We start from the raw sequence: 243793 nt of genomic DNA on the forward strand, positions 1-243793 counted from the left end.
AGGCTAGACCTCAGGCCCATTGTCCACGTGCTTCCCCCACCTCCACTGCCATCACCCAGTGTGAGCCTCCGTCACCTCTCTCCCAGATGACTACAAGATCCTCCACTGGTCAGTGTTTCCACCTCGCCCCTGCCCGCCCACTCCCAGCACAGTAGGTAGGGGGACCCTTTTAACTTGTCATGCCACGTCACCCCTCCTCTTCGGATCTTCCATCAGTGCCCATTTCCGAGGAAGATCCGAAGCCCTTACAGCGCCCACAGACCCTCTGTGCTCAGATCTCTTATGGTCTGTCTGAACCGCCCTCCGGCTCTAGCCACGAGCCTCTGTTTCCACTGTTCCCCACTCATGAGGTACTCTCCCAGGGCCCTGGCCGCTCCTCCTACAGGAGGTGCTGTTCGGGTCCACGCCAGCCTGAGGTCTCGACGCCTGTACCCTCCTCCACTTGGTCTTTCTGCAACATAGTTTAAAAGCACGCATTTTCATTTTGTATCTACTATTCATTATGTGACTCCCCCCGCCCAACCCCTCTACTTTCCCTTATAGGAATATAGGCCCCAAGAGCGGGGATCTTCATCTTTTTCATTCTGCGGCCCAAGTACCTAGAACACTCTTTCGGCACATCGTGGGCAATAGGCATTTGTGGAAGGAATGAACTCCTTCTCCCCATGTGGGCTCTAACCACTCTCTTGGTTTTATTTACACCAAACTCTCTCCCTGCTGTCCCCAGTCATCTGGACGTCTCACCGTCCAGACCTCATACATGTATTCTCCACAGTGCAGCTTGGAGATTTTCTTGGAAAATGCCTGGAAATTTTCAATGTGATCAATGTCACACTCCTGCTAAAAATTCTCTGTTTCTCATTACTTCCAGGTTAAAAACCAAAGTTCTCACTTGGCCTTTACAACCCGGTGCTAACCCACCTTCACTGGTCTACATTCCTCTCTTTATGCACTCAGCTGGACTGACCTTTCAATTCTTCAAAAGTACCACATTCCCCACGGCCTGGAGCTTGGCTAATTTCCACTCTCTCCAGGAAGACTTAACAGATTCCCTGAGGTTGGGTCTTCCTGTTTTAGACCCCATGCTGCCTAACAGTGCATGGAGCATCTCTTCCTAACATTCAGTAGAGCAGACAGTGACTTATTTAATACTTGTCTTCCCTGGGAGGCCCCAGGCTGCACGAGGGCGGGATCCACACCCACCTATTCCCCACTGTACCCCCGTGCCTAGATCAGCGCTTGGCGTAGACATTTAGTAAGTGCTTATTAAATTAATGGGATAACCGGTGTGTTTGCAAGGGGGATACACTCTGCTCTCCATCTCCACACCTGCAACCCTCAGTCTTCCCCCTTGCTCTCTGAAAATCCTTATAGGAAGAGGGAAACGGAAGCCAGAGAGCTGCCCCCTCCAGCTATGCAGGGGAGAGCGCATTTGGCCGGAGGGAGAGCAGCAGGGGAAGGGCACACCAGACCCAAGCCTGGTTGCCAGGAGGTCAAAATTCCAGCTGAATATCTGTGTGGTTTAGTGTGTCTCACCCTCCAGGTCCCACTCCGCTCGTCTGTAACACGTGGATAATAACCCCTGAACAGGCATTAAATGAGATGCTGAATGTGAAAATGACTCATAAGCTCTGACGCCTATAGCACGTGCTCGTTAACACTGGTCGAGTGACTGCGTGAATCCTTACATCCAACTGCTCGGGAACAGAGGTGCAGGTAGAAACCTCAGCAACAAAGTAAAACAATATGTAAATAATCATTTATATAACCAGATTGTGCTCAGCATGCCCGCCCGCCCTCCCACTTTCCTCCCTGAACGACCTCGCTCCAGGCTCTGGAGGACTGCCGAGGCTGCGCTTGGCAGAAGCTGTGGCCGAGCTCCAGACCGAGCCGAGAGACTGCTTTCTGGGGCCACAGAGGTGCCCTGCAATGCCAGGCTGGCTCCCCTCCGTGGGTCTGCAGGCAGCTCTGGCTGAAACAGTCTCGGTCCCCATGCCCGCATCGGCATGCAGACATTCAGGACTCCACCTCTAACCCCTCATAAAGCCCAGAGGGGGCAGAGGTAGAGTCTTTATCAGAAAAAAAGTCTTACTTTGCGCAGATTAGGCATAACTACAGAGTTAAAGGGATCCTTTCTTTTCACCACGGAGTCTCCCCTTGGTGCACACAGAGCACTCCTTGGAAGGGCATTGGGAAGTCATCTTGCCTCTCTGCTCCCTACCTCTTGGGCCCTGGAGTCCCCTCTGCCCTCTTTCAGCAAGTGTCCTTCGTTGTGTCCAAACTTCACCTCGCAGGGCAGCATAAGTTCACGGAGGACCTGTGTGAATCTGGAGGAGGCCCGAGGCCCTTCTAATCACTCAGGGTGGCCCCTCTCTGAAACAACCGTTTCTTCTTGCAAATATTGGCCATGTTGACAGCACTCTGGCCTCACTTCAAGTCCCTGGCCTGATACAACAGAATAATGATTCCACACCCCTCTTCTGCTCATACTAAATCAGTTTCCTCTGCCATACTTTCTTCTGCATTCTTACTTTCTTGAAAATATGCTGATATATACACGAGCAAGTTGACACAGAATGATACGTCAAAGTGGAAACACTGGCTTTCTCTGTGCCAGCAAGCGATGATAATCGGTGATCATTGGATCCCAGCATTAACACAAGCAAAGTAAGAACAAAACTTTGAAATAAACCATGCTGGTGACCAATGTTCATGAGGATGGGATGCACCAGACTCACCCCCCTCTCCCGTGTGGGTGGGAGCAGGATGGCTGCTTGGGAGATGTTTCCCTGGACCACTGCCCTGCGGTTTCCACCTCCCACCTGCACTGGGCCTGCAGGTCACGGAACGAGTGACAGCAGCAGTCTGTCTCCCTGGGACCCGAGGACAAGGGCTCTCAGGAGGCAGCAAAGAACCTCAAAATTCTCCAAACCTCATCTTCAAGCCACCCCCTGGCTTCTTGGATGGCCATGAACTATTTGGGTAGTCTCTAAGATGCAGGGTATTTGGAACATGACCTACATGTGACAATATCAAATACATTACTACCATTTATAGGTTTCAGTCCGTTCTTTTTTAAAAACAATTTTTGTCTTGGGGCGCCTGGGTGGCACAGCGGTTAAGCGTCTGCCTTCGGCTCAGGGCGTGATCCCGGCATTATGGGATCGAGCCCCACATCAGGCTCCTCTGCTATGAGCCTGCTTCTTCCTCTCCCATTCCCCCTGCTTGTGTTCCCTCTCTCGCTGGCTGTCTCTATCTCTGTCAAATAAATAAATGAAATCTTTAAAAAAAAAACAATTTTTGTCTTTATATTCTGATCATAAAATATATAATCAAGTAGAAATATAATATGTAATCATTATGGAACATTTGGAAATACAAAAGAACAAAATCCAAATCACCTATAATTTCATGACCTAAAGGAAACCACTATTTACGCTGGGCATTTTCCTGTTAGTCATGTGTGTATGTGTGTGTGCATGTGTGTGCATGTGTGATATGTGCGCATGCATGTGCGCACATGTGGTATGTGCATGTGTTGTGTGCATGTGCACGCATGCATGTGCAAATGTGGTGTGTGCATGTGTAAGTGCATGTGTACGTGCATGTGTGCATGGTTCGTGCACATGCATGTGTGAATGAACGTGTGGTGCATGCATGCATGCGTATGTGTGCTGTGCGCACATGTGTGTGTGCATATGCGTGTGTGCATGTGCGGGCATGTGTGGTGTGTGTACGTGTGTGTGTGCGTGCATGTTACACATGTAGCTATAGATAAATGTATACACATGTGCATACATACATCCATACATATAGTTTTTTATAAACTCTACATGTTATAACCTGTTTTTATTACTTAACATTATATCAAGGTCAATTGTCTATGACTTTAAAAGTCTTCTTAGAAATCACTTGGCATGAAGTTCCCGCTAACATTTCATCACAGGCCTGTGGGAAAAGCATGCTGTGCTCCAGCATAAGTCACTACTAGAAAGGTGCCCATCAGGCTCTCCCACCATCCGCTCCTGTCTCAGCAGAACCCGCCCCTCTCCCGGGCCTTGCTGCCTCAGTGACAACCATCAGAGTCCACAGGTGTACCCGACAGCCATTCGGCTGGTGCTCTTGTGAAGTGAGGACAGCCAAGTCTCCTCCTGGAAGAAACCGTACTTTCTTTCTGTCAGGAGTAAGGAGTCGTCTTAGGGGCTCACATGATGCCTTGAACAGACAGCAGTGAATAAATGCCACTGCGGTCACAGGACAGACAGCAGGGTCGAGCCCCTCCCGGCCACTGCCACCATGGGCGCAGACCCCAGAGCAGGTCTGCACTGACTCGGGTCACCTCCCTCCAGGCACCTGCCCTGCAGGCAGTGTGGGCGTGCACTCAGTGAGCTTGCGAGCTCATCGGGCCTTTTGAGTATCCACTTTTGGTCTACACTGTGCCCAGCGCTGATTTGGTGGGAAGATAAAACATAAGCCTTCATGATAGAACAGAACAGGAGAGGTAACCATGGCAATGGGAAGTGCTGTGCCCCCAGCCCGTCTCTGATGACCTGGGGCACCGTGTCCTCAGGCACCTGACTGTACCTCAGTGGCAGTGTGGAGCTCAGGCACAAACCCACTCCCGGGATAAGGCAGGGCTGCCCGGCGTCCCGTCTCCGGTGCCGTGCCAGCTCCTGGTGCTTTCTGCTCCTATTCCGGTACCTCTTTGACTCACCTCCTAGCATCTTCCACCTATACTCCTAAGAACCATCCTTCCTTAATCCCACATTTTACCCCCCTGTTCCTCGGCCTGGATCTGAGGCTCCAAGAGCCCTGGCCCCTGAGCACCACTGGTCTTCTGGTCTTACAGTATACCATGTCAGTCTAGGTCTAATGCTGATGGCGAGCAAAGCCTCTGCCTTCACCCCTCTTGCACAGCTGGAACATGCTGCTGTCACGTGCATGTGCAGATCAGAACATGCCACCATTGCTGTGACGTGCATGCATCACGCACTAACTCAGCTGCAGGTTCATGAGCACACACTGACCGTCGAGGGCGGGGGGTGTCCCTCCTCGGGGGGCGCACAGTACCAGGCAACATGCTGTGATGTGCGGTAGGACAAGTCCTCTTGAGCTTTGGAGGCCAAACCAAAAAAAAAAAGCACATATTCAATGAGGCTTCCCTTTACTATGGTAATTCCTGACAGGTGTTTCAGGAAAAGCTGCTGTCCTCTCCTTTACGGAAGGAGAGCTGCCGGGCGTCAAACATGCCCAAAGCACATGGACATGATTATGCATTTCTCGTAGCCGATTGTGAGGACAGGATTCTCAGCTGCAAGTTTCAGAAACCCGACTCACATAGCCTCAAGCAAAATGGGAAGGATTTTTATTTGTTCTTTAGAGAGAAAGCAAGAGCCAGGGGAGGGGGGTGGAGGGCTGCAGGTGGAGAGAGAGAGAATCCTAAGCATACTCCACACCCAGCACAGAGCCTGATGTGGAGCTTGATCTCACGACCTTGAGATCATGACCTGAGCTGAAACCAAGAGTCAGATGCTTAACTGAGCCACCCAGGTGCCCCAAAATATGAGGACTTTTTGGCTCATGCCACTAAGAGGTACAGGAGTGTAATTGTCCTCAGAGCTTGGATGAGGACATCAAACCTGGTCTCTCTGTCTCCTGCCCTGTTTTCAACTTTACTGGATACATTTGGACAGACGCCACCCACGCAGCCACTCCAGGTTTATGTCCCGCCACCCCAACCACTCTCTCCCCGCTGGGGTATTCTCGAAAGCTCAGAAATGGAATCTCATGGCTGGGGACCTGGTCTGCATCTCGTGCCTACTCTTGAATCCACCACTCTGCACAGGGAAGGGGATAAAGCACGTAGTCTGAGATTCAATAGAAGCCTGTTCTCCAAAAGAAAATCAGAGTGTGATCACCATGAGAACAGGAAATTGGCATCTGAAGGCAACGATCAAAGGCACGCCACAATCCGCCCCGTGGCCTTTCGGGATCTCCTTACACCTTTCTTTCCATTCATACAATTTCAGCAATATCCCTGTAACTATGCCACATACATCCCCAAACTAAATCACTCCCTCCCCAGACAACCTAAAATTACATCCTCTTTTTGTGTCCAGCTCCAAGACCAGGGTCTCTGGGTCATACAGATTCCTCTCAATGAAGTTTGGCTACACCCCAGAGTTTGATTCCTTTAGATGGAATGACAGAGGTAAACATTCCTGACACGTACAAGCGTCCTCATGCACCCGAGTGGAGAGAAAACAGGATAATGCAGTAGCATTTCCCACTTGGCAGCAAGAAGGGGGAACAGCATAGATGATCAGCAGTCCTTTGCCAAATCCTGCTCCGCTGGACAAGAACAGAACAGCAAGGACGCGAGCTCCTGCAGGCAGTGAGGGCCCTCACCAGCCCATAGCCCTGCTTCCCTCTCTAAGCGTGTCCCCTTTACCCACATCCGGGGAGTATCTGTTAGTGACTCCTTCCAGATGGGGCAGGTTTGGGCATCAAGGGGCTGCCTAGCACAGGCTCTGGTAGCCAAGCTCAGATTTCTTTGGAAAAAGAACCCGCTCAGAAGTCTCGTACTTAGTACTCTGTCGGAACATTTGCATTTAGTCATTTCATGGGATATTAACCAAAGCAAGAGAAGTTGTCCTTACTGAGGGCTCTGGCCTGGGAGTTCCATCTCTCAGCAACAGCCTGAGGGCTCTACACTTGCCCCCCTCAGCTTGCCAGCCTCCACCCCATCCCCCACCACATCTCCCCACCCCCACCCCTGTAGTGAAATTGGGACTAGACCTGCCTCCCTCCCTGCAGCCCAAGGGCCAGTGTTCTGCTCATGAGCCAGTGCCTTGCACCCTTACCCCAGCTCTCTTCTTCCACAGTCTGTGAGCCATCAGAAGGCTTCTCAAAATGTTTAACATGCAGCAAAGTATAGAAATCATACACCATGCAGCCCCGTGAAAATCACAGAGTTGGCACACCAGCGTCCCCTTGCCTGGTCAAGAAACAAGGACACCAGGACCCTCCCAGTCACCACCCTCCCTTCTGTCCAGGGGCTCCACTCACCATACATTAGTTCGGCCTGTTTTTGAAGCTCATATAAGCGGAACTCTACGGTATGTATCCTTTTCTGTCAAGGTTCTTGTACTCCTATTGGACCTGTGAGCTTCGTTCATGCTGAACGTAGCCATAGTTGGCTTCTGTTCATTGGTGTACTGTGTTCAGCACAATGCATGTCCCCATTCCGCTGTTGATGGGCATTTAGTCTTCCATGTGGGACTACCACAAACAATACTGCGTCGTCTGTCAGTACACACAAGCGCACGGGTACCCAGGAGCGGAATTGCTTGGATTACACACACATTCAACTCTCCCGGGAAACACCGCTCTGTTCTGCGAAGTCCCTGCTCACGTCCCATCAGCAGGGGGCAAGTGCTCCAGCAGATGCTCCAGGAGCGTGGCCCGGGTATCCCCCGTAGCGATTTTGGTAGAAGGTGTGCTGAGACCTCCTACTCCCACTGTGGCGTTTCGCTGATGACAAGTGAGACGAGTGTCTTTCCATGTTTATTTGGTTATCCCCTCTTGCGAGATGCCCACTTTGCTGTGGGACTGGTTATCTTCTCTTATTTAGTTATAGGAGTTTCAGACATGAGCCCTTGGTGCGTTACGGGGGCTGTGGCAGCTTCTCCCATCCTACGGCTCTTCACTCTGCACTGACGTCTTTGATGACCACAAGGACGAGTGGCCCTCGGGTTCCAGCTCCTTCCTTGGCTTGGTCTTATCTTCTGCTCTGTTTCTAGTCTCCCTGCTTCTTCCAGAATGACCTTCATCACAGGGCAGAGAACCCACTGCTTCCTGTCCTACAAAGCACGGCATTACCTGGATCTCAGCTACCAAAGGCAGAAAGGACCTTTTTTATCAAAGACAAATGTTTCTTCTTTTTTGCTCCCAATTGGACCAACTTTGAGAGAAGTTTCTCTTTTTCATAGAAACTCACTGGGAACTTCCAGAAGGAGCCCACACATTCCCCAGCCTGAAAGGTTCTACCAAGTGCTTTAACGAGGACAAGGACAGAGTCTCAAACAGCACCTGATCTGAGTCCCAAGAGGAAGTGGGCAACAATTTAACTAGCAGCTCTGTGAGAGTATCACAAAGACCGCTAACTCTGCAGGGGGTGAGAGAAAGACCCTCACCACCATCTGTCCTACCAGGTACAGTACCTTGTGGGCTCCATGACTGGTAGCACCCCACACTAGGAAGGACTCCACAGCTCAGACTAGCTATGGATGTAACAGAACAGACAGAAGCTGGGAGGGCGGACTAAGCAGGTCATGTAACCAAATGGTCCAGGCAGAAGTCTGTCCAGCAATTTCATCTGGACCACATTTCTCACCACCTTCAATTCCCTTCTTCTCCATTTAGTTTCATCGAATCACTTGGCAGACAGCCAGCAGCTACTCCAGCTGGCAGGCTACCTTCTCAGACAGCCCAGGGAGAGGCAAACACATCTCTTCCCAATACTCAGACAGAAGTCCTGACACTGGAATGCCGGATTTCGAGCTGTACTACAAAGCTGTGATCACAAAGACAGCATGGTACTGGCACAAAAACAGACACATAGACCAATGGAACAGAATAGAGAACCCAAAAATGGACCCTCGGCTCTTTGGGCAACTAATATTTGATAAAGCAGGAAAAAACATCCGGTGGGAAAAAGACAGTCTCTTCAATAAATGGTGCTGGGAAAATTGGACAGCTACATGCAAAAGAATGAAACTTGACCACTCTCTCACACCATACACAAAAATAAACTCCAAATGGATGAAAGACCTCGATGTGAGGCAGGAATCCATCAAAATTCTAGAGGAGAACATAGGCAGCAACCTCTACAACATCGGCCAAAGCAACCTTTTTCATGACACATCCCCAAAGGCAAGAGAAACAAAAGATAAAATGAACTTATGGGACTTCATCAAGATAAAAAGCTTCTGCACAGCCAAGGAAACAGTCAGAAAAACTAAGAGGCAGCCCATGGAATGGGAGAATATATTTGCAAATGACACTACAGATAAAGGACTGGTATCCAAGATCTACAAAGAACTTCTCAAACTCAATACACGAGAAACAAATAAACAAATCAAAAAATGGGCAGAAGATATGAACAGACACTTTTCCAATGAAGACATACAAATGGCTAACAGACACATGAAAAAATGTTCAAAATCATTAGCCATCAGGGAAATTCAAATCAAAACCACACTGAGATACCACCTTACGCCAGTTAGAATGGCAAAAATAGACAAGGCAAGAAACAACAATTGTTGGAGAGGATGTGGAGAAAGGGGATCCCTCCTACATTGTTGGTGGGAATGCAAGTTGGTACAGCCACTCTGGAAAACAGTGTGGAGGTCCCTTAAAAAGTTAAAAATTGAGCTACCCTATGATCCAGCCATTGCACTACTGGGTGTTTACCCCAAAGATACAGACGTAGTAAAGAGAAGGGCCATATGCACCCCAATGTTCATAGCAGCAATGTCCACAATAGCTAAATCGTGGAAGGAGCCGAGATGCCCTTCAACAGATGACTGGATTAAGAAGTTGTGGTCCATATATACAATGGAATATTACTCAGCTATCAGAAAGAACGAATTCTCAACATTTGCTGCAACATGGACGGCACTGGAGGAGATAATGCTAAGTGAAATAAGTCAAGCAGAGAAAGACAACTATCATATGATTTCTCTCATCTATGGAACATAAGAACTAGGATGATCAGTAGGGGAAGAAAGGGATAAAGAAGGGGGGGTAATCAGAAGGGGGAATGAAACATGAGAGACTATGGACTATGAGAAACAAACTGAGGGCCTCAGAGGGGAGGGGGGTGGGGCAATGGGATAGACCGGTGATGGGTAGTAAGGAGGGCACGTATTGCATGGTGCACTGGGTGTTATACGCAACTAATGAATCATCGAGCCTTACATCGGAAACCGGGGATGTACTGTATGGTGACTAACATAATATAATAAAAAATCATTAAAAAAAAAAAAAAAAGAAGTCCTGACACTGGGCCCCACTGCCTGGCTCAGATCACGTTCCCACCCTTGGAAGGGTGGAGGCCGACTCCTCTCCCACCACCCTCCACACCCACAGGAAAACCAGTGTGTGTCACTGAAGGAGCCACAGTGGACGTGGGGGACGTGGGGGCAGATGCAAACAAAGTCATTCACAAACTGGAGGCATGTTAATAACTGTGGCAAACATCACCACTTGCCCACCCCGTGTCCATTCCTGCTACCTCTTCTTCCTGGCTGATGGAATCTCAAATTTGTTTGCTTGGCAATATGCCTGGTTTCAGGGCATCAATCACCAAATCAAAATTAATAAACACATTCCCTTTTTCCAGATTATTTAGTGGATGGGTTCATAACATTCTCTGGTCAATAAGATAGAGGGAAAATCTGCTGGGGACATATGGCTCAGGGAAAGATCTTCCTCCCTGAAAGGAGGAGTGGTTCATGTAGAGAGCCCACGTGCTGTCCCGGGCCCACTCCCAGCACCTGCCTCTGGGCATAGTTGTATGGGGACATGATGGCTGGAGCTGCTGCAGCCACCTTGTGGGCCTTGAGGGGAAGGCCAGGAGAATAGCAGAAATGCCAGCCCAGAGCCCTGATGTCCTGGACCTACTGACTCAGCTCCAGAATGACCATCCCCGGCTGCTGGTCAGGAAAACCGCCTGCACAAAGCCAGGCTGTCTTCCAGCTGTACGCATCCCAGCTATTCCACTACACTCCGCGGACACATGCAGAGTGGCAGGCAAGGAACAAACAGGCCTTCAGTCAAGCACCCTTTGCTGAGTTAAAACTACCTGGGTCATCATCAACCATGGTATACGAAGACAGGACTAAAGAGGAACAAGCCACAGATGTTCCTCCTGCCCCTGAATCTCTGTCACTCTTTTCCCTTTCTCTTGTATGAAGTCGAGCCTTATGAAATTGATGACATTCAGGGGCGCCTGGGTGGCGCAGTCGTTAAAGCGTCTGCTTTCAGCTCAGGGCGTGATCCTGGTGTACCGGGATCGAGTCCCACATCAGGCTCCTCCGCTGTGAGCCTGCTTCTTCCTCTCCCACTCCCCCTGCTGTGTTCCCTCTCTCACTGGCTGTCTCTCTGTCACATAAATAAATAAAATCTTAAAAAAAAAAAAAAAGAAATTGATGACATTCAACCTGTTCGAGCCTACAAACAAGGCAATTTCACATGGTTCGACCTAATGCAACCTTGTAACCAGCCCTGCGTCTCTGCATTAACAAGTGTAGGAGCAGAGATACCGTTCCCCTCTTTCCCCAGCCATGGTGGATTCTCAAGCCACATTTGGAAACAGTACTCCTAGTAAGTAGAGCCAGAGGGGCCGTGACAGGTGCAGCTGCTGCTGCGCAGCCCTGGGAAGAGAGCTTGCCGCCCATCAGCTGGGCGCACAGCCTCGGTCTCTGGGCACTCTAGACTAGCGCTACCCGAAAGAACTTCCTACTGCGACACCCATCGTCCCTTCTGCGCCGGCTGCAAGGGGAGGCGCTAGCCACGTGTGACTACTTGAGTCACAGGAGCACTTGAGCTACAGCCTAGTAGGACTGAGAAACTGAATTTTAACTGCATTAATTTTCATTCCTTTCCATTTCCATCGCTGCACGCTGGCTTGTGGCCACCATAACGGAAGGCGCAGCTCTCGACTTGAATGACCGCTCGTTTAAATCGCAGCAACCGACCTTGAGCCTGCCCCGTCGTTCTGGTAGAAGCTACATCTTACGGCAAATACGACCCGAGTTGCAGCAGGCAGAGGGCGTGATAACCAGCCTGAGGTCTGGATGGGGAGGCCCAAGTCAAGTGTACGACCTCGCTGTGCAGTCACTCGGTAGGGCCTGCTGCTGCTGAACCGGGAATACTATATGGAGGCTGGAAAGCTGGCAAGCATCTTGGCTCACTTCTCCCCGGAAGCTGACCTTGGGGCAACCTCAGGTCCTAATATCATCTCTTCAGTTTGGGCATTTACTGAAGGGTGATAAGGAAGGGTGGTGGCCGTTGGCTCACAGTTTGTCCACAAGCCTCCCAACCTCCATTGGGTAGAACCATCCCAATCGCCAGAAAGGATGGTGTCTGGAGCGTCTAGGGCGCGCTTCCTGGCACAGGGCTTTGCCTGTTGCAGCACAGCTAAGACGGCACTAAGAGAAGCTCATCCATCAATTAAAGGCTCTAAGCGTCTCCCCGCCCCCAGCCAGGTGCTGCTTTAAGTCCTGTGGGCCCAGAGATGAGCAAGATGAGCAAGACAAAGTGCCTGCCTGCACGCACTTCACTCTCACACTGTCCATTCTAAGAGGGCTCTTTGCAAATAATTGCTGGAACGATCCCGCAAGCTCAATACCCATTTTGAACGAGGCACCCTGGCAGCTTCCCACTGAAAACTAAGTGCTTTTGGAGAAGAGCTCAGTGTTCCAAGTAGTTTGGCATACACCCCACTCCCGTGCAGCCCTTTCCACGTGGGAATCTGTCCTGGGCTCCCACAGCAGGCTTCGGGGAATCCTGAGAGGGGCCGCACGCATCGTGGCCTAAACAGATGACAACTTGCCAGGCTGGACCCAGGAGCCGCTTGACCCTGAGAACATCCAGGGAGGCCGAGGAACACCTGGAAGCCTCTGCATGGTGAGCAGCTCAGGACTCCAGCGCTCACTTCTGCTCCCTCCAGATTCTTAAACAAGTCATGCTTCTCAACTCCGATCACAAGACTCCGGGGACAGACATCTCCACGACATACTTAAGACTGCCGGTTTATCCTGGGAAGAGCCCTGAAAGATACCATCGGTATGGATCGAGAGTATGACTGCCCAACTTGCAAATGGACCACTCTGACTTCTTGGTCAGTTCGTGGACTTTGATTCATTCACCCACTCAACCCACATTGGTGCTTAGTGCCCAGAAATACGCTCAGTATTTAGGGAGTACAGAGATTAAAAATATATATGGTGCCTGACCCTGGGAAGCTTTTCCGGCAGATAGACTAACAAACCAATCATAACACAGGGGATTAGCACTAGGAACAAGGCACACAGAGCCGGGGCACGGCTGCGTGCAGTGAAGAGGCTTGTCGGCAGAGGGTGTCAGAGAGGTTCCCCAGGGAGAAGCAGCCCGAGCTGGGTCTTCCAGATGCTCCAAAAATGGTGTGGGGTTTTTAAAGGATTTATTAGAGAGAGAGAGAGCGCACGCATACATGCACAAGCAGGAGGAGGGGCAGAGGGAGAAGCAGATTCCCCATTGATCAGGGAGCCCGACATGGGACTCAATCCCACGACCCAGGGATCACGACCTGAGTTGAAGGCAAATGCTCAACCAACTGAGCCACCCAGGCATCCCTGAACACCATGTGGTTTTAACTTAACTTTCACCACACATCAGAACCACCTGAGCCCACTCCCGACCAATTAAATAAGAACCTTTGAAGGTCAGGCCCAGGTGTTTTCTGAAAGCTCCCAGGGCTGCGATCTACTGTGCAGCGAGCTGGACTGAGAGGCAAGTGGGGTTCCCCTGACTAGTCGCACACTCGAGTTAGAGTGGCACCAACACACAATTCAAGCTAAACCAGCCCACAAGATGTAGTTCACATTCGTCGCAATGAACTAGAAAGAGACACAGCAATGAAAGTAAGACCCAGGACAATTCAGCGACGGAGGATTCATGTGGGGAGATATGGCAGAAATCAAACGGGTCCGGAAACACTGAGCCCCTTCGTGTGGAGCAGATGCACCGCCGATTAGAGGTACTTTGGAGTTAACCCTGACCTGAGCCTTACGTTAGGAACCAAGACAGCACTGGAAGCCCTGACCCATCTCCATCACACCCCAGGTCCCCCACTTTCCATCCCAAGGAGAGAAGTGACAGTCTCATATACAACCCAACAAAATGCCTGGTGTTTCATGGGAGGAGCAGCGAGGAAGGAATGAAGAGAGGGGCATGACGAAGTATAGTAGATGTTAGGAGAAGAATTTGCATATAATCCATCATAGTCCTCTATTTTTATGGTGTACCTTTACAAAAATGGAATTTGCCAGCCCGGGTCAGCCATGGAGCACGCTGTTTGAAGCCCCTGCTCCTGCGGCGAGGGCCCCAGCCCAAGTGCCTGAGGAAGAGCAGGACGCCTGTGCCGGGGAGGATCCGGAAGAGCCGGGTCCTTGGGGCCTCGACCGGGAGCTCCCTCCCAGGCAGGCGTCAGTCACGCGCAGGCCTAGACGCTAACAGGCCTCTGAGCGGTATTTCCCCCCCTGCCCTCCGCTCCGCCTGCCTCGAACCCAGTGGGCACGGAGAGTATGTGTGGCTGCGGTGCTACTAGCCCGCTGCTCTTCTCGGCGAGAATGCCCGGTTATGAAGCACCTGTTCGCGCGTCTTAATCCCTGCACCAGGCCTCCTCGATCTCTAGTCAGTATGAACCTTACCTTTCTGGGGTCTGTCGTCTGCCTCACAGTGTTCTTGTCTTGGGACATGTCCTATCAGAGGGTCAAAATGCCCTCTCAGTGACATAAACTCAAAATCGGAGACCCGGAATAAAAACATCAGATAAGCCTCATTTGGTCCTTATTATTTGCAGCAAAGACAGGAGCAGCATTCTCGGATCAGGAAGAACAGTACCACTGACACGAACAAGGCTGCTCGGCATGTAAGCCACAAGCAAGAGAGCGAGCGAGTGACGTCAGCAAAAGCGCATATCCTCCAAGTCTGCAGGCTTCCACCCGAGCAGGTGTGGGGCATTGAACGTTGTTTCGTGGCGAACGACACGCAGTATAGACCCAAAGTCTCCTGGGCTCATCCCTGGGATCTCCAAACCCAGAGTCAGCTGGGTCACCTGACAATAATCGTAGTAAAAACTGCCCCTTGTGAAGTGTTTACTGCCTTTGGAGGCTGAGCTAACAAGGGACAAATGTTACCTCATTCCATCCTCAAACAACCCACGGGCTAGGTACCATTATTACCTCCTTTTGCAGGTGGTGAAGCTGAGGCCAGAGGAGGTAAAGGGACTTCCTGAGGTCCCACATGGAGAGTCGACCCACAGCCGCCTTGCCCGATCTCGAGGAACCCTGTCCCTAAACACGATTCCTCTGTCGGAAGCATAAAGAGGCCTGAACTTGGAGTTGCAGGCTGGCTTCTAGCCCTCCCTCTTCCGCTTGTTTGGGCCTTACAGGGTGTTCCCTTGGGGTAGAATGAGGCTCATCCTCTGCCTTGGTCACAAACTGACCCCAGCAACTGCATGAAACAGAAGACCAGCTCTGAGGGCAGCCAGCAGATCCATCTTGCAGCCCCAGCATTGTGCACTCGAGAAATGTTTATTGAAGTAATAATGCATCCACAGTGCTCGGAGAGCTGACGAGCATCACACAGTGAAGACGTCCAAGTGGCATAGGGCACGGCAGCCAGCAGCCACCTCTGGGAGGGCCCCCACTGCGGCCTCCCCAGTGGTGCGTGCATTCATTTTCCACGTACCCCAACCTCGGCTGCCAAGCGTCATAAATGAACAGCTCCCTCCAGCCTACAAGCTGCAACAGAGGGCCGTCCAGCCGCTCATCAAGGTTTATGATGGAAGCTCTCATCTGTGTTCCTCAACCCTTTCAGAGCCACCAGCATCTCCACGGCCAGCAGAGTCGTGACCCCTTCGCTGGGTTGCCACGTGCCAGGATTTCTGCTTTGCAAACATTTGCTCCAAAACAGAAAACCAGGAACACATCTCCCATCAGACAGAAGTACCCTGGCAGCTGAGCTACCAAATGCCAATCCAGGGAGATGAGCAAACCCTAGTAGGGCTGAGATGAGCCCCGCCCCAGCCTAGCATAAGCTCGGGGTCTGAATTCATGCAGCCTGGTTTACAGGACAGCTCAGCAAAACAAGACCCCAGCCTGTCGACCATGCACACTGCACGGGCTAACACCCTGAGAGCCAGGCATTCCTCCGAGGTCTGCTCAGCCCCTTCCCTCCACAGCAGCTCGGGACCGTGGGGTCCATGGGGTTCGTGGGGATGGCTCTCCATCAGCTCAGGAGAGCTGAGAGGACTGAGGGGAGTAGCTGAGATGCACACATGCGACACCTGTCCCAGATCTGCCCATCACAATATGCAGGGGCTGCCTTTACAAGCCTTGCATGGAATTCTGCTCTGGAAAGAAGCCAGGCTGGGGGAGTAGAGAGCCATCAGGTGGCACACCCATGTCTCCTAAGAAACCCGGAGAGGGCCCAGGACGGTCCCGTGAGGAGAGGACATGTCATCGTAGCACTGTGGAGGACAGAACCAGCAGGGATGATGTAGCAGCGGCAGAGGGTAGGAAAGTGTGCCGCGCGGTCCCCCATCTGCGCAGCTGGGCTCTGCCTGTGGCAGGTGCCACACGGCGCATGAGCTTCTGCTGTGCCGGACCACGCTGCTGTCCACACTGCCCAGGGATGGCTGTGGAGACAGGGCGGGGTGGGCCCCACTGTCGGGGGTGGGGAGAGGGTTTGCAACCACCCAACCCAAGAGGCAGAAAGCCCAGGACTCTTCACGGCAGCACTGTGGCTTTGAGGTGTGAGAATTTGCCATCCATGGCACTGAGCTGAGCTCTGAAATAGGATACCCTGGCTGCCCTCAAAGGTCACCATCTCATGGAAAAAAACATGGACGTGGTCTCACGGCAGTAGGGTTTGTAGTTGAATATGAAGCTGGAAAGCTAAACCAAGGTTGGACCGTGAAGGGCTTGATGTGCCAACCCAAAGCGCCTAAATCGTATCTCTACATTTGTGATCTCTAGATTTGGGCGCAGTAAAAGATGATCCAGAGGGTGAAGGAGGAAAATACTAGAATTTCCATATCTAGGTATCCCCTGCTTTTTGGAAGTTCACCTTAAGCCACTTCGCTGTTGCAAAGACCTCATTAGTACCCTGTTCTTGCTAACCGAAGGACATCCGAAGAGGATTCCTCACTTTTACGAGAAAAGGTAACAAGAGAAAATCATGTTCAGCGTCTGTTTTGCAGCAAGCTCTTACAGGGGCAGCCCCCCAGCTCCTTCCCCGGGACCCACACTCAGCAGCTCAGCATCAGACCAGAGCTGTGGACTGCATCTCTGAGCATCAATTTGTCTTGCGCGTCCATTAGCAAGATGTGCCCTGAGGTATAAGGCAGGTTATTTTTCGGGTCTGGGAATGTTAAAAAAAGTTTCCCTATAAATCAATGCTAACTGCTTCTTCTCACCGCCATTTCGGCTTCTAGAAGTTTTCACGCTCCACTTCCTGATATTGGGGGAAATCTGAAGTTATTTTTATATAATTAAATACAAAATAAATCAAGCTCTTTTAATACTCACTCTAAGTGATGCCTTTCACGCCTTCACCTGATACATGCATCAGCGATCCACCATCGAGGTGTTGAGAGATTGGACCCCGGGTGACAGCGGTGACTGCGTCCCTGGGCTCTCCCTCCGCACAGTGTGACCTACAACAGACGAGCCTTGGTAAGTGGAATTACAGAGCAGATCTCATTGTTCACTAAACTATCTGCAAAAAATGGACAAGAGGCTTAAAATTTTTTCTTTTTTAAAGATTTTAATTAATTTATTTATTTGTCAGAGCGAGAGCATAAGCAGGGGGAGTGGCAGGCAGAGGGAGAGGGAGAAGCATGCTCCCTGCTGAGCAAGGAGTCTGACGCGGGAACTCAATCCCAGGACCCCAGGATCATGATCTGAGCCGAAGGCAGATGCTTCACCGAGGAGCCACCCAGGTGTCCCTTAAATTGTTTTCTAAAAAACAACCATGGATTACATAATAAGGTAAGACAAAGTGAACAGGAAAAGTGGTCATGTTGAGCACTCAGTCAGCCACATCATCAGGGAAACAGCGATAATAATCAGATTTCACTAGTCAGCCAGAAAGTTTCCAAATCATAAAGACTATCTGAAACGCATCTTTACAATCAGTGTTGGGAATGAGAAACCAAATCCGAGGCATCAACAGTACCTCAGATATTAGCTGGTGACAGTAATGAAACTGCTGCAATTAACAAGACATCTGAAAGTACTGTTCACATTATCTTTACCTTGTCTTTTCTGAATTTTCTTGCATTCTTTATAATGAGCATAACATACTGGTCCTGTAACATGCATATAAAATCACAGATGATTGGGTACACATCTGCTGGGGCCCACACTCGACACTCCCATCGCCAACAGCGGACAATCAAAAGGTCTTGGGAGCCACTGGTCTAAGTGACACGGCCCAGAGCTGGCCCGGGTCCCCATCTGGACCACATACTTTCCGAGACTCCATGGTTTTCGTGCTCCGCCACAGGAGGAAAAACCTTCCAGAGAGAGGCTGAGCACAGCCACCTTCACAGCTGTGTCAGAAACCACCCCAACCCCAAAGACCTACAGGCTCTTTCTTCCCAGCCATGGCCATGGGCCAGGGAGGAAACACCCAGCAGAATTCCACGCCGCACCTTGGAGTCGTGGGCCGGTTCACATCAACTCTACACGTACGAAGTAAAGAAGGCGAGCTAGATGCTTTGATGGCAACGTCAATTCTGTCTCGCAGTATGTATTTGAATAATACTAATTTTCCATACATGCTAGTGGTTTTTTTTCCAAATCAATTTGTGTACCTTTTCTATGAGTGGTCGTTAAAATACTGAGCCGATCATGTAGCAGGAATGCAGATTTGTGTGTCAAAAGTAGGAGAGAAAGGAGGTAAAAGGCTATAGGTTGGGAGACCCTGGCCCGGACACCTTCACCCAGTGCCCAGCCCAAGACTGCAAGGGCCCCTCATCTCCGCAGGTACAAACTGGCCCAGCGGGAGGCGCTCACAGAAGCACGGGATCTGCACAAGCACCGTGTTCTGTCCGTGCAGCCTGAACAACAGTCACGGGTTTCTCTGCGTCCTCGCGTGGCGGGAGCAGCAAGGGAGCACTCCAGGGCCCCTTTTACCGGGGCACTGACCCCACTCTCGGTGGCTCCACCCTCACAACTGATCGCCTCCCAGAAGCCCACCTCCAAACACCAGCACCCGATTACGGCTGAGCACGTTTAATTTGGGCCCCGCATCTGGTCTGTGGCTCCCGATTGAAGACGAACAAACTCATGCCAAGGGATGATGACTGACCGCGGGTCTCTGTGGGGACCACTGCACCGCCTGGTAGCCGGGCCCTGACCTCCGTCCTGCCTGGGAATCCCCACAACCTTAGGGCAGATTTTGGTGTCAGCTTCCAGAAGGAAAGGGTGGGGTTGGTCTGTTTGACCACGAGCTGGGAATCCAACTATGACCAAGGAAATGACCAAATCCCTGGAAAGTGAGTGAGGAGCAGATGAAGAAAAACAAGAAAAACGTGAGCCTGAGGCCCTGTTGCTCTGTCGTGCGCCGGCTCCCGGCACAAATGTGCGGGTTTGGCGCCCCCTGCTGTCCCCTTCCTGCCCATGTCTGTGTCCTGCGTCCTCTGTGTCCCCTGTGACCTGTTCCCTGTGTTCCCCATGTCCCGTGCCCTGTATTTCCCATGTTCTGCCAGAGACAGATGTCCCGACCATGGTGCAGCCGGGGCGGGGGGACTGCAAAATGAGCATTTAGCAGTGGAGTGAGGGCACAATATTGCAAAAATGCACCTGAATCATCAGCCATGTCAAATCCATGATTTAAGAACATCAAGTGCAATAATGGGGCTCCGCACGCCCTCCTTCACCACGACACTGGGTGATGTGTGGTTCGAGGCGAGGCTACAGAACCTGGTAAGCGTCCTCAGCTCAACCGTCCCCATGCCCCCTGGGCACACAGGTGCTTGCATCTGTCTGCATTGAGGCGGGAGTGGGGCTGGGGCATTTCAATCATTTCTTCAAGAAACAACTAATTAGCTTCTACACTGAGCCAGGAGGCATTGCCAAGAATACAGGGGGTATTTAATACAGGCTGGGGCAGCTGCCCTGCTCTCAAAGGGCTTCCCACCTAGGAAAAAAGGGAGAAAAGTTGTTGAATCATATCAATTCCTTTATTGACCCAACCGCGTAAGCATTATCTCCAATGTCAACAACAATGCTACAAGCTAATCAACACCAGGTTACGGACGGGGAAGCTGAGGTTCAGAGGCCAGAGGACCCAGGCCAGAGGTGGTGAGGCAGTCCTCAAACCCTGGTCCGCCTGACCCCAAACTCCATGCTCTGTGCACTCACGTCCTTCTGTGGCTGATTCTGTCATATGCAGGGGGAGCGGCAGCCCCCTGTGGTGACACGCGGGTGCATATCCGTGACAGTGTCACCTCGACAGCTACAGGAAGGTAAGCGGCGGGATGCAGCACATACAGATGTTTTATTTTAAAAACAAAGTTTTGGGGCACCGGGTGAAGGGTCTGCCTTCAGCCCAGGTCGGATCTCAGGGTCCTGGCATCAAGTCCCGCATCAGGCTCCCTGCTCCATGAGGAGTCTGCTTCTCCCTCTACCTCTGCTGCTCCCCCGCTTGTGCTCTGTCTCTCTCGCTCTTTCTCTCAATTAAATAAATAAATAAATAAAATCTTTTAAAAATATAAAAATAAATTTTAAAAAACCAAAGTTTTAAAACCACATATAACTCATGGTGCATTGTTAAATAAAAATATTATTAAATGCTAATAAAGTTTGCTAATTGTAGAAAAAAGTGAATATTCATTCTGGTTGGTGGGTACACGGTTGTTCAACTCCACATTCTCTGTACAGCTCCATATTTTTAAAAAATTTTTTTCCTAAATAATATTTTTAAAGAAGAAGAAAAAGAAACTGAAAGGAAGTAAGTATCCTCCAAGGATCCTAATATGAAATCATGGAACCCGTCTACCCGCTGAGCGATCACGCACGAGTGTGACTGTGAAAACACAGGTTCGGTCCTCACAGAGAAAATCCAGCTATTTATACAGCGTTTCACCTGGGGACCTCTAAGCATGTCACAAACAGGAATTAATTGCCCCTCCTGTCACCTCCTGAAAGACAGAGGAGTGCTTCACTGATTGTTAAATCACGTCTGGGGAAAAGGAAGTATCTGGTCTGACAGCACAGCATGGACTGGGACTGGAGGCCGCGGGCAGGACCACAGCTGTGACCATGACTGTGGCCCTGCCCCGCCCGCCGAGATGTGCCGCGCCTTTAAAGAACAGTTCCTGCAGAGGACAGCCTCCTGTCTTCACACGAAGCCCCATCTGAAAATATCCTTCCACATATAAATAGAGATCTTTTTCAGGGACAACCCAAACCACATCCTCTGGCTTTCATTTTACGTATTCAGCCAGGCTTTTACAAGCACTGGGCCTCTTTCCCTGGGACCCCTCCGCCCAGCAGACAGGGCCTGGGAGGAGCAGGGACACCTGTCAGCAGCGGCTCCAGAACTCCCCGGGCTGTGAGTCCTGGCACCCATCTCCTCTGTGGCAACACTCCCTGCCTACCTGACTCCCACGGCACCCAGGGCCAGTGATCGGGCTAGACCCTAACAGGGTCCTCCTCGTTCCTCCCCTCAATGCCTGACCTCCCTCCACAGCCCCAGACTGCCACCTGCATTAATCCTAGAGCACAGCCCTGACCCCCCCGCTGAAAACTATGCCTCTCCACCTGCTGGAGGTGGGTCTGCACGCCTTGCACGCAGCCTACACGTGGGAGCCTGGCCCCCGCGAGCCTCCAGCCTGTCCCCCCGTCCCCCTTCCCAGAAACAGGGCACCCCATGGGGCAATTCCTCAGGGGAGCACCTGCAGACTCCCCAGGCCACTCCAGGGAAGTAGTCCTCAGCTCGGCTGTCAAGTTTCAACAGGCAGGGTGAGAGGCGCTGGCAGCGGAGCCAGGGGGCTCCAGACTGCGGGGGCAGGAAGAGGACTTGGAGCTGTAAGGCTGCAGCCCAGCCAAGGCAGGAAAGCATTCGGGTGGGCGGCTCCTCTTTCTCAGGTGACCCCTCCCAGGGCCATCGCCTGGAAACCCTGGCAGAGTCTACGGAAGCTCTGGGGACACGGGTCCTGGGGGTGAGGCGTGGGTACCACAGCGACCCCAGCCCTGAGACTGCTGGGCCCCAAGCCCAAGCCCGCCACACTCAGGGCTTAGGGTTCGTCCTGTGGCCAAGGGGGAGCCCCAGGGGACCTCCGCCTAGGAGGGACACAAGCGACACCCCAGCCGCTGTCCAGGACAGGCTGCTGGGTCACAGCAGTGTCCCACTCAAAAGGAGCAGACGTGTGGGCTCCACCTCTGGGGTCTGACACGCTTTGCCTCCCATTTCTGCTCAAGTGCCTAGTTCCCCTGCTAAACTAAATTACTTTACAATAGATACAATATACTCTATACATACATATCCCGCTTTTCAAAAGTTTGTGTTACACACTTTGCTTCTACGAAAGACCTACATTAGTACCCGTTCTTGCTAAGCAGAAGACATCCGAAGAGGATTTTTGCTTTTCCAGTGAAAGGCAGAAGTGAAAATCGTGTTCAGCGTCCGTTTGGCAGCAAGCTGCTACTGCGGCAGCGCCCAGAGCAGGGAGAGGGGCCCCCCAGCTCCTTCCCCGGGACCCACACTCAGCATCTCAGCATCAGGCCAGAGCTGTGGACTGCACCTCTGAGCATCAATTTGTTTTGTGCGTCCATTAGCAAGATGTGTCCTCAGGTGTGTCAGAAAAGCCTGAGGCAGGTTTTCTTGGGTCTGGGAATGCCCAGATGTTTCCCATATAAGTGAAATGTAACTGCTTCTTCAATTTACGCCCTATTAGCTTCCAGAAGCTTCCAGAGGGACGCTCTGCTTTCAGATAGCAGGGGAAGCCTGCCTCCAGAGCAGAAATGGCAGGTGGACTGAAGCCACACTTTAGAGGATGCTGAAGTAAGAGTATATTTGGATATTTGACCATTAGCAATGGGGAGTCATCGACGTTTGATGAGGAGAGCGATTTGATCCGAGCTGTGCTTGGGAAACTGAACTGTCCCTGCGTGTCCAGCGGATCTGAGCAGGGAGACATGGGACGTGAGAGCGCTCAGAGCCGCAGAGTCCCTGCCCCACGCAGAGCCCCTGCGGGGAGTGTCCCAAATGGCCCGCAGCCCACTCCACAGAGCACCAGCCACATCCTGACCCTCGCACTGAAAACCACACCTCAGGAATTAAGACAGACGCAGACACAGCATGAGACCCAACTGCACAAGCACCAGCACCTCCGTCTTTGCCGGGAAAGCCCGTTGCTTCCAGTGCCAGAAGCTTCCACAGCCCTCCCCCCCACCACGGCCGAGCCCGTGCCATCTCACAAGTGTGCACCAACCCACGTCTGGCTTTAATGACCATTGTCTAAAAGAAACATATCCGGAGAACTGGACAGGAAGGAAAAGCTTGTGTTTGGGGGGAAAGGGAGGAGGATGTGCTTTATCTCAAACCATCTAGCTTCTATTTAATAAAACCCTCCATTGCCAAACGCATGTCAGGCCAGGACTCTCACAATGCTCACACAGAACAGAAAATAAGGGCCTAAAATGGAAATGCCTCTCATGTGTTGCTCTGGCGTGGCAGATGGCCCTCTCCTGACATTCGGGGGAACAGACTTTGCTTCCAGAGAGAAAAGCTTGTAAAACAATGTGGGTTGGGCAGCATGTGAGGAAATGCCTAACCCTGGCCACGGGCACTGAGCGTGTCTGTGGCACATGAAGAGCATTCCCGAGCAGGGACCCGGTGTAGTTCACCGAGCCCTCATCACAGGGCGCTGCACAGAGCAAATGCCTTCCAAAGATGCGTGCACATAAACCAGTCTGATGAGATGTCTCAATCCCTGGTATAAATATTAATGGGTCCCTCACACTGGGAAGCCTACGAGTTTCCGCAGTTCCACAGGAATCCAACTGGGAAACAAGACGCCAGGTACTCATTTCTTGCAGACAGCCTTGAAAAAAGAGCAGGGATGGAGGTGAGTTTTGGTACACCACAGTATGCTGTGGTATGCTATAGTATGCTCTGGTACGCTGTGGTATGCTATAGTATGCTGTGGTACGCCATGGTATGCTATAGTATGCTGTGATATGCCGTGGTATGCTGTGGTATGCTGTGGTACACCGTGGTACCCTGTGATACGCCGTGGTATACTGTGGTACGCTGTGGTATGCTATAGTATGCTGTGGTACGCTGTGGTATGCTATAGTATACTGTGGTATGCTGTGGTATGCTATAGTATGCTGTGGTATGCTGTGGTATACTGTGGTACGCTGTGGTATGCCGTGGTATACTGTGGTACTCTGTGGTATGCTACAGTATACTGTGGTACGCTGTGGCATGCTATAGTATGCTGTGGTACGCTATGGTATGCTATAGTATGCTGTGGTACACTGTGGTATGCTATAGTATGCTGTGGTACGCTGTGGTATGCTATAGTATGCTGTGGTATGCTGTGGTATGCTGTGGTATACTGTGGTACTCTGTGGTATGCCGTGGTATACTGTGGTACTCTGTGGTATGCTACAGTATACTGTGGTACGCTGTGGCATGCTATAGTATGCTGTGGTATGCTATGGTATGCTATAGTATGCTGTGGTACACTGTGGTATGCTATAGTATACTGTGGTACGCTGTGGTATGCTATAGTATGCTGTGGTATACTGTGGTATATACTGTGCTATACTGTAGTACACTGTGGTATGCTGTGGTACACTATAGTATACTGAGGTATATTGTACTATGCTGTGCTATACTGTTGTATGTTGTGATATATTGTGCTATGCTGTGGTATGCTGTGTATACTGTGGTATGCTGAGGTATGCTATGGTATACTGTGGTATACTATGCTATGCTGTGGTATATTGTGCTGTGTTATGGTATACTATGGTACATTGTGCTATGCTGTGGCATATTGTGCTATGCTGTGGTATACTACAGTACACTGACGTATACTGTGCTATGCTGTGGTATGTTGTGGCATACTGTGCTATGCTGTGGTATACTATAGTATACTGTGGTATGCTGTGCTATACTGTAGTATACTGTGGTATACTGCAATATGCTGTGGTATACTGTGCTATGTTGTGGTATACTGTGCTGTGCTGTGGTATGCTATAGTATGCTGTGGTATGCTATAGTATACTGTGGTATGTTGTGCATGCTGTGCTGTTATACTGTGCTGTGTTGTGCTGTGGTATACTGTGGTATATTGTGCTATGTTGTGGTATGCTGTAGTATGCTGTGGTATACTATGCTATGCTGTGCTGTGGTATATTGTAGTATTCTGTGGTATACTATAGTATGTTGTATACTGTGCTATACTGTGGTATACTATAGTACACTGTGGTATACTGTGGTATGTTGTGGTATACTGTGCTGTGCTGTGGTATGCTGTGGTATATTGTGGTATGCTGTGGTATGTTGTGCTATACTCAAAGTCTTTTGGTTTAATGATGGGCCCTAGTTCACAAGTCAGGTTGTAGTATATTATGGGGATATATATATCAGAGAAAGATTTTAAATATATATGTATATTCAGCAAACATTTATATGGGATTTATGTTAGGGATTATCTTTTTTTTTTTTTAAGATTTTATTTATTTATTTATTTGACAGAGATAGAGACAGCCAGCGAGAGAGGGACCACAAGCAGGGGGAATGGGAGAGGAAGAAGCAGGCTCCCAGCAGAGGAGCCTGATGTGGGGCTCGATCCCATAATGCCGGGATCACGCCCTGAGCCGAAGGCAGACACTTAACCGCTGTGCCACCCAGGCGCCCCATGTTAGGGATTATCTTAATCAAATTTAAAATATGAATTCATTTAACTTAATGCTCATAAAAAAAACCCAAAAGGCAATTAGTATTATGATCTTCATTTACAGCGGAGAAAACTGAGGCACAGAAAGAGTACTCAACCTGCCCAGGGTCACAATGCCATGAAGTGACAGAGTCGGTACTGGAATGCAACCTGTCTGGACCCACGTTCTGTGACAACCCCTGGCCTCGCACATGACTCTTTTCTGGGTTGCTGCAATTCTCCTCCTGATTAATTCTATCTGGAGTGAGAAACACTTGATATTCTGAGAATTGGAGCATGCATGGTTTTATGAACAACAGTACTTCTCACAAAGATGTTGAGCATTAAAACGCGATCATCTTCTCTTTAGTCATGCTGTCATAGCCTGATGGCCGAATATGCATGAAATTCCAGCATAGGAAGGATCTAAAACAACTCATTCCATGTCCCAAGGGTGGCTGCTAGACACAGGGGCTTGTTGGCTCCCCTTGGGACTCCACATTTCCCCCCAAAGGGCGAAGTCGGGGTTGATTCAGGGAAGTCCTTGGAGGTAGAAGTGAGGCTGAGTATTGCTCATCCGCCCCCTAGCCAGTGCCCACTAGGAACACAGACTCTGACACCGGGCCCACGAGCAAGTGGCAGGGCGCTGGCTGCCGCAAGCCCTTTGCTGTGGGGGCAGGAGGAGGTGTTGCCGGGAGAGCCAAGCCGGAAGCAGAAGAAGCGGAGACAGTACAGACGGAATGTGCTAGCAGTGGAGCTCTGCCCATGGCCCTTCACATTCCACTGTTGTTGCACAAGGAGCGGCAGCCATGTGTGCCGTGAGCACACGTGTGGGTGACAGGCGCGCAGCCCCTGTCCTGGTGACCCACAGCAGCACCACCTCACTGCTGAGTTTTGTCGAACACCCTCTGTCACGGGGGAATTTCATTCCTGAGCCACATGCTAGGCCCAGAAGATTCCTTCCCAACAGGTCACCAGAGGACAAAATTCCATGAACCAAGATTCCTTAAACTAAGAACTGCCCGAGGACCTCAGTCACTGAAGTCTCTCTGACTGGGGGGGCAGGACAAAGTGTGTATGTTCACAGTGGCAAACGAGCGTGAGCCTGCAAGCCAGCCATTTCAGAGAAATCGCCAAAACTCCAGGGCAACGGGAGCCAAGTTCTACCTCCAGTTCAAACTCCGGGCCCGCTCCCAGTATTCTGCTCCTCCAGATTTTTTATAATCAGGGGGCGGTTTGCCAATTTCGTGAACACCAAGAGTTCCCACGGTATCAATATAACCAGTAAAGAAGATTCAGGTTTAGCATCTGTTGCACCAAGACGTGACCAACAGGCACAGATGATGGAAATAAAACAAAGCGAGGCCCCGGCGTCAGTCTGGCAGCCGTGTAACCTGGGTCATGTCACTCGTCCCCTCTGAGCTCTCATTTCCTTGTTAGTAAAGGGGAGAGTTACACCTGCTCCAGGAACTTGATGTCCCTGCGCAAGTTAACGAGATATCACGGGAGAGTGCCGAACACCATGCCAGCTACGGAGGCGGCGCCTCTGTTTCCCAGAAACATACACACAAGCAACAGGCCTGATGGTGCAGGAGCTTCACTCAGCAAAACTCAGTTACGACCTAACCACAGTGGGTGGGGGGGGAGGGCGATCAAGGTATTTATTGATTATGCGACACATGTATACCATATATATGATATGGCGAGAAAGCAGAAGACACAGCCTGCTTTTACAGAGCTTCCACTCAGGACCAGGAAGCAAAGACAGATAGAAGTCCAGACAAACCTCTACTGAGCAGGTACGAGGCGCCAAGCACGCTGACCACTTCAGGCGCAGGGTCTCATCGGATGCTCTTAACAACCCCCCGAAGTACTTACTGCTGTTCTCAGGTTTGGGCCTTGAACTCAAGCAGTCTGGAGCTGCAAACACTGGTGTGCAAGGGCTAGTTACAGTCGTGTCTCGGGACAAAGACAGAGGGGTTGTTGGACCGGTGACACAGGCTTTTCGGAGGAGCTGAGCTGAGTCCCGGAGGAAAAATGGAATTTGGACTGGCAGGGGCCGCGGTTGGGTGACATGCGACCCTGGTGGGGTTTGACCCCAGATCTAACTCTGGAAGGCATCATCAACCCTCCAACCACAGAGGCCTCCAAGCGGGGCGAGGATGACTTCCATTTCATAGATGAAGACACAGGGTCTGAACTCAAGTAACTTAAGTAAGTCTGCTCCACTGGCAAGCAAGCCAGGCCTGGGGACATCTATGCGCCCCGCCCCCAGACAGCGGGCCAGGACCCTTCCTTCTCCTGTGACCGGCCTTGCCAGCCCGAGGGGCGTGTGGGGCCCTGAGCCCCACCCTGGGAGCTGGCAGCCACAGCCCAGGCCGCATGTTTGTGCCTGCTGGGCTGCGCCTGTCCTTCACGGCAGAGGGCACTCCCAGCGCAGCCGCTGCCAGGGGGCTGGGCCGGCTTTCCTATCGCCTCTGCCACAGCTGTGTTCTCACCAGGCAGAGTCACCCCGGCACCCCTTCTGAATCCCGGCTCCCCATGTAGCCGTCAGGGTTGTGTGAGGATGAGATTAGGGGGGCGGGCCGGCCCCGGGGCCGGGGCAGCGTGCCCACGGCGGGAACCAGGGGACGAGGGCGGGGACACACAGACCAGGGGCAGGAAGAAAGAACACGGGAGAAAAAGACAGAGGCCCCAAGGGCCGGCACAGGCAAAGAAGCAAGCCATGCAGCAGGCCCTGGCTTTCCGGCCGGCGTGGGGTCCTGCTCTCAGACCCTGCTTAATGGAGGTTACTTTTAACTACTCAAAATTACATTGCAGACAGAAGTTGGCCTCTGTGGACCACGTGGTGTACTGGGGTTTCACCCCAAATCAAGGTGGTCCTCTTGCATAGCCTCCTTCCCAGGGTGCTGGCTCACCCCTGCAGCCTCCCAGGGGCCTGAGCCCGGTTCCCCTGGGGAACACCCCACCCCACCTCACCCTGCACCTCCTTTCCTCTCACCCTCCACGGCTCCTACCCTTCTCCACCCGCTCCTTCACACCCTTCCCTCCGCCGGTCCTCTCTGGCTCTGTTCCTTCCTCGCCCTTCACATGGTTCTTAAATCCACCGCTTCCTTTCGGTGGTTAGAGAAGGGATAAAAGCTTCCCTTTTCTGTCTGCCAGTGTTTAAATTCCTTCTGAAAACATCCAGAAAAGACTATAAAAGGGGAACAGTATTTTCCTACCGATGGCTCAAGTAGAACTTAGCAGGGGGTGCAGGGGGTGCCCAGCCTTGGGGGCTCCCCTGCCCCCCAGCTCTTGGCTGCATCCCCCTCCCCAGGGCTGCAGCCTAGACCAGAAGTGAGGCTCCGCCCTCTGCCCTCCCAAAGCCCAGAGTCTCCAGAAGCAGGCAAAGTGGGGTTGGGCTGCCTCCAGATGGGCTGCTGCTGTTTTCAGGGACCAAAGCTTTCTGCTCCAACGGAGGCCCCTCTCCCCTTGCTCCACGGTGTCCACGTGGACCTTCTACAAGGAGCGACCCTCCACTGACCCACTGCCTTCTCAGAGGTCGCTTCTGGCCAGCCGTGTACCACTCAGTTCATCTCAGCAGGTGTTCTCTTTCGGGAGGGCTGGCAGAATGGCTTGGTTCCCCCCAGCTGCTGAGGACCCCAGGCGACAAGGGCCTCAGTCTCTGGGTGTCATACTCAGCAGCAGTCCTGGACCCTGCCCACAAGCGTCATCCTGGAGGAGACCCTTCCCCTGCAAACCACCATGTAGTCTCTCAAGGGGCGCCACATTCCTCTGCACCCCGCTCGCCCCTCTCCCCACCAGTCACCTCAGCGGGACTCGGCTTCCAGGGAAGTATCTCTTGGCACACAAATCTGGGAACATGATCGTGCTTAAGAACATGAACTGTGGAGTAGGAAAAATCTAGGTTCAAGTCCATGCTACTGCCTGCTGACTGTATTGCCAGACTAAGCGAAATTAAGTAAAACTTCGTGCGAAGACATCTTAACAAAGAGCCGTACGTGCAGAAAGCTCAGTAATGACATTATCACCACTCGCAACCATTTATTCAACACTCATGCCCCTACAATGAGCTACGAATCCCCCTACCTCAAGGTTCTCTCTGCTGAATTCAGGACTCAGATAAATAAACAACTGGATATAAAGCTGTAAAATACTAAGAAATTTATGTGTGTATACTAGTCTCTGCCCAGGTCCTACTTATATTTTGTCTTTGACCCCAGTTCCTGACACGGAACTCCTCAGTCCTTCAGAATTTCCTGGGTGATAGGAACCTCTTTTGTTCTAATGAGGTGACTCTTGGCGGGGGTGTGGGGGTGGGCAGCAGAAAGTCTAAGCCATGCTTAAAAGCTTGGGACTTCTAGCCCCACCCCCATTCTCTGGGGAGGGGGGAGGGGCCGGGGAACAAATTAACAATCAATCTCACGAACGTGATGAAGTTTCCATTAATATCCCTCAAGTGCAGAGTTCTGGGAGCTCACAGGCTGGCGAACACATCTCGTGCCAGGAGGGGGCACACCCCAGCTCCGTGGGGACAGACGCTGCTGCGCTCCAGACCTTTCTGGACCTTGCCCTTTGCGCCTCTTCATCGGTATCCTTTAACATAATGAACTATAATCCTATAATAAACTGGCAGATGTAAGCCAGTGTTCCTCTGACTTCTGTGAACCATTTTAGCGAATTATCAAGCCCAGGGAGGGGGTCATGGGAACCCCAATTTATAGACAGTTGGTCAGAAATACAGACGACAGCCTGGGACTTGTGACTGGCCTCTGATGTGGGACAGTCTCACAGGACAGAGCCTTTAACCTGTGGGATCTGACACCACCTCCAGGTGGGTGGTGTTGGAACTGAACCGAACTGTGGGACATCCCGCTGGTCTCAGAGAACGGACATGAATGCTGTGGAGAAGAAAGCACACATCCGGTGTTAGAGTGCTGCGTGTGAGGATACAGGGAAACGGTACATTCTTCCTCGACAAATGCAGAATGAACAAACGCAGTCACACATGAGACAGAGCTCTGGGGAGCAGGGGAAGGAGCAGCATGGATTACAGCAGGAGAACAGCAGGGACGTGGCAGCAGAGATAGCACCTGGGCAAGGCCGTGATGCATGAGCAGGACTATGGTCAGTGGGAATGAGCAAGGAGCTCCAGGAAGCAGCAGAAGGCGGGCGTGGAATTGTGAAGGGTGCAGGCAGGGTGTGCAGGGTGAACACACGCTGGATGTTTCCTCAGGTTCAAGTTCTCCTTCCTCCTCCCCCCAGCCCCAGGGTCCACTTAGGTGCCCACTCAGTTCTGGGGAAACCCCTCATGTGAAGAGGAGGCTTGCAGCAGAGTGAAGGTGGGCTAGGGATGCTGGGGCAAAGGCATTCTGTCTTTCTTTAGAGACATGAACAAAGAAGCACAAAGCCCAAGAACAGCTGGCAACCACCATGGGACCACAAAAATCAGAAAGAAGGAAATTGAGTCCTTGAAGAAATTGCTGAGCTGCTGGATCAAGCCTTGCCTGAAGCTCACACTGATAATGGATTTTTTTTTAACCTCATGAGCAAATAAATCCCTCTCTTATATAAGCCAGTTTGAGCTAAGCTCAGGAAATGACCTGCAATCACTTACAGCATGAATTGTGGGGGCATGGAGGGATGTATATGACACTGAAACTAGAAGGGAATCGGAGGATTAGGCCATGAGAGGCTTTCCTTGCTCCCCGCTAGGGTGTTGGACTTCATGTAGGCAGCAGGGAGACCACTGAAAATTGTTGAGGAGGGAGATGGCAGGATGGAATCTGTTTTAAGAAATTAGCTCTCATGGCAGAATGAGTGACAGACTGGAGGGAAGAAAGATTAGGAGCAAAAAAGAAAAAAAAATGTGATTAATCGGTCTGGGAAAAGGACATTTTATCAAATATCCCCAGATGTCGGCACTGCAGGGAGGGGGGTGTTGGTGAGCTGGCAAAGTCACTCCTGCAGCAGCCTCTCCTGGTATCAGCACTGAAGGGCTTCCCTTCACCCCTAAGAGCAAACAGCACACAGCTAAGAGGGTCCAAATGCTAATATCACAATACCTCCGAAGGCTAGTTGTCTTAGAAGTTTCAAAAAAACAGGAAATTCTTTATTTTAAAACCTAAAGCAAAGTTCCTTTTAATTTAGACTAACCACATTTACACAGTAGGGGAAAGAATACACCCCAAAACAAGAAGCCATAACAAAGCGTCCCCACTCCTAAAAGTTTGTGAATCACCGATCTAAATCATGGGGCTCCCAGCTCCCCTCCCCACCGGGGGGTGGGAGAACCTCTCCCGGCAGCTGCCAGAGTGCTAGAGCCTTCCGGAAGTCGGCAAGAGGCTCCAGAGCTCACGTGGCTCCGTCCCCACATCCACGAGGAAGGTAAGCATCTTCATCTCCTACTGTGCCCAGAGAGCACCCCGGCTGCCCCACGGGTCCACACGGCCTGGGGCTCCACACCCCACACCTTGCCCCTGCCTTGCAGCCTCCTCCCCAGGGTGCACGGCACTCCCTGACCTGGCCGTTCCCATTCTCAGCCCCCAGAGTTTACCATAGGCAGACTGCCACCTGTGTCCCAAACCCACTGTTTAATTTACATAATTCCGATAGTTTTCCTTGCCAGCTTCCTGTTTTTGTAAACTCCTGTACGGTTCTTTTCGTCTCCCAAGAGCCCAGCTCACAATCGCCCTCTGCCAGTCTGGTTCTTCTGCATCGAAGGAGACAGAAGAGCTTCTATCTGACGGGTTCCCTTTTTGTTGTAGAAACAGAAGCTTAAAAACAGCCAGTGGTTTCCAACCCAGAGAGTTTCCTACAAGCTTTTGACTCCACTGGTTACTGGCTTCCTGTTAGCAGAACAAAGTTTCAGGCTGAGTCACAGCAGAGAGCCAAGCCCAGCAGTGATTCACGAGTGTGGCTCAGGACACCCCTGCCACCACCATGGCCACCGTCAGCACGGCCTCTGCTGGGGCTGCCGCAGCCCCCAGTTCTCCTAATCCTCGGAGCGCAAGAGACTGAGGCCTGATTTTCTCTTCCTGGTGGTGGAGGGGCGCCAGCAGTCAGCACAGTCCAGGCAAGGCTGGCCTGGAGATCGGGAACCAAATGGGGCCTGAATCGGGGCGGTTCCAGGGATGCCCAGGAAGTCACCTCCACTTCAAAATAACGTCCCACCCAGGGCTGAGGGTTCCTCCCGCTGAGCTTTTTTGGTCCTCCTTTAGGGCACAAACGGGCCACTCACACCCTAATATGATTAACGTGATGAGCTCACTTTGGAAAACACTCATCACTGCAGAGAAGCAGATGGAAGAGACGCAGAAAAAACCTGAAACACGAGCAGGCCGGAGACACAGATGTCAGCCACTTCTCAGTCTCGCCCAGGACCAGGCTTGGCTGCAGGGTCAGCAGCAGGGAAACCCCGCACCCTCTGCCGTGACTCAGTCTGGGGGTTTCTCGCGATTCCAAGATTCGTTTGCAGGGCCTCAACAGCTAGCAAGCCACATGGAAGCTGCACGGTACATGCACAGGGGAAACACAGGGGCTCCAGACCGTGCCCAAACAACCCCACAAAGAGCAGTCCACAGGGGGGTCTGTCACACGCATCGCAGTCCTTGATCTTCACAGACACCTGGGAAATGCGGCTCCTCCTGATTCCAGAGAAGAGTCTGAAGAGGTTTTCTGACCTAAAGTACCATGATACATCACGGAGTAGGTGATGAACTCCAAGATTTATGAAAAATCAAGGTATCATCCCCTCACATGAAATGCCCCATTTAAACATGTAGTCAGTGGGTTGTGGCCAGATCAGGGTGCTGTGTGACCCCCAGCACTGACGTGAGAGTTCCCCCAGCAGGCCCCCAGGACGGCCCGGGACACCAGAGCACGTGAAAAGCAGAAGCTCCAAGGTCCCGAGAAGGGACCGTCTGTGGTCTCAGGAGCTCGCGGGCTAGCAACCCCTGTGCGGGGCAGACTGCTGCTGAGCCTCTGGAATCCCAGAGACTCGGGCAATTTCTCACTTCCCACATGATGTCCGCACTCCAAAAGCAAGAAGCATCTCCCACTGCTTAGCTGGTATGTCTCCCGCCACGCGCATCTCATAAACGTCTTAAACTTGATGAAGTGAGTTAAAATTCTCCATTTTTCTCCTCAAAGTCTGCTCCCCTAACCCCCAGCCCCATTTCTGTCCTCCAAACCCCCTGGCCTCCTGTCACCTGCTTCAACTCGCTCTGCTCCTCTGGCCCCGAAGACTCGGCACAGGCCACACCCTGCCTTCCATGTGCTCAGCCTGTGCCTCCACGCACCCTCTCCTCCCCCCAGCACCCACAGTATGCACCCTGCTCCCGGGACCTCCAAATCCCTGCCCAGGAGGACCGCTCCAGCCACCAGCCACGCCTCCTCTCCTCCGTGCCCTCCTGGCTGCATCAGGCCCAGCCTCTGGTGACACTTGCCGCCGCTGTGGCCACACACATGCGGGGTGACAGCTTCATTGGTGCCCACCCCACAGGTACCCTGCCTCTGCCGGTACCCCCACCGGCTGGCACAACCCGGCACTAGCAGGCGCTACAGATCGGACAAACAAACGAAGTCACGTTTTGTTTCCTTGTTTTTACTTACCTACTTACTGATTGAGGCATAACTTCCACACACAATGATTCAATATTTGTATGTATGTTGTGAAATGATCAGCGCAATAAAGTCTGGTGAACATCCGTCACCATACATAGTTGCTAAACACATTGTGTTCTTGTGATGGTTAGGAAGAAGCCCTAAGAGCTCGCTAGGATAAAGTGGCTGCAAAGAGAATCACAAAAGAACCCCAGCAGTGGAGGAAACCAGTATTTATTACCATCGAGCTGCTTCCCGCGTTGCTCTGACCACAGGCAAAGGTTTGGCAGGAATGCGGCTTCAAGCACAGGGACCGGCAGGCGGACAGCTTGATAAACCGGTTCCTACCTTTGGTCTATTCTATCCTGCTCGCCTTCCTGCTTCCAGAACGCAGACTGGAGGAGGGCCCGAGTGGGGAGCCTGGCCGCTGTCAGGTGCACACAGCCCCCATTGCCAGAGTGCGGGGAGGACACAGGGACAAGTGGAGGGGACCGGGTGCCAGGGAGATGTGGGTGGACTCTGTTCCTTTTCATCCCTGGGACTACACGGCATTTCAATGGCTCGGTGATTTCTGAAATTTCTTATGAAAATGATAGGAGATCTAATTTTTCCAAGTCCTTTTAGTGAATTTTATCGATAAAGGATGTGAAAGACCGACATTGCTGATACAATATTCAGAAATCACATTATCACAGCTTTTGACACAACACCTGGGATGAGACCTATTTAGGAATCGGCCCTGGGGGCTCCTAAGAGTCTGGAAGACATTATTACTGATTTTGCAGTCACTCTGAAGCACCGCATCTGATTTAACACCACCCCTTCTCATCAGATCAGTATGTTCAAGCGTATCGTCTGTTGAGATGCTATGGTTGGTCGTGCGTCTGACTTACACAGCACTTGGCTCTGGGGCAGCCACAGCAGAGTGGTGTGGACAGGGCAACTCTGGACTGTGTGCAGACTCGGGGGTCGGCATGGGGTCTCCGGCAGAGGGGAGAGAGGAACGGCAGTCGGCCCTTTTCCGCCCCTCACCTCCAGCCTCCACACCTTCACTACCCCCCCCCCAAGCACCTATAGCTGCCAGGGAATGAGAATGACCCAAATTATCTCTGATACACGATACAAGAGAATCATCCCCAAATGACAGCATTTTTACTATAACAACAACAACAACAAAAATCCCATGTGATACACTTTCTAGCTCATCTGGACACCTGGCTGAGAAACTCCATAAGGACTTCCTTCTTGGAAAACAAGGTACACTGGTTTTCCAGCCCATGTCCACACATTACCACCCCTGCTAGCAGAGGGGAAAATCCAGATTGAGCTCAACTTCTCTGTGGTTCTGTCTCACTTCACACAGAGCTGTGCTCCTGAAAACCTGTGTGCATTTAGTTTTTTGTAAACAGTCCCACATTTGAAAGGCACTAAGGAAGCTTCCTACTTAAAGGAATTCCAGGGGTGCCTCAGTCACGCAGTTAAGCGTTCCTCTTGATTTTGGCTCAGCATGATCTCAGGGTCGTGAGATCGAGCCCCACATCGGGCTCCACACTCAGCAAGGAGTCTGCTTGGGATTCTCTGTCCCTCTGCCCCTCCACGCCCCACGCTCGTGCTCCCTCTCTCCCTCTAAAATAAATCAATAAATCTTTAAAAAACAATAAAATAAAGGAATGCCATGTTAAGCAAATATCAAAATTACGGCTACAAAGACTTTGTGGTGAAATGAAAACTGCTTATGAGTCAGAGGTAAGAGGAAAAAGTCCTCATCAAAATTGTGTGCCTCGTGTGGTGTGTCTCCCTCACCTTCGTGCCTTGCTCTGTGTTGGAAACCCTCCGCTCCTTCTCATTTTTCACTTCTCATTATGCTTGCTAACACAATCACACCCCTGCCTTGAGCCCCTGGGGCAGACTGAAACTACTTCAGAGACCACCCCAGTTCTACACACTCACACGCACACGCACACTCACACATGCACACTCGCTCACACTCGCACATGCACACACTTACGTGCACACACTCATGCTCACACTTACATGCACACCACTCACACACATATGCACACACATGCATACCACTCATGCTCACACTCACACATGCATACACTTACATGCACAAGACTCACACTCACATAAGCACACACATGTACACCACTCATGCTCACACATGCTCACTCAAATGTACACACACTTACATGCACACCACTCATGCTCACACATGCACACATCAGACATGCACAATCTCACATGTGCGCGCGCACACACACACACACACACACTCACTCAGCGTTAAACACTCCAGAGCCTCTGGTAGGTTTCCCTGGCCTTTTGGCTTGCTAAGCACAACTTTAAAAGCCCCCCCAGGAAAGGCTGGTAAATGTCCTTTATGCTCAGCAACAAAATTGCCACCTGTCTGTTACACAAACCAGCCACCTACCCAGCAACCTACTTATTACCCACGATACCAAGTTTATATACAAAGACTAACCAAATAACTCTCAACAAATTCCTTTTAAAAATAAATAAAAAGAAGAAAGATCTTATTTCTCAGCTTAAAATGCCCTTGTCAACTGGTGACAAATAAAACACACATTATGGGATAAATTGAAGGCCTTGGGGTCAGTACCCTCACTATCCAGGGAAATCACTGACTAAATCCTTCTAAATTGATTAGATGGCTCCCTCTCCTTCGTTCTGACATTCTTGGATGTTCTAATAAAATAGCCAAAATCATTCAGTCTTGCCATCGACAGACGGCGTCTGCTTTTCCCTTCTACTTGCCTAAAGGCCTCCGCTATAAACTCAGAAATAAAATAGAAACTTTTGGAAATAACCTCAAAAAGAGGTATAATAAAACCTGTAGCAGGCACTCCTAACTGCGGACACCACAGCGGACAGACCCAGGCGTGCGGGCTTCTCTGTGGCCGTGGACAGCACGTCCACGGACACCTGTCCAGTCTGTACCAAGGGACTGAGTCGGGACTGCCAGGACTCCAAGCATAGAAACAGGTGACCTCATGAAAGCAGGCTGCTCCGCCCAAGGTTGGCAAAATAAAAGTCAATTTCCTGGGATTGAGTGAACAGATTTAATTGTGGTTAGTGTTCTATTCTGAGTAGGTCTATGAGGAAAAATACTTTTCTTCCTCCTTTATCTCTAACCTTCTGTTTAACGTGCTTCCATAAACTGGAATGGAACATTCTACAAGTGATTTAATATTTCAACATCCCTCCTTAGAACTCAGGAGGAAAAAAAATAAAACCTCTTATGAAAATTCATAGCATAGTGTTGAAAGGTGGATATTAAAAGAGGAACTTGAAAATACTGATTCTGTAGAATATATTAGTAGACTTTACAAACTACCTGGAACAATGGTAACAATGGTTAAATATTACTCAGAATGCTTTTACTGAGTTCCTTTATTTTTCATGATTATGTAATTATTTACTGAGGACCAGTAAAAATCCACCCTCCTGTAAGATTGAATTGGATAAATCAAACTTGCAACCATAAGCAAGACACAAACTTCATTTAATACGATATGGCAAAGCTGCTCTGGGACCAATGGCTATGTTTTATAGGTTGAAGGGAAATGCCTACAAGCACTGAAATGTCGATAAGTGTTTAACAACCAGCTCTCCAAAGGAAAGGCACTGCCTGGTCGTACTTGCCAATTTCTGTTTCATAAACACTCCCACCACGGCCAATGTCAACATGACATCTCCGAGCACGGAGCTGGGAATGGACACGCAGTAGCACATCACTACAGTGTCTCCACCGCAAAGATCCAAGAGACGTGAAAGTCCTCAAGAGCGTACAATGAAAAACAAAATCTCATACAATAATTAGGAAGTATGGGTTTTGAGTACTTATTACCACTGCCTTAAATATAATGTATTTAATTGTAAGTGATAAAGTAAATAATTTCTAGTAATGGCCTTGTTTAACATGCAGCTTACAAAATTCCTGCAGATTTAACAATCAACTCTTGTCAGCCAGGACGAGCCAGCTCTAGCATACTGCTCCCGGAAAATGGTCCTGGAACCCACTGCACGGCTTACAGAATATCAGCTTTGCAGGTAATAAAGGTCCCCTGCAGGCCAGGAATTTGACAAACCTGAGCGTCTCAGACAGAGGGCACCCTTCCAGGCGACTGCAGGCAACTGGATGGTCCTTGTTCCTTAGCTCAGGAGATGAGCTGATAAAGGCAACAAAATCATTCTGGTACATAAATGGAAATTACAGCTGTAGAGCACCTACAAGTTAACTCCAGAAGCAGAAGTGCCCTGGTTGTAACAAGGATGTAACGGGGATAATAATTATTTGTAATTAATTAATTAATTGTATGTAATTGCATGTAATTAATTATGCATTAACTAATTAATATGCAACAAGGATGCCTCCGTACAGACCATCCCTGACTTAGAATGGTTCCCCTTACTGGTTTTCAGCTCTGTGATGGTGATACGCTTTCAGGAGAAACCAGACTTCCAATTGCGATCTGTGATATTCTCCGGTGATGCCAAGCAGTGGCCCGCGCTTCCCGCCAGCTGGCAATCACAAGGCTCGACACTGATACACTTAGAACCATTCTGTACCCGTACAACTGTTCTGTTTTTCACTCTCAGAACAATATTCAATAAATTACCTGAGAGAGTCAACACGTTATTATAAAACGGGCTTTGTGTTAGATGATTTTGCCCAGCTGTAGGCTAATGTAGGTTTCTGAGCAGTTTTGAGGTCGGCGAGGCTAAGCTGTGACGTTCAGTAGGTGAGGTATGGCACAGGTATTTTCGGCTTAATGATATTTCCAACTGACAAGGGGTTTATCAGACGTAACTCCATTGTAAGTCGAGGAAGATCCATGTATCAACATCACTTATGCATTATGTAAATAAAACCAGTGAAATAAAACCAAATATCAGTTGAGTTGCACTGAATCAGAAAACCTCAAAACAATCTATGAGATCAAATCTGAGCGTCAGGGTGGGGCTCGAAGGAGAAATGGTGAAGACATAACTAACACTCTGCTGACCCACACTTATGGGACGCAAGCACACCCATCCACTTCGCACCCAGAGACAAAACAAACAAACAAAACAAAAAAACCCCACAAAAAACAGGATCACTCTGTGTCATTCCAGACCCCAAAATATGAAACCTTGAGCCTTTCCTGCAGGTTACTGACCCCCTATAAAAAAAATCATCTCTCTCCCTACTTTTTGCAATGTTGGTATCTGAAGATATGTCTAGCCTCTGTAAGTACTAAAATCATGCAAGAAAACTACGATTTTTCTACCACATACAGACTGACTGTAAACTCAGACATTTGGTCATTTCTTTCCTTTAAATACCTGTTGCATTTTTTCCTTAATGAGCCTGTCTTTCCAAAGGCTGGGCTCCCTTACAAACCTCTGAATAAGTTATTTTCATCTCTGAGTCTTTCTGTGACAGTAACTTGCTTATCTGTCCCTATCTCATGGTCCTACAAGCTGAACTAGGTTCTCCTTCCAGTCATGGCCATGTGGCTCCTGTGGGACAAACCTTCTCACAAATAACAGCTATAAACTCTGGGAAAAATATAAACACAACTATCTGAAGACGTTGGAGATTAACCAAAAACAGGTGGATATTGGAAGGAAGTCATTGGATGAAGGGAAAGGAACTGGGTGTGGTTCCCTTTTTTATGGGAAGGTAAGGCCTGAGGTAAGGCCTCACTATGCAAGGCACCTAAAAGTCAGAAAGAAAACCCAAAGACTTACTGACTTGAAGAACCAGAGCACAGAGTTGCAAGAGACACATCTGCTGTAAAGCAAAGGGGGAAATCCTGAAAAGTGGAGAGCCAGAAAGGGGGAGCCCCAAATTGTGTGTATAAATATTGCCCAAATCTCTGGCTTATGCCAGAACCACACATGTATGAAGCAGACTTCAAGCGGTCCAGCAAAGACTAAATGAAGTAGGAAGAAATTGGACCCATTCATAGAAGGGAAGACAAAGTCAGCAGTCTGAATTCAGCCGAGTTAACTGTCTACTATCCAAAACAAGACAAAACAAGACAAAACGAAATGAAATAAAACTCTTCAGGAGAACATAGCAGAACTGAGAATCTCTACAACATATCATTCACAACATCCAGGACACAGTTCAAAATTATTTAACATGCAAAGAAACAGAAAGATACTATCTATACTCAAGAAAGAAAGAAAAAATGAAGATCAACCCTGAAATGATTCACATATTGGAATTAGCAGACAAGGGTTATAAAACAATTATTATAACTAAGCTCAAGGACATAAAGGAAAGTATGCTTACAATGAATGAAAAATAGGAAGTATCAAAAGGTAACTAGAAACTATAAAAAGAAGTAAATCAACATTCCAGAGCTAAAAAATACATATCTGAAATGTTAAAAATCACTGAATGGGCTTAACAGCAGAATGAAGATGACAGAAGAGTCTATGAACTTGAGGACAGATTAACAGATTTCTTTTCTAATACAAAGAGCAAAAGGAAAAAAAGAGAAAAATTAAAAGAGCTACAGGAACCTGTGGGACATCATCAAAAGACTTAACATACATACAACTGGAGTCCCAAAGGAAAAGAGGAAAAGAGAAATAAAATGAAGCAGACAAGATATTTGAGGAAATAATAGCCAAACATTTCCCAAAATTGCTATGTCCCATCGAGAAGGCAAGCTCAATGAAAGCAAAGAATTCTGAGTTATAACCTCTTTAGTGGTCCACACAGCCGCTAACAAAGTTAGGCCCCATAGCAGATTTGCAACTAATACATATTTATACATTCAGCATCCAGAATAATGATCTATTGAGTGCTTCCTCTATGTAAAGCATAATGAAAGGGGCTAGAGACACAAAGATGATTTAGTTACAGACACTCTGCTTAGTGGAAGACTAAGATGTTGAAAAAGGTAAGAGGGAGAAGCCCCACTGTTTCTTTTTGAGGAAGAAAAAGGGTTTCATTCTTTCCTAGGCAATTCATCATGATTTGATTTGCTTGCTGACGGTGGTCCTGCCAAAAGGAAACTAGAACATTGTGAAAAGGGATCTCGTATCAGCAGGTGATGGTTACAGCTATCTCTATCCGAATCCTCTTCCAACAGTTCTTTTCTCCCCTAACTTGGTTTGTTTAAGATAAAAGGGTAAGCCTCTCTACACAATTTTCACTGATTTTGCTGGCCAGTTCCTTTAGCTTTTAGACAGAATTTATATACCTTCAAGATACCTACAGATGGTCGACCATGATATATTTTGATCCTTCCATAATATTCAGGGAGAAATCTCTGAGAAAGACCATCTCTCCACTTTGGAAAGGATACAGAGGGGTATATATACCTCTTTAGAGCCTAAAGAAAAAAGATCAAAAGGACTAGGTGTGTGTGTGTGTGTGTGTGTGTGTGTGTGTGTGTGTGTGTGTGTGTGTGTCACAGAGGCAGCAAGGCAAAGAGAGTCAGAGAGACAGAAACAGAGAAACAGAGAAAGTGGGACTGTTAACATTCCCTTCTCATGTGAAACCTTGAAGCACTTCCCTCAGTCTGTTTACAAGCTGTCCACCAGCAGTCTATGATTCTGAGAAGGAGCTGTCCACAAATAAACTCAGCAAAACACCCCAGCAGAGATGACTGATATGCTCATTTCAAGTATTACCGTGGAGATAAGGACATGGTTTTGGGCATTGTGCCCAAAACCAGATGCCTGAAACCATAAATTTAGTAAATCCCCTTGAAATGAGCTGCTGGAAATGTCTTATTTCTGTTTTAAAAAAGAATTCACCCATAAAGATATAAGCAGAAATTAGATTTCGGTATGTCTGCAAGAGCCTCTGAGTCCAGGAAGTGGCATTTATGAGTTTGGTTATGGATCCATCACTGGCTCTCAGAGTGACTTTAGTCAGTATTTTAGTCTCTCTGGTGCCTGTGTAGCCAGTCAATTGGGGATAATACTCTCTGCATCCATTCCACAGCCGTGCCGCATCTATCATAATATCATAGTTGTCATCCGCTGAGTTACTCCCATGCATCGGGCACTGCGAGGAGCCCTCTGCTTGCATTATTTCTAATCCTAGCGATCCCCCTGATGGTGGGTGTTATTCAGTCTATGGCTGATGGTGCTGGATCTCAGAGAGGTCTAGCAAATTTGGAAAAGTCACACCAACCAGTAAGTAGTGGCGCCAGGATTCTATCAGATGCCTCTCACTACATGACGCTAGTTTGCTTTTACTCATTAGGCATAGTTGAGATATAATAGGACACTCTAGATGTGTGTATACACACACACACACACACACACACACACACACACACTCAGAAAAGAAGAGAAAGAAGAAGCATGCTTAGGAACGACATTCACAGAGGGTAAATCTAGATGAAAGAGGAGATGTGGCCTAAATCAACTAGAGACTATAACAACACACAGGATGAAAGCTACAGGCTGCACTCAAGGACCGTGCATAAAACAAAAAGAGAGTATTCGAGATGCTTGGTGTGTCCCCTAGAAATCACTGGAGATTCTCAGTTCTCATGCTGGATGCATCCTAACCTGGATAACAAACCAAGAGTCTCACCCCCACACCATACAAGACAAACAGGGCTGTGCATCCACACACACACACGTGATTTTGGATGTAACTTGAAAATAAGTCCCTCATGTTTGCAAATCCACAGCATTAGAAAAGTGCACTTGCACGAGTGGATGATTGTTGATGAGGACACGGGAGCCCACTGTACCATCATCTCTCTCTTTTGGGCAGGCTTAAAATCTCCCATAACTGAAGTTTCAAAAGAGACAAAGGAGAAAAGAGAAAGAAAAAGAAAAATGGCGGTCTGCCTGGAGAGGAAGAAGAGTGCTACCTGAAAACAAAGAAGAAATTCTGATAAAACAAATGACATATGAAGTTGGCCAATAGCTAGAGGGTTTCAAGGGGAAAAAACTCAGGGAAGAAAGAGAAAGCTCCTCCTGTGAGAACTTGAGCATGTTCTTACAAGAAATGAGGGATTCTGAATGACCAAGAAAAGCTTGGATCTTGGAAGAGACACGAGGGTGGCCCTATAATATGGCAGAATCAAGGAAATTCAAATCAAAACCACACTGAGATACCACCTTACGCCAGTTAGAATGGCAAAAATAGACAAGGCAAGAAACAACAATTGTTGGAGAGGATGTGGAGAAAGGGGATCCCTCCTACATTGTTGGTGGGAATGCAAGTTGGTACAGCCACTCTGGAAAACAGTGTGGAGGTCCCTTAAAAAGTTAAAAATTGAGCTACCCTATGATCCAGCCATTGCACTACTGGGTGTTTACCCCAAAGATACAGACGTAGTAAAGAGAAGGGCCATATGCACCCCAATGTTCATAGCAGCAATGTCCACAATAGCTAAATCGTGGAAGGAGCCGAGATGCCCTTCAACAGATGACTGGATTAAGAAGTTGTGGTCTACATATACATTGGAATATTACTCAGCTATCAGAAAGAACGAGTTCTCAACATTTGCTACAACATGGACGGCACTGGAGGAGATAATGCTAAGTGAAATAAGTCAAGCAGAGAAAGACAACTATCATATGATTTCTCTCATCTATGGAACATAAGAACTAGGATGATCAGTAGGGGAAGAAAAGGATAAAGAAAGGGGGGTAATCAGAAGGGGGAATGAAACATGAGAGACTATGGACTATGAGAAACAAACTGAGGGCCACAGAGGGGAGGGCGGTGGGGGAATGGGATAGGCCGGTGATGGTTAGTAAGGAGGGCACGTATTGCATGGTGCACTGGGTGTTACACACAACTAATGAATCATCGAGCCTTACATCGGAAACCGGGGATGTACTGTATGGTGACTAACATAATATAATAAAAAATCATTATAAATAAAATAAATAAATAAATAAAAATACAATATGGCAGAGCACGGAGCAGTGCGTACAGAGCTCGTGATGAAGAGCAGGGTTACAACAGAAACCTGTTCACAATGAACTTAACTGCACCCCGGCACAAAATTCAAAGACATCACTAGGATATATTCAAATACACATATTGGGGCACCTGGTGGCTCAGTCAGTTAAGCGTCCATCTCTTGATTTCGGCTCAGGTTGTGATCTCAGGGTCATGGGATCGAGCCCTGCGTCAGGCTCCAAGCTCAGTGGGGACTCTGCTTGGGATTCTCGCTCTCCCTCTGCCCCTCCCGCTGGTGCACATGCTCTGTCTCTCTCTCAAATAGAAATAAGTCTTTTAAAAAAAAGGACACATATCAAAGATACATCTATACCGATGTCTCAGTGAGTCAGTCTGTTTAAGCACTTATCGGGGCTTCCAAACAGTTATTTATTTTTGTCTAGTTGAACTTGTTTGCTGCCACTGGCATGAAATGGCCAGCTGGGGCTATGACTGTTGTTCTTTTGTTCAATTATAAGTTGTAAATAAGTGATTACCAATCTTTTTCAAGTTACTATTGCTTACTTGGCTTTATGAAACTTATTCCCTTTTTTTAACTCCCTAAAGGAAAAAAAGCTTTATGACATATTTATTTTTTTAATAAAATAAAGCAAAAATAAAAGTCGTGGTAATTCTTTTCAAAAAAATGTTTTTCAGGGCACCTGGCTGGCTCAGTCTGTGGAACACGTGACTCTTGATCTTCAGGTTGTGACTTCAAGCCCCAAGTTGGGTGTAAAGATTACTCAAAAATAAAATCTTCAAAAAATTGTTTTTCACATTAATAGGAACACAAAAATACCCATCATTCAATATGGCAAATTAACAATATTAGGCATCCACTCAAAAACTACTAACCATACAAAGGAATAGGAAAACCTTACCCTTAACAAGGAGAATGATCAATCAAGATACACTGACCCAGAACTGGTAGCCCCAGATGTTAAAATTAATAGACAAGTACATAAAAATAGTCATTATAGTTGTATCAAATATGTTCAGGGGCACCTGGGTGGCTCCAGTTGGTTAAGTGTCTGCCTTCGGCTCAGGTCATGATCTCAGGGTCCTGGGATCAATCCCTCATCAGGCTCCCTGCTCAGTGGGGGAGTCTGCTTCTCCCTCTGCCTGCCACTCCCCCTGCCTGTGCTCTTTCTCTCTCTCTCTCTCTCTTTCTGTCAAATATATAAATAAAATCTTTTTAAAAAATCTTTAAAATAAAAAAAACACATAAATATGTTCAAAATTTAAGTGAACACGTGAAACATATTTCTTAAAAACGCTAATTAAACTTCTAGACAATACAGAAAAATAGAAAAAAACAGAGCGCCCAAAAATAAACTCATGCATATTTGGTCAACTAATTTATGACAAAGGAACCAAGAATATACAATGGGGAAAAGTGAGTCTCTTCAATAAATGGTGCTGGGAAAATTGGACAGCTATATGCAAAAGAATAAAATTGAACGCCAGTCTTACACTATACACAAAAATCAACTCAAAATCAACTGAAGACTTAAATTTCAGACCTGAAACCATAAAACTCCTAGAAGAAAACATAGGTGATAAGCTCCTTGACACTTGTCTTGGCGATGAGTTCTTGGATTTGACACCAAAAAGCAAAAGCAACAAAAGCAAAAATAAATAAGTGGGACTGCATCAAACTAAAAAGCTTGTGCACTGTTGGTAGGAATGTAAATTGGTGAAGCCACTATGTAACACAGTATGGAGGTTCCTCAGAAAATTCAAAATGGAAATACCAGACAATCCAGCAATTTCACTTCTGGGTACATATCCAAAAGAAAGGAAAGCAGGAGATCAAGGAGATATTTCTATCCCCATGTTCACTGAAGCATTTTCTCAACAGTGAAGATATGGAAATGACCTAAGTGTCCATCAATGAATGAACAGATAAAGATGTGTACACACACATATAATGCATACATACAAAGGAACATCATTCAGCCATGGGAAAGGAAATTCTGACATTTGTGACATCATGGACCTTGATGGCACTACACTAAGTGAAACAAGCCAGACAAAAGATTGCATTACAATTCAAATGTAAACTGTTAAATTATGAAATTTTGAGAAAAGAAAAAACATAGGAGAAAATCCTGAAGACCTTAGATTAGGAAAAAAGCTTAGACTTGACATTAAAAATATGATCTATAAAAGGAAAACTTGACAAATTGGACCTCTTAAAAATGTTTGCTCTGTGAAAGACCCTGTCAAGAAAACAAAAAGACAAATTACATACTGGAACAAAATTTTCTCAAACCACATATCCACCAAAGGACTTGGTGTCTAGAATGTATAAAGAATTCTGAAAATCCAACAGTACAAAAGCAAATAATACAGTTAGAATGTGGGCTGAGGACATGTCAATGAAGAGAATATACAGGTGGCAAGTAAGCAAATGACCCAATGTCAAACATCAGCAACCAGGGAAATGTATATTAAAACCCCAAAATAGGGGCGTCTGGGTGGTGCAGTCATTAAGCGTCTGCCTTCGGCTCAGGGCGTGATCCCAGCATTCTGGGATCGAGCCCCACATCAGGCTTCTCCACTAGGAGCCTGCTTCTTCCTCTCCCACTCCCCCTGCTTGTGTTCCCTCTCTTGCTGGCTGTCTCTCTCTGTCAAAATAAATAAATAAAATCTTTAAAAAATAATAAATAAATAAATAAATAAATAAATAAAACCCCAAAATAAGGGCGCCTGGGTGGCTCAGTCAACTAAGCATCTGACTCTTGGTTTCAGCTCAGGTCATGACCTCAGGGTCATGAGATTGAACCCGGAGTCCAGCTCCATGCTCAGCAGGGAGTCTGCTTGAGATTATCTCTCTCCCTCTTCCCCTCCCTCCACTCACATGCTCTCTCTCTCTAAAATAAAGATATAAAATAAATCTAAAACAAAAAACAAAAAAAAAACACCACAAAGTAAAAAATCCCAATGCTGGCAAGAATGTGGAAAAACTGGGTCATCCATAGACTGCTGGTAGAATATAAAAGGTTACAGCCACTCTGGGAAATAATTTGTCATTTTCTTCTAAAACTAAAAATGCACTTACCATGCAACCCAACATTAGCACTCTAGGGCATTTATCCCAGGCAAATGAAATCTTACAACACTCAAAAATCTATACATGAATGTCTGTAGCAACTTATTTGTAATAGCCAAAAACTAGACTTGACAAGAATGTCCTTCAGTGTGTAAATGATTAAATAAATTGTGGTATATACAAACCATTGAATACTACTAAGCAATTAAAAGGAACACACTATTGATACAATGAGACCTTGGACTAGCCTCAAGGGAGAGCAAAAGGCTATATACTGCATGATACTATGTAAATTATTCCATTTACATAACGCTCTTGAAACAACTATAATATGAAAATGGAGAACAGGTTAGTGATTGCCAGATGTCATGGATTAGAGGTAGGGGGGCAGACTGACCAAGAAGGTACAAGGGAGCCTTGTGGTAATAGAAGATACTATATCTCACTTGTGGTGACAATTACCCAAAGCCACACAAAAAGTAAAATTGCACGGGTATATATACACGCGCATTACACACAGATGAGTACAGGTATAGCTGATGAAATCTGAATAAACTCTGGGTTGTACCAATGCCAAGTTCTTGGTTTTGATATGGTCCCACAGTTTTGCAAGAGATCAACACTGAAAGAAGCACAGGTGAAGGGTACACAGGACCTTCCCATACATTTCTCTGCAACTTCCTGTGAATCTATAATTATTTCAAAATAAAAAGTCAAAAAGAAAAAGAAACTATTTAACACAAGAACAATAATACAGCCTAGGGTTTATAGCAAATATATAAGGAAAACATATGAGAGCAATTCCATAAAAACCGGGGCAAGAAAAGTGTAGGTATATTCCATAAGCTCTTACACTACATTTAAAGTGGCCTAATATACCTTGAAAGCAGACTGATGAGTTAGAGATAATACTATAAACCCTGGTGTAACCACTAAAAGAGCAAGGTGAAGAGATATAACTAGCAACCCAACATAGAAGATAAAACAGAAACAGAAAATATTCCATCCAAAAGAAGGCAGCAAAAGAGGAATAAGGGAATAAAGAACAGATGAGACTAATAGAAAACAAATATAAATGATAAATTTAAATCTAATCATATGAATAATCACTGTCACAATAGGAGCAAAATACATTCAAGGGCACATGGAACATTTACCAAGATGGACCGTATTCTGGGCCATAAAACATGTCTCAATATATGTAAAAGGGCTTAACTCATACAAAGTATGTTCTGTGGTCACAAGGAATTAAATTAGAAATCAATAACAGAAAGATGTCTGGAAAAATCTTGAAATATTTGGAAATTAAATAATACACCTCTGAGTAACCCATGGGTCAAAGAAGAAATCAAAAGGAAAATTCAAAAGTGCTTTTAACAAGATGAAAATGAAAATACAACATATCAGAGTTTGTGGGAATCTGCTAAAGCAGTTTTTACAGGGAAATTTACAGCACTAGTTGCCTATATTAGAATAGAAGAAAGGTCTCAAATCAGTGACCTCAGGTCCTACCATACAAAACCAGAAAAAGAAGAATAAATGAAACCAAAGTAAGCAGAACATAGGAAATAATAAAGATCAAAGAGGAAATCAATGAAACAGAAAACAGAAAAACAACATGAAAAATCAATGAAACTTAAAGATCATTCTTTGAGAATATCAGTATAATTAATAAAATTCTAGCAGACTAATCAGGAAAAAAGAGAGAAGATACAAATTAGCAGTATCAGGAATAAGAGAAGTAAGTGACATCACTACAGGCCCTACAGATACTAATAAGATAATAAGAAAATATTATGGACAGCTTTATGCTTGTAAATTTGACAACTTAGATAAAATGAACAATTGATTGGAAGATGCAAATTACCAGGGGCACCTGGGTGGCACAGTCGTTGAGCGTCTGCCTTTGGCTCAGGGCGTGATCCCAGCATTCTGGGATCGAGCCCCACATCAGGCTCCTCCGCTAGCTCCTGCTTCTTCCTTTCCCACTCCCCCTGCTTGTGTTCCCTCTCTCACTGGCTGTCTCTGTCAAATAAATAAATAAAATCTTAAAAAAAAAAAAGAAAGATGCAAATTACCAAAGCTCACTCTAGAAGAAATAACTTGAATAGACCTCTATCTATTAAAAGCATCAAATTTATAGTTAAATCCTTCCCACAAAGAAAGCTCCTGACCCAGATAGCTTTACTGTGAATTCTACCAAACATTTAAGGAAAAAGTAATACTAACTACACACAAAGTCTTTCAGAAAATTGAGGAGTGAATACTTCCCAATTCATTCTATGAGATAGCACTTCTCTGATACCAAAGCCAAAAACATTATTAAGACAAGAAACTACAGACCAGTATCCTCATGAATATGGATACAAAAATTCTAAACAAAATTTTAGTAAACTGAATCCAACAATTATTAAAAGTATAATACATTATAACTAAGTATGGTTTATGCCAGGAATGAAGCCTCAGTTTAACATTTGAAAATGAATGTAAGTCATTCTGTTACAAGTTAATAAGAAACACCATGTGATCATCTCACATGCAGAAAAAGCATTTGATAAAATCCTACACGTTTCATGGTAAAATGACTCAACAAACTAGGAATAGAGGGAAACTTCCTCAACCTGATAAATGGCATCTATGAAAAGCCCACAGCCAACACTTACTTAATGGTGAAGGACTAAACAGTTTCCCCGAAGATCAGGCACAACAAGAGGATTCCCATTCTCATTACTTCTGTTCAACAGTGCACTAAAGACTCTAGCCAGTGCAATCAAGTGAGAAAAAGAAATAAAAGGCATCAAGATTGGAAAGGAAAATATAAAATCGCCTTTAGTCACAAACAATATGATTATCTAAACAGAGAATGTGATGTAATGTACAAAAAAGCTACTAGAACTAGTGAGTTTAGTAAGTTTGCAGAACACAAGATCAATATAAGTCAATTTTATATCTGTATGCTAGCAACACAAAATCAGAAACTAAAATTTTTAAAAAATAATACTATTCACAACAGAAAAAAAGGAAATTAGGGATAAATATGACAAAAGGTATGCAAATAGGTACACTGAAAACTACAAAACATTGCCGAAGGAAATTAAAGAAGAGCTTTTTAAAAAGGGGAGAAATATACATTTTTCTTGAGTCAGAAAACTCATTATTGCTAAGCCATCAATTCTTCCCAAATTGTTCTAGAGATTCAATGCAATCCCAGTGAAGATCCCAGTGGGATTTTCTGCATAAACTGGCAAGCTGATTTTAAAATTTGTATGAAAATGCAGAGCTTACCATAACCAAAACAACTATAAAAAAAAAAAAAAGTTGGAGGACTCATGCTACCTGACTTCAAGATTTATTTAAAGGCTACAGGAATCAAAACATGTGGTTTGGTATAAATAAGCAAATAGATGAATGGGACAGAATAGAGAACCCAAAAATATATCCATACATATATGGACATATATGGGGCGCCTGGGTGGCTCAGTCGGTTAAGTGTCTGCCTTCGTCTCAGGTCATGGTCCCGGGGTACTGTGATCAAGCCCCAAGCTGGGGCTCTCTGCTCAGCAGGGAGCCTGCTTCTCCCTCTCCCTCTGCCGCTCTGCCTACTTGTGCTCTCTTTCTCTCTCTGTCAAATAAATAAACAGAATCTTAAAAAAAAAAAAAAAGTAATCCCTAAAGAGAAAAATTGATAAAGTAGACTTACTCGAATTTCAAAATTTAGCTCCTAAGAGAGTGAAGACCACTTGTAAGCTGACAGAAAACCCTTGCAATCTGATAAAGGATTTGTATGCACACTACATAAAGAACTCTGAAAAATTAATAGCAAGAAAACAACATAACTTTTTAAATGGGCAAAGGATTTGAACAGACACTACAACAAAGAAGATACAAAGAAGCAAACAAAAAGATGCATCAGGGAAATGCAAACCAAAGCCACAGCGAGATCCCACTACACACCTATCCAAATGGCTAAAATTGAAAAGACTGACCATCCCAAGTGTTGGGAAGGATATGGAGGAACTGGAACTCCCGCACTATTGTCGGAAACATAAAATGGTGCAACCATTTTGTAACATAGTTGGGCAGCTTTTCGCAAAGTTAAGCAGAGCATAGGGGACTTTTTAGGACCATGAAACTATTCTGAATGATACTACAATGGTGGACACATGTCATTATACATTTGTCAAAACACACAGAATGAACATTGCATGTCAACTAAACACAAGTAAAAAAATAAATAAATAAGGAAAAAACATAGACTGTACACCAGGAGCGAACCCTAATGTACGCTACAGTTGGGTGACAGTGATGCGTCAACGCAGGCTCACACATCGTAACAGATGTGTCATAACGGATGGGCCATCTGGTGCAGGATGGTGATGGTGGGGGGCACTGTGCCTGTGTGGGGTAAGGGGTGTAGGGGAACTCTCTGTACTTTACACTCAAGTTTGCTGTAAACCTAAAACTGCTCTAAAAACTAAAGACTATTAAAAAAAAAAAAAAGGAACAAGGTACTGACCCACGCCACAGTATGAATGAACCTTGAAAACCCCACGCTGAGTGACAGAGGCCAGTCACAAAGGACCACATACCATGTGATGCCATGTCCATGAAATGTCCAGAACAGGCAAATACAGAGAAACAGAAAAGTGGATTATTAGTGGGGAAGAGCTACCAGGAGAGACTGGGGGAGGAAATGGGGAATGACTATTCACAGGTACACAGTGTCTTTTGGGTTGAGAGTTCTAAACTTAAGAAAATGGTGGTGGCTGATGACTCTGTGAATATACTAAAAACCACGGAATTGTACACTTTAAGTGGGCAAATTTTATGGCATGTCTATTAAAGTCTTGATAAATGTTTTAAAAATTAAAAACTTAATAAACGTTTTAAAATTTTCAAAAAAATGTTTTTAAAAATTAAAAACTGAGTTGGACTCAGGTCCAACTGAGAGAAGATATGATGCATGTGATCATTTTGGAAGACACATATATGTAAGGAAAAAGTATATATTCAAAAACAAACACATACATAAATTCATTAAATTTCTTTTACTTGTGATCTCAAGTTGGAGGTAACACAAGGAAAGCAGGAAGTACCTTCTGTGTGGATATTTTTCTATAGAATATTGGCATGAGGGGTGCCTGGTTGGCTCAGTCAGTAAAGCGTCTGTCTTCAGCTCAGGTCATGATCCCAGGGTCCTGGGATCGAGTTCTGCATTGGGCTCCCTGCTCAGTGGGGAGCCTGCTTCTCCTTCTCCCTCTGCCTCCACTCTGCCTATGTGTGCTCTCTCTCTCTCTCTGTCAAATAAATAAATATAATCTTTAAAAAAAAAAAAAAAGAATATTGGCACGATTATCTTGCCATGGAATAAAAGGGAGTAAAAGTCATACTGGCTATGAAAACATCTTCTCTTCAGGATGTATAATGACTCAGAGATAAGTCTGTATCAAACATCTTTTGTTTAAAATATACAATGAATCAAGGGTGAGGGTGTAAGTATAATATGAATATCTGATTAGGGGGGCGCCTGGGTGGCACAGAGGTTAAGCGTCTGCCTTCAGCTCAGGGCGTGATCCCGGCGTTATGGGATCGAGCCCCACATCAGGCTCCTCCGCTATGAGCCTGCTTCTTCCTCTCCCACTCCCCCTGCTTGTGTTCCCTCTCTCGCTGGCTGTCTCTATCTCTGTCGAATAAATAAATAAAATCTTTAAAAAAAATATGAATATCTGATTAGGAATAAAAAGTTAAGCATACTCCTACCGTATGACCCAGACATTCTACTGCTCGATATACACCCAAGAGTAACACAGAGTCCCGCACACAAGTGCTCTCGGCAGCTCTAAGAGCCAATCCCAGAAATTATCCAAACAGGCATGAACAGGCACCTAGATATTGTGGTACACCCACAACAATATCAATGGAATATTATTCCACAATAAAAAGGAATGAACTGATACATACAATGAGATAGATGAATCTTAAAAAAAAATTATGCTGATACAAGACAGACAGAAAAAAAGATAGTACGTGCTATGCGATTGTATTTGCATAAAACTTTAAGAATGGAAACTAGTCCATAGTGACAGAAAGCAGTGCCAGAATGCAGGGCGGAGCCTGATGCAGGGCTCCATCTCACCCTGAGATCATGACCTGAGCCGAAACCAAGAGCTGATCTCTCAACTGACTGCACCCCCAGGTGCCCCGTTAATAAAGCTATTTTTAGCTTTATTTTTAGCTATTTTTAGCTCACCTTCTGAGTCCAGGATCAAGAAAGACCTGGGTCCTAGGCCTGAAACAAGCCCCAGCATCTCCTGTGCAGGGGAACGCAAGTGAGTTTTTCAGGAGCTTAGGACCAGGGCCTTCAGCAAGCCCCAAATGTGTGCCTTAGGTCATCAGTGCAGCCTGCCTCTCCCCTTTGCATCCTCACCCCCCTCCTCCCCGCTCACTCCCCATCTTTAAAGAGAAGCTAAGAGACACTGCAGTGTGCTTATGATCCAGCTCCACCCCACCCCATGGTGAGAACACTCAAAATTCAATAGTTCTAAGAACAATAGCGCAAACAGATCTATTTTATTGTGTACACATGGTCCTAGCAGAGATTCATGTTGTGGGATTTTATTCTTTATTAGAGCTATTTGCCCCCATGCGGTAGCCTGCAGATGAGAGCAGGAAAACAGCCGGGCATCACTGAGGGTCCCTGCATCTGTTCCAATTAAGAAACCCGATCACTGGCATACGTGGGTTTATTCTTCTACTTTACTGGAGACTAGAGGTGCGTCGTCAACAGCAGCTCTGCGAGGTCATCAGGGTCTCAGCCTTCTGCTGTCTCCCTGGGCATGGGACCTCCATCCTCCAGGTTGCGTGATGTCTGTGATCCGGCCAGCAAGAGCGGGAAGGGGGAAAGGCAAATGGAGGAGCTCTGATTGTCCCGGAAGGCAACAGGGGTGCTGCCTAGAGCAGGGAGAGGGCAATCAGCAGCAGATCAGGGGCCTGGCTGTTTGGAGTCAAAAAGACGGTGGACACTGGAACCAGTCCTGGGATAGCACTCATGCTATCTTGTACCCTCGAGGGTGTACCCTAAAAAAGCCAATCACAGGAGCTAAAAGACGTCCTCGGGGTCTAAAGACCAACAATCGAGTGTGTTTCTACAATTTTCTTCCCCTGAAGAATGGCTGCCAAGGAGTCCGCCGCAGTGCTCTGGTCCCACCTTCAGGGAGGGCACTCCAAGTACAGAAAGCTCCCTTCCACGTGGATCCAGCCCGGCACTGGGTGACCACTGAGGCTCTGCCCCTGAGCACCCTGCATGCTCCATAAGGCTACTCAGCACCCAGGGTTTCTGGGCTGCCAGTGTGGAGCTGGGTGCAGGGGTCCAGGCAGGTTAGGAGTGTCTGCTGTCCCCGAGCACGTGCTCGAAAAGTGGCTGCCCTCAACAAATCATCAAAGCAGGTCCGTCATCATTCGGGGCATAGTGGGAAAGCAGCAGGAAGTCTGTTCAATGGGGGAAGGCCATGTTGGTAGCAGACAGTAAGAGGCACAGAGAAGAAGGTGCATATTTTCATCAGACCTGGCTCTCCTGCCAGCCGGCCGCAGGTCACACCCGCCCGCAGCCCTGCTCCCTGAGTCGGAACTCGGGGGGCATTGGCCACACACGCCTGCGAGGCCCCAGGGACCTGAGCGAGGGCTCGGCTCTCCACCTGGAGCCCCTGCCCTGAGTTCACCCCTGGGGAAGGGGGCAGGCGTTGCAGGAGGGCCCCCATGGGAGCTGCCGCACACTCCAAAACCAGCTTCCATTCAGCAGCGGGGCCGCCACCGTGAGCAAGGTCAGGGTGAGTCCAGCCACACCATGCTCCCTCCACATGCATGAAGGCACTAAAAGTGCCTGAACAAGGAACGGGGAGGGGCAGGAGCCCCAGCACGGTACCTCAGCTACAAGTACTAAAGTAACACACCCCTTCTTGTTTAACATAGATTTCAGAGAGAACCAAAAGGTATACAGTAAAAGTCCCCCTCCTCCCCAGACCCGGCTGCGCTCCCTATACAGTTCCAGTACATCTCTGCATAAATTTTCTGTCCACATGTGTTTGCAAAAGCATGTTACTTATAAATAATTTGATTCACAATAACTAACATGTAAAGTACATCTTACATTAAAATTAGAAGTAGGGAAGCTATAGCCACTAAAAAACGATCCAAGCAGAGGGGATCCCTCCAGCGGCGCAGTTTCCGGGATGGCCAGCAGGTGTCAGAGCCACCAACAGTATTCCCACACTCCCTCGGGGAAGCTTCAGGAACGGCCAAGTCCGGCTGGAAATGAGATGGGGAGACCCCCACCTGCCATTGTTTGGCCCTTTGGCCCGATATTTCATCTACTACTGGGGTTGGGGCGGGGGGAGTAAGGGGACCTGCAAAAAACAAATTCTCAGACCACAGATTCCCATTCAGTTAGGGGAGACTTTGATCCTTGGAGAAGCTGTTGAAACACTGTTGGATTCTCTACGGAAGCATGAGGAGGGCCTCCCACAGCTGGGCGGCACTTCTGGAAGCTAGGGCCATCTCTGCTCCCCAGATGGAGACCCAAGGAGGGGTGAGCATGGAGGGGCACACACAGAGGAGGGCTCCATGTGGCCATCCAGAGCTCCCCTGCCACCCCGCCCCAACCTAACCTCGAGGTCACAGCCTCTCAGGCGCTTCCAGCTGAGCCCCTCCTGGGCCTGCCTGGCTCTTGTCCGGAGCTGCTGACCTAAGAAGCCCTCGCCATGCTCCAGCTGGTCTGGGGCTCCTCCTGCAGGGGCACCCGGCCCCACACACCAGCTCAGCGGACAGACGGATAGACACGCCATGAAGGGCTCTGCTCAGCATCCCCCACCAGCCTCGCCCTGTAATTCCCAGATCTACCAGAGCCAGGCCAGCACAAAGGGGATGTTGAGGCAGATACAACACCGTCAGGGGCCAGGGCGGGGAGCACAGCGACCATGGCTCCGGACAGCAGACCCTTCCCTGAGAGGCCACAGCTGCAGAGTGTCAAAAGGAAAGGGATCCTCACCACATGTCCCAGCTGCCACACGTCTGGGCTGCTCCCCTAACCACACCCCACTTCTGGCCGTGGGTCCAGGGAAGGGTTCAGACAGGGTTAAGACCCACTGCACACTGCAGCTTTTCACCGGTGGAACTTTACTACGCGGAACGATGCCAAGCCCGTGGCATTCAGCATCCCCCGATAGTTGTGATTTCCATGTGTTCTGACAGGCGGGTGAAGGCGACCTTTCTGTGTGATTTGAATGACCTCATCTGCTGAACTGGTACAGCCTACACAGGCCCCATGAAGCAACAGTCATTAACTTACTATACACCTTACATGTCATCTCTATCATTTAAAATAATACACCTGTGCTGCCATACACATAATAAAAATGCCAATTATCATTAAAACATAGGTGGCCTTCATAGTCAAATATGACCATGCAATTTGATGCTTGATGTTTCAAGCATAGTATACAAGCCAAATGCTTCCTTTAAAAATAAACAAGGATAAAACGCTGTCTATATTGGGATCCACATTCATTTACCACGACTGGTATAATGACCACAGCTTTGATGTGGCCCACACTGATCTGGCCATTGAGGGGTTTTCTTCCATTACCCTATTATATATGATACAAGAGGTATGGAACTAGAAGAATCTCTCATAATGCTAGCCAGACTACTCCCCTGATCATTTCAAAGGGAATACTCTCTCTGAGGAGGGGCAGATGGAGTCAAGAGAAGGGGCTTTCAAGCACCACCCTAATCTGCTCAGGGTTTGTCTACCTCAAGGAAGCCAGGTTAATGATGGGGCCTCCCCTCCAGGCACTGTGTAATGTGGTGACTCCTGGATAATCTTGGACCCACTGGATACCTAGTAAGTCAAAGAGCCTCCCAAGCCCCTGAAGAGTCTAGCTGTTCCTCACCAGTTCTACTTCCTCAGGCCGCTCACGTGACAAGGCTACACTAGGCCAAGACAGACTCCACTGGTCAAGGTCTATCTCGAGATCCCCAAGCTTCCAAGTCTCTGGAAAAAAAAAACGCAAATGGGGTCTTGGGGATGGGAAGGGACGGGGTTCAGGCCTCCACCTGCCTCGCTGAATCAAATTCCTGCTTGCCACACACCCCCTCCAGTTCAATCATGCTTTGGGGGGTGAGTCAGAGAGGAGGTGGGCGGTTGTGCCTGGTTTTCGCAGGTGTCTGGTCCCCTAATGACCATGACTCCTCCCTCGATTTAATCCTTCCCGGACAGAGACTCCACCTCTAAGCCTTGCACTCAGCCAGGCGAAAGCCCTGATTCAGAGCCCCGTCTCCTCAGCAGTACCCAAGGTTGTTTCCCCTCCATAAAGCAGGTAAGGCAATCATCCATGTGGACACACAAAAACAGAGGACTTCCTGAATCACACCTGAGTTTGGGTGCAGAGTTTGGGTGCAGAGTAAGGCCAAGCTACAAGCTTGGAGGTCACTGACCATAATTATGCCTCCCGAAAGGGCGGCCTTCCTTACCTCTAGCCAAGCAGCTTCTGAGGCCATGACAAATAGCCATGCCCATCGAAACCCCGGAGGAAGCATTCCTCAGCCGGTCTCCCAGCCCAAGCGTCAGGGACAGGCAACAGGAGAGTAAACAGATGAAACCAACAGAAGCAAGAGAGAACGGGTTCTCCTGCTCTCTAGATGGCTCATGACATTTCAGTTATGTGCAGCACAATATCGCTGAATTATTTTTAACCTTTATGGAGCCTCCTGGCTTCGCAAAAGAAATATTAGTTGGTGGAGTTGAAGGACGGCTGGAAGCAGAGACCAGAAAGAAGTTCACGGGCAGGGATGAGCCTGGCGGCAGCACCGTCTCTACAACTGCACAGGTAAAACCCGGCACCTTTTGTCCAGGAAACCACGAGTGTGGTACGTTTGGGGTGTTGCTTATTTGCAATTTATGTCTCCAAATAAGAAGTGTATGTCCTTGAGGCAAGTCAGCGTCCTGTCAGCAAATGGCAGAGGAGCCCTGAGCTCCGACTTCCCCAGTAGCTCTGCTGCATGACGGCCCATGGGACCGATCGAGGTACTCCTCCCCCAAGGCAGTGCGAAGAGTTCCCAAAGCACTATCTTTTGGACACCTGGACTCAGGATCTAAACAAACTGATCTTCCTTTTAGTAGCTTCCTTTTAGGTGCAGGGAGAGGAGAGTCCCATCCTCTCTGTGTTCCACTTTCTCTATGAAAGTCTCCTTTCAAAACCTGTCAAAGGTATACCACAACCCCCCAGTGAAAAGACATACCCAAAGCTCTTCTGATGATGATGGTATTGAGAGTTGCAACTTCCAATGCCTACAGGTGCCAAACAGGTCTGTTTCATAAATCACCTTGAACTGTATTCTTCTGGCCCCAAAACAATTTACTTTTTAAAAAACCCATTCGTCTTGAAACACAGCCTACATTTAACAGAGACATAGATATGAGAGACAGTTCACTTTCTTCTTACTTCTACTGTCAGAAATACGACAGCACAAGTTTGACCCGAAATGGCCATTGGCCATCAGCCTCGATGTTGGGGGGGACACAGAGAGCAGTGGGGACCGTGCTGAACTAGAGCGCATGTCACCTGCATGAAGGCAGAAGCCACCGTTAACGCCAACATGGGCTCAGTGCTTTCCGAAGAAACCAGAAATCCAGATTCTCAGGTGTAATCTCCCAGTGTTTAAACATGAACTATTAGCTTTAAAAAAAAAAAAAAGGAACAATCTCAGGACACCAGTTTGCTACCTCTCCTTCAACGACTAAGGGGAGTCACTGGGAACAGAAGAACTGGCCTGGAAGCCAGGAATGCAAGGCTGTTAGACCTCGCCCTGACACCTGGGCAAAACACCTGGCCGTCGCGGGTCTCTGTCACTTTGTCCGAAAAGTTTAGATGCCCAAATTCCTTTTGATACTAAATTATTATACTGTATAGTTATGTAAATTTTCAAACTGGTCCATTCCCACAAGAATAACCGGGAACATAATTAAAAGAGAAAACAAACACAAAAATAGATCACTGGACCACAGCAGGGTCTATTACACTGTCTAGACATGGCCCTGGTGGGGCCAAGCCCCTGGGTTAATAGAGTCACGGGAACGTGAGCCCTTGCATTGCGTTCCACCTCCTCTCTGAGAGCCACCTGCCCACTGGGGAATAGAAAGTGTGGCTGTCCTCCCATGGCTTTGCTGGGGAGCACCTCTCTATGAGGCAGCTAGCGTGTGTGTCCTGCACCTAAACTCAGGGTTTCCGGGGGACTTTTGGAGTCAGCAAGCAAAGCTGACCAATGGGCTGTCGGGAGCTCCGACTCCCACGTCCCGAGGTCATGCTCAGCCTTCCTGTGATGGGACATGTACTTGCCACCCCCGGGGGCCGTCTGCACGACCCAGCCGTACTCCGAGCAGCCCTGGTTACTGAGCCCTCGGCCCGGCCCTGCATGTGCCTGAGTGGACGGCTCATCCGGCGCCAAAGCACACAGAGTCTCACACGAGGCACCTTTTCTTCAGGGCGCACGGGAAGGGAGTAAGAAAAGAGTAAGCTGGGCAACGATGAGAGGGGTAAACTAAGGGCCTTCCCAAAGGTTAAAAAGAGGCAAATTTTAGTCCAAGTAAGAGTATTCACATTCTTGCGGTTATATGAAGTGTGTGTGCCTTGGGCAAAACGAAGGCCCCAAGAAGAAGAGAAATTAAAACCTCGCAGCTCCTACACATGGGTCATCCTGACGTTACAGACAGACCCACAAGCAGGCGGGCCCCAGGTGACGTGGCGGGGGGGGGATTCGGCACCGACCTTCGTAAGCGCCTCTGTGCATCAGCTGTGAACAACCGGGCCCTTCATTCTGCCACTGGCAGCTGCCAGCAAGTACCCAGTATGTTTCAGAGAAGGAATTACCTTTGACTCCAAAACCGGCCATGACCTTTCTCTCTACTTGTCTCTTAGAGGCATTTTCTCCGCCGCGCCCTGTGACCGCCCTGGCGTCAGGTCACCAGTGCTTGCTCTAAGTCGCTTGTTGTTAGCCTGAGGCCTTTGTATTATCTGTTCCCTCTGCCTGCAATGCTCTTTACCCTGATCTTCGCAGGGGTGGTTGGCTGAACTCTCAGCCTCCAGGGCGCCCCTCAAAGAGGCCCTCTCTGGCCCTCTGAGTATTTACCCACACACGGTGTGTCTCGTGACCCTGCTCTGCTCCTCTGCCTTGCGCTTCACACCACCTGATTTATTTCTGTTTGTTTCTGTCTCCCTTGCCTGCCTTCTCTCACTAGGATATGAGCTCCGTGGAAATGAGCATTTTCTGTTTTGTCATGGAGCATTTCCAGCAGCTAGAACAGTGCCTTGCATACAAGTGCTCGGGGAGTATTAGTCGAAGGAACGAATAGATGGCTGGATGAAGGGAAGAAGGCCTTGAGCAGACAGACAGCTACGAGGTGCCTGTGGTGCGCTGGACATGTGGTGAGGAATAAACCCGCACGGACTCGAGTCTAGCAGGGAAGGCAGACATTTATCCCATGCTTCTGGAACTGCATTGAGCTGTCCGCTCAAGACGACTGTAAGAACAATCTCTAAGGAAAGTGAAGGGCTAGCCAGATGGGCAAAGAAGAGAAGAGGGGTGCCGGGGAAGGCACCCCATGGGAGGACAACACAACGAGGCACCACGTATGGAAGCAGACCATGGGCTCCGGGAGCCCCCGGCGCAGGCAGGAGGGAGACAGGGCCTGGAAAGAGAGGCAGAGGCCAGTTCGTAAGGAGCTGCCTAGATCTATCTCTGCACGTTGGATTTCAGCCCTCGGAGCAGTGGGAGCCATCCACGTATTTTTAAGGAGGGACGTGACATGATGGCTTTCTGTTTACAAAGATAATTGTGGTGGCAGCAAAGGCAACTAAGACAGAAAAGAGCAAAACATGCAGGAGGTTATCGTCCAATCCAGGTGAAAACACATCCGGGATCGCAACTCCCAGCAGCAACAGAGAAGGAAAAGAGGAGACAGATGGAAAGCTGTTAAAAGGGTAGAATCAACGGAGCTTCATGACACACGAGATGTGGGAGGGGAGAGAAAGGACGAGGTTAAAGCAATCCCATCAGAATCAATGGTCTTGTGCGGGGGGCCTGTGAAGCCCTAAGGGCCTTCTGCGCAGACGCGGCCCATGTGCCTATGACCCTGGCCCAGCTGGGAAGCTTCGGTCCGGGCGCCACCGCAGTGCACCCGCTTCGTCAATAAGTCTGGAGCGAAGTCCCTCTGATACATGTGCATCGGACCTACCAGGCTGGTGATTTCTCTGTTCCTAAAGACACACGTGCTATGACTTGCACGCACAGCCGTGTTTGGAGCCACACGCTCATCCATCACCACAGACGCATGACTATTGGTCTAAATATAGATGTGCCTGTCACCTCAGAGAAAGAACAGACCACAAGTCATGATTCCACTTACTCCAAGGAAATTTTCAGGTGATAAAATGAAAAAACAAATCAATGTAAGGTTTCCTAAGTCTGTAAATCTGATCGAATGGTCAAATTATGATGACCTCACCTGCTTTACTTCTCTTGACTTTAAACTGCTTAATTTAGCCCTCTCGAAAGCAGCCCCCGCCCCACCCCAAGCTATTTCTCATGGTCCTCCAGGGAAATCTCACAGGGGCTCTCCACCAGGCACACTACAGGCTCTTCACTCCACCCCTGCTCTCCTACTCTAGCCCCTATCTCCTGCTGCCACCAGAGCGGCCACATCCTGTCAACAGCACGGGCTCTGGGACCTGCCAGCTTGGCTTTGAATCCTGGCTTGGCCATCCGTGAGCTCTGAGACCTGGGGCAAGTTATCCAGCCTCTCTGTGCCTCAGTTTCCACCCTGGTAAAATAATGGGACAATACAAGGAATTAATATTTATAAAGTAGTCAGAACAGTACCTAGCACATGGCAAGTGGCCAAGAAGTGGAACCCGTTGTTCCTACCACCACTGCTGGCACTGGGGAAGCCGAGGCTAAGTCCCACCTCAAACACCCAAAGCGACAAGAGCTCTGCTGTGAGGTAAGGGACAATACCCTCCTGTTGTAATACACTACCTAAGAGATTACACCCAGTGTTTTCTGAAATTATCACTAAAGGAGTTATTTACCAACAAAACATATGAACATATGGGAGGGGGAAAAAAGAGGGGGGGGTGGAAACAAACCATAAGAGAAAGAGAACAAACTGAGGGGTGATAGAGGGAGGCGGGTGGGGGATGGGCCAGATGGGTGATGGAAATTACGGAGGACGCCTGTTTTGATGAGCACTGGGTGTCATCATATATAAGTGATGAATCACTGAATTAATTCTACTCCTGAAACCAATATTACACTATATGTTAACTAACTGGAATTTAAATAAAAATTTGAAAAAAATTAATAAAAGTAAAAGAGTTCTTTCCATTTTTTACCTGCAGCCCTCCCTTCCCCACAGTGTCCTCCCAGGACTAAGATATGAGTTGTGGACACCCAGGCTGGAAGACAAATGAGTGACAGACACCACACGGTCTCCCTCCCTCGGGGAAGGGCTTTGTTACAGGGTCAAGTAGGTCCAGCCTGGCTCCCATTCCCTTAAGATGGATTCTTCCCAGGAGAATCCTTCGTTCCTCACCTAACTAGATTTCTGGAGCCACCCTCTTCCCGATTCTTCCAAAGGGAGAGTTTGAGTCTGATCCTTCAAAAGAATGAAAAACCAGTTGTATTGTTAAATTATTTGTAAGTGGAAAGCAAGTATAAGCTGTCAAAACATGCTAGGTTCAAGACTAAAAAATAGTTCTGATATAGGACTTTGAATTTATCCTGATGATGAACTACCTGTCAATAATCTTAACATTAGAACGAGGAGAGGAAAACAAAATTTTAAACATGATAGCACTTCCATTAGCATTAAAAAAAAATCCAACACATAGGAATAAATCTGATAAAAGATGTGCAAGACTTCTCCAGAGAATACAGAGAATCCAGAAACATTGTGAAGAAAAACTTAGGAAGACCTATATTAATGGGAAAGCATGCCATTCCTAGGCACAAAGGTACAATATAAAGATATTTGTTTTCCCCAAGTTGGTCAACAGATTTTATTCAATTCCAGTCAAAAACTCAGCAAATTTTTATGGAAACTGACAAGATGACTCCATTTTTTCTATAAAATGCAAAGGGCCAGAAGAGCCAAGGCGATCTTGACGAAGAAAAACACAGTTGAAAGATTTACACTACCAGATGGCAAAACTTATAAAATTACAGCAATTAAGTCAGTATGGTATTAGCAGAAACATTTGTCAGCAAAAGCATAAAGATACACGAATGGACCAATAAAACAAAGAGGGTTTAGAAACAGACCCACACATGTACAGACCTCTAATTTTTGATAATGACACCACACTGCACAGGAGAGAGGAAGGAATGGTCTTTTCAAAATGGTGCTGGGCGATCTGGATATAAACATGGAAAAACAAATGAGCCTTGACCCCTACCTCACACCAGTCCCAAAACTAAATTTTAGGGGTGCCTGGCTGGCTCAGTCGGAAGGGCATGTGACTCTTGGTCTCGGGGTTGTGAGTTCAAGCCTCACATTGGGTCTTGAGATTACTTAAATAAATAAGCTTAAAAAAAAACTAAATTCTAGGAGGACTGTAGACATTCCCTAGTAAGGCAAGACATTGAAACTTCCAGAGGATATCTTAGGAGAGCATCTTCATGCCCTTGAGGACAGGGAATGACTTCTAAAGTAGGACACGAAAAGCACAAACCATAAAGGGAACAATTGATGAATTGGATTTCATTAAGAACTTCTGCTCATCAAGACACCATTAAGAGAGCAAAAGCAAACCACACAGTGGGAGAAGAAATTTGCAGTACATGTATCCAACAAAGCATATTCAGAATACATAAAGAATTCCACAAATCAATAAGAAAAAGGAAACACAATTTTAAAAGGAGGGAGAAGCAAAAGACTTGAAAAGGCACTTCATAAAAAAGAATATCCCAATGCCCCCACTAAAAAATATTTTAAAAGGGCTCAATGTGATTAGTCATCAGAAAAATGCAAATTAAAACTACAGTAAGATGTCGTTGAGGTCTGGGCAATGTTCTATTTCATGACATGGGTGGTGGTCTCACAGAAAAAAAGTCACTGAGTTGTACACGTACGGATTTGTGCACTCTTCTCTGTTTATTATGCTTTCATAACAATGTTTCCTAAAAAAAGAGACTTGAGAAATGTATCAGCCAAATTTAATGTGTAGAGCTTATTGGATTTTGCTTCACACAAGCCCGATGTTAAAAAAGAATTTGTGAGTATGGTGACTAACATATCATAATAAAAAAAATTTAACTGCATATTTGATGATAAGTAATAATTGTTCAGGTGAGATGATGGTTTTGCATCAATGTTTTCGATAAGAGTTCTTATCATTTAGAGCTATGTACTGAAGTATAAATACATACATTATAAATAAAATAATATCTTGGATTTGTTTCAAAATAATCTGAAGAGGGAGGACGGTACAAGAATAGAGGAGTTGATGGCTGGCGTAGCTGGACAGTGGGTACGTGGGGATCGCTATACAGCTGACCTGTGAACAACATGGGGGTTGGGGGCACTGACTCCCTCCACAGTCAAGAAACCATGTATAACCTCTGACTCCCCCAAAGCTTAACTGCTAATCACTTACAGTTCACCGGAAGCCTTACCTAGAACATAAATAGTTGATGGACACATATTTTGTATGTTACATGTATTATGCATTGAATTCTTACAACGAAGTAAGCTGGAGAAAAGAAAATGCTATTAAGAAAATCATAAGGAAGAGAAAATGCATTTACAGGACCGTGATCAATTTATCGAAAAAAATCCGCATTTAAGTGGACTTGCACAGTCCAAGGGTCTTAAACATACTTTTGCGTATGTTTAAAATCTTGTATAATAACACCTTTTTTAAAGCTTCAGCAGAGCCAAGGTGTTATGCTTTGGGGCTGTGACTCCTCTCTTCAACCCCTCCTCAACTGAATCAAATACTATGTAGTGTCAATGGAAACCATCAACACTGAACCCTTAAGGCTACCGGGACCTCAACAAGTCGTCTTGGCCGTTCCCTTCTTATCAAGCAGAGTATCTGAAACGGGACACACATCGCATCTGCACACTGAGCAGCACAGAAAACAGAGTACCTACTCTCAGAGCAGCAGATAAATAGGAAATTTTACTAGGGACTTAGATATGAAGGAGCAATCATTGATCCAACACCCTCTGGGGGGTATGCCGATGAAAGGGCTCTACACGGCCCAGGCCCTCCCTCGAAGAGCGGACCCCTAACAGAAGCTCCCACAGCCTGCCCAAGCTAACCCTATCTGTCTGTCCCTAGATACTGATGCTGTGCTGTCCAGCCTCATCTCAGTGAGAGGTCTCTGGCTCCCTTAGCCCACCGACGGCTGGAGCTGCTGGTGGAGTATTTAGCTGTGAATTCCTGCATAAAACAAGTCTGGCCCTTTCTTACTCCAAGATCCTGGACTCATACGGGCTTTCAGTCTAGAAGCCCTCATGAGACAGCCGCGAGCGACGAGCGGTTGCAGAAATAACCTGGCTGATGGGGCGCCTGGGTGGCACAGCGGTTAAGCGCCTGCCTTCGGCTCAGGGCGTGATCCCGGCGTTCCGGGATCGAGTCCCACATCAGGCTCCTCCGCTACGAGCCTGCTTCTTCCTTTCCCACTCCCCCTGCTTGTGTTCCCTCTCTCGCTGGCTGTCTCTCTCTCTCTGTCAAATAAATAAATAAAATCTTAAAAAAAAAAAAAAAAAAAAAAGAAATAACCTGGCTGGGGCCTCCTGACCCAGCGTGTCTCCCAAGAAGCCCTCCAGGTCTGGGGCTTGCCTCATTCACTCACCACTTCCCAGTGAAGCCACTCTATGGAGAAGCACATCTCCAGGTTGCACCTAGCAAAACAAGGCATTTCAACAAGGAATTCTCGGAGAGACGAGGTGGTTCTCTGATCCCTGCAGTAGCTGGATGTCCTGGTTGTCTTGGAGGAAGGACAACCTTTCGCTGCCCTCCCTCCAGGTGCACTTATCTATAACCAGGCTAATGAAACAGTAAAGGTTTCACGGGCAGGGAACAAGGATTCACACCCACTAAAAGGGCAAGGGTAAAAAATTAATTTATAGGACTTGCTCCATTTCTTCTTCTGACCCCTAGGAACTTCAACAGTGGGCACTTTTCAGACTAATACCAGGCCTCTCTGAATAGCGGAGGGGTCGAGCACACAGCACTGAAGCCTGTGCACACATCTCCCCTGCACACCAGCCACGTGACCTCTAATGTCCTACGCTTCAGTATGTCACCTGTGAAATACAGGTAACAGTATACGCAAGGTTGTTGAGATTAAAATAGTACAGTATGTGTACAGCATTTAGAACAATGCCCGGTGTTGGCCCTTAGTGTTACTCTAGGACTACAGAAGCCCTGCCTCGGACCCATGCTACCACCAGAAAGAAAGAACGGGAAGGGTGGGCTCTAAGAAACCAAAGGGAACGGAACAGTGTTGCTGAAACTCTGTGGCTAAACCTTTCAAACACATCTAGCTCTAGCTATTACCATATTTCCCACAGAACAGTATTTGTCAATAATTTGGGGATAAGGAAAAAATATTCTGATAAGAGGTCAGAGGTGTTGCAGGAAAGTGGACATCCTTATATTTCAGAAATGAATACAGAAAGGCCGCTCCTCTGTACGAGGATACAAACCCTACTCACACTCAAGAGACCAGCAATCCCCTCAAATGCCAGGCTTTCCTTTTTTTTTTTTACATATTTTATTTGAGAGAGAGAGAGTGAGCATGAGCAGGGGAGGGGCCAAGGGAGAGAGGCAAGCAGGCTCCCCGCTGAGTGAGGAGCCCAACATGGGCCTTGAGCTCACGACCCTGAGATCATGACCTGAGCCAAAATCAAGAGTCAGATGCCTAACTGACTGAGACCCCCAAGTGCCCCTCAACTGCTAGTCTTGATTTAGCCTAGCATGGCTCTATGCACCACAAAAAAAAGCTAAGAGCTACGATTTTGCTCTTTTGTTGTTAATGACTGGCACCCATGGGCTCATTCAAGCAAGTTTTTTTCTTAAAAATTGAGGCTATTGGGGCGCCCGGGTGGCACAGCGGTTAAGCGTCTGCCTTCGGCTCAGGGCGTGATCCTGGCGTTCTGGGATCGAGCCCCACATCAGGCTCCTCCGCTATGAGCCTGCTTCTTCCTCTCCCACTCCCCCTGCTTGTGTTCCCTCTCTCGCTGGCTGTCTCTGTCTCTGTCAAATAAATAAATAAAATCTTAAAAAAAAAAAAAAAAATTGAGGCTATTATAATGCTTCACATTCGCCTATACACTTAGTATTATTTAATAAGGAACATGATTTCTAAATAAAAATAATTAACTGAAGAGGTCCAGAGAATTAAAATATTAAAATTTTTAATTTTTTAAAAGTGTAGCCATTAGACCATTAATTCTATATGCCCTGTGCATACATTCTGAAAACATTTTTTCTCATAATTAGAACTTCTTTCTTGTTAACGCTCATAATTGTGTTTCACCGTTGACTATTCTTTGTGATCATCATAATGCCAGAGGAATGAACAGCACACATGAAACTGAGAATGAGGAAGGCTGCCCAAAGGGCCTGTTGTCTACCATGCAGACTCAAGGGGCTATTAATTATTTAGCTACTTTTCAAAGTTAATAAATAGGAATGTCTTTTTGCCCTTTATTCCCCAGATGAATTTAACCAAATGAGAGAGAGGGTGTGTGTGTGCAAAGTGAGCAGTCTGAGGACACAGGGAGTAGAGGTAATGAAAAGGAGATTTGAATATATATATGTATGTATTTAATGTCAATTAAATATGCACAACACTGCTTTATGTGGCATGTTTTTATTAGGACTAAATTCTCATGACGGTTTCGATGGTTTTTGAGTGTACTTTGAAAAACATGAGCACTTTAAAAATGTAACATTAATACAAAAAAAGAGAGCAAAATTAAAATGACACTTGAAAAAAATACTTAGCGTTAGAAAATGCAAACACCGAACGAAGTATCAAAGGGAAAAAATAGCCCCCTTCTCACCACTGCAGTCCTTCCCCCCCAAGCTTTCTGCTTTTCTATCCTACCAGAAAAATAACGTATGCGTGTACATTGATTTATTTACTAAAAGGAATCCTATCACGCAGTTTTGTGATGTGTGTTTTTTACTTAATGTTATCTTTTCTTTTATAGATTTTATTCATTTATTTGAGGGAGGGAGCGCAGATGCACACGAGTGAGGGGAACAGAGGGAGAGGGAGAAGCAGACTCCCCGCTGAGCAGGGAGCCTGACGTGGGGCTTGATCCCAGGACGCTGAGATCATGACCTGAGCCGAAGGCAGACGCCTAACAGACTGAGCCACCCAGGCGCCCCCTTAATAATAGATCTTGATGCTGTTTCCAGATCAGCACGGGCCCCTGCCACATTTTTCTGCTTTTACACACAGCACTTCAGGGAATATCTTTGTACACGAAGCTCAGCGTCCTATGTGGTGTCGCAGTGTGGCCTGCCCCAAAGGGAGGGTCGCAAGCACAAGCTACTCCAGTCTATCGCAGGTGCGTGCTTGGAAAAGGACAATCTAGTCCCCTTGGTTCCCTTCAGTTCCTTCAAAAAATCTCCCGAGACACTGATGTACAGCCACTGGGTCTCAGCAACGGCTTGAGAAAGGGCTGCTTGCAGCTGAGGAAGGCAAACACTGCTCTCTGTTCACTTCTGAGAGGAAGGGTTCCTGTGGCAAAGCAGGAGTCCTGTCCTTGCACTTAGATCGGCCTGCTGTCACCCCATCCACTGGCAGGTGTGCACTGACGGCTCGTGGCAGTGATGAGAGGTTTGCAGATGGGGAAGCAGACGCGGCGCCGGAGATACATGCATGGGACGGCGGGTACGAATGCCAGCTTATTCCTCAGGTACTGGAAGCTCCCCGCTCCCGAAGATCAACAGGAAGCATGACATTCAGAGCTGTCTGCCTCGGGGTCCACAGGAACACAGTCATGTGTCCGAGTCGGGGTTAAAAAAAAATGACCACAGAATCCACGGCTCAGAAATATTAACAACAACAAAGCCATCTTACATCTTTGCACTCAGTTGCCTCAAATCCTTTTTGAAATGATGGAGGAGTTAAACTCTATTTTGAAATCTTTCGACGGAGCATTTTTCCAATATCTATTTGTTCTCTCATCTGACCCCCAAACCAACTCAGCAGGTAGGCGGGCGTCACTTTCTGCACCTACCGGATGGCATATGTGCAGGGTAGGGATGTTGAACGACTCACCCAAGGTCAGTGGGCCAAGCGTTCTGACTCCGAGCACTGTGCTCCATCCTGGATTCTCCCTGGCCCCCCCAAGTCCAGGGCCAGCTCGCCAATTTCAGAACCATCAACAAAGAAGAGCCAGGACGGAAGGTAGAGATAGACATATGCCCTCCCAGGAATACCCGAGATCATGAAAACTACCTTTTCCTAACAAAAATTTAATGAATTGAGTAATACTGATGTTGCTAAGTACAAGGCTGAGATACCAAACTCACACTATAACAGAAAAAGAGTCTTTACTAGCTTCACAAAGACTTTTGTGAAAGGGGAACCTGGCTGGCTCAGTCGGTGGAGCCTGCGATGCTTGATCGTGGGGTTGCGAGATCAAGCCCGATGCTGAGTGTACAGATCATTTAAAAAATCTTAAAAAGAAAGACTTTTCTGGAGCACCAGAATGGCTCAGTCAGTTAAGTGTCTGCTTTTGGCTCAAGTTATGACCACAGGGTCCTGGGATCCAGCCCCGTGTCAGGCTCCCTGCTCAGTGGCGAGTCTGCTTCTCCCTCTCCATCTTCCCCACCTCCTCACCCCCTAACTTATGTGCGCTCTTTCTCTCTCTCTCTCTCTCTCTCTCAAATAATTTTTTTAAAAAAGACTTTTGTGAAAATGTGGTTTTATGTTTTATTATAAACACACATAGTACCTCAGCTTTTTTTAAATCCAGTAGCTATTTAATTTTTCCAGTTAGACACTGCCTTGGACAGTACTAGTAATTTGCATTCCAGTATCTAACATCTATGTCTTGTCCTTTTGTCAGTCAGGGCTGTCCTAGATGAGTGTCTCTTAAACTTTTTTGAGAATGTCCTACAGAAGAAATAAATTTTACTTTGTGAAGCATAGATATGCATCTGTCAGTGAAACAAAACTTTCACAAAATCATAATTACCTTTCCTATGGGTGTTTTACTTGGATATTTCCTATGCTTCTATACCTTTGGGGACAGAGGTCTAGAAAGGCTCCTCTCTGCTGACTTGAAGAAGGGGTCTTAGTAAATTAGCAAAGATTATGAACAGCCTTCAGAATTGAAGGCCTACGTAAGTGATACTCACCCCGAGGGCCAGGAGGCTGAAGTCAGGCAAGGCTCCCCTGATGAGGCCCCAAAACAAGCCGAATCTTGAAAGATGAACTGGAATCAGAAAGGTAGAGACTCAAAAGATGAAATGAACCCAGCACACGTGGGGGGACAGTCATGAGGGGTTCATAAAGGGAGTGGTAAGGGATAAAGTCAAAAGAAAGTCTGAGGTCAGTTTGCAGAGAGCAAGGCAGACTCTGGATTTCATCCTGCAGGTAATAACACTGTGACTGATGGTCTCTGATTGTGCAGAGTGCAATTCCAGAACATCTACAAATGGACTTGAAACCGGCTCTAAAAACACCCAGAGCTCAGACACCAGGTTCTCCAGCTCTATTTCAGCACAGACCTCATAAAATTCAGAATTCTAACAAGAGCAGTCTGGATCATATAAAAAAAATAGAAAAGCTGCGATATACATATTAAGTTTAGACAACTGAGCCGTTTCTGTTTCTTTTCGTCCTTTTACTTTTGTTAATGAAGTGTGGGTCTCACCTGCAGCAACCACTAAGTAATTATTTCCTTTATGAAAGCTATACACTTTATTGAGAAGCTTGTCTTCAATACTGTTATGAGCCTAACCAATAAGTAACTTTGCAAAAATTAAATTTTGTATCAGCAATAACTTTTAATAATAAGATTGTAAAGCGCAGACACATGGGGGACCTCTGAAGGTGTCCAGCATCCAGTAATTCAGGCTCTGCTGGACACGATGACAGTGCCCTCTGATCCTCACCTGGCACTCCGTCTGTCTCAGGAGAATAAAAACATCCAGCGTGAGTCACCTTGCAATTATACCGCCACCTGGAAGCATATTTAAGAGATGAGAACTACAAAGCTGAGTCTCTGGATTGGACTTCCTCTCCCTTCTTCCCGTCTGAGGGCCCATAGAGCTCAGGATTCTTTCACTAATTTCTCTATAAGCATCATTTTTTATCATTTTTCTGAATCTAAAAGGGACCATCTCCCAAGGCCTCTCTAAAGTTACCTTGAGTTATTAAGACTGCAAATTTCAGAGATAGAAGGTCCATCAGTTGAATCTATGGTTTTTTTCCACAGGGAAACTACTTCAGAGGAAGATTTTTTTAATTTCTGAGAAAATGTTTGTACACAGGTGTACACGCCACTAGCCACACACCCGTGTCCACAATAGTCTGGGGTAATGCAGACCCTTCACTGATGGTCAGGGTTCAGCCCAGTCTTTGTTGCTGCATTTCTGCATGCACACAAATTGGCACGTCACAGTGACACGGAACCCTCACGTTTCACCTAAAAATGTCAAGCCTGGATCTCAAGAAAAGTCTAAACCCTGCTCGGGATGCACGTTCGGCGGAGGCGGCTGGGAGAGGGGCTGCCCCCGGGCAGGTGCCCGCGGGCTCCGTCTCCTGGGGACCCAGTGTCCGCGCACATCCCGCTCTCCCTCAGCAGCCCACCTCCCCTGGGAGAGCGCGGGCTCCTGTCTGCCCACCGCCCCAGGCCCCGGGCGGTGGCCCGGGCGCGACTGCGGGGCGCCGCTCGGAAATTCGGGTTTCACCACACAAAGACGAGGAGGTTGTTCACCCCGGTTTCGGTCCGGGTGACCGCTGGGTGAGCCGCCGGGGCCGCCCGCCCTGTGCCTCCACGTCCGAGTCACGACGCCCCGTCGCCCCCGACCCCCCAGACCCCGGCCCCGACCCGCTAGACCGCGACCCCGACCTGCCCTGCGCGGATCCCGACCTGCCCAGACCCCGGCCCCGACGCTCCCGGTCCCCCTGACCCCCGCCCCGACGGCCCCGACCCCAACCCGCGCCGACCCCGACGCCCCAGGCCCGCCCCCGGCCGCTACCCCCTCGACCCTGACCTGGCCTGCGTCGACACCGACCCCCCATTCCCTAGCCCCGACGCCCCTGACTCCGGCCCCGACGCCCTCGACCCCGGGCCCCCAGACCCCTGCCGCGACCCCGGCCCGCGCCAACCCGCGCCGGGCCTGGGGCGGCCGCACTTACTCCTGCCAAAGTGGCCGTCGGGGAGGCCGAGAGCCGGGGGACCGGGGTCGGGGGAACCGGGGTCGGGGCCGAGGTCGGGGTCGGGGTCGGGGCCGCCCGCCGTCCGCCGCCAGCCGCGAGGCCCGGCCGCCCCACACACGTGCCGGCTGACAAGCCCCCCATAGGTTCCATACCTGCCACCGGAAGTGAGTGAGGAGGGCAGTATAGGCATTTCCTGTGACGCGAGCGCCTGGACTCCATTAGGCAGCAGCTGGGGGAAGAATCAACACACCAGGGAGCGGAGCGCAGCCACCGAGCGCCGAGGCGGCCGCTGCCTCCGCCGCCGCCCGCCGCCGCCGCCGCCGCCAGCGCCGGGGCTCAGCCCCGCGGCGGGCCCCGCGCCCCCGCCGCCGCCCGCGGGGCCCCGGCGCGCCCCCCGCCGCGCTCCGAGCCGCCTGGGGGGGGGGGGAGGAAAGGCCCGGACCCTCCTGCTCCCCCTCCTCCTCTTCCCTCCTCCCGCCCCGGCCCCGACCCCTCCCGCCCCCGGCCCCGGCCCCCTCGCCCCGACCCTCCCCCGGCCCCCGCCTCGCCCCGCCGGCTTCCCACCACGGCCTCTCTCGGCGAGGAAACTCTGGCCTCCGCTTCCTCCTCCTCCGACTCGGACGCCGGCGGAGCCTCCCCGCCCCCGCGGAAGAAACCCCGAGCCTCGGCGGCGGAGGGAGCAGGAGAGCCCGGGGCTTCGGCAGGCAGAGCAGGCCTCTCCCCTCCGTCCTCGTCGTCCTCGTCGTCGTCGTCGTCGTCGTCGTCCTCCTCCTCCTCCTCCTCCGTGGTGGTGGTGGTGGGACTGCCCCCGGCCGCTGCCCCCGCCGCCGCCCCCCACCGAAGTAGCGGCCACAGCCTGGTCAGCGGCAGCATCATGCAGGCCAACGGGGCAGGAGGAGGAGGAGGAGGCGGCGGCGGCGGCGGCGGCGGCGGAGGGGGCGGCGGGGGCCAGGGACAGACCCAGGAGCTGGCCTGCCTGTCGGCCCAGAACGGGGAGTCGTCCCCCTCGTCGTCGTCGTCCGCGGGGGACCTGGCCCACGCCAACGGGCTGCTGCCTTCCGCCCCCTCCGCCGCCAGCAACAATAGCAACAGCCTGAATGTCAATAACGGGGTCCCCGGCGGGGCCGCCGCCGCCGCCACCGCAGCCGCCTCGGCCGCCGCCGCCGCCGCCTCCTCGGCTACTCCGGAGCTGGGCAGCAGCCTCAAGAAGAAGAAGCGGCTCTCCCAGTCCGACGAGGATGTCATTAGGCTAATAGGACAGCACTTGAATGGCTTAGGGCTCAAGTAAGTGTCCTTTCCAGGCGGCTAGTGTGGACGGACCGAGTGCCGGAGGCCGCGTGGGGGAGGGGGGCCGGACGGAGCTCGGCCCGGGAGAGAATTCGTGCTGGGCCCGCAGGGCCTGGGCCCGGGGAGGACCAGGGGGAGCAGCTGACCTGCAGGGGAAGAGGGGAGATGGATGGGCCCGGCGGATCGTGAGACGGAGCCAGGCGGTGGCGGGCTCGGGGAGGGGGACAGGAAGCCCGGACATTACCCCCTGCCCGCACACCTTCGGAGCTGAATTGCCTGTCAATAAAGACAGATGCGGGAGTGTGTCTCTGCGTGGTGGGGGAGGGGTGCGTTCGAGCTGCTGGAAATAATGAACCTTGGAGGATTTGTTTTTCAAGTATATCTCAGAGGCATCTTTGTGGGACACCTCCCCACCCCCAGCTATGACAGACAACCCAGGCCAACCACCAATCAGGAAAGACAATCGCCTACAAGTGTTCATGGGAACTGAGGGGCTGGGAGAATTTGGAAGGAGGTTGTGGAATAAATCTGATGGGAGCTACCGAGTGAAATACCCTGTTGATGTCATTTAAAGGCCCTTGTGTATGTGCAAGAGGCCTACCACTAACCCGTACGAAATCCCACTTTAGTACCAAGAAAGTGCCTGTGAAAAAGGGACCTCCGATCTGGAGAATCGTTTATTTTCAAATACAACGTAGGTGGCCTTGTGCACCTAAAATAGGGTGAACCCACCGATCGGTATACACAAAGGAAAATCGAGGGGGTGGGAGGTGGGGGGAGGTGGGGTCCTGGTGGTGGGTGAAGCAGAGCCAGAGTAAGACCAAGAGGGCAAACATGCAGCAGTCCGTGTCCTAGCTTCAAAGCCTAGGCCAAAAGCAGCTCTCAGGGCTAGTAGCCCAGGTGTAGTTTTGGATTTACAGATTTGTTCTGGGGGAGGGGGGAGTGAGGGGAGCACTTTTTAAAGGTGACCTAAGTATTTTGATTCTCTGGCAGATCTCGCTCTGTTTAGCTGAAAAATAAACAGCTGAATGAAAAAGCATCAAAACATAAACACAAATAGGGAAAACTGATAGAGATTCTTAGGTATCAAAATATCTGATGAGACAAACTGCATTTGGTAAATCTTTTCAGCTCTCAAAGAGAAATAGATCTTAGAAAGATTTCACTTTGTTCCCTAAGGAGAAGGATTAGTATGAAAACAGATTTTGTAAATGCTAACAGAACATGTTACTGAGACAAGAAGCAAGCTGACAGCAGCAGGAGGAAATAACTCGTGACTGTTTGGATCCTACACCATAGTAAATTTGCTATTTTTAGTATAGAGAGAAAGAGAGTGATTTTTGATGCTGAATTTATTTTAATTTTAAAGATTGACCTAGTAGAATTTCTGTGCAAACATCACTTCTGGATGTAAGGCCCTTCCCTAACCCAGGTCATCTCTCTCTCCTTGTCTGGAGCTAACAGTTTCTATCTTTTGAGATGTTGTAACGTGGTTAGTACGGAGATCCTGGTTTTTATTTATTTAACCACTGGGTTACAACATGTTCTTGGAGATTTTATACTTCACTAAACTTCTGAGGCATTAAATGGTAAAAATTGGAAGAACCTCTTTTGATTCTGGTTTCAAGAAGGCTTTTAGCTTAACTAGATAAAACTCCATCACGGTGGCCGTTTAAAAATGCAAGTTTGTTGAGCCAAGCACAGTAAAAAAAAAAAAAAAAACTATTGATTTCTTTTTTTTCTCCATCATGAGGTTAGCTTGAAAACTTTTGCAACTGTTTTTATGGACATTAGTTTATTTAGAAGAGTGAATCCTAAAAGTTGGCCAGGTCTTTTTTACACTGTATCTCTCCTGCAGCCAGACTGTTGATCTCCTCATGCAAGAGTCAGGATGTCGTTTAGAACATCCTTCTGCCACCAAATTCCGAAATCATGTCATGGAAGGAGACTGGGAGAAGGTAAAGTAGGGCATATAGAGCTGTGTGACTGCTGCTAAAATTATATATTGGAATGTGCATTTTGTGACATTTCTGTTTTTCTTTTATGCCAATTTTTGCAGGCAGAAAATGACCTGAATGAACTAAAGCCTTTAGTGCATTCTCCTCATGCTATTGTGGTAAGAGGCGCACTTGAAATCTCTCAAACGTTGTTGGGAATAATTGTGGTAAATACACTTTTGTTCTTAGTTTCACATTCATGCTTATTTTAGTAGGTTATTGATAATTCTAGGCTTCTGCCTCTTGTAAAAGATAAGGCCTAAAAATAGTTAAATTTCATATAATTAAGTTTGTAAACTAGGATGAGTGTTGATGTTTTAAAGTTTTGAGTGTTATCTTTTTAAAAATCATGTTTTAGTAAATGTGTCATTTGAACCTACTTTATAAATTAAGCTTCTAGAAATTAATTGAAAGATCTTCATGCTTTCGGTGCTGTTAATAGCAGTTTTATATTTGTGGAATCAAAGATAAATTACACTTCTACATTATTTATACTGAACATGCTGGCAGAGGAACTGTATTTAGATGTGTATATCCTATAGCTTTAAGTAGCTCATATATTAATTGTCCTGGTTTTTGGTTTTTTTATTCTTTGGGCATTACAGTTAATTCAAAACAACTCCTTTGGTGTGCTCACCATTTTCCACTCTTACATTCCAGTTGTGTGCATTGACAGTGTCAAAGGGTGTATAATGTGGGTCACTCTGGTGGAGAGTTTGTGTACAGATTGGACCACTGGGCTCTACTTACAGGCCTTATTTCCCCGACAAGATCAGTTCCATAGTCTAACCTGTTAGCTTCTTTCATAAATCTTGATGAATCTTTTCTACTGATAGACTTTAAATCTTCCGTAGATGTCGGTGAGGGAGAGGAGGGGGATAAGTTTTTCTAAGTGCTTGCCATTGGAAACCATGAAGAATCAGCTGCTGGCTGCTGGCCTTTTAACTTCTAGCTGATTCATTTGTTGTCAAAAGCAGTTTCCTGTCTGGTGGGGGAGGGAAAGAAGGCCAATAGGAAGTCAAGTAGGGAAACCAGCTGTTTGTTAAATATTAGTAAATGACTACTGTTACCTTTTGATTTTTTTTTTTTTTAATTGGGTCAAACATTAATCTTGCTGTCTTTGTAAACCTAATAGAGCCTCTTGTTTTTGTTTTTGGGTGTTTTTTGGAGGGGGGAATCTTAATTACAAAAGTTTTCAAGTTCATAATATAATTTTATACAATGTATAATCCTAGAGAATGGACTTCAGGTGAATTGAAGGTGCGAACAAGTATGAACAAATACGGATTAATTTAAATTGATCTAGTATATATATATTTTGCTTTCAGTAAATACTTAAAAACTAAAATTTTTACTTACTATGAAATCAAATGATTGATAATAAATTAACTCATGGAATGATCAATTCCATGCTAAATATTAAAAATGAAAACACAGAAGTTAAAATAAACACCTATATTTAAAAGGGCTACACATTTCCCAGCAACTAAATTTTTCCCTCTCAGTGTGTTTGAGATTTAAAAAAAAAAAAAAAAAGGAACCTAAGTATATTTTAATTGGGCAGTTTCTCATAAATTATTAGCTCTGACAGAATGGAAGGTGACCCTAAAATAAAGACAAAAAAATGTGTGAGTTCTGGGAGGATTGCTTGCCTTTTTTAAAGCTTCACTTTAAATTAGGTTTGTAATTTAGTAGTAAAAACTTAAATAGGGTTACTCCTATTTTTTCTTACTTGTTTATAGAAATGTATGGCTTCTGTGTTGGATTTAGATTATGACTGTCTCACCTGAAACCTTCATTAGAAGCAACATGTAAACTCAAGGAAGGTAGTTGTAGATAATGAGGAAGAGTCCTTTCTTTTTAAAGCCTTTTCTGACTATAGAACGTTCCAGTATCTAATAAAAGATGAAGGTTAAATCTCTGGCTGAGCCTCACACTGTCAAAGTGTTTAGGTATTTGTACAACGAAAGGGGCTCCAGGTTTAAGATTCAGTTCAGCATTTTTTTCACCCTTCTCGTTTGTATTCAGCTGTATTCCTCTCCCCCACTCCATCTCCAGAAGAGAACCCATCCAAAGGTAGCTGTAATAATACCATAGAAGACAACTATTTGGGACTTTTTTTTAACATAATTATTTTAACTGTATGCCCTGACACATTTGATGATTTAATCAAAACTAAAATTATATTTTACTTTTTAAGCCCGAGCATTTTTATTACTCTGCTCTCCCCACCTGCCCCCCATATTTCTTAATGGGTTCCAGTCAGATGATATCAGCAATAGCAGAATTTGCTCTGGATCTTCTGGAAAGTGAGCTCCTTAATCAACATTTTTCAGTTTGGGTTCAAATGTGCTTTGCCACGTCGAGGGAGTTTGGAAGGGTAGTAGAGGCAAGTAACATGGGAAACTCCTCTGTCTAAAATTTGTATTTTTTGGTATAATAGAAATGTGCTTAAGAAAAGTGTCCAAATGCTAATTTCATGGACAGAATTAACTACTGTTTTTTAAAGTTAAATAGGTCTTCGAAAGCCATGGTTTAAATATAATTCATTTCCCCTTTCCTCTGAGTCATGGTTTAATTGATACAACTTGGTTATAACCTTATTGCAGAGTTAGTCAGAACCACTCCTGAGTTAGCTGGGAGCCCGCCCTGGATAGTCTGCGCAGCCTCAGGCTTTTCCTTCACATGGATGTCAGGACAGTTGAGTGGGAGGAAAGGGTACAGCGGTCCCAGTAGTAGGTAGGATGGGGGGGGGATCTACCATGTGGAGCTGTCTTTCACGGTCCTACAGGATAGTAAGAGACAGACAAACACCCTGGGCTGAACAACGCTGGGAAATTATCAAAGAACAGAAGTACTCTCACAGAGGTCTCATTAGGAGCTGGGAGGAGCTATTAAGGGCAGTTTGTTTTTCTCAGCCTCTTTCTTTTTTTTTTTTTTTTTTTTTCATTTAAGGAGCTTGTGATCTTAAAAAAAAAGTTCATAAAGCTCTGTCCCCACCTCAGCAAACTTTAGTTTTACCTGATTTTTTAAAACTTTAAATAATTAACATCATTAGTGAAAGGTGTTTATTTTCTTGAAATTGTGTTTACATTTTTATGCTTTAAATTTTGGGAAGTAAAATGCAGTTTTAATCTCCATCCTTCTCATATGTGTGAAATACAAATTGAACTGATTTTTAGGAGAATAAACATTTTGTCTTTCAACCAAATCACTAGCTGTGCTTGGCCAGCAGACGAGTTGCCATGCACATACCAGGATTCGATATCCATTTGAGGATATTCTTTGTCTTAATCGGGATAAAATGACTCCTGGAAAAGAGTCTGTGCACTGCCTTTAGAGCATGTCCTGTATATCCAGAAATAGGTGTTTGAATGGGCCTCCCTCACAGTTTCCCCCTGCCCTCCTCTCCCGCCCTGCCTCTGCCTCTTAGAAAGACAGGAGCATGTTCCAGCAGGATCTTGGTGGGAAAATAAGGGGGAAATAGCACTTGGGGCACTGTCCCTACACACATTGGAATGGGGGCTGTGCCTAGCACCTCACGGTGGACACCCCAAAAATAAATTATGAAAAAGTAATTTTCTCCAAATTTCCAATTGCTGAGATAATTGAGTGGAGAAATCAAGTACACATTACTGGCCGGTTCCACACGGCATTTGAATGAAAACATTGTGCACCTGAATTGATTCTCAAGTTTGAGAAACTCTCAGAAACACTGTGTGAAATGAAGCTGTGACAGTGTCAGTAAAGGGAAATGTATAAACTCTACATTCCGTAAAGAGTGGAAGTTGTTTTCAGGAGATAAAATGGTGAGAATATCAGAATAACTTCAAATATAAAATCCTTTGATTTTATTAGTCTTTTGACTTTTGTCACCTGACAGACATCGGAGTATTTTTTTCTTCGACATAATAAAGGTTAACTTTGGGCTCCACATACAGCAGCACACTTTTCAGCACACTTTTCATCTTGATAACTGATCTGTTTCTGAAGTATTCATTAGTCAATCTAACTTGATGTGTAAAATTTGGTAGGTGTAGTTTTCCTAGTTACAGGAGCTCATCTCATAGTTTGAAATTTTTTCTGTTCATTAGTTACAGATTTAAGTTTAGATTACCACTGAACATACGCAATGCATCTTACAAAAGAAGTGTTTAAATGTAGGTCTCACTTACCTGACAGGGTTTGTTTTGTTTACTTTTCCCTAGAAACCATTTTTAGAGGCTTGTAGGTAATGCCTTTCTTCTGAATACTCCCTACTAGAAAATCTTGCAGAGAAGTTCATGGTACTGTTAATTCTTTGAAGAAATGATCATTTCTCCACACCATTTTGGCAGCAGCATATACATATTTAAATGTTTTACTGAGGAAGAAAAAGCTATTGTTTGGTTTTTTCTTTCAAGTAGGTTTAAAATCTTGACCACTGTATTCCTTGGGGTCTCTAAATATGGCTGACATTTTCCATCCACTGACTTCTGTACCTGCCTCCGTCGGCTTTGCTCCAGAGCCGCAGGTAGCAGAGAGGATGAAAGAATCCTTCCAGGCAGTGGTCTTCTATTGTAAAAAATTCCCAACTTGGTACTCATAAGTATCTCTCTTTAGCAAAAAAAAAAAAAAAAAAAAAAAGCTGCTAAGATCGTGATGATCGCTTTCCAGTTAAAAGTATAATAAGAGTAAAGGGACATTGAAAAGTATTAGAGCCAAACACATTTCAGAGAAAAACTCAATGTGAAAATGCTTCACCATGAGCTGGAAACAGTTTGTCCTTTTTGGGGGAGAAGAGCTGATCATAATTGTCTGTGCCTGTAATTAAATGCATCAGCGATCAGGCTGTTAGCAGTACACACAGACAAGTACTGACTCCTTTTGCAGACTTTTCGGATCAGTCTTGTGTAGTAGACCTCCTAGCGAGAATGAGGCCATCAGGCTCACACTCGCCCACTCTGCACATGGACCCCTAGGCCTTTTGCTGGACAGCTCTTCTTACTTCCATAAGCCAAGCCTGAACTTGGCTCTGCCCCAAGGCTCTGGTTCTGCCTGGCAGTCTGCTTAGTCCTTCTCTCACATTGTAGGATTTAAGTAATTCCTCCATTAACCGGTTTTCTTGCCATCTTTTCAAAACTTGTGGTATAAAACCCCCTAATGCCCTATTATAAGAGTCAGACTTTGAAAACAAATTGGAATACCTGGAATAGTTCTGAATTTTCATGCAAGAAATGAAATTCTGGGTGAATGTTTTAAGGGCAGAGTTTATTTTTTCCTCTGTTGATGCCTTGGTCGCTAATGATCTTACCTAATTTGAGATTATTTGTTCAAAGCAGAGTTTTATTAAGATGTGGAATTGAGCAAAGTCAACATTTAATCTACCGTGACTCTATTAAACCAAAGTAGTTTGAGTCATCTTAAAGACGTTATTTTCAAAGGGCATAGTAGAATGGTTTCTACTGTTCTATTTAGGCACAAACATTTTCTGAACCTTCCGTCAACTTTTTTCCCCTGACCGCTGCTTTCTGTCCTGTCAGAGGATGAAGTTTTTGCTGCTGCAGCAGAAGTACCTGGAGTACCTGGAGGACGGCAAGGTCCTGGAGGCGCTTCAAGTCCTGCGCTGCGAGTTGACACCCCTGAAGTACAACACGGAGCGCATTCACGTCCTCAGCGGGTAAGGACGCCGGCTCCTGACGCTGGGGTGACGGACGATCGGAATCGTGCTAAGTCCCTGGATGATACTTGTCTGGATACACTCATTTAAACGCATTCAAGCTACCTTTGTCCTCCTGGGAAGCATTGCATATTAGAGAGATACTTAAGTGGGTGAAAGAAAGAAGAAACATGTATTGCCATTTCATAGTCTTCTGTAAAACCCTGTGGCATAAGCTTCTGTGCACACAGTGAACGGCGAAGCTTCCAGTGTGCGGTGTGGGACGTTCTTCCTAACGTGCGCCTGTCCCGCCCTGGGTCCTTGCTGAGCATTTCCTGTGCATGCTCTCACTTGATCTTCACGTCCATTCTTTTCCATGTCAGGGGGCAAGGCCTCAGATCTGGACACCCCCCTTCTGTTCTCCACACACCCTGCTAAGTCCCCTCACACACCGTCTGTCTGCCGGAGGCTCTCACCTCAGGTCCCGGGTGTATGTATCTGACTGCCTCCTTGACGGTCTGCATTTAGGTGTCTCAAGATATATGTTCACAGCGAGCTTCTCGAATCCAGGCTCCCCCACCCCCACCCCCTCCTCCTCTAGTTTTCCCATCTCAGTAAATAGTAAGACCTTTGTCCAAACAAAAACCAAACCTCATCCTTGCATTTCTTAAATCTTTTAACTCTGACCTGTATTGGCCAAACTCTAAAACATCCCAGATTTGTCCATTTCTCCCCATCTCCACAAATTCTATCCTGTGAGTCCCATTCTTTCATTCTCACTCCCTTAATGATGCACATTTCACATAGCAGCCACATAAATACAGAAGTAAAACCATACATTAAGCCATTTCTCGCCCTTTCTTAAAACTTCCCACTGGCTTTCTAGCACCCTTAGAATCCAGAATCTCTGCTCAAGCCTGCGGAGTCCCTGACCTTTTCCCCGCCATCTTTTCCTTCCTTCATTTACTCTCTAGCGACATTAATGTTTCTTCTGTTCCTTAACTGGCCAAGCCACTCACACTTCCCTTTATCTTAAATGTTCTTCCCCTAATCTTTCCACAGCTGGCTACTAGGTTCTCAGGTCCCAGCCCAAACATCCTCTCCTAAAACGACCTACCCGGTGTTCTCTTGTCACCTCACTGTTTTTAATTTTTTCTTAATAGCATTTTTTTTTTTATATGACATGGCCAGGGCCTCTAGAACAACATTGACACATAACGAGTTTGCAAATACAAAATAATGGACAGGACGATGGACCCAAAGAAGTATAGGGTTCATTTTAGGATTTTTGAGGAAAGGGAAACGGAACCTCAGAGAAGTGAAGTAACCAGTCCACGATATAGTTGATAAAGCAGAGCACCAGGATTCCAGGCCTGGTTTGACTGATGGCGGAATCATTGGTCCTCATCCACTGCGTCTTCAAATGGTGCAGCATGCTGGGTGTCTTACTACCGTAGCTGACAGATTACCTGGTTCTGTTTACCTCTTTGATAAGGTGTCTGATTTCTGTATCACCTAAACACTATTCACATGATGAATTTTTTCTTGCTGTGGTAACAGAACGTGTAACTTAATCATGTAGTTTTGATTCCAAAATGAACTTCGCCCAATGTATCCCTTGACTGTTTCCCATAAGGAAATGGCCTAAAGGTGGCCAGATGTGGAGTTGGCGTAAGGACCCAGGGTTTTTTTCCCATTGGCCCAGTGTCTTTTCAGTTACGCCACACAGCTTCCCATAAACAGATATTTCTTTTGAAACCCTTAAGGTGTAATGTATATTTGCAAAAGGGGCAAACACAATCATAGCTGTCTTTTGCAGAATCTAAAAAGTGAACAATTTTTCCATAAAAGTATTGATAATAATTTTACCCTCAAAAAGTTATTTTAGAAACCATTAGTTTTGCAACATCAGGCTTCTTTTGTAGCGTATTTTGAATCAAGTTACTCATGCTAGTAAGACAAAGTTAAGCTCTCATCTGCTAAGGTACCCAATACTAAATAAATTGCAAGAGAGCAATTCTCTGCTCCTGGATAAGAGGCGAGTAACTTACTCAGCACTGAATGCAGTTTGCTTCATGCAGTTGAGAAAAAGAGGAGGTGACACATCAACTGAGAGGTTTCTGATACTTCTGTTACCATTCATTAAGCTCTACCTGTATGCCAGATAGTGGACCAAGTACTTTGTATACTCTATCTTAGTTAATCCTTACTTCCCTATTTAATGCCCTTTTTACAAGTGAGAACAGATCTGAAAACAGAGTACCAGACAAAGTAGCAGGAGAGTTACTCGCCAGGTCTAATCTCCATGTCTGAATAATGCCTTCACTTCTTTTACTTTTAAAGCCAGTTCTTCTGAGAAGAGCCAGAACAAGGTCAGGGTCACACTTCCAGCAGGGGGCCTCATGTATTCTCCAGAATCCATGACTTTAGCGTTTATGCCTCCTTCGGCACATATAGTGAGTAATAAAACAGTTCCCAAAGTTTCTGCTTTGGGATCTCAATACCTTTCACAGGATGACCCAAGGATGATTATCCAATTATACCATTTCTTGAGTGACGTTTATGATAAACTCTTGAAGGTATGTTGTTTTTGTTTAATTAACTTAGTGTAAATATCTTTGAAGGGTTTTTTGTTTTATTTGGGGTTTGGGGGGAGTTTTGTTTTACTACTGCGAAGCAATTCAGTTAGCTTAGTAGTTAAGAGCAAGTTTTGCAGCTAAAAATGCCTGAGTTCATATCCCCTTTTTTTGCCTCTTAACCCTAAGCCGGTTACTTAAGCTTTCTATGTCTTGGGTGGTTCATTTGTGAAGTTAGAATCCCATTGCTCGCTTCACCCAGGATTGTGGCGGACATTCAGTAAAGTAGTACATGTGGAGTGCTGGGGACGGAGCCTGGTGCACAGTAAGAGCCCCATGTACAGAATGACGTATGATAACAGATGAGGGAGTATGTTCTACTAACAGATGATAATATGTCATAACAATAACATTATATATTTTGCTATTACTGTTGTATTACATTTTAGTAAATATATCCGGGTGCCAGGTTGTATTAATGTATTGGGTCCACTGTAGAAATTTCTTCTTGATATGTATTTCTTAGTAAGAACTTGATAGATACTTCTTAGTGAACATATGATCGATATTTTTCAATTATGAAAAATTATTATTATGTTATCCAAAGAAAAGGGTTTGATATTTGGTGCTTTCTCTGTCCTGTTTTTAGGTATCTGATGTGTAGCCATGCAGAAGACCTACGTGCAAAAGCAGAATGGGAAGGCAAAGGAACAGCTTCCCGATCCAAACTGTTGGACAAACTGCAGAGTAAGAGTCTTATTTTTTGATGTTTCTGTGCTTTCTCTTAATTAGAAAGAGATACTGTGAATTGATCAGGAAGACTTGCGTCCAGACTCACTCTCGGTGAGCAGTGAGCAGTTACATGAGGAAGAAGGGAAAAGCCATTAAGCCCTTTAAAGCAAAGGTTTCCAAACTCTGCCATGGAGTCTGAGAAGCAGCTCCCTCCTTGGGAGTCGGGGGAGAGGGTGCAGGTCCCAGAGCAGTTCTCTCTTCATTTGTGTTATGCAGTAATGCTCCCGTTAAGATTTTGTTTGGGGGAAAAGTGCTGTGGTTGGAAGAAAAAATACATAAACCCAAAATGTAAACTACAAGTGTTTTAAATATTTGTAGATTTCAATATGAAGGCCCAGGTTTAAGTAAACTGTTTTCCTCTCTGCCCCCCCATCCCAGATATGTTATATATACCTTCCAGATTAGAGTAGGGGTTTTATTTTTGCCACACTTTTATAGAGATGATCTTTTTTCCCTCTCGGGTTAAATCATGATGTTCTATGTGTTTCACGTTGAGGTATGGCAGTAGAGATCCTAAGAACCAGAAAACTGTGTGGTTGGGGAGGTGTGAGGCATGGAAGAGATGGGTATCCGCATCAAAACACCAGTCATTGCCTGAGTTTTCACAGGATCCTCGGCGTTAGAAGCAATCTGATGAGACCTGGCACCTGTCCGCACGTGTCAGCTGGTCCTTTGTTGGGGGGGGTTCTCTCACACTGTCAGTGATGCTTAGTCTCCCTCTAGTACACGGTCATCTTCAGGTTTTCTCTCCATCGTCACTGGCTTTTCGGGGGGGGAGGTTTCTTGGTAGTGGGGTTTTGGGGGGGTTACTTTGTGTTTTTATTTGTTTTTAGAAATTCACATACAAATTAAAGTCATCCTGTCTGTTCAGTTTTGTGGCAACATCGCCATAGCTGCCGACAAATACTCCTAAAGCTCCTGCTGTGTCGCCTCTCCTGCCGCTGCTCTTAAGGAACATAATATTTTTAGGGCGGGGCCAAGTGCCACAGAAGGGGAACAAATGTCTTAAATCAGAGGTTATACCATCTTGTTATTTTAATGCTTATTGTTACTTCTCTTTTTGAAAATGTCTTCCAGCGTATTTGCCGCCGTCAGTGATGCTCCCCCCGCGGCGGTTACAGACTCTCCTGCGGCAGGCGGTGGAGCTGCAGCGGGACCGGTGCCTGTATCACAATACCAAACTCGATAGTAACCTAGATTCCGTGTCTCTGCTTATAGATCATGTGTGTAGTAGGTAAGAGAAAGACTTCTTCTACGTGTCACAGACTCAGCATCAGCTCTGTTGAAATGTCTTCTTGTTGGGAGCTTGATCCGGTCGCTGTGAAACCATTTGGGTCTGAGTTAGCATTCCCGAGCAGAGCTAGAACCTACTGACGGGGACACTGGAAGAGAAATTTGCACACATTTGTGCAGTGAACTGCATCTTGGGAAGCTGGAAAGTCTAGTTTTCCTCTTCTTGTCTGGGGGTCGGTTGGTTTTGTGTCTCTCCAGCCATCTTTGTGAGGGCTTGTGAGTAGTGTTGGGCGGGGATGCCAGCGACCGGAGGGTCTCCTGTCCTTGGACGCCAGAAGTCATGGACTGACTTTTTCTGGATGTTGTGGCTATCTTAACAAGGGCCCTGATTATTTTCTGCCCATAAAGATCATGGAAATACTTGGTTCAAAGTATTTTCTCTTGGGGTTTTGTTATCGTAGTTGTCCATGTCCATAATTCAGCTCCACTTTAGGTATTAGGAGTATTCTCAGAGAAAATGTGCCTGTTATCTTAATAACGATCTCCAAAAATAAAGCAGAACTTTAATTTTTCAGATACTGAAAAATTAATTCTGAACTTTCACACTTCAGGAGGGAAATGATTTGGGTCTGGGGAACCCCACATGAACAGCTGTAGTACACGTGCCCAGTTTCTTCAGCAGAGATCATTGACGAAGTACTGAAAGTGGCCTGCGTAGGCAGGACCAGAGTGTAGACCAAGTACAGGCTTTGGGAATAACCGTAGATGTTTTGGGCGTGTGCGTGGTGACGGAGGTGATGTCGAGCAGGTGTGTGCATAAACTGCTTCACATGTGGTCAAGTTCTCACCTGTCCCTCCCGAAATGCAGCGGAAACCTGAGGATGATCGAGCTGTTGGCTTTAAGTGACTTAAGTATCATTCATCTTAACGTACTGGATAATTACATGGTGTGCGTCTTAAATGTTCTAAAACAAAGCGATTAGAGATCCTTTTCCTTTTTGCCATTTTTGATTTTGTTCTTAACTTGCTTAGGAGAATTTTTTAATCTTGTCATTTGAGTTTCAGAATAGAGGTAGGAGATAATAGATTTTAAAAGAGTATATGGTTTTATCCTTCACAGCTCCTCTAGAGAATTTGAGACCAGTGTTAAAATTAAGGCAGATGTGAACTCAAACCATTTTTTGATTTGTTAATGTGTTGCTGGTGGAATGCAGTGAAAAGGATTTAGGGTAGACTTTATGGTTCAGGAGGTGTCAGTGGAAACTGAAATCTAGGAGAATGTGACCCACGTGTTTCCTAAGTGCCTTGATTTCTATTACAGTACCTGTGAAAGGAAATCATGGAAAATGTTTAGTCCGACTTTTTCCACCTCAGAACAGGGATCAACCTCTCCTCTAAAGCCGCGTAGAAAGCACTCCTGAGGTTTGCGTAGGAACGAAAGTTCACGCTCTTCAGAACTAACCACTGACGGACAGGGCTTCCCAATAATCTTCTAAAAACAGAACAAAGCTTTGACTCTGTGGTTCTGCCAGTCACCGCTACACGTGCGCGCACACACATGCACACACACGCTCGCCTTAGAGGCTGCTGCTTAAAGTAAGGCCCTTCTGTGCATTCACAGTATCTGTGTCCTTCACTCTTCAGATTTCTGCAGCCAACACACCACCACAGCTGTTGCTGGTGTTGGTGAGGAACAATTTCTTTATTAAATCCAGTGACTACTTTGCAGACTACATCCAGACCTTTCTATAGTATTGACTACTTTGCCTTGAAACTTCCTTTGACTTCGAAAACATTGCAGACTCTGTTTCACTGTTGGCTGCTTCTTAGGCTCCTCCTTTGTACCTGTCCCTTTCATAAGGGTGTGTTCCAGAAGGTTTCTTTGTCTTCCCACCCTCCTCCTTTAGATTCTGATGGAGGCCAGGTCTGGGGTAGAGCCGCGGGCTTGATCTCCTTTCGACCTTCATGCAACTGTGTGCATTGCTTGAGTACTTTCCACGCAACATGTCAGAAGTAGAACTCCCCTCTCCTCTTACTGTCCTGCAAAGTCTGCTTTTCCTCTTGAATTCCCGCTCTCCGTGAGGGGCTGCCATCTCCCCAGCCTGTCCAAGCCAGACCGTCAGAGTCAGACACTGAGGAGGGACGTGTCCGGCAAGAAGTTAGCGTGTGCAGTCTTTACGGATTTGCTGAACTAGAAAAAGAAAACCTGAATGTGATTTAATTCCTAGTATTCCTCTTTCATCTAGAGGTCTTCAGAAGAAAGGTTGATATTTTTTAATATCTGCTTTACTCCCTTGTAGAAATTAGATAAGCACTGAAACTAGAAAACTCTTTATAAAGTAATTTTTAGCATTGAAATCTAAATACAAAGTTTTCTCTCTTTTCTCTGGAGAATAGAGAATTGATTATGAATAAGTGAACTGTAACTTTTTAAAACCCAAATCAGCACTGAAGAGTTTCATTAGATTGTGTATTTGTATTTTTCACAGTGTATACATATATTTGGTTAAATTTAATGGGGTATTTTTCACCAGCAACCAGTGGAAGGATGTTTCCATAGGTAACTTTATAAGTGTTCATTTTTTAGTAAAGGATTGTTAGGAAATATTTATGGAAGCATAAAATGTTAAGATTCAATTTAATTATAATACTATACTATTCAATTTTATTTGGGAAGGTACTGATATTTTTTAACACCATCTTAAATTTTAAATTTACTTGAAAAACAAAGTCATCAACTTTCATTTGTATACGTTTAAAATTAGGCTTTTAGTAAACCCGGGCTGTTAATTAGTCTTTTTCAAAGATTTAAATAATAACAATAATGTTAATTTAAATACCCCTTTAATGACTTGCAGTTACAACTGATTGTGAATAGACTGGATTATTTGTGCCCTAAATTCTGATTATGAAATGGTCCTTCCTTAAGGACATTTTACAACTCTGATTTTAGATCTATCTTTTCATTCATGATCAATTTTACACTTTCAAATTATTGTGTATTTTGTGCCTAAATGTAAAGTGTTTCTCACTGAGTAAAGGACATCATTATTGATTACTACCTGTAAGAGGTGGGGAAACAGTTGTCGATATTGAAAGTACTTATTGTGACTGGAATTTTATCCAACAGGATCTCGAAAAATGCAGTTTAAAAAATTATATTTGAAAGAAAACTGGTGTTGGAGAGTCAGCCACAGGTTTAAACCTAATTCAGTTACCAGTTTATGGTATTTAAGTTACTTGTCCTCTTTGAGCCTCGTGAAGATAGTACTTGCCTTGCAAGGTGGTTTTGAGAATTAGCAGTATTATTTACAAATGTGTAGCATAGTGCTTGGCATGTAGTAAGTGCTTCATAAATGTCAACTGGTATCGATTCTGTTTAAGTTCACGTATAGAATAATAATTTAAAATTAAAGCAGTTTTTAGACAATCTGAAAATTTAAATCAACCTCCAAATAGCCAGATGCCAAGGTAGATTCTGTGTGCCCAACAATGAATGTTAGTTTAGTTTTAAATATATATTACTTATCAGGCTGGTGAATTGATAAGACACATTTTTAAATTATAGATTGGTTGGGGAAAAAATAGGAAAGACCACTTTTTAAGACAGACTTTAAAGTTTGCCAAGTCATGGGGATGAAAAGCACAGCACAGGTGATGTAGTCAACAACACTGTAATAGACTCGTGGTGGACACTTTGTAGTGTGTACATAGTGGTAGAGTCACTGTTGTACACCCGAAACTAATTTACTGTTACATGTCAGCTGTACTTCAGTTAAAAAGAGAAACATTTATAGGGCGCCTGGGTGGCACAGTGGGTTGAACGTCTACTCCCAGTTTCGGCTCAGGTCATGATCTTGGGGTCGTGAGATCAAGCCCCACATCAGGCTCGAGCTCAGGGCAGAGTCTGCTTAAGATTTTCTCTCCCAGGGTGCTTGGGTAGCACAGTCGTTAAACGTCTGCCTTCGGCTCAGGGCGTGATCCTGACGTTCCAGGATCGAGTCCCACATCGGGCTCCTCCGCTGGGAGCCTGCTTCTTCCTCTCCCACTCCCCTGCTGTGTTCCCTCTCTCGCTGGCTGTCTCTCTGTCACATAAATAAATTTTAAAAATCTTCAAAAAAAAAAAAAGATTCCCTCTCCCTCTCCCTCTAACCCCTCCCCCCCAAAAGAAAGAAAAGTTATCCACTAATGTTTAAATAACTTTCATAATCTTACAGAGACTCTAATAGAGTGCTGTACTATTCAGAAAGTAGCCACTAATTACATGTGGCCATTTAAATTTAAAAGTAAAGAAATTAAAATTACATTTAAAAATCCAGTTCCTCAGGTGTCCTAGCCACATTGCAAGTACTGAGCAGCCACACACGGCCAGGGCTCCTTGGTTAGACGTTAAACAGTGCGTAACCTTTCTAAGCACAGAAAGCTCTAGTGGAGGGTGCTGCTGTTGAAGTTGGAGGAGGATAGAATGGTTTTTATTGGTTTTTTTTTTTTTTAAGATTTTATTTATTTATTTGACAGAGAGACAGCCAGCGAGAGAGGGAACACAAGCAGGGGGAGTGGGAGAGGAAGAAGCAGGCTGTCCGCTGAGCCGGGAGCCTGATGCAGGGCTCAATCCCAGGACCCTGGGATCATGACCTGAGCCAAAGGCAGACGCTTAACAACTGAGCCACCCAGGCGCCCCTAGAATGGTTTTTAAAAGTGAGTTTACACATGGTTTGAAAAGTGCTTCCTGCGAACAGTCACTCTTGTGGTCGCCTTTCCTCTCAAAGTCAGAAGTCGTAGAGTTCTTTGCCCCTCATCTAGTAGCTGCCGCCGAGGAAATGCCAGCCAGGCGTTGGGCTCCCTGTAAATGCCCCGCCTTCATCATCTCATTCTTGTATGTCATCCTTGTATAAAGAATTTCATGACGTGGCTACTGTTCTCTTTAGTTTATGGTTGGAAAACTTGAGACTTGGATTAAATGAGTTTCCCGGTTTCTGGGAAACAACCTAGTAAGTGGCTGAGGCGGGACTGGAACCAAAGTCTCTCTGACTCTGCTGACCCCTGTTCTTAAGGCTTTATTCTTAGCCATTGCAGCCCCTTCCCTCTGTTGCACTTCTCTACTCCCCCCGAAATACCTCTGAGTATCTGTTGCGTTCCAGGAATTGTAGATGTCTTTCTTGCCCTGAGAAGAACCCTGTTAGGTGTCTATTAATCTCCTTTTCTAGATGAGGGAACTGAGGCTCAAAGGAGTGAAATGACTTGCCAAAGACATGAAAGCTCGTGACCCAAACTTGTCTGCGGTGCCTCATCTGTTTTTGTCACATCAAGTTGCTTCTATGTAAATAAAAATGCACATTCCTCGTGATGCTGGCCAACTTATACAAAGTTGAAACCCTGATTATTAATTTTTATTTATATGAATTGACTTAATCAGGCCAAAAAATTCTGTAATGGACAAATGCTTTTACTCTTGTTTAATCTTGAGAAAGGGGAAAAGAATAAATTGTACATTGAAGCAGACTTCAGATTACTGATTTCCCCTGAGATTGCCTTGACTAATGTTGTGATGACCTGTCTTCAACATACCGCCGTAAACTCGATTAAGATCTACAAAGGCATTCATATCTTTTTTTTAAAGTTTTTGTACCCAGAGAAGTTTTATTACTTGTTTCACCTTTTTCATTATTAGATTACTCTATTTTGAAAGAATAATTATGTGTGGACTTCTTTGTTTTAGGAGGCAGTTCCCATGTTATACTCAGCAGATACTTACGGAGCATTGTAATGAAGTGTGGTTCTGTAAATTCTCCAATGATGGCACGAAACTAGCAACAGGATCGAAAGATACCACAGTTATCATATGGCAAGTTGATCCGGTACGTACTCCGGTGCGTGTGTCTGTAGACTACAAAAAAGGTAATTCGTCATCTAATCACATATGTTCTAAGTGTGCATATACAAATGTATTCTTTCCTAAGAGCATTTCTTTGTCATTTTTGTCATGTCTTACCTCTTCCTGTGTTTTCTAGGTGGTATATGTAAATTCATATACACAGTAAGTGCGTGCTGGTGATTGTGCTAATAATCCGTGCGTGTGCGATCTGGTTCAGTCCTCAGAATAACTCTGTGAGACACTCCCATCTCTTGTTTTCAGATCAGGAAACTGAGGTAGACGTTAAGTGCCCAAACTCTCAGAGCTAGTAAGTGGCAAAGTTAGACTGAAATCCGGGAATAGTTGTACTCCAGGCCTGCTGCTCTTTGTGCCCCTTGCCCACTTGTATCTTTGTTAATATTCGATTTACCATTCTGTCACAAGTTAGGAAAGACTCGTTACCGTTTGCTTTCTGAAATCTTTCATTGTCTTGTGTGATCTGTGGAACTTCTGTTAAACACCCCCTCCACCTTATTATATACAAAAAGTACTGTATTCTGGATTTAAAATTCTGAGTTCTCTCTAAAATCAGATTTTGTCTTTGTTTATAACAAGATGACTTACAGATTTGTAGAAATAAGTATTTCCATTTCTTTTAGCCAATGGAACATTTATTAACCTATCAAAAGAAGTACATGCCTCTAAATAGGTTAAGGAGAAATACTTGGTTTAAATCATAACTAAATCATCTTATTTTAAAATTTAGAATTAGAATATGATATTAGTCCCAAATAAAGTTGTGGACTTTTACATTGAAAAAAATAGAGAAACGGGCCATAGGGGGGTGGTGCCTGGGCGGCTCAGCTGGTTAAGGGTCTGCCTTCCGCTCAGGTCATGATCCCAGGATCCTGGGATCAAGCCCCAAGTCCCTCTGTCTGCTGCTCCCCCTGTTTGTGCGTGCGTGCTCCCCCCCCCGACAAATAAATAAAATATTTAAATTAAAAAAAAAAAAAAAGAGTCAGGCGCCCAGCTGGCTCAGTCAGTAGAGCATTTAATTCTTGATCTCTGGGTTATGAATTCAAGCCCCTATACTGGGTATAGAGTTGATTTTTAAAAAGAAAAAGAATCAAATTTGAGAGCATACCTCAATTTTTGTGTACCTGCAATATGCTATGAATGATGGAAAGGTGGTAAATAAGACCTATTCTTTGCCGTGAAGCAGGCATTCTTTTTTTGTACCATGTAGTACTTTGGCAGTCTGATGACCCTGTGGACCCCCCCGCAGAATGATGTTGTTAAATGCATAAATCAAAACGCATAGTAAACTAAAGTGTATGTTACATAGTAATTATCTAGGAAGTCCAATTATTGAAATATGGTTATCAAAATAGTATAAAAACAGATCCAGTATAACAATATGTTGCTTTTTGTTTTTTTAAGATTTATTTGAGAGAAAGAGAGAGCACAAGCAGGGGGAGGAGCAGAGGCAGAGGGAGAAGCTGACTCCCCGCTGAGCAGGGAGCCTGACATGGGGCTCGATCCCGGAACCCCGGGATCATGACCTGAGCTAAAGGCAGACACTCAACTGACTGAGCTACCCAGGCACCCCAATATGTTTCTTTTTTATTAACACATTAAACAACAAATTCTGGGGCGCCTGGGTGGCACAGCGGTTGGGCGTCTGCCTTCGGCTCAGGGCGTGATCCTGGCGTTATGGGGTCGAGCCCCACATCAGGCTCCTCCGCTATGAGCCTGCTTCTTCCTCTCCCACTCCCCCTGCTTGTGTTCCCTCTCTCGCTGGCTGTCTCTATATCTGTCAAATAAATAAATAAAATCTTTAAAAATAAATAAATAAACAACAAATTCTAGGGGTGTCTGGGTGGCGCAGTCATTAAGCGTCTGCCTTCTGGGATCGAGCCCCGCATCAGGCTCCTCTGCTGGGAGCCTGCTTCTTCCTGTCCCACTCCCCCTGCTTATGTTCCTGCTCTCGCTGGCTGTTTTTTCTCTCAAATAAATAAAATCTTTTAAAAAATAAAATAACAAATTCTAGCAAGAGAGCTAACAACCATCAAATTTTGAAGTAGTGATGAGCATAAATATTTCAAGATAGCTGCAACAACTATAATGTGGTACGAAAATATTTGAGAGTCCTTTATTAACAGTCACCTGATACAGAGAAGGCTAATGCACTGAGTGTATCACCTGCTGTTACCTTGTTGATTGCCTTCATTCAAGATTGAAGGAAATACTGAATTTCAGCCTATGTTAATGAAAATAAAGATGTGCGTTTGTCCTCCCATTTAAGTTCAAGGATCCCTGCCTCTGTCCCTGACTGACTACGTGTAGGCTGCAGGTAACGCCTGGGAAAGGAACGTACGGTGTAGAAAAGGAAATAAACACCCCATAGTATGTTTCACGCAGGACGTGCAAAGTGTCACAAAAGTGCAGAACGCTGCCCAGGTGAGAGCGCCTGGTCTGAGCCTCGATGCTCACAGCACAGGGAGGGACAGGAGAGGGCATTCTGGGAAGAGAGGGACCTTACCTTCTCCTCCCCCACTGTCCAATAAGAGGATAGGATGAGTAAGGCAAAGAGTGGGAAATCAGACTAGAAAAATTGTGTGGATCCGATCGTGGTCTCTGAACACCGTTCTGAGGAGTCGTATTTCAGCAATTATTTGCAAGACGTCTGAACAGAAAGCATCTCAAACTATGCTTTATTAGGTTTTCTTTGGCAGCACTGTGTCACCCGTGCCCTTCATTTAGCTCATATTTACTGAGCATAGGCTTATGCGAGGCCTTACCGTGAGCTCATGATAGTGCCGTGTAATTGTTCTGTGGTGGGTGCCACAGGGGCTCAAGGGAGAAACCCCCCAGAACTGGAAAGTAAGACGAGTGAGTCGTAGCAGAAGAAGGAGTAAATCGTCATTGAGGCAAAACCATTAACTACTGGCCCCCCCGGGACACGTGGGAAAGGAGAACGTGGCTGGTGTCTGGGCAGTCGCAGGGAGGAGGTTACACTGCAGAGTGGCCCGTGAGGTTAGCGGAGTTGGTAGCCGCCAGTCAAGCAGGATCTTGTGTACTTGGCTACGGAGTTTAGACCAGAGCGCTTTTGTCGGAGTTGGGGTTACGTGTAAAGGGCTTTAGTGGCCAGATGAGCTTGGGAAACGCAGGGTTAATGCTTTCATGCCAGCCTGAGATGCCGTGGGTTTTAGAGTTCGGTATGATCGTATTTTATTATGTCAAATACTGTTTGAAAAACTAATAAGAAAATTGGTGATCTTTTTGAGTATGTGTTTTGTGTGTGTGTGTGTGTGTGTGTGTGTGTGTGTGTGTGTGTTTTAATGGATAGAAAACAGAATACATGGAGAAGGACCTTAAGATTTGAGGTGATGGACACACCTGAGTGGCTCAGTTGGTTGAGAGTCTGACTCCTGACGTCGACTCAGGTCATGATCTCACAGTTGTGGGATCGTGCCCTGTGTTGGGTTCCACACCTACTTTATTAAAAAAAAAAAAAAAAAAAAAAAGATTTGAAGTGATGTGATCCCAAAGCCTGGTTTCTTTTAACAGCTTTTCTTACCTTTCCCCCCCAAAAACATTTTAGCTTCCCGACCCAAAATCTGGGCACAGTGAAGTAGGTTCCATGAACATAGTGGGTTAGTGTGGAGACACTGTATTTGTGAAGGTCTCTCATTTGTATCCCCGTTTCTTTTCAGCTTTAGTTTTTACAGGATTATATTAGCGTGCTGAAACAATTAGTGTTTTAGTTAAATACTTCTGAAGTAGTTCATCATGAGTTTAGAGGAGACTGCTTGTGTGGCCCCGAAGCACCACTGTGAGCGCATCCAAAAGCCCGGACGTCTCGTGAGGTTACACCGGCCTCTCTGACCCGCGGTGCCTGTTAGCCTTCTCCCAGGGAGGAATCAGAGGTAGTGGCAGTGTTAGCTCGTTTTCGTCAGACATGGCGGTTTGGACTAGGTGGTGGAATAAGTGATAAACGTAGGGTCCGGTGAAGAAACAAAGTACATTAAACACATCCATTTGTCAGTGACATTTCTGGCAAAATAATTACCAACCTAGTTTCATCGTAGGAGTTCCAGACCCATTTCTCTCTCTCTCTCTCTCTTTTTTTTTTTAAGATTTTATTTATTAGAGAACACTAGTGGGGGGAGGAACAGAGGGAGAGGACTAAGCAGACTCCGTCTGAGCACAGAGCCCAACTCGGGACTCGATCCCAGGACCCCAAGATCATGACCTGAGCCAAAGTCAGATGCCCAACCGACTGAGCCACCCTGGCACCCCTCCAGACCCATTTTTAACTGCTTATGGGTCCTCGCCATTAGACTTCCACAGGCCCAGTACTGGTCTCAGTCAGTCTTTGACCAAAGTCTAACACTTAACTCATGGCTTTTTGCCACCTCCAGCCAAATCCCCGCTGGCTCCGTTTCCTGTGCACGTCTATCCTTGCCCCATACAGCAGAAACCATGTTGTCTTTGGACATTTCTTGTCTCCTGTCATACATATTTTATGTCCCAAGTACATTCTGATCTGACCTCTTTCAGTCAAGACTTTATTCATTTTGGACCTTGTTTTCTTGTCTTAATTGTAATGGCTCATGTCGGCTCTTGAGGGGTGTCTGTGTCCCATGTCTGTTCATTCTGATTCATCTTCCACATCGTCATGCAAGTTCTCCTAAAACCAAATATTCTGTTATGTATTCACCAGCTTAAGAGTCTTCAGCAGCTCAGCACTCACAGGCTAAAGTTGAGCCCCTTAGGCTCAAGCAAAGGTGTCCGCTTAGGGGGGAGGGGAGGAATAGTTAACCTTCAGGTTATGAGAATTGGCCGAGGTACTGTTGGGGACCAGTGCTCACACTGAGTACCACTAAAGAGCGGCAGCGCTGCTGGCGGGAAGGGGACGTGGTGTGGACACTCGGGAGACAGTTCCTCAAAACGCGAGAGCTGGAGTTGGCAGCTCCACTCCGGTGTGTAGCCAAAGGAAACAAAAACGCAGGTCTGCACAAAAACTTGTCTGTAGTTCTAGCAGCATTGTGTATAGTAGCCAAAAACTGGAGACAAGCCTCACGGTCATCAGCTGCTGAGTGGATGAACCAAGTAGGGTATGTCCGTAGAAAGGACTGTCGGCCAACGGAAAGGAGTGAGTTACTGACACACGCTGCAGCATGGATGAACCCCGGAAACATTCCGCTGAGCGAGAGAAGCCAGTTACAGAGCACCCCACGTTGTAGGATCCCGTGTGTGTGAAATGTCCAGAACAGGCGAATCCGTGGAGAAAGGGACGTGGGGGAGGGGAAGCATGGGCTTGCTTTGTGGGGCAGCGAGAAAGTTCTCAGCTTGGATAGTGATGGTGGCTGCACAACTCCGTGAACACACTCAAGGTCACGGGATTGCATACTTTGAAGGGTGAATTTCATGGTGCAGAAGTTCTCAGTCAAGCCATTTTCATAAATAAGAGGTCACTGTTAGTGCACCTGCTTTTGGTTTCCTTCCAGCACCCCGTGCCTGGTGTGTAGCAGACGTCTACTGGGTGTTGTAGTGTGAGCAAGGCTTTGTGAACCAAGCCGTCGGGGCTTCAGGTAGGGGGAAGTAGGTCAAGTCTGGGGAAAGGTCCTCAGGTTTACTTAACATCATCAGCATATATCCTTGCAGCCATTTCAGTTCTGATGGCGAGAAAACCATGGACCATGGGGACTCTAACCACGTCGTCTCCTTCCCTCCTAGGATACACACCTGCTAAAACTGCTTAAAACCTTAGAAGGACATGCTTACGGCGTCTCGTACATCGCGTGGAGTCCGGATGACAGCTACCTGGTCGCTTGTGGCCCAGACGACTGCTCTGAGCTCTGGCTTTGGAATGTACAAGTGAGCACATTCGTCCGTGCCTGAGCCCTTCAGGCCAGCGTGGCCATCCTGCACGCTCTCCTTATAGCTTGGTTCTTGCTCGCTAGAACACGGCCACTCAGCCTCAGTGACCAGAGTGTAAACCTCATAAAAGAGAATTCAGCGCATGGAGCCCAGGTGTCCACGCTTAGCAACTTAACTGTCCTGCTGAGCAGAATAGAGTATTTAAAAGAAGGCCGAAAGAGTATGTTCAGGAATGTTGTGCTTTGTACTGTGGAATTCGTACTATTTACCGTGGTACTTTTACCCTGAGAAGATTTTTACGGTGGTTTCATAGTTTGATAATTGTATGCAAAACTTACCTTTCAAGTCTGCAAACATCTTCAGGGAACCAGATCTCTTGTTCTGGTCAAGGTCATACTGTCATCTCCTTACTGTGTTTAATATGCTGATCTAGTTTAGGGAAAGTAATGATGTTTCAGTACTTTTAATAAGGAATCTGTTACTGTTTCTAAATGAAAACTTGACCTTTATCCAGGGTCCCTTTTTTTTTTTTAAACAAAAATTAGCTTTAAGTTCCATTATTTTTGTACTATGTTTCGAAACCTTATAGTTCCAATTTAATTTTTTTTTTAACTTCGTTCTGTAAGATGGCTGGTTAGATGCTGTTCTTTTCATTTTTCTGCCCTGAGACAAGGGCCTGGTCGGGGCTGTGGTCTGAGTGTACCATGTAGGTTGACGGGGTAGGACTGTGAGTTCGGGGACCTGTACATGAGTTGGTTTTTACTGAGAGAGTGGAGCTGAAACTGCGCACAAGTGTGCAGGGGGCAGAGCGCCCTGCTGTCACGCAGGACGGTCTCGTTACTGCTCCCTTACTACTTCGGTTTCAACCCCAGTTTTTCATTACGAAAATTGTGAAATACTAGGAAAGGTAGAGGAGGACAGCGGTGACCCTTGCCCACCACCTCTGATTCAGCGATGAACATTCTGTATATTTCGTGTGGACATGCATGTGTGCACACGTGTAGACGTGCATACACAGACATCCACGTCCAGGACATTTGGAGGAAATTACAGATACGATGTTTTACACCAAATACTTAATGCCCCCCATATAACACGTCCTCATCTTATTCAGGAACGTTAGCTATCATTTAATTCTCTAATATCTAATGTTCGTTTCATAATTAAAATCCCCAGTTGTTCCCCAAATGCCTTTAGGCCATTTTTATCAAACCAGTGTGTCATCGGTATTTGCAATTGGGTTCGGGGGGACGGCAAAGCCCAGAAGAGAAGAAACGGCTTTTTCTCAGTAGAACAGACTGGAATGAATCTGACCTGAAAGACAAAATGGGTTTTTTCCCATTAAAGCTTCCCCCCCCCCCCTCAAAGAGAAGACGTATGGAGTCCTAATCATATAGTAGTAGACAGAATCGATGGCTGCCGTAGTCTTCCTTTGAGTCAGTTCTGAGTTTCTGGACAATTAGAGGGTGTTCTAGCTGAACTGTTTTGCTGTGCGTTACTTGACAGACTTGGTTTTCAGTCAGTTTGCACATTGTTCTTTATATTGTGATGTAGTTTCCTAATGATAGACTCCCTCATATACCCACTGTCCTCAGCGCAGCAGAAAAGACCGTTTCTGCCTCAGCGCTTAGTGTATTAACGTGTGTGAACACAAAATGCGGAGGATTCAGCCGTTGCATGTGTACTTGGGATTCTGAACTTTTATTTTTAACTGTTTCTATCTGGCAACCCAAAAAAGAGACCTATTAGCAGTATGGGGGAAGGTTTTAAGATTGCTGATTTTTTTTTTCCCTAGTATAAAGGGAGACCTCTGGCTCTCTATTTTTGTGCCCTCTTTGCTTTTCGTACTTGGCCCACTTTGTTTTCACTTTTTACTTTTGATTACCCATTTCTCACAGGAAAATTATGCCCATGTACTTTTTATTATACCAAGGGCAGTTATTATCTCTCAGAGCCTGTTTCTAATCCATGAACAAAATGACTAGATTAAATGGTATGTGTCTACCTTCTAAGTTGGATAACTTAGAAAAAATAACAGGAGGATATCTTAGGGTTGTAACTAGTGAATAGTCTTTCTTACTTGGGGATCCTCTAAAACAGCTATGCTAAACAGTATAAAAGTCCTCTGTTCTCTTCTTCTAGTTGAAATAAAATTAGATACCAGAAAAATAATTTTCATTTCTCTTTTCCCATCTTCCCTACTACATTTTGAGTATCTCAAATATGAAATTTTACATAATTGAGAACTGCTGCACCCTTGCCTTAGTTCAGGGCCCTGGTCTTTCTGTTCGTTAATCATGTGCTTGAGGAACTGCTAGTGGCAGTCACCACAGTTGTAGAATAAAATTTGTGAAGAACCACGGACTGAGGAGAAGTTGGGGACTCCGAGTAGAGCATGTAGCCCTGAGCTTCTCATTTTACTTGGGGAAAATAGATTTAATTTATAAACATAATTGAAGATGAGAGTTTTATTAGAATTTATCTCATGAGACCTATTCTTGGGGTCACCTGTGCTGAGCAATGTTCAGCTCCCGGGTCTAGATTGCTCATTCCTCTTCGGAGCGCAGCAGGCTTGCTTGCTTGCTTGGTTTGTAAGGCCAGTTAGAACAGTTCATTTCTGGGGCGCCTGGGTGGCACAGCGGTTGGGCGTCTGCCTTCGGCTCAGGGCGTGATCCCGGCGTTACGGGATCGAGCCCCACATCAGGCTCCTCTGCTATGAGCCTGCTTCTTCCTCTCCCACTCCCCCTGCTTGTGTTCCCTCTCTCGCTGGCTGTCTCTATCTCTGTCGAATAAATAAATAAAATCTTTAAAAAAAAAAAAGCTTTAAAAAAATAAATAAAAAAGAACAGTTCATTTCTCTAATTAGGAATACCAAACTAACCTGATACCCCAGTTACTATTTTTTTTTCTTTATACATTCCCTTTAGAAGCCTATCTTGAAGGTCTTAGCCACACTTTTATTTCTTTGTAGACGGGAGAGCTAAGGACAAAAATGAGCCAGTCTCATGAGGACAGTTTGACGAGCGTGGCTTGGAATCCAGATGGAAAACGCTTTGTAACTGGAGGTCAGCGCGGGCAGTTCTACCAGTGTGTGAGTACCTCCTGGGCCCCCGCCCCTGGGCCGGCTGCTTCTGTTGAAGTAAAGCAGTCACTTGACTCGCTTTCATGAAATATATTCTGTGAAGAAGATTCTTAGATATCTTTCTAAATAAGCACCGTCCGATAGAACTTTCTGCATTTTTTTTCTTTTTTTAACCATTTAAAAATGTTTATACAAAGTCTAGACTTCGAGTTTAGTAAAACATTAAATATTATTTTACCAAATATTTTGTTCTCATAAACGGGTTTCTAATGGATAGGATTAAAAATGTTTAGTACTAATTTTGAGGCTTTAGGTTTTTTGTATCCAAAATATGCTGAATTTCTTAAGTTGACCCTCTTAAATATGTGAGGACTAAAGGTGGTGATGAGCGCTACCAGAGAACCTTCCAGTCTTTATTTGAAGTATCTTCTGATTAGTATCTGCCCCGTTAATCTCGGGTTGGTGGGATGATGACAATAAGGAATAGGTGACCAGTCTTGTGACAAGGTAGACTCTGCCATCACCGTCTACCTGGTTTCCATGTCTCGCGTCACGGCCCGGCCTGCTGCCAGTGGGCACTTCCACATGTGGTCTCACGATTACAATTAAACAAGATCACGAATCCCGTAAATCATTCAGTGTAGCTAGAGATCACCAGTCATAGCGGCCTCCGTGTGGCCAGCACAAACCACCGGTGTCTCTTCTTCTTAGGCCGGCTGTGGCACTCGTGGAACCTCGTGTCCTGTCACCAAAGCATGGTTATGTGAGCCACGAGTTCTTTTCTTCCCCCAGTAGTCTCAACACACCTTATTGGTCTATCTCTGATTTTCCCCATAGTTTAAAAACGTATTTTTGGAGTTTCTGTCCGTGGGCTAATATACTGTACTACTTGGATTTTTTACTTATTTTTCCTTTGTTTTAACGGAGGTATAATTGACATATAATATTATGTTAGCTTCAGGTGTACAGCATAATGATTTGATATTCGTGTGCATTGAAAATTACCACCACAGTAATCAGCTGTTCCCATTCACAGTTGTGGTGAGGACTTCTAAGATTTACTCTCTTAGCAACAACTTTCAGCTACGCAGCCCAGCTGGTCCCCATGCTGTACCTTCCGGCAGCGAAGCCGTTTATTCTTGAGTCCCTGGCTGCAAGATGACCACGTGTGTCTGCTCACCCCGCCGTCCCCTATGGTGTTGACACCTTCAGGGCCCAGGCCTTGGCAGCTCCCACGTCTGTGGAATGGAAATGGGGTGCCTCTCAGAACGCTGAATCTTCAACAAGATGATGATCCTAGGGCTTTGATCTGTAGAACACGTTACAAATTTGGTGATGTCTTTAAAATGTCGTAACAGTCTCTAAGTTCCATAAAGCTACAATTACCGTTTTAGTAATTTTTTCCATATCACAGACAGATCCCAGTATAGTGCATTTTAAAGGAACATTTGAATTCTTTCCCAATGGTAGTGAGACCTTCACTTGGAACTTGGGGATTCTTTCTTTCTTTGTGTGTATTGTATTTATCCGTGCCTAGCTGGTTATTGAAGGGAAGACAGATTTTACAGAGATTCTGTCCCCCTTCCCCGAAAGTATTGTTGTAGTGAAATTTGACCTATATTCACATTTTCATGATGAAAACCACTTCTGGAACAACTAAGTCAAGCAGGAAAAAAACTTAATACAAAAAGATATTGCTAAGAGATTCTTTGGATCTTTGCTTTCCGAGCGCTGTTTGGTAACGGGGTTAATAGTGCATTTCTGCTCAGGATCTAGACGGGAACCTCCTGGACTCCTGGGAAGGGGTGAGAGTGCAGTGCCTGTGGTGCTTGAGCGACGGCAAGACTGTTCTGGCGTCAGACACACACCAGCGGATCCGGGGGTACAACTTCGAGGACCTTACAGATAGGAACATGTAACGGTTTTTTTTATCCGTTAAATAATTGTTTGATTTATATTGGAATGTGTGGTGGAACTCGCTGTTCGAGAAGAATTTTTATGTTTGGGTGTGGGTTTGACTTTAAAAGGGATTGGTGGTCAGGTGCTGCTTGGTAACCATGAACTCGGATTTTTTTGCTTGATGGAAATACAGTCTGTCATACTATTTACAGACAAATTTGCAGTGTTTTAAGCTAGAACATCTGATATTTTAATAATTTGAATGTTCTTGATTCTTAGTATGTTGCTTTTGACAGATTATTTTCTGGTTACAGAGTACAAGAAGATCATCCCATTATGTCTTTTACTATTTCCAAGAATGGCCGATTAGCTTTGTTAAATGTAGCAACTCAGGTAAGTTTATTACAATTATAAAGATACAGCTTAGTTCAAAATTTAATACGATACTTGGTGTATACGTATATAAATAAATATTTTTACAGATTCTTAAATTTTACTGCATGTGTTTGATCCTTAAGTTTGTAGAGTCCACCATGAATTTATCAGAATGTTGGCATTTTGCGTAAATAGGAATTGAAAATGTTCCATCAGCAAAGGGATAGTCACAGATTACTTTTTAAAATTCTTTTGAGTTGAGGAAGAATAAATACGTCTTATTTTCTTTTGCCTACAGGGAGTTCATTTATGGGACTTGCAAGACAGAGTTTTAGTAAGAAAGTATCAAGGTGTCACGCAAGGGTTTTATACGATCCATTCATGTTTCGGAGGCCATAACGAAGACTTCATCGCTAGTGGCAGTGAAGGTGAGTTGTGTGCGCTGCCGTCGGTTCGCGAGTGTGGGCAGGGCGGGAGCTCTGTCATTGTCTCAGTGCATGAGGGTAGCCACATCTCCAGGCAAATTCAGGGTGTTAGATTAAAAACTGTTTGAGTTTTATTTCTCCAGTACACTGTTCATTTCCCCTTTTTGGAATGCCTTGAGTCCTCCATGTCATCACAGATCAGCAAAGGCTGCTCTAGCCACGTGGAGGTGTGCATGGTGCACGTGTCAAATCAAGATTTAGTTAAATCAGTGCTCTTCCGTGATGGTGTACAGAGGTTCATAGGAACTAGAAAGTCAGGGTTAATTATGATGTTTTACCTGAACTTAGACAAATTCGACTCTGGTTAGGATCTGCAGTGGTTCTTTAATGGCCAAAGAAAATAATTAATAGTAATTTAGTTTGAGGATTCCTATGGTCTCAGAAAAGCTGAAATTCTAGAATCTCTACTACTTTCTGAATACATGTACTCTCTAGTCTGATAACATCTGTATTGCAGGCAGGCCTGTTCCTAAAGTCGTCAGTCTCATTTAAAATAGAAATTGTTTGAAATAGAGGGGCGCCTCGGTGGCTCACTCGTTAAGCGTCTGCCTTCGACTCAGGTCATGATCTCAGGGTCCTGGGATCCAGCCCCGCATCAGGCTTCTCGCTCAGTGGGGAGTCTGCTTCTCCCTCTGCCTCTGTCTGCCGCTCTGCCTACTTTGCTCTCTCTCACGGGTGCATTCTCTCTCTCTCTCTCTCTCTCTTTCTGTCAAATAAACCTTTAAAAAAAAAATTGTTCAAAATAGGCAACACAGAAAAGTGAGTGTGCTTTGCAAGGCACTAGAAGCATAAGTAATGGCAAATCATGGCAAAATCTCATTCAGCACAGTTCTCTTGAGTGGCCGCTGTACTGCTCTAAGCGCTACAGCAGCACATTAGTGAAGTCGCTTTTACAAACACTGAATCTCGTTTTGCAACGTAGATCAAGGAACTGGAGTCTGTTGGTGATGTTCCATTTATCATCCAAGGTATGGACTACCCCTATCTCAACAAAAAACTGATCTCAGTAGATATGAGGATCACAGAGTAACACATGAGTTTTCCCTTTGCGTATAAGATGTATTTAGGAATTAGAACAAAGACCTTTAGGAATTCATATGAAGCATAGGAATTTATCTGTTATTTCTTTCTCTAAAAAAAAAAATCAGGCCACCTGGATTGAGCGTTCAACTCTTGATTTAGGCTCAGGTCCTGATCTTAGGGTCATAGGATCAAGCCCTGTGTCGCACTCCGTGCTCAGTGGGGAGTCTGCTTGAGAGTCTCTCTCTGCCTCTGCACCTCCCCTCCGCTCACACTCTCTTAAAAAAAAAAAATCAGGTAAGATCGAGAAGAGAGAAGAGTTGGTTTGTAGGTAACACTTTTGAAAAGTTCACATCTTTTCAGTTATTTTCTCCCAGATTCTGCACTGGTTCCTCATTTGGCACCGTCCAAGCATGTGCCTGCCTGCTTATTATCTCTTCCCCTGCCCCCCTCCACTCCGAGTCTCTCCCGAGCTCCGTTCAGCCCTGCTCTTGGTGGGCTTCCCCTCTTGGTTATGCCCCCCAGTCTTTCTAAATATGGTATGGACCCTAGAAGCGCTTCCGAATACATGTGGCTACATTATTCCTAGTGATGTCAGTCCTCTTATTTTAAAGCCCAAACTAATCTTGAACTTACGATTATTAATTAATCAAACCTCATTACATTCTGTTTAGGGCTAAAAATGAAACATGAAGAGATGAGTGTTCTCATGACTCAGGTGGTTTACGTTCTGAAAAATGTTTTCAACACCAAGTGGACATAGTGAATGCATTGATCACATTCTTATCCATTTGTCCCAAAATGACCACATTAATCCATTTGTCATTTATCTGCAAGGAATATATTCTAAGAACCTTCCACACCCCCAAATACATGAATGCCAATATAGATTAGCGCAATTAGGAAATGTTTTCCCAAAAAAGTTGCGCCATTACTCAAGCTTTTCCACTGCTCTGGCAATGTATGGAAACCTGCCTTATTTTTTTACCGTCGCACAAGCCGTGGGTTCCCTGCACCGCAGCGGCCAGCAGACCTCGGTCAGCAAGCCTGTGGCTCTGACCCTGACCCCTTCAAGTCCTGGGGCTTGCTGCCTCTCTGGCAGACGCCCTCCTTGGGTGTGTGCTCCCGAAGCATCTCCCCTCGGCGGCAGGCGGGCATCCAGCACATTCCCACTTCACTGTGACTTTCTTTCTGAACTTCCTCAGTTCAAGGGGAAGCATAGCTCATCTGCTGTTTGTCTCTCCGGGTTTTTTTTTTTTTTCTCTTTTTTTGCTTATTTGATTTTATGCAAGGAAAAATGATTGAACCTCATACACCTTCTAGGAGGGTATAACTCAGTCTTAGCTTTTGCGTCCCATACACACACAGTGCTCCGAGGGAGTCCCAGCCTTTCATCTCCACGTTAGGCGTTTTGAAAGCAGGACGTGTTCTTTTACCACAAATGAGCTACTCGTCGGCACACCGCGGGCGGCTCGGTGGGAAGCGCGTGCACCGGGAGCTCCCGCGCCGGCCACTAGTGGCCACACGTCTTCGGGTGGAGCACTTCTGTCCCCCACGCAGGATTTGCCTTCTGTTTAAGAACCGTCACCTGAAACTAGGTTCCTCTTCACGGTAACGCGTGCCCTCTGTGCCGGGCGCTTCTCAGACTCTTCCATACACAAACTCATTTTACCCTCCCGCCCTGATGAGGGAAGTCTGGTCCTCGCAGACAGATGAAGAATCGCCGGGCGTGGGTGATGTGTCCACAGTGACGGGGCCGGTCGGTGGTGGAGGGCAGCGTGAGGCGGGTAGTCGACTCCGGAGCGCAGGCTCTGTACCGCGTCGGAGCGCTTCGGGCCCCCTCCCCGGGAAGGGCAGAAGCGCAGTGCCCACCTCGCCGTGGTGGGGCAAATGGTAAATCGGTCAGGTGAAGTATCCGGAACCTAGGACGCGGGACACTCAGCCGAGGTTTAGCTGTATTGTCTCCGCTGTTGCTGTCGGATGTGGACGCATTGGGCTGCTGTCACCGCCCATTTCCAGAGCGTTATCGTCTCTGTTCTACGTTTGTTTACATGGAGACAGCTTGACTGTGATCCGTTTCTCGGGTATTAAAGAATATCGCAGACTTTGTGATGACCTGAGAGCTAATCCGTCACCTTTAACAGGGGAAGTGTATGTTTTGTTAAAACGGCTTTTGTCGTAAGGTAATTTATTAAACTATTCATGTTCTGTTAAGTTCTAATAATCAAATCCTATGTTCTGCGTGTGGTGAATGATAAATTTCAGATCACTTAGTTTTGTTGAAGTAGATCAACTCCCTGATTTTTCTCTGAATTCCTCTTTATTCAGATCACAAGGTTTACATCTGGCACAAACGTAGCGAACTGCCAATCGCGGAGCTGACAGGGCACACGCGTACAGTGAACTGTGTGAGCTGGAACCCACAGATCCCATCCATGATGGCCAGCGCCTCAGACGATGGCACTGTTAGAATATGGGGACCAGCACCTTTTATAGACCACCAGAATATTGAAGGTAACACCACCGCACACCATCCCTGCGTTTCCTCCGGGTGAAGCCTGGCCCAGCCTGTTGTGAAGTTGCAGTACTTTTAAGTGTGGGATAGAATTTATTTCCTCCCTCGTTTAGAGATTGTATCCTCTCTCCACAGAAGGAGTTTAAGTAACCTGAGATACAGGTGTGTGCGTGCGTGTATGTGTGCGCACATGTGCTGTGGGTGTGTGTATGTACGTGGTGCATGTGTGGTGTGTCTGTGGTGTGTGTGTCTGGTACATGTGTGCGCATGCGTATGTTGGGCATGTGTGTGTGTGTGCGCGCGTGTGGTGGTGACATTGGGGAAGACTTGGAACAGGAACTTGCCACCTCATTTGCAGCCGTGTAGCTGTTTAGTGTTTTCAGCTTAGCAAATCCTGAAAATCTCGCTCCATGATGCAGGAAGCATTTATACTTTCACACCCATGAGAACTAGCTATTAAATAATTTGAACAACTTCAGAACGATTTGCTCTTAAACATAAGCACCCGTAACACCATGTGGCCCCCTGGCCCCAGGGCACCGGGCGTGACGGGGAGAGGACACTCCGAACTGTCCTTCGCCTCGGGCCCGGCGGCGCGCTGGGCCATCTTGCACACCATCGCCACAGCCCTGTGAGAGGCGGGTCCACCCTCATTTCCGTGGGGGAGAAGCTGGAGTCGCAGCCCTGAGTCTGAAGGGTTTTCCCGTGAGGACATGGCTCAGTTGAGCAAGATATCGGTGGTGGAGGGAAGACACGATGAGAAATTTTATGTAAAGGACGTACTGTTCTTCTTTCAAACGGAGCAAGTGAAATACTCGGTTTGGTTAGAAGGAAACAGGTGAAGAGAGTTTTGTTCACCGCCTGTCCCACCTAGACGTTTTAGCGAGAAAGACGAGCAGCCGCGGTCGGGTGACAGTACAGAGCATGAAGAGGACGTGGGTGAAGAATTTGCGAACCGCTGCTCAGTCGTTCAGAGCCCGAAGGGCCTTTCTGCGTCTCCGTCACCGCGGGACGAGCCGTCGTTCCTCTGGGAGATCCACTGGGACCGAGACCCTTTGCCTCCAATTGTGGTCCTCCTTAGGCTTCAGGGCCCGCTCTCGAGGATGGAGGCTTTACAGCTGCGTCACTCTGACTACATGCGTTTCTCTGATGTTATTAGTCCTTTGGAAATTACTTCTTCAAGGAAGCATATTCGATTTGAAGACGCGGGAAACTATTAGGTAGATAGCAACAGATGTGCCCGTAAGCGGATATGCTCTAGACCTACTTCTCAGCTTATGCCTCGACGGCCGTGAAGCAAAAGCTGCCCCACTGTTCGGTGGGTCGAGTCGATGTGGACACACACCGTGGTGGGTGAGCCAGACCTTGGCGCCCTTGTTAGATCTGGTCCAGCTCCAGCGCGGCAACTCTGCCTTGTGTTTTGGCAACGTAGGTGCAGCCCCAGAACGATGTTCATTTATACCTAAAACGGGAAAACAGCTTTCCTGAAACTGAGATACTTGGCTATATGCCTTTTACATAGGTGTTTTCTGGGTTCTTTTCCCCCCACGTGAATTTTTTTTTAATTTTTTTTATTTTTTATTTTTTTTTACTAATTAATACCTGTTTGGAATAGAAATTTTGAAAAATACAGATGAGGCTAAAGAAGGTGACATTCAGAAATCATGACACCCTAAGCTACTCTCAGTCATTTAAACAAAAATATTTGACTCCATTTCAAAAAGGAATTTGCTGCCCTTTTATTCTAACAGTAGAGTTCCCTGTTGTGTCATTTCGAGGAATGTATAAAGGGGAAGAGGTTGGTCAAGCAGACACGCTGCAACGTTGATGAATCCCAAAACAATACGCCAAGTGCAAGCCTCCCGACATGGAAGGCCACTTAGTGCGACCCCATTTATGTGAAATGTCCCACATGGGCAGGGCCATGGAGACTGAAAGTAGACCAGTGGGGTGCTGAGGGCTGGGTGCTAGCTTTTGTGTATGACCGCTCACGGGTGACAAGCTGGTTGTACACCCTGTGAAGATGCCTGCAGTAGCCACTGACTGTATCCCGGAGGCTCGTTGACCCCTTCCCCAAAACAGAGATTGGGAAGGTGGCACAGAATTTGGGGCTGGGCGAACGAAGCATGCGGTCACAGGTGCCCGCCTGTCTTGGACTGCCCGGTCGTTCGTTCCTCTTTCCTTTTGTCATCTATTCATAAAGATTTTCTGTTCCACAGAACTACTTTCAAGCTTCATTTTTAAAGTAGGAGATTCTAATTTGATTATTCACTTGGGTTCACCAATACTCAGAGTAGTGAATTTAGACTGTAATATACAGGCTAAGACACAATACGGGCACATTGTTCTGAAGATCATAGTGGAAATGCCAAGATCTTGCTGTGGTGCGATTGTTTTTCAGTGGTAGTACGGTTTGTAATGTCATGATGCTGATACTAAAACTTTCTAACTGATGACTTTTTTCTTCCCCTCCCCTCTTCTCCCCCCCCCCCCCGCCCCCGGCCCCGAAACACATTTCATCCTGTCTTCATTCAGAGGAATGCAGTAGCATGGATAGTTGATGGCGAATGTGGAGCAGACGACTTCTGTTTAACTTAAAATTAGTCGTATTTTAATGGCTTGGGATTTGGTGCAAACAAACATGATTGATAGCTGGACAGACATGCTCGTCATGAAAAAAGAACCATTTCTGAAGCCCGATTGGGGCCAAACATTTACACCTTGCTTCATAGTAACCAGTTGAGATGAAGCACGTCGTTAGAACGTTGTTGGACACCATGTTGAATTATCCCCCCATCGGTTGTGAAGAACTGTGCTACATTCAGGCTTACCCACTGAACTCAGTATATATATTTTTTTCCCTCCTGCCTTTTGTCTGGTGGGATACCATTCTTGTTGCTCTTCTGTGTAATGAAGTTTAAATGCTTGTTTGGAAAACTTTATTTAACAGTTTAGAAGGCTTGATAGAAGGAGTGCATTAGTCTGAAGAGTATACATTGGATAGGAAAGAATTTCCTTCTTTTGTTTCTCCAAAATCTTTCCGCCTTATTTAGCTTGAGATCTTTGCAGCTTGGTTCATGGATTCTAGCCTTGCCCGTTGCGCAGTATATACTGATCCAGATGATAAACCAGTGAACTATGTCAAAAGCACTCTCAATATTACATTTGACAAAAAGTTTTGTACTTTTCACATAGCTTGTTGCCCCGTAAAAGGGTTAACAGCACAATTTTTTAAAAATAAATTAAGAAGTATTTATAGGATTAAAGTGACTTCATTTGTATACATTTGGAATCTAAACCAGCTTCAAAAAGTTTCCTCTCTGATTTAGATACGCAGTATAACTGACGCTCTTCTGGAATCCCACGTGAGACTTGCCCAGAAACAGTGGAAGGATCTTGCACAGGAAATCCAGAGTCATACCGTGAAGGTTTCCCCCCTTTTGTTTTATTCCTGAAGGAACATCAGTACCTGATGTTGAAGAAATTCAAGATTCAGAAAGAGAATTTTCAGTCTCTACCGCCAGGAGAGTTAGTAGTCAGCTTAGGTTTGCGGCAAAGCGCGTTCCAAGTTGTTCCCAGCTTGGGCGGTCCCGCAGGAGAGTGGAGAGGAGGCGTCACCGCTGGGGCAGTTCCTAGTCCACCTGAGCTTGTCACAAGAGTTCAGTAGGTTCCAGACCAAAACTGGGTTTAAAACCTCATAGTGGTTTATCTTCATGGCCCTTGATATCCTGACCTGCAGAGATACATAAATTTGTAGAATGCTCCTCGGTTTTCCGGGTATTGCCATCCTGAACCTCATACTATACTGGTGCTGCAGGTGTCCTTGCCTCCCCTGCCCCTTTAGTTCAAGGAAAGGTCTCCTTCGCGGAAAAGCACTTTTAATATTGAGAATTTCACATTTAAAATAAGCCAAAAGCCTGATGTTCACATTGTGCTTTTAAACCCGGTAACAGCTGAACGCCTCCGACTTCGTCTCCTTCGAGACTCCCTCCCCTTCTCAGTAGAGGCTCTGAGGGGACCGCAGCTGTTACGCAGGGAGGAGGAGAGGGCGAACCCCCGAGATAAGATGCTGGTGAAGAAAAGGGCTTGTACTAAGTCCCCTTTGGGGCCCAGCCAAGCCTGCAGTGTGTCACCGCAGTGAGTGGGCGCCCTCAGGACGCAGAGCGGGGAGAGGCTTAGGTGTCGGGAATGGTCCCGAGGCCGCGGGGCAGGGCGGGCCGCAGGGAGAAGCGGGGAAAGTCAGGGAGGGGAGAAGAAAGACAAACACAATTGGCCTTAAAATAGTGGATTCTCTCAAAAGCTCATAGAGAAAGTGACAGACCGTGGTCAGCAGATTATTTTATCAAATTGGTATGTAAAAGATTTCTTTAAGCTCCATTTTGCAGAGACCACCACTTAGAGAATCGAGAATTCCTGTTTTGATACTTCTGAGTTACAATAACTATATGTTACAGTTTATCTGCTACTTCATTTTTCTTAACTCAAATTACTTTTTACTTTGAGCTTGAATAAAAGTCTTCATTGGTAACTGTATATAATTAAGTGGCAACTTCTCTTTACCTCAGTGCAGTTAAACCCCTTCGTGTTTTCAGTGGTTCACTAAACCCCGAAGCCGTTAACACACCCCCGGCTCTACAGAAGCGTCCGCACGAACGGCGGGCGGAGAAGCTGCCGCGGGCGCGGGTCGGCCGGTGACACTGTCTGAGATTCGTGCCCGGTCAGGGCCGGCCGGGCCCACGGTCTGTCCCGGGCATCACCCAGCCAGCCCCAGATCGGAGTTTTTCCGTTAAAAACACTGTAAAATAATTTTTTTAGGAAGTGGCACAGAGGTGAGGTGCGTTTACAAGGAACACCACTAGGGCAGAGTAACAAGCGTGCGGAGGTCTGCGTAGCCGCTAGGGGGCGCGCTCCGGGCCGGCGAGGCGGCAGCTGCCCCAGCGGCCGCGACCGTCTGGTACACGTGGGCCACGCGGGGACTGTGCAAGGTGAGGTCACCGAGAGGAGACCTAGGACGGGCTGACCCGTAGCTATAACCTGACAGCCTCCGACAGTGCCGTAGTCTGTAGGCTCGAGAGTGAGGACACTGGCAAGCCAGCACGAGATACTAACAGATGCATAAATTGAAAAGTACCAATACTTTTTGCACATAGATAAAATAGAGTGGAGAATTTGGGCTCCAAAAATCAGGTTAGTAGGCTCATTTCCATTCGCTTAAAAATGTTGTCGTTCATTGATTAAGGGCTGGAGCAAGTATGAAATTAAATGTCTTTTTCCTCCGAACAATCGGTTCTGGATAGTACAGCGTCGGACTTGAGGATCAGGACTGGTGGGGGCGGCGGGGGGAGGGGGGTGGTGAGGAGCTGGGGTGGGGGGCCAGGTATGGGCGGGGGGCGACAGCACAGCTTTCCTTCTGGGCTTCGTGTCATTAGTGTTTGTCCCGGCTTCATTTCTGCTACTCTTCTAGGCAAGGCAAACGTGTTGTATTAAAACCAGGTAAGTAGTCTGAACAGCTTTGCAAGATTTGCAAGAGTCCCGACAGGTGGGCCCATTTTAGTGGGTGGGAGAACAGACAGGAATTGCCTAGCTTTAAATACGAACGAGCTGATTAAAGGAGCCTGCTAGTTGAAAGGGGAAAAAAAAAAAATCCCAATTTTGGCCAGATTTTCATCTGCACTCAACACCCATAGAAATAGGGTGTTTTCTGTTCTTAGGCATGTTCTCCCTCCAGAACGGCGTTCTGTGACGTTAATAGAAAACCCTTCTTTCCCACCCCTCCCCGTCTTGAAATTTTCTTTTTTAGGCTGTTGTTTCCTGCACACGAACTGACCCTATCACCTCTGCTCAGTGGTAAATAGACTGCACATCTCTTGAAAGGGAGCTCTCTGTGTCAGTTTCTTTGACAGCAGAAGAATGGCTTTTGAATGGGGAGGAAAGAAGACCTTTTTCTTAATGTCCTTGGTGTCCCATCTCTAAAATGCGTAAACATCCTGATTTAATTTTACGTTAGTCTCTCATTTAGGCTTCAGCAGCTCTCTTTTGGCCTTATTCTCCAAAATACTGCTTGCATTTTCAGAACGATATCTGACTTCCTGTAAATGGCTAACTTTGAAAGAAGAGGCGAATTTGCATTAATTTACACTTAGACACTTTTTAAAAACAGGGTGAACTTCATGGAAATGTTCAGTGTTGTTAAGCTATTGTTATAGTAGCTGCCCTATAGTTGCAGAAACAAAAACTATAAAAACCCATCCCCTGTCTACTTAATCCAGATAGGCTGGATTGATTGAAAACTGATAGTATAAAAATGTGTGTGTTGACTGTGTGGGGAGAGAGTACTTAATTCATAAAAAGTCCTAGAAACCGCTTTCTGGGTTCTTGTCAATTTTCCTAGTTTTGTGCACGTGTGAAGTGCCCTCTCTGAGTTTAGGGTCTGGTTAATACTGGTCTATTTTTATAAGATTGAGATGTGTCCCCATCTTTAACTCAAGCATTTTCATTATCAGGGTCAATGTGCTAAAACCGAATCGTAACATTTCTAAGCACGGAAAAAAATGTCATTGGCTCCTTGAAAGGGGTGTGTGTGTGTGTGTGTGTGTGTGTGTGTGTGTGTGTCGAGGGGTTAGATCCACAGAAGCATGTTTGTACTTAGAAACCAAGCTGGAGAGATCGAGAGAAGAACTTACGTGCTGATCTCAAGAGACCTAAATGTCGCGGTTTCCATGGCATTGTGGTGGAACTAGCTAACACTTAGAGCTCTTGGTCTGTAATAACTATTCGCTATGGACGGATTCAGTGTTTCAAAGGATTGTGTTTTTAAATTTGGGGGGTTCTGTTTTTTGTTTTTTTGTTTTTTTTAACTGCCTCTCAGATTATATTTAGTAGTTTAAACTTCTTTGCTTTATTATTTCATTAAAGCATAAAAACTTCAGGTCTCCGATATTTATTTTCACTTGTTCTACTAATTATTTACAAAACACCCTGTTAACTTTTATTTTATAAATGTGTAGTATTTGAACGTCTTTAAAATTTTGTTCAATTGAAACTACATTAACTTTGATTTGCTTTACTGGCATTTTTTTTTTTTAGTACACCTTTTCCATGTCCGTGCGTCGCACTTACCAATCGTTTGTATCCCCTTCAATCCAATAAACAGAATGAGTAAGACGTTGTGCTGATCTCGTGTCCGTTCGCCTGAGCACTTGGTGGAACCGCTTCCAGCCTCGCACAGCTGACGGCTGAATCCAACTCCACATACCTGCCTGGCGTTTTTCAGTTGGGATCAAAGGAAGCGCCCCCCCATGTGTTGGGATGTCTTTTTTAAAGGGCGGTTGTGGAGCACCTGGGTGGCTCAGTCGTTAAGCGTCTGCCTTTGGCTCAGGGCGTGATCCTGGCGTTCTGGGATCGAGCCCCACGTCAGGCTCCTCCGCTGGGAGCCTGCTTCTTCCTCTCCCACTCCCCCTGCTTGTGTTCCCTCTCGCTGGCTGTCTCTCTGTCAAATGAATAAATAAATAAAGGGCGGTTGTGCCAGGGGCGCCCGACTGGCTCAGTCAGTGGAACGTGTGACTCAACCTCGGGGTCGAGGGTTCAAGCCCCACGTTGGGTGTAGAGATTACTAAAAAATTTCAAACCATAAAAAAAGGGCAGTTGTGCAATCATGGATTAGTTTAGAAAAATTTAGGGAACACTTGCATTTTATTTATATTTTAAAGAATTATTTATTCAGAGAGGGAGAGAGAGCACAGTGGTCGAGGCAGAGGGAGAGAATCTCAAGAAGACTCCCGCTGAGCACAGAGCCTGGCTCAGGGCTCGATCTCACAACCCCGAGATCACCACCTGAGCTGAAATCAAGAGTCAGATGCTCGACCAACTGAGCCCCCCTGGCGCCCCAGGAGCTTGCATTTTAAAGGAATCATGTGCCTGCCCCATTTTCTTCAAAAATATTACTGTATCTGAAATTATGCATTAGGAATTGCATATGTTGATTAGTACAGAAAATATCAGTTTGAAATTAGAGTTTATTTCCTAATGAATAATTATATAGTTATTTATTTTTTTAAGACTTTATTTATTTATTTGGGAGAGCACAAGCAGGGGCGAGGGGCAGAGGGAGAAGCAGGCTCCCCGCTGAGCAGAGCCTGCTGTGGGGCTCAATCCCAGGACCCTGAGATCATGACCTGAGCAGACACTTAGCAGACGCTTCACTGACTGAGCCACCCAGGTGCCCCATTGTATGGTTATTCAAAGATCTCCTCGGAGAGGGACACCCGGGTGGCTCAGCGGGTTAAGCGTCCAACTCCAGATCTCAGGGTTGTGAGTTCAATTCCCGTGTTGGGCTCTGCACTGGGCATGGAACCTGCTTATTGAAAACAAAACGAAAAGGATCTTGGAGAAAGCACTGAGTGTGTACAAACCCACAGCACATTTGTGTTCATGAGAAAGGAGAAAGAAGATCGTTGTCCCGTTGGGGAGAGTTCCTGCAGAAGTGAGCTTTAGGAGGCTTCCCGCTAGGAGCAGAGTCCTCCGAAGGACGGTCCCCTGGGAAGGGTCGGCGTGGGGCGGGCAGTTGGGGGGAGTCTGTGGCGACCTGAGGAACAGGTAGGAGGTTTTGCTCTTGTTTTCTTTAAATACGGCTCTACTCTGCAGACTTGGACACACAAGACTCTGCGTCTACATCAAGCTCTCCTGCCAGACCCCAGGACCAGGGATACAGAACTCCCCGACCTTAACAAATCCCAGAGTCGGGAGCTGTATTTGCGGTAGGGGTAGGGGCAGAGGGAGGGGAGAGAATCTCAAGCAGACTCCATGCTGAGCATGGAGCCCGACCCCCAGCGGGGGGGGGGGGGGGAGCCTCAATCTCACGACCCTGAGATCATGACCTGAGCCAAAATCAAGAGTTAGATGCTTAACCACTGAACCACCCGGGTGCCCCAAGAGCTATATTTTAAAACACAACTCAGTTCCTTCCACTTAAAAGTGGATGATTTTTGGTTACATCATTTCATGACGTCTTGAATTTTTTTTCCAGAGAAACTTAAAACTCAAGGCCTTTTTTTAAAATTATTTACTTGAGAGAGAGAGCATGAACTGGGGGGGGGGGGTATGGGCAGAGGCAGAGGGAGAAGCAGACTCCCTGCTGAGCAGGGAGCCCCATGCGGGGCTCAATCCCAGGACCCCGGGATCATGACCTGAGCTGGAGGCAGACGCTTCACCGACTGAGCCACCCAGGCATCCCCTTCTGGTGGGTTTTGGGCCACAGGACTGTGCTCTACTCCTCGGCAAGGAGACCAGGAGTTAAAAGCAGGATCGAGGAGGCATCAGGAGGGACCAAGCATAGCGCACACGTGTCTGGCTGTGGGGGAGCGTGATGAGCACCAGGGGTTGGCTTCGGGGTCCCGGGTGCTTGCCATGGGCCGGTCACTGCAGAGGGGCCCCTTCGTTCTCAGGCAGCTGCGTGGGGCAGACACCCCGACTCCTGCTTTACAACGGAGGGAAGGAGGCTGAAATAAACTCACTGGTTGGAGGGTGCCGGGACTCCAACTGGGCACCTCTGAGCGTGTCTGACCACGACCGCAAACTTCCCTGGGTTCCAGATGGCCGCTCACCTCTATTAAAAACTGATCACGCTTGTCCAAGATCGGTGAAGGGCCCACTCTACTGATCCTAGTTAATGTCATAGGTCAGAGAAGAAAATGATGCTTTGGAAATTTATCGAGACTTTTCTCCACATAATCAAAGTAATCAATCAAACAGACTTGTGAAAGTCCCCACAATAAATTTGAGTATCTTCAAATCGTTTTGTGAATTTAGAGAGCCAGTGGTTCAAATCGTGGTTTTGGAGTCTCAGGCCTGACTCTGAATCCTCACTGGACGCGAAGCTCCGGACAAGTTCCTCCACCTACGAAAGCTGGGGGCCCGCGTCTACAGCAGCAGGAACGGTACCGGACGCTCGGCTCTGTGGCCTCGGAGGATGTGCCATAAATCGACAAACGAGTTTTGAAGACCGACTGAAAAGTCAGTACAGACGATGTGGTCGGCAAAATCCAGAATATTGGAGCTTCCGCACAATAAATGACCTGACGGCCATGTCACATGAACTGGTTTCTGCAACAAATTGCAAGAAACCAGAGGGAGCCCAGCAGATGCAGGGACATTAACCAGATGAAAAGGACATGCCTTGTCTGGATCCCAGGGCAGACGAACCAACCGCAGGGCCGGGGGGAGCCGTGTCAGTACCACCCGCCTGCTTCGTCCTAAGGAATGACTGCTTTACGCACAGTGATGCTGCTGGTACCATGGTCGTGTGTTGTAAGAAGCCTTATCTAGCAGAGATACGAACGAAAATACGACAACATTGCAGGTGTAACGATGTCAATGTCGGGGCAGATTAGGGATAAACCCAGAACGTAGCTAGTAAGATACGAAATGACCAAGCAACATCCATGAGTCCCGTTACTGTCTCCATGGAGCCACACGAGGACCGGCCGTGCCCCTGGGCCTCTGCCTGATGGAGAGGACGTGTCCCTTCTCGTCGAGCCGCTGGGTACAGCTCTGCACAGGTCGTACCTGCCATCTGTGAAATGGGCCATGGTTCAAGTAAGCGGTGAGATCAGCCCTCAAAGGAGAGTCATTCCTCATCCGACTTGATTCCACGTCACATCCTCGAGAGATTATCGATTTCTGTGAACTGAGCTGTAAAAACAAAGGAAGGACTCAAGCTCCCTCCCGCTCAAGTGCCAGCCCCTCACCCAAAAGCACGTGGTCCCCAGAGCAGCAGACAGGGTGACGAGGTCGGGTCCCCTGACCAACCACAGAAGGGAGGCGCCTTTCTGTGTCATGCAGACTCCGCCTGTGCCCTCTGTCCCATCACGGTCACGTGCACACAGGGGCCCCGATGGGAACAGGACCTTGCTTGCTAAGTGGACGTTCTGACGACGTGCCAGCATTCGGTGGGACCTGGAGCAGATGACGGGACTGCTGGGTCACAGGTCCCCAGGGAAGCCAGTCGTGCCCACCCAGCCTCCTGAGCAGCAACCGAACACAAAAGCAGCTCTTCCCGAGGACTTGAAAGAGCCCGACGCAGGCCTGAGTACCCTGTGAATGACCCCGCGACAGCGACACTCTAACGTCTAACGTGATACCCGCGGTTCACGGCACTAACCCTTCAGTGGGAATGACCCTTGTTTGGGAACTCAGCTACTTCAGGACCCAAGATGTGCAAACCACGTTGACTACGGACTCCTAGAACTCTCACAAACAGCTCAGCTGAAAAGCACAAGGCCTCGCTGACGAACTCTCCGGAAGCCAGAGGAGGCCATGCGGCATGCAAGCGCCTCTGCCTCCAAGGCCACCGGCCTCTGACGGTGCTCACGGTGCTTCAGCCTCCCTGCTCCCGCTGGCCACGAATCCGCCCGACACCTGCCGCTTGTCACCAGCACGACTCTGGTTTCCGTCGTGACGGCAGCCAGTGCGGTGGTCTCCGATCCTGGCCCCACAGGCCTCAGCCCGTTCCAGTGGGACCGTCTCGAGCACAAAGGGGGCCTGGATCCTGTCGCTCCATCGTGTCTTCCTTCCTTCCCAGACGGACTTCTTGCTGGAAGAGCCGTGGAACCACACGCTCAGACCCCCTTGTTCCTCCAGCAGCTGCTCGGCCTCTGTGCACAAGGCACGGGGTCAGGTGCCCACAAACGGCTGATCTCGCAGAGGACAGGGTGGCTGCCGGGCGGAGTCAGGCCCTCAGGGGAGCATCCTCAGCTCTCAGCAGCAGAGAGCGGCCGAGTGAGAGGAAGCGGGTTCGGGCTCCCGCTGCCTTGTTGGCCGCGAGGCAGAAGAGCTGCCGGAGGGGCTGCCGGGCTCGAAGGAGCGCGCCGCGTCCCAGGTCTGGCTTCCTCAACGCTCAGCGAGGACCAGGACGAAGGGACAGGATGCGACACAGGCACAGAGTCACAGGCAGGAGCATCCCGTGGGCGCTGGGTCCTGCCCGCACAGATTCTGAGCCCACCTCCAGCCTCCCTTCCTTCTAAGCGGCAGTGAGACACAAGGATCTGGAAGGTCTCCACAGGGCTCCCCTCAAGGGGAAGCACAGCACACAAATCCCTAGCACCTTAACCCCAGCTCTCAAAGTCTGCACTTCTCTCCTCTTTTTATCATTTGTAGAGGTGCCCCGAGAAAAAACACTAGTCGCCCCCTCTCCTGGCTTTGATCCAGGTGGGCAATTCAAGATCGGGGGCTTTGTTCCTCTTCAGCCACAGTGTGTCAGAAGGGGCTGACGGCCCGGGCTCGCCAAGTACACGGCTTCGCGCTCACTTAAGGAAGACTCGCGGGGGAAGAGCAAACCCTCCACCACCTTCAGCTGCTTGAAGTGACCTGTCTCTCGGCTCTCAGCAGTGAAGTCCCTGCCCCGGCTTCGTGGCTTTAAAAGCTTCAGCAGGTCATTGTGGGCAGTGGAGAGCAGGGAGAAAGCCAGGTGAGAGATCAGTTTGCTTTTGGGGTTTTTTTAAAAATGTGGGAAAGTGCCTCCAAAGGAAAAGGTAGGGAAGGTCCCCCTCAGTCACTTCCATGTGACAGCTGCTTCGCTCCTGGCGTCAGCTATACCAATAACCCAGGAGGGACTTGGGAGGCCCAGGAGGCTGACAGCCTCAGTTTCCCTCACCTGCAAGTCCCCGTTCTGCGGCGGCTGGGCCGCTCCAAACAGGGGCCCTTCTATCCAGGGACTCAGGCTTAGTAGCCTCTGGGCTTCTGCCCAGGCCGGACCGAGTCCCAGACCGAAAGGACACACAGCATCTGATGTCTTGATGACCCCACACCTGGTTTAGCTGCCACTTCTGCCCCGATGTGGGTAATTGCCCTGGACTCCACCATGAAACAGCTGTGTTTGGCCTAGAGGCCAGCACTTCAGATGGCAACATCAGGGCGCCCAGTAGGACTGAGAACGAACGGCCAGGTCACGTCACCCGGCAAACAGAGCCCAAGAGGTCAACACTCACGCCCACAGCAAGAGCAGACCCAGCTCCAGGGAACCGAGTTTGGCTGGGGAGTGCCACGTCCATGAGACAGCCTGTCCCACGTCTCCCAAGTCGCAGAGTGGACGACAGCGCGGTGGAACAGAAGCAGAGCAGTGACGGGCTCCACGGCCACTGGATGACTGGCTATTCCTGCTCTGGTCTGATGAGCGTCTTCTACCAAATCACCCTCCAAACCCACTAAGCAACGTATCTTGAGAGACCGGAATACAAGAGCGAGACCTGCAAGAGCCAGTGGGTCCTATGGGTTTGAGGGTGATTCTGGAGGCAGTGGCTTTAAATGAAAATTCTTGATAAAATTTTGCTTTTTTGATTTATTTTCCTTTCTACAAGCAGGAATTACATTGTACCTGGGCAAATGGCTTATAGGGTTTCACAGATTTCTGCAAAAAAAGATATATTTTTTGAAATGTCATTTTCTATTAACATTCCTGTGAAAAGACCTTTAGCTGACAGTCCCACAAATCTTTACACTGAATTAACCGTACAAAGCTGCCATAAGAGGGGTTATTTCTCTCTTCCTCTGCCCAGACTAACAGCGCTGCTCTACACTCGGCCTTCACAGCAGCGCGTCTAGGAGGCTTTCCCTCTGATGTGTGTCCTCGGATTCTCTGGCATGTGACGCTCCCGTTGCTACGTACGAATAACGACCTTCAACACACAGACGATGAGAGAAACATGTCAGGGTTCGGGCTAAAGTTGAGAACCAGAAATCTACAAAACTCAATTCGTGTTTTTTAAATACTTTATATGGTAAAAATACAGCAAAAATATTTTTTTTTTTTTTGTTCAAAGAGGGAAAAATATACTGCTATGGTCACGGTTCTAAGGATGCGTTCGGCCGTCTCTGGCTCCCGGACTGCGCCCCGCGGCTCCTCCAGCTTCAGTCGTTTATCAAAGCTAAAATCATACTGCGGAGAGAAGAGATGAGCGTTACCAGCGTCCCCTGAGCAGTGTCCCCACGACGTCTGCTCTGTCTGGGCTCATGTCTCTGAGGCTCGGCAAGGAACACTCAGCAAAAGACAATCACTGACCCATTTTTAAAAGAAAGAACATCTACTTAGGGCCTCTCAAAGCCCTGATTTGTTTCATGAAACAAAACAAATAACTGGGGGGGGGGGGTGTAACCTAAAATCAATGTTGGGCTACAATTCAGAATAAGCCACGGCCAGAAAACAAAGCAAAACGTGCCTTCTGTAGCCAGACCTCGCACATGCTGTCCTGAGGCCCAGAGCCCCGCTCCCCGCCCACCCGGGACGCCCCTGTGCAGCCCGCCCAGGCCTCAGCCCTTGCCCGCTGCAGACCCCGGGCGCCGAGCTTCAGGACCCCACTTTCGCGCAGGGCCCTGTGGGGCCCCCGGACCCCGGCCCGACAGCGTCGGGCACGTGGCAGTCGCCGGTACACAGTCTGCTAAACCCCGCGGCCAACAGCAGCACCGAGCCCTGTCATCACCGCCTCGCGCCGAAGCCAGCCCGCGGTGCTGGGACGGAGGACAATACCCAGGAACCCTCGCACCCCCTCACGGCGGCCTTCGCGGCCCCAATTTCACCACACAGGTGCGCACGGCGCAGCTCAATGGCAGCGGACGCGCCTGGAAGATTTTTGCGAGTTAACTCTAGGTCAGCACAAGCCGCAGTGCTTTCCGTGCGTTCTCTCGTTAAGTCCGGATCGCACCCCAGTGAGGTGGGTACTAATTACTATCCCATTTCCAGACGCAGAAACTGAGGCACAGGGAGGTTAAGAAACCAGCCCTGGGTCGCACAGGAAGCGGCCGGGCCCAGACCGCACGGGGTCGGCACCCAACCGCACACCAGTGGCATCGAGGCCAGCACTCTCTAAAGAAGATGGGCATGTTCCCCTCTCATTCCATGTGACAAACCCTGAGCGTCCGCGACACGGCAGGCGACCTGGAGAGGACCGGCTGGAGAGGCCTGCGTGAGGGACCGGACGACTGGGAATAAAGCCACCGGACACAGCAGCAGCCCCGAGCAGGAGAAAACAGGACGAGCCTGTCCCCTGAGACGGCCCCCTCATCCGGGGCAGGAGCTGTGGGTGGCGCCAGGGATGAGGCCACAGCGAGGTGGCAGACGTGACAAGCTCGGGACGCGAGGCCAGAAAGAGGGACGCAGTGTCTCCCAAAACAGCGACGAAGGCTGCCTGCCTTCCACTCAGTAGTGCGGGGTCCCCCCTCGACCTGCCGCCAGAGGCTCCCCGGCCCCTCCGCCCGCGCCCGGCCCGTCCCACTGCCACGAAGCCAGCCGCTGCCGACCCGAGACCCGTGCGCGTTTCAAATCCCAGGACTCGCGTCTACTAGGCAAGATCCTCCTCCGCGACCCTGCACTGCCCGCCACGCGGGGCTCCGCTGCCACCGAGAGCAGCCTCGAGGGACAGTCGCACGGGACGGCCCCGAGCACCGCTGCTTCCAGCCCTGCCTGCCACCTCTCCAGAGACAACTATGAGGGACCCTCTCTGGCGGCCCAGATACCTTCACATAGTTGCACTTTAAAGTCAGAAAAGCCAGAAGAGGGTGTGTCATCGTGTTATTAATATTAAATTTCTCTGCTCTTTGTTCTTTGCCTTTAAAGTAAGGTTTAAAAATGAAACACATAAGCAGTGAGGTGCAGTACGAGAACCAGAAAATGATACCAGTGTGCTTTTTCTATCCCAGTTTTTAAATTATGTATTTTTATTTACGTTTAACCTCAAATTAGTTAACATAGACATACACAAATATCTATAGATAGCTAGATATCGATATATGTAGATATAGATTTTTTTTAAAGTAACCTCTCTGCCCAACGTCCCTGCTTTTCTGTATTTTAAAAACCGGGACAGGCGCTCCTGGCTCGCTCAGTTGGTGGAGCGTGGGACTTCTGATCTCGGGGCCGGGAATTCAAGCCCCATATTGGGCACAGAGATTAAAAAAAAAAATTAATAAAATACAGAAAAGTAAATATGATCAATAAAGAAAACAAAAGAATCTAACCTAATTTCAATCCAATCTATGTTTGTGGATGGAATGAGCCCAGCAAAAGGATTTCAGGAAGCCTGCTTTATCAGGCAGACGCTAAAATGCCTCTAACTTCAAAATTATTTCAGACAGAAGAGCAATGTTTCAGGCACCTGGGTAGCGCAGTCGTTAGGCGTCTGCCTTCAGCTCAGGGCGTGATCCCTGCGTTATGGGATCGAGCCCCACATCAGGCTCCTCCGTTATGAGCCTGCTTCTTCCTCTCCCACTCCCCCTGCTTGTGTTCCCTCTCTCGCTGGCTGTCTATCTCTGTCAAATAAATAAAATAAAATAAAATAAAATAACATAACATAACATAAAATAACATAACATAACATAAAATAACATAACATAACATAAAATAACATAAAATAACATAAAATAACATAAAATAACATAAAATAAACTAAAATAAAATAAAATAAATCTTTAAAAAAAAAGAAGAACAATGTTTCAAAACTGCCATCTCTATGCAGTTTCTAACTATTGGAACCTTCTGAATGATAGAAATTTAGTTCAACACAAGTTCTTCCTAAGAGTCCTCTTAGGACTTTAAATTTAAAAATTTAAATTCAGCTGGGGAGAAGAATAGGTATGATCTAGTTAAGCTCGCATACAAAGGTTAAGCCTGATTTCTGGCCTCCTAAAGGTTTAATCAGATCAGACGCACACAACGATCTTGTTTCCCTTTCTTGCTCTATTCATGGGCCCGTGACAGGTAAAGGACAAGATGGCACGTTTATCTCTACAACATAAGAGGGGATGCACGAGGCATCCCACGTCTGAGGGCCAGTCCTTGCTGGTGGCCCTCACCTCCCGTGTGCCGCGACTGGAAGGCTGACACGGTTCTACCGGAATGGGCGGCCTGGCACAGCGGCGAGGCGGTAGCACACTCAGGTCCTCACTGCCGACAAAGACCGGGCCAACTCTCAGCTCTCCGCACTTGACCCCAGGAGACCCGCGGCGGGCCGGTCCCTAGGAGCATGGCCAGCACCGCTCATGACCGGCAGTGAGGCCTGGACACCGGGGAAGAAAGGGAGAGCACGCGGACGGCCTCGGAGCCAAGAAGTAGCTCGGATTCGACGACACATACAAAATGCACACAGCCGCCAGAGTTCCGCAGGATCCCCCAGAGCTCTGCGTCGCCCACACTTAGTCCTACAGGCCAGTGGCGTCTCACCGCCAAGAGCGGGCATCGCATACGGGGGGAGCCGCGAGGGCTGTAAACTCACCTGTAAAGATACATGAAGAAACAGAGCAGGTGGAAGCCGAGCTTGATCATGGCTTCCTTCATGTGTGACTTCAGCTGCCCCCGGTTGTGTATCTCTGTCGGATCAAACACTCCCATGTTCCCACTCGGCACCATGATGAATCTGGTGTGCACACATTTAAGGGAAAATCAAATCATCAGTAAAAATACTCAAAAGTAAGTACCTAGTAATAGCCAACCTTTAAAAGTGAACCTTTTAAAGCGGCCTCAAGGTCAGACCAGACATGGACAGGGTGCTACGTGGTTTTCCTTTGAGAGATACACCACTTGGTAATTTATGCTGTAATTTTCCGCCCTCTGAAACAAATACAGTGACACTCTAGAGAAGGATATTTTATGCATCGAGACCCTTTTACCCACCTGTAGAAAACTCCTAAACCAAACATACCTACAACCATTTTCCACCGGACACAAGTAAAGGGGATTCCAAACCAAACCAATTTTATCAAGTTCTTAGAAACTTCTTTATCTAGAAAGTTCTAAAATAATGCAACATTTTTTTAAAGATTTATTCATGCATTTGAGAGAAAGAGCACAAGCAAGCAGGGAAAGGGGCAGAGGGAGAACGAGAGAATCTCAAGCACACTGCACACTGAGCAGAGCCCAATGTGGGGCTCGATCCCAGGAACGTGAGATCACAACCTGAGCCGAAACCAAGAGTTAGTACGCTCAACCAACTGAGCCACCCAGGCACCCCTTAATGCAACATCTTTATAAGGAATAGTGTCAAACATAATTATTCCCATTTCACAGAAGACAGTGAAAAGAGAGACTCTGTGTCCAGATTAGAGCCCTCCTCTGCGGTGTTCCCGCTAATCCAGAGATAATACACCTCAGTCTGCAGGCTTCATAAATGGCACCCGGCTTATACACACAATTTAGAGAAAACGAAATGGAAATGATTTAGATAGAATGGAAATGGAAGGGCCACCATGATTAAAATAAAATTCCTCTTCAGCTAAAACAGTAGACAGCTGGGACACCTGGGTGGCTCAGTCGGTTAAGCGTCTGCCTTCGGCTCAGGTCATGATCCTGGGGTCCTGGGACTGAGTCCCGCATCGGGCTCCCTGCTCCCCCCTCTGCCTCTGTCTCTCACACCACTTGTGCTCTCTCTCGTTCTTTCTCTCTCTCTGACAAACAAAACCTTAAAAAACAAACAAAAAAACGAGTAGATAGTTCAGACTCCACAATGTCTAATATTAAGTAACTCTTAAAAAACAGGCCAAGTTCAAGATATTATTAATAATATTCTGACAAGCCGGAAATGTACATTTTATAGTAGTGGAGGCATGGCCACAGCAAGACACGAGGACCAGGGCCCCAAGTGAAAGCAGAAGAGAAAGGGCACGGCCCGCGTGCACCTCCTTCCGACTCCGAACCAATTCCACCCAGTGTTTCCACACACTCAGAAGAGTCCAGTTGTTTTTAAAAACTCTTGAAGATACTATGTGAAGTCTTTTAGGCTTTCATATTTATTTCATGTCACTGTGTATGTCACAGTCTTCCTCCCCAAATAACTCTCTTTACGAGTGAGGAAATCTGGTCACTCCAGGAAGGTCCGGCAGTGTAAGTGTCCCGGTGGCGACACCCAGACTGCATCACGTGCCACGAGTACAACGACGTGTCCTGACCTTGCAATGTCCCCGACCCCTTCCTGTCACACAGGCAGTTTCTCAACAATGACTTCTGTGAAATGCAAGTGCCCCCGAGCTCCACAAATCTGAAACTCTCCCCCAAATCCTACAGCCCATCTAGAGCTGAGTGGAAGGGCCCTGACACGTGAGTGTCCAGACAACATCTGAGCTCCGTCTCTGATGACAGTCTTGTCCTCCTCGGACGTCCAAGTGACCTAGCAGCACCGTCACCATTTTCCTGGTGGTCCTGACAGACTCTCTCCGCCCCACCCTTCACGGGCGCCCTCCCTCCTGGTGCCGCTTCCATGGCGGCCTGCTCCGCATTCCCGCATCCCAACCCCAGTCCAGCTCCACGGTCTCACCCAGACTCTGAACAGGGAAGCCCTCCTAGCTCTTCCCCACCATCCAATCAATACTATACGATGCTTCCAGAAAAATCTTCCCAAAAATACTTTACCTCATCAACGAAGTTACTCAAAAACATGCAGAGCAAAGACGATACGTGAATAGCTACTAACCACATTAAAAGGTCCCCAATTCCCTCAATCATTAGGGAAATGTAAATCAAAACCAGTGAAACACCACACCCGGCAGGATGGCTAAACAACGGGCGCCTGGCCGGCTCCGCTGGAAGGGCGTGCGACTCTGGGTCTCGGGGTCATGAGTTCGAGCCCCACACTGGGTGTGGAGATGACTTAAATAAATAAAAACAAATGTAAAAAAGAAAGACACACAGCAGGTTGGCGAGGATATGGACAAACGGAACCCTCACACACAGCTGGCGGCAGGGTTAAATGGCACGGCGGCTTTTGAACCCCGAGGCAGCTCCTCAAACGGCTGAACCCAAAGTTACCATAGGACCCAGCAATTCCACTCCTAGGAAAAATGAAAACGCATGTCCAGACAAAAACGTGCACATGAATGTTCACAGAATTACTCATAGAAGCTAAAAAACAGAAACAATTCAGATGCCCATCAAGTGCAAATGGACACACAAAATGTAGTCTGTCCGTACACTGCAGTACTACTCGGCAACACGGGGGGGAGAACGGACACCTGCCACCCACGGACGATCCTTGAAAACATTATAGTGAGAAAAGCCCGTCATAAAAGAGCACGTACTGAACTCTCTTCTACGACGTGTCTGTGCAGAACAGGTCTTAGGAGGCAGAACGGAGACTGTGGCTGCCGAGGGCCGGGGGAGGGCAGGAGCAGTGGCTGCTACCGGGTGGAGGGCTTCCCTTTGCCGGGATGAACCTGTTCTGGAGTAGACTGGTGATGGCTGCTTAAATCTACAAAGACACTGCAAACAGACTGCAAACGATGCTTTAAATGGGTGAACGCTATGCTAGCAGGACTTGTATTTATATATAAACTCCTTGGACCATATTCTCCTTGATCCATCCTAATCGACACTGCCAGCTTTGTCTATTCCTACTCCCTCATCTACGTAACTGCCACCAGACTGGTCCTTACGTATGCCTTGCGTGTCTGCCTCCTGGTTTCCCTGCCACCACTCCCGTGTCCGTGCCACCCGGGAGAATGCCTCACCCGCCCTGCACCGCTCCCTCCAGCTCTCCTCCCAGCCAGGCTTCCCCGTGGCTCTCCGGGCACCTCGGCCCACCTCTCACAGAACTAGCATCTTTTGTTCTTCTGTGTTTTTCCCTCTTTGTCCATTATCAGATGTCTGCATCCCCAAAAGCATAAAGTGCAGATGTCTGAAACCAGGAGGGGATCCGTCTGCTGATTTTTAAACCTTTTGAAATAGAAGGTAAATTTGAGAACAGCCGTCAATCTGTCGCGGTTACTGCGGCAGTAAACCCACGTGATCTCTGTGATGACAGGGAACAGAAGCTGTGGACTTTTTCGTCCCCCCAATAAGACCTCACAGAGCCTTCAGCCACGGTCTGTACTCCTCACAAAGAAGCCGCAGCCAAGCCTGCTGGTCCTCTGGCGCCTGCTCAGGGCTCGCAGAATGACGGTGTGCGCTGGGGTACCGCTAAGATCCAGCCTCACTCCCAAATTCGTGCTCTGCTCGCTGTGGCCACAAGGACACCGAGCCGTGCTCTAAGCCTGCATGGGACTGCACCTCGTGGGACAGGAGCCCGTGTTTCTAGCTGAGCTCGGTTTGCTCTATGGGATGACCACAGGATGGGAGAGCAACAAGAAACTGAAAAGACAAAGTCATTCTTTCCCTCCGGAGAAGAGGTACAGAGATTTAAAATCTCTTCCCTTAGCTCACGTTCTCGTCTCACAGTCTTCACATATAAATTCATTCCCCCAAATCCACTCACTTCCTCATCCTCAGGCCTTCCGTTACCATGTGCTCCCTAGCCTCTCTTCCTACCCCTCCTTTATTATTTTCTTTGTCCTTCTTATTCTAACTGCACTTTTAAAAAAAATCACATGGATGGGGCGCTGGGCCGGCTCAGCTGGAAAAGCGTGTGACTCCTGATCTGGGGGTTGTGATTTCAAGCCCACGTTGGGTGCAGAGATTACTGAACAAAATAAATAAATAAACTTAAAAACATTAATAAACTTTAAAAAATAAATAAAAATTTAAAAAATTAAAAATCACAATCAATGTAACAATCAGGTGATGATTTTACCCCAAAATTAGATAAAAGTAAAAAAAAAAAAAAAAAAAAACCTAAAAATTTAGAACAGCAACCCACTAAAAATAATCCCAGGTTTGTCAAGATAATCCCACAGTTCTGGGGCGCCTGGGTGGCTCAGTCGTTAAGCGTCTGCCTTCGGCTCAGGGCCTGATCCCAGGGTCCTGGGATCGAGCCCCGCGTCAGGCTCTATGCTCTGCTGGGAGCCTGCTTCTCCCTCTCTCACTCCCCCTGCTTGTGTTCCCTCTCTTGCTGGCTGTCTCTCTCTCTGTGTCAAATAAATAAATAAAATCTTTAAAAAAAATTTAAAAAAAAGATTATCCCACAGTTCTTCATAAGAAAATATATACTGTACAAGTGCCCAACTATAATATTTTATCCAATTAGTGTTTACACCGAGCTATGTTTGAAAAGCTTCCTAAATTCATTAAGTTAGAATTCTGATGTTATCCAGTCTGCAGACTTTAAAAATGAAATTCTCTCTGGAGCGTTCCAAATATACTCTAATTAAAACCTGCAGGTATAAATAACAAGAGTCTTATAGTCTCAGACTTTTGATCATTTTTTTTTTTTTAAGATTTTATTTATTTGTCAAAGAGAGAGAGAGCAAGCAGGGGGAGCAGCAGGCAGAGAGAGAGGGAGAGGCAGGCACCCTCCTGAGCAGGGAGCCCGGCGCGGGACTCAATCCCAGGACCCAACGATCATGACCTGAACCAAAGGCAGATGCTTAACCAACTGAGCCACCCAGGCGCCCCACTTTCGATCATTCTTAGTCACACAAAGTCCTTAGACATCACAACTAAACATGTCAAATTTTTTAAATTTACACATGTACATTCGTGTTTTTACCACAAGAGTGGACCATGCAAATTGCCACCTACCCAGCACACCAAGAACAGGAAAATGTATGCTGATCTACTGCGGCATTCTGCGCTCACTGGTTTCATGACTGGGACATACTTTTTGCAGAAGAAAAACCTATTACATTTTTAAATTTTTTTCTTTAAATGGCCATGACACAAACTATACTCACCGATATATATTCCAAGTGGCAACAGGCAAGTTGAGGAGGAAGATGAACCAGTGCAATGAAACGAGCATTAACACCGTGACGATGGTATGGCCAATCAATTCTGGAATCACCCACTGCAAGGGAAGAACACGGTATTACATCTCCCTGCTGTGTTCTTCCGGAATGTGCATGTTATTTGAAGCTAAATCAATGAATACACAGAGAATTTACAAGCTCGGGTATCAAGATTATTTTTAGACTCAGATGACCCAGATCTGCATACTGCAAACTGCTTACCCCACGCAAATACATCGGGGCACAGCTTAAAAATAATGCCCTTAAATTTCAGTTATGTTTTATCCTAAGCCAAGGTTCAGGTTTATTCACGAAGAAGGCATGAATGACAACCGGAGGCAAAACGGGAGTATCATTTATTTTCTATCCCAATGTCTGTGCGAAAGCCCACTACATAAGGCCCTGCAAGTCAGAATATCAGTCTTAAACATTTTCCCAGCTCCAGAATCCTGAGGGAAATCATTTCACACATACATACACACACACACACACACACACACACACCTACTTTAACAGCTCACATTAACAGCTCCAAGTTGAACAGATACAGTATTGAACCAGGATGCCAGCCTACTGGCTTTCCAGCGCCCACGGCCCTTCTGTGGGCTCTCTGTTAACTGTGCGATATTCTAGTTCTCCTGCACCAAGAGCTCTTACAGCAGGTCCTCCATTTCACCAATAATCCACCTCTCCTATGAGTAGAGATTTTTCTTTTAAAGGAAGTTAATATACTTATGCAGACACGAACTGATAATCCCCACTTGCAGAAATGAGAAAAACTCAGGTTAAGTGAATTTGCTCAAGGTCACAAAGCTCCTTGATGGTAGAACAAAACAGTAAAGCCCAAACACACTGGCCCCAGGGCTCTTGGCGTTTAGATTTTAGAGACTGTTTTTGAAAACAAAGAAGAAGGGATTTGCTAGGCCTTAAACCTAGTTTGCAATCAACTGGAACTTTTTAATACGTGTAACCAATTGCACGTAGTGCCGCCAAGGGTGAGCTGCAGTCACACCCGGAGTGGAGTTCCTGCTCTGGGTAGATCAGCTGAGCAGCTTAGCAGTCTTGGGAAAAGTTACCCACCCTCTCTGAGCCACGATTTTCTCATCTGCAAAGGGGAGATGACGATCCCAGCTGTACAGAATTAGACGGACAGTGCTCGGAAGCCTCGGGGGGAGCAAGCACTCCGCAAGTGGCAGCGCGGCTCCCGCTCCCCTCTCCCCGGGTCCTCTGCCCGCACGGCGGGAGCCTCCGAACTCTGTTTCTTACCTTGTTCTCCACAGACAAACTAGAAGCAAAAGCTTTAGGAAGCGAAACTTAACACGATGATGGTTGCTTTACTCATTTCGATTAAGCCCTCTGCTTTCATTCTCTTCCCTCCTTTAGCGATGTGCTGTTCTTCCCCTAATTGCTCTCTGAATACCAGCACTAGGCTTGCAGCCCCCAGCAGGAGCCTGGAAAATTCTCCCGTGGAGTAACTTAATGGCACAAGAGAGAACAGAGATAAAACAACTGCCCTTCAGGCACCCCAACAAAAGTCCAGGTAGACACCAATGACCCTACGGTGGGGTCTGTCTACCAGTCGGCCAACAGCCTGGAGCTCATACGGAGCTTCCCACGAGTATTTTAGGGCTTTAACCTTACGGATGGACAGCCAGCCATGCACCAGAAACTGAGGGAAGCCTCCAGTATGAGAGGGGAGAACACAGGGAAAGGAGCTTGGAGGGAACAGAGATCATGCAGGAAGCAGAAGGAAATTTCAAAACTACTATACTCAAGATTCTCAGAGAGCTAGGAAACTCAAACTTGGGCCCAGAAGACAATAAGCTCTTAGAAACAAAAACCTGACGTAAACGACGTGCACCCTAGGAAATCAGAAGAGAGGGCAGAGGGAATCTTGAAACAAAAAGGTAGGAAAAAACCAGAGGGATGAAAATTTTTTAAAAATAACAGACAGATAATCCAGCAGATGAATTATCCAGTGCATGAAAGTTGTTGGAAGAGATGAAGGGGGAAAAAGCATGTGGGGGTCGGGGGCAGACACGTTAGCAAAGAAAGAACACAACAGATCTGCCAGGCTGAAAGAGCTATCAGGTGGCAGAAAAAACGCATGAAAAAGACCTCAGCAAAGGCTCACAAAGGCTCAGGCAAAATTCCCAAACACCAAGGATAAAAGAAAGTTTCTACAACTTCTGGAGAGTACAAGGGGAAAAAAAGGTAGAAATCAAAACAGCATCATACCGCCCGACGTCAACAATACTGGAAGTCGGGAGACCACTGAGCAATGTATTTTAAACTCTGAAAGAGAATCTTTGCTAACCTAGAACGCTATACTCAGAGAAGCTATCGTTCTGGGGTAAGGACAAGATACTTTTGAAAACGCAAGGCCTCCGAATTTAGTCCCCATGTACCGTATCTCAAGAAGCTACTCCAGCAAAATGGAGCAGTGGGCCAACAGAAAGGAAGACATGACTTCCAAGGAGGGCTAGGGCCGGGGGTCCCAGGATGAGGGCTGCGGGGCGGGCCTGGAAGTGGCCAGTCCAGACCACAGCAAGAGGACAGTCGTCTTGAGGAGAAAGGTCACCTGGAAAAGAGCTCCCCTGATAGATTACTTTACTGTCTGACCCACGTAGCAGATAGTACAGAAAAAGCTTTAAAGATGTATCTGAAAAGACTTTGTAACAGGTAAGTGAAAACTAAGGAAATTTTTAAAATGTAGCAATTATTAACACTGGGAAGGAAAACGCCATCCAGAAAAACACAAAAGAAAAAAAATATAATCTACTGAGGCTCAGTACCAAAAAAGACTTAGTATGTTACTATAACAGTGCATTGTAACAACGTAAACAGTGAATGTCAATTTAACCCAAAAAGGAAAATAGGAGCGGTGATGTTTAGGGAAGGAGGTACCTAACAGCTAAATCTATCATATCGACTCAGAAGTCAATAGACGATATTTAAAATTGATAAATCAAGAAACAGCAGTTTGAGCATATAAAAGAGAAATATGGATATAAATATTGAAAAAAAAATTAACAGCTCAAGTGTGGAAATCAGCTGCCCCTAAAAAGTATGACAGATAGGATTCGAAGGGGTCAGGCAGGGACGGCTGGTTTTCAGGATAAGCTTTGTAGCACCTCTGACTATAGTTCTGTGCAAGCATTACCTTCACAAAAGCAAAATGTAACATTAAAAAAAGACTTAACTTCAAATTGAAGGGGTAATTTTCTCAGAAGAATCCAGGAGATCTTATCTTTGTATTTTGATTTTTATATTTACAAAAGAAAACCCAATTAAATGCGCCCTAAAATATTAAGAAATATAAAAAGAAATACAGCCCAGCGGGTAAAATATATATATTTAATCATTCTTCTGAAGACGAGGAGGCCTAAAACTAATACAATATTGATTACATCTCAATTTTTTAAGAAGTCTAAAAGTATAGCAGATAAACACAAAATATTTTTATTTAAATCTATCATTGTATTAAACCATGTTCCGGAAAATTCAAAAGAAAGAAAACAAGAAGAGGAGGAATATCGTTAACTAGAAATTTTAATTTTCCACATGTGACTTATTCCCCTCATGGGCCAGAGAAACATTAAGTAGATGAAGAGGTGAAAAGACACATGGGAATACTTTTTAAGTCAAGCCAAAAGCACCTCTCAGTGTTTAGGGACTTGTTATGTGAACTTTTATCCAGAAAGCTCTTCTGTCTGCTCAGCCCATAAAATGAATCAGGAGTAACTGGTTTCCCTCCATCTAGACAAACCCTGCAGCTCAGAGTATTCTTGCCAACATAAAGTTCCAACTATATACCAAAGGTAAAATGGCCTTGAAACAAGTCAACTTATTAATTCCGTTTCTCAGCAAGCCACGAAAAGGTGGTCGTCTTTTATGCAACAAAAAACAGACTAAGCTTTTTTTTTTTTTTTAAGATTTTATTTATTTATTCGACAGAGATAGAGACAGCCAGCGAGAGAGGGAACACAAGCAGGGGAGTGGGAGAGGAAGAAGCAGGCTCACAGTGGAAGAGCCTGATGTGGGGCTCATCCCACAACGCCGGGATCACGCCCTGAGCCGAAGGCAGACGCTTAACCGCTGTGCCACCCAGGCGCCCCCAGACTAAGCTTTTTTATCACCAGCAGGGAAGATGGGTTTAGACACAGAAGACAAATAAAATTACCCTCGTAATGAGCCTTTCCCTTGTAAAGTACTGACAGGCATAGGGACAAGGAACAAGCACGGTAAAGAAACAAAATTTCCAGTGAGGTCCTCTAGTATAGTTTCATGATCTAAAATACTGCAAAACCACAGTAGCTCTACAAACATTCCAATGAAGACGCAGCAACACGCACTTGAAAATCAAATACACATAGTTGGTTATCTATACGTAATCTCTAACACAGAAAGTGGAGAACCACCTTCAGTGCCAGAGATGAGTGAAGAAATGTCTTACCTTGTTTAATTTTGAGCAACATGATCTAGCATTAATGTAATCACATTCTAAATCAGACAGTGTAATTATCTGAGGATCAAGATAAGGAATTATAAGACTTCTTTGAGAACAACTCTTTTTGTTTTTAAGTTTCAGACAGAAACCCAACTGCAACACAGAATTAGATTTGACTTGAAAAAATTTTCATTATTTCCGTAAAGTTCACTCATTAGACAACTCAATTTTCTGATTTATGTTCCTTCAACAAATTATTTTCACAAAGTAATCTCATTGCGCTCAATTCTAAAGTGACCCATACGAGAACATTCAACTGCAGTTCCTCAAAAATCAAACAGTGACTGTTAAGTAACAGAAAATAAGACCTTTAAAAACAATTTAAATGTGAAAAACCTGACTTCCCAATAGTAGGAAAAGTGTTTATTTATGACAGATCCATAAAATGTCTTTGAAGACTCAAGACGTGAAAAAAGAAAAGATACAAAACCATCAATATAGGATGGGTCCTATGTCAGCACTGGTTATGTCTCCTTCCAGATGCTCTGTTTTCCTAATACTTTTCTCTATTTCTGAAACCTTCCACATTAAACATACTTTATACTAGAATCAAGCAAAAAATGGTTTTTAGTACTGAATGTAAACTCGTGAGGACATGTGACACAGAAGGAAAAGTCCTCAATTGAACGATACAAGGCCTGACATTTGCTCTGAAACGTTCCGACATCCCTTCCCACCAGGAAAGGGGAAAGCAAAATGCTGAAAATCACTGTTGGTGAGTGACAGAAACAGGGGGTTTATTACACTATGCTCTCTACTTTAATGCTTGAAAATATCCAATGAAACAAGTAAAAATAAATGTTCTCACCTAAATTCTAAACATTTCCATATGGATATTCCCCCTAACACCTCAATGCAAAGTCAAACTCATCACTTCCTCCACAAATTGCCTCCAAATGTGTTTTCTTTCTGTCGATGACACAAGCACCACTTGCCCGGGCTCAGAAGGCAGCAAGTTATTTCTGTCATGTTTCATATCCCACAATCAGCCTCCTGCAGGTCCAGGCAACGCCTTCCTCCTCACTCCACCCACGAATCCCTCCTTTCACCTGCCCACAGTCAGAGCTGTTTCAAACCCACACGGGCCCACTCCCCAGTGGTTTACCTTCCAGTCCTTCCCATTTCAAACCCACTCTACAGATTCGTCTTCCTAATACCCCATTTGTTTATGTCAAAAATGTTCAATGGCTCCGTACTGCCTAGAGGATAAAAGTGAAAGCCCTCCTGGCCCTAACACGCAAACCTTTTAAAACCTGCTCTAATCCAGCCTTTCCCACCTGACCTCCTACTACCGCCAAAATCAAGCATGTCTTGCCTGGATGGTCTATTCCTTAACCCAGTCATCCAGAAATGCCATAAACACACCTGAATCTTCACTTCCGCTCTTGCCTGATTTTGAATATCCACCCCTTAACTTCATGGTTCAAAGTCTGGGAAAACTTCTATCCCTACAGAACTTCTGTTCTGACCATATTCTACCTCTTGCCTCTAATATTAAGCTAGTGCAACTATCCAAAAGTACAATAATGCAATATGATGAATCTCATCAAAACACACCCTAAATGTACCTGAATGTCTAAGTCAAATATTCCACCTGTTTTTCATGTACATAAATTGGTACAAGCCACACCTACTTTAAATTATCAAGCCTAGTTTTCCGAATGCAAATACAGAAATCCATGTTTCATTTCACTGTGAGTCCCAGTTCCTTAGGTCACAAGGGGGACATAGGTCGTCAAAACTTAGGCCCGTGATTCCGCCCTATCAGTCAGTTCACCAAACCTAATAAAACTCAAGGCTCTCCTTCCCCTGGCTGGCTTGGTTGGTATACAGCATGTGAGTCTTGATCTTGGGGTTGTGATTTACAGCCCCTTCTTGGGTACAGTGACTACTTAAAAATAAAATCTTAAAAACAAAACAAAATCAACTCAAGGGCCTCCCCATTTTAGAATTCAAGTAAAAAGTGCAGCTGAACTGGGGCCGGGCAGGCACTGTGCCGGGGGCTGAACCCGTGTCCTTGCTGTACACACCCAGAGCTGGGAAGGAAACAGGCCCCATTGTAAAGATAAGAAACCCCAGGCGGAGACAGGTGAAGCACTTCGCACAGCAAGCATCTAGCCAAGCAAGGAGTCCTGACTGCAAATTGTCCCTTTCCTCTCCAACCGGCTGCCGGTCCACAATACAGCATGAGGTCATGCTGAAAGCACACGCTACAGACACGCAAAAGCCGGGATGCTCTGGCAAACAAAAACTTTATTTCCATCAGAAAGCTCTGCACGTGAATTCCAAGGAAAGAAAAACAACGCAATTCCGCATGTTTGTTTCCTAACATGTTAGTGACTTAAACTGGAGGGTGAACTGGGCGACGACGAAGACTGGATGCTCCCTGAGAGCAGGATGCGGGTCCAACCCTCACGCGCTGCTGGCCTGAACACCAGTCTGAGGACTAGCACAGGAGCAAGTCTTCCGTGCGGGCGCCGTTTCGGCACCAACACACGCGCAATCGGCCATGCAAGGTCCCCCGCACGGTCCCCCGCAGATGGCTGCTCCGGCCCCGGCCCGCCCCGCACAACGCCCGCGTCCCAGGCGGGGCCCGGCCGCCAAGGCCCCGGCGCCACGACAAGGGCGGCAGTGGCTGTCGCCCACAGCGATCAGAGGCGGCACGCCGCGTCCGCTCGCCCGGGGACCCCAGCGTCCCCCGCGGCCCCGCCAGACAGGCCCGCCGCCCCGCCACTCGGGGCGGGGCCGGTGCGCAGGAGCGGGAGCGGCGGGAACTGCGGCCTTCCCGACCGGCCTCCCCGGCTGGGCCGCCCTCCCGCCCGGCTCGCCGCCCCGGTCCCGGTCCCGGTCCCGGTCCGGTCCCGGTCCGGGCAGGGCCGCCCTCGCCCCTGCGCACCTGCCCTGCCCCGCCTCAACCCCGTCCCCCGAGCTCCGGGCCCGGCCTGCCTCCGCCCGCCTCAGGCAAGGATACGAAGTACACCGAGAGGAAGATGAGCGCGCAACAGTCGAGGAGAGAGAAGACGAACACCACCGCCTCCATCCTCCGCCACCGCCGCCGCCGCTCCTTCCGTCAAACCGGCTCCGGCGCCCAGCGCGCCCGCCCGCCCCTGATAGGCCCTCGCCGGGGCTGGTGGGGCGCGTAGTGAGGGCGCCACGGCGCGGCCTGCCGGGAGTTGTAGTCCGCCCTTGACCCACCCGGCCGCCGTAGTTCTGACGCATGCTGGGAAGTGTAGTTCGTAAGCACCAACACCCGCGCAAGGGAAGGGCGGAACTCTACCCTCAATGTGATTCGTTCCAGAAATTATGACAAGAACTAGCGAGCATTTACTGAACGCTGGTAATCTGCTGGATACCCGGTGCAACTTGTTATCATGTGCGATTTTTCTTTTGGATTCCGCGCAGGGCCCACAGGATCCCCGACTTGGCAACGTTTTTCTCCTGCAGCCCAAGTCTCACCGCAACAATCCTTGGCTTACAGATTGAGACTTGCCCTTCCTGGTCGTTTCTCCGGAGGTTTCGCAGTCCCTTGCTTATTCTGTGACAGCAACGATTCTCCCCACCCTAGATTTTGAGATTTTTGGAAGTGTTGCGTGTCATCTCATCCATTCATTCAACAACTACTTACTGACTCCACCCCCACTACATGCCAGGACCTGCCCTACACCCCAGATACAGGAATGTGGGAGGCAGACAAGGCATTAAGTAGCCACCAAATACAGGGAGGGAAAAGGTCATTTTAAAGACACATTATATCAAAGTCATACATTCATTCAACCAATATTTTCTGAGCAGCCAGTATATATCAGTTACTGGACCTTGAAGGTACATGATGAATAAGAGGGGGAAAGTCCCGGCAGTCCTGTAGCTCCCATTACAGTGGGGGAGACAGAGGGCAACAACAAAACTGTATTAATGACAGACAGTGATAAGTAATTTGAAGAGGCGGGGAAACAATTGCAGACTGAACCATCAGAGAAAGGCAGGCTGAGGAACTGACATTTAATTTGAAATCTGAACAATAGCTCCCTGAAGATTTGCAGGCAGAGCGTTTGTAAAGACCCGATTGCTCACAGACATTTGTAGTCTTTAAGAACAGGAGACAAGGCAGTGTGGCTGTACTAGGATGAAGAAGGGTGTGAGAGTTTTGAGAGGACATCAGAGGGGGCAGGGCAAGGTCACACAGATCTTGGGGACCCCTGGCAAGGAGTTTAACTTCTAGTCTAATGTGATGATAAACTACCAAAGTATAAAAGTACCTTGATGTGGGGGCGCCTTGGTGGCTTAGTCGGTTAAGCGCCTGTCTTCGGCTCAGGTCATGATCCTGGGTCCTGGGATGGAGAGTCCTGAGTCAGCCTCCCTGCTCAGCATGGAGTCCGCTTCTCCTCCCCGCCCTCACCCCGACTCGTGTTTGCTCTCTCGCACGTTCTCTCTCTCTCAAATAAATAAGTAAAATCTTTAAAAAAAAAAAAAAAAGTAACTTGTTCTGACTTACATTCTAAAAACATCTTTCTCTTTGGTGCACTAAATGTATGAAAGGGGGACAAGTCTGCAAGGAGACCACTTAGGAGAGAAAATGATGAATAGGGGAATTAGTATGAAGGCAAACCAACAGGATTTGCCTGACACAGCGTAAGTTCATAGGATCATTAAAGGTCCATAGGTTAAAGCTAGACAGACTGGTAACAATTTATAAACCAGCTATTACTATGTTCCTCCTGCACCTTGTCCAAACCTCTACCAGAATGCTCACACAGCACTGCTGGACGTACCCAGCCAGCCATGCCTTAGATTGCAATAAAAGTAGCAGATTTTATCAGTGTTTGTGCCCCCGGCACCTTCCATCCTGTAAATAGCTGGTGTTTCAACAATGTTTGACAATGAATGAACTATACTGACTGTAAGCCATTAAAATTGTTCTAGGTTTTCTTAAAAATATAAACCTCATCTCCCATTCCTCTCAAGTTGGAGCACAAAACAGAAGCTATCCCATGTTCTTTATCTGTCGCTTTATTCTGAATAAATAAAAATCTGGTACCCTCATCAAGGGTTAGTTACCAGTTCTAATTAAGATAGCCTTTGTCTCATCCTACTTGAAAACTCAAAACATGGTTGCAATGTCAAAACGATGGGGAAGGCAAAATTTGAGAGACGGATGTTGATCAGAATTAAAAAACAGTTAAATATGGGGGCACGGGTGGCTCACTCATTAAGCATCTGCTTTCGGCTCAGGTCATGCCGAGCCCCGCATCGGGGCTTCTTCCTCTCCCACTACCCCTCCTTGTGTTCCCTCTCTCACTGGCTGTCACTCTCTCCTTGTCAAACAAATAACATAAAATCTAAAAAAAAAAAAAAAATTAAGTATGGGGTGTGTGTGTGTGAAAGAGAGAGATCAACACTTTCGGTTTAAAATATAGGTTATATTTTATTTTTTATTTATTTAATTTATTTATTTTTAAGATTGTATTTATTTATTTGACAGAGAGAGCACAAACAAGGGAAGCAGAAGAGGGAGTAGGAGAAGCAGACTCCTTGCTGAGCAGGGAGCCTGATGTGGGACTCAATTCCAGGACACTGAGATCATGACCTGAGCTGAAGGCAGACGCTTAACCGAATGAGGCATCTGGGAGCCCTTAAAATATAGGTTATATTTTAATAGTACAAATTGAACTGTTTCGGTTTCCAGTCTGACTTGTAAGGAGAGCTTGGAGATTACCACTGGGTCCTAACAACAAAAAGCCAAGCAAACTAAAAAAACAACAATTCTTAGATCTGTCAGAGAAGTGAGGTCACTGCTCCAAGTAGGGGAGACAGACAGACCAGTACAGTCACAACTTACCAAGGCAGAAACCTCCGGGAACCAGTACTGGGGCAGGGAAACCTGAACAGTATCTGACAAAGAGTTGGAGGCTCGGTGTGGACAAGCCTGAATGTAAGAACTCCAGAGGGCTGGGCACCTAGGTGGCTCAGTTGGTTAACTGTCTGACTCTCGATTGCGGCTCAGGTCATGATTTCAGGGTTGTGAGATTGAGCCCCGAGCCCCAAGCCCCATGTGGGGCTCTGCACTAGGCATGGAGCCTGCTTGGGATTCTCTCTCTACCCTTCCCCCTCCCTCTCTAAAAAAACGCCAAAACAAAAACAATAAAGAAAAAACCTCCAGGAGGCTACACTACTGTGTATCTTGTCTCCTGAAGTTCTCCCAGGTTTTCCTAGTGAAGATAAAAGAAAAACCCTCTTCCAACAGGGGAAAGCAAAAAGTGGCCATTTGAAAATGCCAGAGTGGGGCAGTGTTACTTGAAAGCAGACCTGCATTAAGCATAAATGTATACTGAGAACTCTAGGGCAACTACTAAAAAAAGTAAAAGAAGTGTAATCGATATGCTAAGAAAGAAGAGAAAAAGGAATCGTATAAAATACTCAATTAAAATCCCAAATGGCAGTGGGGCACCTGGGTGGCTCAGTCAGTTAAACCTACGGACTCTCGGTTTTAGCTCAGGTCATGATCTCAGGGTGGTGGGATTGAGCCTACTGGAGATTCTTTCTCTCCTCCCCCTCTATCCCTCCCCCAGCTTGCGTGCTATAAATAAATAAATAAATAAATAAATAAATAAAATCTTTAGGGGCACCTGGGTGGCTCAGTCGTTAAGCGTCTGCCTTTGGCTCAGGGCGTGATCCCCGCGTTCTGGGATCGAGCGCCACATCAGGCTCCTCTGCTGGGAGCCTGCTTCTCCCTCTCCCACTCCCTCTGCTTGTGTTCCCTCTCTTGCTGGCTATCTCTCTCTCTCAAATAAATAAATAAAATCTTTAAAAATAAACAAATAAATAAATAAAATCTTTAAATTTCCTTTAAAGTAAAGCTTATTTTAAAAAAATAAATAGGGGCGCCTGGGTTGCTCAGTCGTTAAGCGTCTGCCTTTGGCTCAGGGCATGATCCCAGTGTTATGGGATCGAGCCCCACATGGTGCTCCTCCGCTGGGAGCCTGCTTCTTCCTCTCCCACTTCCTCTGCCTGTGTTCCCTCTCTCACTGGCTGTCTGTTTGTCAAATAAATTAATTTTTTTTAAATCTTAAAAAAAATTTTAATTAAAAAAATAAATAAATCCCAGATGACAAAAAAAGAATACAAGACAAAAAGGGGAACAAAGACCAAGGCAACAAATAGAAACAGTCACAAATACGATAGATATGAATCCAGCTATACTGATTATCCCTTTAAATGTCAATGGTTTAAATATACAAATTATAAGACAGGGATTATCCTAGTGGATCAGAAAACAAGACCCACCTATATGTTGTCTAGAAGAAACTCACTTTATTTTTTTTTATTTTTTATTTATTTATTTATTTATTTTTTAAGATTTTATTTATTTATTCGACAGAGATAGAGACAGCCAGCGAGAGAGGGAACACAAGCAGGGGGAGCGGGAGAGGAAGAAGCAGGCTCACAGCTGAAGAGCCTGATGTGGGGCTCGATCCCATAACACCGGGATCATGCCCTGAGCCGAAGGCAGGCGCTTAACCGCTGTGCCACCCAGGCGCCCCTAGAAGAAACTCACTTTAAACATAAAAACACATATAAATTAAATGAAAAGGGATGGTTGCTGTGAGAGTAAAGCTTTAACGTTCTCACCATCACAACAACAAAATGGATGTACCAATCTTACTGTGGTGAACACTTTGCAATGTATACGCACATCAGATCAGTTTGTCCGCCTTAAGCTTACCCGATGTTGTATGTCTATTATGTCTCTATAAAGCTGCAGAAAAAAGAAAAGTAAAGGGATGGAGAAAGATACACCACGCTAACACTAATCAAAAGAAAGTGGGAGAAGTAATTTCAGGCAAAGCAAATTTCAGAGCAAGAGAGATTATCAGGGATAAGAGGAGCACTGCATAATGATAAAAAGCCAATTCTCCAAGAAGACACAATAATTCTTAAAGCATACGTGCCTAACAGCAGAGCGTCAAAATACGTGAGGAAGAAAATGACAGACAAGGAGAAATAAATGAACCCACTATTATAGTTGCAGACCTCAACAACTCTGACAGAAATGGACAGATACAGCAGCCAGAAAATCTGTAAAGACATAGCTGAACTCAACAGTACTCGTCAATCGACTGGATGTAATTCACAGGTATGGAGGACTCCATCCGACAGAATACACATTCTTCTCAAATTGAATGGTTTCCTCACTTGTTGAACAGGGTGACTTCCTCTGGTAGATTCTAGATAAAGAATACATGCATATAAATTTTTGAGACCTAGCTGAGATTAGCTTTGTTCTATTCCTACCTCGAGTGATAGTTTGAATTAGTATAGAATTATAGGTTGGGAATTATTTTCCAGAATAATTTTGACAGCATTGCTCCCTTGTCTTCTTGCTTATATTAGTGCACAAGTTGAAAATTTCTTGCCACTCTAAAAGTCCTGATTCTAACAAAAAAATAATAAAGCCAAAAATAAACAAATAAAACAAAATTCCTGATCCTATGGATGTATTCTGTCTGTTCTCCCCAGAAGATTTACTTTCTTCCCTTTTCCCTGACATTCTGAAATGTCATGATAACATGTCTTTTTCACTGTGCTTCACTGGTTGATTATGAAAACACATGCCTTCCAGTTTTGATAAATTTTCAAGGGTCGCTTGATTATTTTTTTTAAAGACTTTATTTATTTGACAGAGAGAGAGAGAGAGCACAAGCAGGTGGAGTGGCAGAGGGAAAGGGAGAAGCAGGCTCCCCCACAGAGCAGGGAGTCCAATTCAGGGCTTGATCCCAGGACTCTGGGATCATGACCTGAGCTGAAGGTAGACACTTAACTGACTGAGCCACCCAGGCACCCCTTGATTATTATTATTATCATTTTTTACTTCTGTTTGGTACTTTCCTGCTTCATAAAATATCTTTTAGTCATACATTGGGAACTCCCAGATCCAGGATATTTCCTCTCCTCTTTCCATCACTGTGTATTTTGTTTATTCATTTTGTTTGTTTGTTTGTTTTACTGCCTATGGGAATTCCTCAACATTACTGGATAAACTTTCTGATGAAGCTTATTTACTGTCATCTCTTTTATTTATAAGAGATCCTTCTTTCTTCTGTTTTTGTTTATAGTATACTTTTCTTGTTTCAGTGATACAGTATTTTCTCATTTCTAAGAGTATATAAATTTTAATATACTTGACATATTCTGCTCTGTGCATTGGCTCTATTTCTTCTAATTTCTCTTTTTCCATTGCTTTGTTTTGGTCTATATTTCATGTTGGAGATTAACTTAAATCCTTGACAGTTTGTTCATATGTTACATTTCAAAAGGCAAGAAAAGATGGTTGAGAGCTCAGTGTAAATGGGCAGGTGTGGTTGATTAGTAGGTTTCACTGTGCGCTGATCAGTGGTAACCAAGTTGGTCGGTGGTTGACCCTCACCCCTCAAATGTGATCTGTTCCCTAGGGCCCTTTATTTAGTCCAGAAAAGAATCCAAGCTCTGGCCTGAAAGAGTATAAGCCAACCTTGCCAGATTTCTGAGCGAGAAATGGGGAAATGGAGCTGGGGTTTCATGTATGAAGACATTCACATAGTTTTCCCGTTTTCAGTTGTACATCCTTTCTGTCCTCTGCTGTCTAGTTAGTACAATAAGGGAGGGGGGAAGTACGTATGGACTAGAAAGGAGAAAATAAATTCTATGTAGATTTGTCTTTTTAACAAGGTTGAAGGACACAAAGTCAATACAGAAAAATCAATTACATTTTTATATTACCAAGTAATTGAAATCAAAATTTTAAAACAGTACTACTTACAATATCACAACAAAAGCATGAAATATTTAGGGATAAATCTAATAAAATATCTCCAGGACCTGCATGTGATTAAAACATTGATGAAATAAATCAAGAAAGACCTAAATAGATATACCATGTTCGTGGATTAGAAGACTCAAAGCTGTTAAAATGTCAATTCTTCCAAAACTGATTTACACGTTCAATGTAATCCCAGTCAAAATCATAGTAGGATTTAATATTAATATAAAGCTTATTCTAAAATTTATATGGAAAGGCAAAGGACTTACAATAGCCAAGACAATTTTGAAAAAAAAAAAAAAACACCGCCACCAAAGTTGAAGGACTCATATTGATTTCAACAGAAGAAACCAAATAGGATTTAAGGAGTTAGAATGAAAAATTCACTACAGGGTGCCAACAGTAGATTTGAGCAGGCAGAAAAAAAATCAGCAAACTTGAAAATAGACTAATTGAAATTACATAGTCTAAGAGGAAGAAAGAAAAAATAAAGAACAATGGTCAGCCCCTACGAAACCTGCAGGACACTATCAAATACCAACATATGTATAATGGGAGTGCCAGAAAAGGGGAGAGAGAGAGGAACAAGAAGAATATTTGAAAAAATAATGACCAATATGTACATGAATCTACACATCCAACAAACTCAAGGAATCCTAAGCAGAATAAACTCAAAAACGTCCACGCCAAGACACAATATAATCAAACTATTTAAAGTCAAAGATGGAATCCTGAAAGCAACAAGAGAGAAGTGACTATTTATGCATCTCAGTAAGATTAGAGTCAGAATCTCACTGAGATTAAAGCTGATTTCTTACCAGAAACCCTGGAGACCAGAGGATACTGGGATAACAGAATCAAAGTACTGAAAGAAGAAAACAAAACAAAACAACCTAAAATTCTGAACGAAGAATTCTATATCCAGAAAATTGTCCTTAAAAGTAAAGAAAAATGCAAAACTCCCATAAGAAAACATACAGGAAAGCTTCAGGACGTTAGATTTGACGATGATTTCTTGCATATGACACCAAATGCACAGACAACAAAAGCAAAAATGGACGGAACTACATCAAACTTAAAAACTCCCATGCATCAATGGAAACAGCTGACAGAGTGAAAAGACAACCTATGGAATGGGAGAATCTCTGAAATCATACATCTGATACAGGGTTAACAAGAATACATAAAGAATTCCTACAACTCAACAACAACAACAAAAATAACCCGATTACAAAATTGGCAAGGACTCAGATATTTTTCCAAAAAAGACATACAAATAGCCAACAAGCAGATAAAAGTATGCTCCACACCATTAATTATCAAATCAAGGCAAATCAAAACCATAATGAGATACCACCTCATACCCATTAGGTTGGCCACTATCAAAAAACAAAAAAACAAAAAACTCAGAAAATCAGAAGTGTTGGTGATGATGTGGAGAAACTGGAACCCCCATGCACTGTTGGTGGAAATGCAAAATGGTGTGGCCACTATGAAAAACAGTACGGAGTTCCTCAAAAAAAGTAAAAGTAGAATTACCATATGATCCAGCAATCCCATTTCTGGGTATCTCTTCAGAAGAATTGAAATCAAGACCTCAGAGATATTTGCACACCCCTGTTCATTGCAGTATTGTTCAAGATAGCAGGAAGGTAGAAGCCACCCACATGTCCACTGATGGATGAATGGATTAAAAAATGTGGTATATAGGGGCGCCTGGGTGGCACAGCGGTTAAGCGTCTGCCTTCGGCTCAGGGCATGATCCCGGCGTTGTGGGATCGAGCCCCACATCAGGCTCCTCCGCTATGAGCCTGCCTCTTCCTCTCCCACTCCCCCTGCTTGTGTTCCCTCTCTCGCTGGCTGTCTCTATCTCTGTTGAATAAATAAATAAAATCTTTAAAAAAAATGTGGCACATAAATAACGTGGAATATTTTTGGCCTCTAAAAAGAAGGAAATCCTGTCACATACTATAACACGGATGAACCTTGAGGACATTATACTAAATTGAAATAAGCCAGCCACAAAATGATAAATACTATACGATTCCACCGATTTGAAGTATCTACAGTAGTCACTGTAGAAACAGAGTAGAATGGTGGTTTCCAGGGACTGGGCCAAAGGGGAAATGGGGACTTTTTGTTCAGGCAAATCCATAGAGACAGACAGAAGCTTTGTGGTTTCCAGGGACTGGGGAAAGGGAGGAGTTGGGTGGCATGGGCTTTCTTCTTGGGCTGAGAAAAATGTTCTCGAGCTACATCGTGGCGACGCTTGCACAGCACTGCAAAACTACGGAATGCCACTAAATTTCATACTGTAAAATAGTTAAAATGATGAATATTTTATGTAAATTTTACCTCAATTTTAAAAATCACTGAATTATACACTTAAAATGGATACATATTATTACACATAAATGATCCATCAATAGAGGGTTTTTTTAAAAGATTTTATTTATTTATTTGACGGGGGGGAGGTGGAGAGCACAGAGGGAGCGGGAGAGGGAGAAGCAGGTTCCCTGCTGAGCAGGGAGCCCAACTCAGGACTTGATCCCAGGATCCTGGGATCATGATCTGAGCCAAAGGCAGATACTTCACTGACTGAGCCACCCAGGCACCCCTCAATCGAGTTTTTAAAGAAAGAGTGATGTGCTGAGTTATCATTCAGGAGTCGCTGGGCTCTTCTGGGCCATTTGTTCTTTCCCATTAATCTTAGACTCGACTTCTGAAATTCCTCCAAATAACCTACAACTGCTCAAATTAATGTTGGTTGTGAATGACAGAAACCTCAAACGATGGTGATGTAAACAAGAAAGAAGCTTATTTTTTTCTCTCTGCTCCTCGAAAAGGTCAAAGGCTCCAGGGCCTTTGCACACTCTCCCTACCGGAAACTCTTCCGACACCTGCTGACCTCAAGGTTCCTAAATGTAACGTTTTCAGAAAGTCTTTCCCTGGCCACTCGGTTGGATGGAGGCAGGCTCCCTCTGTTACTCCATACCACAGGATCCTGATTATGTTCTTCACCATGTTCCTCCATCGAACACCTTCTTATGAAAGGGACTACTCCAAGGGCTGTGAAACCCTTGTTATTTCTCATTATTCTAATTATAGCTTTATTGTTTTGCCAGCCTATGGCCAGCCCCTCTCATCAGAACATTAAGCTCCAGATCCGTATCTGTCTGATTGTCACTCTCTCAAGGTAGCAGACCTGGCGTAGAGTAGACAATAAACATTTGTAGATTTGATGCATACAATGCCAGCTCGAAACATTATTTTCATTCTACTTAAAATTAGGGACATGAATGAGGCAATCATCTCAAGGGAGGACCAATCTTACTAGCAAACAGAATTATTAGCCTTTACCAGATAAAGTAAATCAAAGTTTTTTCCTGAACCCCAGAAAACAAGGACACAGACTCGGTCTCTAGCTTCCAGCAAGCAGGCCGCCTCCCTCGTGAACCTGGGTAATAAATCTCTGCCAGGCCACTCTCTCCCCTTTTCTCCATGTCCCTATTATCCAGGAGGTGACCACATCATTTATTGTCCAAACTGGACCCTTCTCAGAGATCAAGGTGAGAAACCAAACATACAATGAACAACAGCCAGACCCTATATAGAAACAGGGCTCTGACTTACACTCTGCCACATCGGTCCCAGGAAGCCAGCCTGCTATCTACAAGTTGTCAGGTTCATAGAACGTCAGACTGCTACTCCAGCAAACAATCCAGGAGGCCAAACAATAAATCCTGTAACAACTGGCCCCAGATGGCCAGGACTCCATTAATAACTGACAGCTTCCCTGGTTTTTGTCCCCACTTCCAATTTGAGGACCAGCCAGAGAAAGCCAAAGCCATGCCCCTGGCTAGTTACATAGGACACCCTGCTTCTAGTCCTAGCCGTCCTGCAGCTTCCCCAGGCCAACAGCCTCCAGCCAGGGCCCTCCGGAAGCCGCCCCTGGAACAGAGCTTGGCGACTCCTCTGCCTGCCTTCGAGCCTCTCCAGAACGCAAGTGATGATGGTGGCCACCTTTGCTATGGTGAGCTCTGAATAGTCTTTGCCTGTTCTCATTTGTGTGATTTTCATTTATTTCCACAAACTACTACACTACTAATAACTATGCTGCATTAAGAGGTAAAAATCAGGACTATTCTGAGTCAGAACTAGATCACCCAAATTATAAAGCACCTCCCAGAAAAAAGTCTGGGAAGGAGGTGTGAAGAGCAGAAGGTGAAATGTACCACTACCGCTAGGTGGGGTTATACCATTATTGACCAGCAGACATTTCCTTAACAGCAGGCAGTTCTTGACATACATACGCACTCAGGTTACTCTCAAGTCATCTTTTTGGTTTGGATGTATGGCACGGTACAATCCGAACAGTGGAATTGTTGGAAATTTGTCGTCAGGGCAGTAATTACTAGAAAAAATCCAGCAGAAAATGTTCAAGCATACCATTATCTTTTTCCATTTATTTTTTTATTTTTTATTTTTTATTATGTTATGTTAGTCACCATACAGTACATCATGAGTTTTTGATGTAGTGTTCCATCATTCATTGCGTATAACACCCAGTGCTGCATGCAATACGTGCCCTCCTTACTACCCATCACCGGGCAAGCATACCATTATTGATACCTCGTATCAAAAGAGGTGAAAAACATACTGCTTGCCTTTAAGAAGCTGGCGTTCTGGAAAGTACTTCAGGTCTGTATGGGTGATATAATTTGCAAATTTTGCCCAGTGCAAATTAAAATAAGGGGCCACTTCTTCAAAGAGTATTAAGAATTTTGAGTTGGAAACACTATGTGGAAAGAAAAGAAAAAAAAAAGAAAAAAATCCTTTGATTCAGAACAATGAAGAATACTATATTTATTAAAACTAATACCTTTCTTTGACAGCCATATAAAATTTTTTTAAAGAACAAGTTTAAAATTCTACAGCGTCAAGGTGTTAAATTTCTTTTTTTTTTAATTTTTAAAAATTTTTTTAAAGATTTTATTTGACACAGAGAGAGATTGAGAATGTGCAAGGGGAGAGGCAGAGGCAGAGAGCCGGATGCAGGGCTCCATCCCAGGACCCTGAGATCATGACCTGAGCCAAAGGCAGACGCTTAACCACTTAATGGACTGAGCCGTCCAGGAGCCCCAGGGTGTTAAATTTCTTAATAAAATCAGAGTTGGCAAGAATATGGTCAATAAAAATAACTAGTGAAGTGCATTTCATATCACATATTTAAAATGTTCAATGCTTTTCATGGTGAAACACTTGTGCATACTATTACATTAAGAGAAATATTTTTATTTTTTAAATTTTTTAAAGATTTTATTTATTTGAGAGAGAGAGCATGAGAGGGGGGAGGGTCAGAGGGAGAAGCAGGCTCGCCACTGAGCAGGGAGCGGGACATGGGACTCGATGCTGGCACTCTGGGATCATTACCTGAGTTGAAGGCAGTCACCCAACTGAGCCACCCAGGTGCCCCAAGCAAAATATTTTTAAAAAATACATTTGTAACCCATAATACAGATAAACCATAGGGAGAAGCAAGGACTGGTTTGTATGGGTGCTGTATACTTTCTTTTCCTTAGGGTTCATAAGTGAGGTCCCTTTTCTGGCCCTCTTACCACGCTCTCATTTGCCACTAGAGATTCTTGGATTAGACATATGACTTTTGATGATCTCAGGGCAAAGACACTGATGATCCCCATCAGCCTAAACTTGGGGGAAAAAAATGTCAAGGTGGCAACAGCAGACCATTAAACCAAGTGTGGGGATCTTCTAAGCACTAAGGCCTTTGCGAAGGCACAGGTCACACATCCATGAAGCCAACCCTAAATTACAGACTAACAAAGTATGTTGCTTCGTGTATGTTGTGATGCTGTTGGGCCTGTCAGCCCCTTTTTATTCTATGCGGTACATTTCACATGCTCACAACTAAAATACATTTAAACAGTTATTAGGCATTGACTCTATTTGTGCTAATTACTGTAGGAAATTTTTGCTAAAGTTTAATATAATCAAGTACATAAATACTTAATCTAATAAAAAAAGATGTTATAAAAAGGTATAATTATAATTCTTTTGCTCTTTCCTACAAGACTCAGGACAGGGCAGGGACTGAAACAGGTAAGCACTCAACAAATTTTTGTTGAATATTCATTTAATGGCTGAAGATTTTGACAAAGGTAAATATTGGGAAAGGCCAAAAGGGAGATGGTTAGCTAGGATTCTAGAGAAGTCACAGAATGGCCAGGAAGGGCATTGCAGACAAGAGGAAATGTCAGTGAAAGCAAAGCGCTGTGTATAAGTATTACCTTCTGGTAGAACTGGACATCTCCTAGAAGCAGGAATCTTGTTTCTTCTGGCTGGACCAGTGTCCATGACACAGCAGCCCTTCAGGACTGACCGAGTAAAGGCAGTGAAGAAGTAGGAGATGAAGCTGGAGCCAAGTTAACCAAAGTTTTGAGAATCAGAGTGAGAATCTATATTCAGGGTACAGATAAGAACCATTGAAAAGGGCAGTGATGTGATCTGAACTCTGAGAGGAAAACAAGCCTGTGGTATCCTTGATGTGGTTTTGGATTATGGGTGGGCTTCAGCGGGCTGAGTTCCGGAGCCAACAACCAAGAAAGATTTCTTGAGACATCTTTGGTGCAAAAATGGACAGGATCCATGGGCAGAAAGAGCTGCTGCACTGGGGTTGTGAGGGGTGACTGATTACATACTTGGGAGTCGCGGGAGGTTAAGTAAGAAAAAGGGAGGTTTCAAAGTATTTTCATATGTTAAAGACTCACAGGACACCGGAGGAGGCCTGGCTGTTGTCAAGTTAAGGCTGTTTTTCCCTCTAGCAAGGCATTAACCAGAAGACAGTTGGGAGTTTCCTGGAGGAATGTCACACACATCCCAACCAGGAGTGTGTGTGTGTGTGTGCGCGGGGTGTGTGTGTGTGTGTGTGTGTGTGTGTGTAGTTTACAGGGTGTCAGCTGGTGCTTTGCCCTCGGCTAGCCTTCTGCTCCTGCATCATCCTAAGAAGCCAGTTCTGGGTTAACATCTCACAGCTTCTAATTCCACCTCCTCCCCCTCAACCTTAATAAACACTGTTGTCATAAGCCAAATAAGACCTCAAATGGGAATCTTGAAAACACGGTGAACCAAGCTAGCACACAGAAACACAGCCCCTAGCTCTGTGGTTGTGTTAACGTTAACTGTCCCTTTGTGTCTTCTTAACTGCGTAATAAAATGTCATGAGCAAATACTGACGTTTACCAAAATTCTGGGCAGCTTCTAGGTCTAGCTGTAGTGCTGCACTGGACATGCCGGACAAACCGGCGGCGGAAAATCGCGCAAGATGGCCAGGTTTCCAAAACGCGACAGACGCGGGAGTCCCCTGCGCACACCTGCCAGCCAGGCCTGACGCCCAGGTAGGGCCTCCCTCCCCAGCTAGGTGGCGCCGGGTTTTTACCCCGACTTCATCGTCCCAGGCGTCTCTCGGTTTGGGGTCCGTTACGATTGGGGCCAAGACTAACGGTGCATCGAGCAGGGTGGGGCTGGAACCCGACCCAGGAACCCTGCAGCCGCCGGGCGCACACGTGTCCGCACAGCGGGGAACAATAAAGTTGAGCGTGTTCAAAAGGGGTCCTTGTCCTCCAGGGCCCGCTAGACAAGCCTGCAAAATATGACTCCCAGAAAGTCACTGATGTTGGCAGGTGCCGTTGTTCTCGGGGGGCGTTTTCCTCACTCGCGGTGGGACAGCGCCGGGGGAGACGGCGCGGACGGCGGGCGGGCGCAGGCGGGGCTACCCGGCGATCGCCGCGGGCAGCCCTGCGAGGACCCCAGTCCCCGTGAAGCCCGCAGCCCCTGAGGCGCGCGATGAAGCCCAGACCCGCGAGGTTCGTGGACAACAGGCTGAAGCAGCGAGTCGTGCAGGTGGATATTGGGTGCGACGCTTTCTCGGGGACTCCCAGGCCAGCCAGGACCAGCCGCCAGCCGAGGCCCGTGTCCTGGGCGGTGCGCGGGTCGCCCTTCTGCCGCGGCGGGGCTGCCGGGAGCCGGGGTCCGGGCAGGTGTAGCCCCTGAGGAGAAGGGGAAGGGGCGGGTGCAGCCCCGGAGAAGCGGGGTCCGGGTAGGTGCAGCCCCGGAGGAGCCGGGACGGGGGCGGGTGCAGCCCGGGAGGAGCCGGGGAAGGGGCGGGTGCTTGGCCTGGATCTGACAGTGTAATAAGGCTCTTTGCCTCCGGGTTTTTCATTTCTGTACTCATCTGTAGAAAGCGATGTGTCTAAATGTCTTGCAGTGGCACAGTCTGCAAGCAGTCTTAGGAGGACGGAGAGATTTCTCTTGATTCTGCACTCTGGGAGCTATATTTTCTCTTTTTCTTTTACTTTGTCAGTGCTGTAGTCTCCTTTTTGGATGGGTCTCTTCCTACCAAACTCACTAAGTAAGTGTTGGGAGTGCCCAGAGCTCCTGTGCAGTTTCTCTATCCTCATACTCCTCTTACCTGGTTACTAGGTGATCTTGTTCGGTATGAAACCTTTAAATACTATCTGTATCTATACATTCACTAAAATTACTATAAATAGAAAATTCAATGTAAATATGAATATATAAACATAAATTCAATGAAAATATAGTCACTTTTTAATTTTTTTAAAGATTTTATTCATTTGAGAGAGAGAGAGAGCACGAGTTGGCAGGGCAGAGGGAGAGGGACAAGCAGACACCCCTCTGAACAGGGATCCTAAGGCTGTGGGGCTCTGTTCCAGGACCCTGGGATCATGACCTGAGCCGAAGGCAGACTCTTAACCAACTGAGCCACCCATAACCAACTGAGCCACCCAGGTGTCCCTGTATATTCGAATATGTTAAATACTATCTATATATTCCAAGACTCATCTGTCCAGTGTGGATTTTATCTTGAATATCCAGCTGCCTACTCGACATTTCCTCTTGAATGTCTGATGAGTATCTCCCACAACATACCCATACTGAATATTTTGATATTCTCCTCCAAACACATCCTTTCCCAATGTTCTCTATTTCAGTAAATGACACTACCATCCATCCAGTTATCAGGGTCAAAAACCGTAACAACCGGGGCGCCTGGGTAGCGCAGTCGTTAAAGCGTCTGCCTTCGGCTCAGGGCGTGATCCCGGCGTTCCGGGATCGAGTCCCACATCAGGCTCCTCTGCTGGGAGCCTGCTTCTTCCTCTCTCACTCGCCTGCTGTGTTCCCTCTCTCTCTGGCTGTCTCTCTGTCACATAAATAAATAAAATCTTTAAAAAAAAAAAAAAAAAAAAAATATTTAAAAAAAAAAAAAAACCGTAACAACCATTACTACCCCTTTGTTTCTCTTTCTGTAACCAATTAGTCAGGAATTTATCTGGCTTTACCATCGAAATATATTCTAAACCCAGCCCCTCCTTCCCGACTGTGCCTCCAAACATCGTAGCCCAAACCACTTTGATCTCTGCTTTTAGTTCTACCTAAGGTCTGTTCTTTGCAGAGCAGCCAGGGAGGTCCTTTTAAACGGAGCTTGGCAGGGCCCTGCTCAGAAAACCCCTTCAGTAGACTCCCAGAGTATCTAGAGAAAAACCCATCCTACAGAGTCTGACATAGTCTGGCCCCGTCTACGTTTTTATTCTGTTTCCTTCTTTTTTTTTCTTTAATATTTTCTTTATTTATTTATTTGAAAGTGAGCGAGAGAATGAGCAGGGAAAGGGGCAGAGAGGGAGACGGAAGCAGACTCCCCACTGAGTGGGGAGCCCGATATGGGACTCCATCCCAGGACCCTGGGATCATGACCTGAGCCGAAGGCAGACACTTAACCGACTGAGCTACCCGGGCGTCTCTCCTGTTTCCTTCTGCTGTCCGCCTTGCTTTCACCGTCCTCACCACACTGACCTCAGACATGCCAGGCACAGGCCCTTCGCTCCTCATGGCAGAATCCAGTGGCCGTTCTCAGCTCTTCACCATTTCACATTATCTGTTTTTCTCTATTGCTTTTGCTTTGGCTCATTATGAAAACAGTAGGTTCTTATGGTTTAAAATAGAAGGGACAGAGGGACATAAAAGAAAAAGAATTCCTTCATCTTCATTTCTGTAGGGGTACCCGTGGCGAGTTTCTATTTTATCTTAAAATTTTGTACGCATGTACGCACTTATGTCTATATATATGTGTGTATATATTCACACGAACAGGCTCATCTATTCTGCTTTTTTTCACTTAGTGGTATATTTTAGGCTTTTTCCCACAAGTAGTACATTTGTCTCCTTTTAACAAGCATATCAGTTATTTATTGCTGCATAACAGACCACCCCCAAATGTAGCCGATTAAAGTGGTTGTATTTCTGCTGCCATCAAGAAACTGTTTGACTTGTAGTGGATATGAGATGCACACAAATATGTCTAAGTCAGAATTAACTGTAGTAAATGACAGCGTGCTCTAGGAATCCAGAGAAGGGGAAGACTCACTAGAAGAGTCTGCTTTGGATACCTGGTCTCTTGTCACTGGAGGCATTTATGCTGAGACCATTATCCTGTTAAGGATTCTTGAGAAGAAACTGCTGTCTGAAGTCAGGCATACCTTGACTGGATGACCAGCAAGCATTGAAACATGGAAGTTGGTAGACATTCTGGGTTTGAAATCTGGCCCTGTAATTTACATGCTGCCAAGTAAATATCTTTTAAAGTTTCTTTGAGACTTTCCCATCTATAAAATGGGGGAAACTAACCTCCCTCATGGGACTGTGAGTGCTGCTAGAAGAACGTGTCAAAGGCCCTGCAACAGGTGCATGGAGCCCTCAGTTTCTTGGGAGTTTTTCACGGTGCCTCTAGGCCAAGTAATACCTACTCGGTTTATTAAGTAGTTAGGTTCAAGCTGCTTCCTGACTGTTTAATCCAAATAACTTAGTAGCTTTTTGAAAAAATGGTATATAAAAATAGAAGGAAAATTAATATAGTTGTGTTCCATTTTTAAACAGTCACACTTAACCAGTGGGGTTTGTCAGATTGACCCTGACACTCTCATTTCCTGTTCCACATTGATTTTTTTTTTTTTAAGATTTTATTTATTTATCTGGCAGAGACAGCCAGCGAGAGAGGGAACACAAGCAGGGGGAGTGGGAGAGGAAGAAGCAGGCTCCCAGTGGAGGAGCCTGATGTGGGGCTCGATCCCATAACGCTGGGATCACGCCCTGAGCCGAAGGCAGACGCTTAACAACTGTGCTACCCAGGTGCCCCCCACATTAATTTTTGCAAGGATTTACTTACAGCAACTGCTGAAAACCCGGTTTTGCAAAGATCTGACATCATCCAAAGGTGATTTAATATTGAGACCATGAATTGTCTCAGGCTAGAAGTTCCTGCAGTGTTGGACAGCTGGCAAATATTATGATGCTCCCTCAGATTTAAATAGCCCTTGATGCCCTTGTGAGCTTAGTGCTTTGTTCTGGGGTATTTGGGAATTTAGGATATAATAAGCCCTCACTTACTACCTCCTTATAGCTATTCTAGTTGTTGTTACTGTGCTGTCATAGTGATTAATAATGTTAATTAAATTCTCTAATTCCAGGCTTGATAATTATGTAGTGATTTTTTCTTATGTTTCTGATATGCTTAATAATGAAGAGTGTACATTAAAGCATAACATGTTTGAATAGCTCAATCTCCGATTAAAATCACTGAGTTTGAAATACTGAGTGTTGAACGTTTGTCATATTTTCTGTTTTAGTACCTCACCAGTAACAGATGTGGCAAATACGTGGACATTGGAGTCTTAGCATCTGATTTACAAAGAATGTACAGGTAAAAAGCTATAGTCTCCAGATTCTTGTCTTTATTTTCAGTTTCCATCCTGCCCGAATTACTTTTTTTTTTTTTTTAAAGATTTTATTTATTTATTTGACAAAGATAGAGACAGCCAGCGAGAGAGGGAACACAAGCAGGGGGAGTGGGAGAGGAAGAAGCAGGCTCATAGCAGAGGAGCCTGATGCGGGGCTCGATCCCACAACACCAGGATCACGCCCTGAGCTGAAGGCAGACGCTTAACCGCTGTGCCACCCAGGCGCCCCCCTGCCCGAATTTCTAATTGATATTAATTGCTGCTGGCATTCGTTCACCAGTCCATAAGTTTAGAATTCAATTTTGTTATACAGAGATTTATCAATTTATGCAAGATGCTGTTCTTGTTACTAAGGGGAATGGCTGCTGCTTCTCCTTCAGTACCTTACAGTCTGGTCAGGAGTATTGCCTCTTGGGGCGCCTGGGTGGCTCAGTTGTTAGGCATCTGCCTTCAGCTCTGGTTGTAATCCCTGGGTCCTGGGATCGAGCCCCACATCAGGTTCCCTGCTCTGTGGGAAGCCTGCTTCTCCCTCTCCCACTCCCCCTGCTTGTGTTCCCTCTCTTGCTGTCTCTCTCTGTCAAATAAATAAATAAAATCTTAAAAAAAAAAAAAAAAAAAAGGAGTATTGCCTCTTTTCCTGTCTCATTGAAGAATTAAAACCATCAAGCATGATCTCCCCGAGCTTCCTGGCTACCTTGAAATGTCTCCAGGCTTCCCCCTAAAGATTCAGTTTTTCTCTTGTGTCTCTAGCCCCACCTTTCCTGATACCTCACTCCATGAATTATCACCACTTTGTGTATTTCAGAGTCTCTGTTTTCTTCTTGTTAGTATACTAGTTTGCTAGGACTGCCATAAAAAAGTATCAGAGGCAGGGGATCTTAAACAACAGAAGTTTGAGGCCTCGCAGTTGTGGAGGCAGGAAGTCAGTGATTGATCAAGGCGTTGGCGGGGTTGGTTTTTCCTAAGGTTTTTCCTTGGCTTGCAGGTGGCTGTCTTCTACGTGTCCTCACATGGTCTTTCCTCTGTGCGTCTGTCTGTATCCTAATCTCTTATTCTTATTTTTTTAAGATTTTAAGTAATCTCTATACCCAACGTGGGGCTCAAACTCACAACCCTGAAATCAAGAGTCTTGTGCTCTACCAGCTGCGCCAGCTAGGCATTCCTCTTACTCTTTAAAAGCACCAATCATATTGGATTAATTTGCTTCAGTGCTCTGGCCTGTGAGCCCACTAGGATGGCCACCCTGTCCTTTGGATCTGAGGAGGAGACAGTGTGCTCCCTGGACCTGGGCTCCCTGGGCCCAAGCTGGTGGTCGCAGCCCTCCAACCTCTGAGCTTCCTTTAGAGTCATTTATCCCTGTCTTTGAAGGGTCATTTGTGTCCACAGCTGATGGCCCATTCTGTAGAATCCCAGAACTCCAGCAGCATTCCTTTGCTTCATCCTTCCTGTCTCTTCCAGTACAAGCTGCCAGTGTTTCTGATGCTGTAACCCCATCTCTAATCAAGAAAAATTTATGGGGTTCCTGGGTGGCTCAGTCACTTAAAGGTCTGCCTTCAGCTCAGGTTGTGATCTCAGTGTCCTGGGATCAAGCCCCATATTAGGCTCCTTGCTCAGCAGGGAGTCTGCTTGTCCCTCTCCCTCTGCCCCTCCCTCCTGTTCGTGAGCTCCCTCTTTCACTCTCAAATAAATAAGTAAAATCTTTAAAAAAAAAAAAAAAAGAAAAAAAGAAAAATTTACCATAGTGAAAATGTAAACGCAGAAGTTGCTTGAAAATAAGCTTATGGTCAGGCTGAATACAGTGAAATACTTACATACTTGTGCAAATTAATGTGATCAATTTAGACTGAGTTTAATGGGAGAATGTTGGTGGAGACCACTGTACTGAGATTCTTGTTATGTTTTTCAGTGTAGACTATGGTCGAAGAAAAAGGAATGCTTTTAGGATTCAGGTAGAAAAAGGTGAGTCTTTTAGTGTTAGAGCTGAATTATTAATGAAGTTAAAAAATTGTTTTAGCTCATGACATTTTTCTTTTTGTTTCAGTATTTAACATAATTACTAGTGAGAAAGAACTTAAGGATCTAACAGAATTAGAAGATGAACATCTGGCAAAAAGAGCAAGACAAGGCGAAGAGGATAATGAGTAAGGATTACAGAAAAGGGGGCATTTTTCTTAAGCATGGACCCAATCACATTACATTCCTATTTGTAAAATTTTCAGTGGTTCTTCATTGCCACCAAGGCCGCATGTAATACTTACCTAACGTCTCTAGACCTTTGCTTCAGGCCTGCTGAATGCTCACAGTTGCCTACAGAGGACACATCCTTGTGCCTTTGTATGAGTGGCTTTTTGTAGCTGGAGTGTTCATTTCCCCACCATGAACTCCCACCCAGCCCTCAAACGGCCATGGCAGTGCCTTTGTTGGGCCTTCTTAGACGCCTTTCTGCGTGTTTCCTTAACTCCTGGTTACAGATACTTGTTATAATGCTTGTCTTGTGGTGTTGAGATTGTTACATGTGTATCTGCAACAGACCTGTCTCGTTATCTTTGTTTTTCTCTGCCCTAATACAATGCCAGATACGTAAAAAGGTACCAACTAATTTTGCCATTTAAGAAATAATATTGAGGGTTTTTATCATGAATGCTTTTTATGCACTTAATGAAAGATTTCATGATATTTTTCTCCCTTCGTTCTGTTAGTTTGGTGAATTACGTTGATTTTTTGAGCGTTAAGCCAGTCTTGCATCCTGGGATACACCCTACTTGGTCCTGATGTATTATCCTTCTTAGATATTGTTAAGTCCTGTTTGTTAATCTTTTTCTGTACATGGTTATGTCTGTATTCATATTGGTCTGAATTTTTTTCTTTTTTGCAACGTCTTCATCAGATTTTGATATTAGGGTTATACTGGCTTCATAATAATTAGTTGGAAAATGTTGTTTTGTCTGTGTTTGACGAAAAAGTTAGTGTAATGTTAATGTTCTTAAATAATTTGTTAGAATTCAGCTAGAATTCATCTTGGCCTAGAGGCTTCTTTTTGGAAAGGATTTAGGTAACTAAGTTTGCTAGATCTAGGACTTTTCCTATTTTCTTTTTCTTCTTTTATCAGTGTTGGTAAATTGGTGTGTGTGTGTGTGTGTGTGTGTGTTTTAAGATTTTATTTATTTGAGAGAGAGAGAGTGAGCATGAGCAGAGGGGAGAGGCAAAGGGAGAGGGAGAAGCAGGCTCCCTGTGATCATGACCCGAGCTGAAGGCAGACGCTTAACCGATGGAGCCACACAGGCACCCCTGGCAGATTGTACTTTTAAAGGAACGTGTCCATTTCAGCTAAGGTGTGGAATTTGTTGGCATGAAGTTTTCAAGATATCCTCTCATTTTTCTTTTATGTCTATAGGGTCTGTGTTGGTAGCTCCTTTTCACTTTGCTGCCTTTTCATTTGGATTTACCATCATTTTCTTAACTAGTTCTGTATTCGTGGACATTTGGTTGTTTCCAGTTTTGCACTATCGTATGTGTAGTAAATAATCCTTTAGCACATGTGTGTTTGTATACATTTCTTTGGTTTTTTAATATTTAATTCCTGAAGTGGTGTTTCTGGGCTTAAAGATGTATTTTTGAGATTTCTGGCACATCTGGAGTTGTCTTCCAAACAAAGTTGCCTGGGTTCATACTCCCATCAGCTTTGTATAAATTGTGCATTTCTTTGCACCCTTGTGGTCCTAGTGGTACTATTCTTTAATCTTTGCCAGTTTCATGGGCAAAAATTGATTTTTTAAAAAAGATTTTATTTATTTATTTGCCAGAGAGAGAGAAAGAGAGAGAGCACAAGCAGGGTGAGAGGCAGAGGGAGAAGCATGCTCCTCGCCAAGCAGGGAGCCCAATGCGGAACTCAATCCCAGGACCCTGGGATCATGACCTGAGCCAAAGGCAGATGCTTAATGACTGAGCCACGCAGGCGCCCCCAAAATTGATATATTTTTATTTGTAGTTTTTGGAGAACTAGTGAGGTTAGATTTTTGACTGTTTCATGTTTCCTCTGTTAGTTTCTTGCTTATGGGTTTTGTCTTTCATTTGAGAGGTATTTGAATTTTCTATAATAGTTGTCAGATCCATTTGTATAAAATAGCACCTCCTTTTATATGTTTTACAGATTGCTCCATTTTGCCATTTGTCTTTTATTTTTGTTTAAAGTGTCTTGATTGGAGAAGTCCTGCATCTTTACCTAGTCAGATCTGTCAGTCTTTTCCTTTATGGTTGATGCTGATGTGCTTAGAAAGACCTCTATCACAGGAGTATATGGGATAGTTACCCGTACTTTTTCCTTGTTTATTTATAGCATTACATTTCACTCTTTTTTTTTAAGATTTTATTTATTTATTCGACAGAGATAGAGACAGCCAGCAAGAGAGGAACACAAGCAGGGGGAGTGGGAGAGGAAGAAGCAGGCTCACAGCTTAACAGCCTGATGTGGGGCTCGATCCCATAATGCAGGGATCACGCCCTGAGCCGAAGGCAGACGCTTAACCGCTGTGCCACCCAGGCGCCCCTACGTTTAACTCTTTAATCCATTTGTAATTAACTTTGTAGGGTGTGACTCCTAGGGCAAGATGTTGTTTTTTTTTCCCAAATAGTTGAATAATCTACCTTCTTTACATTGATTAGAAATGTCCAAACTTACATTATTAGAATTTAATGAATAACAAAAGAATTCATGTCTTAATTATAAAGGTGGGTCATAGCATTCATGTAAACCTTTTTACTTAGGAAGAGTCCTTTTCTTAATTATTTTCTAGAGATATTTTAATCTTTAGATGAAATAAATCTTTAGGTAAAGATATTTAAGATATTAAATAGTAGCAGGGTCCTGTTATTACTTGAAGCTATTAAATATCAGCTCTGGGTTTTTTTTTGTTTTGTTTTGTTTTTTTAAGATTTTATTTATTTATGTGACAGAGAGACAGCCAGCGAGAGAGGGAACACAGCAGGGGGAGTGGGAGAGGAAGAAGCAGGCTCCCAACGGAGGAGCCCGATGTGGGACTCGATCCCGGAACGCCAGGATCACGCCCTGAGCTGAAGGCAGACTCTTTAACGACTGCGCTACCCAGGCGCCCCAAGCTCTGGGTTATGATGAACTGACATTGCATTCTCAGTTTGTAGTTATTAGGATTTATGCCTGTTCCTCACTGTATGATAGAAAACCTCTTGTACCTTCATTTCTCATGGACAGGCTTGGGAAAATTCCACCTGGTCACATGGCTGGGTCATGTGGAATTTGTGAATTTGTTACGCAGTTACGTAATTATGGCTCGCTGGAATATTTCCTTTTTTTGGTGTCTGATAGTCCTAATGAGACCCTTGGTTCTGATAGGAATTTGCATTTCACTTTTCTTTATTGCTAGGATTAAGACAACCACAATGTATTAAGCATGTATTATGTACTCTAAGGACTTGGTGAGCTTCTGTTGAATCCTCTAATAACCCATTGAGGTGGACATTATTTATTCTCCCTCTTTATAGATAGGGAAGCTGATCTTCACAGAGTTTAAGTAGAAGCTAGTAACCAGCAGCGTCGTAGTTTGAATCCAGATTTCTCTTAACTCCAAAGCCTGGACCCTTAACCACCATAATAGTTCACCTTAGGATATTTTTTGTTTGGGGTAGTCATTTATTTAGGATGTGGGAGAAAAGCCTTTAAAATGTTTCTTTTCCTTTTCTTACTGAGGTTTACTGAAAGCTATTCAGATGACGATTCAAATATGGAAGATTACCCAGATCCGCAGGTAAACCAGACATTTAATGGACCCACTTTGTTTTGTTTAATCATTATGAACCCTCCTTTCAAAAAAAAATCAGTATGGAATAGAATCAGAGACGTCGAACATCTCCATCAATAAATAATTGAATACTTGCTGTGTATGGCATGGAAGAATTCTCTGGAAGGCCATCCTTTCAGTATTTGTGTCTATAGTCTATTTTGTAGGGAAAAAGGGGGAAGAGAGTGGCCAGAAATAAGGGCACATGGGAAGAGAAAGGGGAATTAAGAGTAAAAATTGAGAAAAGGATACATTTTTTGCCAAAGGGCTGGCGTTACCAAGAAGTAGGCTTTGATTAAAGGGAAATGTAGAAATAGTATGCTAGATGATTTGTAACTTACTCTATTTTTTCCCCAATGGTAATTCAGTTTTTTAATTTATTAACAAAGGATGATAATGAGTTATATCTGATTGAGTATTGAATTGATAGGATAGCAGTGACTCTCCTCGACAACCAGCTCATTTTCGTACATGATTCTGTTGTATTTTTTAAAAGCGAGCTTACTTACTTGGTTTTATTTAAGTTCCGTTTATGAATTGGTGCATTATCTTGAGGTTAAGGGGGGGACACTATTTATGAACAGTAAATGTGTGTTTGTGAAGCGTCTTATTGTGGACCTCAGTGTTTTCTGGCTGAAATGCTATAAGAGGAGCTGCGGGAAATGGAATATATGGGTAACTAGCCTTCCACAAGTACCTTCCAGTAATTCATGCTAACATCGTGTTTCTGCCAGGCAGCAAATCACATGAACAGCTCCCTGCTCTCCTTATATCGGAAAGGACATCCTGATTCCATTTCAAGTGCTCCTGAGATGGAGCCCAGAGAAACCACTGGCTCGACCCCATGGACACCTTCTGACGCAGGCTCCATCCCATTGAAGGCCCCGGCCAGCGGTTCTGAGGGAGGCTGGTTTATCGACAGAGCTGGTGTAAAGACAGACGTGACAGACGAGAAGAGTACTCATAAGAAGCCAGCATCTGAGATAGAGGTATTTCTGTAGTGGAATTTTAGCCCTAAGTAGTCAGAGCGCTTTATCATCTTTTCACTGAATGTAACATCAGCAGATTCTTGTGTTTCATGAAGGGTGTGGGAATTTGGAAGCACACGGAAAACGTGGTTACATCCTGTTACTGCCACCATTTCTGTCCAGGTGCAAGCCTTAACTACTAAAATAACCTCCCCCCAGTTTATTCTCCACACACAGATGTCGTTTTGTTTTGTTTCTTAAGATTTTATTTATTTATTTGAGAGAGTGTGAGAGGAAGAAGTAGAATCCCCGCTGAGCAGGGAGCCCGATGTGGGACTCGATCCCAGGACCCTGACATCATGACCTGAGCTGGAGGCAGATGCTTCACTGACTGAGCCACCCAGGGGCCCCACAGATGTTGTTTTTGCAAGTCAGATTGTTCTCATTCATGTATTAAAAATGGCTTCATTCAGTCTGGAATCGAAGGCCTTACAGTGGCCAGGAAAGCCTGTGTGTGCGCCGCTGCTCTGCTGGTCCTTCAGTCATCTCCTTGGCTGCCGTGGGCTTGCCTTTTTTCTAAAATGCGCCACACACACTCACCTGGGGCATGTGCCCTTGTGCTTCTGTCTGGAACTGTCCCCAGATTCCAGTGACTCACATCTTGTTTCCCTGTGATCTTGGCAGCATCCTTCCTCGACGTGTAAAATACCACGTTGTTGGATACTTTTTCCTGACCCTGCTCATCTCCTTTTCATCAGGCACTTAGGACCACTTAGAACTTACTGTGTAATTGTTTCATTGAGTTTTTTCTTTGACTTTCTCCACTAGAACGTCAGCTTCAGGGGAGCAGGACCTTTGGTTTGTTTAATAGTGTCTCCATGGCTAAAATGGAGCTAACAGGGCACCTGGGTGGCTCATTCGGTTGAGTGTCTGAATCTTGGCTTTGGCTAAGGTCATGATCTCAGGGTTCTGGGATCGAGCCCAACATAGGGCTCTGCACTGGGCTTGGAGCCTGCTTGAGATTCTCTCTTTCCCTCTGCCCCCACTCGTGCATGTGTGTGTGTGCTTTCTCTCTCTCACTCTCTCTCTCGTTCTCTCTTGGTCTCTCTAAAATAAATAAATAAAATCTTCAAAAAAGAATAAAAAGAATAAAAAACAAAATACACCTGACATTTAGTTGTTTGTTGAATTAGTGCCTGAGGAGTCTTCCAAGATGCATTTACTGGTGCGAGTTCAAGAATAGGTACTTTGGGCGTGTGTTACGGTAGGTTGGTCGTTGTCGGAGAAAGGGAAGTTAGTGCTAAACCAGCCTGTGGCTCGCTCATTTTGAGCTTAGGGTAATGCCTTGAGGGAGCCTGCACAAATGGGTACACCACGAAAACGCAGAGAATAAGTAGACACTTTTTTTTTAACCTTTCTAAGTTGAACTATACCATACATAAAAGTAAAGCTGGGTGAATTATCACAGAGTGAACACACTGGGCACCAACCTTAACTGTTTTTAACTCCTGACAGAAGGAGAGGGGATTCACAGTAATCTGTCCCACACTAGTCCCTGAGGATGCCCCTGGGGCTCACTGTCCAGCGTGCTAAGTGCTAGCCACGTGTGGCTCTTGAGCACTCAGAATGTGGTTAGTGTAAATGAGGGACTGAATTTTTAACTCAAATTTATAAAATAATGGTCAATTCGGTTATTATAAAACTTCTAAGTCTCTTTGGAACAACTTGGGTATGTAAATCTACTCTTTCAGCTGTAAATTTTATGAAACCTAGATACAGATTATTTCCCATTACAATTTAGTGTCTGAGGGGCGCCTGGATGGCTCAGTTGTTAAACATCTGCCTTCGGCTAAGGTCATAATCCTGGGGTCTTGGGATCGAGCCCCACATCGGGCTCCCTGCTCAGTGGGGAATCTGCTTCTCCCTTTCCCTCTGCCTGCCGCTCCGCCTGCTTGTGCTCGCTCTCTGTCTTCTATCAAATAAATAAAATCTTAAAAATATTTAGTGTCTGAGTTGAGATGTGCTATGATCATAAAGTACACATTGGTCTTTGAAGACTTGCTATAAAAAACAACATAAGACCTCAATTTTTTATACTGATTATATGTTGAAATGATAACATTTTGAATATATTTGATTAAATGCTAAATTAATTTCACTTGTTGCTTTTTCCCTTTTTTAAATGTGGTGGCTCCTAGAACATATTTAAAATTATGTGGCATTGTGTTTCTCTTGGACAACTCAATGTAAGTGGTTTCCAAGAACCAAGACTTTTGACTTGGCAAAACCTTTCTCCTTTTGAATTATTAATGGACCTTTTCCAAATCTCTACATTAATCATCTGTTTTTAGAGATGGTTATTGCAAGGTTAAGGAAATAGCTTGACTCTTGTGTTGAATCATACTTTTTTTATGGCTTTTAAAGCAGCTCCATAGTCCTGTTTAATTTAGTGACTCATCAGACATCACATGAAGACCCACTGGTAAAAGCCTCGGTGAGAAGTACAAGGTGAACGTCAGTGTTTCAACCCCAGAAGCTCACAGTTCTGTGAGAGACACAGAAGTGGTCACGTACAAGGCAGATTGTGGCAGGCTATCATGCACTTGCAAATTCAGTGTTCTAGGAATGTGAGGAAGAGATTAATTCTAAGTAGAAGAGTCTGGAAAGGAAGGTTTTATGTACAGGATAGAAACTCAGCTTTCCCTTTGGAAAAGGCCGATCCCTAGCAGGGACCATGCCTGAGCACAGAGGTCGGGCATAGGTGCCAGTGCCCGGCCGGGATTGCATTCTATTCAGTCATGCCCATCTTGAAGAAGACATCACAGGTACTGTGATTTCAAGCGAGGCATATTGAAATTTCTTTTCTTTCCAGGATCCCAAAGATGCTTCTCTTCTGGAGAGTAATGAAAAAAGGAAAGGTAGGCTGAAGAGCAAAGGAAGCAAAAGGAAGAAAGACCTTCAGGAAGCAGATGGAGAAATAGAAGCTGTCCTGCAGCGGAAAGGTGAGCTGCGAGTCCCGGGGAACAGGGTGGCAAGTGGGCTTCCGGGGGGGCAGGGTGGCGCATGGGCTTTGCAGGATGGGGTGGCCAGCTGCGAGTCCCCAGGATGGGGGTAGGGGAGAGGGGAAGTGAGCAGGCTTCAGGAGAGGTGTCCTCAGTCCCAGCCCTCATGCTTGGACCTGCTGTGTGCTGCGATGTCTATGGGAAAAGCCTTCAGTGTCCCATGGACCTCAGTTTACTTAGATATTATTCAGTAGAACTCTGAGTTACTACTGAGTCACTCATCTTTTCTTCTCTTTTATGTACCAGCTAAAGCCAAGGGGCTAGAGTTACGGGTCTCCAAGGTGAAGTTTGAAGATGTTGGAGGCAATGATACGACGTTGAAGGTCAGTTTGAGTGCAGAATTTTACTCGGGTGGGCTTACTGCCGATCAATTATTCAAACAAAGTCTGCCTCTTTGTTTCTGGTAGGAGCTGGGTGTGGAGAGGAGCCTGGGGAGGGGAGAAGGGCAAACCTGACTTGGACCTTCAGGATGCTGAGGGGTAAAGGCAGCATAGTACCTTCCACTTTTCTACCACGGGGATTATGGTGTGCGGAAGATGCGTGCTTCATGAGTGATACTGCTGTAGCAGAAGTAGCAGTGATGGTTAATGTTTACTTAGTGTCTGCTCTGTTCCACTTACCACACGTCATGTCTGCGAGGCTTCGAGGTAGATGGTATGACAGCTGGGGAAGAGAGGGCGTGGAGAGGTTCCAGCCAGAGTCGCCCGTTAGGCACCAGAGCTGGGCTTCAGCCTTGGCTTCAAACTTGCTGAAAGAGGAGGCTGTTTCCTTCCATTCTCCTCTTGGGCCGAGAAAGACATCCTTCCTGTCCATTCCCTCCAGGAAGTCTGCAAGATGCTCATCCACATGCGTCACCCCGAGGTATACCAGCACCTGGGCGCCACCCCGCCGCGCGGAGTCCTCCTTCACGGGCCACCGGGCTGCGGGAAGACGTTGCTGGCACACGCCATTGCTGGGGTGAGGTTTGCCCACACGCCTTTGCTTGCATAGCTTTTGTTCCATGTGTCTTTGTTGTTCCTCTTTGGTCAACTTGAACCAGACTTGGCACATTCTCCGGAGGATCGACTTCGCTGCATTTCTCGCCGTCGTGCTGCTGTTTGTGAGATGCTGTTTGTTTTCGTGCAGCCAGTTATTTAGATGGCAGGGTTGGGTGGGAAGTGAGGTAACGTGGGTGTAAACAGCCTTTTTAAAAAAAGTTTTTTTAAACATCTTTATTTATTTGAGAGAGCACATAAGCAGGGGGAGCAGCAGGGAGAAAGGGAGAAGCAGACTCCCTGCCGGGCAGGGAGCCCCATGTGGGGCTCTATCCCGGGACCCTGAGATCATGACCTGAGCTGAAGTCAGATGCTTACCCGACTGAGCCACCCAGGCGCCCCTGTAAACACCATTTTTTTGAAAAGCAGCTTATGTTTTAGTTACTTTTCTTTCCTTTTAAGCCAGTGGTTCTCAAAAGCAGTAAGCAGTAAATAAGAAAACTAAAGATTGTGTTGTTTTTCACAGAGCTAAATTTACTCAAAATTTCCATCCAGACTCATGTTCTTATACTTCTCTTTTTTTAGATTTTTTTTTTTATTTTTATGTAATGTCTTCACCCAACGTGGGGCTCGAACTCATGACCCTGAGATCAGAAGTCCCATGCTCCACTGACTGAGGGAGCCAGGAGCCCCACATTCTTATACTTTTTAGTGTTAAAATAGCCTTTCTAAAATGGTGATCATACGTAGGTGGCAAAATGAAAAGGTAGCAATCTTATTTTCATCCCATCAGATTTTTCGGAAAGTGTGTTGGGTGGTAAAATGCACAGCGTCCGAGTGACTTCAGTTTGAGGAATACTGTTTTATACCAGTGACAAATAGGTTAGTGCTCTGTGCAGGGAGCTCGTTCTTACAGGAGAACTGATAGATTTGCCTCATTTGTTCCTTGGTTGAGTAAATTGTTGTGTGGCTGCCGCAAGGCAGACGTTGAAATACAGCAATGAGTACAGCAATCCCAGTCTCGTAGCAGAGGCCGCGTGAGGCAGCCCTCACACAAGTAAACGTATGCAGTCACAGCTGTCGCGAGTGGGAGACTTAGGGTGCAGCATGTGGGCTGGTATCTCCAGGGGTGCCCGTGGCTGAGGCAGTGATTTGCAGAACAACAGGAGGATGCAGGCAGGCTGCTTGCCGTGTGTGCTGGTGGGGCGGCCACGCTTGCCCCTTCTTCACGTCGGGAGCCTGTCCTCTGACTGTAACGGGCTCCTTCCCTGGAAGCAGGGGTGACACACTCCAGTTGGCCCATGGAACACAACTGTGTCACGATCCCTGCCCTTCCTTCCCAGCAGATAAATAGCGGGAATTGTTCTGGCTCGTCTCTAAGCAGGGGAGAACCTCTTTCTGGAGAGTCTAGACCCTTGACTCAGAAGAGGTGACAACAGGGTTGCACAGTGCCTTCTATAAAGTGAAAACAAGTGGCAGGTGTCCAGTCGCTGTGTTTGATAAAACTATAGATTTTTTTTTTAATGTTTTTTTATTATATTATGTCAGTCACCATACAGTACATCCCTGGTTTCTGATGCAAAGTTCGATGATTCATTAGTTGCGTATATTTAACAATGTTTCTCATCAGACCAACACAGAAAGCTGGAAGTTTCTCAGAAAATCATGCATTCAAACAGTGACATTTTTTTTTTAAAGATTTTATTTATTTATTTGACAGAGACAACGAGAGAGGGAACACAAGCAAGGGGAGTGTGAGAGAGAGAAGCAGGCTTCCCACCGAGCAGGGAGCCCGATTCAGGGCTCGATCCCAGGACCCTGGGATCATGACCTGAGCTGAAGGCAGACGCTTAACAGCTGAGCCACCCAGGTGCCCCTCAAACAGTGACATTTTGAGAGAGGGCCTGAATAAGGAACAGGGAGGGAAGATCAACGCTGACAATGTGGTCATCCTCTCATGTGTTTCTCTCCAGGAACTGGACCTCCTGATTCTGAAGGTAGCTGCCACGGAGATTGTATCCGGAGTGTCTGGGGAGTCTGAGCAGAAGCTGAGGGAGCTGTTTGAGCAGGCCGTGGTGAGTCCCACACACGTCGGGCCGCCTGCAGTTATGACCGAGAGCCCGTGATGCCTAAATGCTTCAAGTAGATTCACGGGTGCAGACTGTTGGCTAAACTCATCTGTTTAATCTGAAATCAAGCATGAGTGTAATTGCTGACAAGTTCAGGCTGTCATAGCCAGTGGTTGTATGTCGAAAACAGATTATCCTGGTGGTATTTCCTTTCACTTTTATTTTCCCCAAATTAAGTTTAGCAAACAACTTGTGAGCAGTGTGAAAATTCTTCCCCTTTAGGATTATCACATTGTAAAAGCAGCCATAGAAATGCCAGGATAAACTCTTCTGTATTTGCCTAAGTGAACCAGTGAAAAGAAAATCCTGTTACCAGAGAAATGGGATTTTCTCCTAACTGTAATTCCTGGTGTTAAATGCGGGTGACTGCAGATGCTCCCGGTCCCCCTGTTACCTGAGGAAACCAGGTGCCCTAGGATGTGTGGGTCAGCGACCAACACGGTCCAAGCAGATCACGTGGTTCTTTGTCGAGAACTGTATGCTTTCCTCCGGCTGAATTCTGATGACCGTCACTTACTGTTTCTTCCTCCTTTTCTCACTGAGTTTTTCTGGTCACGGGCAGATACTTTTGTGCTTGCCCCTGAGACCTTTGCTGTCTGTGACTTGACTCTCTAACTGGGTGCTGTCTGTAGCAGTCCTCGCTGCTTCTCTGCCCAAGTCATCACTGAGAGGATTGAGAAGCCAGCCGGCTAGTGATGGGCTAAATCACCCCTTTGAATTGCCTTGGTCCCCATGGTGTTGAGATGCCGTAGCCAGGCTGAGAGTCTGACCCTTAGCATGACCAGTGTCACTGAAGAACTAGGTATGAGTGTGCTGGAGATTGCATCTCTCTATATTTTTTTGTTTTGTTTTTGTTTTTAAAGATTTTTAATTTATTTATTTGCCAGAGACAGAGAGAGAGTGCACACAAGCAGGGAGAGCAGCAGGCAGAGGGAGCCCGATGCGGGACTCAATCCCAGGACCCTGGGATCGTGACCTGAGCTGAGGCAGATGCTTAACTGACTGAGCCACCCAGGCGTCCTGCATCTCTCGATATTTTCATTTAAATTTTTCATGTTGACTGATCCTTCTGTCTTTTTGTTTGTTTTTATTGTGGTAAAATATGTTAAACTTGCCATTTTAAACATTTTGAAGTGTACAGTTCTGTGGTATTAATAAGTAAGTGGGCTCACGTGTTGTGTGACCGTCACCCCCGGCGTCTCCCCAGCCTGAACGTGTGCTCACGGGCGCCGGCCCACGCCTTTCTTGCCCAGCACCTGACCACCGTGACTCTGCTCTGCTCCCCGGGGCTTTTGCTTTGCTTCAGTCAGTTGGTGCTTCTGTCTGAACCTCCTCTCTCCACTCTGTCCAGTCTGAGCTTTGAAGAACTCGCACAGGGAACGTGCTTTTCGTCCACACGGTGGTACTGGGGACTCCCCTCCCTTTCCTGCCCGATCACCGTCCTCACGGCCGCCTGCTGCTGGTTCTCTAGGTCAGCGTGTCTCACTCACTGGTCGTACTTCGTAACATCTCGGATATGCCTCGTTGATGAAAGAATTGCAGTGACTTGGTCACCGCAAAGCACGGGTGGATGAGAGGGTTGGAAGCGTGGTAGCCTGTGTGCAGTCTCGCACCGTCCTCTGTGCAGCGTCTCCAGTCCTGAAAAGCAGCAGTGATGAGGCCGGGAGCTGCCTTCTTCAGTGCTGCTCACTGGCTGAAAGACCTGTGAACTCTAGGACTTTTTAAAATGTACATACTAAACTATGCTGCAGTGTGGGGAATGTCTTTATGATTGTCTTTTGTGATGTTTTTATTTCCAGTCAAATGCACCCTGTGTCCTTTTTATTGATGAAATTGATGCTATTACCCCCAAGAGAGAAGTTGCTTCAAAAGATATGGAACGAAGAATTGTAGCCCAGCTCCTCACCTGCATGGATGGTCAGTTTAAAATATTCATTTTCAGATAATAAATTGTGGAGTTTTTTAATAGTATAAGTATTGAGAGAAAAAAACCAATCCTCTTTCTAAAGGATTCTGTCGTTAATTTTTTGGAGTACATCTTAGTGTTATTTTAATGCGTTTGTACATGCGCACAAGCACACTAACATTGTTTTGCTTCTTAAAACTGGGATTGTACCACACAACATTGATCTATGACTTGCTGTTTGTATCTTAACGCTCCTTCTCAGAAATGTGGCTGTTTTAATACATTTAAATATTACCTTTTAACTGCTGAGTGGTGTTCTTTAGGACAGATTTATTAAACTGCACGTAAGCGTTCCCATTTTGATGGATGTTTAAGTCGTTTTGTATTTTGCTTTACAAGAAGCTGTAGGGCCTCTCCTAAGTGGGTCTTTTTGGTGCATACGTATTTTTCCAGGATAAATACTAAAAATTAAGGTGATGGTTAAATGTTATACACTTTAAATTTTATAGGAAGTGGCAAACTGCCTTTGGAAGGGTTTACGCTCTGAGATGCCCTGTGTTCACGTCCCTCCACAACCCCAACTTGTTTTCATGTTTGACAGGCCGGTGGTGAAGATGGGAGATCTCACCTTGTTCTTCTTTGCGTTTCGCTGTTTTGCTGTAGGTTGATCATATTTCCATATTTCTTGGCTATTTGTATCACCCCAAATCCCTTTCTCATCCTGTGCTTACTGTGTTTCTGAATTTTTTTAAATTGATTTGAAAGAATATTTTAATTTGTTAGAGGAGCAGATTTTTTGTTAAATATATTACAGTTATTTCCTCCCAGTCTGTAACTTGTTTTTCAGTGTTGTTAAATTGTCTTTAGATAGAAATTTGGAGGGAAGGCAGATACAGTTTTGGATCCTACCTGCGGTGAAATAGCATGGGGTTTATGTACACAAGATAATTTGAAGTAGTGCAGGTTTTGTGCTCCTCTTGGTGCTGGCTGCAGGTTGCTTATTCTGCTGTTTTATTTTCGTGTCAAATTTTCTTGCCCTGTTTTGAGGCCTCTGTTCTGAATTACCATATCGAAACTACATTGTTACCCGTTATAAGATACATGGTTCTCTAAGAGGGAAAGAGACACCATCAGTCATACTGAGACAGGATGCTTATCCCAGGATAAGAGAACTAATTTTATCTAATTTCAAAAACTTACACTCAGGCATAACTCCAATTATTAAGAGCTGGAAAGCGTCTTAAAATACTATCATGTCCATGAGGAAAGTGATGCTTAGGGAGCCAGCCCGGTATATACAGTGGGTCATCGGCAAAGCCAGGGTTAGGCTCCAGATGTCTACACACACGTGTACTGCCAATGGGCTACCTGCAAATGCGTGCTTTATTTAGGCGAGCTGGTGCCCCACAACAGGTTTTACTCTGCGTAGAAAGAAATAAGACTTTACGTCTTCCATAATATTCCGGAACTCAAACTTGTGGCTAATGTAATGTCAGTTTATTATGATCACATCATACTGGGGAAGAGGGAGAAAAAGAATGGGATTTATCTTGAAGTTACTGGCAGGAGGGGGTGGCCAGTCCTAGCTGAGGTCTGATTTTTATCTTTCATGCTATGGGAAAAAACAGCATTTGACATTAGTGCTTCCGTTGCTGACTGTTGATTTCCTGTGGAAAGGTATTTTTCATGAATGAAGATTTCACAGATTCCTATGACTATTATTCTGTTACTGACCCCTGATATGCTCAGAGCGTGTCACTGAGACCACAGCATCTGAGTGACCCAACCTGGAAGAAGGAAGCGAATTCCCGCCCTTGGTCGTTGTAGCTGTGGGCATTAGACCCACGTGAACCAGCTGGGGAGCAGCTTTGGCTCCGTCCCAGGCTCAGTGCAGGGGCACTCAGCATAGTCAGAACATTTTCATGGGAAGCACGTGTGCATCTCATGAGTATAAGGTGTCACCTCGTTTCCTTTAAGTTTCTTTTGCATGTTCAGTGATCTCTCGTAGCATGAGTCTCTTCCTTGAGCTTTTATGGAGTTTTCAGAAAGTATTTAAGAGCCTTCCTGTCTCACTTAAACGGACCGCCTTGTGCCTCTCTTCTCAACCCAAAATTTATCAAAGGAGTAGTCACTGTCAGCGAAGTATAGGCCTCTGCTTCTGCTCTGGTCTGCACCTCACCCTCGTCAGTACACATCTGTCCCCAGCATTTTACTGAAGCTAACCCTGGGAGAGTCGTGAGGGAACCTCTGTTGGTCGGATCTGGTGGCTTTCAGCGCTCATCTGTCCGGACCTCTGTCCTTTAGTTTCCTCATCTAAACGCCTACCTGTTACAGGGGTGGCGGAGGTTGGCTGAGGGGCTGACTGCACCCTAGTGCCTGGCACACAGCAAGCCACCAGTGAGTGTCAGCACGGTGGTTCTCGGGAGTCTTCACACCCGTTGACTGCCTTGTCCTGGGCATTGTTGGCATGCGTGGTTTGAACGCCAGAGCTGTCTTTCTGTCCTTGTCCTGGCTGTCTGGCAGCTCCTTAGCCATTCCCTGCTGTGCTTGCCTCCGTCAGCTGTCCCTTAGACAGAGGCAGTCTGTAAGGCTTCCCACTCAGCCTTCTCGTCTCGCCTTCTGCCTGTTTCCCAGATGTCTGATGAGCAGCTCTTCAGGGAACATGAATGCATCCGTAACCTCGATTTCTGATCAGCGTCAGACTCCTCTTCCCAGCTGCCTGCCTGATACCCCACTCTCCATGTGCCCGGGCCAGACCCGCTTCCCCTTTCTGCCCCTCTGCTCTTTCTCCTATTTCCGCGCTCTCCATGGTATCACCCCCGCTCCTCGTCCAGACAGAGTGTTCTTGGTCTCTCCCCTCCCCTCGCCCTTCACCCCCTTCTCGGGGAGTCACTTAGTGCTTCGGGCTGCATCTGCAGCCCCACACTGCAAGTGGGCTTCTCTTGCTTCTTCCCCGCATTCCTGCCTTATTGTCTCCTCTGTTGCCTGATGCCTGCCGTCAAATCACACTGAGCTCTGCTCTGCTCTGTTCCTTTCTACTCTTAGAATTATCTTTCCAACACACACATCTTCTCAGTAAAACCTTTCCTGGCTTCCTGTGGGCTAAGGAATATTCTGCAGATTCCTCATGACTCAGCTATTAAGATTCTGACTTAGCATCCTCCTACCTTGATACCTTGTTACCTGTGAGGAGTGCTACCTCAGACCTCAGGTCTGACCTCTGCTGGTCTGACCTCTACCCTGCCTCGGTGGAGAGAAGTCAGACTCGGGAAGGAGATGTGCTGGGCCCTGCATTCTGCCATTCCTAAAACTGTCTCTGGATAATGCCAGAGCAACAGAAGACTCTAGCGCATATGCTGCCCTTCCCTGCCGTGCATCCCCCCATCCCCCCTATCCCCCCCATCCCGCCCCCCCAATGCCACACCGCTGTTTGGAGACCTGCGCTGCATATTCTCTCCCAGACTCCCCGCTGCCGGGCGACCCCCCTCTCTGAGCATGCCATGCATGCGTGTGCCTCTGCTGTCACTCACACCCTCTGTTCCTGCAGAACTTCATCAACCTGGACCTGCTTATGAATACTGTCCTCCTCCAAGGCCTTCCCTAAATGCGGCCTCCTCCATGAATCCATGCTGTCTTCCTTTGTCTCACTGTGACGCTCTGTTTATACCCATCGCCATGAGACACAAGATTTGTCCAGTGGGTTTCTCAATAGACCATGAGCTGCCTGAGGACAAAGTGTGTACTTTTGCTCCTTGCGTCTTTCACATAATAGACCATTAGTAAATGTTAGCTTTGTGTATATATTGCCGTCCAAACGTGTACTACTCCAACCACTCACACGACTTACATAAGCACCGTTGTCCACCATCCCCGGTGTCTTGTTCATTGCTCACCCTGTGTCTCCTTCTTACCAGATCTGAATACCATGGCCGAGACAGCCCAGGTCCTCGTCATTGGAGCCACCAACCGACCGGACGCCTTAGACCCTGCTTTGAGACGTGCAGGAAGGTTCGACAGAGAGATATGCCTCGGGATCCCAGACGAAGCCTCCAGGGAAAGGTACGCTCTTGTAAGATGAAGTTTGTGCATCACTATGTCACGAGGGGTGAGAAGTACCACGTAGCCTTTTCTTTCTCTCTTCGTTTTTGTGCCAGTAACGTTGATTTGGAATCCGTGGCTGGTGTCACTTAGTCAACTAATCGGCTGAGGGACAGCATGGGGAGCTGTGGAGCGGAGCCGTGCTCGCTGGCCCACGTGGAGGTTACTTTGAGCACCACACTTTCACCTATTGGACTAACCTGCTTGAGACCACAGGTTTCGTGACAAAAGGCAGCCAGAGAGCTGAAAGCTGTGTGTGTTCGTTGTAGGACCAGCCTGTCCTAGTAGATGGGGTTGAGTGTCCATAGAGCAAAGAAAGCTGCACCAGTATCTCAGTAAGCAAAGACTGCACGGGAGGCACCGATGAAGCCGGGGAGTGGAAATCTAGCGGCGAGGTCCTCTGTACTACCGGAGTTATGGTGGCTTTTGGCTCAGGGTTAGTGACACTGATGTTGGCATCTGTGGCCCCCAGCAGCTTTCAGGAAGAGTGGTGTGTAGTGAGAGGAGACAGTCATGGGATAGCAAGGGAGCTGGGGAGGGCAGGACGCTCAGGGGAGGCAGGGCAGAGAAATGCTCATAAGGCACATGGGTGGGAGCGTGGGGAGAACACGTCATCCTTCCTCCTTCCTGGCAGGCAAGTCCTTCAGCTTTGGATTGTCGGCCAGTTTCTTCTTCAGCTTCCGTAGCCACACACGTGGTCTTCTGCAGGCACCCAGCCATTCAGGTGCGCCCATTCCTGTTAACCCGCGGTACAGGGATATATAACATTCTAGTGGTTCATATTTATTCAGCAGACACGTTGAGCATGCGGCGTGTGCACATACCACTGTGGAGGGCGATATGAGGAACGCAGAGAAGTAGGAGCCCTTGCTTTCAGGACGTGTACAATGCAGTAAGAGTTCTCAAAGTCAGGCCTGTGTTTTTCCTCAAGCCTTTGTTTCGTCCAGGGCCCAGCCTACGTAGAGACATAGACACGGTGGGGCGCGTTCGCTGCTGGATAAAATCATCTGCTCATCTGCCCAGTGTCCCTCATCGACAGAGTCCTTAGGGGCTTTTGTTGATGGCCGTATTTTGAAAAATCTGAAGCTTACAGGAAAGTTGAAAGAATAGTATGAGTAGTGTCTGTACACCCGTCAGCTGGATTTACCCCTCGGTAGCGCTGTCCACACTTACCTTCAGCCCCTAGAGAAAACAGATGGATATTTGTGTGTGTGCCTTTTTATTTGCCAAGCCATTTGAAGGATGGTCAAAGATAATGATGACACTTTAGCCATAAGTCCTTCTCCAATGGGACTGTCACTCCGTGTCACACCATTTCACACCATCCCAGGAAATGTAATACCGACACAATAACAATATCTCGACATACAGTCCGTTCTGAATTTCCAGTTGCCTCCCAGGATGTCCCTGTTTAGTTGTTTGTGTAGTTTTGTGTTTCATCTAGAATCCACTCTGGCATCGAACCCAGCTGAGTCCATGTGACCCTGTAACCTTAGCCTGCCTCCTCGGGGAGGAAGTGCTTTCATGACATTGGCGTTTTCCAGGTGCCACGAAACTTGAACATTCCCGACCGTTTCCTCCTGATGACACTCAGGTTAGACGCTTTGGGCAAGAATACTGCCTGGGTGGTGAGATGTCCTCAGCATCATGTTGGGAGGCTCATAGTGTCACTTTGTGTCATCATTGGTCGTGTTAAGTCCGGTCACTCCTTTAGGAAGTTTGTCAGCATTTCCTTCTCTAAAGTTGCCTTTTTCTTCTCCATTTAATGAATGGAATCCAGACATTTCTGGTATCTACAGTTACTGTGGCTGCCTTTGTCAGTTTGTCCAAACTCCATTGTGGACTCAGAGTCAGAGCTGTGGCGGTGTTTCATGCAGGCCAGGCGCTCCGGCTTAGTCCCGGGTGGCCTGCGCAGAACTTGTGTCAGAGACCGAAGAGGGTGTGAAGTGTCTGCTGTGCTTAAGGCCAGCTGGGGAGAGTGGGGTTCAAAGCCTGAAAGAGGATAGCTCTTGAATAGAGTTATGAATGAGAGTCTTTAAGGAAGTATATTTAAAAATATTTTTATTCTGGTAAAAAATACATAAAATTTATCATCTTAACTATTTTTAGCAGTACAGTTTAGTAATATTAACTTTATTAACTTTGCAGCAAATTTCTAGAACTTTTCATCTTGCAATTTCATCTTGCAATATTAACATTTAGTACCCGTTACACAGTTATTACTCCTCTGAAGAAAGAGTATTTCTTTTTTTTCTAAGATTTAAAATTCATTATTATTTAAAGATTTATTAATTGATTGATTGATTGATTGATTGGAGAGAGAGAGACAGAGACCATGACCCTGAGATCATGACCTGAGCCGAAATCAAGAGTCAGACGCTCAACTGAATGAGCCACCCAGGCACCCCTAGGATTTTATTATTTTTAAGCAATCGCTCCACCGATCGTGGGGCTCGAACTCACAACTCTGAGATCAAGAGTCAGGCGCTCCACCAACTGAGCCAGCCAGGCACCCCAAGAAAGACTATTTCTGATTGAGTCTTTGGCAAAGGCAGAATGCAGTTTTCTTATTTTTATACTTGGGTCTAGCTCTGAGTACAAAAGCAAAATAGTTATATGTTATTGTATGCAGGTGCTAATGCCTTAAATTCTAAGATGGGGAAAATATATAAATAGAATTGAGGTGTGTTAGTGTTTGTATCAGTAGTTCTTAGAAGGTCATTCATTAATTGAGGAAATATTTAAGCACCTTTTGTGTACTAAGGAGGGAGGCAGAGTGGTTGGCATTTCAGTCACAGGTGCGGGTGATTAGATCTATGAGTACCAAAAGGAAAAAACAGGGTCTTAGGGAGGATGTATCAGGCAAAGCGTACCTGGTCTGGGGGTTCTTAAAGGCTTCTCCGAGGAAGCTGAGACTTTAAGAATAATAATAACAGATCACGTGACGAGAGTATTCCAGGTAGGACTACCACATGCGAAGGCCCTGAGGTGACTGAGCTCAGTCCAGGAACCTAGAAGAAGAACACAATGGCTGTAGAAGAGGTAAGGTGTGAAAAGGCTGGCAAGGAATGTAGAAGGCACTTCACATACCCGTGGTAAAGATTTTGGACTTCTCTGTGAGTGGTGGGAAGAAATTAGAGCAGTTAAATTAAGTAGGACAGTGATGGAAACAGATTTTTTATTTTGAAAGGATCACTATAGCTATAGTGTGAAGAATGAATGAAAAGAGCAAGAATAGGTTCTGGTGGCCCAGGAAGGGGCCTGTTGTAATGCCCAGATGAGATGGTGGTGGGCTCAAGGAGGTGGGAGTATAGGTGGAGATAACTGGAGTGTGGATACTGTGCAGCTGGAGGGGGGGTGCCTGGTGGGGGGAGTGTGGATAGGGCACAGCTGGGGGAGGTGCTTGGTGGGGGGAGCATGGATAGGGCACAGCTGTGGGGGGGTGCCTGGTGGGGGGAACGTGGATAGGGCACAGCTGTAATAATCAGAGACATTTAGCAAGTAGAGCCAGTGTGTTACATTTCTTGGCAGAAGGAATGCGTGGAAGGTGGGGGCTATGATTGAGCAGGAGGGAATATTCCCGGGTTTCTGATTTAAGCATCTGTGCTGCTGGTTTTCTCTGAGGGGATAGGAAATACTGGAGATAAGCAGGTGTTAGAAGAGGATTTGGGGAGAGATGGAGCAGATCGGGGCAATTGAGCTAGACTTGCTTGCAGGCTGTTCAAGTAGAGATGTCAGCTTGGCAACTGGATGAGTCGGGAGCTCTGAGGAAGTAAAAATTGGGGAATCATGAGCATATTGAAGACAGCTGAAGTTCTGAGAGTTGAGCAGATTGGCCGATGGCAAGGGACAGAGGATGGAGGTCCTGGGGCAGACTGAGGGGACAGAGGGAGCCTCTGAAGTGCTGGAGAAATGAGAATGTAATGGGAGCCAGGGGAAGTGAATGCTCCCGCAGGAGAGACTAATGGAGCTCAGGAGGGCAGGGCTGGAGCACTGTCGCTGGAATCTAGTGCCTAGAGGTCCCAGTGACCTGGGCCGAAAGCCATGTGGTGAATAGGCTGATGGGGCAGCAACCCGGTTGAGTGAGTGGAAAGAGAAGGAATAACCAAGCGGAGTTCCACGATTCCCCAAAGGGAGGTTTGGCCACAAAGGGGGAGAGGGAGGGAGTGGCCGTGAGAGGGGGATGTTAGGGTGTCAGGGGAGACAGGATATGAGAAACCGGAGTACCTTGCAATGTTGTGGGAAGGAGCGAGTGGGAGGAATGGGGAATGGGAGCCCCGGGGAGGTGCTGGCTGGGGCGTGAGGGCTCTTCTGATGGAGAGGCGGGGGGGGGGGGGGGGGGCGGGGCAGGGGAGGAGATGCAGGCCACGGGACTTGTCGCTGTGGTGCTTGGAAAATGGCATTTTCTCCGTGAGTCAAGCAGTGAGATCATCTGATGAAAGTCAGGCATGTGATCAGTGAGAGGCTGAAGGAGGATGAAAGTCTGAAATTATATTCTTGGATGATTGGAGATGAGCCCGCTGGGGTAATGGGATTTTCAGGCAGTGTTTAGGATTGGGGTATAGAATGGCACCAGTAGGCCTGGTGTTGGGGTTTCATTCCCTGAGTCGTGCTCAACAGTCTAGGTTCAGGCAAGGAGGGAGCGAGATTTACAGTTTAAGAAAGAAAATAGAGGCCCTGGGGTCTAAGTTGTAGAAAGAAGAGCACCTGCTGAGGAGGGTGAACTCGGGTATCCGTTGAGGTCCAGGGCACATTCGCAGGAGACGGTGGACCGAGCGTGGGGTGCTCGAGCATGTGATCTCAGAGGTAGAGCCAGCTCTGGCACGAGTCCCTGTGCCTTTCCCTGGATAGCTGACGTTCCCTAGCTTTCGTTTGTTTACCTGTAATAAAGGAATAATGGTAACAGAGCCTCATTTTGTCTGTAAGGCGGTAATGGTACTGTGACTTTGGAAGGCTTGTAAGGACTGCAGTAACGTACCTAGCACGACCTCTGACACGGAGGACTTCTAAGGTAGCTGTTGACATTTTCCTGGACTTTAAAGCGTTTTGTTATGGAAAATCCCAGTGTACACGAAGCAGTCTGGTATAATTGTTCAGTTTCTGCTGCTGTAGAACAAGGTGCTGCAAAATGTAGTGGTTTTAAACAACAGCCCTTTTATTGTCTCTCCCAAGTCCCGCGGGTGAAGAATTTAGGTTCTGTCTCAGGGTATCGTGTGGTTGCAGAGACTGTAGCTGGAGCTCCAGGCCTCAGGGCTGGGCTTATCTGTGCACCCTCCTGTCTGATCTGCCTCTGCTGCCTGTCCGTGTGTCTGTCCCTCCTCCCGTTTGGGTTTCTCAGAGCCAGGAGGCCTCAGGGTGGTAGGATTCCTGCGGGGCAGTCCTGTACCGCAGCCTCTGTTCCATGGCTGTGCACGATTGACCAGCCTCAGAGCTCAGCCCAGATGCGAGGAGAGGGGCCAGAGGAGAGGGGCCAGAGACCCCACCTCCCAGTGAGACGAGGCTCAAGAATGGACAGATGTGCTTTGAAACTCTCACAGTAGTGAGCCCCACGTCTCGTCACCCAGTTTCAAACAATTAGGATCATTCTATCCCCCACTTTTTTTTCCCTGGAGTGTTTTAAAAGCAAAATCCAGGCACTGTGTCATTCTAACTGTAAATACTCCAGTGGCTAATGATAAAGACCTTTTATTTAATATCCATGCAGTGCTATTATATGCAGCTCACCAATAATTCTTTAATGTGTCCAATATCCAAACCATAGATACATAAATACAGGTTTGTAGTGTATAATTGTATTATCAATTTTGAGTATAACTGTATTTAGCATTTTCATTTCTTCTCTTTGTAAATATTGTCCCCTGCTGACCCAAGTCTTGTATCAGGATCATATAACCTTTCTTCACCATTTTAACTGTTTGGGAATTCATACTTGCCATATTTTTTTCTTTTGCTAGTTCTCTTGCAACTTTTTCACATTTTCTGTTTCCTCCAAGCGTCTGTGTGTGTGTGCGTGTGTTTTGGTCTGTCCTGTGCCTTATATCGCAGGGAGAGACAGTGAGAAATATCATGGGTAAGTCGGAGCAACAGTCCCTGCTGTGTTAGGAGTCCTGACGATTGACTGATTAATATCATTTCCTGTGGGCACTTTCCTCGAATGTCAGACCGTGGCCAGCCGTTGTAAGAGTGAGGCCGATGGGATGTCTGCAGTGTGAGCAGTTTTGTTGAAGCCTGAGTGTCACTGTAAAGCAGTCAGACGACCAGCTCACATTTCAGCTCGACAACTCCACATGTCCATTTCCATAGATGCTTTTTGTTCAGGTTTTTCAGAAACAGACATTGAGGCAGCACCACGGGCCGCAGGTCTAGCTGCTGTAGCTGCTGGTCTCCTGACATGGGCAGGGGAAAGAGTGAGGAATCGCACACCCCATTTCCTTGGTGGAGGGACCCTGCGGTCGTCCGTACACCCCGACCTCCCCTCTCCTGCTTCGGGCTCGGCAGAGAGCACGCTCCAGGGATCCTGCTGACTGAGGGAGTGCAGGGGATGTGGGGTCTTAGCGCTTCTCACGCAGGCTGTCCGGAACTTGCTGTTTTTGGCTCTCTGCTGTGGCCCCCGTTTCTGCCGCCCAGCACTTGGATGCCTCCAGTTCCCTCTCTCTGGGGTTTGCCAGACAAATCTCCTTCCTTCTCATTAGTGCACCTCCCTGAGAAAGGTTAGTCTGATTTTGTCCTCTCTCCTGGGTCATTTATCATCCACTTTGTTTCTTCATAAATGGCGGTTCAGGAGTATGGGCAGTCAAGCATCACTTGGCCTGTGCTGATTATAAATAAATGACTGAATAAAGAAATAAGAGGCAAGTCTCTAGTGCAGAAGGATTCCAGATGATTTACGTGGATGCACTGCCTTGAAGGAGTGGAGTCTAACTGCCTACTCCTTGAATGCGAGCTGGGCATAGTGACTTATTTCCAAAGCGTACAGTGTGGCAGGGAGAGGGACTAACCTCACAGCGGAGACCCTGCCAAACACGGCATCGAGCCTGGTGGTGAGGGGTGCGAACAACATTCCACCTCTGCGCTCTTCTTCCCGGAAACATGTTAACTTAGTCTAATCACCACAAAAATATCAGACTAATTCCCTTGAGAAGTCCTCTACAAAATTCTGGTCCAGTAATCCTCAGAATTGCCCTTAGTAGTAGGAGTGGGGTGTGAGGTATATGGAACTCTGTACTGTCTTTGCAGTAATTCTGTAAATCTAAAACTTCCAAATAAATGATGTATTTTTAAAATTTCTTAGGGAGTAAGACGTGTGAACATCAGAGCCCCCCCCCCCCCCCAAACACCTGTCCCTTCGGTGTCCCAGCAGCATAAATACCTCTCTCTATGTGGAGCCGTACTGGAGCCCGTAGCCAAAGACCAATGTTGACGAACTTTGAAAGCCCTTGTACAGATAAAGACTGATCCTCTTGTTGCCCATTCCTGTGGCTCCCTTCCAGAATGAGCTGGGGTCAGGGTGGCGAGAGTCCGGACAGCCTCTTGGTTCCATGGCTATGGATTTCATACTTCTGCTCCTCGTTCTTTTTCCGGGTGGGGGAAGTGTTGCTGCAGCAGTCACTCTGCCATCTTGAAACCAGAAATCTCTTCCTGGGTATTTTTTCCTCCTTTGGAGTTTCCAGAGTATGGTGACTGGAAATATCTACATTTTTACAGAAATAGAAGTTGAAACTGAGAAAAGGATGATACTCATTTTATGTTAGCTATTTCTTCTAACATTCTGAGTATCAGTATTTTTGTGAAATGGTTTTACAGTGGATTCTGTTTTTGCTTTCTGTTGTGTAGAGTGTCTGAGTGAGTGATTTTTCGTTGGTCAGTGCTGTTTATCTGCTTCTATTCTCTTCACTTACATGATCTCGAGTGACTTTTCTGGAACTTATTCTCTGTCAGGTTGACATTTGGAAATATTCCTCTGCCCTACAACTTTGGAAACTCCAGACTGTATTTCCATGTCCAAGTTCATCTATAATATCCCAGTATGTGAATTGTAATAACACACTTGGGCACTCACCGTGGCTCTGCTTACCGTGGCTCAGCCACTGTTCTGAGGGTTTAGCACATGTCCATGCCGACACCACTGTGAGTGAGTGCTACTATAATTCATAGCTAACAAGTGACAAAACCCAAGTGTGCAGGGCAGTAACAGGCCCAGGCTGGGGAGCAGCAGAGCCGGCCCCAGAGCTCCCAGGCTGATTGTCTGTACGGCTTGTAAGTTTCTTCACAAGGTCTGACCGTGAACTGTCTGAGGTTCTCCTTTGATGGTAATTACCTGGAGGCCCACGTTTCCCTGGCCCTACCTGGTGTGTCTTCAGGTGAGTGGGCTTTCTCACACGTGCAGTACGGTGAAGTTGGAGAAGTGATTGTCCTAACCTGAAACTGGGTGTTTAGGCGTATAATCAACCTAGCTTTTTGTGATGAGTAGAATTAATGGTTTACTTGGGTTCAGTGGCTTTTATTTCTGGCATATGTCCGTTTAATCTACTCTCAAAGTGGAATCTACCGCAAATAAACAGTAACTTGTTTTGACTGGTGGGGCAGGAATCAACTTTTTTGCCCTTGTCTTTCCTACAGAATACTTCGAACTTTGTGCAGAAAACTAAGACTTCCGGAAAGTTTCCCTTTTCGTCACTTAGCACACCTGACGCCAGGCTTCGTTGGTGCAGACCTGATGGCGCTGTGCCGCGAGGCAGCCATGGGTGCGGTCAGCAGGGTCCTGATGACGCTGCAGGAACAGCTGCCCATGGATCCTGAGACAGCAGGTTTGCCCTCTGGACGAGGCCGGGAAGACCGGACAGGAGCGAAGCCCACCCCCGAAACACCAGCGCTTTCTGTGCAGGTACCTTCACCTGTCCTAACATCAGGCACGCAGCAGGTGTCCGTGGAGTTGAAGTGTACGATTTTCAGTTTTATTGGCGTTTTATCCACGGAATGATAATCAGTTATACCCAGAGTGTCTGTGGTTTCCAGAGTACAAGTTGTTCTACTTTTTTAGTTGATCCTGAGTAAGTTCCTTTTACAACATGGATTATGAAATTGTGGAGCAGGGATTGGCAAACCGTGGGCTGCTTGCCCGCTTCCTGTTCTTGGACACTGAAGTTACACAGGGACACAGCCATGTTCCCGTGTTTACACATCACCTCCCTGCTGTCATGCTTCACAGCACAGTTCACATGGGAGTCCCTGCGGTGTCACCACATGGCCCACAAAGCCTACAGTGTTTACCCTGCCGGCCTGGCCAGAGAAAGTTCTCCAGCTGCTGTGAGAGCACTGGGCACTTGGTTCTGTTTCCTGGTTACTGTCTAGTCACGTGGACCGATACAGTCTGCTGTGAGCTCACTGCCCATGGCTCTGGAGGACAGTCCATGCTACAGCCGTGAGCTTTGTGAGTCGTGAAGACTCCGCACAACATTTGTGTAGTACTTGATGGTTTGCACAAGGGCTTTACACGGCTTCATGATCAGAGGAGCTAAGCGTAAGAGACTGTGGCCTGCCCGGGCTACGCGGCCTCTGCTCTTCAGAGCGGGCATTCTGGTTTGTGCTTTCAAATGTCTTTTCCCTCCTTACTCATTTGGAACCACGATACTTGTTAAAATTCACAATAAGCATAGTCCTTATATAATGCTGCATGTAAGTTAGGATTTTATGAATTAAATTGCAAGTTACTTTTTACCCATCCTTTTCTATTCTTTACAAAGCAAGAAATCTGCCTTAGAAGCTCAAGGTTCAGTGTAGCACCAGGACGCCAGCCTGCTTGCTGTGGACAAACCCCAGGGAGTGTGCTGTGAAAGACACTCCCACTAGCATAACTTTGGTTTAATTTCATTAAAATTCAGCTGCTGTTTGATTCTTTATAAATGAAACATGGGAATCCGTGGTTGTGTAAATGAACACGATCAGCTGCTGATCTCGGCCCCGGCCAGCCTTGGCATCGCGTACGGAAGCTGTCCTCCTGCCTTCCGTTCCCGTCAATGGACCTGCCCCTGGCCGAGTCCGATGAGCCCTGCAGAGCCAAGTAGACGACTCTGTCGATGGGGAAAATTGTTAAAACACACGAAAGCTCATTATAGCTCAAAGAAATATTGCAGTAACAGTTTTTAAAGGTATGAAATAACCTTTCAGTAGAGTTCATGTTTCTTCATCTTCCCTCTCAATCGCTCCCTGTTAGGACGAGTTGCAGCGGCTGCTGGAGCTGCTGAGAAGCCAAGACCCGCTCTCCGAGGAGCAGCTGCAGGGGCTGTGCATCGAGTGGGATGATTTCATTGCTGCCCTGGCCTCAGTCCAGCCCTCTGCCAAAAGGGAAGGCTTTGTCACTGTCCCCAACGTGACTTGGGCCGATATTGGCGCCCTGGAAGATATCCGGGAGGAGCTCACCATGGCAATCCTGGTAAGTGTGTTTGTCGCTGGGCACCCGGCCTGTGCACAAGGCTGCGTGTCCAAGTGGGCTTGGCCGTAGCTTTCTTCTTTGGGTCCTGTTGGATTCTAATTAAGCCCTCAGCAGCGGTTTCTCATTCTTCTGAGATCCCTTTCAGACTTATTTTCATGGTTGTGCTTGAATTCTTGGCAGTGAATGTTAAAAAAAAAAAAAAATGTAGGTTTTAACCAAGAGCCAACTGTTTTGAGAAATATTTTCTCAACTTGCTCACACTCCTGCAGTCACAGCCATTTAGTGCCCATGAAACTTTAATTTTCATTCACCCTTACTTTTCCACTTTCCTGAGCATTCTGTGGTTCATTAACGAAGGATGACCCACTTCGAGGTGTGGGGCTGCTGAAGCGAAGAGCAGGAGTACAGCTTGTGTCTGTGGCCCCTGACCATGCAGGGCACTCCTGCTTCTGAGCCTCACGGGACGGCCGCACCTGAAAGGTTTATAACCTGGGAATTAAGGTAGCTTAAAAAAAAAAAAATCTTGATTTTAAGATGCTGAAGCATTGTATCCTTATGTTTAAAACGTTTTCAGAACTTATGTTTAAGGAGCGCCTGGGCGGCTCAGTCGTTAAGTGTCTGTCTTTGGCTCAGGGCGTGATCCCGGAGTTTTGGGATGGAGCCCCACATCAGGCTCCTCCGCAGGGAGCCTGCTTCTTCCTCTCCCACTCCCCCTGCTTGTGTTCCCTCTCTCGCTGGCTGTCTATCTCTGTCAAATAAATAAATAAAATATTAAAAAAAAAAAAAAGAAGAACTTATGTTTAAGTGCGAATTCCTTAAGAGCAGGGATTCCCGTATTTATCACTTGTGCCCCACGCTGTGTCGGCAGCATGTGCTGAGACCATTCAGGCACAGTATAGAATGGACATTTGTAACGGACCGATGTGGGCGTTGTTCTTCACAGGCACCAGTGCGCAACCCTGATCAGTTCAGAGCTCTTGGATTGGTGACTCCTGCTGGGGTCCTTCTGGCTGGCCCCCCTGGCTGTGGGAAAACACTGCTGGCAAAGGTATGGTGTGAGCACAGCTGCCCATGTTTTCTTTCTTGCTATGGGGGAGGAGAATAGGAATTTCACCTCCATGTTAATGTGGGCAGGTTTTACATAAGCTTTATTACAGTCTCATTCTAGCAAGACTGACCGTTTCTTCAGGAAGGTTTCCCACTTTTATTTTAATTACAAAAGGTACATCATTTGATATTTGCCAAAGAAAAAGATTTTTACATCAGCCATCACCCCACTGATTTTAACACAGCGATTACCGTGTGTTCTGTTATTCTGGCTTTTTAGCGAGCACTGTTGCGTAGTTGTGGTTTATAGCTGACCTTGTTTCCTGCTTCCGTGTAGTTGTCCTTTATAACTTAAGTATTTTCCTCTACGTTCGTTACAGTTGTTATTTTAAAGAACTGTTTTATTGCAGTAGAAAATGTAGAGAAGCAAAAGGGGGACGCACCAGCTATAATCCTCTCACCACGGCTAACCACTGCTTCATTCTGTAGTCAGTCCTTCCAGATGTTCTCTGTACACACATGTCCCAGTGGTATGTGTGCATAACTTTTCACGTGTTTTGACAAATATAAGGTCTTTAATGATGCTTTCCCCACAAAGAAGTATGTCTTAAACATGTCAACGTATATACACTTCTGTATTTTTGCATCAGTGTAGTGTTCTGTAATAAAGATATTCTGTAACTTACAGAAATGATCCCCCATTGAAACAACACTCGTTGAATAGTCCTGTACTTACGTTTTTTGTACCTCAACTGATCATTTTATTAGAATGCATTCCTAAACAATTTTTCGGTAAAAGGAATGCATGTTTTTAAAACTGTTGACCCATTACCACTTGAGCAAAGTGACCAATTACCAGATTACATCTGATCCATCACTGAAGTACCTTCTAGACGGTTTGTGCAGATTCGACCCCGTCAGCATGATTACTGTCCCCCACACCCCGAGTTAGAGCCAGTAATGCTGATTTTAATCTTTGACGGTACGGGAGGCAAAAGTGATATCTGACACTTTTTAATTGACATTTTAAAAATTACCGTGGGCTTGTAAAACTATGTATTTATTGGCTATTCTTCTTAATGAAACTGTTCATATGCTTTGCCTGTTTTTCCATTGTCGTATGTGTGGTTTTATAATCCTTCTTCTTATATTAAAATCTGTTATATTTGTAAATGTGTTTATCAGTTTGACACTTTAGACTATTCATATTTCTGACACATTGCTCTTTTGTGGGGTTTTTTTTTCATATTTATGTGGGCAAATTTCTCGGTCTGTGATTTTTTTTTCCTTTGGAGTCATACATACTAGACTCCTCTTCCTTATCTATAAGTTAAGTTGGCTGTCATTTTTAATGTCCGTGTAATGTTTCATGTATAATTTACTTAGCCGTCATCAGCTTTTTAAAGTATTTGAATTACTTGTAAATAAGAAATGAAAATTAATAGCATTTTTAGTAAGTGCTCAGTAAGTATCAGCTAGCCACAGTATATATCAAGTACCCACGTATCAGATTATACACACGTGAAGTTTTCCAAACTTACTGATACGCCTACATTTCCTTGCTCCGTGGTTCTGGGGCTCTTCCAGGGCCTGGCTGTGTGGGAGATGGGAACCGTGGAGGGGGCAGAGGGCACCACGGAGGGGGCAGAGGTTTTCTGGACAGCAGTTCTAGAAGGACACAGCCAGAAAGAAGGTCCCTGCCTGTGAATGTGTAAATTCAGCAGGCGGATGCAGGTGGCTGGCCTGGGTTCCTTGTCACGTTTGTTTGTTTTTAATTAGTTTCATCTGCCTTAGAGTAGCCTTTCCGCGGCAGAAAGGAGACAGCTTGGGTTATTTGAAATCCACAGAGCAGATTTTCCTCTTCTCCCTGCTCCTGCCTCCCACGACTGCCAATGATTTGGTACTTGTCTGTGCGCCCATGTTCTGGCACCTGCCCGTGCGGAGTGGGGAATCTTACCGAGGACGCCGTGGGTGGCCTTCACGCTCACTGGGTCCATGAGCCCAGGCGGTATTTGTGCAACTGTGTACTTTTTTCAGAGAGGGTTCACCACTTTCTGCAGATGCTCCAGGAGGTACCTGCCTGAAAATCTCGAAATGGTGGAAAATGTCCTTGAATAGCAGAAGCAAATGTTACTGTAGGGAAGTTGTGGAACCACTTATGGGTCAGAACCTGGCACCCTAGACTGGGCCATAAAATGAAGACTTGGGCTAATCTTGGTTGTGTTGTTCACTCACGGTCACAATAAGATAATAACATTTTTCTGAACACTGACACATAGAAAGTATTGAGGAGCAGAAGGTCAAGGCATGTGATTGCCGGAGCCAGCACCCCGCGCGTTGGTGACTGATGAGGAAACTGCAGAGAGAGGAGTAAGATCAGTGAGTTTCTGGAACTCTGGCCTGACGCAGACAGCTCCTGACGCTGTGCCGGAGGCTCAGGCTGACACCCGTGAAGAAAAGTAAATTGTGTTCACTTATTAAATTGCACTTCCCCTAGGAGACAAGATTTCCAGCAACTTCAGGAACTCTTGGGGGGGGGGGTTAGTGGGTTAAATCTAGGTAATCTGGCAGGTAGAGGGTGAAAACCCGATACAGATGCATCAGCCTTCCTTACATGTGCACCCTGACTCCCCTCTCCTAGTCGTGTTGCGTGAAAGCTAGGACAGAGCCCGAGCGCTCCCTCCGCGGCAGAGCATGCCTGCGTTCATTACCTCCTCCCTCTGTGCCGGCAGCTGTCGGAGGCCAACCAGGCACCTCCTCTGGTGGCATTTGCGGTCTGTCTGAAGAGAAAGGCAGGAAACGAGTGATACAGTAACACTGGAGGTTCGGCTCAGTGAGGCTGGAAGTAAGCAGATTGTGGTGATAGATTGGATGGGAGGTGGCTGTCTGAGGTCGTGATGTTCGGGATGCTGACAGTTAGCGGTGTCCTGAGGGAGCGGCGGGCCCCGTGAAGCGGCAGGGACAGAAGGGGAAGGCTCTTCCAGGCAGAGGGAAGGGCGGTGCAAAATCCCTGACGTGGGGAGGGGCTTGGAGTTCAGATCCAGAGAAAGCCAGTGGCTGGACTACGGAGAAGCTGCTCTGTCCCAAGCTACAGGCTTGTGAGCTGTGGTAAATATTTCACACTGTTCTCAAAGATGATGCGAATCCTAGGGAAACGATACAATTGACATTTTTAGAAGCATGCTGAGCGTACTGTGAGAATGGGTCAGAGGAAATCAAGAGGGAGAGGAAACTGGTCAGGGTCTTTTCGGTTCAGTTTGGTTTGGTTTGGTTTCTTTATTTATCTAGGCAGGTGATGAGGCGGTCTGCGTGGGGACGTATGTGCTGGAGAAGCAGAGAGTGGTGGACTTGCACATTTTGGCACCGGTGCTAATGGGACTTGCGGGCGGATTGGATGATGTGACAAGACAAAGGATCAAGGGACCCAGGGTTTGGGGCTAAAAGCTGTTGGAGTTGGAAGTGTGGGGTGTGGAGGGAGTTGGGGCAGATCCACGCATCCCTCTCTCTGTAAATGGCAGATTTGAGACGCGTGTCCGGTCCGGAGGGAGATGCCGAGCAGTCTATTGGCTATAGATCTGGAGCTCCGAGGTCAGGCTCCGAGGAGAGGAGGGGAAGGAACTCCTTCCCTGGTCCTCGTGAAGCTCTGGGTGATTTTGCTCAGGTTTCATCTCTGCATTCAGGTGACCTTCAGGTGATCTCTGTCAGATTCTTCCATGTGTATAACCGCACGTATCTCCTTCGTGCCTCTCTTTGGCTTTGAGCCATGCCGTTTAATCATTATTAAAAATAATCTGGAAACACTGACCCTTGGCCAAGACTGATACTGATGGTTTTGAATTTGGGGTCATGAGCGAATGATTGCTTTCACTGGGCAAGGCGTGTTTGGACGCAGAGATCATGGTTTCACTGGAATTCCAAACTGGAGCGTGAACGTGCAAATGTACGTATGTCGGGAGTTTATGGAAACAGTACACTGACGTAAATGTGTAATTTCCATCTGATTTCTAGTCTGAGTGATTCTTAGAAAGTTTTAGGTGAACATTCCATTGATTTTTTTTAAAACCCATTTCTCCTTTTCCCATATGTGTTCTGCGTCTGAAAAGGAAAACACAGCTGTGAGGGAGGGGAAACAGCATAAACTGCAGGAGCCCCTGCGCTGTCATGAATTACTGTTACTGAGTCTGTGTTTGTCTGACCTGTGTCCTTTGGTTTCCTCTCCCTAGGCTGTTGCAAATGAGTCTGGACTGAACTTTATATCGGTCAAGGGCCCCGAGTTGCTCAACATGGTAAGTCGCTGTGGCATCAGCCATGAGTGTAGATGAGGAGACGTGCGGCCACTCCAGTTACTGGGCGGAGCGGCCTCAGTCCTGGAAATGGACGTGGCATTTTGGGAGAATCTCCGCTGCAGGAGTGAAGACATTAGCTTTGCTCTGCGGTACCAAGTGTGTGTAACTGCTGTCTTACCTAATTCAGTCTCTTCAGCTCTGAGCCTCCGTGTTCCCACCTGCGAAATGGAAATAACATTTAAAGTGTGTAAGTTCTCTGTGCCGAGTGTTCATCACACTCTGTACACACACGGTCGGTCCTGGAGTGGCATGGGTGCGAGCTGCACAGGCCCACTTACACGCAGAGACTTTTCAATAAATACAGTCCTGGCAGTGTATTTTCCTAGTCATATTTTCTTCTCTCCTGCTCATAACTTTATTGTCAGAATTCAGCGTGTGATACACAGAACATACAAAATAGTTGTCAGTCAACTGTTTATGTTGTTGGGAAGGCTTCTGAAGGTCAAAAGCAGGGTATTAGTGGTTAAGTTTTGGGGGGAGTCAAAAGTTACACGTGGATTTTTGATGGCGGTGGGGAGGGGGGTTGGCACCCCTAATCCTCTGCATTGTTCAGGGGTCAACTGTATTCTTCAACAACCCTGTGAGGTGTGAATTATTGTTTCTTCTGATTCCTGATTTCCAAACAAGGAAACTGAAGTCTGCAGGTGGCACGCACCTTGGCCAAAGTCCAAGGGCTGGGGGAGGAGAGCTGAGGTTTGAGTCTTGATTACCTGCCTCCTGCTCTGCGTGCCTTGCCCTGGTGTCCTGTGGCTCCAATGACTGAGGTGGTTTTTTTCTTTAAATTAGGCGCCACACGCAGTGTGGAGCCTCACATAGGGCTTGAACTCATGACCCTGAGATGGAGACCTGAGCCAAGATCAAGAGTCAGGCGCTCAACCGACTGAGCCACCCAGGTGCCCCCAAATGACATAAGTTTTAATAAATAAAAGGACTTTGGAGGGAAAATACTACCTTACTATATAGTAACTTCTTTCTGTATTTAGCAGTTTATATAATGTCTCAAATTTAAGAGATTTTGAATTCCTAATTGCATCTTCATTCCCTGTGAGAAGTAAAAATACCATTCTGTCATGTATTCAAACAAAGAAGTGAAAGCAGTATCATTTGTTTTAAAAGGCATTGTAGGGGCGCCTGGCTGGCTCAGTCAGTGGAGTGTGTGACTCTTGATCTCGGGGCTATGAGTTCAAGCCCCACGTTGGGTGTAGAGATTACTTAAAAATAAAATCTTCAAAAAAAATTAAAAGGCTTTTTAAATTTATCTCCCCTACCAGTTTTTGTGTGTTTCCTATTGTATGTGATACTTTCCTCCTAAAGTAAGGATCCATATTTAGGTGTTTCCTGTGGGCTTTCTGTGTACGTCTTTTCTTCTCTTACACTTCATTTTGGTGTTCTGGCAGGGGAGGTGTTAGAAATGAACCTTGGAGGGAGAGGAGGGATGAGGCTGGAAAAGAAGGTTCTGCAGGGCAGTGAAGGGCTGTCCTACCACGCTAGAGCTGGGATGTCCTCTCCAGAATGTCAGAGACCCAACAGAGGCCGTAAAGCAAGCATGTAATGTTTTGTTAACTTTATTATGAAATATCCCAGTCATAGAAGTTATTACAAGAAATGGAATGAAGCCTCCAGTATCTGTCGCCCAACTTTAAAAAACACACAAATCCAAGATGCTTGAAGCCCCCTGCAGTTCCCTAACCATGACCCTGTTCTCTCTCCCGTAGAATTTACTATAATCCTGAATTTGGTGTTCATTAATTCCGTGTACTTTCTACGTTTACTGTATATGTATTTATCCCTCAGCAACACTCAGTATTACTGTACATGTTTCAAAAATGTTTAGGGGACAGTTGAAAATTTGAACATTTATTGGATATTTGATGTTAAGAAAATAACTTCTAAGGGAAAGGTGAACTCGGTGGCAGGGATGTGGAGTGCGCTTGTCCTGCTGAGCACTGAGGAAGGCAGGGAGGTGCAGAATCACCACACTGTACACCTGAAACTAATACTACAGTGTGTGTTCACCGCACTGGAATTAAAATTGAAAAAACAAAAGGAAAAGCAGGTTTTTTTTTTAAGATTTTATTTATTTGACAGAGAGAGGCAGCGAGAGAGGGAACACAAGCAGGGGGAGTGGGAGAGGAAGAAGCAGGCTTCCTGCTGAGCAGGGAGCCTGATGTGGGGCTGGATCCCAGGACCCTGGGATCATGACCTGAGCTGAAGGCAGACGCTTAACGACAAAGCCACCCAGGCGCCCCAGGAAAAGCAGTTTTAAGTGTGACGGTGATGTTATGTCAAAAATCATTGTCTTTTGTTAGAGATAGTAAGTATTTACAAAGAAAATACGAATTCTGGGCTCTCCTTCAAAATGACAAGAAAGAAAAGCGGAGTGTCTGTAGGTGAAGCAAGGTTGGCCAGGAATTGAACAGATGATGATTGAAGCTGGGGGTTGGGCATATTTGGGGTTCAGTATACCATAATGCCTAGTTTTGTTACATGTTTGGAACACTTTTATAAACAGTAAGGCAAAAACAAAAAAAGCCCACTTTATGTAAGTGGTACATGTTCTTTTATAACTTGGTTTTATTGTTATTTTTGTTGAACATTTATAATTCTTTTAGAGTTCCTGGACCCAATTCCAGTGGTGGGGAGGGGATCACCCCCAAAACATAGAGCAATCTCAGACACCAGCAGTGGGTCGAAGAATTCGACTCAGTTCAACTCAGTTATGGCGCAGTCTGCCAGGACACAGCATCGGACTCCACAGGCTAGGGGCTCAGTCCTACAGGAGGGTCCGCCACCCTCCACTGCAGACACCAGGCCCGGGCTCCGGGCTGTCACCAGATTGGAGGTTCCAACAGCCTCCTCCTTAGTTTCTGTTAATCTGCTAGAGCAGCTTGCAGAACTCAGGAAAACACGTGTGTTTACTGAGGGATATGATAAAGGATAAGAATCAACAGTCAAATGTAGAGATACATGGGGCAAAGTCCCAAACAGGAGTCTCACGGAGCTTAGGGCCTGGCTCCGGGGCACGTGGCAGCAAACTGGTTCCCTGGTATAGAAGGACCGAAAAACTGTTCTCCTGGGTTTTTATGGAGGTGTGACTACATAGCCCTAATCGGCTGAGTCACTGACCATTGGCTGATTCAGTCACCAGCCCCGTCCTGTACTAGGAGGTGGGGGGTGAGGAGGACTGAAAATTCCATTCCTCTGACCACGAGTTCTCCTGGCAGCCAGCCCTGCCCTTGGGTGGGGTCCAAATTCACCTTGATTAGCAAGACCTCCTTTCACTTTTGTGGTTTTGACGGTTCTCAAAACTGTGGGTGAAGACTAGCTATATCTGAGTGACCAAATGAATTTTTCTTCTAAATCATTCTACCACAGATATTATTTTTGTTGATTTGTTTACCTCGAGTTCATTAGTCTTCTCTGTGGTATTCCACTGAATGAATACAACCACACTTGTAAAAAATCAGCTTTCTTGAGGGATGTTTAGATTGAACATTATATACGCATATCCTTACATTTGGGAGCTATTTCCCAAGGTTGTGTACTCAGACAATTGCTGTCACTTCTAGAGTATGTGCACTTTCAAAAATAGAAAGTTTTGCTAGCTTTTTTCCCCCGAGTTGTACCTCCCCTCGCTGTGATTGGGGGTCCCCACGTCCTCACCAGCGCTGGCAGTGTCAGGTCTGAGGAGTGCAAATGGTCATCTCACTGTGACCTGACTTGTTTTCCAGGGAGAGGTGTGGGAAGAGGTCTTTGTCAGAGTCTGGAGTGAGTGGGGCAGAGATGAGGTGGTCTGTTGGGGAAGATCAACTTCTCGGGGTTAGAAAATGCATTTGCTCTGGGGAATTTTGGACTCAGGGGATCTGGAGCTGTCCAGCAGATGCATGGATGTGAGGCTGGAGCTCTGAGGTTTGGGGTGGAATAGGCTGGGTCTGCTGCGGGGGGCGGGAAGGGCGTTGAGTGGGGGGGCCCCTGACAGCTCTGGGGCAAGGAAGGAAAAGCTGGCAAAGCAGGCTGGTCTCCCTAAGGGGGAGCATGCGCCCAGTACTTTCTAAGCCTGAAAACTGGGGGGAAGCTAATTTCTTCAACCTGGTCGGTGTAATGAGAAGGAGTACCAGGAACTAAAAGTAGGACCTTGGGTTTGGCAGCTAGAAGGTCATTAGTGACTTTAGGGAGAATACTTTTCAGTAATTGTGTTTGCAAAAGCCAGATTATCAGGGTTGAAAACTGAATGGCAGACAAGGAATTAGAAGGGGCACCCAGGTGGTGCAGTCGCTTAAGTGTCTGACTCTTGGTTTCAGCTCAGGTCTCATGATCTCAGGGTGGTGGGATTGAGCCCCGCGTCAGGCTCTGCACTAAGCAGGGAGTCTGCCCAAGATTCTCTGTCTCCCTCTTCCTCTGCCCCTTCCTACCCCCACGTGAGGGTGCTCTCTCTCCCTCTCTCTCTCTTCAAAATAAGTAAGATTTTTTAAAAATCCGGAATTAGAAATAATAGGTATAGGCTTCTTATTTGAAACATTTCTTAAAGGCCAAGATAGTGGGATTTTCTTTTACTTATTTTTAATCATTGTTGCCTTTGTTAAGAAAAATTGACCTTTTAATCTGTCCTTTTGAGACTTGAGGTTTACCTTCCCCTAAATTAAGTTTTCCTTTCTTGGTCATTGTGGTTTGCCAAGTCCACAGTCCTTGTGCCATATTGACTGTTCTGTCTGTCCCTGTGGGAGACTTTACCTCTGACAGCTCACTGCTAGCTTTTCCTGTGAAATACCTACTGATGATTTTGGTTCAGCATTCCAGATGTAACTTGGGCTGACTTAGATTCTTTAGGAAACTGAACCAGTCTGCTGTGTTTGTGTGGTGCACAGGGTGTGATGATCACAATGAAAGTGAAAGTGACTTGTGCTTTCCAAGGACTTCCCGCTATGACGGAACGAAGGTGGACGAGCTGCAGGTCACAGTAGTAGAGACGCCGTGAGGGAAGGGAATTGGCAGACAGTCGGGACCTTCTCAAATACAAGGAGAACTGGGGGCAGGTGGGGAAACAGTGCAGACATGAGAAGCACAATGAGCAGAAGTCTGAGAAAGGACAGGACAGCCCAGCCGTGAGGGAAGGACAGTTCTACTCATGGGAGACAATAAAACACTTCCGTCACTGTCGTCCGTGGTGTGCCCACACCGTGACTTTATCATAAAACAGCACAGCAAATACTTTGTGATGTAGTTTTCAGATTCTGTCTTATTCAGCAGTTGTATTGTGGAAAACAACTGCTTTTCTTAGATAACCAGTTCAAAATATTACAAGAACAATTTCTTACGCTTCACCAGCAGTGAGACCATATTCTCACATGCAACTTCCTGTACAGATTAGTCCTAATGTTATAGCTGCTTGTGAATTGCTGTATTTCTTACTGATCTTACTGTTTTACATTTTTATTTAGATTTCATTTTTTTTAAGTTTTTATTTATTTAAGTAATCTCTACGCCCAACGTGGGGCTCAAACTCATGGCCCCGAAATGAAGAGTTGCACACTCCCCCAACGGAGCTAGCCAGGCGCCCCTGAGGTAGACTTTAACATACAGTATGTCATACGAAGCCTGTTGGCCTCGCTGGCTTACCTACCTTCTCTGATGCTGTGTGACAAAGTAGCCCTTCCGCTAACAACGTGACCGAGTGGAAAAGGTGGCGGAGCGGCAAATGGCAGTTAAAACACTGCTGAATTCAGGAGAGTTACAGCTGGGTATCTTATGTGCTTAAAGCTTAGGAGATCAGTTCTAAAATACATAGAATTACAGGATTATTTTTGATCTGGAGGAGACGTTACATTCACTTTGCCTTTGTTTTGCAAACGAGGAAATTTATAAGCGTCAATAATAGCTGATTTTATTAAGTTGAGCCACATATTGGCTGTTTTTATGCATCAAAAATGGGTACGTATCAGCAGTCGCATGTGGTCAACCTAATGCTTTTTGGACTCTGATATGTAAATGTCATTTAGAACTAGTTTTACTGTGATTTGGCCCCAACCCCAAGGTTGACCAGTCTCTGTTGTTTTTGCTGTGTCAGTACGTTGGTGAGAGTGAGCGCGCAGTCCGCCAGGTGTTCCAGCGAGCCAGGAGCTCCGCGCCCTGCGTCATATTCTTTGACGAAGTGGACGCCCTGTGCCCTCGAAGGTCAGACCGGGAGGTAGGTGTAAGAGCCCTAAACCTTTTGTGAGTTCTTACAAAGTCATTCCTAAGAACGCTGAGATTCTTGCAGTGAAGAAACCTAGTAATTCAGAGTGAGGGCCTGGAAATGACAGTTGGTTTTTCTTGGCCTCTGCATCCATTTCTGTGTACATGATTTTGGTTGCACTCGTCTGGTTCAAGCAGGTGAGCGATTGGGAACAAGAATGATGTGGCTTCAAGTAGCCGGACTCATGATCTTGACTCTCTTCAGGCAAATGGGTTCTGGAGACAGGAGAAAGTGTAATTTAAGATCCCGTCGAAATAGGGCCCGGCTTTAAGACTCAGCCCTGCTCCTTGTCTGCTCCGGACTCCCCCTGCATCACTGGGTTGAGTCACCGTTGGTAGGAATTTCGGCACGGTGAGTGCTTGGAAGCGCTGTTATCACAGGGACGCTTGTCTCAGAGTCCACAGCGGAGTGAAGCCTAATGGGAAGAACAGACAGCCTTTCTGAAACAGGTAGCAAAGACTATCTGATGAGGACATTCACGGCAAGATGACTAGGCAGGTGATTTTATTTCTTTTATGATTTATCTTCAAATAGTTGTTCTGTGCATGCCTAGAAGGTTGTAAAACAGTTATTAAATGCCTCATTTCACTTAGAATCTCCAGAAGCCTTCCAGAGTTGCAAGAACAAAACTGGACTAATGTCCTTGTGATTCATGTGATAGCGAGATTGTTTCCTCATCCAGGAGTCCTCGCTGGCGTCCCAGAAAATCCTTCCACAGTCTTGTCTCTTGATGGTGACGTCGGTGGCCAGGGCAGAGGCCCTTCCCCGGTTGCCCTGCCCTCTGTGTCATTCTAAATCCCACGTGGGATCCAGAGCAAAGCACTGCCCTTTATATCCTGCTGCTTGGGGCGTGGTGCGCTCTGGGTCTGACTCCTTTTTATCTCTGTGGCTCCGCATAAGACCCTCGTTTGTCAGCAGCCCTGTCATGGGTTTGCAGCTATCTGTCATCGGCTGGGAATTTAATTTGCAGGGGTTCACCAAGGTACGTCCAGTCCACTGCCTGCCCTAGAGAGGTCTGGGGCCCCGGGGGCCATGCTCCTGACGTCTGGCTTCTCTCGCTGTCTCTTAGATGTGTACAAACACATGTTCCCATATTCCAGTACACGTGTTCTGCTTTGTTGACATTTTCACATGAGTAGGATTCTGAAAATACGTTAAATTTGAATGTATTCTTTTATTATACAGGTTATACATGAACACATACTTGTGAGAAAATTCAAATAAATACAAGCGTTAAGAGATGGAGAGTCTTTCTTCCCATTTTTCTCCCTGTTACTCTCCTTGGAGGTTACTGCTGCCAACAGTTTCGTGTGTGGTATTTGTCATTCTAAAACTTTCTCTGTAAACTTTTATGTAAATGTGGTCATTCATCTTGATGATTTTCCCATGTACTTAAGAACTTACTTTTTTGACAATTACATAAATATTCCACAGTCTGGAAACAGAAATATTTCCTGAATCACACTGTTTCTAGTTATTTCTCTTACAAACAGAACTGAAATAACATTCTTACACATATTTCTGTGCATGTGGGAGAGTTTTAAGAAGTGGGATCTCAGAGTAGATGTCTATGTGTTCTGAAAGTGAACACTGAACCATCCTTCACAAAACCTACCAGTTACGCGTGCCCGCCAACAGTGTGTGAAACCACCATCTCCACCTTTGTCGGCAACGAGTGGCACCCATCTTACCATCTTACAATTTCTGTCAATTTTGTTGGCAAAGCATCATGTTAAACCTTAGTGTTCGTGTCCCTGATTATCAGTAAGGTTGATTGTCTTCAGTGAATTTGTATTTCATCCTCTACAAATTGCCTGATCAGATACTTTGACCCTTTTGCTCTTAAAATTTTGTTTTGATTTCTCGGAGCTTTTATGTGTTCCAGAAATGAGTCCCTTGTCCAGTTATGTGTGTTGGTGCTATTTTCCCCAGTCTTTTCACTTACCTTTAATTTGTTCATTACATGCACTGTTATAATTTTCATATAGTAAAACCTGTCGTCCTGTTCCTACACTGATCCTGAGGCTTTCATCTTGTTGAGGTGGAACAGGATTTGGTTGGGGCCCCGTGCTGCTGTACTGTTTTGAGTCTGGATTATAATTGTCTTCATTCTCTGATTTGTTGGTGTCACATCTCCCAGGAGTGGTGACGCGCACCAGTTACTTTCTGGAGAAATCCACAGCTAAACTCACGACCATCTCTTCTTGTGGACTTTCTGCTGAAGAAGGGCAGTCGTGACAGACACACCGACAGAGACAGACACACCGACAGAGACAGACACACAAACAGGGACACAGACACACACATAGATGCACACAGACACAGACCACAGACGCCCCACTTCTCTCGTCTCCTCCATTGTGCATTCAGAGCACTTCTGTCTCCGAGTGAGTTACCCCTCTGTCCACCACCTCCCCGGATCTTTTCTCTTGAATGTTGCCCTGGGGTCGCTCTGCTTTGTACTGTGGTTTCCAGGAAAAGAGGAAAAGCCTCTGTGCCCCAGCCCAGAGATCAGGAGTGTCTCACATCCTAGGGGATTCCTCCATTCTGAGTCTGTGCTTGACCCACGGGAAGTCCTTTGCGGCCCGCAGATCTTTGAATACCTCGGAGGCATGAGACTCGGGTCAGCCAGGCCGCCTGCGTCCAGCTGAGAGGCCTGGACAGGTGGCCTCTTTGAGCCTCAGCTTCCTCCTGGAACAGGAGGTAACAGGACTCCGGGGAGTTCCTGATGAGAATATGTTTTTGCACAGCACCCCTCAGAAAATGATCACCGTTAACTTCTTGACAAAAGCTTTCATTCAAGTTAGCAAATACTTCATTTTGTATGGAAAAACATGGTGATGTGTTGTTTTTTTTTTTATTGGGCACTGATGGAGCTGTATTTATTTATTTTTAGACGGGGGCAAGTGTCCGGGTGGTGAATCAGCTGCTTACCGAGATGGACGGTCTGGAAGCTCGGCAGCAGGTTTTCATCATGGCGGCCACCAACCGGCCAGGTGAGTGAATGCTCTCGAAACTTTCAGCTTTTGAAAACAATGGGATTTACATACATCCTAGTCACGGAAGATTAAGTTTAGGAAATCGCTTTTTGGCTCGTAAGTTGAAATAAAACCTTAGGAAGCTTCTGTGTAAGCTAGAGTAAAAAATACAGTATTACTGCCTAGATTTCGTGAGATTTTTTTCTCTTTTGGTGCTCAGAAGGGAGTCTAGTTGGCAGAAAACTCAGAATGTACACTTGTGACCATATGAGTATTATCAGGATTTATGTCCTATGTTTTCTCTCAAGCTCATAAGAAACAAGAACCAGACTCTTCTCACTGGGTCTGAAGGTCAAGGATGGATTTTCAAGGGTTTATATTGGCATCATGTCCCCGTACCTGCATTAAACTAGTACTTGAAGTTGTGTGTAAGCTTCAATGTGGCGGGAGGTTTAGAAGGGGCTCCACACTTCAGACGTGCTTAGGTGGCTCTTAATGTGGGTCCCGAGTTCTCTTCCTGTTGTTTAATCCTCTGCCATCCATGTGAGCCTCTGGCTGTTGCAGCTGCCCCTGCATTGATCCGGGTGCTAACTGTGTCAGCCACTGGCGATGAAATTGTTCTTTCAGCTGTCCTGAGTTACTTTGGCAGGTGAAATCTTCATGAATTATATGCCACTTCATTTTAAGATGAAAAATTGATGATAGTAAAGTACTGTCTTTGGAGTCAGACCGTGCAGGGTTTGAGTCCTGGCTGTGGCGCTTTGTCTCTTGCTGTTCTGTTTGAACCCCAGCCGGTCTGACTGCAGCAGAGTCGACTGTGGTTCAGCCCTGACACTGACCACACGGAGCTGACATCAGATCCTGCGAGTCCAGGGCTTCCCTCCTCACCCCACGTCCTCACGAGTGGTGTCTCCGGGACACCCGCACTTCTGACCAGCCAGCTGCAGTTGGACAGTGGATGGAATGCCGGAAAGCACCATACACTTGGCCCTTAAACAGCATGGGTTTGAATGACATGGGTCCACTTGTACACGGATTTTTCTCGATGAACACAGTGCAGTCCTGTAAATCCATTTTCTCTTCCTGATGATTTCCTTAATATTCTATTATAAGAATATGACACATCATACAGAGAACACTCAAAATACCTGTTAATTGACTTGTCGTTATCGGCATGTCTTCCAGTCAATAGTAGCTACTAGAAGGTTTTTGGGGACTTGAAGGTTACACGCAGACTTTTGAGGGGCGGGGAAGTCGGCACCCCTAACCCCGCATTGTTTGAGGGTCACTGTACTTAAAGTTGCAGGGTGTTGTAAAGGATGCATATAGGGCCAGGTCGGGAGGGGGCAGTGCAGGCCCTTAGAGCCGGGCACACCCCCCATCCTGGCCCCAGTGTGCTCATCAACCGGAAAGCTCTCCTGAGCTCTGCTTACAGAGTTTCTCTGGGGGTTTTATTATGTAGTCGTGGTTGACTGACTCCATCTCCACTGCCGCCCCGTCTCCCCAGAGGTCTGGCTCCAAATTCCAACCCTCTAATCACAGGGTTGGTCTTTCCGATAACTGGCCCGCCCATCTCAGAGTTATCTTGGGGCCAACCTTGGGTCTTCTCATTACAATAACAAAGACTCCCATCCCTCAGGAAATTCCGGGCGTTGTTGAAGCTTTCTGACAGGAAGGAAGAGCAAATGTGTTCATCATACATCAGCCTCGGTACACCACTGTCTCTTCATCTGGAAGATGAGGGGAGTGATACACACTTGGCAGGACTGTCCTACAGGTTAAGTGGTGCTGGCCCCGGTCTCCCCGGGGGTGTGGCAAGTAGCTGCTTGGTGGCTTGCATCATTGCCAGGAGCACTCCTGGTGACCACGTAGGAGCAGTCATGAGGCCGCGCACTCACAGCTGTCCTGGAAGAAACCTGGAAAATCTCTCAGATTTGCACAGAATCACACCCTACCTTTTCTAAGTGGATACAGATTTCCAGAAGATACTCTGGTCTGTAATCCATTCTGTCTTTAGTGACTCTCACTGTTTTCACGTTTGATTACTGTAAACACTTTAGTTTAATCTCTGTAGCCCAGGAAGTAGTAGGTCCTTCAGTGTCCCTGGGTTTTACTTGAATCCTCTCCTTCCGAATGGTGCAGGAGCATTTCCTTTTCCCTAGGTCATGTTTCCTGATCTGTAGCACCTCCGGATTCTTAGCTGTAAAACCCAGGTCTGTGCTGAGTTTAGCCTATAGTAAGAATGACAGGAATGTGCCTGTGTTTTGTGCCCTCCAGCATCCCTCACATTCTTCCTCACTCTGCCCCTCCCCTGTCCCTCTGTCTCCAAGAGCAGATCCCACTGCCTTGCCGCCTACAAAAATCCCAAAGTCGCTGTTCTAGATCTTTTACCTGTATGCATGACTGGCAGTTCTATTCCCTGTGTGCTGTTGTGTGACAGTGTTGCTTTCTCCCCAGCTTTCAGAAATCTCTTCTTGCCTGATAACTTTTGCCACATGACAAGTTACTACAATACTTACTGACTTAAAATCACCTTTTTTGCTTTGTCCACAATTTTGTGGGTCAGAGAGTCAGGAAGGGCTTGTCCGGGGGTTCCGTCCGTGATCCACACACCATCAGTGGGTGTGGCGGGGCCAGAGGACCCCTTCCCTGGCCTTGCTCTGGTATCTCTGTCTCCCTCCTCCCCTCATCGTCCTCTTTCTGAGCCTCTGTGTGGCTTCCCCTGGGAGTTCTGCGTCCTCGTTCTCGCGTGACCAGTGGGTTCCAAGAGACAAGAGTGGAAGCTGCCACGCGTCCTGAAGGCACCGCTGGGGGACAGTGACAGGGAGGCTCAGATCCAAGAGCAGGGGAGGGGGAACGTGAAGAACGGGGTGACTTGAACTCTTCGAATGCACGTTTCTGTTCTCATGTTCTCTGTTTCATCGAGCACGTTGTAGCTCCCCCTTTCCGTCCGGTGTTGAAGATCCATCACATCAGTGTCCTGTTCTGTAATTTCTCAGCAGATTCACTCCTTCATTCATCAAATATTTATTCGTTTTTTTACTATATGCCTGGCCCTATTAAGCTTTGGGAATTCAAGGCTAACAATTCACAAAAATTGTATATATCCCGATTTGGGGCTGGGGCACCTGGAGTAAATGATAGCCAACCAGGGTCAGAGGGTAGAAGATGATGGGTAGTTGAAGGGAGGAATGCTAATTTGGATATGATGGTCCCGGAAGGCTTCTTCAGAAGTGGTCTGTGAGCACGTATAGCCGGGGTGCAGGGGGGCAAAAACACCTGGCTCCGGGGGTCCCAGACAGACCAGGTTCTGCCAGTTGCCACTCATACAGCCAAAGGCAGAGCGGCAATTGGTGGTGAAACAGGAAAGGAGTTTATTTCAGTGAGGCCAGCACCGGGAAGAGAGCTGACTAGTGTCTTAAGACTGTCTGCAAAGTGCTGAAAATACATCCAACATCCAGGTTTGCATGAGACAAGAGTGGGACAAAGGTCAGTGGGTCTGTGCTGGTGGGTGGTGAGGGTCAGGTTGATCATTGTCCTGGGGGTCAGTCCTAGGTGGGGTCTTGCTGGCGTCAGGGCAATCCCTGTTGCTTGAGGTGGTAGTTTCGGTTCCCACCAGGAGATGCTCTGCCTGCTGGGTGTTTTGCTTTAGTTCAGAGATAAGCTGCAAAGGAGAGCTAATCAGTTAGAAAGTACAGACTGAGGCCAAAATAGAGGCAGTTGATGTCCTCTTTCACATGAGCCCAGAGGGTGTGAAGGATGGAACCACGCAGTCTGGGAGGGGAGCGCTCCAGGTAGAGAGCAAGCAGTCAGTGTGAAGGCCCGTGTGAGGATGTTTGCCATGTTGCAGAACCAGCTGGAAGGCAGGGTGCCTGGAGTGAGATGGAGCACGCATGGGGAGTGTGCAGGGCGTTGGAGGCCACTGAAGGTGCACGAGTGTTCTGCTGAGATGGGAAGCCATGGAGGGATTTGTGTGAGGAAGTGGTACCATCTCATTTTCTTCTGTATTTTCTATTTTTATAAAATAGTGACTGCTTTTTTTTACTTTGTATAACTGTGGCACCGTGCACCATGTCAAAACCAGGACACAGACATTTGTATAACATGTATTTATTTCTGTGCAGTTTGACACACATGTAGATTCCTGTAATGACCATAGCGGTCAATATGAGAACTATTCCATCAGCACCAAGATCTCCCTCGAGCTGCCCTCAATAGTCACTGCCGCCTCTGTCCTCCACCCGTGACTCCAGGCAACTGCTAACCTGCTCTTACCTACACCGTGTCACTGCAAGAGTTTATGTGAAAGGGATCATACAAAATGTGACCTTTCAGGTTGGCTGTGTGCACCTCGCATAATGCCCTTGGGATGGATTCAGGTTCTTGCGTGGATCAGCAGTTTGCTCCTGTTGAGTGCTGGGGAGGTGCGCAGTTTGACCTTTCTCTTCCAGGGCGACGTCATGGTTGTTTCCACTCTTGGTTACACGGACCATGAGCCTCCATGTGAGTAGGTTCTTGCATGGACCTAAGGTTTGATTTCTCTGGAATAAATGTCTAGGAGCACAGTGGCTGGGTCATATGGGAAGTATATGTGTGACATCTCTGTCAGTAATGAGATGTCCAGCTTGTTGGCTTCCTTCCAGTATTTTGTGTTGTCCCTGTATTTTATCCTGAGGGATGCATAGTGATAGCTCATTGCGGTTGTGATTTGTGTTTCCCGAATGGCTCATCAGCCTCTATGTGTGTTTGGTATCTTGTGTGTGTGTGTGGTATCTTTTTGTGTGTTTACTTACCATCCTATATCTTTTTCACTGAAGTATCTCTTGTGTCTTATGCCCGATTTCTAAAATTGGGTTGTATTTTTTTTTAAGATTTTATTCTTAAGTAATCTCTACACCCAGTGTGGGGCTCAGACTCACAGCTGTAGGAACTTCTTGAGCTAGTCTTTTAGGTATGTTCAACTTGTAGCAAATTTTCTTGGTTTTCATTTACCTGCAAATGTCTCGATTTCAGGTTCTTTCTTGAAGCCTGTGTTTGCTAGATAGGGAGTTCTGAGTTGACAGTTCTTGTCTGCCATTACATGAAAATTGTGCCATGTCCTGCCAGCACTCGTCGTTTCTGAACACAGACCTGCTGTCATTTGAATGTCCTAACTGCACAAGGAGGATGTCACTGTACTCTGCTTTTATTTTTTTAATTTTATTTTGTATTTTTAAAATATTTATTTGAGACAGAGAGAGAGGAGGGGAGGGCAGAGGGATAGAGAAGCCCAAGCAGGCGCCACACCCAGTGCAGAGTCCCACAACCCTGAGATCGCAACCTGAGCTGAAACCGAGACTGAGCCACCCAGACGCCCCTCAAATATTTGCAAGCTCTTTCTCTTTTCCTCCCTGGCCTCCTGTGACACACGCATTAGATCTTTTGTTATAGTCGCATAAGCCGCTGAGGCTCTGTTGCTGGTTTTTTCCATCCGCTGTGTTCAGATTTGGTCATTTCTGTTGTTCTTCAGGTTCAGGGATTCTCTCTGTCATCTCCATGGTTCCACTGAGCCCGTCCAGTGAGTTTTTCCTTTCGTTAAGTTTTGCAGTTGAAAATTTTCCATTTACTAATTTGTATCTTCTCTTTCTTTTCTGAGACTTTGGGGGTTTTTTCAGTTGTTTCAATCCTCTTCGTGATTGCTCCCATACGTGCTTTTATTGTGATGGCAGTAAAGCCCTGGTCAGGTGACTCCCAACATCTGGGTCATCTCCTTGGTCCAGCTTCTGTGTTTCTTTTCCTCGCTCTGCCTCCGTTCACACTCCCCAAGGTGGGGTGCCTTGTTCCCACTGGGCCTCCGCTAGTACCCCCTCAGCCTTGTACTCTTGCCCGTGACCCCCAGGGACCTGGGGAGGGCAGAGGGGTGGAAATGTGAGCTCTCCGCTGGGCCTTCTCTGAGACTGTCCTGTCCAGCATGAAAAGAGAAACCCCACAGGAAGGCAGCTATTAAAATTCAAATGACACTGAAAAGCAGAAGATAAAATTACCCTCCCTCGCCCTGCCCAGAGGAAACCACTGGTAAAGTCCGGGAGCTGTTTCTTCTGTATTTTCTCCATATTTTCAAATATGCTCATACTGCTGTTTCTTATCAGTTTCATATGCTGCTGTTACTACTTTCTAAGGCACATGAAGGTTTCTGTTAAATTCACTGTTTCTCCACACGCGGCCACCATCACTGCCACCCCATCGTCTCCACATGATAATATGGTTTCTGCACAACTTTTGGTTGAATCACCAGTCAGTGTTTATGTTACCAGGACAGTGTACCTATTTCTCTCTGTGGACCCAGGAGTTATACTGTGATCAGGGTTCTATTTTCGCATAACCTTTTCATTCTTAGATGTAGAAACTCTCGTTTTCTTTCTCTTGCTTTGTTTTTTTTTCTGTTCTTCATCAGATATGCAGACAGTGGTCGGTATTATTTGTGTCTGTGGTGTATTTTGCTTTTGTTTCTGGAGCATTCTCTGCTCTGTCTCCAGTCTGGGCTTTTTGAGTTTGGTATATTTGAGGGTATCTCTCTTCCACACTCATTACTGATTGGTAGCCTGGCTGAGTACAGGATTTTGAGTTGAAAACATTTTTTTCATAATTTGTAGGACATGCTTTTTTTCCTCTTCAAAGTTTTATGTCGTCCTGATCCTTTTTATGTGACTTTAAAAAAAAAATATTTTATTTTTAAGTAATCTCTACACCCAGCGTGGGGCTGGAACTCACATCCTGGAGATCAAGGGTCACATGCTCCACGGACTGAGCCAGCCAGGCGCACCTTATGTGACTTTTTGTTTATTTGTTTTGTGTGTATGGGCAGCACTTAGTGAGTCTTAACCTCCTGAATGGGTCTTTTAAATTTCTTCTTTTCTCCTAGTTTCCATTTCTGCCTTAATTTTTCCCCTACTTTTTGAGGTACTGGTTTTTAGAAAGTAAGTGAAAGATTGCTCTGTCACCCTTCCACCTTGTGGTTGCTCTGTGGACCCGCAACAGCTCTCCTGTGTTGTGTGGTCTGCCACAGTCCACAGCCTGCCCTGGAAAAACACTGCTTCCCCTGCTCGACCCCAGAAAGTACATCTAGACCACAGACGCCCTGACTGATCTCCCCTCTTCCAGTATTGGCTCCGAGGAACTGTCTCTTCCCGCTTTATCCCCCATCTCGCTGGTTAAAAACACTGCTGCCCAGCACACATATGTGTGAGACCTGAATAGCCACGCCAGCTTGTTACTGTTTCTTCTGCTCGGCAGCAGTCTGTGTCCTCCCATAGCCACACAGGATCCAGAAAGTTTCTGCCCTCTGTGTACAGCTCAGGTAAAGAAAGAAGTAAGTACATTATGATGGATAAACTTCCAGACAAGAAGTAGGTCTACAGTTTTACATTTGAGAGAAAGCTTCTAGTTGAGAGTCCCTATCTGTTGTAAGCCGTTAGTAACTGTCAGGTGACGGGGGCGGGGTGGGGCGGGGTGGCTTACAAGGAAAATTCACTTCATACTTGTAGGATATTCAGCCACTTCTGAGTTCTGAGTAAGCTGCCGTGCTCCCTTACCTGTCTGGCCTTGGGTCACGGCAGTGCCTTGTGGCCGTGGTCAGACCTGTGTATCTTGCCCTTTGACACAGTACTTCCCTTTTAAAGATGGCTTAGGCCCTGGCATCACTCTTGCTGGGTTATAGGAACCTGGTGCATAAGAGAACCCAGGAAGTATTTGTTTAGTGAATCATAAGAAGAGGCCTACTTCTGTTTGATGAAGGCTAACCGATCTTGTAATAATTTTCACTCAACATATTATCGATGGTCTCATTAGTCTGAGGATGGATCCAGTTTCTAAGAAAATCTGCTTCATTGAGAGGTGACATGTCATAAACTTTACCTGTTTTAGGTACAAGATTCAGTGGTTTTGAGTGTATTTTTAGACTCCCACAGCCATCCCAACGATCTGATTTTAGAATATTTCCGTCACCCTAAAAGGAAGTCTGTCTGTTGGCCCTCACTCGCCATCTTTCCCCCACCTGCAGCACTTCTGTTTTTGTAGGCTTCCCTGTCCTGGCTAGCGTACGTAATGGGGCCATTGCGTCTGCCTGCCTTCGCCCAGCATCCTGTTTTCAGGGCTCATCCCTGTTGCAGCGTGTATCTCTCAAATAAATAAATAAAAATCTTAAAAAAAAAAAACCCACAAAGGCCATGCAGTGGACAAAGAATAGCCTTTTCAACAAACAGTGCTGTAACAGTCAGGTATCCATATGGAAGGGGCGCCCAGGTGGCTCAGTTGGTGAAGCATGTGCCTTCCGCTCAGGTCATGATCCCAGGGTCCTGGGATCGAGCCCCCTTTGGGCTCCTTGCTCAGCGGGAAGCCTGGTTCTCCCTTTCCCACTCCCCCTACTCGTGCTCTCTCTCTCCGTCTCTCAAATAAATAAAGAAAATTTTTAAAAAAGAAAAGATACCATATGCAAGAAAAATCACCTTTAATCCACACACCTCTTGCCACATGCAAAAACTCAAAATGAATCAAAGACCAGTGAAAACTCAAAGCTGTAAAACTCCTGATAGAAAACAGAGGACAGATGTTTTCCTACCATGGATTAAGCAAAGATTTCCTCGATGTGACCCCAAAAGCACAATCTTTTAGAACAAAAGGATAAATTGAACTGCTCTTCACAAGATGCCACTGAGCAAACACAAGGACAAACCACACAGACTGGGAGAAAATACTTACAAAATGTAAATGTGATCAAGGATTTATATCCAGAACATAGAGTGAATTCTCAAAACTCAACAACGGAAGAACATTAAAAATTGGCCAAAGACTGCACAGACCCTTCACTGTAGTAGGTTTACAGGCGGCAGATGCACGTGACAATGTGCTCCGCCTCGTCAGTCGTCAGGGAAATGCAGGCGAAAAGCCGCAGTGAGCCACCACTACACACCTTAGAGGAACTGACTAATATTAGAAAGACTGTACCGAGTACTGGCAAGGACGGGGATGTAAGGTGGCACAGCTAGTTTGGGAAACAGTTTGTTGGTGTTTTTAAAGTTCAGCCTATCCCTGCAGTGTGATGTGGCCAGACTGGTGTGCATCCCACACTTAGGGACTCACCAGAGAGGACACCAAGACTTGTACGTGAGTGCTCCAAAACGAAACCAATGTCAACAGAGGAATGGAAAAATAAATCGAGGCATATCCACACAGTGGGATACTACCCGGCCATAAAGAAAGAATCAAGCATTAATGCACACAGGAACTTAGGGGAACCTGAAAACAATTCCATTGAGTAAAAGAAAGCAGAGTACATAGTGCATGCTTGCCCATCTATAAAATTCTAGAGTGCGACCTAATCTGTAGTGACAGAACAGATGAGCAGCTACCTGGGGACCAAGGGTGTCAGGGAAGAGCAACAGGGAAAGGCCACAATGGGGTCCTCAGTAATTTTTTTAAACTGCAAAGATTTCCTGAGACCTGAGTATGTGGGGTCCATCACCCTGTAGGGTAAGACAGTGCTCAGGCCTGTGGGATAGCGCTCCATCGTGCTGCTGCAGGTGTTAACATAATCAACTTTCCTTCTCTTCCGTATTTCCAAGTAGTATATCCTAGAATCTCAAGAGAAAGTCCAGTAATGTGTTGAACATTGAAAGATCACTGCATTAAATATTTAGCTTCCCCTGGCTAACTGAAGAACAAAACTAACAGAATCAGAACTTCATCTAAAAAGAACTCTACCTCTTTATGGGAGAATAAATTAATGGTTAAGTCTTAGTGTGTTCATTAGAAAACACGAGACCCATTATTTATAGGTGCGCCTGCCTGTGAACAATGGTCTTATCATTGTGAGCTATGGGAAGCCTCTCTGGAATGGTTGAGGGGCTCTTTGTAGAGGAATCAGGAATGTTCCTAATGAACTTCAGTGTCAGGCAGAGTTTGGGGCTTGCTCTTTGCTCCTAGTACCAAGAGTCTGGTTAGCACAAAGGAGGCGAGTTTCTTCTGGGGGGCTCGGGGAAGGCTTCCTGGAGGAGGCCTTGTTTGAGAATCCCGCTATGTGTAAATGAGGAAAATATTTCGGAGAAAGGAACCACTGAGAGCAAAGAGAAGAAGGCTTGAGCCTTCTAGGGTTGTTTAGGGAACGGCAAGAGGTCTGGTCAGGAGTGTGGGAGTCGTGGAGAATGTGAGGAGAGAGATAGAACTAGGACAGGAGTGATCAGGTCCTTGAGGGCCTTCCCACTGTGGTGAGAGATGTGGGCTTGGTTCTGCACAGGGAGCACCAGGTGAGGGTCGGCAGGTGTTTTAGGAAGATAACCCTGGCGGCATTCCAGGGGGTCCCAGAGAGGGGAAGTTCAGAGACGGGGCCAGTTTGGAGGATGCGACATTTGGCCCTGACTGAGGACAGGGTAATGGGACCCCCCCACACACACCGAACTGGGAGAAGGTATCGAGGTCAGAGCAAGGAGAGAAACCCGCCGGAATTCTAGGCTCATGTGGTGGTCCACATCTGAGCCAGAGAACCCTGGCGGCACGTGGGTTTGGGCAGGAACGTGGGCTGGACTTTTCTGAAGGATATACCTTGATGAAGTGGCGCTTTCAATTTTAATAAAGTCTAATTTATCAATTTTTTCTTTTAAAAAAAGTCCTCTTCCCACATTTCATGTTAATTATATTTTTTAAAAGATTCTATTTTATTTATTATAGACTTGATCCTCCCTTCTTCTCTAGATATTATTGACCCTGCGATCCTGCGCCCCGGACGCCTAGACAAAACACTGTTTGTGGGTTTGCCACCCCCAGCAGACCGCCTGGCCATCCTAAAAACCATTACAAAAGTGAGTAAAGGAAATGGTGTGTTTTTGTGGGTGTTTCTCTCCTTTTAGATACAGAGAAGTATCTGTAGCCTTAAATACTTGCTCGCCCAAAGAAAAGGTGAATGATTTTGATAATTGAAGAGACTATCCATTTTTTTTATTTGCTTAAAATAAAAGGGATATTTAGAGTTAAATGGTCGACTGATATATTTGAGATTTTACTCTAATCACACTTCTTTGTTCTTTTAGATCTTTGTTACTTTAGAGAAATTGCCCTTAGAGAAATTTGAAATGGAATAGAAGCTTTTGGAGCTGAGAAGTGAATAGATACAGGCCCATTAAAATATCCAGGGAAACTGAGTCTCAGTCACAGTGTTGAATCCGTCTTCCATGTTTGTATATGCCAACTTTTTTTTTTGTTTTAAAGATTTTCTTTATTTATTTGAGAGAGTGTGTTTACATGAGTGGTGGGAGGGCCAGAGGGAGAAAATCTTAGGCTGACTCTGCGCTGAGCACAGAGCCTGACGCGGGGCTCAGTCCCACAACCCTGAGATCATGACCTGAGCTGAAACCAAGAATTGGGCGCTTAACCAACTGTACCACCTAGGTGCCCCTCCCCTCCTTTTAAGTAAACTACACCTAATGTGAGCCTGGAACTCATCGCTCTACCGGTTGAGGCAGCCAAGCACCCCTGATGCACGCCAACTTTTATGATGCCTGTATAGTATTCATGTCACTATTTTTATAAAAATAATAAACCATACAGACAAAATACAAAGAAGAAAGCAAATCACCCTAAATTGTACGACTGCGAAAATAATGTGCTTTGACATTTAGTACAGACATCATTCCAGACGTCTTTACTCAGCGTGGGTGGTGGGTGGTTCAGAGGAGGGGCCATAGATGTAAATTCGTTATTTAAATAAAGTTAACTTTTCTTAATTTAAAAGAAGTCAAAGCTAAAGCAATTATAAAACCTCCAGTAAATGTTTTTCTCCATAAAAGATATTGTTTCCTAAAATAGCACTCTACGGGTTAAAAATGTAAAAAGATCAGAAAAGCCAGTAAGCGGTAGAACCGCTCTTGTTTTTGTTTTTAAGATTTATTTGTGAGAGAGAGAGTGGGGGTAAGGGGCAGAGGGAGAGGGAGAGAGTCTTAAGCAGACTGCGCCGAGCAGGACTCAGTCTCACACCCTGAGATCACGACCTGAGCTGAAACCAAGAGTCGGACAAGACGGTTCGTGCCTTTATTTGGTTGCCACTAGTAAATGTTAAACCTTACGTGTGTAGTAGTCTCCTTCTGTATCGGCAGAGGGAGATTCCGGGCCGTCATTACTTAAAGCTGCATAGAGCAGTGTCGGCAGCTACTCCCGAAGGAGGGGGCACGAGGGTGACCAGCTTTGTGGGTGGAGGCCCCAGTGAGAGCAGTCTAGAAGGCTGCTGGGAGGAAGTGAAGCCAGAGGCTGTGCAGTGAGGCGCTCTGGACACGAGACCGTGTCAGGGGCGCAGCAAAGAGGAGTGTGAGAACTGGGTCTGGTGTGAATGAACAGGACACTAGACTGACCGTAGAGTTGAGGGGCAAAGACAGAGGAGGAGAAGCTCTCCACTCAGGCCACTGAGTGGATGAGGGGCTGGGAATGAGGAGATGCTGCTGCCTGCGGTTCTGGTGCTCCGTCGGTATCCAGGCACGAGTCAGCTTGGAGCCTGGGAGTTCGGGAGAGCCCTCTGGCCGCCACCAGCCCGTGGCTGCAGGTCAGAGACATGAAGACACATGGCTTCAGTGTAGCGCTCTCGACCTAGGGCGGTCTGACCGCCAACGGCCCATCCCCGGGCAACGTCTGGGGACACTTTTGGGGCCCAGGCTGAGGTGATGGTGCTACCAAACCAGCTGCGGTGCACAGAACAGCCCCACAGCGCGAAGTATCCGACCCACAACGTCCGTAGTGCCACAGCCAAATAACCCTGCTGTCGCTGGGTGTCCTTGCGTCTCTGCAGCCAGCGAGTTCGGTGCCGAGTGCAAGCGGCGTTTCCATCCCTGCCCTGGGCTCTGCCCAGGAGCTGTGTTAGTGAGGTGTTGTTTGCTTTGGTTAAAGCATGTGTGTACAAACACGCGAGCATGTGCACGCGCTCCTAATTTGTTTCCATGAGTTCCTTGTAGTTCTGATGGCATGATAATCCTTCCACTCTTGCCCCTGCGGCAGCACTAATTAAGGCAAAGACTGGAGGAGGCGTGCCAGACCAGAGCTGTGTGGTGTTCAGCGCTGCACAGTTTGGACCCAGAATGATGACCGGTCGCTGTTTCCCTCGTGTTCTCCTCTGTGGGGTGCTCAGCACCGCAGGACTGCCTGACACGTCCTTCAGCTAGAATCCTGGTGCTGTTTGCCATAGTTATTAGCCCTCAAACTCAGGTAAATGCTCAAAACACCCCACCTCAAAGGCAAAATTATTAAGAGAATAAGATAATAGAATATTGTGCACGTGAAGGATCTCTCGGTCATCAAGCATGTACGAACTGCTCGTGCTCCTGGTGGTGTGCGCTCGGTGAGGACGGGAAAGCCTCGGACACAGGCCTTCCCTCGGAGGAGTCGGTCTCCTAGACAAGAAGGTGATACGCAGGTTTATAAAGCAACACAAGCACGTCCCTTCCCGTGGCGCGGAGGGAAATAGAGGGGCTGTACCGCCCAGGGATTTCAGCTGCGTAAAGAAGAAAGTCCGCCAAGATACGGGCACTGGGTGCCCCGGGGGTGGGTTCACAGGTCTTTGTCCTGCTTCATCCGTGCCGTCCTGACCCCCAGCCCCACGTTGTGGCTGCACCAGCTGTGCGGGGAGAGCTGTGGGCAGCTCGTCTCAGTGGGGTCGGTGGTTTGTGGTCCCTTAGGTCTGGGAGGCTGCAGGGGGCTTTGCTCCGAGTCCCTTTAGGCGGCCGTATTGCTGTGACGGGATGTCTTCAGTCTTACCCAGAAGGAAGGCTGGACCACGGGGACACAGAGATTGCTGCAGAAGCAGCTGTCAGTCACACGTGTCAGCCAGGACAGGGGTCTGGTCGTTGAGGCTTGGATGCTGTCACACTTGTCTGCGTTCAGATATTGTGATGCAGAGTGCTTGTATTTGTCGATGTCTGTGTTCTGTTCAGCAGGGGAACACCACCGGCTGGCTGTGAGTGCTGATGTTCTCAGCAGTGGGCCCGACGTGAGGGGCTGCGCTTCTTCTGTCCACCACCTTGTATTCCCCGATGTTCTGTTGCGAGCATACAGTAGATGGGGGGGGCGGGGATCTTTTTTTTTTTTTTTTTTTTTTTTTAAAGATTAGTTACCTGGTGCATATGTGGAGGTTGAGGAGGAAGAGTGTAGAATTAGAGACAGTGGTCTTCGGGCAAGTTATGATTATGGAAAGAAAAAAACAGAAAGACATTTTAATAGGAAAATCAATGTGACTTTAAAAGGCGCTTTCTGCAGCACTGTGGTTTGGACTGTTCTGTGGTCAGTTCTCAGCATCTGTCAGTGATAAAGGCAAAGGAGGGCTTTCAGTGATTTCCTGTCTTTGACCTCAGTGGATATTTTTGCTTCAGTTAAGGGTGTGCTGCTTGCTCCCGTGGGAGCCTCGGAACCTCATACACAGACCTGCAGGGGGAGGGTTCTCAGTGCCTGGGCGCTTGCCCACGGGGCAGAGGGCTGCTCACCCTGCAACACCTAGCCTACTCTCCTCCTCCCTCTCTCCCTCCATCCTCCCGCTCCCTGTTCCTACCTCCCTTCCTGCCTCCCCCTCCCCCCGGGGCCTGGGATGTTCCTGTTCACAGGTCTGTGTTCACAGCTAGAGCCAGAGGGGGCAGCGGGACAGGACGCAGAACCTCCAGTTGCAGGGGAAAGTACACAGTCAGACCGCCTGCCTGAACACACTCTTTGCACATCTGCCCAAACTGAGAAAAAGTGGCATGAAAGTGTTTACCCTTTCAGTTCCAAAGTTTGCCAGATTTTTACTCAAATTCCCCAGATTGTTGTATATACAGTTTCCTCTTATCCTATTAATACGTGAAATAGAAGGGGGGGATGAGAGTAAAATACTTGGTCCTAGAAATCTGAAAAGACTTGTAGGTCAGAGCAACTTCTCAGTATCTTTTGGAGTCTGTTTCTTAAGAGAAAATTAGCAATAACAAATTACTTATTTTGATGTCTCTGGTAATGATGTGGTAGCAAAATGCTTACCACCAAAACCCCCTTGGACAAAGGGAATTTTTTTTTTAACTTCTATTTCTTCCTTAATAAATGTAATCAAAATTTCTGCCACGTGCTTTGAGATAATACGTAGTCTTTAAAATAGCGGTAAAAATCCCACTAAAAGACCCAAAATTCCCCATTTATTTTTTATAGTGTGTCCCAGAAGACTAAAATAAACACTAACATCTCACCTAGAAACGTTATCTGTTAAATTTTCATGAGCTAAGAATATCAGATATAATAACAGGTAATGTTTATGAACCTCGTAACAGTGATCCAGGCATATTGAAATGTTCAGCTAGTTTCCATTTTAGTGACGAGCAGGATACAGACAGGTACGTTTCCTTGTATATGTTCAGAGACTGGCAAGAAATTTCAGACTGACAGTTACCATGTTATCGTGGTAAGATTAAGTTAATTTTCCTTCCTTTATTTTTTTTATGATCAACTATGTAAATAGATATCATTCTGATTCCAGAGTCTATTATGTGACAAAGAATAGGTTTCTGTGATTAAGTTTAGATGTAATCACTGAAATGAACGTTACAGGGGTGCCTGGGTGGCGCAGTCGGTTGAGCGTCCAGTCTCTTGTTTCATCTCAGGTCCTGTTCTCAAGGTCCTGAGATCGAGCCCTGTGTCGGGCTCTGCACTCAGCAGGGACTCTGCTTGAGATTCTCCCTCTCCCTCTGCCCGTCCCCTGGCTTGTATGCTCTCTTTCTCAAGTAAACAAATAAATCTTTTAAAAAATAAAAAAGAGGGGTGCCTGGGTGGCTCGGTGGGTTAAGTATCTGCCTTCAGCTCAGATCATGATCTCAGGGTCCTGGGATTGAGGCCCGTGTTGGGCTCCCTGCTCAGCGGGGGGCCTGCTTCTCCCTCTGCCTCGGCCCCCCACTTGTGCGTGCGCGCGCGCTCTCTCTCTCTTTCTCTCTAATAAGTAAATAATAAAAAATCTTGAAAGCAAATAAATAAAAAGAAAGAAAATTAATGGTACAACATGAAATACTTTTTGAACCCGTGTTCTATAACATCTAATACTTAATCAGAATTATAGGAATAATAGTGTAAATGGGTCCTAGCTTCCTTTTTCTTAATCATGATAAAATATGTTTAACTTAAATTTACCATTTTAACCATCTTTTTAATTGAAGTGTAATTAACATAGTGTAGTATTAGATTCTGATGTACACTGTAGTGATTGAACACTTCCATATGACACCCGGTGCTCATCACGACAGGTGCTCTCCTTAATCCCCATCTGTTACATCACCCATCCCCCCAGCCCATCCCCTCTTGTGACCATCAGTGTGTTCTCTAGAGTTAAGAGTTTGTTTCTTGGTTTGCCCCCCCCCTTTCTCTTTTTTTCCCCTTTGTTCATTTGTTTTCTTTCTTAAATTCCACGTGTGAGTGAAATCATATGGTATTTGTCTTTCTCTGACTGACTTATTTCACTTACCATTATACTCTCTAGCTCCATCCATGTCATTGCAAATGGCAAGATCTCATTCTTTTTGATGGCTCAGTAATATTTCATTGTGTATATGTACCACATCTTCTTTATCTATCCCTTGATGGACAGCTGGGCTGCTGCCATATCTTGGCTACTGTAGATAATGCTGCTATAAACATCGGGGTCATGTATCCCTTTGATTTAGTATTTTTGTATTCTTTAGGTAAATACCCAGTCATGCGATTGCTGGATCATAGGGTAGTTTTATTTGTAATTTTTTAAAACCTTATTGTTTTCCATAGCGGCTGCACCAGTTTGCATTCCCACCAACAGTGCACAAGGGTCCTCTTTCTCCGCACCCTCACCAGCTCCTGTTATGTCTTGTGTTAATTTAATCATTCTGACAGGTGTGAGGTAATATCTCATTGTGGTTTTGATTTGTATTTCCCTAATGATGAGTGATGCTGCGTATCTTTCCATGTGTCTTTTGGCCGTCTGGATGTCTTCCTTAGAGAAATGTCTGTTCATGTCTTCTGCCCATTTTAATGGGATTATTTAGGGGTTTTTTGGTGTTGAGTTGTATAAAGTTCTTCATATATTTATATATTTTGACATATAAGAAATGTCATTGGCAAATACCTCCTGTTATCTTGTTGTTTCCTTGATGGTTTCCTTTGCTATACAGAAGATTTTTATCTTCATGTAGTAATGTAATTTCACTTTGGCTTTCCCTTACCTGGGGAGAGAGAGCTAGAAAAAGCAGAGATCTGCAGCCAGTGTCAGAGACATTACTGCCTACATTTTAACCGTTGTGAAGTCTTCAGTTCTTTGCCATTGGTACTTTCACATTGTTCTTGTTAAACAACACAATCGAACTGAATAATTTAAAGATCAAATTGGCATAATTCATCGATTCATAAATCAGTAGCTTTCCATCCAGCAGGTAGAAAGGAGCTTTGAAGAGCTGTAGGAAAAGAAAGGTTTTTTAAGGCAGAAAGGAAGTTGGATGAGCAAGTATATTAGGAAGGACTACGTCGTTTCACACCAAGTCACCTTCCTAAGGGGTTGGAAGGGTCTGTCGCAGGGTGGGGGGATTGTCTCACTAGTGGGGACCCACTGGTTCTAGACCACAGGGCTGAAGGATCCCCTCCCACGTCAGTCATGCCCCTGCTGGTGGGGACCTGGGGCTGAGGTCACCTTCTGGGAGAGGCTGAACCTGCAGTTGGGTTGGGTGTTAGGTCTCAGTTTGCTGACTGGGACTCAGCACAACTAATTCCGTCCGTGGCCTTGTCTCTTTTTTAACAATTCCCCCACTTTTGATCTGATTGGTTCAGCCTACCTGTGGATGTGATCAAAATTGAGGCATTGGCGCCACACCCCGCTTGGTCTCTGAAGGTCTCTGTTTGCTGATGCTCTGTGGTAAGCACAGGTCATGACCTCAGGCTCACGACTTCTAAGTGGGTCATTCTCCTCGTTCCTTTCCTGACTCTCCATTCCTAGGGAGCTTGTGGGCTTGGTGGTCAGCGGCCGCGAAAGTGCATCTGAAGCTTTTGAGAGAATAAAGCATGCTAGGGAGCCACCTCTGGTCGTTACGAGCAGGATAATTCCCAATGTCTGGAGTGCATTTCAGAGCCATGGTCCCCAAGACCCAGACCAATCAAAATCAAGTCAGAGAAAGACCCTGTTGAAGGAATTACTTTTGTAAGCCAAGTGGCTCATTTGGTGACTTTATGTAGCCAAGTTTCAGCTTCCCGAGAAATGTGCAATACGCAGTGTTGGCCAGAGCGCAGACAGCCCCTTTTTTAGCTAAAATATGATCCAGGGGCAATGCTAGTGTGAGAAACAACTTTGGCCAGAGTCTAAGTGTTTTTGTTGGATAGCTCTGCTTTAGGAGCAGATTTCGTAATATTTTCAAGAGTTAAGGAGAGGTTCCTGATCTTAGCTGCACTTACATCTATTCCTACCAATTTCAGGGATGCTGGGACCTGCCAGAGGGAGCTAATTTTGAGTCACGAGGACCTTCTGGTATAGCCATGGAGTCCAGTAAAATTGAAGGGTCTGTAGACGACATGGGCGGTTTTATTCTGGTTACCCATGCCTTGTTTCTTTTCTTTGTGTAGAGCCTGGACACAAGATTTGCTGGGTGTGGGGTTGTTAACCAGAGACGGGAAAATGGACCCCAGGCTCAGAGAGTCAGGCACAATAGAGAGGGGCTGAGTTTGTTCAAGAGTAACTGAGGCAGGAGCATTGTGGCAAGTCCAGCAGTCATTTGGAAGTTGGATTACTCCCCCCTCCCCCCTTAGTAATGGCCTGGGAGATACAGATGATAATGTTACCTTTTTAGGCCAACACCAGGGCAGAGGAAAAAGAAGAAAGGGTTTTGTGGTTAGTTTGAAGTATGAAGGTTTCATCTTAAGACTTAGGAGGAAGCAGTCCCCCTCGAGGTTGCCTGCTTCTCTTCCCATCACTTTGACTTGAGGTCTCCAGCTGCTGCAGACCAGATGTCAGGTGACATTGTTCAGCTGTGTGCTGCGGATCCAGAGTCCAGAGCCCTGAACTCTGGCTGCGTCTGCCTGGTGAGGGCCACCTGGCATGGGCCAGTCAACGGAGACTGGAAGACAGTCTTTGTTGTTAGTGATTATAATTCATAAGGGTGGGGAGACCAGAAATGTTACTGTGGAGAGTCACGGGCAGATGTTTGAGAAAACTGGAATTCAGGACCCGGTCTAGTCACAGGTGTGTAACAAAGCCTCAGAAGCAGTTAACAGGATTGGAATAGAATATGGACAAAGGTACAAATAAGTCTTTCTCTACAGTTACCTTCATTTTTGAATTTTAGGGGGATGAGGCTGGGAGAAAAGTAAATGTTTCATCTTTGTTTACAAAGGCTTTACCAAACTGCTGTAAATCATCTATGGTTCCTCAAATCTGGAAAAATAAAATATTAAAGAACCAGCAGTGCTTCCAGCAAGAGTCGTAAAAACTATAATCCTCAGTTCATTCAGTCCCATGTTATTAATTCCTGTTCTGTTTGAATCCAGGTTTTGCCTTTAGTTCCAGAAATTCTTAAGCAGTTCATTTTTATGATCCTGAAGTTACCAGAAACCTGTATTTGCCCAAGGCCTTTCTGTGCACCTCCTTGAAGATGACCTACTTTGGCAGGAACATAATTGCGAAAGCGTCTGACTAAGATAATAACTCTGTAAATGACAGACAACTTCAAAAAACGTCTATTGTTAAAGATCAATTAGAATCCGTTGTGATGGGATTGACAGGAGATTTGGTTCTTTTTTTTTTTTTCTTTTTTTCTTTTTTTTTTAAGATTTATTTATTTATTTATTTGACAGAGAGAGAGAGAGAGACAGCGAAAGAGGGAACACAAGCAGGGGGAGTGAGGGAGGGAGAAGCAGGCTTCCCGCTGAGCAGAGAGCCCGACTGGGGGCTCAATCCCAGGACCCTGAGATCATGACCTGAGCCGAAGGCAGATGTTTAACAACTGAGCCACCCAGGTGCCCCGATTTAGTTGTTTCTGTGACAGAATTTTCAAATGACAACTGGGAAAATGATGGTAACATTATACTGGACATACCAGACTCTAGGAATCTTATGTAATGTCTGCAAGACTTTTGTACCAACACAGTGCACCGTAAACACGGCAGGGCCCCCCCCCCCCCCGCCACAAGGACATAGCAAGTAAGCCGTTGTTCAACATCTCCCTCTTTATAAGGAGAGAAAAAAATTCTTGGAGTTGTTGTAGGGTCCCTTCGGTCAATTTCAAAATTAAGTCTAAGGTAAAAAGACTTCATTTGAGAATTGAAATTGGGAAGTTTGTCAGAAATTTCAAAGGTTTAAAACACTTGGGCTAATAGGATCACAGGCTGCTGTGAAACATCTGGTTACCTTCTTAACCATGGCAACACTTAAAGACCTCTAGGGCAGGGGCGCCTGGGTAGCGCAGTCGTTAAAGCGTCTGCCTTCGGCTCAGGGCGTTATCCCGGCGTTCCGGGATCGAGTCCCACATCGGGCTCCTCTGCTGGGAGCCTGCTTCTTCCTCTCTCACTCGCTTGCTGTGTTCCCTCTCTCGCTGGCTGTCTCTCTGTCACATAAATAAATAAAAAATCTTAAAAAAAAAAAAAAAAAAAAAAGACCTCTAGGGCAAATACAGAAAATTAAATGCTTTTTTTTTTTTTTTTTTTTTTTTTTTGAGGAGGGTCTAGAGGGAGAGACAGAATCCCAAGCAGACCTCATGCTCAGCACGGAGCCTGATGTGGGACTCGATCTCACGGCCCTGAGATCACGACCTGGGCTGATCAAGAGTCAGATGCTCAACCGACTGAGCCGCCCCAGGCGCCCCTATAATTTCTTATATAAGAGCAGACCAGTAATCCAAGGAAACTCGTCCTTTCAGCAGATAAGAGAAAGTTAAGGTTTAGTTCTACCTAAGTACAATATTGGTACTAAAGCTTCTTTAACCCTTAAATGTGTTCAACCTTACTCACCTTGACCACACATAAAATTGTTTTTCAACTCTTAAAAACCTTAATTTATAATGAAAATTAAGAAGTAACCAGTTGTGGACTGTACCTTCTATACCTTGATAAATTTACAAATACTGTTCATAGTTTCTAGAAATGTATGTTTTCTATCGGTAAACTTTTTGGTGACACAAAACATGTTTTCTAAAAGACCCAAATATCTTTTGTTACTCTGCAAAGGAAGCCAAATGTAGATGAACCTGGTGTTAATAATGTTTCAGTATTTCATTTGGGGATGACCTGGACATCTGTGAATGATTTTCATTTCATTTGTCAGTGAATTTCATTTAACTCATCATTTAACTTAAAAAACAAAACAACTCTAAAGTTTCAAGTAACCAAAAGATCTTTGGAAAGTATTTGCTGAAAATTTCACCTGGAGATTCTTCCCATTTACATCTTTTTAAATTGTTTATTCTTAACAGTTATGCTTTGATTACTTATAAAAATTTCACCGATATTGTCAGTCATTCCAAGTTAGTTTTTTGGGCAACCGATTTTGTAACAGGTAACAGGAACTTACTTGATTAGTAAGCCCTAGTGGAACAGAAGTTGCATTATATTCGGTGTTAATAACTCCAAAGATGTGTCTATTTTAATTAAACCAACAAACTGAACGTAGCTTTTAGTCACAAAAGATTGTTCTAGATCAATGAACTTGAGGGGGGGAAGCTCCAAATATTTGGGTTAGTTTTTGTGTTTTAAAGAGTTTTAGGGATCCTTCCACAAAGCCTACAGAAGGCTTTTCTTTCTGTCTGGTTCCATCTTTTTAGCTTAGCTCAGAGGAGAGGACCGAAAAAACATTCCTGTCAGGCTGTGAGTGTCAGCCTCCAGTTTGGCCAAGTACTAAAACAATCCTTTTAAGTATTTTGTCAGTTCTAGCAGGGACAAACAGTAAATATTTCTGGCAATATTGAACCACCCCTTGAACTTCAGAGACGTCACCAAAGAAGGCGCAAAAATTGTCTTTCTTTTTCTGGGGGATACTACAGACAGAGGTCTGGGAGGGTGGACTCTGGAGGGAGTGTTCACCCTCTGGCGGCTTTGGTGTTTCCCCAGGATCCCTTCTACAGGCTCCATGCAGGTTAAGGCAGAGGGTGTGGCTCTGGTATCGCCTAGACTTTGACAAGGTTTTCTATTAATTTTGATTTTTGTTTCCTGGCTGTTTCTGGGAGTGACGTCCCAGCTCACCAGGCCATCCCTGGGAGCCTCTCCAGCTCTGGGACAGCCAGACGGGAGACCTCTTTCGAGGGGAGACGGGGTGTGTGTGCAGGCACTACTTTGGCACATTTTGTTGGCTCTTCAGAGTCAGATTTTTGGCCTCTCATCCTGTTTCCTGCCTTCTTATCAACCTATTAATCTTAGGAGAGAACTCAAGTGTAGAAGCCTTCCAGGATCCTCCCTGAATTTAGGAAATTTTTTAGCGGTGACCTTGAATTTGGCTTTTGGCCAGGGATTCAAAGCTGCCCCAGCATAGGCACGTGGCCTTGGTTGGCCTTGTTTGAAAAGGAGCCTATTTTTGATAGCCTTCTCAGAGTGAAAAGCGGTTGAGGCTGAGGAGTACTGGAAGGAGGACCCTAGCAGAGCAGTGACATCATACAGCCTTTTCTGTTAGCTGCCTCTCTTTTTTAATTTTTCATTAACCTTTGCCACAGATCTTTCAAGATAGCTATTTTGGAATTTTGAAGCATTTTGGAGGCTTCTGCACACCAGTTAAACTAGGTGTCCCATTCTCTTTGTTTGGTTTGAGAACCCTTGTTTTCAAGGGCACTCTTTTTTTTTTTTTTAAGATTTTATTTATTTATTTGACAGAGAGAGAGCATGCACAAGGATGGGGAGCAGCAGGCAGAAGGAGAAGCAGGCTCCCTACTGAGCGGGGAGCCCGATGTGGGACTCGATTCCAGGACCCTGGGATCATGACCTGAGCTGAAGGCAGATGCTTCACCCACTGAGCCACCAAGGTGCCCCTAAGGGCACTTTTAAAGTGATCTTATCTGGGGTGCCTGGCTGTCTCAGAATGTGGAGCGTGTGCAGCTCTTGATCTCAGGGTCGAGCTCCAGCCCCAGGTTGGGCGTAGAGCCTACTTTTAAAACAAGTGATCATTTCTAATTTTAACACTCCTCGTAGTGGCCACTAAAGTTTCTTGGACGGCTGACAGCAGTTTGGTGGGACCCAGACTGCAAATGGGGTTTAACCCACATTTCTGTCTGGCCATAGGTCTGAGCCTTCAACCTGACAATTCCAAGCCCAGTTCTCAGGGCACAAAAAAGCCTTAAAAGATTTTGCCATTTTTGCAGGCATCATAGTTTTCAGCCATAAAATAAAAGGTGCTGGATTGTGGCTTGCACCTGAGAGGGATCGTTGCTGGGTCAGGAATTGTGCGGTGTTACACATTGTACCTTGTTGCATGAAGTTTCTTAAGGTGGGCTGGTGACCTAGTATCAACCTAACCCGTTCTGTGGCGAACTTCTCCTCACATGGGAACTTCAGAGTTAGGTGGCAAAGTCTCTGTGCCCACAAATTTTACCATTTTTTTTCTTCCAAGACTGCCATTAGGAATAGCCTTTCCTTGGAATTGTATTCACCCAAGGTCCTGCCCTGCTCCCAGTGGCTCCAGAAGAAGGATTATTTAAAATTTGCAGGCCATAACTAATTAAGAGACTGTTTTCCTTCTTTTTCTAATAATTCCTTTGGCTCAGCTTTCTGTAGTCACCAAATTATTTGAGATTTCTGTGAGAGCTTTTATTAAGAAATGATAAAACCAGTAGTGAAGAAAAAGCAAGTTAGTATAAGAAGTTCTAAATATTTTATATATTAGTACCTTTTCAGTAAACGATTCTCTAAAATATTTATATATTTTTTATAAGCTTTCTAATGTGCCATTACATTTTTTTTTAAGATTTATTTATTTTAGAGAGAGAACGCATGAGTGAGGGGAGGGGCAGAGGGAGAGGGAGAGAGAAAATCTCAAGCAGACTCTCTGCAGAGTGTGGAGCCTGATGCGGGGCTCGATCTTACAACCCTGAGCTGAAATCGAGAGTCCAACCCTTAACCAACTAAGCCCCTCCAGGCATCCCACTGTTACATTTCTAACTGCTTCCCTGTAAGAGTACATAGAATTCACTTTTGGTTTTACTTCTTACCATAGGTCAGAAACACAGCCACTTTTCAGTTAAGAATAATTAGATTTTATTTTAATTTTTTTAAGATTATTTGAGAGAGAGACAGCATGCGTTGGAGGGGAGGGGCAGAGGGAGAAGCAGGCTTGATCCCAGGACCCTGAGATCAGGCAGGGGCTTAACCAAGGATGCAGACGCTTAACCAACTGAGCCACCCAGGCGCCCCAAGAATAATTAGGTTTTAGTGATCCAAAGATTCCTCAGCCCTTATTTCTACTCGTTGGGAAGTAATGTTGGTACTGAAACTTCTGGAGGTGTCCCATGTAGACCACACCCCACACTCTCAAAAAAGGGCAACTTATTACTTTCTTTCACATGACTGTATATAAGGTGTTACTTATTTTTCTAAAAAAATGAATTTCCTAAGAATTAGAAAATTTCTGAAATCTAAATTCTACGAATTGTTTTTCGAAAATATTACTTTAGATAATTATTCATTCACTGTGTTCCTTTGTGTGGTGAGCTATCACAAAAGATTTCACTTAAAGGGTGTCCTATATCTAGAAAGCGGACCACTGCCTGCAGTGTGCAGATGTGAGGAAGATTTCTCCTCTCGGCCTTCATAAGTAGAACACGGAATTTTGATGGCATCCCTGTCGTAAACACAGAAGTGTTTTGGACTGAGTTTGACGCTTCTCTTCTTGTAAGCTGAAGACTCAAAGCCAGTTCATCAAAAACAACTTCATGAAAGGTCCAGAGAAATGCACTCTGCAGTAACGCAGGCCATTATGAGAGTCCAGCTTGACCCAAGAGTCAAATTCAAATGTTAAGTCCAGAAGTATTATCCTTTCGCGGTCCTCCATGAATTTATTCCTTAGATCGAACCTCTGATTAAAACAGCATGTGGAGTGTGTGCAGGGCCCGTTCATATGCTGTGTGACTGAAGGTAATGCTGGTGGTTCCTGGCAAATGATGAAGAATCTAATACGGGCTCGTGCCTGATGAGGCAGCCTCTCCCCTACCCGCCACTTGCTTCTAGTGATGCTGGAGAGTCTCAGCAAGCCCATGTGCATCAGGCCTTCCTGCTTCATGGGGAGCCTGGAAAGCCCCAACATTCCTGCTCTCCATCATCATAAGTCGCTGCTATACAGGCACCTTCTCTGCTTCCCGTCCCCCTCCCAAATGTAGCACAAAATTTTATCCATTTGTTTGGAGATCAGATATTTTTTTTAATTATGATTTTAATTCCAGTTAGTTGCTATACAGTGTAATCTTAGTTTCAGGTGTACGACGTAGTGATGCAACACTTCCATGTATCACCCAGAGCTCATCGTGATAAATACACTCCCCTGTGGTAACCATCAGTGTGATCTCTAGTTAAGAGTCTGTTTCTTTTTTTTCCCCCTTTGCTCATTTGTTTCTTTAATTCCCCGTGTGAGTGAGATCATATGATAATTGTCTTTCTCTGACTGCCTTATTTTGCTCAGCATTATACCCTCTAGCTCCATCCATGTCGTTGCAAATGGCAAGATGTCAAAAAAAAAAAAAAAGGCAAGATTTCATTCTTTTTATGGCTAATATTCCATTGTGTATAAATACGTATATGCCACCTCTTTATCTATTCATCAGTCTGTAGACACTTGGGCTGCTCCCATATCTTGGCTATTATAGATAACGCTGCTGTAACATCGGGAGACATGTAACCCTTTGAACTGGTATTTTTGTGTTTTGGGGGTAAATACCCAGTATTTACCAGTAATGCGATTGCTGGGTCATAGGGTAGTTATATTTTTAATTTTTTGAGGAACCTCCATACCGCCATGTTTTTTGGAGTGGCTGCACCAGTTTGCATTCCCACCAACAGTGCACGAGGGTTCCACTTTCTACCCATCTTATCCAACACCTGTTTTTTCTTGTGTTACTAATTTTAGCCATTCTGACCTATGTGAGGTGGTGTCTCATCATGGTTTTGATTTGCATTTCCCTGATGATGAGTGATGTTGAGCATCTTTTTATGTGTCTGTTGGCCGTCTGGATGTTGTCTTTGGAGAAATGCCTGTTCATCTCTTCTGCCCATTTTTTAATTTGATTATTTGGGTTTTGGGTGTTGAGTTGTATCAGGTCTTTTTATATTTTGGATACTAGCCCTTTATCAGATATGTCATTTGCAAATATTTTTTCCCATTTAGTAGTTTATCTTTTAGTTTTGATCATTTCCTTTCTGTGCAGAGCTTTTTATTTTGATGAAGTCCCAATAGTTTATTTTTGCTTTTATTTCCCTTGCCTCTGGAAACATAATCTAGAAAAAAGTTGCTTCAACCAATATCAGAGAAATTACTCCCTGTGCTCTCTTCTAGGATTTTTATGGTTTCAGGTCTCACATCTTTAATCCATTTTGAATTTATTTTTCTGTATGGTGTAAGAAAGTGGTCCAGTTTTATTCTTCTGCATGTTGCTGCCCAGTTTTCCCACCACAATTTACTGAAGAGACTATTTTTTCCCCATTGGGTATTCTTTGCTGCTTTGTTGAAGATTAGTTGACCATATAGTTATGGGTTCATTTCTGGGTTTTCTGTTCTGTTTCATTGATCTGTGTCTGTTTTTGTGCCAATACCATGCTGTCTTTCTTGATCACTACAGCTCTGTAATGTACCATGAAATCTGGAATCGTGATGCCTCCAGGTTTGCTTTTCCAAGATTGCTTTCACTCTTTGGGGTCTTTTGTGGTTCCATACAAATTTTCGGATTGTTTGTTCTAGTTCTGTGACAAATGCTATTGGTATTTTGATAGGGATTACATTAAATGTGTAGATTGCTTTGAGTAGTAGAGACATTTTAACAGTATTTGTTCTCCCAATCATAAGCATGGAGTATCTCCATTTTTTTGTGTCCTCTTTAATTTCTTACATCAGTGTCTTATAGTTTGCAGAGTACAGGTCTTTCAGCTCTTTGGTTAGGTTTGTTCCTAGGTATTTTACTGGATTTGCTGCAATTATAAATGAGATTGATTCCTTAATATCTTTCTGCTGCTTCATTATTGGTGTATAGAAATGCAACAGATTTCTGTACGTTGATTTTGTATTCTGTGATTTTACTGAATTCATCTTTCAGTTCTAGCAGTTTTTTGGTGGAGTCTTGAGGGTTTTCTACATAGAATATCATGTGATCTGCAGATAGTGAGTTTTGCTGCTTCTTGCCAATTTCGATGCCTTTTCTTTCTTTCTGTTGTCTGATTGCTGTGGCTAGGACTTCCAGTACTATGTCAAGTAAAAGTGGTGAGATTGAACACCCTTGTCTTGTTCCTGACCACAGAGGAAAAGCTCTCAGTTTTTCCCCATTTAGGATGATATTAGCTGTGGGGTTTTCATATATGGCCTTTTATATTGAGGTATGTTCCCTCTAAACCTATTTTGTTGGGTTTTTACCATAAATGGGTGTTGGACTTTGTCAAATCCTTTTTCTCCTTCTATTGAAAGGATTATATGGTTTTTATCCTTTTTCTTGTTGAGGTGAGGTATCACATTGATTGATTTGCAAATACTGAACCACCGTCATATCCCAGGAATCAATCCCATGTGATTGTGGTGAATGTCTTTTTTAATGTACTATAGGATTCAGTTTGCTCATATTGTTGAGAATTTTTGCATCCAGGTTCATCAGGGATATTGGCCTATAGTTCTCTTTTTTTGTGGCGTCTTTATCTGGTTTTGGTATCAGGATCATGCTGGCCTCACAGAATGAATTTGGAAACTTCCCTTCCTCTTGTATTTTTTGAAATAGATGCACGCTGGTTTTTTTTATTACCAAAATAAATTATAAAGACCTGGGAACTTCCCAGAAGTCCATTCAGTTGCAGATTTGAACTTTAGAACTTAGAATTCCTAATTCCTGGTCCAGTGTTATTTCTTCTTTTTAGACCTTTTTACTGAAGTACAGTACACATACAGAGTTGTGGAGATGTCATTAAATACACGACTACTTGAGTTTCTATAAACAAAAGCTCCAGACGAAGGAAGAGAACATTACCGCTTACGTTCGTTCGTGGAGCAGTGGTTGCCCAGGCTGGAGGGGGAGGGAGCGGGAGGGCAGTGGTTGTGCGTCCCGCATTTCATTTGGGGAAGATGAAACACGCTCTGGAGATGGACGGTTGCACAACGCTGTGAATGTACCTGGTGCTACTAAACCGTCACTTACGAATGGTTACACTGATAAATTTTGTTAAGCAGATTTTACCGCAATAAGAGAAGACAGATCATCACCAGAGCCTCGAAGACTCCCTTCCTTCCAGCCACTCCCCACCCCCCACACCCCACTCACCCACGCCCCAGGGTTAACTGAATTGAAACCTTATACATTATAAGGGACCATGCAGTCTGGCCGTCTAGTTTTACACACTCGGGAGGGAAAAAAGAAAGAAGCACCAAGATCGTTTGCCTGAGGTCCCACAGCGTTTATTCCCCATGAGTTGCCAGGTCAGTGTCGATTGAGTGGGAACCATAACTGTTTCTTGAATTCATGTTGGTTAAACATTGCGTTTTATCAAGTAATAGCAGATGCAGTTTATGAAGTTGTTAAATTTGCACAGCTGGGAGGAAGAGAGAGGACACTGTGTCTGCGTGTGGCGCCCCGCCGTCTGGTCCAGCCCTCCGCTCGCGGCGCCTCCCATACTGATGTGTTGTACCTCACCTTGAGGTTTAATAGCTCATTGACTCACTTTCTGTGTGCTTCTTCAGCTGTTTCCCAAAGTGATATTTGTTACAAAGGAAGGACTATGCATGTATATGTATGTTATGAATCAGAATAATAAAGCAAAAACTCACAGACCTGCCACCTATCTATGTCATGATTTTAAGTCACTAAAATGTCATTAAATCTGTAGCGTATGCCTGTGTGTCACTGGAATTCTGAGCATGTCCCGATGTCTGTCCTTTCTGGCATCTGTTGGTCTATGAGCCATCAGAGAAGTGGCACCAAGGTCTGGCTTGAGTTATAGACAAGGGCTGAGAATACACAGATCCCAGAGGGCGTGTGGCATTCTCCCCTGGTCAAGTTCACCGTTCTTCCCACCTTGCCAGCCAGCCTCGCATTGAAACTAAGCACTGCTGAAGTATTTGCCGTATTTAATCGGCCAGAGAAGTGCCCTTTAGAAAGGTTGAGGTGGTGGTTTCTGTCCTTGCCGCAGCTGCACACAGACTCTCTGGACTCCCTGTAGCTTTCTGAATTTTGGAGTCTGCTTCTTAACCTTGTTTCTCAAAATTGAAATTTATAGAAATCTCACAACACTGGTCTACAAGTCAATGATGTTCATTTAGTCAAGCAGTCATTACTCTTCACGAAGAACCTGTTATGTGGAAAAGCACCAATCTTTTAAAGTCTCAGTGAAAACTGATTTTTCTTTCTTAGAATGGCACCAGACCCCCCCTGGGTGCAGATGTGAATTTGGAAGCCCTTGCCACTGACCTGCGCTGTGATCGCTATTCGTGAGTACCGCTATCTCAAGTTCATGACCTCTCGTGGGCAGAATGGGGGACAGTGGTCCTGTGGGGAGGGTTAAGTTCGGTATCCTGTTGAGCGCCCAGGGTGGTTAGTGGCTGCGTCTGTCCTGGCTCTTCCTTCTGAGAGAAGGGACTACCCGGTTTGAGGCTCCGAGGAGCTTTGGCGCTGGGCACGTCTCCTCCCACATTGACTCTTGGTACCCAGCTTCCTTGTTCACTGTGGCTGCCTTCGCCAGTTGTCGGTCTCTTCTTCCAGAAGACGTGAACAGGCATTTCAGTGTAGGCGCTTCAGCCCTGAAGAGGGTCACCTGTGTGTGCCTCATTTTCCGAGGCTCAACGCATTTTTCACAGCACACCCCTAACCCACGTAGCCGTTAGTGACAGCAAGAAATCAGGCTTCTCTCCTGCGCTCTCATGTTTGTGTGGGAGTGGTTTTTGTCATTTTCCTTACGTTAAGTAAAGTTGTTAACTGTCCGACTTTGGGTGCACAGAGAAGACAATGGAACTCACATTTCACTAACGGGGAGATGTCTGCCCTCTGGCTTTGAAAGCCTTATTGGTCGGTGCTCGTGATACTCCTCTAGGTCAAAGCCAAGCAAGAAAGGCAGTGTTTTCTTTCTTTTTTAAAAAATATATTTATTTCAGTGAGAGAGAGAAAGAGAGCATGCTATGGGGAGGGGCAGAGGGAGAGGGTGAAAGAATCTCAAGCAGACTCCACACTTAGAGCGGAGCCTGCCGCGGGCTCAGTCCCACGACTCTGAGATCATGACCTGAGCTGAAACCAACAGTTGAATGTTTAACCAACTGTGCTTCTGAGACGGTATTTTCATGTTCGAGGCATTCAGGACAGTACTCCACAGTGTAAACTTACATCCCAACAACCCAGCGGGAGCAGTGCTGGCACTTGGGTACTTCCCATTCTATTGAAGAAGTTCATTTATTACCAAGATGATTGCACTGGAAACCACACGGATCTTCTCAGGAAGTGTAGTTATCTCGTTTCTTCATACATGGGCATCTGGGGCGATGATCCTCTTCCCTGTCTTGGCTCAGGTGTGAAGGCAGGGATTGTCTCGATGGCAGGGCACTCTTGGAACCCCAGGCAGTGGCGGCGGCAATCTGCAGAAGCCCCTCCCTCCCTCTAAGGAGAGTGCATCCCGCCCCCACAACCCCTGTTGGGATCAAACTCGTACAATTAAATGAACTTACTATTAAGAGGGGGAGGAGGCTTAATTGAGTAGTTTACAGCTTTGAGTGCTAAAACCCACAGAGGCAGTTTAATGGCAGAACTTACCCTGGGCCACATGTTCTGGATTCTCCGGTGTAGGGCGCAGGTTCACAAAGGGGTCAGGATTAACGTTGAATGGTGCACAGTTAGGGTGTTAATGCTGTGGTCAACACGGTTTGAGAGACACAGAGTTCTGCCGCCATCAGCTGCTAGTTTATGTTAGTTCAAGGTCTCTGCACCCGTGGGAGATGTTTAAATATCAAGGAAAGGGATGAGTACCCAGCATGTATGTGATTATTGCACAACCTTATAAACCTGACACCTAACCGCAGAAACATTGCATTCAGCTAATAATTTAAGCTCTGTGGGCATTTAATGTTATATATTATGTGGATAGTATTATGTATGAAATAAGTTTAATGTCTAGAAATGAGGTTTTTATCCCCAGATCTAAACTCTCTCCCAAAGAGCTGCAAGAATTCTGATGAAGATGTAATGTAGCGAAGCACCAGGCCACAGCAGTGTTGCTTGTTGAACTCAGGAACCGTGCTGACTCAGCATAGTATCACGCAAGTAATTAGATGGAGGCTCGTTCGTTGCTTTAATTCATTTGTGACGGGTCCACTCAGCTTGGGCTTGAGTCAGGGCATTAAAGACTTGCTAGCCTTTGTGCTTCCCCCTTTTGAAGTAGGTGCCGTAAATGCCTCTCCTGTGAGCTTACTCTAGGCGGTAGGTCGTGTATGGTCAGTCAGCACGTTGGCAGCATAGGCCTCGTGGATGGAGATTTTACGATGAATGTGCAGGTTTCTGTCGACTGGGCCATTCATGTAGACTTTTTACGTAAACTTTAGTATCTGTAGCTGTTAGCACAGGAGTGTTTATGATTCCTTGCATTATTTCCGTCGTTATTATTCTTCTTCTAAAAGCTAGAAATATTTTAAGTGAAAGCAAAAAGCTCTTTCCTGCTGACCATAGTGGTCAGTCTCTTCCCTGGTTGTGTGATCTGTGACTGGAAACTGCATCAGACTCTGTTCTTTGCACTGTCGTAGAGTAACTGAGAGCAGGTCTTCTCCTGCAGGGGTGCAGATCTCTCTGCTCTGGTTCGGGAAGCGTCTGTCTGCGCCCTGAGACAGGAAATGACAAGACCCAAGGGCGGAGGTGAGACAGGTACGGTGCTTTCTGGAGTGTCTCTGTTCCCCGTCCTTGTCACTCTGGACACCTCACACGACTGCTGACCCGCAGAGGGACTGTTGTCTCGCATCTGTGATAAGGAAGCTGATGTGTCTCTAACGAGACCGTTCCAATAGGCTTCGCCTCGCGTGGTGCCTGTGGCAACCATCTGGTGACCTCTCCACTTGAGCTCCCCACCGAAGTCCACACAGCACATTTCCAAAACACGTCTGTTTTTATTTCCACTGAGTTTCTCTGTCTCCCTCTCCCTTCTGTCTTCGGCTCCCGAGAATCTCAGAGTGAACTTGTGTTTACAGTTCCAGCGGCATCTGTGCCGCTGAGATTTGTCAGCACACGTACCTTCGTGATGAAGTCCCCATGTTTTTGTTAAGATTCAGTTTTCCGAACTGCTTTTATTGTAGGCTATTTCAGATTCCTTTTGGAGGATGTAAGTGATGAATCACTAAATTCTACTCCTGAAACGAACATTATACTATATATTAACTACCTAGAATTTAAATAAAAGTTTAGAGAGAAAAAAAAGAGCACTGGATTTAGGGAAAAAAAAATAAAATAAAAATTGCCAGGGCGTTCAGATTATATAATTAAAAAAAAATGGAGAGCTTTCTTATTCTGCATTAAAGTTAAGAATTAAAATAAAACAGGGGCGCCTGGGTGGCTCAGTCGCTAAGCATCTGCCTTTGGCTCAGGGGGTGATCCTGGCATTCTGGGATCGAGCCCCACATTGGGCTCCTCCGCTATGAGCCTGCTTCTTCCTCTCCCACTCCCCCTACTTGTGTTCCCTCTCTCACTGGCTGTCTCTATCTCTGTCAAATAAATAAAAAAAACCTTAAAAAAAAAAAGAATTAAAACAAAATAATAAAAAATAAAATTTTAAAAGATTTTTTGAAACAAAATAAAACAATCCTTTTGGAAGTAAGTGATATAATTTGCAAACTTAGAATATCTTCTAAGAAACAGCGTGTAAGTAGTGTGCTGCCTGAGAGGGGGGTCAGACAGCGTTTTGGGATTCGTTTCTGAAAATCTGCAGTCCTCTCTGCATGCATTGGCTGTTTGGATGTTCATTTATTCATGCAGCAAATTCTGACATCTGTGCTCTGCCGCAGTTTGCATGTCTAGTTACCTGTCCTCTAGAGACTTAGCATTGATACCTTCCTCCCCGAAATCCGTAGTGCTAGTCAGCTTCCACTAGACATGTTCAGCTACACATTTTATTTTATATTTAGGTAAAGATGGTATCCTAGTATCTGTGTAGATAGTTCACTGTTTTAATTGTCCTCTCGTAAGGTGTTGCACTAACATTCTAAAGCAAGCCTTGTTCAACATGTAGTTATTTGATTTCCCTACTTACATGATGGCACGACCTTATAAAGAAGGAGAGCCCCTTCTGATCCAGTGTTATGATATTATCTCCATATATAATACGTATTATGATATAACTCCATTACGTCTACTAGCGCATATGCACTTAAATAACTACAGAATATTACTTTCCACTCACAGTTAAATTATTTAGATTATTTAGATTCTTAAGAAGGAACAGTTCTGGCTCTTCTTCATTGAACATCGCCCTTAAGGCGCAAACGGTGCAAAGAGGGCCTTCAAAGGGTGTCTGTTTAAGAGTGATAGTCTCTTTGGGGTGTCCTGCATTAACACCTGATGAGCAGAGGGTCGGGAAATGGGGAGACATTGGTCAAAAGGTGAGACTTCCTGCTATGAGATGAACTCATTCTGGGGATCAGAGTTATTGCGTGATGATTATAATTAACAATATGGATTATATACTGGAAAGATGGTAAGAGAGTAGACCTTAGAAGTTATTACCACACACACACAAAAGGGACGGACGTGCCAACTAACGTTTGTGGTGATCACTTTACAACACATGTCTGAAATCATCACAGAAGTTGCACACCTTAAGCTTACATATGTTATAGGTCAGTGAAGCTCAATAAAGGGGGGCAGGTAATGAAAACCTGGACTTTCTTTTTTAAATAGTAATGATCTCTCTAATTAAAGATGAACAAAGTACTCTTTAATATAATTTGTCCCAAAGTAAGCTGTTTCGATTGACTGAGTGAAGAAATTTACACTAAAATGGACGCTGATATAAAACTTAAGCATTTATTTAAAATTAAATATGGGAAGGTGTGTAATTTAAATGAAAATGAAAAAATGTCCAGATCATCTAATGAGCAGAATGTATCGGGCTTGACTGTCACTCAGAACAGACCCAATGTGATCGCTGTCTCCTCCGTGTTCCCTTGACCACTTGGAAGTGTCTCAGGAGAGGCCACACCCTAGCACTTTCGACCCAGTTGTGTTTGTGATTTGCTCCACAGGTGAACTCAAGGTCAGTCAGAAGCACTTTGAGGAAGCTTTCAAGAAAGTGAAATCTTCTATATCAAAAAAGGTAAGAAATGTCTTAACATGTGTAGAGATGAGACTGGAATGGAGACCAATAGATTGTAAACTCATGGAAACAAGGAAAGTAATTGTCTTTGTGGGAGCGTTCTTGAGAGATGGTAGTTTTGTGTGTTTCTTGAAAGATTGAAACCAGAGAGAGGATGACCCATGTGGGTCTTTACACTGTCTGGGGATTTTTAATCTGTTTGGTCCATGTGTCCCTTGACCTGCTCCACCCTTCCAGATGACTCTTATCTGCCTGGAGCCAGACTTCCCCAACGGCACCGGGACTCACCCCTGTGTTTCAGGCAGGTACAGATGTCCTCACCGTGAGGTCAGAGAATGGCTAAACACCTGGTCCACTTTTCTTTACATACACCAGATGTCGCGTGTTTGCTTCTTACCGTGCGGAGATAATCCGTCTGTGGCGATGAGGGTGGCTGCTGTGACACAGAGCTGCGGGCATGTGTGCAGCCCCAGAAACAGTTGACTCGGGTACCCCCGTGATAAAGCTCGTTCGCTTGGCTGCCTCTTGTTTCGGGGCTCCTGGAAGTGTACTGCGCCTTAGTCTCGAGAACCTGCTTCCTGCTGGGCTAAGACTTCCTATAAGCCATTAGCCATTTATTACGCCAGGCCTAGTATTTCTCACGGTAATCGCTGATTGAAAACCTCTGAGTCAGAGTCCAAGGAGTTACGTGAGGCGGGCTGCCCTGTTCCGTGTCTCAAGGTTTGCTGTAAACCTTCTAAGTGAGGTGACCACCGTACCACTTCTATTTTTTTTTAAAGATTTTATTTTTAATTAATCTCTACTCCCAACGTGGGGCTCGAACTCACAACCCAGAGATCAAGAGTGTCATGTTGTGCTGACTGAGCCAGCCTTACCACTGCTGACCATAGGAACCAGTTAATTGGTTTGGGCTGGCGGTGGTTCTGATTCAGCTAGAGAAGAGTCTGCTATACCCACACTGAGTTCTCCACCGTAGCTGGAAACACTGGTCTGCCTTCGCCTCTCGGGCGTTCTTGTGTCTCAGAGGAAACGGTCCATTCTGCTGAGTATGTTCAGAAAAAAAAGTCTTACTCATTAAAATCAGAAACAGTTTAACAGACTGGTGCTCCTTGTTCTGATCAACAAGAGACTTGTGATGTAAGTGTCCTTCCAAAGGTTTTGTCATTAAAAACATTGTTTTAGTTGAAATTGTTCCCCACCTGCAGCCGGAGTCCCAGGCTTGTCAGGACTTTAGGACGTGTGGACGCAGCTCCTCCTCTAGCCTCACTGTGTTTGGTAGAAATGCAGCCACATGGTAGTGCACATGCACAGTTCTGTGACCCCTGACAAGCATAGCCGGCACTGCAGTCAGTGTCTAGAACATTCCATCTCTCCCAAAGTACCTTGTGGCCCCTCTGTGGCTGCTGCCAATAGCCCTGCCTGTGACCGCAGGTCTGACCCGTCTATGAGCACACCGTGGGAAGCCTGCGGTGTGCACTCCCTGGTCTGGCTGCTCTGGGGTCCATCCCTGTTGTGTGGGGATTTCTATCTGAGCAGCTTTCCGGCATAAGAATACAGCACGGTTCCTTCTCCTTTCCTCTGTTGGGGGACACTTGGCGCTGCCGGGGTGTGTGTGGCTTTCGTGAGTGTGTACAAGAGGGGACGAGGTTCATGTGGGAGCGCGGGCAGTGTGCGGGCTTGCCCTTCTCCTGGGTGCGCAGCTGGCACGGAGTGGCCGGGGCTCCAGACTCCTCCGTGGGAGCGGCCGAGTCCCCCAGTGTCATGGTCCTTTCACGGCAGTGTCCAGCAGTGACGGGGCCGGTGTCCTGTGTGCTGTCTGTGAGCATCTCCTAACGGTAGGACGGCCAGCGTGGTTTCACCTGCTTGTGGGCCATTTGGAGTTCTGTCCTGTCCTCGCGCTTCGCTCTTAAACAAGAGGCTTGTTTCTCTCCTTAACTGTAAACTTGCACAAATTCTTAGCTTATTCAGATGTGCATGCGGAGGATATTCTCTCCAGATCTGCTGCTCACCTTTCTGTCATCTAAAGGCATCTTCTGGAGAGCAGGAGCCTTGAATCCTAGACGAAGGCTGACTCGGCTCCTGCGTGTGTGGCTTGTGTGTCCTGCCATGGGAAATCTTGGCCATTTCAAGTTCACAAAGGTTCTCGGCTTTGCCTTTTTCTAGATGTGTCATACTTTTAGTTTTTACATGGAGGCCTGTGATCCATCCCAGATTAATGTTTTCATTTGATGGGAGGGGAGATGGGGGTCATGGTTCCATGTTTCCATGTGGCTCCTACTTGCTCCAACTCTGTCAAGAAGACTTTCCTACGGAGTCACCACACCCTCTGAAAACCAGTTGTTCACAGATGTGTGAATCCGTTCCTTTCCTCTGTCTACGTCTGTCTTCAGGCCATGATATCTTTTTTTGCCACTGTCTTGGTGACTATAGATCTATAAGTCTTGGAATCAGGTAGTATAAGTTCTCCCAATTTGTCCTCTTCTCTCCCCCCCCCCGTTTTGTTTTGTTTTTTTTAATTTTAGGCCCTTGGCATTTCCCTAGAAAGTTTATAATCCACTTATTGATTCCTACACGAGAAACCTGCTGGGATTTGGAATCGGACTGAATCCCCATCAGTTGTGAGAGCAGAGCTCAAGAATAGTGAGGTTTTCACTTCATGAGCTTAGTTCATCTGTCCATTTATTTAGATTCGTTTACTTTCTCTTCTATAAATTTATTCACTTTTTAATTCCTTTCGCTTTGATCCATCTGATTTGCTCAGTAATGTTGTGAGTTTTCATGGTAAATGTCTTACCATCTTTCATCGAATTTATTCCCAAGTTACTTATACTTTTTTATGTTATTTGTGGATTTTTTTTTACATCTTGTTATTCTAATTGTTTCTAATATATAGAAGTTCAGTTGGTTTTTATGTATTAACCTTGGATAGCTCATTTTTCACTCTCTTACTTTCTTTACCTCCAAAAAGATCAATTTTCTAGAAACTTTGCTGTAATTTTGAAAAGTTCACATATTTGCTGCTCGAGTGACTTTATTACAGAGGCTACAAATGTGTCGTGTGAAGTTTGAAATTCACTTGACCTGATTCTAAATTTGGCCATGTTTTCATCCAAGCAGCTAGAATTAGATTAAGTCTTCACTTTATCTCCTTTGCACACTTTTGCGGGTGAATTTGACACCAATATATATTGTGTTTATTGGTGGTCTCAGATCTTTCTTCCTTCTTTTTTCCTGGTCCTTCCCAGTTGAGAGCTGTGGTAAAGAACCTCTTCCTTCTGGTCGAGGACAGTGCTACTGAAATGAGAGGCACAGGTGAGGTCCAAAGGTGTGGCGTTCACTGTGGCACTTTTCTGGCTGTGAATCTGAGCAGCTCATTGATAAGCCACCTCTTTCTGCTTTTAAAATGAAGGCTCTTTTAGTTATAAATGACAGAAAGCCAACTCCAGCTCAGGTGAGCAGGGAAAAACAGTTCGTTGGGGACACCTGGGCGGCTCAGTTGGTGAAGTGTCTGCATCCGGCTCAGTTCATGATCCCAGGGTCCTGAGATCGAGTCCCGTATTGGGCTCCCTGCTCAGCGGGGAGCCTGCTTCTCCCTCTGCCTGCAGCTCCCCCCTGCTCATGCCCAAGCGTGCACTCTCTCTCTCAAATAAATAAATAAAATGATGTAATTTGAGTTTAAAAACAACAACAGAGTTTGTTGGTCCATGTAACAAGGATCTTGAGAGCACAGTTGGCTCTAGGCATGCTGGCTGCAGCACCCCATTGCTTCATTTCCAGGGGGAAGGTGGGTGCCTCCAGGCCCAGACACGTCCCAGCAAGAGAGTTCCCTGCCGGCTCTGGCAGGAGAGTCTCAGGGAAGCCTGGGGTCGGGCCAGCCCAGGTTGGGATCCCATGCCAGAACCAATCAGTGTAGCCAGTTAGGAAATTAGATGCTCTGGCCAGGCTGGGCTGTGAGGGGCTGCGGAGTTTTATGAAGGTCACAACTTCAAGCTCTAGAATGAAAATCTGTAAATAAGATGCTGGTAACTCAAGTTAAGTGACATGGTAGTGGCAGGATTGGGGTTTGGAGTTTGCTCCTGAAAGAGAATCACTAGACTTTGTTCAGTGTGCAAGTAACACACACATTTTAGCCTCTCAGACCTACTCACAGAAATGGCAATTGCTTCGAAGTGAGTTAATGTAGGATTAATGATGAGGAAATGTCTAAAAAGACAGAAGAAAGGTGTGCACGTCCTGTCCCAAGGTCTGCAGAGCTGGCCTTCACAGTTTTCAAACACTTGGCACGCTCTTAGTTTAGAGTCCAAATGCAGAAATGCGTCACCTGGCCCAGCAAACCCTCAGTAGCTGTTTGAGGTTGGGGTGTCGACAGTGAGTAGGCACTCCTTCTCTCTTTCTGTCCATGATCACCAGCTCCCACTCCAGCAGGGCTGGGCCCTTAGGCTCCACCTGGAGATCCCTGCCCATCCTAATTGCTAATGAGTGGCCGCGTCCTCTTTGGTCCCAGGAGGACCTGATAGGCTGCAGTCTGTGAGGACAGATTCCTGACACAAAAGCCTGGGCCCTCCGCCAGTGGCTTCCCAGAATCCAGAGACGTGCATGTTGGCTGCGTCATCCTTCCCCGTCTCCCGCCCGCACATAGCTTTACAGACAGCGCATCGTAATTCCCGGTGCTGGTTTCCCTGCACCCTGGAGACCTGAGGCCGGCTTCGCTACTAGTCCACGTTGAAAGCTTGAGATTATTTTCCCAGATATTTATTATCTCACGTTACAGTCTTTTCACTCTGCTTACTCTGGCATTCTTCCACCGTCAGGAAGGAAACCTCACTCAGTCGGATTGTTTTCTTTGCTTCCTCTATTAAACTACCCCAGAGCAACCCTCCTGTTTATCTGCTCATTGGTGGCATGTTTTTCACACCCACTGCCCACAGCTCTTCCATTCTCTTCTCCACACTCAGGAGTAGATGGTTCATTTCCCGGATTATTTCCACCCCATGGACACCCCTCAAGTGAGTGGAGAGGAGAGGAGAACAACTTTTCAAGTCAGAGTTTCCCTTCCCCCAGCTGTGTTTTAACTGATTACCTAAGATCCAACTCTTCACTTGTATCGAGTACCTGCTGTATGCGTGCCAGGCCCTGTGCTAGACTCACAGATAGAAAAATCGCGGGAGACGGGGCTCCTGCACAGAGAACACGTGTTAACCTGGTCACTTGATCCCATCAGTGTTAGAAAGTGGCTTACACGTAACTTGTCTTAAAAGGGATCAACTGATTTAAAAACATATCTGCACCTGTCGTACCACACATTGTGAAAGGCTACCTGTATGTCCTAGTGACACTTAGTACTAGCATATTCTTCTTCATATTTTTGGTGATCATGAATCTTTATTTTATTTTTTTTTTTTTTAAGATTTTATTTATTTATGTGACAGAGAGACAGCCAGCGAGAGAGGGAACACAAGCAGGGGGAGTGGGAGAGGAAGAAGCAGGCTCCCAGCAGAGGAGCCTGATGTGGGGCTCGATCCCAGAACGCCGGGATCACGCCCTGAGCCGCAGGCAGCCGCTTAACAACTGCGCTACCCAGGCGCCCCCGATCATGAATCTTTAAATATTTGATTTCTGAAAAACTTAAAGAATAAGAAACCACAACTTCTCTTTCAGATATGGGCATAGTATGAATTTTGAATAAATATTAATTTGTTTGAATAATTATTAATTTGATTGATCTTTTAAAAATAAGGCATGACATCAAGGTGAAGCTTTACGTTCCTTATTTGGCTCCTTAACTGACCCTCATGAAGCAGTTACTTATGAAACCAGTGACAGCTGCTTGTGGGGAGAGACTGGTGCCTGGGGGGCCTTTGTCCTCTTTGAACTTTGCACCATGTGGTCTTCCCTGTTCAAAAAATTTAAATATTGAGGGGCGCCTGCTGGCTCAGTTGGTGGAGTGCATGACGCTTGATTTCTGGGCTGTGAGTTCAAGCCCCACGTTGGGTGTAGAGATCACTTACAAAATAAATTTAAAAATTTTTAAATTTAAAAATATATATTGAAAAATAGTAATTTTAAAGTTCCAGAGGACCAAAATAGTAATAATAATTATCTCTGGAAATGAGGATTAACTTTTTTCTGCTGATCTGTATTTTCTAATATTTCTATGATAAATCTTGTTTGTAATTTAAGAAGTTATTTTACTCTAAAAAAGGAATTGCTCTAACCTGGTTATAGACTATTACTAATATACAGAGGGACGCTTTTATCCTATTTCGGAGTTAATTCAGCATTTCACTAATTCCTATTTTATGTTCACTTTTGAAACTGAGAAAACTTGAAAAATCACTGAAACAAGTACATAGTTGTGTTTTTTTGTTCTTCAATTCCATCTTTCAAATTGGAGGTGACCATTAAGTACAGTCCAGGAAATGACTTTCCCTCGTGAATGGAAAATCCGCCCTGCCCTCTGGTCAGGGTTCTGACTTGTTGCAGAGAGAACATCCGTTCTGCCTTTATCTGATTCAGGATCATCCTAGAATAAAAGCTAATGGTCGTAAAGTCCCCTCTGAACACTGGACAGACCTCATGCGTGCGGCTGGGCCCATCATGGCCGCTTCTGGGAGCGATGGTGCATTTCTGTGAATGTCTCCGCGACCGCCAAATGTCTGGCGCGTGTCCCCAGGCTGCTCGGTAGACACTTCAGAGCTAAGACCTTTGTTGTTGTTCGAAATCATTTAAATGGCTCTGCTCTGTGGTCTTTTAATTTTTGCGTATTTTGTGTTGGAGACCAGACAGGGGCGACCGAAAGTTCTGTGGAAACCAAGCAAACTGCAGCAGCAGGAAAACTGCAGAAAGACCAAGCTGGGGGCGGGGGGGGGGGGGCGTGCTAAAAACACCAAGCTGTTTTCCAAAAGCCTCAATAATTATAACATTGTGATAGTGTACATGAGCCGACCCTAATACATAACTTCTGTAGACAGTCCATCATGCTGATCCCCACAGCAGTGACAGAAAGACGGGGATTGATGTGGGGGCAGCTGGGAGTCGGGATCACACATCCCACGGCAGGCGGGCCACACTCCAGAGCCGGCAGAGCTGCAGGTGGAAGGGCTGGAGGCTGGGTGTCCCTGGTCGAGGTGTCAGCAGGGCTGGTTTCTCCCGAGGCTGCATATCCTCTCCCCATGTCCTCACACAGCCTCCCCGGGCCTGCCTGTTCTTCATCCGTCTTCCTGCAGAGATGCTGGTCCTGCCGGCTTCGTTATAACTTCACGGCCTCCCTGGAGACCTTACCTCCAGTCATGGTCACTGTGTGGGCCTGGGGGTGGGACATCAGCCCCCGTCACACTCACCAGCTCTGTGTCTGTCTTGTCCCCTGTTCTCAGGACCAGGTGATGTATGAAAGTCTGCAGTGGTCCCTTAGCCAGTGACCCCAGTGGCGGCGGGCCCCGGAACAGGCCAGTGCGTCCGGCCGGCCGAGAAACCCACTCGCCCTGAGCTGCCCACTTGCGACCTGACGCGGATGGGGCCCCGAATGCGTGTGTTATCCCAGACTGATGCGTCCGGTCAGAGCCAAAGACTCTTCCCAGCTGCCTAGCCAGGCGTGGGAACACCCTCCCTTCTCTTCAAAAACAAGAGAGACGTTTAACTGCTCAACTAAAATAACCGATAACTTTTTTTTAATAAAATGTTTATTTTGAAATAGTCTCGACTGTACTTTGGAAGAGTTGCGATCACAGTAAAAAGAACTTTTCCCCTGAGCCATCTGAGTGTAAGTTGCCAGCCTGAGGCCCCGTCACCGCCAAATACCGTCTCCTGCGCCCCAGGATCCCCTGATAGCCCCTGTCACATGCAGGAAACCAGCCGCGAGACATGGCTGTCGCGTGGGCGCCTGGCTCCTGCCAGGCCCCTCTCTCCAGCTGCCCCAGGTCGTCCTTGACAGAAGGGCCAGGAGTGAGCTGTTGCGTCTGTTCCTGTTTCGCTCGAGTTCCCTCGAAGTCAGAGCAGTTCCCATCTCCTGACTTCTGACTCTCTGGAAGGTTCCAGCTTGGTTACTTTGTAGAAAGCCCTCAGTGGTTTGTTGGCAGCGTCCTCGCGGTTCCACCCCGGTTACACGACCATGGCAGGAGTTTCACGAAGGGGTGCTATGTTCTCACTGCATCCTGTCCAGTGGCGCCGTCGGAACTTGTCCCGCTCCTGACGCGGTCTCTGTGATCCCAGGCTAGGGTGGTCCTGCTGGGCTGCTCACACGTGGCTCCTCTGTAGAGGGAGGTGCTGGAAACCACGAAAGAATCCCTTCCTCGCCATCACAGCTAGCTGGTCCTGTGCTCTCACGTGCAACTCTCAGGTTGCCTCATGTCTGGCCCCTTGCGAGCCCCTCCGAGCCTGCGCGCCTTCGACAAGTCCCCGCTGTGTTCTCAAGGGCTGCGTCTGTGTTGTGTTCACTGTTGTCGCTCATTCATGTGATGGGACGCCGCAGACACGGGGCGCTTGCGTCCTTTTCCTTCCACTCCCCACTCCACCTCATGCTACAGAAATGTTTGTGCTACTTTGAAGAATAATCGATAGGGGCACCCAGGTGGCTCCGTCGACTGAGCGTCTGACTCTTGGTTTTGGCTCAGGTCATGATCTCAGGCTCGTGAGACCGAGTCCTGCGTCGGACTCTATGCTCGGCGTGGAGTCTGCTTGGGATTCTGTCTCTCTCTCTTCCTCTCTCAAAATAAATAAATCTTTAAAAAAAAATTTTTTTAATGTTAAAACTTAATGTCAAAATTTTTCCTGTAATTCATAATTGTTTATCTGATTTTATTTATAATAAACATTTTGAAATTAAGAACAGAGTATCACTATTGAAAGTGGAGGTCATCTAAAACTTAACTACTGTGAATAGGTGAGTATAACCAGAGGCTAGCTGGCCTTCCTTTCCTCCCTGTTTTTCCCCTAACCCACCGAGTGCTTTGCTCGTACTGTCCTCCCATCCGGTCAGTGGTGAGAAATGGAGGTTGAAGTGGTGAGCACTGTTTCAGCTGGCCTGTCACCTGTGCCACTGTCCACTCCTGGGAGACCGTGAGCTTCAAAGGTCTGAGCCGTCAAGGCCATCGGGACAGAAGCTGCTTCTGGCAGTGCCATCTGATTTCACTGCTGGGTGAGCCT

At 46.1% G+C, this 243793-nt stretch overlaps 3 protein-coding genes and 1 long non-coding RNA gene across 11 annotated transcripts; 2 read left to right on the forward strand and 2 right to left on the reverse strand.

Moving 5' to 3' along the window:
- The first annotated feature begins 73334 nt into the window (after positions 1 to 73334).
- Positions 73335 to 111982, forward strand: WDR26 (WD repeat domain 26). Of its 4 annotated transcripts, none has more exons than XM_026509495.4 (14): positions 73336 to 74094; positions 75956 to 76055; positions 76157 to 76261; positions 81617 to 81753; positions 84958 to 85055; positions 86178 to 86334; positions 92053 to 92191; positions 97930 to 98070; positions 101045 to 101164; positions 102925 to 103070; positions 103369 to 103447; positions 103728 to 103857; positions 107263 to 107448; positions 109985 to 111982. In XM_026509495.4, exons 1-14 carry the CDS (start codon positions 73685 to 73687, stop codon positions 110008 to 110010), a joined length of 1974 nt encoding a protein of 657 aa, XP_026365280.1. In that variant the 5' UTR covers positions 73336 to 73684; the 3' UTR covers positions 110011 to 111982. The 4 variants fall into 4 exon arrangements, with proteins under 4 accessions (XP_057171554.1, XP_026365280.1, XP_026365279.1 ...); XM_026509494.4 differs by having other exon boundaries at positions 73603 to 74094; positions 76157 to 76213; XM_057315571.1 differs by having other exon boundaries at positions 73335 to 74094; positions 107263 to 111982.
- An 8780-nt stretch (positions 111983 to 120762) lies between these two features.
- CNIH4 (cornichon family AMPA receptor auxiliary protein 4) lies at positions 120763 to 137694 on the reverse strand. Of its 3 annotated transcripts, none has more exons than XM_026509492.4 (5): positions 137563 to 137694; positions 134538 to 134606; positions 130028 to 130140; positions 124708 to 124848; positions 120763 to 121379 (listed from the first exon to the last, which is right to left on the reverse strand). In XM_026509492.4, exons 1-5 carry the CDS (start codon positions 137629 to 137631, stop codon positions 121352 to 121354), a joined length of 420 nt encoding a protein of 139 aa, XP_026365277.1. In that variant the 5' UTR covers positions 137632 to 137694; the 3' UTR covers positions 120763 to 121351. The 3 variants fall into 3 exon arrangements, with proteins under 3 accessions (XP_026365277.1, XP_048081298.1, XP_048081297.1); XM_048225341.2 differs by lacking the exon at positions 120763 to 121379 and adding an exon at positions 127502 to 127636 and having other exon boundaries at positions 124759 to 124848; XM_048225340.2 differs by lacking the exon at positions 120763 to 121379 and adding an exon at positions 127502 to 127641 and having other exon boundaries at positions 124759 to 124848.
- Positions 137695 to 141960: 4266 nt separating this feature from the next.
- Positions 141961 to 152487, reverse strand: LOC123001604 (uncharacterized). The gene is made up of 3 exons (XR_008960535.1): positions 150693 to 152487; positions 148702 to 148798; positions 141961 to 142813 (listed from the first exon to the last, which is right to left on the reverse strand). It is a non-coding gene; the product is annotated as an uncharacterized LOC123001604 (long non-coding RNA).
- Positions 152193 to 242342, forward strand: NVL (nuclear VCP like). Of its 3 annotated transcripts, none has more exons than XM_026509489.4 (23): positions 152193 to 152304; positions 156105 to 156178; positions 158122 to 158174; positions 158257 to 158356; positions 161938 to 161995; positions 162763 to 163017; positions 165869 to 165998; positions 166305 to 166381; positions 166881 to 167015; positions 169006 to 169107; positions 170961 to 171078; positions 174982 to 175126; positions 183785 to 184049; positions 185379 to 185597; positions 186541 to 186645; positions 190868 to 190930; positions 197055 to 197174; positions 200119 to 200218; positions 210926 to 211032; positions 229729 to 229805; positions 232127 to 232215; positions 234582 to 234652; positions 242026 to 242342. In XM_026509489.4, exons 1-23 carry the CDS (start codon positions 152248 to 152250, stop codon positions 242068 to 242070), a joined length of 2565 nt encoding a protein of 854 aa, XP_026365274.1. In that variant the 5' UTR covers positions 152193 to 152247; the 3' UTR covers positions 242071 to 242342. The 3 variants fall into 3 exon arrangements, with proteins under 3 accessions (XP_026365274.1, XP_057171556.1, XP_044243896.2); XM_044387961.3 differs by lacking the exon at positions 152193 to 152304 and adding an exon at positions 152408 to 152500; XM_057315573.1 differs by lacking the exon at positions 156105 to 156178 and having other exon boundaries at positions 152215 to 152304.
- Positions 242343 to 243793: the final 1451 nt, after the last annotated feature.

This window comes from Ursus arctos, unplaced genomic scaffold (genome assembly GCF_023065955.2).
Source record: "Ursus arctos isolate Adak ecotype North America unplaced genomic scaffold, UrsArc2.0 scaffold_2, whole genome shotgun sequence".
In the NCBI taxonomy this organism is placed as follows: Eukaryota; Metazoa; Chordata; class Mammalia; order Carnivora; family Ursidae; genus Ursus; species Ursus arctos.

Coding starts and splice junctions, on each gene's coding strand:
- CNIH4 (XM_048225340.2), bottom strand. CDS start 137,631: ATGGAGGCGGTGGTGTTCGTCTTCTCTCTCCTCGACTGTTGCGCGCTC. Junction 130,141..134,537: donor GTTGCTCAAAATTAAACAAG/GTAAGACATTTC, acceptor CTTCCCTTGCAG/TGGGTGATTCCAGAATTGAT. Junction 124,849..127,501: donor ACGTCGTAGAAGAGAGTTCA/GTACGTGCTCTT, acceptor TGTGCACACCAG/ATTCATCATGGTGCCGAGTG.
- NVL (XM_026509489.4), top strand. CDS start 152,248: ATGAAGCCCAGACCCGCGAGGTTCGTGGACAACAGGCTGAAGCAGCGA. Junction 156,179..158,121: donor GATTTACAAAGAATGTACAG/GTAAAAAGCTAT, acceptor TATGTTTTTCAG/TGTAGACTATGGTCGAAGAA. Junction 197,175..200,118: donor CTCGAAGGTCAGACCGGGAG/GTAGGTGTAAGA, acceptor ATTTATTTTTAG/ACGGGGGCAAGTGTCCGGGT.
- WDR26 (XM_057315571.1), top strand. CDS start 73,685: ATGCAGGCCAACGGGGCAGGAGGAGGAGGAGGAGGCGGCGGCGGCGGC. Junction 74,095..75,955: donor TTGAATGGCTTAGGGCTCAA/GTAAGTGTCCTT, acceptor TCTCTCCTGCAG/CCAGACTGTTGATCTCCTCA. Junction 98,071..101,044: donor TCTGGCTTTGGAATGTACAA/GTGAGCACATTC, acceptor ATTTCTTTGTAG/ACGGGAGAGCTAAGGACAAA.